Raw genomic sequence first — 265,071 nt, 5'->3', positions numbered from 1 at the left:
GAAAAGAAATTTCAGCAGAGGGTGATTTTTTTTTTTAAGAAAAAAGAAAAGTAAATAAATAAATAAGCTTAATAGATGTTTCATGTGATATTTACGCTGAAAACGATACCAGATTCATCAGATGAGCGATACATACACCAAGTTAAGTTCTTCACTGATGAAATCCCCAAAGAAAACTTCTCTCTCAGACTGAAGAGTGTCAGAACTGGGGCCTGTACCATGATGGTAGTTTAACAAACTCAGGGTTACAGGATTAGTTTAGAGTTGACAAAACCAAACCAATCTATTCAGGCTTTGTTGGTCCCATGATGCTGATCATCAGCTTTCTCTGTCAACTCAGGCTTTGATCCTGAGTTTAGGAGTTTAGCTGTGACATCAGTAGTGACCAGCCAATCACACACTGTGGATCAGTGAAACTGAGATTCATTTCTCGCTTCTGCAGAATATTACATGATTACATGAAAAATATTAAGAATTTAAACAAATTTACACAGCAAGAAGAAAAGAGCTGTCTATGAAAGTGGACAACTTAAAGAAAATATTCACTACGTCAATGCAAGTAAAATTTATGAAGTTAGTCTTGTTGATATATAGAGAATTTAACATTTAAGCTCGCATGTAGTAATTTTTATAGCTATATTTATTGATTTTAAACCTTATTTGTATAATGTAATATGACCTTTGTATATAAGCTATTTATATTAATTTCAACTAAATGATTGATTAACTAAAATGATACATGTGTAATTGATTACGGGTATAATAATTACATAAATGATATCTAAATCATTCAAAATTATTATTATTATAAATAAGCATTGTTAAAAGCCAGACACTTTAGTCTTTAATAGCCATTTGCTATGTAGGGGCCTTTAATTTGGAGTAGAAACAGGGGGAGTGACTTTATTGCATCAGAGGTGTGTCACTTTGTTCACAGCTGATTGGTCCAATTTCAGTTTGATCTCTTATCCAGAACATAACCTGCCCTGGAGCAGGTTAGCCGTGAAGCGTAAGTTACTATGGAGATGAACACTGCTAAAAGCCAAACCATTTTAATGGTACCCAAAACCCAGGATTATCACAAACTATAAGCTTAAACATATCTGGCTAGCCAGCTAAACCAGCTTCATGGTATAGGCCCCAGAGGATAAAGCAGTTTACATCTCAAATGTTTGCTGGAGGAGTTTCAAAAGAGACTGGGTGAGTAACAGATACAAACAAAACATAATTATGCCACAAAAATTGTAAATAAGTTCAAATGGAAAATAAGTTGGTTATGGTTATTAATTCAATAGCTTAAATTTCTATTAATTGTCTTATAGGGGGCGCTCATGCGCAGTGATGGAGTAGACGTGTTTCTGAAGTGCTCCGTGACTTCTCCTTAAATTTGCTTTCATATCATTGCACTTTCATATCATTGCACTTAAGGTATTCCCTTAAAACTGTGCTGTAGCCTGTCGTAAGTATGTTCATGTCAACATGCCTAAGAAAGACGATAGTCAGAAGTATGCATCCAAGGCGAGTTCGTCGGCCGCCAGCAACGAGGCCATTTTAGCTGGTATTGCTAACCACGGAGCCGAACTTGCAAAAATCACCTCTCTTGTAGATGGCCTAAAGAAATCCTTGGAGGGCCGCCTCGACGCAATCGAAGCAACGTTGTCATCGCTTCAGAAAAAAAACCATGAAACAGAGCGCCGCTTCGATGATTTTGATGAAGCCCTGACAGCTAACGACAGCCGTATAACAGCGCTGGAAACTACGTGCAACGAGCTACAGGCGGCTAACGTTCTCCTCATGGCTAAAGTCAACGACTTGGAGGGCCGCTCCCGCAGACTCAATGTCAGGATCGTGGGCATTAAAGAAGGGGAAGAGAAAGGCAGTCCCACTGACTTTGTTTCTAAGCTGATTCCAGAGCTGCTCGGCCAAGACAACTTTAGCAGACCCATAAAAATAGACCGAGCCCATCGTAGCCTGAGACCGAAGCCTCAGCCTAATGAGCGGCCACGGATCATCATTGCCAAGGTCCACAAGGATTGGGATGTGATCGACATATTGCGACTCAGCCGTCAACAAGCACCCCTGCACTATCACGGAGAGAGAGTCTCCATTTTCCCCGACTACACGGCGGAGGTCTCAGCACAGCGGCAAGCTTATACAAGCGTGAGGAAGCGGCTAACCGAAGCTGGTGCTAAATGTTCCTTGCGTTTTCCAGCCAAGCTCCATGTTGACTACAACGACACATCGAAGATGTTTGTGTCACCAGCTGATGCGGAACGGTTTGCCAACTCTTTAGCCCCAGCGAATGTCTCTTAAATCCTATACAGTATAGTACATATCACTATCATAGTGTATATATACTGTATACAGATATATTTTCGGACTGTTTATTTTTATATCCAGTGTTTTGATAATGGTTCAGATCTAATTTTTGTTTTCAGCTGATCATTGATACAGCACAAGGCAACGTTATGTGTTTAAATAACGCTACACACTGTGTGCCTTCTCGGGTACACAAAACTAATATTGGAACAATATAATTGTTTACCTTTGGCCTGTATCAATATTGATTGATACTCCCGGTTAGGTGTGTTAATTTATGCGTTCACCTTTTTATATGCTCACTCCTTTATGGGATGATTCCCTTATTTTCTTAAATTTGATGTTTTATATGTTGCACTGATTATACCCTCCCACCTGTTATCTATATCTCACCAGCATATGTTCTAAATATCGCTTACTCTTCTTGTGGGTGCAATGCAAACATTTGTTATTGTTTTGGAGATGTGCACGGGCCTCGTGGTACTTGGGCCTTCCTGTGTGCAGTTTGGCTGGCTCTGTTACCCGGCAGCCTCCTTGTTAACTAGTGGGATGTACCGCTTAGTTCTTTTAGCGGGTTTGGGATTTGTGTTTTTTTTTTCCTTTTTTCTTTCTTCATGTGTTCTTATTTGGTTTTCAAATGTTTTTTTGTTGTTGTTTTTTTTGCCACTCGTTGCATTGTCAGCCCTCTGTATGCCGCATGTCAAACTCTACCTTATTTCCCTCCACATAAATATTTACTCAATTAGTTCAGGGATGAGTCACATCACTTTCACTACTTGGAATTGTAGGGGTATGGGCAGTGCTCTTAAACGAGGTAAAGTTTTCTCACATTTGAAGTCCCTGTCATCTGACATTGTATTTTTGCAGGAGACCCATTTCCAACCCTCAGTGCAGAGGCGCTTAAGATCTGCGTGGGTGTCTCAGGTGTACCAGTCCACCTTTTCCTCCAAGGCGAGGGGGGTTGCCATTCTTGTTCGCAGATCCATCCCATTTGTATTCAAATCGCAGATTACCGATCCAGGCGGGAGGTTCATTCTTGTCACGGGTACCGTCAACTCAGTCCCTTTAGCTCTTTTAAACATTTACGCCCCAAATTTCGATAACCCTGATTTTTTCTGTAAAATATTCAATTTTGTCACAGAATACAATGATTACAACATAATTATCGGTGGCGACTTTAATTGTTATTTTGATCCGATAATGGATAGATCCTCCTCGTCTGTGGCTCCAGTATTAAAATCTGTCTCGGTTCTCAACAACCTTGCCAAATCTCTGGACCTGGTTGACATTTGGAGGCACCAGCACCCCTTAGATAGGACATTTTCTTTTTTCTCCCCTGTGCATGGCAGCTTCACAATAATTGATTATATGCTGGTTGACTCTAGATTTATGTCTAATGTAATAAGCTCAACCTATCATAGTATCTTAATTTCCGACCATGCGCCCCTCTCATTGGTGATTGACTTCAAGCTTCATGACCCTCAATTAGTGTTGTTTTCGTCAACGAAAAGTATGACTAAATATCTTCGTCAACGAACCTTTATAACGTGACGAAAACGAGACGAGACGCAACGTAAATGCTGGTCATGTGACGATGACGAATAAAAACGAGACTAAATGTGGTTCACAAAATAAAAACTATGCTAAAATGTCTCTTCATTTTCGTTGACGAAAATGAGACGAGACGAAAAGTCGTGTTTTTATTTTGCAGTATTTCTGTGCGTCTCAGACGCAGGTGACATCACTCTCTTCAAACCCCACTCGCGCGGCGTCTCCGGTGAGTGAACGGGTCCTATGGCCGGCCAGTCGGGGTTCGTAAGCCCTATTCGGACGGTAATTGTCTGTCCTGCGGTCGTAAGGTGTCTTCATCATTTACAGGGGCTAGTCAGTGATTTTATTGTCGTCTTAATGCAGAATATCAGTGTTTTTCTCCCACCACCCGTGTAAAAATCTCCGGCCGAATTACCTAACTGAATTACTGTTTGACAAACACCAAGGTCGTGGGGTGCCGTCTGAATCCACATCTCTGAGTTTTCAATCACTTCAGAATTCACGGTTTATATCCTTTTTGGCCACTGCAGAGCACCGTGCGGTTGTGCTTCGCTGTTATCTGGATGCATTTTAAAGATCTAGACTTGTATTACTGAAATATTGGTAAGTATTTACAAGAGCAAGATATTTCATCACCGCTCAAAAAAAGAAAGAAAGAAAAGCACGTAAACATTTGAAATGTGCCGTTATAACGGCAGCAATTATATATGTTAAAATAACCGCAGCATTATGAATACCTCATAAGCGAATAAGAGGCTATATTCACTTATTTCCGCTCATTTCCATGTGGAATAAAATTACATCATTTATTTTGAGATACAAGACAGAAAAACATTTTAACTATAATGTGGGTCTAATTTTAAACATATTTAAATAATTAAATAATAATTTGGATATTATTTTCCTATTATTAAATTAAATATGCATTTATTCTTATTAAGACATTTGGAAAAACTTTTATTACATTGAAGTGGAAAATAAAACGGGTGTTGTGGAAATAGATGGGGAAAAATGTGGCCACAAAAATCACAGGAAAAAACACCACAAACCTTAAGAGACATCTCAATGTTTTTATTTATTTTATTTAAATGTATGTGTGTGTACTTTAAACATGTTTAGTTGGTAAAATAAATATGTTGTAACTTCAAATCAGAGCGTCTTCCGTGTCTGGAATGGATGTATTCTTGAGTCTAAGGTAACAATAATATAACTAGAATGTACATTTCCTGAAGAAAATGTGAGTGGTGCTTGCCGTGGCAAAAAAATCCTCTCGGATGCTATGTTGTGTGTACTGGATTCTCACCCGAAACAAAAGAGGCCACCCCCAAGTCTGTACGATGTTGTGGAGCTGAGATATGTCCTATTCATGTGTTTGTACGGTTGCTAGGGTACTCTATATGGTTGCTATGGAGTGGCTATACAATTTATGGGGTGACATTTAAAGACTATTTGCCAGTCTGAGTCAAAAGACCCAACCCCCATGCCTCTACGATGTTCTGATGCAGAGATATAGGTCCTTGTAAACGGTTGCTAGGGTACTCTGTTTGGTTGCTATGGAGGGGCTTGGCAGCATCCAATGATGATACTGCTTGTCTGTATGAATGATATAAACCAACCCCCATGTCTCTACGATGTTCTGAGGCAGAGATATAGGTCTTGGTATATGGTTGCTAGGGTACTCTGTTTGGTTGCTAGGGGGGCTTGGCAGCATCCAACGATGATACTGCTTGTCTGTATGAATGATATAAACCAACCCCCATGTCTCTACGATGTTCCGAAGCAGAGATATAGGTCTTGGTATACGGTTGCTAGGGTACTCTGTTTGGTTGCTAGGGGGACTTGGCAGCATCCAATGATGATACTGCTTGTCTGTATGAATGATATAAACCAACCCCCATGTCTCTACGATTTTGTGATGCAGAGATATAGGTCTTGGTAAACGGTTGCTAGGGTACTCTGTTTGGTTGCTATGGAGTGGCTTGGCAGCATCCATTGATGATACTCCAAAGGCTGCTTGTCAGTATGAATGATATAAACCAACCCCCATGCCTCTATGATGTTCTGAGGCAGAGATATTGGTGTTGCTAAACGGTTGCTAGGCTGCTTGATAATGGTTGCTAGGGCGTGGCTAGGAAGTGTTGACAGTGATTTATGATTGGCTGTTGATGCCCCGAATCAAACAAACCCACCCTCGTGTTTCTATGACACTTCTATCCAAAGATATCCCTTTGATCTCTTTCAATGTAAGTCTATGGGATCAGTTGCTAGGGAGCTCTAAATGGTTGCTAGGGCGTGGCTTCATATGTTGACAATCATCCTGAGATAGTGATTGGCTGTCTGAGTAAATTGAGCCCACCCCCTTGTCTCTGAGACACTGTGAGCCAGAGCTATGGTCAATACAAAATCCCTATGCAATTTCCTATAGTAAGAGAAACGCATGAGTTTAATGGGACGTCCCCTCTCCATTATAAGTCAATGGGGAAATTTGAGGAAATTTGGGCAGCTCTAGCGCCCCAGGGGTACAACTTATACCCCATTGAGATGTGTCATCTTACAGGGCCTGCCAGCCTCTTCAAATGTGGTGACACACGAATTTCTCCGAAATCCTCTCTCAGAGTTATGACTCGTTAAAATTCGTCGCAATGTTAAGTCAATGGGATTTTTCGGCTACTTTTTCGCCCCTGGGGCGAACATCGCACCCCTGACCCCTTAGAAAAGATATAGCACACCATTCCCGTATAGGCCGGTCGATTTGACGCCTCATTCATGGGTCTGTGACAAAAAATGTGGGAGGAGTAGCGCGCCGAAAAAGTGTCCAGAAGTAAGAATAATTATAATAATAAACCGATCTAAATATATTTATGGCTTGCTACGCAAGCACCATTAATATTAATAAGTATGGAGAATAACAATATTGATGCATTGCTTCACAAGCAACACTAATATGTATGTTTGAGAGTGATGGTGATGCCTTGCTTCGCAAGGCATCACTAAAACCGTTTTCGGGCTAGATAGTAATAGTGATGCCTTGCTACGCAAGCACCACTAATAAGATAACCTTGTTTGAAATGGGTTTGGCTAAAAGAAGATTTTGGTTTTGTCTATAATACGTACTTATACTACATTGACTGGGTTAAATAGAATTGCATTACTAAAAAGAGACTAAAATACAATTTGCATTGACTAAAACTTGACTAAAATGTCATCAGTTTTCGTCGACTAAAACTAGACGAAAATAGTCATAGATAATTCTGACTAAAATAAGACTAAAATGCTCAGACTTTTAGTCGACTAAAACTTGACTAGACTAAAAAGAGTATGACTATGACTAAAACTAATAAAAACTAAAATGACAGCTTGACACAAAGACTAGACTAAAACTAAAATGAAAACAGGCCGCCAAAAACAACACTACCCTCAATATAGCTGGAAACTCAACCCCTCTCTATATTTAGATGTCACGTTTAGTGGCTATATATCGACCAAGATTGCAGATTTCCTGCTCATTAATGATAATGGGGCTGTCTCAGATTCTACTTTGTGGGAGGCGTTTAAAACCGTGATAAGAGGGCACATTATCTCGTATCAGTCGTCTCGCAAAAGGGCCAGGCTCAGGCGTCGCATTGATATTGAGGCTGAACTAGCTGAACTGGAGGAGAACTATCGGAACACAGGTTCTGAAGATACACTGAGCTCTATTCTGAAAGTGAAAGATGAATACAACCATATTCTAGGCGAGCAGGTTGGGGACTATATTCGTAAGCTAAAACAGAAGTACTTTGAGCTGGGTGAGAAGGCCGATAAATTGCTCTCTAGGCAACTGAAGGGCGTCATATCTGATAGGGCAATACATAAAATTTCCTCCTCCTCCGGTCAGCTATTAACTGATCACAAGCAGATCAATGACAGATTCTTTAGTTTTTACAGCCAGCTATATATTTCTAAGTCTACTGCCACAGATGCAGACATTGCCAGTTTTCTCCATACTTTAGACATTCCAGTCCTTTCTGAGTCCGCAAGACTGGAATTGGACTCTGAATTTACACTGGAGGAGATCAGAAATGCCATTCGTTCTTTTCCTAGTGGCAAAGCATGCGGCCCAGATGGATTTGGGATAGAGTTTTATAAGACGCACATTGATGTTATCGCCCCCCTCCTGCTTCGGATGGTCAATTATTCATTGAAAAAGGGTACTTTCCCTCACACTCTCTATGACGCCCATATTTGTGTCCTCTTAAAAAAGGACAGAGACGAAACAAACGTTTCTTCGTACCGTCCTCTATCTCTGCTCAACTCTGACCAAAAAATTATAGCAAAAGTTCTGACCATCCGATTAAACAAATACACTGGCACTTTAATTCATCCGGATCAATCAGGTTTCATCCCCAATAGATTTTCCTTCTCAAACACGAGGTGCTTGCTTAATTTAATGTAATCTACTAAATGTAATCTCACTAGATGCCCAGCAGGCCTTTGATCAGGTGGAGTGGAGATACATGTTCACTGCGCTTGATAAATTTGGTTTTGGGTCTAAATTTATGAATATATTAAAAATGCTGTATGCTGCTCCCCAATCTTCTGTTCTAACTAATCACGAAAGATCCCCCCCGTTCCCGTTATACCGCGGCACCAGGCAGGGCTGCTGTCTCTCTCCAATGCTCTTTGCCTTAGCTCTTGAGCCGCTGGCCAAAGCCATCAGAGCCAACCCCCAAATCTCCGGTATAAAATGCGGCACATCCGAGTGCACCATCGGTCTGTACGCAGATGATGTAATTCTGACCCTTTCTGATGTAAAAACATCCCTTTCACCCCTTCTTAACTTGATAGATGGCTTTGGGCGACTCTCTGGGTTCACTATAAACTGGGAGAAATCTGTTTTTATGCCTCTGTCGAACGGTCTTGACTCCAGTTTCCTTCTCAATCTGCCCTTCAGAATCTCCAATGATCACTTCTCCTATCTGGGGATCAACATCCCCAGAAATCCAAAACTTCTTTTTAAACTCAACTACATGGATCTGATTGGCAGGCTCAAGGGTATGATAGATAAATGGAAACTTCTCCCCCTCTCATTGATTGGCCGTATCAATATTGTTAAAATGGTTGTGCTCCCTAAATTTACTTACTTATTTCAGAATGTGCCCATATTCCTCACTTCTTCCTTTTTCAAGACGTTAGACTCTATTATCACGCCCTTCGTCTGGGCCTCCAAGCCCCCTCGTATTTCAAAGGCCCACTTACAGAAGCCCACTGATGAGGGTGGTTTAGGCCTGCCTGTCTTTCGGCACTACTACTGGGCCTGTAATGCCAGAGCCTGGGTTTTCTGGAAACAGTTCTCGGCTGAGTGTACGGAGATGGATGGACCCGGCCCTAGATGGCCTGAGATTGAGCTTAGTAATGCTGTATCACTTACTGGTGCCTCCTTGTCTGCCATCCTATTCTCAAAACCTGATATTAAAATCAAATCGCTACGCAATAATTTCCTACTCTGCAACTCGATTAAAATTTTAAAGCAAATCAAGGTAATTTTGAACCTCCCAGAAAAGTCAATGCATGCCCCCATATGTCAGAACCCCTGTTTCAAGCCTGGTTTGATGGATGCTGCCTTTATGCAATGGTCAGATAAAGGTATAACTACTATCAGGGATCTCTACATTGACAATCATTTTGCATCTTTTGCCCAGCTCCAGGCTAAGTTCAAACTTCCTACAAATCAATTTTTTCGTTATCTACAAATTAGGAATTTTGTCAAGCATACTTCTTCTCACCTAGATGCGGCCCCATGCAACATGACTTTTTTGATATTATGACAAGCCCTCCCACCTCCAAACATTTGATCTCTCATTTTGTTAATCTTTTTGTTGTGGCAACCCCCTCTCTCCATATTAAAGAGGCGTGGAGCAAAGACACCGGCGAAGTTATATCTGACGAGCTCTGGGCGAAAGGGTTAAACAGGATAAAAGCATGCTCTATTAATGCTCGACTCCAGCTCATTCAGTTTAAAGTAGTTCATAGGTTGCACTATTCCAAGACTAGGTTGAACACATTTTTTCCTGCCGTCTCCCCCATTTGCGATAAATGTAAATCAGCTAATGGAACTCTTGGGCATCTTTTTTGGTCCTGCTCTAAGCTCACAAGATTTTGGGTTGACATTTTCAGTTTGTACAGTGCTGTTTATAATAGAAAACTGGTCCCGGACTGTCTCTTAGCGATACTGGGCTGCTCCAACGGTTCGTTGGCCCTTCCATCCGCATTACAACAAGCTCTCATGTTTGGCATGACCATTGCAAAACGGGTTATCCTTAAAGAGTGGAAGTCAGCTTCCCCTCCTTGCTTCAAGAGCTGGCTTAATGACATGGTTTCCTGTTTACACCTGGAAGAAATTCGGTTTTCTATGTCTAACTCTCAAGACAAGTTCAAGAGGATCTGGGGCCCTTTCATAGAATACATCAGCAAGGATAGACCACAAACTGGGACCTAAATGCAATGTGCTGTTTTTTTTTTGTTTTTTTTTCCCTTTCCATTTTAACTTTTGGAAGTTATCCTTATTGAGTCTTTGCAACTCCCCTTTGGCTCAGGCCTCCTTGACTCAATTTGTGTGAGTGGACATTCTGGGGCATCTTTCCAGTGAATTGACATATATATTTATACTTTTTCCTTCTGGCAAAAGTAATGTGGCTGTATTGTTTTCTTTTTTTTCTTTTTTTTTATTATTATTAAAAAAAAATGATTATTACTATTATTATTATTATTTTTTTATGCCTTAATTGTCTGATTTATTGCCTTTTTAGTTTGTATTATGTGCACCTGTGTATACAAAAAATCTGTTAAAATAAAATGTACAAAAAAAAAAAAATTGTCTTATATTTTACATTTATTCATTTTGCAGACGTTTTTATCCAAAGTGGCTTTTTAGCCCCGATTTTGACTCTGCGACAGGTTTTGCAAAATTGCCGACAAATGCCCGAAATCATAGGCAAATCGGTGCTCGTGCACGTGAGTGACAATCATGCAGTGTGAATGATCAAAGATGCGATCAGAGAGAATCATCGATGAGTCACAGATGCCCGTGAGATATTTGGCATGCTAAATATCTGGACTGAAAAATACATTGGCGATGACCGACAGCCAACGAGAGAGCAAGATACAGGGAAACAGGAGGTTCGGGGAGGAGACCATAATATCAGTATTTTAATAGATATATTATCAAACAGAAACAAAGCACAAACATTTGCTTGACCAGACGCAACAGTAGCACGGTGCAAACTCTCTTTGCAGAACACAATCCTTGCTCCCTCTGTCTCCCCAAAAATGTCCTCGTCCATAATCTTTTTTCTTTTTCTCCTTTTCGCTGCAAATCAGTACACAGACAATTTGGATCACAAGCTTTCTGCAGTTTATCATTTTTAATAACAATTCCAGTCTCGCGCGAGAACAGTCTGACGCACACGCGGTTTCCTTTTTACTTGTGTTTGGTTGTGAAACGTACTTTGCTCACCAGAGAGAGTTGTCTGTGTTTCTTCCTATTGTCATTTGATGTTTTTCCCAGAAGTTCCTTAAGTGGGTTCCTTAAACTCTCAATTTTCTTATACTTTCTTTCATCTTCATCAATTCCCTCTCATATTTCAAACATTCAAAAATGCTCAATAGATTTAATACTATTGCCAAATTCACACATGTCCTGATATATGCTCATGTGACGGATGTGGAAGGACACACTCACAAATGGGGTTTAACTTGAGTTTATCTTTTTGGACAGACAAGAAGAAAGTATTTCACTTTGGTTGAAGACTGCAGACATTCATAAAAGAATGTCTGCATAAAAGACCGCAGCATCGACACTCAAATCTGCTGCCATACAGCTAAACTCATATTCTAATTAAACACAATATACAATGTGTTAAACGTGACAATATACCTGTAACTCTTCATTAATTGCTAAGTACCATTTGTTAACATTTATAACAGAATACACTCAAAAACTACATACCTTTTTGGACAGACAAGAAGAAAGTATTTCACTTTGGCTAAAGACTGCAGACATTCATAAAAGACTAGAAAAATACACTTCAATTACACTCATTTCACAAATTACTCTCTTCACTCAATACAATTCACTCAACTCATAATACAAATAATTGTCGGATTGTTTAGACTGACGCAATCATCACAATAAATGAACTCGATGCACATGGAAATTCAGTACATTTTATAACGCTCTCAACAACCGCGTTAAAGTGTTAAATGCATTATATATATGTTCAAATACATGTATGAAATATATTGCATCTAAAAGATTCACTTAAAATATATAATTTTTGCATTTAATCTGCTAATGAGTTGCCTTCGAACACCAATGCATACACACCAATGCCTTATTTTATGAAATTCACACAATATTACTATATAAATTACATTTTCTTTTTAACCCTGTTACACTTACCTGTAATATATAAATACTTAGTTAACCCACAGTTTTCAACCCTTAGCCTATAAGATTATTTCTTCCCTCTGTTTCCTTCCAGTGTCCCTCCCTGTCTCAACCTTTTGTTGTGTACTATCCCTGTCTCCCTTTCACCTCTCTTTCACCATCTTAACGTCTCTGCCACTTTTCCATAATTTTCATCCATATTTGGGCACAACCATCTACAATTTAATTTCCTTTGACATAGGGATTCTGCATTCCGGATGAAAGCCTCAAGGAAAGCATCAGTGAACGAAAATGTTTTGGAGAGTGATTTTGTGCCTCTGATGGTACTGCGGGTCGTTGCTCATTTACCGATCGTAGGCTTCTTGTAGGGATGTAGACTTGAAGGCCTGGACGAGAAGTTGTGTTGCCTGCTCAGTTAGGAAAGGCCTGATCTTCCTGATGGCCCATAGAGCAAACCCGCATGGCTAAGCTTTGCAATGTGGTCTTTGAAGGTCAGCTGGTTCTCAAAGATTACTCCAAGATTTATAGCTGACCTTGAAGGGGTAATTGATGATGAGCCTAGCTGGATGATGAAATCGTGCTGTGTAGACGGATTGTTAGGGAAGACGAGAAGCTCAGTCTTAGTGGGATTACCTGAGCCTGCTTGAATGCGGTAGGGAAAATGCGAGTGCAGAGATGCGTTGATGGTGTGTGAGTGCTGGTAAAAGTGTAGAAGAGATGGCCTGTAGAAGGTTTGAGGGGTTGGAATCTAGAGGGCAGGTGGTAGGATGACTAGAGATGAGAAGTTTAGATACTTCTGCCAGAATCTGCCTCAGTGAGTGTAGAGAAGGAGAGAAGTTTTCTGTCTGTGAATCTGATGGGTCTGAGTCCCTGTGTGTGTGGAGCTGAGAACTGACTGCCGATGGTTGAGGTGGGAGGTGGTGGGTGGTGGTGGAGTGGGACAGAGGAGAGAGTTGAATTTTTTTTTTTTAAGTGCGTGTGTTTGAAGTGCTGTTGATCTTGTTGTGGAAATAAGAAGATTTAGCAGCATGAACTTCAACAGAAAAGGATGGGAGTAGTAACTGAAAGGGGAGAGCGGGGCACAACCTAATGCAGGGTTAATTGTAACACACATGGTTTAATGCTTTCCACACATGCCAGGATGACGAACCTTAGTGTATTTACTAGTTGCCATATCAACACTATATAGAGAAAAAATTGCGTCAAAATTAAAAAATCTTTGGAAGATATCACTGAACAATTATTTTACCATAGCAAAAGTACATTTCTTAAGTTTATTTTTCATCTCTGTTTTTTGAGTTTATTTAAAATAAGCCAAATCTGATATTATTTGAATCTTATATCTGTTATTTAACAGTTGAGATAGTTCTTTAATCCTGATCTAACCAGCAGAAGACACGAGCCGCGTTTTAAATACCAGTTGCTTCAGTTGGGGCATGTTGTCACACTGCGTTACAATGAGCCCCTATTAGAACTGTGCTGTTATATTATATACGTTTATGAATTCTTTTGAGAAACCGTGAGATGGGAGTGTATTATATTGATTGTTACCACAGCTCTTTTCTGAACTGTCAAACTTACAGTGTTGTATCTAACCCCATGTTACAACCCTCCCCGGTCTCCCCCTAAATAAATTGTTTTCTGTGGAAGTCTCCAAGCTCATCAGATATAAATAAATAAATCAATTTAAAAAATTTTTATATTTTGTTGGTTGCTGAATCTTAGAATATTCGACGATTGTCTAGATATGTTGTCATTATATTATAGTTTACTGGGATAAATTTGGAATCTCTCGTTTCTCCTTCTCCTCAATCAAGCCTATGGGCTATTTATAAAACTGGAATTCCATGTAAGTGTAGACTATATATTTTCTTTGTGCAAATATTTTTAAAGGAAAAGTAACGGTGGAACTTGTAAACACGCAGTTTTTTTTCTTCATATTATCTCCCTCCTCTCGAGACTTCACACTACCCCTCAAGGGCAGTTATGATGGGAGCATGGAAGGGTTAAACGTCAGAGTTTTGGATGGGTGGGTGATGCTATAGAAAAAGAGATGGGGCTGGAGGAAAAGGAATTTAGTCCAACAGTTCCGATGCCAGTCAGACCACCTTGAATACTTGTGCAGCCTATAGTGTGGACGTGCATATATGAAATAGTTACTTAAAGAGTAGAAGGGATGTGGATTTATGTGAAGTATTTAATAAGTTGAATGAGGAGTATAATGGATATTTAGATATTTACACAGATGGGTCTAAAGATCCTCAATCTGAACAAACAGGGGCTGAATTCGGAGTGCCAAAGATAGGAATCAAGGTACAGAAGCGACTATCTGATCATTTATCCATATTTATAATAGAGCTGGTGGGTATTTGGTTGGCGTTGCAGTGGGTAGAAGAAATTAGACCAGATATAGTTGTAATTTGCTCAGTTTCTAGTGCAATTCTAAATAGTTTACAATCATTCAAGTCACAATCAAGGAAGGACATAGTATAGAGGTAGTAGAATGTTACACACATATTTGTCAGATGGGGATGAGAGTAAAGTTCACATGGGTTCAAGGAAATGATAAATGGTAGATGGTTGGCAAAGTAAGCCAGTAAAAGGGAGCTGTTGAAATACCAGTTTTAATAAGTAAAGCAGAAGCTAAGGCCCAGATGACAATTATGGAAAAGTGGCAGAGACGTTGCAGAGGTGAAAGGGAGAAATCTATATAGTATACAACAAAAGGTTGGGGCAGGGAGGGTCACTGGAAGGAAGCGAAGGGAAGAAATAATCTTATAGGCTAAGGGTTGGGCACTGTGGGTTAAATGAGTATTTATATATTACAGGTAAGCATATATCAGGAAAGTGTGAAATATTGAAGATATATTTGAATGTCAGAAATATGAGCGGGAAAGGATAAAGATGAAAGAAAGCATAAGAAGATGGAAGAAATCCTGGAAAGTTTTATGTATTTTTATTTTTGTTAACATGTATGTACATTTATAACACTAATACTTTGTATTATTACTTTTGCATCAAATTACAAAAAAACAAGTTACCGCTGATGTGAGGGTCCAATCCTGTCTTGGAGGTCTACAGACAATTCTTTGGACTTCATGGCTTGGTTTGTGCTCTGACATGCACTGTTAACTGTGGGACCTTATACACTCACCTAAAGGAACACCATACTAATACTGTGTTTGACCCCCTTTCGCCTTCAGAACTGCCTTAATTCTACAACCCCAAATCAGAAAAAGTTGGGACAGTATGGAAAACGCAAATAAAAAAAAAAGAAGTGATTTCTAAATTTACTTTGACTTGTATTTCATTGCAGACAATATGAACACAAAATATTTCATGTTTTGTCTGGCCAACTTCATGTCATTTGAGCCAGAGAAGCTCAGAGAAGTTGACGGCGCTTCTGGACACTGTTAACATAGGGCTTCCTTTTGGCACAGTACAGTTTTAACTGGCATTTGTGGATGTAACTACGTATTGTGGTACTTGACAAAGGTTTGCCAAAGTAGTCCTGAGCCCATGTGGTGATATCGCTTATAGATGAATGACGATTCTTGATGCAGTGCCGCCTGAGGGATCGGAGATCACGGTTGTTCAGCTTAGGCTTGCACCCTTGTCCTTTACGCACTGAAATTCCTCCAGATTCCTTGAATCTTTTAATTATGTTATGCACTGTTGAATGTGAAATATCCAAATCTCTTCCTATCTTTCTTTGAGGAAAATTGTTTTTAAACATTTCAATAATTTTCTCACGTATTTGTTGGCAAACTGGCGATCCTCGGCCCATCTTTGCTCCTAAAGGATTAGACCTTTCTTGGATGCTGCTTTTGTACCAAATCATAATTACAATCACCTGTTGACATCACCTGTTTCAAATCACATCATTATTTAACCATTTTAAACTCATTACTAGCCCTAAATTGCTCCTGTCCCAACTTTTTTTGAAATGTGTTGCAGGTCTGAATGACAGGAAAGGATGCATATTTACAAATGACATGAAGTTGACCAGACAAAACATGAAATATTTTGTGTTCATATTGTCTGCAATGAAATACAAGTCAAAGTAAATTTAGAAATCACTTCTTTTTTTTTTTTTTGCGTTTTCCATACTGTCCCAACTTTTTCTGATTTGGGGTTGTGCGTGGCATTGATTCAACAAGGTGCTGAAAGCATTCTTTAGAAATGTTGGCCCATATTGATAGGATAGCATCTTGCAGTTGATGGAGATTTGTGGGATGCACATCCAGGGCACGAAGCTCCCGTTCCACCACATCCCAAAGATGCTCTATTGGGTTGAGAACTGGTGACTGTGGGGGCCATTTTAGTACAGTGAACTCATTGTCATGTTCAAGAAACCAATTTGAAATTATTCGAGCTTTGTGACATGGTGCATTATGCTGCTGGAAGTAGCCTTCAGAGGATGGGTACATGGTGGTCATAAATGATGGACATGGTCAGAAACAATGCTCAGGTAGGCCGTGGCATTTACCTAACGATGCCCAATTGGCACTAAGGGGCCTAAAGTGTGCCAAGAAAACATCCACACCATTACACCACCACCACCACTAGCCTGCACAGTGGTAACAAGGCATGATGGATCCATGTTCTCATTCTGTTTACGCCAAATTCTGACTCTACCATCTGAATGTCTCAACAGAAATCGAGATCAGGATACATAAAGCTATGGTGCTCCTGCAGGTCTGAGTCTGATCTGTGTGTTGCGTGCCGTTCTCTGTCTCTCTCTCTCTCTCTCTCTCCTCGTCAAACAATGTTGCATGAAGACACACAATGATGAAGATAAAGTTCCAACAGAGTCTGTAATACTTCACAGGGTAAATTAACAGACTAGACTAGATTTCAACATACACAGACGAGATCGGACACTGAACAGGAGCTACAAACAAGGTTGTGTAAGAGTGGACTCCTGCAGATGGTTCAATCTGCAGGGTTGCCAGAAGACTAAAGAAACGTTATCAGAAAGATGGAAGAAAACGCTTCGGTTACTTACGTAACCTCGGTTCCCTGAGAAGAGGGAACGAGTATTGCGTTTTGCTAAAACGATGCGTTTTGCTAAATGCTATGGGGGAAATTCCTTTCCTCGAGATTTTGAAGTAAATTTTTATCCTAAAAATACCATGTAAAACGCAGTGCAGCTGCACAGCTCTCAGCAGGAAGCAGCTGCGTGCTGATTGGCTGTGCCGCTGCTACTGCAGGAACCTATGGCGAGACCACTGGGCGGGACGGACCAATTAGGTCCCTCTAATATTCCCGCCACAAGGGAATTTGCATAGCCAAGGGTATAAAAGACCCTGTCTCGCCAGGTTCGTCAGGTTAAATCGACTGAAGCGACTCTCTGAGCAAGCGAAGCACGGCAAGCAAACGCAATACTCGTTCCCTCTTCTCAGGGAACCGAGGTTATGTAAGTAACCGAAGCGTTCCCTTTCGAGAGTACTCTCGTATTGCATTTTGCTAAAACGATGCGTTTTGCTAAACGCTATGGGGGACCAATGCAAAACGCCGTGCTCGCTTAACGGCTCTGATAGCCTGGAGAAACCATACCCAGGCCGACCTAAGTGGGCCCGTAAATATGATATTCATAGGATTCCCCAATATGAGCCAGACCTGAGTCGGGCTATTTCAATGAGAATATCACACAAGATATATGTATATATATCATATATATATATAGACCAGACAGAGTCGAGTCCTATAAGGAATGTGCTTATGACAAATACTTAACCCAGACCGGACTATTGGGTCATAAGGGGTTATTATGTATTATACGGCGAGAAGCCCAGCCTGTAAGGCAGGGACATCCAAATTATAAAATCTGATAACAGTGGACGGGGAGGCCCAGCCTGCCGCTGCACAGATATCATTCAGTGAATGCCAGTAGACCAAGCCCACAACGAACCCATGCCTCTAGTAGAATGGACTTTGATGCCTATAGGGCAGCTGAGATATTTGGACTCATAAGCCAGCGAGATAGCATCCACTATCCATCATGACAAGGTCTGCTTTGTAACCACGCACCCGCGGGTGTGGCCGCCAAAGCACACAAACAGCTGTTCAGTTTGCCTGTAAGCAGCGGAACGCTCTATGTATATTCTCAGTGCTCGGACAGTACAGAGCAAATTAGCATCTTCCTCATCTACGATGATGAGAGTGCTGAAAGTGAAATGACCTGTGCTCTGAACGTTGTTGAACGAGTTGAAGCACTTTAGGTACATATCTATGTCTTGGCTTGAGGACAACTTAGAGTCGTTTGGCCCAAATTCCAGACAAGAGGCGCTCACTGAGAGCGCGTGCAGATCACCCACTCGCTTAACTGATGCGATCGCTAGCAGAAAAGCGGTCTTGAGTGATAGGAGCTTTAAGCTCACCAAATACAGAGGCTCGAATGTTGAGCCTTTCTTAGCATCCAGGACCTTGGACAGGTCCCATATAGGGACTGAAGGGGGGCGAGGTGGGTGAAGCCTTCTAGCCCCTTTGAGGAAGTGCACGATAAGATCGTTCTTTCCAGTGACAGTCCATTCACTTGAGTGTGGTACGCTGCTATAGCAGCCACATAAACTTGAGCGTAGAGGGGGAACACAATTATGGCACTTACTAACAAGCACATAGTTATTTATTTTTATTTTATTTTTATTTTTTATATATAATTCTCAGTTAATATCAGACATATACAAATATGGGAAATATATTGACTATTCAAGTCTAACATCACAAATTCAAGTCAATTAGACTATTACTCATTTTGAATCAACTGTATTTTATTTTTCTCTATTGAGTTGTTACATAATTTTTTTTTGTCCTTGTGTTATTAATGAATAAAAATCAGTTTAAAAATGTTACCTAAACCTTTGTAACATAGCTTATAGGCCTATAGAACCTATTCAAAAACATTACACACACACACACACACACACACACACACACACACACACACATATATATATATATATATATTGTATGTATGTGTGTGTGTGTGTGTGTTTGTGCTATATAATTCAAAATGAGTAATAGTCTAATTGACTTGAATTTGTGATGTTAGACTTGAATAGTCAATATATTTCCCATATTTGTTTATGTCTGATATTAACTGAGAATTACATATATAAAAAATAAATAAATAAATAAATAATAACTACGTGCTTGTTAGTAAAAAGGTTGTGAACTAGTGTTCAATACGGTGACAAGTCACGTGGCAAAAGAACGAATGACTCAAACGTCAAACCCGAAAGACTCGTAATAACTAATCTTTTCTGTTTCCGTTACTGACAGCATAGACTCTATGGGACTGACAGGAAGAACGAAAGACTCAAACCCGAACTTGAGACTCGAAAGATGAACTAATCATTCTGTTCCCGGACCTGTGTCACATGGCCCGGCCCAGCCTCAGATCAGAGTCAGACACAGACGAGTCGACAACTAACGTCTCGAGAGGTTCGAAGACACGATAGGCGAAGATACTAGATGGGTTGGGCTATTTAACATGTCATTTTAATTATATTTTTCTGAAATGAACGAAATGACTCAAAAAAAGATTAGTTCATTTTGCTGAACGAGACTCAAAGGTCAGAGTCAGTAAAATGATCCGAACTTACCACTACTACTCAAGAGCCAGAGAGTGCGAGAGCCAGAGAAAAAGAGAGAAAAAGCCATTGTTCCAATCTTCTTTTATCTATTCCTTGACCATGTGACTGAAACCAAATGTATTCTTTCAAACTGACCAATCAGACCAAACTCAAACATGATATTCAAACTGACCAATCAGACCAAACTTCCCCCACTGTAAAGGTGTGGCACCCATGGGGCCTACAGGCCTCTCTATTGTCTTCCAGATGGCCCTTCTGATAATGAAATGGGGGTTGACAACAGTAAAGCAAATATCTTTGATCATTTTCAATTCCTTCAGTTAATTAATGATACACAGCTGAACTAAAGACATATAATTCATATCAGTAACCATGACAATCAATGATTGGTGGGAAAACTAAACAAAGGAAACGTACTCGGTTACTAGGGATGCAACAATACAGTTAGCCCACGGTTCAATACATACCTCGGTTTTTAACCACGGTTTCGGTTCGGTTCTGATGGCCACTGCCCAAGTGGAAGCCCAGATATCTTACTTCCACCCGCCCAATTGCACACTTCTTCGGGTTGGCTGTGAGCCCCGCCCTTCTCAGCGACTTCAGGACAGCTCGCAAATGCTGCATATGAAGCTGCCAGTCCGCACTGTAGATGATGATATCATCTAGGTACGCAGCGGCATATGCAGCATGCGGCCGGAGAATTCTGTCCATCAGACGCTGGAAGGTCGCAGGAGCCCCGAACAAGCCGAAAGAAAGGGTAACAAATTGGTGTAATCCAAATGGCGTGGGGAAAGCGGTCTTTTCTTTGGACATAGGAGACAAGGGGATCTGCCAATATCCCTTTGTTAAGTCCAGTTTCGAATAAGAACGAGCGGTCCATAGCCGATCAAGCATGTCAACCGTCGGCATTGGATAAGCATCAAACTTCGACACCGCGTTTACTTTACGATAGTCCACACAGAACCAGGCCGAGCCATCAGGTTTAGGTACTGAAACTATCGGGCTCGCCCAGTCACTGCTGGACTCTTCTATTACCCCCATGTCAAGCATAGCCTCTAATTCAGCCTGAACCACTTTTTTCTTGTGTTCAGGCAAGCGATAAGGCTAGCTACGAACAACAACTCCCGGCTCTGTCTTAACGTGGTGCTGAATGAGGTCAGTCCGACCAGGTAGGGGTGAGAACACGTCAGCAAATTCTGCTTGTAAACGTTTTACGTCAGTGAGCTGCGAGGGTGAAAGGTGGTCTCCCCCAGCGACCAGAGCGAGATATTGAGGCTTTTGGATCGCCTCTGACCCGAGATCCTCCTCTCCACTCACTACCGTCATTAGCATCACTGACTCCGCCTCAGACCATTTCTTTAGCAGGTTGAGGTGGTAGATTTGACGTGCCACGTCCCTATCTGATCGTATCACCTCATAGCTGAGATCTCCAACTCGCCGTGTGACCTCAAAGGGCCCTTGCCACTTTGCGAGTAATTCAGAGCTAGACATAGGGAGTAATACAAGCACTTTATCTCCCGGTGTAAATTGACAGCTGTCTCTGTTTGTCCTGAGCCTGTAACAAATTCTCCATCGACAGCCGCCCCAAGGTGTGGAGTTTTGTTCTCAGGTCCAGGACATACTGAATTTCGTTTTTGCTCGCGGAAGGTCCGTCCTCCCAAGCCTCTCTAAGGACATCCAGCACCCCCCGAGGCTGGCATCCATAGAGAAGCTCAAAGGGGGAAAACCCCGTGGAGGCTTGGGGGACCTGGCGGACAGCGAACAACAGCGGCTCCAGCCATTTATCCCAATTTTTGGCGTCCTCGTGAACGAACTTACGAATCATGGCTTTTAACGTGCGATTAAAACGTTCCACCAGACCGTCCGTTTGTGGGTGATAGATGCTGGTGCGAATCGATTTAATGCCCAAAAATTTGTAGAGTTTGCGGATCGTCTGTGACATAAACGCCGTGCCTTGATCGGTGAGAATCTCTTTTGGGATTCCCACCCGGGAGATTAAAGAAAACAGCGCGCGTCACACTTTTCGGCGATATAGTGCGGAGCGGAACTGCCTCAGGATATCGCGTTGCATAGTCTACAAGTACTAAAGCAAAGCGATGTCCTCGTGCTGACCGTTCTAATGGCCCGATGAGGTCCATACAAATTCGTTCAAAGGGGACCTGCATCAACGGAAGGGGGCACAATGGTAAAAAAAAAACGGGCCATGAGACGGTTTAGTGTAGCCGTTTGTCCTAAATGCCCGGACATTGGATTAGAATGAGCCGCCGGGAAATGCTTTTTTTTTTTTGCTTTTAGGTACAAACAACTGTGTTGTATCTTGCTTTGACTGGGCGTCTTGGGTCACCCGATACAACATTCTTTTATAATTGAAAAATAGGGATAGGAGAGCGGCTGGTCAGGGTGGAGGAGGTGGCCGTCGATGGAACGGACCTGACTAAATGCGTGTTTGAATGTCTCATCCTGGGACTATTCCAGGGGAAAGTCATCGCGGTCTGAGAGAATGGGAGTCCCCAGAGCGTTCTGTTCCCCCGGAACCGTTCCCAGAGGACCGCACAACAACGGATAGTGATATAGCATAGGGAATCCAATAAGATTACTTGATTACAAAGCAGTGTGCAGCGGAAGCAGCCAAGCAGGCAGATTGAACTGAAGCCGCCCTGTTTGAGAGTTGCTAATTGAGTGCATAGGAATCGGATCAGCTGATATGGGCGGGGTTGGAATTTTTCCAATCAGCTGATAGCGGAGCTTGACGACGTGGCCTGCCTGAACTAACGCAGAATGCTTGATTTTTAATTGTTATAAATCTGATTTCTGATGGAAAAGGCTGACAGACGCAGAGACTGGATGTAACACTCATCAATTACATTAATCAATCTCATTAATTAACAGTAAATATCAGTTGAATAGAACACTGTAACATGATAAAATATGAATAACTGATCAACACAATAGTTTAAGAGTCATATCATATCAAACACAACACAGAATGAATACAGTTATAAGAAACAAAATACTTCATAAATCAAGCGAACAAAGACTTTTAAAGGGGTGATGAATTGAGAAATCAACTTTTCATTCAGCCTTTGAGATATAAACGTTCACCGTGATATAGGAATATCCTGTAAGTTTAGGAGCTGAAAACTTCCTTGTTATACAAAGAAAAGCTTTTATTGACACCAGGCCCAGAAAACGCTCAATCTCAGAATATGCCAACCCTTGACGTCATCGTGTGGTAAAATGCCGCCTCAAGCCCGCCCACAGACTCGTGGAGGTAAACTGATCACGCTACCAAGCAATAAATATGCCGAAGATAACAAGATATTGCGCTGTGCCTGGGAGAACACAGTCGCTGCATAAGCTTCCTTCGGATTCTAATATTAGAAATGTGTGGTAGAACTTTATTTTTAATGAATATCCAGCTCACGTGGGGAAGACATTGTGCGTTTGTTCCTTCATTTCACCACGGATTAGTTTGTAAACAAGAGACTGGATTTGCAGACAGGATGAGATTACATGAATGAATGAAGCAACACACTAATGTGAGTAAAAAATTAACATTCCAATAGGCCTTTATCACACTTCCTATTTCCGGTAAGTGAAGCAGTGCACCGCTACTTCCGGTCCCATCGCGACGCAATAAAAAAAATCTAATCAAAATCAAAAGTCTATTAGACAAACGTTGCTTGCCTTCTCGAGCACAACCTCCGCATCGGGGCCTGTCGTTTTTTCGGTGTGGAGATCGTGGAAGAATCCGGTCTCCTATAGAGGGCATAATACACAATCCACGCATTATTCTTCTATAGTTGGCCAACATGAACGTGGTTATGAGGCGATGCCTAAAGTAGAAGAGACTAGTGGTGTCAACAATAATCGATTCAGCGATGCATCGCAATGCGGGGCATGCACTATTCAGCATCGATGCGGCAAAGTGCCATAATCGATTATGTCACCGTTTATTTTCTGGCCTTGAGTTGGACAATAAAGTTGTGAAGTTTCAATTACTTCCAGGGTCATAACAACAACAATCAAGATGGCTGAGGCGGAGAGAGATGACCGCGATAGACGGGTAATTAAAAACGCACCCAAAGCTTGGAAAGCGGACATCTGGGCACATTTCGGATTCTGACGCCGGCTTCACACCGCACGCGTTAGCAGGGCAGGAGCGGTGGGTATGGACAGCGTTTGACTCGCACAGCTCGTATATTGCAAATACAGACAAATATTGTACATTATGTCACATTTTCCGGTCTTCTCCTCCGAGCCCCGTCTGTCTCGTGCTTTGATTTATGATGGGCAGCATATGCTGCAAATGCGACCGTGTTCCCCTCTGTCCCAAACACACATGCATATAACTTGTTGTATATAAGTAGTTCACATGATAAATGTAAGTTAACATTAAAGTGAATATATGCTTCTAGTTTTAGTCATTTAAACAGGCTTTTGAAGTTTGGGCAAAAACTTCTGTCAGTGTTGTGTTTTTATTTTGTTTCACAGCGTTGGATGTCATATGGTGATCGTGAAACACACGGGGCACATCACTACATGATTTCATGGTGAAATTTGTTATTTTCCATGTTAATCTGGTCAGTTTTGATCAAGAACAATCCACTGTGGCTTTAAATCAGCGTGAGCAGCGCGGCAAAAATAGACTCGGCGCCGAAACGATCGCGGCACTGCTGTTTCTGCTCCTGCTCCTGCGATGCGCTGCCGTGCCGCCTCTGCGTGCGATGTGTGAATGCTCTAATCTGTTAACATGGGAGCTGGAAAAAATATGCGCTGCTTACGCCCTGCTAACGCGCCTACCACACTAAAATAAAGCACGTTGGCAATACAACTAACTTCACAAACCATGTTTATCGTTGGCATCCTGAGTTGGCTTCAACAACAACAACACAAAAAGTCAACACATCCCAGCCAAGAATTGATGAGTCGCTAGTGTCAACGTTACCGTGTGTTGCACTGACTGAATATTTTTATTGCTGGGTGCCTGGGTGGTGGTTGTTGTTACAATAGTGTGACTGTAATTACGGATTAATTTGCACAGGAGTTCATGAAGTGCCCTGTCTTAGAGCTTTTTACTTTGTGTAAAAAAAAAACACATATGTTCACTGCTGGAAAAAGTTGGCTTAGTTGGTTATTATTGCTCTATATAATTTCAAATGGTTCTAAAGCAGAGAGAAGAGAAACATTTCTCATTCAAAGCACTGAAAGCAGTGATTTATGTTTTCTTTTTCAGGTTTGAAAATGCCATATCCAATACCCTGTACCATTCAATTTTATTTTATTTAATGACATTTATGTCAAAGATACAGTAGAGTGATAATACACACATAGCAGCCAATAAAATCTGTTGTTCAATATCTGACTGCTTGTATTGCCTCATGACTGATTAAAAATTTGCCTTGTTGTGTGCAGTAGAATTTTGATGCATCGCAATGCATCGTAGAATCGAATTGAATCGAATCGTTACCTGGTGAATCGTAATCGAATCGAATTGTGAGGGCAGTGCCAATGCACACCCCTAGAAGAGACGCTTGCAAGCTATCTTCCCCTCAGTCAGCATCGTCCCTAAAGGCCCGACATTGCCCACCAAGCCAGTACGTACAGCATCAGCATTGGTGGGAAAAGCATATTCAGCCGCTGGTCAGGCTTATAGGGGTCCTACCCACAGTGGTGGACCCCGAGCAGGCTCTGTTCATGGAACAGGAGGTAGAAGCTCTTTTGGGGAACATAGAAACTGGTTTCTACAGCCGGTATTTTATTGTTCCAAAGAAGGAAGGAGGGATGCGTCCCATTTTGGATCTGCGGGTTTTGAATCAGTCCGTTATGCAGTTAAAATTCAAAATGTTAATCTTGAGACAGATTGTGCCACAAATCAGATCCGAGGATTGGTTTGTCACAATAGATTTCTAGGATGCATATTTCCATATATCCATCCTTCCGCAACACAGGAAGTTCCTGAAGGTTTTCTTTCGGGGGCAAAGCCTAATAATATCGGGTTTTATATTAAATTTTTTCTGATAGATCTTTATATTAAATGTTTCATTTTGCATTACAGATTTTCACCGTTATGTCCTTGTGTATGTGTTTGGATCAGTTGTTGCTGTTTTACTGACCTACACTGCTCTGATAATAGAACTGATACTGAAAACAGGTAAAGGAACACATATTTCCATAATAAAGTTCATGGTAAATATATATATATATATATTCGAGCATGTATTAATAAGAATCATTTTAATTTTAAATGACTGAAATACTTTAAAGTGTCCCAAATTGAGGCAGAAATCACCGGGAACAATTACACAAATATAGATTGATTTAATTTCTAGAAACAGTGATGATAATATTCTCATATTTTTTAGTGAATGGTGATCGTACGGTTGGAGATCTGAGATTCATTGTCTTTCCGGTTGAATGTTTCTTTGCCATATCGCTGCTGTTTTCTGGATTATTTAAATATCGTGAGTATAAAGCAGAATTGTTTAAATTACAATCCATTAGATCACATTTACCTCACATGAGCTGATCTTCATATGTTCTCTCGTGTCCTGTGTTTCTCACGTCTCACAATCATCTGTCTTTCTTCAGAACAAACACAATTCATTAGATAAATGATCAATCCTTTAGTTTTCTGCCTGAAGTCTGATTCATTGACATATTTTACACACAGATTGTGGTGTGTGTCTGTTTGTGTGTGTGTGTTGATTTGCTGTAAAGCTGCTTTTTGATTGACAGTGAGTGTATTTATTCACTGAGAGACAAAAACACACTCATCATAGGTTAAACTCAGACTCCTAATAATCTAATAATAATCTGCCATTTACTCTCACAACACTGAACCTCTTGTGCTCTTTGGTCATTTTGTTTGTTTTTAGAATTTTTTACTTCATTGTAATGGTACAATATGTAGCGTCTTATGGTTACATATATATTTAAATTAAAAATTAGCTCAATAGGGAATTATGGGTATTAATATTTAGGGATTTATGATCAATCATAATGGGTTACAATCTAATCACAAATCTCCAAAATCACCCAACAGGGGAATACCTAACCTCGGTATTTTATGCAATATATAATATATATATGGTTAACAACAATTTATTGCAATTAACTACAGATATATCTATATTAAATAATCACAGAATAACCTAGGGAGCTGATTCAAAATTCCTCTCCGTTCCGTTTAAAGAACGAGCGGAAATTCTTTATCCACTCACCAGGGGCCTCATTTATAAAACTTTGCGTAGGATTTGCGTCAGAAGTGGCGTACGGATGAAACATAGGACGTGCGTACGCACAGAAATATTCAGATTTATAAAACCGTGCGCACGCACATCCTACGCAGTTTTCCCTTAATAAATCACAATCAATTCTAAATGTAGCGCAGCTTTTGCGGCTTCGTGTCACGCCCATAGTTGCCCATAAATAGTCCGTGAAACGCCCACAAATTAATATTCATCGATTGCGAAATCATGGCAAATACAGAGAGGAAATCAAAAAAACCTAACTTCAATGTGAAGTAGAAATTATCGTTGGCGAGGTGGAAAAGAGGAGAAAAATATTTTTTGGAGGGCACAGTGTGGGCATTACTAATGCCAAAAAGGCACTTGAGTGGCAAAAGGTTGCAGACGCCGTAAATGCTGTAGCCTCACAACCTCGGACCGTGGCCGAAAAAAAAAAAGAAATGGTCGGACATCAAAGTCGAGGCAAAAAAGCGTCTAGCGCTCCATCGCCATGGTGTGTCTGCCACGGGTGGGGGAACCAGGACACCGGAGCTGACCCCTCTTGATGAGAGACTGGCGGCAATTATTGGGGAATCCCTATTAATCCCTATCCCTATTATCTACGTGAAAATGGGAAATAGTTCAGTGCAAATGTAATTTCTTGCAGCTTTCTGAATGGTTGAGACATACGTCATATGTTATTTTATCGAAAATAAAACAAACTAAAAGGCATTTGCATGAATACCATGATTCCGTAGCTGATGAAGAAATTTTTACTATGAAAACAACTTTCCCCAGTGGACAATTAATACATCTATCTATCTATTTATCTATATATCTCCCTAATTATCTATTTGTCTATCTTTGCATCTATATCTGCTCTGCCAGACGGACACTTGACGAGAATATCAGTTTTGTACATTATTTCGTTCTGTTTACCATATTATTTATGAGGATGAATTGCATAACATGCCAATATTGTTGCAGAACATATTTCACTTCTTCTTTTTTTTTTTTTGCATTTCTGTTGTAATTTTCGTTTGATTTTGTTTGTTTTACACTGCAGATCGATCAAACGGGTGTTCGTGTAGGCTATTAATTGTAATACTTGCTTTGTGAAGTCTTCAAGTTATTTATGAGAGGCAGTATTGCCATTTCTTTTACACAACGGTCTACAATTTCACACACTTTCACGTGTTTCTTCCATCTGCCGACGGTGTCGCCATTTCTCATTTCACCCGTTTTTGTGCGTACGCCTGGGTCAGAGCTTGCGTGAAGGACCGCACATTTTCCAGTCAAGTTTGCTTTTTATAAATACCAATTATTGCGTAGAGAGTGGCGTAAGCATTATTTTGTGCGTACGCAACGTTTATAAATGAGGCCCCAGGTCTATTCTTCCTACCCAATTTTCGGGAAGTTTATCCCTCTGGCCACAAAGGACAAACTTTCCGAGTTATGGTATTAATTAAAGCATTCAACGATGCTTATAAGAGCTCGTAGCTTAGATCTGACATTAAAGGGACTCGTGTTCCGTGAGCAAAACAATGACAATCAAAACGTGAATATCATGGTTTAATAAAGATTAATACTACGATTACATATGACTAAATAAAGAATACATGTATTTACAGAATAGTGGAAAGTAAAGAGGAGGATGCGGAGAAGGTAAAGGAAGAAGGGTTTGATTGTGTCCGATCCGACACCTTCCCAGACATAACCATTAGAGCCAGCAAGAACCATATCACCTTAAACAGGGGTACAATCTTCAAACTCATCTAAATTTCGGTAGAATTGATACTTGCATGGTTTCTTGGTGTTGTGTAAAGCAAGATGCGTGCGTTGGCGTTTCTCAGAGTGTTCGTGCACTGAAGCGCTCTCTCCGTTTGGTTCTTCCGAAGCTTCGTTGGTCCGCGGGAGTTTTAAAGGTGTTTGGGAAGGGAGCGTCTTGGAAGGGAAAGTTCATCTCGTCCAGCTAAGTTCCTTGGTCTGGTGGAGCGCGCCGCTGACCGCGTCGCGGAGCGCGTCGATCTTCAAAGGAAACAACAGCTTGGCTGGACCGCGCCGCACTGATGAGATGGGAGGAAAAGGAAATTTGTCTCGTCCGGGGTCCTTGCAGGTTAACTGAGCTACAATGTGTGGGTGTTACTGTCCTTTAAAGTCCATTAACTACGGCCATTTTCCCCGAGACGACCAATCGTTGGTGTGAATTTCAGGCGGGAGAGACTTTCTTTGTTCGGACTTTATTACTCAATGGAATGTTCTTGCTTGAAGCCAGAACTAGTAAAGTTTCACTTCAAGAGGACTAAACATACTAGCTGTACATCTCATAATCATATACTTTGTACCATTGACTAAGACAAAGAAAAAGGAACATTTAGACATCAAACATGCCTTGGTTTAAAGACATGAAGGCGGTGCATCTTCTATACAGAGCAATTTTGAGCGTTTAAGATAGCTCTTACATCACGCAAACATAAGAACTATGGGGAGCATGCATATACTTAAGAGATCATCATATATGTAATTTCTGGGATAGTTTAATTAAAGGCTCAAAGAGAGGAATTCTGTGTGTGTGTGTGTGTGTGTGTGTGTGTGTGTGTGTGTGTGTGTGTGTGTGTGTGTGTGTGTGTGTGTGTGTGTGTGTGTGTGTGTGTGTGTGTGTGTGTGTGTGTGTGTGTGTGTGTGTGTCCTCCCCCGGCCGTTCTCCGAATGAAGGGTGGGGTAGGGGTCCTGGCTGATTAGGATCTGATTGAAGCTCAAAAAGGGCCATCTAAAAGGTCCTCTGTTCACACTCTAGCTGGTCATTAAACAGTCGGAGGTGATATTTGACTCAGACTTGTTGGAGCCGTTGGAGCAGGAATTCAATTTATATGCAGAGCCGTTTGGAGGAAAGCATCCCACCACTTTGATCCTAGTTGAGAGACACTCCAGACGCTACAAAAACTTGGTAAAGGTGTTGGCACTTGCTGTGTGAACACATTAAAAAAAACATGATTCAAAAAAGTTAAATGGTCCTGATCAAAATAGTCACACTTGTAATGTTCAAGGTTAAAAATGAGTGCATTGGAAATGAATGAGAGACGAATTTCACCTAGTTCCTCCGTTTGGTACTGCACAGAAACAAAATCTGACTGAAAGCTAATTTTTTGAGATATCAACCTCAAATTAGGAACACAACTTGTTGAGATTTCCTCACAGTTTGAGAGTAAAACTTGTTTATTAAAATATACATTTCATATACATATTGAAAATAATATTTGTGTGCAGTTTCCATAACAAACGTCCATTTCTGTAACTTTTTTCTTTCACTTTTTAAAACTTTTTTTCTCTTCAGCAATAATCTGCCATGTGTCGTCTCTAAAAAGAGACAATTTCTGTCTGTGATCCAAAGCATTCAAGATTTATGACAGTTTAAATTGGACATTTCCTTTTCAGGTCTATGCTCAAAAAGTGAATGAATGGATTATAACTAAAGTCATTAATATCATTTTGTACCATTAAATTAAAGCATTGTAAGCTTAAATTGATCGTAAAACAATTGCCACTAATAGTCTCTATGATCAATTTAGGCTTACGATGCTTTTGGGAAATGCAGCGCTCTTTAGTTTTGTTCATGGACTTTCAGTTTGTTTTCCTTGGTCACGTTTCTTTGTTCTGTTCCCATTTTCCCAGTTACCGTCATTATTAGTTCATATGTGTCAGCTGTTTGTCATCCTTTCTCTCGTTAGTGTTGCTACTTAAATTCTTCCCCTCTTTGTCCGGTCACCGTTATGTTGAGATGTGCTGTTGTCTAAATGCCTTGAGATTTTTTGTAATTAAACTACCTTTTGAACTTGATCCATCTGTATTCGTCTTCCTGCCTGCACACACCCGAAGAGCGCAAAACGGTTAAAATCAGCCTAGAGAGCCCCATTAAGACTGAAATCCTAGAATTGAAGCATTTCATTTGAAGTGAAAATGATCAGATTCAACAGATTCACTAATGTCTTTTCTCTTTCTCTGTTCTGACCTCACAGAGATCGCAAACTGTCTTCAGTCTTATCTGGTGAGTATCATTTATAAAGCTGCACTGACTTAAGATTTAATTCTGACCTGCAACATCAGCAAACCAGTTAAAAGGGGGGTGAAATGCTGTTTCATGCATACTGAGCTTTTTACACTGTTAAAGACTTGGATTCCCATCCTAAGCATGGACTAAGTTTCACAAAAAAAAGTTGGACGTTTGATGGAGTATTTCTGTGCCAAAAATACTCCTTCCGGTTTTGAAAAGTTTTTTTTCGAGTATGGGTATATCTGACGTCAGATAGGGCGGAATGTCCTTGTACAGGCCGTATGAACTCTTTTCCCGGAAGGGCGCGTGCGCGCGACTAGAGCGAGAGAGCAAACGCTTTAGGGAAGCCGGCTGCGCTGCGGTCACAGGACTTCATGAAATCAACAATGTCACCAAAGATGTGTGTTTTTGGTTGTCAGGGCAAGACAACCCTGCACAGCTTCCCAAAGAACCCAGTGTTAATGGGACAGTGGATGGAGTTTGTTTTTCCGGAGCAGCAACGGAGTTGTGCAAGTGTTTTTGTTTGTTCCCTGAATTTCGGCGACGATGGTTTATAAACAAGGTACAGTTCAACTCCAGATTTGTAGCGCGTCTAATGCTGAAAGATGGAACAGTCCCAGCGATTAAGGTTCACAGTCGTATGTTGGAAGCAGGCAGTGGTTAAAACTGCTTCAAATGTCTTTATGTTGTTAGCTATCGACACATTCATTCAAATGTGCTACTATTCCATTGTTTTTCTATGTAAACATGCACTAGTCTGACGTGCAAAGCTGTTCCGCTTGCTACTGCTAACATTAAACCGCATACAGTCGATAAACCAAATGATGTCCTCATAAATCATTAATAAACACATCCAAATGTTGTAAAACTCGTGAGCATGACAAGCCGCTAAGCATATACAAGTTACAGTACATAGTACCAATGAGACGTCCTGCTGTAGTCGTCATTGCTGCTTCTCCTGTTCAATTTCAGCCTCTAGATCTGATTCTGGATCATAAATGTATAGCAAAATTTGATTGATCTCAATGGTTTACTTAGGATAACATTTTTTTTCTCCACGATTAAGGAGGTCAGAGCTTTCAGACGCTCTCAGCGCAATAGCTGCGCACACTCGTAATTCTTTAGCTCTGCCCACACGATACGCCAACACCCGCTCGTTTTCTTCCAGAAAGACTTGGTAGTATAAATATAATAAAACTAAAGATTTTTTGGAGATATGAAGGATGCAATACTACTCTATAGGTACTCAAGATTGACGTGAGATTGACTGAAACTGAGTGTTTTATCCCCCCTTTAACTTTATACAATTCTCCAAAAGTATAAGGATGTTACATGTACTGTTTAAATGCCATGTCTTGCTCTAAACTCAGAATCCAGTGAGATCTACGAGTCAACAGATCACAGAACCAGAATGCAGCAGAGATGAAGACTGAAGATCAAGTGGAAGCTCAGCCTGATCCAGTGGTGTCACAAACACGAGAAGGGGCAAACCTTTTTTTTTTTTTTACTGATTGTAGCTGTAAGCAAAGTTCAACAGTGTAAATAAACCAGACACACTGAATCTGAATATTTAAACCTTCAGATGGCAGATCAGATCCATCATTATGTCATTATCTACATTAAAAAAGCATTATAACACATGGACTGTTATTTACATTCAGATAAATTCACGAGATCGAGAGAACAGAGACAAATAACATCATCATCATCATGTTTGCAGCACTGGAGTTTGCATTTCTACAATTATTATGTATTTATTTAAGATCAACAGCTGCTGTTTGTCTCATATTATCATTGCAGTTCAGTTGATCTGTGATCTAGAGCAGGGGTTTTCAAACTATGATGGCAAGGACCCCCAAATATGATGAACCTTTTATGAGGGCAACCCCTTCCTAAAATCCATCTATATATTTTTTTAAGTATGAAAAAAACATTTAAACTGTTAGATAAATAGTAGGCTAAGTGTGACATTATAAATAGCCTACAACATATTGTTTCAAAACTTAAATTGGCTAAACTTAATGTTGGATGTATAAACCTGAAGAAGAACATTTTCAATTCAACATTATTTGTATAAGCAACATTCACAATTAATGTATGCAGCTTATACTGTTACGAGTGTGCTCAGGTGGAAGACAAGGAGAGGCAGAGGAGTATCTCAAACGTAGTTGTACTCAGGGTAAGCTACAGGGTAATAACAGAACAGCATAACGGGTACGTCGCATAACTGGTACTTCACATAACAGTATACTTCACATAACGGGGACCAGACAATGAATGAACAAAGAGGAACTTGAATACAAACACAGATGACTGAATAAATGAGGGACAGGTGATACAGATGATGATAACTAAACACAGCTGAACAGAATGGGTAACCAAGGAAACACAGGAGTGGCGGGAAACTCAGACAAAGGAACATGAGACAAATGAAACCAGGAAGTAAATGCAACAAAATACAACAGAGACAGACTAGACATGTGACATATACTACTTTAAGAATACTGCCTTACAACCCCAGTGAGCAAGATAAAGGGGACTATAGTGAGATAAACTCACTAACAAGATACAAAGCAAACATATACAATTCTGTAAAGTATGTACGGCAAGAAAGGAGAGAAACATTTACAAATGAAACAATTAGAATGTTCGTAGACTTTATCCATTTTTGCTTTGTCTTTTTATTCTCTGAAAATTTCTGGGGACCCCTTAACCTTTTGAGGACCCTTGGGGGTCTCCCCCAGGAGATCTAGAGCTCAGATGTGTTTTCTTGAGTGTTTTTGTCGGATCAGAGAGCAGTTATACAGTGTTCAGGCCAATGTTTCCTCAGTTCTGTGTTCATGTAGTAAAAGACCCATGAGTTGAAGAGAAACAGTGATTCCCACCGCAGTACAGATCCTCACAGATATTAATGCTGATAATAATATAATAATACAGCTGAGAAACATCCAGACAGAGCCTACAGCACCTCTACAGGACAAAAAAACAGATATTAACCCCTTGCCTGTCACCACCCATTTTGGCATACCCAAAATAAAAAGGCTGCTGCTCATAAGTCATTCTGAATAGACACATAACCAATATATAATAATAATAATAAATCTTTATTTTCTATAGCGCCTTTAAATGTACATCTCAAAGCGCTTTACAGAAACAGACAAAACATAGTACACAAAAGTAGAAATAAACAAACAAACAAAAAAATTTGATTAAAAAAGAAGAATGTTATATCAAAAACAATTAAAAACTATATCAAATTGATACAAACGTTCAATAAAAAGCTACCCTAAAAAAATGATTTTTAAGGCAAGATTTGAAAATGCAAAGGGATTGAGCTTGCCTTATCTCAATCGGTAAAGAATACCATAATTTTGGAGCTGATGAGGTAAAAGCCCTATCACCCATTAGTCTTAGACGAGTTTTTGGAACAACTAAAAGACCAGTTTCAGATGAACGAAGATTACGCGTCGGAGTAAAGGGAATTAAAAGCTCAGACAAATATTGCAGTGCCAACCCATGTAAAGCCTTGTAAGTAAGCATCAAGATTTTAAAATCAACCCTAAACTTGACGGGGAGCCAATGCAAAGACTCCAAAACAGGAGTGAAATGATCTTTCATCCTAGTTCTAGTAAGGATTCTAGCAGCTGAATTTTGAACTAGCTGCAATTTGTTTAGGGTAGCTTTTGACAACCCAGCCAACAAGGCATTACAATAATAAATATGGCTAAAAACAAAAGTGTTGATCAACCTCTCAGCAACAGAAAAAGACAGCATAGGACATAATCTGGCAATATTTCTAAAATGAAAAAAATATGTTTTAACTGTATTTTTTACATGTGGCTCGAATGTTAGATTTGCATCAAAGATCACCCCCAAATTCTTCAATTTTGATTGGGATTCAAAAGTTGAACCATCAGCAGCTAGGGTAACCGACCCAGCATTACGTAGTTGGTGGGGTGAACCAATGAGCATAATCTCAGTCTTCTCTTGGTTAAGACATAGGAAATTGAGACATCCATTCGTTTATCTTAGAAATACATTGAGAAAGAAAATCAACAGGCACAATTTCATCAGGTTTTAAGTGTATGTAGATCTGAGTATCGTCTGCATAAAAATGAAGCTTCAGACCAAGAGATCTCAACAGCTGACCAAGCGGAAAAATATAAATGTTAAAAAGCAAAGGGCCCAAAATTTATCCCTGAGGAACTCCAGACTGCACAACAGCGACCTCAGACCTAAATCCACCCATGGCAACAAACTGCTTACGGTCAACAAGGTAAGACTTAAACCAATTAAGTGCAGTATCAGAAACCCCATATACAGTTTCTAGACGAGTAATTAAAACTGAATGATCTACAGTGTCAAAGGCGGCACTGAGATCTAGAAGGATCAAGATTGAAAGACTGCCAGAATCTGAAGCAATTAGTAAATCATTAGTGACCTTAACCAGAGCTGTTTCAGTACTATGGAATTTGCGGAAGCCAGATTGTAATGGCGCAAACAGATTGTTTTCAGTTAAATGAGAAATTAACTGAGAAGCAACAACCCGCTCCAGAATTTTAGCAAGGAAAGGGAGATTGGATATGGGGCGAAAATTTGAAAGATTGTCAAAGTCAACATTAGTCTTTTTTGGTACCGGGGTAACCGCAGCTGTTTTAAAAGCTGTTGGCACCACTCCAGTACACAAAGAGTCATTTATAATGCTCAAGACAACAGGACTCAGTGAAGCAAAACATGACTGAAACAGACTAGTAGGTATGGGATCAAGTAATGAAGTGGCTGATTTCATTAAAGAAACCTCCTCTTGCAGAGAGTGTAAATCAAGAGTGCAAAATTTAGAAAAAATGATACCTGACGAAAAAGGAATATTAATTGAAGAAGACCATGAAGTAGACGCACAAATACCTCCACGAATATTATCAATCTTGGTAACAAAAAAAATCAAGAAACTTATTACAAAGATGAGTTGAAACAGTAACATGCGAGGAATTATCACAGTGCAGCAATTTGTTAATGGATTTAAATAGTTGCCTCGGATTACTTTGATTGTCATTAATCATCTTAGAAAAATACTCAGACCTAACAGAAACAATTTTAGCCCTATATTCTTGTAAACAATCTTTCCATGCTTGATGGTGCACAGTCAGACATGAAAAACACCACTTGCGCTCCATTTTATGGCAAAAGGTCTTCATCGCACGCAGATCATCACTATACCAAGGAGCAGGACGTACAAATGAAACGGTGCGTGACTTCTGAGGAGCAAATAAGTCCAGGCCAGACAGGAGAACAGAGTTCAGCATAGACACCTTTGTCTCCAGAGGATCAGATGAGGAGAAATCACTTAATGAATAATCAATAAAAACAGAGAAATCAGAAGGTGCAACTGATCTCCATTTCCGGTATGACAGAGTACGTGAAGAGGCAATGTTGGCAGCAGGTATATGCATATCAAAGAAAATTGCCAGATGATCAGATAACCCTAAGTCAATAGTGGTCAACTGAGACACAAGCAATCCATTTGATATCACAAGATCTAAAATATGTCCTTTGTTATGAGTGGAACAGTCAACAAACTGAATTAAGTCAAAGCACTCCAATAAAGACAAAAAGTCTTTTGTTAAAGCAGAATCTTTTTTGTCCATATGGATGTTAAAATCCCCCAAGATAAATGTTCTTTCAAATTTGAGGCATAGATGAGACAACAGATCTGCAAATTCAGATAGAAAGTCTTTATTTGCCTTAGGAGGCCGGTATACTGTAACTATGGCAGTAGAATGGGGCTCAGAGACAGTCAGGACGAGGATATCAGGTCTATATATCAGCCTTTGAGGCCGACGAAGAAATGTAGGACAGGAAACAACATCAGATGTAAAAACTGCACCTCGAAGAGCGATGTATATAACGCTTTCGCCGGAGTATTCCGACATCCCCACAAGTTGTATAAACGTCATTTGCCAAATAAAATCTCTGCTTTAGTTTCAACAGCTGGCCAACAGTGTACCGTATAGCCATGCAGGTGAAATCCACACGAACAGCAACCTCACCGGAGTGCAAGTCCAGGGCAGGGCAGCAGGAAAGTTGGTTCCAGCAGCAGACGTTTAAAAATAGAAATCCAGCGAGTGAAGCGTAATCCCACATCGCAGTAGACGACGAAAAACTCCAAAACCGTTACCACACATCAGCAGTTAAAATAAACAAACAAAACTGGAGAAAGGAGCGGCAGCCAAGACGCGCCAGCGTTCCCTTCATCTCCAAGCATTGATTGAGCTCATATATTTATAAAGCCAACACTTGTGAGTTTACAGCTGAAAATTCAGAATTACTCAGACTGTTATTAATACAGAGGTATATAGGCTCAAACATAAAAATAAAAAATATGAAGAATATATTATTAAATGTATAAAAATATTATGTTAATGTAGTATAACAACTTAAGTAATGCTTCATTTCAAATCTGAAGATGATATCTCTATTATGCATTCTACGAATAATATTGTAAGACCATGTCTGGGGAGTTTTTAGAGAAGGCTGATAAGATGCTAATCAAATGTTATTGCCCTGTAAACAAACATTTGCAGTCTATTGTCTAATGTCTGGAGAGGTGATTGCTCTATTGTTCTCAATTGCACTTTTCACTTCTGGCAGTATGAGACTTAATCCTCATTATTCTTTATCGTTATTTGTTGGTTTGTATTCGGTCATTATAGCCTTTATTCTGGCATGAAGACTTGCTCATTAACAGCACTTTACAGTAATCCACACGTTATCTATAGTCTTTTTAGGAAACAAACGAACTAAAAGCATATTCTTGGAACCTTATGTGTTCTATTGTAACAAAATAGATTGTGAAATAGATATAGCTCCTGGTCCAACAGGTGCATTAGAGCTACAGTTAGCATCAAGCTACATAACACAATTTAAAAGATTCAAATTACACTTTCAATCAACACTCACTTTTAACGAACATTGAGTGTTTGATTGACCTTCCTTCGCAAATCTAATGGGGATTTCATTCATATGGTGATGTTAAAACATGTTATGTTTAGCATTTTATATGGAGCTCATTGATACACCTGCTTAGCATTTATAATGTAAACATCCATTATTAATATAAAATAGCCGTAGTCACATGATAATTACACAAAAACGTATGCCGTAGTTATCATGTGTTTATTAGCTTATAGAAATGTAGAATTGGTTTGTTCTTCACTGAGCACAGGACGAGGAAGTATACACAGAAGAGCATCATGCAGGAGGGCAGGATTGAGTCGATTGACAGTTCCAGCGGACGAATTAACACATGATGACTCATATCTGATGCAAATCAGGAAGAGGAGACACAGAGCTCGGTATGAACACTGTTTCAGCTCTTCAGATCGGCTAATTCAGTGGGAAATGAATATAAATGGTATTATGTATGACAAAATATTTTGCAAACATGTTATAATAAATCAACATTTCTCCAAATATGCACACTTTTGAACTAAGAGCTGAACTAAATGCTGTTCATTACAGCTGTGTGGACACAACTGAACCGAGAGAAGAGAGAATGAATTTGCGTGTGATATTCAATTAAAAATATCTTACAATACAGATCGATTATTTTGCATTCCTGACATAAATTAACACTGCTAACGCAGTTTTATCATAAACAGTGGTCAAATATCGAAGCTGGAGGCTTTAATCTTTATAATGATACCCAGTTTGTCCAGATAAAGTAAGTGTGTGATGTTTTAACGAGCAGTGAATTTTGAACAACAGTAATCTGGGGCCTTCGGCGATCCTTGACACTAAAGGGGTTAATGCTAGTCTGGCGTGGCCATACTCAATTCTAGTCAGAATTTGAGTCTGGTACCGCTCCATTGAGCTTTGATTATGGGGCGTGTTTCAACCGAGCCAGGAAAGACCTCAATTGGATAGACCCACAACCAATCAGAGCAACGGAGCGACGCGTAACGTTAGTTGTCAAATGTCAACAGAATTCAACTGCACTGTGTTGCCAAGTCCGTGTTTTTCTCCATGTCCGCGGGTTGAAGCGACCCCAATTATGTGATTATATAAACCCAGGAATGCGAATTTTAGCAGGCAACCTTGCCAAAATAACATATTTTGCCAACCAAACGCCATTTTTTTCCGGAGAACACCCCGGAAAGTTATTGTTTTGGGCTATAGTTTTGAGTAGCAATTGTGCGCGACATTGCAAAAACACTTGGAAACCCTGTCTGCACGCACGCTGGATTAAGTAACGTTACAAGAAAAAGATGAGTGTAAGCGATCTTTGCCAGTAATAAAATAATTTAAGGATACACAGAGTACTTACCAACACGATCATCGTTTCTGAGAGAAATAGTGAAGGTGAATGCATATACGAACAAGTTCTCCGTTTAGGATAAGAGCAAATTCAACCCAAGAGCCTTCGATGACGTGGATGATTACGTTACTGTTTATCATCTGTCCATCATCGTCTAAAGCCGGCCCTGACAATTTCATTGGTCCGAACAGTTTCTGTTCGGGCATAATTACTCCTCTATGGAGCGAGTCCAGACCGAATTGCCTGAGCAAAAAAAATTGTGGGCGGGGCTAAATTCGGCAAAAATCCACAGCAAATCTACAGGATAAAACACAGCTAATGCACATAATAAATAGAAAATATTAATTCTGAATCACAGTTTTCAGATAACCCTTTATCGTATTTATCAATCATCTCTTGTATTTTTACTGGATAACATTGTGCTTTATTTCTAGTGTTGTAAATAAATGCATAACATGTAAATAACTGTGATTTCTGAGGTATTTCTACTTCAGTCCACTAGATGTCAGCATCTCAGCTGGATTCATGAAAAACTTCTTCACTTACTCACCTGTTATTTGTTGTTGACAGTAAATCAAAAAGCTCAATCCAGCTGAACAGCATAACCAACCTGCAGAAATAAACATGAAACAATATCAGAACATAAACATGCTATAGAGCAGCAGAAACGTTTCTTATTTAATGTGAAAGTGGAGTTTTACCATCCACAAAGCAGCATCCAGGTAATTTATCTGAAGATAGAAAAGAGGATAATTAACAATAATCACCTTTATGTATTTTCAGTGTATGCAAATAAACCTGACAGTAATATTTACCTTGCATATGTTGCCAGCGAGAAAAACACTAACATTACAGACTCTCCAGATCAAAGAAAACGAGACATGATCTTTTTGGTCATTTGGACTATTTGCATTAATTAAAATGAGTTTATTAACACCTCTCTCCACTAAACACGCTGAACTTTATAACTTTGTACGGTTTTCCGGATATGACGACTGGGGGATGAAGCATTATGGGAAACGTAGTTTACGACACGTTTGCGCTCACAAGCCATTTAAATTCACAACGCAAACAATAATCAAACAACAAATACATGTTTAATATTGTTTAATTTTTTAAGTATATTTGATCATTTTTAATCAGCTGATATAGATTAGGCTATTCATTATAATCTAAATCATGAATCTGAGGAAGAGCTTTTGTTCAAGATTGATTCATTTTATTTTCTATAAGATAAAAACTTGTTTGCACTATAGCTATGCAATTCTATTCTGTCATGCCAATAAAGCTCGTTTGATTCAAAATGAATTGATCCTCAGAAACCAGATGCTGATTGTTTCTCAACTCTCAACTGTTGTCTGTTAACATCTGTAAAAGTATTCTTAATAATGTTCTTTAATAAAGGATTATTTTATTTAATTTTATTTTACCCTTCTATATGCAGTCTATGCGATATATGTTGAGGTGAATCTCATGAAGCCCATCAGGTGAAAGTGAATCTCACGAAACTTGTGAAGAACTTGAGAAGATCGTGGTCATGTTTAACCCCAAAATCTATTTTTATTTTTATTTTTCGATCTGTTGACAATTATATTATATTATTCCTGTCACAAATGACTTTCCAACTGTGTGCGTGTATGTGTGTGTGTGTGTGTGTGTGTGTGTGTGTGTGTGTGAGAGAGAGAGAGAGAGAGAGAGAGAGAGAGAGAGAGAGAGAGAGAGAGAGAGAGAGAGAGAGAGAGAGAGAGAGAGAGAGCTGTACTGTATGTTGCTCTGATCTGTGTGTCTATCTCTGCATTGCAGCCCAGCGCTGGCTGCTGGAAGTCAAACTCAAATGGCGACGTCCAGTTCCAGTAGTAACCCATCATCATCCTCCTCATCTTCAGCCTCCAGCAGCGCGCAGCAGCACCCGAGCCAAAGCCAGCAGCACATCAGCAGCACCATGAGCAGCATGCAAGGTCAGAAACACACCCGAACCGACCGAGCCGAGCCCAACCATAGCATATCATCAGATCCAATGACAGTTTACACACTCAGCCTCAATCACACTGCGCTATCACTGCTGCAGCTGTAACCGAGCCACTGATTTAAGATTACATTTACAAGCTCTGAATTGTATCTATTCTTTAAACGAGTAACCTTTATACTTGTGGTTTTAATTGTAATTTTAGAGTCTGGTTAGCCGCACGGCTAGCTGCTTTAGTCAAACACTGACAGGGCCTGTGAAAATTAAATTTCTCACTCTGATAAATGCATTCTTTACTACGATATATCTGTATACATGCATATTTTCTATACCAGTTTCTCTCTTAGTATTATATTAATTCGTTTAAAGCCATTGTTTTTTGACTGTCATTGGAGTTTGTTGACATATTTAGCTGGAGGGCTAACAGGCTAACGATGCCTTAATGCTAATATGATATTCAGGTAAATGCGCGTGGCTCTTCGGGAAATAAAATGTTGTTTAATAATAAATTAAGAGATGAAGGTGTTATTTAAATAATTTGTGGACCACATAAATATTTACACCTGATTTCATAAGGAAGTGACGCTTGAATGGTAATATCACTGCTAATCTAGATGATTTATTAATCACATAAAACCAGGAGGTTTCAGTATTTTAGATGACAGCAAGGGCCCCCAATATTATCATCGTCACGTGATGGACCCCATCCTAAAATTTAAAATACATCGTTATAGTTTCATGTGTAAATACACAGTTTATACGATGAAAAACATTGAAAATGTCTAAAATATGATTTGAAAATGTCTACAGTTTTTTTTTTGTCTACACAATGTTGTATTGTGTATTCTATTGTAGTTATATCCTTATTTATTCATTTACTAATTTATTTACTTTTTTATTCTATTTTTATTCATTTATATATTTACTTCTTTGCTTATTTTCATCAAAATTTTCCCTTTATTTTAGTCTTATTTCTATTATTTGTTTGTTTAAACCTGTTTTTATGTATTCATATATAACTTATATTTACTATGCTTATTTTTTATCTAATTGTATTATTATTTATTTTTTACATGTTTTACACTGTTTTTCTCTAATATTTTCCACGCCCCCCAGTTTGAAAACCCCTGACATAAACTATCACATGAATGTGTTTATGATTGTATTTGGGTATTTTTATGACTCAAATACCACATGATATATGTTTAATACATTTGTGATTGAGTCATTAAGGGCATTATCCATATTCCATAACTTGCATTTAAGGTTGAATGTGGTTTAGTTTAGGACATTAACTAGTCATAATTGTGTGAATGTGTGGAAGGCAGACAGCTTTAACAATAATTTAGTACTAATTTTAGCTTGAAATGCGACTCTTTCAATGGTCTTGGTTTATTTTGGACATGGTTTGGTGTAGTGTTTAAAGATATCAGCTGGTGACTGAAAGATTGCAGGTTTGAACAAGGACACCAATGTGTTTGAATTTTGTGTATCTTAAAGTCATCAACAAGCGCATTATAATTATTGTAAAAAATTATATTTAATATACAAATATCATTACCTTTTATTTTTTCATCAAGAAAATTAAGTCAGTAATGCAAAAAAAGATCTGATTTAAATTACATTACATTAAAATAACCATCTTCATGAATAAAAATGCAATTTAATTTAATTAAATGTTATTTATTTATTTATTCATTTATGAATATATATTTGAGTTTTTATAGATCATGATAGTATTTATTGTACTACTTTTAATTTATGCTGATTTGTTTTTAATAAAAAATGGTTGTACTATACTAATATATACTAATAAGAGAATTACAAGAGGACTTGGTTTACTTTATGCAAAACAGTGAAGCGGACATGTTTTATGACGAGCTGCACTTCATGTTTGATTATTTGTTTTTGTGTAGAGCTGTTGCATATGTAATTCTGTTTTACTCTGTTCTGCATTGGTTTCAGTCTCTTTATATGACCGTTACTATCCGGTCCATGAAGGTAAATTTGAATCTCAACGTAGTAGAAACCCTTCAGGTTTGCATTAGTGTTTGGCCTGTTTTTGTCGAAAACGCTTCTCACTTTTTCCGTGCTTCTCCAAAATCTCCAACATCTCACACCAGTCCATTCCTGTATTTCCTGAAAACGCTGTCTGACGTGATGTGTCAGGTTTGATTGGGAAGATTATTAGTTGGCTTCACATTTACACGGGTGGAGGAAACGCACATGAATTTTCTTCACATGATTTATGAAGTTAAAGCATTCTTGTGTCCAGATAAACCTGTTGTACATTTACCTTTTTGTAGATCGTGTTCATTATGGATTTGTGTTGCAAAACGTCCTTATTGTTAGACTGTAAACAGGGTTTTTCACTGTTTTAAATAACACAATTATTATCGTAGTGTTTCCCAAAAGGTTTACTTTAATTATTTACTAGCAATTTCTGAGTAATGCCTAATATATTTTTTGTCAGTGTATGTGTTATGAAATAACCTAACATGAATCTTTTTCCAACATAGACTTCTTTACGCTCTGAAGTTCAGCTGGACGGATTATTTTACATTTGTTATATGAAATGCATTATTTCCCCTCATGATATTTTTCTCCTTTATCTCTTGCCTCCTCTTACCCACAATCCTCCCTGATGCCGGACCACGGTGAGACCTTGTGAAAGTGTTCTTCCCAGAACTGCCGAATATTTTTTTTTTCTCCTCTTCATTTTTGTTTTCAGTCTGGTATTTTCCTTTATTTAAAATTTCTGCTGATTTCCGGTTGCTGTTGTGTGTGAAACTCCTCTGCATGTTTCCCATGTTTACCGGTTCACTGATGCACATCCCGGCACAAAGGTTTGCTTTTAGTTGAGGTCCGTCTGCCAGTTATCTTGGATATTGAGGTTTAATGGGAACTTTATGGCTTTGAAGAACAGGTTATGGTGACAAAATGAGGGTGTTTTTCTTTCTGTGTTGATGAGTGAAGTGTTCGTTGTTCTTCTCGCCACCAGGGTTTCAGATAAACCTGTCTGGACTTCCCCAAAGTAAGCCAAGCCTCCTAAACCGTGTCTGTCCGCTGTGCTCACGTCTGACGCTGGTCTGGGGAAGCCTGTCCTCTGCCCGACACTAATCCGTCCTCACGGGGGCTCTGCTAGACTTGTGCCGGTCTAGGACTGACCGCTCTGCATGCTAGAGGTGGCGGGTGGTTAGTTGGTCTGTCCTGAGAGAGTCCTAGATCAAGTAGTTCACTCTAGAATGAAAATTAAGTCATCATTTATCACCCTGGTGTTGTTCTAATGCCATGTGCCCTTTGTTCTTTTATGGGCCACAAAAGGAGGATAAAAAATAAAAGAATGTGTTTGGTGTTGAAGTTTAATGTAGTATTTAACAAAATTCTTGACATTGGTCCGTGTGTCCGTTTTAGCACCGCAGTTCACTCCGTGAAGTTATGCGAAATCAAGATGAAAACAACCCATATACCTTCTTCTCTGAGGTGAATATGTTCATTGTGTTCGTTACTGTAAAAAAGATGGACGACGCTGTCGACGCACCTTCATTCTCTTCCATTGTAGAAACATTGTGAAGCCGAAATAAACAGCCCACTGTTTTAATAGGAAATGTAGAATTTAAAGTTAAAGCTCCAATTTCCTCCCGAAGATCCCGCAAAAGTCCGTTGGTGGCAGTGACTACTTCTCTCAAAGAAGCTGTAAATCATGACAACACCCCCCCCCCCCCCCCCCCCCTCCATTTATATTGCATCAAATAACAAATTAAAACCAAAATTATTACAAATAATTGAACTTAAAACTGACAGAAACCATCTTTGGAAAAGTGTAATTTGATTGTTTAGTTGGCCTCACATCCCATTAAAATGCATGGAGAGGGTGGTGTTTATGACCTACAAAGGGACCAACCACCTGGGGATCGAAACGTTTTGGCTTCACTTTTCAGGACATTTTCAGAAAAAAAGGTACATCGCTGCCACTGGGGAAGTACCCTAAATTACAAAAGCGAAAAGGTATTAATATGTAGATTTAAAGTACTAAAATTGACCTTTTAAGGTACTAATACATACCATTTAGGGGTAAGTAAGGTACAACGATGTACCTTTTCACTTTTGCCCCAGTGACAGCGTTATATCTTTTTGTTTTTTGTTTTTCTGAGAGTGGACTTGTGCAGCACACTTGGTTCGTCGTAACAAGAAGTTGTCGCGTTCACATCTGTCACTGTCGTCAGACAAGCGGACTTCTAGCCCAGTGATATTTGACTCAGTAAAGAAAGTACATTGATACTTTTTTGGGATTTCGATTTTGTTTCTTATTTTTGTTCATCTTGATTTCTCACAACTTGTGCTTTTACTGGGCGAGACAGAGTGAACTGCGATGCTAATAGAGTTTCATGAATGCACACGTTGTGCAGCCAAGCACAGAAGACCAACACTTGATGCTCGATACACTGCCATTATATGGACGAGCCCGAGCGGGGCTTTTTTTTTTAAATTCTCCTTTTGTGGCCTATAAAAGAAAGAAGGGCACACAACAACACCAGGGCGAGTAAATAATGCCTACATTTTAATTCAAAGGTGAACTATCCCTTTAACATTAAAACATAGTCCCTAAACTTTTGATATCTACTGCACATTTTCCATTTTTAGTTTTTTAGTAAATATTGTGTACAATACTTCAGCATTTTTGTGCACATCTTATTTGTCATCAGGCTGTATTGTGTTTATATCAGCATTATTTCAGTCCCCATTCTCTTTGTAATTAAAGCTGTTTAGTAACACATTAGTCGACCAATAATGAGTTTAATAACTCGAATGTTCATCTGTACATAAAGAGGAGTTCAGTGAGAAATCGGCACAAGTCTAAAGCTTCGAGCTTCCATTGACTTCTGGACAGTCGATTGGTCCTCCCTTTCATTTGATTTAGTCCATCAAATTCATCTAAATCAATCTTTACCTGATCAAGATTACTGAAACAATCACGAGTGGACTTTCTGTATGGATCAGTCTCTGGTGTTTCATACACACACAGTAATGGAAGCTCTGGTGGTTGTTTCTTCAGGTGTTTTAGACGGCTTTTCTACTAACTGGTGCAGTGATTATTGCCTTGGGGTTTGTAGCTGTCTTCCCTGTTTCTTGGGTTTGCATTTTGTTTAGTGTTCGAGCACTGTTGGTGCTGGGATGTTTTTGGCATGTGCATCTCAAACAAACACAAGCTTGTTGGGACATGGACGCACATGCTGTGAGATTTCAGAAATGCTGTTCCTCTGGTATTTGAATCCTCACATTCTTGTGGTGGAGGGAAAATTGTCCTTAATTTCACAGAGACGTGTTCACCCTCAAAAAGAGTTTCTAAAAGACTCTTTAAACATTCATTTTCCATGAATCTAAAGGGATTTTATTAGTGCTTAAATATTCCTTGTTCCAAATCGTCACATAAATAAATTTCACTTATTCACATCCCCAGTTTGTAGCTGGAAACAGAAGCATTGAATTGTAGTTTGAGAAAACACTGAATGATATCTCTGTAAACTTTTAGTTAACAATAACATTTTGAACGTCCTTCCCAGAATTCCTTGTAATTGTGAGCTGAATTCTGCTTCGGTTTATGATGAGACCAGCAGATATTGTGTCACAAAACTAATCCTTATTATAGCAAAATAAATAAAAATTGACAAATAAAAATGTTCTCTTGTAAGAAATTGGGAAATTAATACAAAAATACTGGAAAAGGCTGTATTAATATAAAATAATTTGACACCAAGTCATTTAAAGAGATTATAAAGCCGGAATTCCTACATTAATGCATTCGTTTTCAAGAATTCAGCACTCCGACCTATATTATTACTTAACATTGTTTTATTTTTACGTTATTTTGCAGTCATGGTATCAACAACAAAATGTGATATTAGTATGATTTGTGCTTTCGCCTAGTGACACTTAAAAATAGAAAAAAAACTCCCTTTCGGACGAAATATTTTTGATGGAAACTTTAATGTTTATGTATTGTATACTCGTCTTTGATGATGAGTTTTGATGCATTTTCACCGTGACCAAAAAATTATTCTAGTGTATCAATTTAATATGTACAATTTGTTTGATCAAATTATCAATAACTATACTACACAGACGACAGAACTTAAGTTTATCACCTGATAACACGACATTTTGAACACCATGAAGTCCTAAACTTTATTTTGGCTAATGAAAACGTCAGTTTTCGTGTTTCGGTAAAAAAAAGTTTCAGTGCATCACTAGTTCTGTCATGTTGTTCGCATTGGCTTCATTGTTGTGGTGGATATTTTTAGTGCTTATAAAGGACGCTGCACCTCTCGTTTGCTAGATAAACCATGTCAGCACATTTCAGATTCATACATCATTTTGTGTTGGGTTTTGCATGAGGTGAAGGTAAGTTTCTTTCTTTTTCGTTTCTGATCTTCCGTTTTGTGTCCGGATGTGATCAGATCTTTGTGACGCTCTATTGTCTATCATGAGTGGATGGGACAGATTTGTTGATTTGATCATGTTAAATGAAGGGTTTGAGCATGTCGGACTGCAGTCACTGTCCTCTGCTGTCAGATTTGCTAAAGCCGTCGTCGCCCTTCCATGTTTTTCCACATTGAACATGTTTCAAACCCTGTCCTGATGGCTTTAGGAAATCTGGCTCTCGGGTTCCTCTCCTGGTGCTCAGATGTGCATGTCTTTAGTGAACTTTTGTCTCTTCCCACATCTTCCATGGCTTAGTTGTAGATGTCATCATCCTATGGCAGCCTGAACAAAATACACCCCCAAATTTATCTTCAAAGCTCTGAGTGTGTTTGTGTCTCTTTCTCCTCTGTCAGGTAAACGTAAAGCCCTGAAGTTAAATTTTGCCAATCCTCCAATCAAACCTACTTCCAGAATCACTCTCAACACTGCCGGACTTCCTTTCCAGAACCCACACATGTGAGTAGAGATCATCTGACGGCTCTTTCACACCCTTCACATCTGACTGATGCTGAAACATTGATGAAACTCAGTCCTGCTCCAGGAGATTCACCTTCTTGCAGAGTTTAGATCCAACTCCTGTGACTGCTTGTATCATCACGAATCAAGATATGTAAACTATATTGTTGCCCAGCTCCAATCTGCTCAATGCAGATTTAGAGAGCCTGTGGTAATGTGTATGGTAAATATAATGAATCAGGAAACTAGATGAGGTCAAATAAACCCTTTGTACGAGCTGATGTTCTCAGACATTTCTCAAGTGAGAACAATCATGATTCGTATAGTTGTTGAGCAGAATTATTGTGATGATCAGTTTAAGCATTGTCGTGCAGCCATTGAGGCATTTAAATTCTACACCCCTGCATCTGTGAGTTTTGAACTTCCAACTCTGGAGAATTTCATGACTTGTCTTCAGTTTTGTCTTTCCCAATCCCAGCTCAACCAAGAACCTCTTTGCGTTGCACGTCTGTGTTTTTCAGAGAACGGCTGCGAACACACAGTATCGAGTCGTCTGGGAAGCTGAAGATCTCTCCGGAGCAGCACTGGGATTTCACTGCGGAAGACCTGAAGGATCTCGGAGAGATCGGCCGAGGAGCATATGGATCCGTCAACAAGATGGTGCACAAACCCAGTGGACAAATCATGGCTGTCAAAGTAAGACACACTCTTACAAGTTCTTTACTGCCATCGATAGTTCCATGAAGAACCTATAACTACTAGGGGTGTGGCGAGACACTTCTTTCACATGAAGAGATGAGACACGAGATTGGGTTCACGAGAACGAGACGAGATAGTATTTTTAAGAAATCCTCAATGATGAAGTGCATGACCAGAAAACTTGTTTGCAGGTGCATTTGAAATGTTTTAACACATAATCTTGTAATGAATGTCATTTCAGTTCTAATTTCTGAGGATGAATTATCAATAGCAGTAAAAGACAATACTCAAGCACTGTAAAGGTTTTGCCAAAAACTCAACTGACTGGCTTCTTTCCTGTATGATTGTCTCTTCAGACCTTAGAACTGCACATGAGCTTCTTTTGACCTCCTAACTGAACTCCTTCCCACAGATTGATCATAGATATTAAGTGCAAACAATAACCATAACACCATAATCAAAGTACTCAATATTCAAAGTGCAAATAGAGACCAAATTTTTCTTCAAGCATGATACAGAGCTAAGAGATGGTTACAACGAGATAGCTTTCATATTGGGAGAAATTTGCGTGCCTCAGGGAGCCGTTTTCAAACTGTGGTAACGTATTGAAATCACGTTTGAATGAGCGCAGTTTACTTTCAATTTCGTGATTGTGCGTACTCTGTGAATACATTTTGACTTTTGGACTTTGGACGCTCTGAAGTTATTGGAAATGTTTGGATCACACAAATCGGAAACATCCCTATACAGCCACCAGCATCATCAAGGCTCTGAAGCAAGGCTAAAACCTCTGCTCCAGTCAATTTCTTTTTTGCTGACATTTCAAAAGTAAAGCTACGTTTTATCTTAGCAATAGCATATAAAAACAACTAGAAAGTTAATAGGCAATAGTGCATCTTCAATGCCGGGGAAAACTCGCAAACATTGAAATAATGTGCGGTATATGCCGTCTGTAATGTGCACGGTCAATTTGATATACTCAAATATATACTATTGGTCAGATTGAATACTCAAAATAACAATATTAGAACAAAATATACACATGTTTAGGAAAAGTCAAGGAACTATAGCTATATGGGTTTAATTTCAACAGTTATTACATTGCAAAATTTAAAAACGGTTAAAATGACCGCCTTGGTAGTTCTAGTTTTTACATCCATTTCCAACATTTCATTGCATTAAAGGTTCTTTATAGTGGAAAAATGTTCTTTAGATTATTAAAATGTTCTTCAAACTAAGAAAAAAATGGCTCTTTTAAGTACTGATCACTGAAAGGTTCTTTGTGGATCCAAAAATGCCATAGTTGTAAAATACCTTTTTGGAAGCTTTATTTTTAAGTTATTGATTGGTTTAATTTATTCTTAAGGTTGTTCTTAAAAGTTAAAAGCTCTTGTTTCGCAGATTCACAGTTATATATTCGCCTACTACCTTATTTTTAGATATATTTTCAAAGTAAACTACACTTTCTTAATTCATTGGCACAGTTATTTTTACACATTAACCCGTTTGACAGACATGCATCTATTGTTTATATTGGAAGACTTCAGATGCAAAAACCTCTAAAGGTGGATTTTTACTTCTGCGTCGGACCTGCGCCATAGCCTCTATGCCGCGGGCTACGCCTCGATTTTCATTTATACTTCTGCGTCCTTGTCCACGACAACACACAGTTACACATGCAGAGGGAGCATGTGTACCCCTGAGGGAGGGGTTCTGACAGACCAATCACAGTGTTTGCAGTCTGCGTAGAATTGACGCTTTGTTAAATTTTTGTAGAGGTGCACATCGTACACACAGCCTACAACGTAGGTACACTCAACGCATTGGGCTTTTGTCTGTCTGACAGTTTTTTTCTTTTAAATTAGTGTTTTTATCAGGCTCATTTTATCATGTTTAGGTTCAGTAATTTCACTTTAATGGCAATGAAAATTATTAGTCAGTTATTGAAATTATGAGGTTGACAACGTTTCCTTTTGCCAGTGACTGAAACTACCACAGGTTCATCCATTTCCTCATACTCCTCCATCTTGTCTAGTTAAAAAATCTCTTTAAACAGGATAAAAACTTGTAGCTCTACAATTGAAAGCAGTCTCATACATAGACATGTGCCGGTATACGGTAATACGATATATCACAATAATGAACATGCACAATATTGTTATCGTGGGTACTTAAAAATTAAGTGAATATTTATTTCTTATGAATTATTCAGATTTTTAGAATGCATTTTAAGAATACTTTACCCATCAACCGTTTAAAATGAACAACACGTCAAAGAGGAACGCGCACTGATGTAAACAAACCCAACGTGCATGAGCAGCGCTAGGTGGAAAGAGTGAAGGAGATGAACTGAATGAAACGCACATTCACACACTCTGACAGCAGAGGGCGCTGACGGAACAGCAGAAATGTAGCCGTTTCCCCGGTAATCCTCGTAAACAAAACAGACTCGCGCTACTAAACACACAGCCATTCAGTTTTCTGTATTCGCATAATCAAATACTTAAAGACTTAAGGCTATTCATTTTCAAACTTAAAGAGGCACTTCAGTGCTGGGAAGATGAATGTGTATTTAAACTGTGTCATTTATGTAGTAGAAATGTGAAATTATTTTTGAATTTGGTGCCTTCTAGACTGAGAAAAGACAGAAAATGTATTTTTGTGTCATGTGGATGAAAGACAACTCCCAGAATGCACTTGCTTCGCTGCCCTACGAGGCCACTCCCTACATCGCCCCCAGCGTCATTTTGATCTTCATATTAATACAATAATTTCGTTCAGTTAGAGAATAAACACTACAATTAAAAACTGAACGTGTATTTTCAATAAAGTGCGAGTGAGCCGAACAAAAGTCACCGGACAAACGCAGCAGGAGTCCGATTTTTATTCAGCATGAGACGAAGTAAGATCTGAGCAGAGCTGAGGTAAGCGTGGCTGTCATTCTCAGCACGTGTCCAGTCTGGCGCGTTTTCTGATCGCATATGGAAGCTAAACTTGAATAGGAATTCATTGAAAAGTTGAAACACTCACTTTGCTCTGCATTGCTCCGTTATGAATTCCCAAGGTCGAGCCGCGAGGGCATTCACATTCTGTGAGTGAGATCTCTTCCCTGTGGGCGGGTTGAAAACATGCAGAACAGCTCCCTCTACTGGCTGTAGTTTTTAGCCTCGGGCCAAAAAATCCTCCGATGACGCAAAATGACGATATTTGCGTCATCGGAGGATTTTTTCCAGACATAAAATTTATAATTATCTCATCTCAGGGGGATATGAGGGGGGAAAGTACCATTATTCAAATATACTACCGGGTTTCTACTAATACGAAGCTTAATGCTAAATCACTGAAGTGACCCTTTAAGCATTTCATATTTTAATCTGGACTAAATTACATGCCCTAGATATTGTTTGAATATGTTCTGATTCTTTGTTGTTCAGTCGCACACTTTACAATAAGTCTCTATTATTTAACATTAGTTCATTCAATAACAAACTGACAATGATACTTCTAAAGCATTTATTAATCTTAGTTAAATGTACATTTCAACATTTAATAACACATTAAAATCAAAAGTTGTAGCTATTATTTAATGGACCTGAGCTAACACTAACTAACAGTTGTTTTTTTATCAAAAGAACTTTATCAAAGAAGAATAACTTATGTAAAAATTTTGCTATTCGCTCTTTGTTAATGTTAATGCATTAACTAGTGAGATCTTATTGTAAAGTGTTGCCTATTGTTCTTTATAAATCTTTTGCACTTTAATCTGTTTTAAATATTTGTTTACTTTATACATTTTTGTGTTTTGCTTTATTGTATTTAAAGATACACTGTGTGATATTTTCCCCCATCTAGCGGTGAAAATGTATATGACCATCCAGTGAATATTAGTTTCTGTTCCCCTCAATTCCGATTTCGTTTGAACTCCTACGGTGGCCGATTTAGTCCAAGATTAACATGGCTTCCAGTTCAACCTCGTCCACATTCGACATGGTGCCATCGAGTGTTAAAACGCGAAAGGCGAAGCTTGAATTTACGGGTATGTCCCTCTTTGGCTAATGTACTTTCAAGATGGAGGGGCAACAGGGCGACCCGCATTCGAACCCCTCACCCGTATGTATTTTCAATGGCATATTATAAACTTACGAGAATACTTTATTACTTGAAAGAAGTAAATATACATTAATGAGCACATATATTTTTGAAAGAACTAAGTGTTTTTAGCTAAGAATAAAATATAAAATAAAAAAGTTACACAGTGTAGCTTTAAATGTTTGGTTCTTTTTGTTATAAGAAAGTTATTAAACCTGTTATAGTATCACTTTTTTTGCAACTTATTTCAATATTGTGATAATATCGTATACTGTGATAAAAGCTTCAGCAATTAATCGCAACATGAAAATTTGATACCGGCACACACCGTCATTCATGTGTGGAGAGCATTTGCTCAATATGATTATCATCATTGTTGACACATTTTAGCGGCTTATGCATCTGAAGGCTTCATTTGCTCTTGCCTTTATTTTTTTGCGCGTCGCCTCCATAAGTTTATACTGACTCAATCTTTCATTTCAAACAGCCTCTGAATGCATATGGGAAGTAAATTGTTGTGTGCTTGTTTTATGCATTATCTGTGCAATATGAAATCAACCAGATAAATAAGAAGCTGCAATGTGGATCAGACTCTCTGCTGACACTCATGTTTAATGCTTGTGTGTGACAGAGGATCAGGTCAACGGTAGACGAGCGAGAGCAGAAGCAGCTGCTGATGGATCTAGATGTGGTTATGAGGAGCAGCGACTGTCCCTACATCGTCCAGTTTTACGGAGCTCTTTTCAGAGAGGTTTGTCTGTTTATCTGCTTACATTCTTATGTTTTTTGAAAGAGTCTTTTATTCTAACAGAGAATACCCTTGTTTTGTGTGTTTTCTAGGGGGACTGCTGGATATGCATGGAGCTCATGTCTACCTCCTTCGACAAATTCTACAAATACGTTTATTCCTCTTTAGACGATGTGATTCCAGAGGAGATTTTAGGGAAAATAACATTAGCTGTGAGTTATATTTTATTCAGAGCTTTTAATAAGCGATGCATTGGTTAGCGTTCATTAACATGCTCTTTCTGTGTCGTTTCAGACTGTGAAAGCACTTAACCACTTAAAAGAAAACTTGAAAATTATTCACAGAGGTAAGAGAGGCAGAATGATGATGCTGTCTTTTTTCTTTCTTTCTTTTTTTCTGCCTCCATCAGTTTAGTTTTGTTCGAATGTTTTAGTGTAAGAACACTCTGGACTCTCTCGGGTTTACATGCTGTTTTACTCAGACTGTTTTCTCTGCAGACATAAAGCCATCAAATATCCTCCTGGACAGGAACGGCAACATTAAGCTGTGTGATTTTGGCATCAGTGGGCAGCTGGTCGACTCCATCGCCAAAACCAGAGATGCAGGCTGCAGACCGTATATGGCAGTAAGATCCATTCACTCATATATTCATGTTTAGACTAGGCTTGCTACGATAGTCGGCGTTGCCGGTGTTACCCGTGTTCAACACCGGTTACATCCCTTGCCCACCGTGGCACCGCCCCCACGTCGTTTAGATTTTTTTATAGTAATACAATAATTTAGTTCAGTTAGAGAACAGACTATACAAATAAAAACTGAACGTGTCTGCTTAAAGGTGAACTATGTAAGATTTTTGCAGTAAAATATCCAAAAACCACTAGGCCAGTGTTATATATTTTGTTCAGTTGAGTACTTAAAATATCCCAAATGTTTCCAACTATTTGTAAATTGTGAGAAATTGCTATTTTAACCAAGGAACCGGGACGTGTGAGCTATGCGTTTGAGGGAGTCGCCTGTCGATTGCGTCATATCTGCGTTACCCTCGGTTTCCGGTTTTATTTAGAAGAAACGCTTTACTCTCACTGCAGTGTGAACAAGTGTCGTAGCAGCCGCTGAGCGAACACCATAACTTCCTTTTCAACACACTCAGATATATCTAATACGATAAACAGAGTTGCGTTACCTCATACTCATGACTGGAAAAGAGGATGTGGCGCCGCCGCGCCGGCGACCGTGTCATAATAAAAGTCCCGTCGGCGACTATGCCATTATAACAGTCCCGCTCTTCAATCGCTCCTGCGGCCTTGCTCAGCTCCAGAACACTCGTCCCTGCTCTGCTTCATACTACAGTAATGTTAATAATCGCATCCATGAACATGATTTCTGCCCGAGTCCTATCCTGACTCTTTTCCACCGGCTGCGTGAGGTGAAGACCACATGTCCCAAGATTCGACGCTCAAACGTGGCGTCATCAAACTACGCCTTTGTTTTGAACAGGCGACCTCTAGTGGATGGAAAAGTTACATAGTGTAGCTTTTAATAAAGCTTGATCTGACCGTGAGTCTCGACAGCGGCAGGCAGGGTTCCCACGCGTCCTGGAAAACCTGGAAAATGAAAGACCAATTTTCCAGTCCTGGAGAACACATGGAAAATGGGAAAAAAAGTCAAATGTCCTGGAAACGTTTGCGTTGTCCTGGAAAATAATTTTCCGGGTTAAACATTTTACGCATGAATGTCTGTTTTCAAGCAAGTACGCAATTTGACATCTCAGTAAGCTGGTAGGACTTGCCCCTCTAAACTACGGACAATTTGAGTTCTGTGACAAATGTGCACTTGCGGTACTTCTGTATGACAACCAGTGTTAATTTCGTTAACGAAAACTATGATGAAAAATGTTCGTTGACGACCTTTTTTTCCCTGACTAAGACAAGACGATGAGAGACGACACCCACGTCATTGAATGATAACTGTGACTAATAACACATGCAATATCGTTGATGAAATAAGACGAGACTGAAATGTGTATAAACATTTTTTTAAACTTGACCAAAACCACTTGTTTTGCCGAATAAATGAGACAACACATTACATTCTGTTTTTACGAGCGTTCATGCTTACGGTTGCCAGATTTAAATAATTAATCCCACAGGCAGAGCTTTACTGTTAAAAGAACACGTTTCTACTCTGTCTTTTCAATAGTATCTGGCAACCATACGCGCGCGTGCACTCTCTACACTGTTGAAGAAGCACGGATGATCAGAAAACACAGACAAGTAATGCCGAGTTCAGACTGCACGATTTTCAAACTGGTCGGATCACTGCTCTTTTCACACTGCATGGCTATCTGGGCCAGCATTCAGTCACTGCTGTGTTCACACTGACCGATGGATTGGCGACAGGGGGTTTCACACTGCATGACTGAACAAGAGGAAGAATCGCCGACAGCTCTGTCCCGTCCGCAAACTACGTTTCACAAGCAAACACACACAAGAAGTGAGAAGGAAACAATGCGAGATCACACGTGCGTCAGACCAGAGTTATCGCGCGAGACTGGAATTGTTATTAAAAATATAGACTGCAGTTCAGAAACTTGCTATCCAAATTGTCTGTGCGCTGATTTGCAGCAAAAGGGAGAAAAAGAAAAAAGATTATGGCGGAGGAAATGGTTGGAGAGACGCAGGGAGCAATGATTGTGTTCTGCAAAGAGAGTTTTGCAATGTACTAGCCTACTGTTGCGGCTGGTCAAGCAAATGTTTGTGCTTTGTTTCTGTTTTATATAATTGTAAATATATCTATTAAAATACTGATATTCTGGTCTATAACTCCTCCCTGAACCTCCCGCTGCCCTGTATCTCACTCTCTCATTGGCTGTCATCGCCAATGTATTTTTCAGTCAGAAAACAGTTCATACAGAAGGAGTTTGAATCGCCGACAGGTCCAGATATTTAGCATGCCAAATATCTTGCGGCCGCCGGCGACTCATCGACGATTCTCTCTGATTGCGTCTTTGATCATTCACACTGTGTGATTGTCACTCACGTGCACAAGCGCCGATTTGCCTATGATTTCGGGCATTTGTCAGCGATTTTGCAAAACCTGTCGGCGAGTCAAAATCGGGGCTAAAATTGGGCACTCTGAACTAGGCATAAGCTGGAGTTCAGCGATCTTCATTTGAGATTTTCTACTTAAATTAAAGTGTCATTCAGTCGGTCTGTGTTCTGTCACGAGCCGCTTGCGCTGTTTGTGCGAGTAAATCTGCGATCAAAATGCAGGCTGATACAGCAGTGTTTTTAAGTGTAGTGTTCATATTATACAAGCTCCAAGAATGCAATGTTTCCCGAATATCCACACGATTTCAAATGTGACATTGATTTTATACATTGATTAAAAAACATTACTTCACATTACTGTCCAAATCCAATGCTTATCGCAAAAGTGTGCCCTAGCAAAAACACTGGAAGACCTGCAGGAGAGTGTCAAGAAGCTACAATAACGGATTTATTTTAGAGGAACATTTGAATTGAAATGACTTTGCTTTGTTTTATATTGACCTTTTTGCACTGCAGGATAGGATTTGAGTTTGATATTTATATTTTTTATTTATTTTTGCAGTGATTTTCATTTTTAGTTGAAGAATGCAGGTGTCAGATGCACTAAGTAAACTGTTATGGTGATTTATTGAACATAAAATATTTTGTGGAGAAAGTACAAGAAAGAAAGATTGAGATGAATAAACATTTAAGCAATCTGGTTAAATGTACAAAATATAAGGTACAATTATAAAATAGCAATTCTCCAAAGCTTGGGATATATGAAATATACCGGTATTTTACCCTAGTTTGTCAGAATATTTTACTTCAGATCCATTTCATACACCAGTTGGCTAAATGGATTTTGCATTTAAACACATTTAGCTTTACAAAAGGTCTATTCATTTCAGCAATATAATTGATAAAAACAAAACAAAAATCAAAATAATTTAGAGTCAAAAACACATAACTCATCAGTTTATGCCATTATGTATATCAGATGGGTAATGTGCCTTGGTGCGAGCAGATGCAATTAATTTAGAAGTCCGATAATAGTTAATATTTTTTAACGTTAGTGACTGATTGCGAAAACAGCTTGACTGTGAGAGTTTGGACTTTTAAACTGATATCAGCAAGTAAAATAGCAGTGTATGAACTAAAGTAGAGAATAACTTCTGTTTTAGTAGTGTGGTATTGCAAGTAGAGGAAAGCAGGTGGCATTGTGAAAGACAACAATCTTTGCACAACTATAATACAGATATAACGGTATAGGTACAATATCACATCTGTTTCAAAATATATCTCGATGTGATAATATCGGTATATCGCCCAGCCTTAGTTGTGATAACTTGACTCGCACTGTAGCAGCTGAAAAAGTCTTGAAAATGTCCTGGAAAAGTCCTGGAAAATCATTTCAAGAAAAGAGTGGGAACCCTGGGCAGGAGTCATTCATCAGAGAGTGAGGAGCTGACTGAGATGATCGCGGAAGATTAGTTTTTTTGCGAAATGTAAAAGCGCCTATTTAATTGAGTTTTGTCATTTTTGTTGTTGTGTTTTTCATTAAGAATAATAGGCTAATGAACCCACAATTCAAGCAACCCGCCCCCGAATTGGCACTAATTCAAAACCGAAACTAAAATGTGCATAGCCGCACAGAGAGTGCATTTAAGGCTGCACTCTCATTCATTCACGGCTGCACAGAGAGTGCGCATTTACGGCCGAACTGTCATTCACGGTGTGTGCGCACTAGCACGTTTTCAGTTCATTGCTATGAAAGCTTAAGTTTCGTAGGAATTCTTTGAAACTCTTTCTTTTGCTCCACTATGAATGCCCGAGCGGCCCTGTGCATGTTACTGTCGGTTAGATAGAATTAGTGATTTAAAAGCCCAGTCGGTGATAACGGTATTACCGGTGTTGTCAAACGTCGATTAACCGGTGGGAAAATTTCCTCACCGTCACATCCCTAGTTTAGGCACAGCCGTTCAAAAGTTTGGGGTCTGTGAGATATTTTAATGTTTTTGATGTCTCTTCTTCTCACCAAGGGCCAGATTTACTAACCGCTTGCTCCGGCGCAAACCCTCTTTTGGCATTAAAAAACTACTGTCAGGATTTACTAAAGACACGCAGTGATAAATTAGCACTGGAAAGTAGTGGTGCAACGGATCACAAAACTCACGGTTCGGATCGCACTACGGATCATGAGTCACGGATCGGATCATTTTTCGGATCAGAATAAAAGGGGGAGGAGACCATTTTTATTTGCTTTCCATTTATTACATGAAAACTTTTGGTGTTAACATAACCTATATGGTTTATAGGTTAACAAGGAACTTTTGGTGTTAACAAAAATAAAATAAATAAATAACCATCTGAATAAATCAAATTTGACTAAAAACAACCTGAGATGTGAAAATGGGCCTGAGCTTTTTTTTTAAGATTAGGATGTCAACATTCTCAGGGGAGAGAGTAGACCTCTCACACTTGTCAGCATTGCAATTCTCTTTGTAGGCCTATACACTATTTTATAGATATCATGTTTAAACGCACTACACTTAAACAACGTTTTATTGAATTCATTACTTTATATTTATATGGCCTAGTACCTACTTTAGATGTATATATTACGTTGCTCATGCAAGTTGTATGCAACAGACAATAGACTATGTTAAAATAACAAACATTTTAAATAAAAACTTACGATAGACAAAAACCGACTCTCGTCTTTTCTTTCGTTTTTAAATCTTTTTACAAGAAATCCTGCAGGTCATAAAGAACTTTGTTTTTCCACCTCCAAGAAAGGACAGGTGCTCTCCATTATTTCTCCTTGTTTACTTAAAGGCCGTTTTCCTTGCTTTACTCGAGGCAAAAAGCCATGTGTTGACTTTGAAACAGAGTAGACTTTACATTATGCATCTGTGGTGGAATTACTAGATTTTCGCATCGATACATGTTTGTTTCAATGCGGATGCGCTGTCTCTTTAATTCAGCACCAGCACATCAAATAGACTCTGTGCGGAAACGATCGCAGCACAGCTGTATGGCTACGCGCTCCTGGAACGACTGACGGACCGAAGCCGCGTGCAATGAAAGCTGTATCCGTTAACAAGGGACAAAAAAATACCTTTTTTTTACGCACTGCAAATGGAGTATGTGTGAAACGGGCGTCAGCAGGTGCCATATGCTCGATGTATGCGCCACTTTCATATGGCTTTCTCGTGCCACAGTGCCTACATAATGTTAGTTTTGTCTATTATATTACATTATATTTTACGGGGAAGCCAAAATGCTCTCATACTTGCGATTTGAATGATGCGGGAGGCTTTTCAAGTTCTTCTAAAGTTACTTCTCGGCTAGCCACTGTTGACTGATTAACATGCCCTGTTCACGTGAACACATGTGTTTCCCTGAAACTCAGCATCGAGTTTAAAGGAACGAGATCACTTAAAAAGCAATATCGGCAGAAAAACTGTATTTTAGTCTGCTATCGCTAAAAAATTTAGATTAATCCACAAGTTTAAAAAAATGCGCAATAAATCCGCGGGTCACGTGCGTGCCGAACCGTGGGTCGTGATCCGTACGGATCAACTGCGATCCGTTACACCCCTAATGGAAAGGCGTAGACAGGGTTATTTTCGCGGCTGACCTTATTGCATATGCATTTGTAGGAGTTTTCCTTTCAGATGAAACATTTATGGGAGGGGAGTATTTAAATTAGATGATTTACTAAGGTTTACGCTTGTCAGTTTAATGGTGTTTGCACCATTATTTACAGCCCCAAAAAACGTCTTAAACCCATAGACTGTAAAAAAATATGGACGTATTGTCCGTGACATCACCCATAGGATTCTGAAGAGCAGTTTTGAAGCCGTTGCTGATAACTGAAAATGGGCAAAGAGGCGCGACGTGGGTGGAGCTGAAGTGACGCGATGACTAGCAGACAAGCGGCTATCCACCTGTCACTCAAAGTGGCAATGCCTTAATTATACAGAACTTTAAGGCTTTATATAATGTAAATGAATGAATAATAAAAAAAATCACCCCCCTCACAGTTGTCATGAAAAGCAAAATTAGCCGTATAGACCAAAACCACAATTTCTACCAGACTGTAAACATGTTTTAATCTGCTGTAAAGTTGGGCATTTTAACATGGAGCTCAATGAGATTCTGCTCTCTTCTCGAGCCTGTCTCTAGTGGCCAGTCGATGAATTGCAGATTAAGTCAGTTCCGTATTGGTTTCAAGAGAAACTGCGGGAGGGAACATGCATACAGTCTGGTACAAATTGTGGTTTTGGTCAATACGGCTAATTTTGTCCACCATGACAACTGTGAGAGGGGTGAATTTTTTTTTTTAACTCTTTCATTTACATTATATAAAGCCTTAAAATTCTGCATAATTAAGGGCGTGGCCATTTTGACCGTTGGATAGCCATTTGTCTGCTGTCTGCTAATCGTCATGTCACCTCAGCTCCGCCCGCGTCACGCCTCTTTGCCCATTGTCAGTTATCCAGGAGTGACGTGAAGTCTGCGGTGACGCGCTGCCAAGATGACAACGGCCGACTTTAGGCTTCAAAAACTCTCTTCAGAAACCTATGGGTGACATCACGGACACTATGTCCATCATTTTTTTACAGTCTATGGTTCTGACTTTAGGGGATAATTAGGTGAGAAATCAGTCATCAAATGAAAACTGCAGTCTTACAATTAGGGTCATCTTGTATTAGAAACAATACGGTATTGTTGTCCATATGAAAAAAAATGCTTTTAATGACATTTCCTGAACATGCAGTTTTCCATTGATGCAGTCAATGTTGATAGATTTTAATAAATGTCAATATTTATTCAATTTTTTTTTAAGATAGCATTGCTCTTTTGGTCACATTTGATACCAATATTTGAAAAACAAACAACAACTATACTAACTACAAGAAATGTTAATTTCATAAACCATGTCAGTAGTTTCCTGTCCTCGCGCGTCTGCTGTAGAATGATGTAACTGCATTAGTATCCATGAATGAAGCTCCGCTCTGCAGTCACTCTGCTGCTTATGTCATACTCTAATCTGAGCGCGTGATCTCATCCCGACTGCATTATGACATCATCAGTCTGTACACATGAGTAACGTGTTTTGACTGACATGCACAGCTGTCAGTATGTGTGACACACACACACACACACACACACGCTGATGGCTGGACGAACGGATGCACATCTGTTTTTCTCCTGTTTTGATCTGTAAAGCGTCTACACAGACCATCTGATGTGCTGGAAAATCACTCTTCTGCGCTCTTGCAATTCACATGTGATTTCCCAGACATTTTATCAGTTGTTTGTCATTTGAGAAATGAACCCATGATCATAGTGGCTCTTTAAAGTCATGAAACATTTAACGGCATAAACAGCATGACATGTCTAAATATTTGCACTGCATTTACCCAGCTATAATGCAGTTAAACAGAATATTCAGCAATAAATCATGTCGGGCTGGACTGGATTTTATCAACCTGAATACATTTTTCAGGATTAATTATATTATTTTTATGTAGAAAAATTCCAGGACTCTTTATCCGTATGTGTGTCTCCTGAATGAATGAGTAACAAATGTATAAAAATAAACTGAACTTGAATCATAATTGATAATACTTTTATTATTAAATTAATATTCCTAATATACATGTTATATTCGTTTATTCAGGTTTTTTTAAAATAAAATGCACTGGTTATTTTTTATTTATGTATTTGAATCTTTGTAGAATAATATATTTAAATACATATTTAATTTTTGTTATTCATTAATTAATTTGTAATTTTAATATAATATATTAATTGAATTATAAATGCATTATTGGAATATTTTAATAGTATATTTAGTAAGAAAATTTATCTTTCTAATTAATATTTCTAATATATGAATATACTGTTTTTATTCTTAATATACTATCCTTAGAATAGCATGCCATCATGCACTGATGACGAGTGCAGAAAAACCACAGCAAAGCTGATAAAGAAAATCAAGTAAATGTAATACTGATGTTGAGTGTTTGTGTTTCAGCCGGAGAGGATAGACCCCAGCGCCTCCAGGCAGGGCTATGATGTGCGCTCGGATGTCTGGAGTTTGGGAATCACACTGGTGAGAATGATGTGTGATCTGTCATGTGGGAAATGGTGTCAGCACTGTGTGATATTGAAAGTCTGCTGCAGTGTTGTTATTGTGTGTGTGTTTCAGTATGAACTGGCCACAGGACGGTTTCCCTACCCGAAATGGAACAGTGTGTTCGATCAGCTGACACAGGTGGTGAAGGGCGACCCGCCGCAGCTCAGCAGCTCTGAGGAGAGGCAGTTCTCCCCCAAATTCATCAACTTCGTTAACCTGTGGTGAGACACACACCCTGTGATCTGCACTGTTTCCTCTTTCTGAGAGTTTGCAGACTCAGCAGACGGGATGTAATAACTCAGATCACATGATGCACATGACGCCTCCTGCTGCTCGTTCAGAGCAACTGCAAGAGCTCCAGATTGCACTAATGATGAATTAGACTCGCATTGGGTTTGATTAAATATTTGATTGTTTTTGTCTCTAACAGCCTTACAAAGGACGAGTCCAAGAGGCCAAAGTACAAAGAGCTTCTGGTGAGTTCCTGTTTCCTGCTAAAATGACACATTAAGCATTTTTTTAAAGCTTTTCTGCCTTTGTATGATAAAGTTAGCATGACCTTTCGAGCAGCATCCTGAGCTCCTACTGTTATGGTATTTTAAGTATTTAGGACTGGAACAATTAAGATGTTTAATAAAACCTTGATCATGGAAAATTATGCTACAAAATGTTTAATTGGCTAAAAATTGCTTTTTATAATTGATATAGTATTATTTTCACAAATCCTGATCCAAATTAAAAGTAATTTGTCCAAAGATGGAGGAACCTGGATATGGGTATATAAACTTTTAAACGACATTTGTATAATTCTTGTACAACAACAACTTCAACAATATAATAATAATAATACATCTTTTTATTAATAAAATAAATGTATTTATTTTTTGCTGCAGTATTATTTTAGTATCTTTTAGATAGACTATTATTAAATTATAATTATACATAAGTAATACATTTTTTTTAGTTTAATAAGTTTTAGTAACTTAAGTAAATGTCTTAATGTCTATATAGTGTTTACTAATTTTATTTCCGTTTTAATAATTTTAGTTATATATATATATATATATACTTTGTATATACTTATATTTAGTTAACGTTTATTTCAAGTAACAAAATAGTTTAATGGGATTACTTTCAGTTTACTATAATAACCCTGTATTGTAGTAGTAGTAGTAGTAATTTTATTAATGAAATTCTTTTTAAATTCTTTTTTAAAATAATATGCACTAATGATCCCTGGCAATATCAAAATTTAAGAAAGTAAATAGACCATTTTGATGCCATATACACCGATCAGGCATAACATTATGACTGGTGAAGTGAATAAAATCTCCAAAACTGCAGCTCTTGTGGGGTGTTCCGGTCTGCAGTGGTCAGTTTCTATCAAAAGTGATCCAAGGAAGGAACAGTGGTGAACCGGCGACAGGGTCATGGGCGGCCAAGGCTCATTGATGCACGTGGGGAGCGAAGACTGGCCCGTGTGGTCCGATCAAACAGACGAGCTACTGTAGCTCAAACTGCTCAAGAAGTTAATGCTGGTTCTGATAGAAAGGTGTCAGAATATACAGTGCATCGCAGTTTGTTGCGTATGGAGCTCTGCATAGCTGCGGACCAGTCAGGGTGCCCATGCTGACCCCAACGGTGGGCACGTAAGCATCAGAACTGGATCATGGAGCAATGGAAGAAGGTGGCCTGGTCTGATGATTCACGTTTTTTGTTTTACATCACATGGATGGCCTGGTACGTGTGCGTTGCTTACCTGGGGAACACATGGCATCAGGATGCACTATGGGAAGAAGGCAAGCCGGCGCAGGAAGTGTGATGCTTTGGGCAATGTTGGTGGGAAACCTTGGGTCCTGACCGTCCTGCCATCCATCTGGATGTTACTTTGACACGTACCACCTACCTAAGCATTGTTGCAGACCATGTACACCCTTTGATGGAAACGGTATTCCCTGGTGGCTGTGGCTCTTTCAGCAGAATAATGTGCCCTGCCACAAAGCAAAGTTTGAGGTGTTGACTTGGCCTCCAAATTTGCCTGATCTCAATCCAATTGAGCATCTGTGGGATGTGCTGAACAAACAAGTCTGATCCATGGGTGCCACACCTCGCAACTTACTGGACTTAAAGGATCTGCTGCTAACATCTTGGTGCCAGATACCACAGCACACCTTCAGGAGTCTAGTGGAGTCCATGCCTCAACGGGTCAGGGCTGTTTTGGCAGCAAAAGGGGGACCAACACAATATTAGGAATCATAATGTTTTGCCTGATCGCTGTATATAAGAATAGCTATTATTAAATATTAAATGTCATATTATCTAAGATATCAAATTTGAATAAAAAACTAAATGTCATTTGCTGGACTGATAGATTGCACTGATGGACTATGTAGTTTAAAGTCCCCCTGAAATCAAATTTGTAGTTTTTTGGCATTTAAGTCAAGGCAAGGCAAGTTTATTTATATAGCACATTTCATACACTACACTATGGTAATTCAAAGTGCTTTACACAGAAAAAGGAATTACAATAATCACAAAATAAAAGTAAGGACAATTTAAACAGTTATAAAAGGAATTAACCGAGATGCAAAGATAATTCATATATGGTCTTCTCATTTGGTAAAAAAATGTTCAAAGTAATTTATGTTTGTCTCTTATATTTAATTAATTTCCCCACTTGCTCTGGGACTTCCCCATACTGGTTGTCTCTATTCTCTGTGGGGTTTCTTTCGGCCCGCCTAAATAATCTGTCGGACTTCTCCAGCAGATCCGATCTTTCACCTAAAATCGGCCAGGTAGAGCTAGGACTATTTCATTCCATCCTCCGATTTATCACCTACGCAGTTTCAATTTCACTTCCAGAAAACTTCTTAATCACGCTACATTACCACAGAGCCAGCCCAACCACTATGGTTTGCACCCCCCGCCTCTTTTTTTTTTTCTTTAGAAATAAATAAAATTGTAACCAAAAATAAAAACACGGTTAAATTTTAAACAAATAAAATAAAGTGCAAGCAATTCGGACAAAGCACAGAGCTCATTCAGTAAATGCACAGGTAAACAGATGTGTTTTGAGTCTGGTTTTAAAAGTGGCTACTGTTGTAGCACATCTGATCTTTTCAGGAAGCTGGTTCCAACTGCGGCCGGCATTATAGCTAAAAGCAGTTTTCTCGATTTGGGTGAACCCTTGGTATTACTAGCTGATGTGATCCTAATGATCTGAAAGGTATGAATATAGTCTTACTGTTATCTACAAGCTAGTGTGCTCCAAAACAATGACAAAATTCACATTTCAAAACTTAGTCTCTCACTTCCACCATTATGGATCAATGATTTTGATGACATCACTGCACTTCAGCTTCTCATCAGATTTTCTGTCCAATCAAATGCTTCCTAGAATCTGAAGTGTCCCGCTCCCTAAATAGACTCTGAAGCTGCGGCTGTAATCGGTCACTTGTTCACACATTTACTCATTTCTACATGGTGAATGGAATGGCACATAGTGTACTACATAGGGCAGTGGTTTTCAATCCTGGTCCTGTAGTGGAGCGGCTAAGTGCTTATGTTTGGCAGAATCGTTCAGTTTATGATACAAGCGTGAAAATTGGCATGAGCAGTCTCCATGGGTCACTTGACAAGAAAATTGTCCGAGCCACTTGTAATTTCAAGATGGCTGCCATTTTTCAAGATGGCCGACACCTTAGTGGAACAGTTAAGTGTTATAGTGGTTTATGACGGTTTATGTGGTTTATGGTTTATGGGTGAGGAGTCAGACAAAACACAGTCAAACTACCTCTCTTGACAGAGTCTTTTGAGGAACCCAATACATTTCTATGAGAAAATGTATAATTTAAAGATCCACATGGCGGGCGGCAGTAATCCAGAAAAGCTGCCGCCATCTTGAAATTTTATGTTGCTGTGGGCGGTTTCTTGTCAAATGACCCTTTGAGACAGCTCAAGGCAATTTTCATGATCGTATCACCAACTAAATGATTTCTTAAGCCTAATTGCTCCTCTAAGGTGGTGGCCATCTTGAAAAATAGCCGCCATCTTGAAATTTCAAGTAGCTGTGGGTGGCTTATTGTCTAGTGACCATCAGAGACTGCTCATGCCAATGTTCATGCTTGTATCACCAAATAAACCACTATATCACTTAACTGCTCCACTAAGGTGTCGGCCATCTTGAAAAATGGACTCCATCTTGAAATTTCAGAGACTGCTCATGCCAATTTTCATGCTTGTATCACCAAATAAACCACTATATCACTTAACTGCTCCACTAAGGTGTCGGCCATCTTGAAAAATGGCCGCCATTTTGAAATTTCAAGTGGCTCGGACAATTTTCTTGTCAAGTGACCCATGGAGACTGCTCATGCCAATTTTCACGCTTGTATCATAAACTGAACGATTATATCACTTAGCCGCTCCACTACTGGTGACCCACCACTCAGCACATTTTGTGTTTCTCTTATCTGGCACACTTAGTTCGGTTGATGAAGATCTTTCCTAATGAGTCAGGTGTGTTAAATAAGGGAGACAGAAGCCCTGTTTCCACTGAAATTACCTGGAACAATTTGCACCAGGAACTTTTTTTCCCCCAGATCTGCTACTGTCTGTGTTTCCACTGCGGTCTAAAGTACCGTGAAGATTAGGCAAATTAGTCCAGAGATGTAGGACTGCGCGTGACTGCTCCTCCCAGTCAGCGACGGACAGTAATCATTTTTGTGCGATACTGTCTGCAACAATAACATGTGGAGGAGATGCAAGCAGCGCTGCTTTTGCTGGTTATATTTTGGTTTACTAAAGATGTAATTAACAAAACGGCGGAAAAGAGACAAGCACTGATAGTAAAGCGTATTCTGAAAGCTAGATTTAAAATAAGACAAAGTATGTTATAATCAGCAATTATGGACATTGACCGTGAGATGGCTGAGACGTACGTGCACCATCGGACAGAAAGAGCAAGACTGATATATTTACTGAACGCAGAACCCACCTCGCAAAAAACTTTTAAAAATGGCGGTTGAAATAAAATGCTGTGTGAGCTCAACCAATCAGCATGTTCAGCGCCCAAGTCCCACCCCCGAAAGTTCCTGAACTTTGGAAAAAGTACTACCTCGCGAGCAGGGCCGTTCGAAGGGGGAAATATTTACCCGGAACTTCATTTAGACCCTGGTTCCTGCGTTCGAAACACACCGAGTACCAGCCCGAAGTTCCTGGGTAAAGTTCCTGCGGTGGAAACGTGGCTATACAAAATGTGCAGAGCGGTGGCTGCCCAGGACCACGACTGAAAACCACTGATACAGGGGACAGGGAATGGATATTTTTCTTACAGAAATGAATGGCTTCACTTCAGAAGGCCTATATTAACCACTGGAGCCATATGGATTACTTTTATGATGGATGGATGCACTTTTTTGGGCTTCAAAATCTGAGTTACCATTCACTCCCATTATAAAGCTTGTAAGAGCCAGGATATTTATTAATATAACTCTGATTGTGTTTGGCTGAAAGAAGAAAGTCATATACACCTAGGATGGCTTGAGGGTGAGTCAATCATGGGATAATTTTTATTTTTGGGTGAACCAACCCTTTAAGGCATCTTGCAACCCTTTAATGCTTCAAATGTGATAAAAGCATGAGAGGTGCATTGCGAGGGTTGACGAGGAACTCTAAAGAAAATTAAAGTAGAAGTGCTGTTCGGTTAAAGAAATGAAAGTAAACCAAACTTCTCTCTATCTCTATCTCTCTCTCTCTCTCTCTCTCTCTCTCTCTCTCTGTCTGTCTGTCAGAAACATCCCTTCATTCAGATGTACGAGGAGCGTACAGTAGACGTGGCCAGCTACGTCTGCATGATCCTGGATCAGATGCCCACGTCTCCCAGCTCCCCGATGTACATGGACTGACACACACACACACGTGTCTGAACATCCACATGTACGACTGAGACGGTGTAAAGTTTTGCTTCATCACAGAACTGCAGTATTAAAACGGGAAAACGTACACAAGAGCACCGGCTGCAGCAGAACGGTGTTCAATTCAAGCTCGACTGTAAGATACCTCCTGCCCATGATTCTCTCTTTCTCTCACGGTCTCTCTCTCTTGTCACACACACACATCTGTAAAACGTATAAAAACACACACACACACACACACGCATCTGATGGGACGCACGTGGCGGTGTCGCTATTCTCTCGTGGATGCAGAATAGTGATTTTAAACAGATATTAAATAATGAAATAATAAATAAGCCTGGAATTGTATTTATACTTCTGAAATCACTTGTGGAATATATGATTGGGAAAGCCGTCACCGTACTGGAATCTGCTCGTGTCTGGTCCCTCTCCTCTTCATGTATGTGATATTAAACGCGTGTTTTGTATGTTAAGGTGACTGACGCAGAGGTGGTCGGGCTTTCTGTAACGAGGACATCCTCACTGTACAACGACTATGTGCTGATATTATAAATAAAACTGAGGAATAAGGAAAGGACTCCATGTTTGATACTTTTTATTAAAGTGTAGTTAATCTTTATATATACACATATATAATTATATTATGTAACAAAATAATCAGCTTGTTTTATATTAGTAAAGATTAAATATATATATTTAATCTTTATTTTATATATATATATATTATTTAAAATATTTTATTGTATGTATATAACATGACCACCTTCCTAATTTTGTGTTAATTTTGGCTTCAGTTTTTAACACGACTGAGGCAGGCTTGGTTTGGACACCGAGCAGCTCATTTGTCCTGTATGCAACATTTTACTATCCATAAAAAAGATTAGTACAGTAAAATGTTCGATCATATAGCAACAATCTTTATCTTAAGCCTTGAACTTGTGCAGTCAAGCCAGTCGCGTTTTTACGTGGCCGAGAACGCATGTCAGATCATTCAAACCAAAAGCAGGATAGTTGATCTTATAGACTTGAAAATGTCTTTTATTCAGTGTTCTACAATATATATATATATTGATTCATTCATTCTTCATTTATTTGATCCAAAAATACAGCAAAAAACTTTAATATTGTGATTTTTTTTTACAATTTAAAATAACTGTTTTCTGTTTTATTTGAATGTATTTGATATATATTGTATTTTCAGCATCATTACTCCAGTCTTCAGTGTAACATGATCCTTCAGAAATCATTCTGATATGATGATTTGATGAGGCTGAAAATTCAGCTTTGCATTATAGAAATAAATTACATTTTAAAATATATTCAAATAGAAAACAGTTATTTTTGTTTCCTGCTTCTAACGCATCAAACAAAGTTGATGTGTTAGAAGCAGTAAAAATGGGCAAGCGTAAGGATTTGAGTTAGTTTGACAAGGGCCAGATTGTGATGGCTAGACGACTGGGTCAGAGCATCTCCAAAACTGCAGCTCTTGTGGGGTGTTCCTGGTCTGCAGTGGTCAGTATCAATCAACAGTGCTCCAAAGAAGGAACAGTGGTGAACCGGCGACAGGGTCAGGCTCATTGATACACGTGGGGAGCGAAGGCTGGCTTGTGTGGTCCGATCAAACAGACGAGCTTCTGCAGCTCAAACTGCTCAAGAGAGAATCAGAACTGGATCATGGAGCAATGGAAGAAGGTGGCCCGGTCTGATGAATCTATTTTCTTTTACATCACGTGGATGGCCGGGTGCATTTGCGTTGCTTACCATGGGAAGAAGGCAAGCCGGCTGAGGCAGTGTGATGCTTTGGGCAATGTTCTGCTTGGAAACCTTGGGTCCTGCCATCCATGTGGATGTTACTTTGACATGTTTATCTAAGCGTTGTTGCAGACCATGTACACCCTGTCATGGAAACGGTATTCCCTGGTGGCTGTGGCTCTTTCAGCAGGATAATCCGCCACAAAGCAAAAATGGTTCAGGAATGGTTTGAGGAGCACGAGTTTGAGGTGTTGACTTGGCCTCCAAATTCCCAGATCTCAATCCAATCGAGCGTCTGTGGGATGTGCTGAACAAACAAGTCTGATCCATGGGTGCCACACCTTGCAACTAACATCTTGGTTCCAGATACCACAGCACACGTCCATGCCTTGATGGGTCAGGGCTGTTTTGGCAGCAAAAGGGGGACCAACACAATATTAGTCATAATGTTATGCCTGATCGGTGTATACTATCATCAGACTTATTCTCTAACCCAGAGTATTATGCCACACATTGTTTGTTGTACAATTGTTTGTTAAACATTTAACACTTAATCGGCCCTTGGAGTCCAGCTGACCCCACTGGACTTTTCCTCCATTTTTTAAAAGTGTTCCCTTCATCTCAGGGCCAGGAGACTTGGTGACTTTTCCTAAATAATCTATCTAAACATGCACAAAAAATCTGTGCTTGATTTGGTTGTTCTAAAGGTGTGTAAAACATTTTTTACCGTTTAAGTCCCTCTGGGTCCGGTTGACACCACATTGAAAATGAATGGGAAAGTGTAAAAAAATATTTTTGTTTACTTTTTTTGTCAAAAAAAATTAACTAAATCCAGTATAAATCTGAAAATTTCTACATTTATATCAAGGTCTGGTCCTAGAGCATAAACACAAAGTAGAACGAACTTTCTATCTCATACACACACATTTTCAATTAAAATACTCTCTGTTGCAGTCACACACATGTGTGCGTTTGTGTGTGTGACTGCAACAGAGAGCTGTTTTATAGAAACTGGCAAATAAAATCAACAAAACTGGCATAAATCTGAAAAAAATCCATACATAAATGAAGGACAAATACTAGAGCACAAATGCAACATGGAACAATCATGAGAAAGAGAGGGAAAAGGGCAAATAAAAGAAAGATGAAAGGCAGCTTAACTTTTGCATAACTTCGCTATGGACCTCTAGTGGATAATGTGGTCATTGCACTCTCTTTCTCTTTAACTATAATTCCTAAAGTTTTTCCACAAACCTACAGATGGCGGTATTCTATCCCTAACACATAGAGCAATGTCCATCAACTATTTATATTTAATTAAGATCATCATTCAAGTGATTTTGTCATAAAAAAAATAAATTTTAATAAGCCAATTTATGACATTGTTAAGTATTTGTGCAGTAAATAGGTAAAAAAAAACTACCAAATACACACAAAAACACAGCATAATGATAAATGTATAGTTGAGAAGTAAATAAAAAAAATTATATATGGTTTTCCATGTAAAAAATAATTCCTTATGCAATCGCTCTGTAAAAGTTTGGGGTCTATCTGACCCCAAGGGACTCAAACGTAAACCCTACTTGAGGGACGATTAAGGGTTAAACATTTATTTATGCATAATTATTCATTCGAAATGTCATTGTTTCTCATATGAACTTTAAACCACATTGAGGTAAGGACGCCATCTTCTGGACCAACATTTCAGTGCCTCTGGCAGAAATAGGACTCCTTTAATAAAAACATGCTCCAGCGCCACATTTATTACACACTTGTGTCAATGCCAGCCATCTTGTAGATGCACTTGTTGTAGGATCCCTCAATCTCGTATGGATGTAAGCGTGGGTTTCCGGATTACTTCTTCTGCCTTTGGTGGCACGGAAAACAGTTGAATTTTACTTGTATGTGTGATGCATGTTGATGAAGCGCTGCTTATTAAATGGTTAATTATTACATAGAAATGATATCTGTCATCATTAACTATAACCCTCATAAATTACAGCATTGATTATATATCACACAATCATGGTAATTACAGTGTAGTTTTGTGTGTATTAAACGTATTTCTCTGATCTGTCATCTGTGACTTCTTAACAGACTAAGTTTGTGTGTTTCAGTTCTGAAAGAGCTCAGAGGAACATCATGATTTACATAAAGCTAAAATTATGAGGCACATTGTGCAGGTGTATCCTGAGAGAGAGCGTCATGCACGCCTATGAAAGAAACTGCAAACAAATGCATTGCCAAAGATTTTTAATAACAGGACCAAAACCAAAAAGTAAAGCATATGGTCATATTAAATGTCAGATATGGAGTCACACAATTCAAGAGATATGAAAAGAAATAAAAAAAAAAAAACCATCTGTTATTTTCATTCAGTCAATATTTCAATAACACTGTGAATTTGAGATACTTTTCTTGGTGAATTCTGAACCCACGTACACTTCACATGAGAAATCCACATTATCGATCCAGTCCGAGGAGTCGATGGTCAGATCGCTGCTCATTGTGAAGGTTTTGTCTTGTTGTTTCTCAGGAGCACTGCTCCAAACTCCATCTGTGACAGAGCGGCCATTGACTGTCCAGCTGACATGAACCAGAGCTACAGAAATATCCTCAGCCAGACACACAAGAGTAGCTTTGCTCTCCGTCAGTTTTATATTGTATAAAGATACATGGCTTGGAGCAACATGAGTGTAAATAACAAGCCTTTAAAAACTTTTCATCATATTTTTTATTTATTTGTAAGTTAAAATAGGCAGATTAGTGATTAGATCTGGTTGAAAGAAATTAATCAAATTTAATGTATAGTATAAACACTAGGTGGCAGAATGTGCCTATTTTAAACAGGTCTGGGTAAAAAATACTGATAAAATTGTTCAGGTATATCATTTGAATATATATTTAAACATTATCAAAGACTACTTTCTATCACAATTTGGATTTTTAGAGAAGCTTTGGAAGCGTATCAATAAGAACAGAGACCATTGGCCTGATGAAGTGTGTTCGCTTAGGCTACCTGATATGTTGTGTGATTGGTGGATGCCATAAATGAGTCTTTGTGCACCCATTCATTAATTTTATTGCTCCTTTATTACTGTTCATGTACAGATGAAGGTTCGCTGATCATGGCTGTGTCCGAAACCTGAAAAATGCTGCCTTCAGAGGACACATTTCAAGGCAGGAGGAAGGCACAAGGCACGTCCAAATCTAATGTTAGCTTCACTTCCTGTCTCCTGAGATACCTTCATCTGATGGATTTTTGAAGGCAGCATATTTGTATCCTTCGCTGCCTTTGATATCCCACAATCCTGTGCTTTCCATTCTGTGACAGTTGAGCTGGAAAAAAAAGATGGCGTCCGAAAGTTGCGTTTGCTGGTCAGTTTGTGTGTAAATGTAAGTTTTTTACCAACATTTCCCACTTCTGATGTAATTTCCAGCGAGAGCTTACTAATGTAGTAATTAAATATTTGTTTAGTTCTCACCAAAGCCCTCTCTATTTAGCTGTTGATCATTAAACTGTTACACTGCCTAAGAAGTCTGTCCGAAATCATGAGGTGAGGTGCCTTCATGCTCAAACGCTGCCTTACAAGCCATTGTCTGATAAGGCAGCGAGGCAACAAGTCATATTGAGGTTTTCGGACACAGCTCTTGTCTGGTTTGATGAACAGAGAAACGGATCATTTGCATAGATGTGATTATAACAGCAGGTGTTTCCTGTGTGTCAGGACTGAACTTCCTGTCCTGAAGTAAATCTCCACAGCTCACTGCATCTGCTGGAAGACAAACTTCAGCATGATCTTCACATGATGTCGTATCACACGAGTGTCAGGCCATCGGGAGCATTTTGTTTCTCATAGTTTAGATCGTAACTTAAAATAATAGTCATTTCTGCATCTGTCATTGAGTCACTAGTTCAACTCACATGTGCTCGTCTCCATCGGTGTATTTCAACCATATTCAGACATTCATCTCTGATCTTAACCAATGATCTTTACCGACAGTAACACGAGTTTCATTTGCTTTTCCCGCTGAAGATCAGAGGTTTCTTCAAACTGAAGACGCGTTTATTTGAGTATTTGCACAACGAGTCTTTCATTCTTCAGTCTTTCATGGCTTGTAGAAATGAAAATTAAAAGAAACCAGTAAATCTGTTTGTTTAACATGCGGTTTATTAAACAGGCTGTAAATCATCTTACATTAGCATTCAAGGCAAAATATGCAGAAAATGACACAGTTCAGGCTACTAAAATTACAACTCTTTAATAGTTTCTATCTTCATGATTTCTATTCCACTATGCCAGTGTCAGAATCACTCAAACTACACATGTTTAGTCGCTGCAGTCAGATTTCTTGATGGTTGTGCTGGTGATTTTGGAGGCGACAGACGCTTCACATGTCAGATATTGATCTTTGTCCCACTCTGAGCTCTCAATGGTCAAATAACTGCTCATCTTGAACTTCTTATCGGGCTGCTGTTCAGCAGAGCCGGTGGAGACGCCTTCAGTGACTGCGTTCCCGTTCACAAGCCAGCGCACATCAGCAAAAGCCGCAGACATTTGATTGATCAGACACACCAGAGTGACTTTACTGGAGCTGATCAGCTCTTCTCTGGATGGACGGAGGATGTTCAGCACAGGAGGAGCAACATCAGCGTCTGCATCAGCATCAACACAAATCACCATTAACACGGACACACAAACTCTGACTGCATTTAAACTTAGAACATTTCAACAATTCATCTTTCCTCACATCATATCATAGTGATTTATGTTTAATACATGCATCTCAATGTCTTTATCGACTTGCAACACAAAAGTCAAATAGTGAATGTGTGTGGAAGTTTGTTGGACTGTTATTATCTACATCAAGATTTTATGTTAAAATGATCATGAATATATATGGCACTCTGTATATTTTAGATGCGGACACTATTCTTTTCTACCATTTTTAATCATCTTTGTGCCGTCACTCGCTCATTTTCAACTGTCCTGCAGTGTGACACGATTTGTTGAGGTATAAATGAGTAATACACTACTTCATAAAAGCTTCATGTATAATAATTATAAAAGAAATAGCGAAACAGTTTTAGATGTAATAGAGCATGTCAAACCGCAGGTCAACTTCTCATGTGTGGTTTCACAGATATTGGACATAATTAGTTAAATTAGGATTTTAAAAAATGCATCAAATTAAACACAAAGTAGATGCTTGTCCTTAAATCACAACATAATAAAACTCTGTTCTATAATTATAAGTAGTGAAAGTCTTCAGTATATTTCAGGTGCTTGATAAAACTCTCTGACTGAATTCACACATTTAACTGTAAATGAACTACAATAATGAGTTTATAAACTGTATCCATAACGAAGTGTAGACTATATTTAATACAGTGAAAAGATTTAAAACTTTACAATTCAGTGGAAAGATGACTTACCCGTCACAATGAGCTTTGTTCCTTGTCCGAATACCACAGTGAAACATTTCATATGTTCAGCCGTACAAAAACCTCCTCAGTCTGTGAAGAAGAGACACAAACAGAAGTGAAACGCTCACTCGACCTCGGCTGAATGTGTCCTTTACACATTTAATTCATGGAGAAACGTTTCAGATTCAAACACAGACATTCGTGTTGCTGTTTTAGTCTTCATATAAGTTGTATTTGACTGCTGTGTATTAAAGTGCTCTGAAACACAATCTCATATAGGCTATGGCTGATGTTATTCATATCAGTGACTGCAGTGAGTCTCAGGGTGTGTTCACACTTGTAGTTCAGTTCTCTTGGTTCTGTTGGTCTGCACCAAAAAATGAGACGACTCGACGCCTGTGAAGAGACGACTCAAAGCCAGCGTTGTTATGGCCTAAAATAATACATGATTGATTAACTTATCCTAACATTTTTCTTTAACATTCTCTTTCTAACATTTTTCAATGTACATTTATGAAATGCACTTTCTGTGAAGCTGCTTTGAAACAATGTGTATTGTGAAAAGCGCTATACAAATAAATTTGAATTGAATTGAATTGAACATAGTCCTGGTTTGCTTAATATGACATTTTGCAACGGAACTTGTTGAACATCCAAAATAATGCTGTGTTCTGCACTAAATGCTCGCTGTGTGTACATATGATGGTGGAGATGACGACTCGTGAGGAGCTTATAAAATGTGTAAAAGAGTCAAACAGCTTCAGGAATCCCTACGTCACACACACAAACCAAGATCTGCTGAAAGGAGATGCGGTTCTGACACCAGTACCGAACTGTGATGGGCAACATCACGACTATGACGAGAAAAAACAGGCATGGTTGAGCCAGAGCCATAGAGAGAGAGAGTTGCGACAACTCCATAGACTCCAATGGAACAGTTTTTTTTACAGCAATGGCGGCTCGCGGAGACTCTCAATAGTTCCCGGAAGTAGCAGCCGCGCCATAGAGTTACAGCAGAACACACCGTTTGTGATGCACTTTTAAAAGGGAAGACGTTTAATCAGTAAGATTTTAAATGATCAGCACATTTTAATCAAAATAACTTGTACATTAAAGCCTGCTTGTGTAGATTATTTATCATTAAAAAAATATATATTTTAAAAACAACATCGCTGTAACTACATACTCATGCTACATACACATGTCGATGTGTAGTAAAATTATTGAAAATCAATGCATTTATTGACTATTAATTACCAAAAAGTGCAGTTCTGTCACTGTGACTATCAATTTGAATTGCCCGTCAAAGCACTTCCTGGAACTATTCGAGGTCTACATGAATCACGTGACTATCAAGCGTTTTGAACTTCCGTTGTCGCAACTCTCTATGTTGTGAGAAATTACTCCTTTACCGAGATCCTAACCCTAAGAATTCCTGCACACTTCAATGAACTACAGCGCCATGTTTCCCATTGCATTTGTACAATGACAGAGATGTATGGGCAATGTAGTTTAAAACGTTTAATAATGAAACAATAAATGCTAAGTAAATGACATCTTTAATGGACAACTGGATATCTAAATATGTTCATTGTGTAAACATTTATGACATATATGAGGGGCAGGTTGAAATTTTATATTTTACTGTGAGCACTTTTAGAAAACCTTTATGCCAGCTTTCCATATCTGTCTGAAAACTGTGCCCAACATTATTTAGAAAACATAGCATAAGCAGTTGTCCTGCCGATTTTCTCTGTGATGCGCTAACCAGAGTTTGAGTAACAGCCATTTGAAATGTGCTTTTTTTTGCTCTTCCGGGGGCCTCTACTGGGTCCCTGAGGGCGGAAGGGCAGTACAACATACACAGATCTATTCTCCTCATCATGGACAACAAACTTTGAGTCACATTTAAATATCAGAGTATTTTCTCTTTTATATTCTAACATCATGCTTGTATTAGGTTTTGATGGGTATTGTGAGACCATCTGATGAAATGCAGAAATATTTGAAAGAAATGTTGTAATATAATTATTATTAATATTTATTTTTTCTTTTATGGATAAACACCAATAAATATAATGTATGAACCCAATTATCCAGTTTCCAGTGTAAACAAAAACTATTCATATGTACACTTCACTATTATTATTAAATATAGGACAATGCACCAATAGCAAAAGAGACATTGCCAAAATTTCATGTATTTTCACATACCTGACATCAGTAATGTGCATGCTTTAATTTTTATTGCAGTAGTAGATGTACCAGATTTATCAACATGGATCATCTTCAGTTAAGCTTGAAGTGTTTGTAATCCTGTCCTTTATTTCTGGCATTTAAAACTGGCATAATTGTCACAGCATGCAAGTATATGCAACTTTTTGGTGCATTGTACCAAATATAATATAACCAGATAAAAAAGGTTTATGTCTCAAGTAAAAGAATCTTGGTAATTAATTAGATAACCTAAATAAACTTGTGAAATGTGTATTTACTTTCCAAACACCATACACAATATTCACCATACTTTATCACTCAACACTTTATTGGAGGATACAGTATACAGTTGATACAGTAGCATAAAGACAAATGAGATTCAAGATAAATAAAAATGGGTCTTCAAAAATACATTAACATCATATTAATCCATTCACAGCTGCTGAAGCCACACAAATGAGTGCCACAGAATCCCATCCAGTCAACTATGATACAGAAAACAGATTTGATATTGTGTTGAAAAATAATGATTCATTATCACAGCTAGACTGGTTTCTTGCTCTTTCCTCTATCATGTTCATGTTCTATCCTGTTCTTCTTCTTCTAAACAGTTTGCCCACTTGTACCCTACAGTGTATAATTGATAAACAGATGATGTGGTCACTGATGTGGTGTAGCCTTTTCTCAACCAGAGGAAGAAGTTCTAACATCCCATAGTCAGGCATTCTCCAGTCCTGGTCTAAAAGTAAAACAAAAACACAATTCAAAATAAGTTTAATGTACAGTCAGGTTAGCATATATTCTGCATGATTTAAGCAGTGGTGGGCTACTCTGGCCCTCAGTGTCCACTGTCCTGCAGATTTAGCTCCAACCTCAAACCCACCTGCCTATAATTATCTATAAGTAAACCTGAAGACTTTAGTTAAAATTTTCAGGCGTGCTCGATTAGGCTTGGAGGTAAACTCTCCATTTCAAAAGGGCCAGAGTTGCCCATTCCTGATTTAAATTTACAAAGCAGCAGTCAGTACATTATGTAATACACACTGAAGCATTATGTATATAATATTGCAGCACATAATATTAGCCAAGTACTGAACAAAAACTATTTTACCCATATCTACAGCAACCTTTTAAACAGCAGGGCCCGTATTCATAAAGATTCTAAGAGTCCTCTCAGAAAACTCCTAATTTAGCTTAAAAACTTTTACGTAGGAGTCTTAGCTTAAGAGCTATTCGGGACTGATCTGAGAGCAACTCTGAGCAAGGAAAATACAAAAACTTTTATCTTAGTGAAGAGGCGGGGCTGACCCCGTTGCTACGTATGACACAGTCTTTTGAAGACTGTGATTGGTTGGTTGTCCAAAAAGGGGGAAAAAGGAGTGCTTTTAAGTATAGGGTCTATTCTAAGCCTTTACTTTGAATTTACAAGTACAAAATTGTCCTATTTTACCCTTCTCTCTCAGTCACACACACATACACACACACATTATATATATGTACACTGAAAAATTTAATTAAGCATAATTAATTTGTGCTCGTTTAAATAATTTCAATTTAGTTTTTTGATTTTAATTTTAAAAAATGAATTGGTTTTATGGGAATTGCATGTGTTTTTGTTTAAATTGAGATCAAATAAATTGATTGCGACCACTTACGATAAAATTTTTTTGTGAATTCAACAAATAATTTTTTTCAGTGTATATAAATCCTTTTATTATTTACCATGCTGTTCATTTCCTATAAGGTATTTGGTTGGCTTAGAATTATAAACATTGTTCCACTCTCCAATTAAACTGATTGCTGGCATGTCTATTTAATTGGTGGTTTGAAAGTTGGGTTTAATGCAACAAACATGATCCCTGCACGATCTAATCTATAGCGTCTTATTAAGTCACTGTTATCCATTGTCTGCAACACATTTCTTCTCCCTCTTCGTCTTTCTGCCATTTTCTCCGCTGCTAAAGAAACTCTTAAGCCTCTTAAAAGTCCTCATCCATGCTCCTAACAAATTTGACCTTAAGACCTCTTTTAACGGTTAAGATGCTTTATGAATTACTTTTTTCTTTCCTAAGAATTTTCTTAGAATTTTGTCACTAGGAGCTACTCTTTGCATTAAGATTCTTTATGAATACGGGCCCAGATCTTTAAAAATATATTTTAGAAAGGCATGGTCTCTACTTAGCCTTTGCCAGTGATGCTAGATTTCTTTTAAGACAACATACTCTTCTGTCACTTGTTTCAAGAGCATCCCTTGTGATAGCCTGGACATTGTAAAATTGTTAAAATATGGCAATACAAATTTCATGGAAAAATTAAGAAATAGGTACAGAGGCACAAGACTTACCATGCTTGTTATGAAGCACCCATGGCCATGCATAGTTCTCAGAGACTGGAGTTTTTGCCTCTTGTATTCCTCCTTGGCTGCACATTAGTCTTTTCCTGTAGAATCTTCTGAAGTGTGTGCCTTCTCTTGCTATCCATCTTAAAACATAAATGCAATGTGTTTTAGTCTGTGGAGTATAAGAAATAAGTATAAAAAAATTAATAATAATTCAAAGAACATCTACTATTTGATTCCTAATATATGCCACAACTCAATATCTTCCAAAGCTACCCAGAACCATCCATGGTCTAGAAAACAGAGAAAAACCTGGAGTTTATATCAACTAAATGCTTTTTATCACACTTTAAGAATTGAAGGCCAAAAGTCCAGTTCCAGCCTTTATGCTAAAAGGCAATCATTGTAATAATAATTGTATCAAAAAGGGAAACAGATATTTACCATTTTAGATAAATCCAAGATACAGAACCTCATTTGCTCATTTTAGGGTTTATAAAAAGATTTACACATGAATAATGGTGCATATTTTATCAGAGTAGAAAGAATGATCACTGCTGAAATGAATAGTTCTTTAAGAAATCAACATCAAATTCTGTACTACATATTACAGCATTGCTTCAATACAGGACATACCAATGGACTTGCGCACTTTTCTGTCTTCTTCGTGTCAGGGTCCTGCCCTGTCAGTCTTGTCTGTCTTGTGTCTGTTCAATGTTTCTTTGTTTGTCTTGTGTCTGACCACATGTTTCTGTCTTTGTTTGTGTTGGCCATGTGCTCCTCTCGTCCCACCTCCTTGTTTCCCTTTACCACGCCCCCTTGTTTAGTCCTCGTCTAGTCCTTGTTTGATTAATTGTGTTCACCTGATCCTCATGTGCTCTTCCCTTTTATATTGAGCTCATTTCCCTCTTGTCCTTGCTGGTTCGTTGTGTGCTTTTGTTGTATGCCTCGTGTCTAGCTAACCTTGTCCTGGTGATAGTAGTTTATCTCGTCTAGTATAGTTTTTGGTTACTTTTTTCCCTATCCTTATTTTCTCTCTCTAGTTTCCTGCAACGTTACAGATTTAGTTTCTAGTTCCAGTTATTTATTTTTAGTTTTTATTTATTTTGCCTTTTCTCTCTTTTGAGAGATCTTTCTTCTGTTTTCTTTTTGGATTCTAGTTACTTTGTTGGCATTTATCCCTATTCTTAGTTTTGCTTTTTGCTCATGTTTGTTTCTCTTGTTGTCTCGTCTTAAGTCTTGTGTGTTGTCTTGTGGTGTTTCCCGTCCTGCATCCTGTTCCACCCTGGTCACCCTGGACTCTCCTGGCCTGGCAACCAGTCTGGTTTCACAGCAAGTCACATCACCTACTGTCAAGCCTGGTTCCTCGAGCTGCTGCCTCGTCTCCATCATTGGTCATCCCATCCCTGCTGTCTCTACCCTGACCAGCCACTTCTCCCATTGTGTCCTGCCCCTATTGTTTGGACTTTGTTCCTGTCTCACCAGTCTTGTCCTAAGTCAAATATTGTTAATAAATTTCACCCCCTGCTCATTCTGCATCTGGGTCTTCACTCTCAGTGCCCTGACACTTCGGGCACAAGATGGCCATGTTCCTTCCTCACCCTAAACAAAGGACTTATTCGATTAGCTTCCTTCGATATAAGGTCTGGTCTGTCTTCTCTGCTGTAAAACAAGAAAGCCTTACTTACTCTATGTGCAATTACTATTGTTTTTGAAACATATCAATTAAGACAGTTACAATACGATTCAGGGGAGCATTTGATGAGTAAATACTGATATAGTAAAATATTCTAGAAACTTTACCTGAAGGGCTGATTCGCTGCGACTCACTAGTAGCTCTTGTGAGAGTTGGCTCTTAAAAGAACTGTTGAGTTTGATATTGTAGAGATCTAAAAAAAATAAAAAATAAAAAAATAAAAGTAATCTGCAAGTATTCCTGCAAGACAGAAAGAAAGGAAATTTCATTACATTGCATGCAAGTTGTGAGTTCATGCATAACTCTTTCATAACTGTTTCTTTCTGTAAAAAGTGTTGCATAATAATGTTAAATACATTTATATAATAAGTTCACTGATATGTGTGCATTTCCATTTTTGAAAGTATATCTTTAATAGCACACATGAATTTGTTTAAAAATGTTGATTATTCTCTTGATTTTTTTTGATCACATAAATGATTTACATGCAAACGGGACATTATCAGCAGTACAACTGATCTGATTATGACAAAATAATCGAATATCTGATGTCATGTGAGCATTTCTACTCTTGCAAACAGAGGTAGGTTATGAGGTCTGAAGAGACATCTAATATTGCATGAACAGACAGGGCCCAATTTGTAATAATTTAAAAGAAAACATTGGACTTAATATAAACTTTCTGACAGTGTGTGGGACATCCGACTACTTTCCAAGAAGGGGAGCAAATGATTTACAAAAATCATGATAAATATGTACAGGAATTGAGGCTGTAGCCAATGGCAGGAGTCGGAGTAAAAGCTGCAGGATTATGTACGAGTATATGTACGAGTATCATATGAATTTGACAACTTGTTAAATCTTGTGAATTATTAAAGGTCCCATTCCGCATGATCCCATTGTTCAAACTTTAGTTAGTGTGTAATGTTGCTGTTAGAGCATAAATATTACCTGTAAAATTATAAAGCTCAAAGTTCAATGCCAAGCGAGATATTTTATTTAACAGAAGTTCCCTTTCAAAGCCTACAGCGAACGGCTGGCTTGGACTACATCCTGGTACTTCCTTCTTTAATTACGTCAGTAGAGCAGTAGAACAGACTAACCTCCGCCCACAAAGAAACGCGAAAAAGGGGGCGCGGTCTTGTTGCTGTCCCACGTGGAGAAGCGGACGGTCGCGTGGAGAAAAGGAACTGTTGCGTTGAGTGTGTTTATCGCCATGTCGTCGAGACGCTGTTATTTTCATCCAGGAGTCAAATCACCTTTGTTTGGCTTTCCCAGGGACGCTGTAGAGATTATTGAACGCATTCATCTCTCCGTTAAGAGGCGTGACCTTTCCAACATGCGCTAAGCTGCTGTCGAATCACAACACAGGAACTGCTGGCACGTGCGCTAAGCTGCGGTCGAATTACAACACGGTAAGCGCTGGCACAATCAGAACTCGTTACGTATTTCTGAAGGAGGGACTTCATAGAAAGAGGAAATCACCAGCCGTTTTTAGGACAGTGGAAACAGCGGTACACAGATAAGTACATTGTGTGAAAAATACTGTGTTTTTTTACACGCGAAACATGAACACATGTTATATTGCACACTGTAAACACAATCAAAGCTTCAAAAAAACACGAAGAACGGGACCTTTAAGACTTAGAGAATATGTTCTTACTGATTGAGCAATGCGGTTTGTAAGAATATGTTTAAGTAACCACAAATGCTTGATAAAGAGTTCAAACCAACACTTTTACTTACCATTGCAAATATTTGCTGTTGCTGCTTCCGGTCTTCTCTGTTACTTCTCCATGAACAAGAATGGGCTGACTGAGTCCGAAAGGCCCTTTTGTTCTTTCCAGGTAAAAAAAAAAGAGAGAGAGAAAAAAAGTCACAATATATAATACATACATTATATACAGTAAAAAGTACTATTACATTACAATATTTGGATTTAACATTAAAAGGCATTTAAAGCATGGTAAGTGTTGTGTTTACTGTCTATTTACAACAAACATCACATTCAAACTACCAATACTGTGGTAAAAGCATTGCAAGTGTTGTTTTTATTGTGCTTCTACTACAAATTCCACGTTGGAACTACACTAGTAGTTATTATTAAATATTAATAATATGATATAAAAATATGAAATATGTTTAAAGGTCTATAGCACGTCACGTGACAGTGTTTAATCACCCTAAGGTGTGTTGATTTAGAAAGCAAAGAAATGTGAAGCCTGAGTGGAGATGAAAGATATAATGCAGTGACTGAACATAATCTGATCAATAACAACAAGCAGAAAATACTTTATATCAAACATTAGGACATTTATGACTACTCACCAACACGTGGGACACGTGAACTGATGCCAAACATCGCGATGTGTTCTGAACGAGACTTCTTCAGCGCGATTTCATGACGCCGAGGGGTAAGCCCATAGAGATGTATACGTAGATACCCCATTAGCGACTGTTTCTATGGCGACGCGTCGACGTGACTGGAGCAGTCGAATGAGGCATCTACGCATACACATCTATGGGTTAAACTGCAGCCGGCCTGTGACCGTGACGCCTTCATTGTGATGCCGGGGCGCGTCTTTTCTTCACACAAATCAATCGTTTGACCTCGGAACAGTTGGAATACTTGAACTTTTTCAATAAAGTGTGTCCGTTGTCTGTAATATTCTGTGTTTTATATCATATAACGCACATGGGCAGGTTTAGGGGCGGGGTTTGGCTACTGTTTGTGTCTGAATAGCGTAAATAAAAATAAATAAATGTAAACAAAACTATGCTGGCTGATTAAATTGAGAATCATACTCCAACATGTCATAATGGAAAAATGATAACCCAATAAATAACTTCATCATGATAACATTCACGTGTTGATAGCAGCGTCCATAGCAACCAAAACGTTACAGTTTCACATTTTTCTGGAGAGATCTGAAAAATCTTCGCAACAACGAGCAAGCGAGTGATTATGTACATTCACTGAGTGAATATTATGAAAATAAAATATATGTTTCTCGCTAGAAATGTAATCAAAACTTATTTTTATGCAGAAACTAACTCAAAATACTGATTTTTTCCACTAAAAATGAGAGAAATATCCGCCATGTTTTTTGTTCTCACGGCTGGAATCTTGAGAGTCACGTGACTTGGACGCAAAACAAGAGGAAAAGAATAGGCAAAAAAAAATGTTACAGTCATACAATTCAAGGTCCATTATTGTAACCCCTCTACGTTTTGCACTTTGGACCAATGTAGTCAGGGTACGTTTTTATATGAGACTGGGTTGACTATCTCTATTACGGAATCAGGGTACTTGGTGTAACACTGTAGGGAGTAAAGTCTCTAAACATTTGTTTTTAGATAAAATTGATTTAATTAATGATAAATGCAGTAACCAATCGATTAGATCTCTTTTTGTTAATATCTCTTCTCCTCCATGTAAATATGTTTGGGTTAATGTTTCCTTCATTTGAGTGGGAACATCTTTGGGGTGTTCTTAATCGGTATTGTGTAACAGATAAAACCAAAGAAGTGTCATTTAAAATTGCTCATAGAATATATCCTGTGAAAGAAACATTAGAGCGTTTTCGTCTGGATATTGATTACAATTGCTCTTTTTGTAATTGTGAAAAAGAATCTATTGTGCATTTATTTTTTGAATGTGCCTGTTCATCTTTCTTTTGGTATGAGATGTCACAATTTCTAAGTGCTAAAATGAATTGCAACCTAGTCTTAAATGTGTCCTCTGTTTTACTTCATTCGCATGAATTTGACTTTTCCAAAAGAATGATATATATTGTTGATTTGTTTTTGATAATGGGAAAATTTTTCATTCATCAATCTAAATGGAATAACTCGAAACCCAATTTTACTCATTTTCAAACAGTCTTTAAAGGTTATTTAGAATCTATAAAGTTTTCAAAAAACCGAAAAGCCCAAAAAACTGTGTATTTGCTAAATTAATTTAACATGTTTGTGATGCCCTGTTAATTTTGTTTTTATTTTTTGTTTTTTTATTTTAACAATTGTTCTTTCATTGTATACTTGAAAAATGTGTAAATGTGTGGAATTGTGTTGCTATTGAATTCTGTAATTTTGAATGTATAATAAAAAAAATAAATAAAAAAAATAAAAAAAGTCTCCCGTACTGTGTACCTTGACCTCCGCTGTGATTGGCTCATACACAAACTTTAAGAAATAAAATAAATTCACAAAACATTTGTGTAACTTTTTCTTCCTATTCTTACAGGCATATTTAAAGCATTTTAACATACATTATTACCCAACAAATAATTAACATTTTAAATGATGTATTCAGTAAACCATGAACATTACCCAATAGGTTTTTCTCTCATAGAGCAAAATCATAACTTTATTGCTGGTCAAGGAATCGTAACTTTTTTTTTTTTTTTTACCTTAAATTGTATTTATTAAACTATGAAATGATTTATTCAAACGTGTATATCTTATACTAATGAATATATTTCAACAGGGTTACAACCAATCCCAGTTTAAATCCCCATAACTAAATCAGAGTTAGACCAACTGTGCAGCATGTCTGTAAGCAATGAAACTGCCTCATTGGAAGCAGAAGGACATCTGATCCTCGAGAGGAGCCCCGAAGGATACGGATGGTGCACACCTCATAAATGGCCCACCACGTTACAACGGCAGCTCTACTGGCTGCGAAGTGCGGGAGGAGTGAGGTTTCCCCGGGGGTAGGTTGCCCCAGGTAAGCGCGCTCACCGTCACCCTCAAATCACCCACGCTACTGCCAGAAGTTAGCCTCTTTGGAGGATTAGATCTAGGCAGAGGCGTGGGGACTCCACCCTTTGCGAGATGGAGTCTCGACCGTAACTCCGAGATGGTCACGTTCCCGCAGTGAGAACATGAATCATCCACCAGTGCTGCCTCAGCGTGCTGAACGCCCAAACACGAGATACAGCGCTGGTGACCATCCCTCGGTGACAGATAACCACCGCATCCAGAAACACACAGATAGAATATCATCTTGAAAAAGACGCAAGCTCTATCTGTGTAGCTCTTTTAGAAGGACGCTCTCCTTGGTGCTGAAGCACACAGGGGGAACGGTCGCGGCTTGAGCCCTGCATTTCAGCCAATTTTCACGTCATACCTCACATGCGGGCCGGGCTTCGGGCCTGTAATAGGCTTCTCCTTCGTTCTATATTTTAGAAATTCATTAATGAAAATAAATGATGAGATGTGCTGCGCTGCGCTGCGTTGGTGGATAGGCTACAACACGAGACCATGCTACCGCGACTCTCGAGACTGGCTCGCACAGTGTTTAGAGTCCGCGACCGCCGCAGCAGTGAGCGCTCCTGCAGCACAGCTGCAAGAGTGTCACAAACACCGGTGAAGATTCCACCATCGGCCACCAGAGGTCTCACTCACCTGAATACTACTTTATTCGGACTCCATTTCCCAAGCACCTAGAGTCTGAGACTGATTACTGCACACCTGATCCCAATTACACTGACTAAATATTCACTCATCACACACACACACACACACACACTCATTGCGAAGTCTTGTTTGCCCCGGCTGCATTTCTAAGCGTTTATCCCCTGTTATTGATCTGCCTGTGTTTTGACTCTGCCTTGGACTATCGTTTCTGACCCTGTGCTGCCTTCCCTTTGTTATCTGTGTTTGCCTGGACTTTGTACATCGACTGTTTGCGGCCTGCCCCGAACTTTGCCTGTTATGACCACGTTTTCTGCTGCCTTTGATATTGCTGTTCGCCCTGGTTTACCGACCCATGCCTGTTTATACTGTGAGTTTGAGTTCTTTTAATAAAATGCGCATGGATCCCAATCGACCTGAGTCTTTGTTACAAAGAGTTATGGCCTTTTTACACCTGCTCACCTTACTAGTTTTCTCTGATCAGATATATATCCGATTGTTAAAAGTCCAGGAGAAAAGGACTTCCGAAAATCTTTAGAGACAAATTTATATCTGATCACTCAAATAAAACAATTCAGAAGGTGGTCTGGGACGCATTTCAGACGAAACTGGACAACTGTAAATGCATCTGGTTGTTTAAATCACATATTTAAATCTTACTCCTGGCAAATTGTCAAAAAATAAACGTGTTAGAGCATGTTATAGGCTGTATGACATGTTGTAGTCAGATATGACGACGCTACTGCAGCACGAATCGCCGCAAATGAGTAGGCAAGCCAACAAGCGAACGGCCACAAGTGAAACTTAAAATAGGCTAAGTCTTAGATACTCAAAAACAGATTAATCTTTATTAAAACTAATGAGACTAAAGTACTTTACCAGTGCTTAGGTCGCTTTTTCTCTTATTGCAGTCATTGATCTTGAAATTAGCTGATGATCAATAAAATGAAGCTCATATCTGTTGCTTTCATTGACGTGTCGTGAACTCCAGGGTATTGAATATCATATTTATATTCTGTATGTATCTGACACGTTACACGCACGGGAGAGTGTCAAAGCTTACACTGGCAGACAAACGAGCGGGTGTGTCGACGACAACGGTAAGTTACCAGGGCTGTCTGCATGCCCCATAAAAGGCCAGAGTAAAACATTTTAATATTCCCTTTGCCCTTCAGTATGTACATGTTTGCCACTTTTTGTGCTTGGTAGATCAGCTATGCCACCCAAGAAGAAAAAAGGGGACATACAAAGCTTTTTCATAAAGCAGAGTGTAGGCAAAATAGCTAACATTAGCCACACAATCTAGCAGCGGTAGTGGAGATTCTACTGTGGAAAATAGTTTTAACTGGTGGTATATGTTACCCAGGATATTGTTAACTTACAACTAAACCTAGCTTCTGTAATCTTTCAACCAAGGTTAGGAGTATTGATTAGGGGTGTTCAGCATGTATAGTCACATAGAAGTCGCGCTCATGATAGAATGCTACGTTACCAAGTCACTGAATTATTATTATTATTTTTTTTGCATAAATCTGTTAATCAAACTCAGTCCTGATCAAAACTACTTAATGTTAAAAAAAGCAGGATTTTTACTCTTTAATTGCCAAGTTCATAAATGATGTCACTGGTTTGAGAAAAAACACACAAAATGACTTATTTTCAATATAAAAAGTGATTGTGGATGTAATAGATGTGCTGATTACCTGGGATGTTAAACCACGCCCATTTGTATGTACGTGAGTTCTCTGTATGCGTTTGAGCATTCAGTAAAGAAGTGAACATGCAAAGCATGTGTCTGTCGTTCACCTCTCCAATCTGGCTTCAGAACATAATATATTACAGTGGACTGAATATTTTTTTTAACATTTTATCACATTCTTGGACATGTGAAAGATTAGTAACTACATTGGCTCTGATGCATCGTTAGGTTTTGTGCAGCATCAGATTAAAATTTTTTCTCCCTCATTTATATGCTGTGATACTCCATATAAAAGCCAGAAACTAAGCTATTTAATTGCACAGGCCTATCTAAAGGGTTAATGGTAGCTTTCCTGTAGCTCAAACAGTAGAGCATAGCGCTAGCAACGCCAAGGTCATGGGTTCGATTCCCAGGGAAAGCAAGAACTAACAAATATGTAAAATGTGTACCTTGAATGCAATGTAAGTCGCTTTGGATAAAAGCGTCTGCCAAATGCATAAATGTAAATGTAAATGTAAATGTAATGGTGCCACCTGGGCCCGGTTTTTCAAAAGTAATCCACTAGGATTTTGGATAACGGATTGGATCAAATCTTGAAAATGTGTTTTTCAGAAGAAAAAACGGATTACATAATCGGATTAGATCACGTAATCCAATCTTGGTTTTGATCCGGATCAAACCTTTAGTTTGGGTTTTTCAGAACTTTTTTGTAGGATTTGGTCACAAATCACTTTGATCCAAAAAATCTGGATTAAACTGATCCCATCAGAAGGGTGGATTCAGCGTGGATTTCATGCCCAAAATGTAATGAAAACTTTAAAAAGGTATCAATAATACTATATTTGGATCATGCAGTCTCTTACAAGATATCCTATTTATTCATAAGGTTTTAATTTTATTTGTTCATCCGTCAGGCTACAGTGATTAGGTAAGCTTTAACGTATTCAGCCTTTCAGTATAGGCCTACAGCAAAGTAGAAAGAGTTTGGCCTCATAAAATAATCCCCCAAACAGCTGTCAAAATTGAGCAAAAACAATACATTTTATTCTATCACTAATTGATATACATATTCATCACAATTGAAAATATTTTTGTTTTTAGAATATTTATTAGTGATGCATGCAATTATTACAGAATAACCAAAAAAATGCAAAGAATGGAAATCACTGATTTTTGAAATGTTAGTTTTTTTTGTTGTTTTTTAAATGTGTGTGTTTTCATTTCAAATAAAAATAAACTTATATTGACCCCACACTGGCTATTCTACTTGTTGCTCTTTACATATCTATAGTTCTACATTGTGATTTCCTATCCTGTTTGAGCACTGTTTATCCAGCACTGTTTATCCAGCACTGTTTATCCAGCACTGTTTATCCAGCACTGTTTATCCAGATTTGGTGATCCTGAAAAGTTCCTATCCGGATCAGATTGATCCAATCCGATGTTGCTTTAAAAAACTGGCTCCAAAAGTAAGCTGGATTACGTGATCATGGATCGCAAAAAAAGGATTACTAAATCCGGATCAATTTTATCCAGATTAAACCTTTTGAAAAACCGGGCCCTGGTGATCAACAGTAAAAAATTACACATTCGACCTCTTCCCAACAGGGAAAACTTGTGGAGCAAAATAATGAACCAAAATACTCTTTAATTGCCAAGTTCATAAATGATTTTCAAAAACTGATTTGGGGAAAAAACACACATAAAAGTACTATTGTCAATATAAAAAGTGATTGTGGACTGGATATTTTATTGACCTTTTATCACAGTCTTGGGCATGTCAAAGATTGTAACAACATTGGCTTTGATGCATTGTTAGTTGTTGTGCAGCATTGAGATTTTAATGTTTTCTCCCTCATTTACTGTTCGTGGCTTTTTTTGCCCCATTGACTTCCAATATAACAACGTTTTTTGATTGCAAAGCCATGACACCATATAATCATGCATTCTGATTGTTGGTGGTTTTCCCTGTTGAGAAGAGGTTGAATGTGTAATTTTTACTGTTGATCACCAGGTGGCACCATTAACCCTTTAGATAGGCCTGTGCAAAAAAAAATTAGTCATTTTATGTGTGTTTTTTCCCCAAATCAGTTTTTGAAAATCATTTATGAACTTGGCAATTAAAGAGTATTTTGGTTAATTATTTTGCTCCACAAGTTCTCAAAGTCTACCTCCTTGCAACAGTGTTTTCTGTAAGTATCAATAGGCTACAAACGTACATCGTAAATTATGTTTGTTAATAAACCGTATGGGTGTTCACAATTTCACATGTATTATGAGTGTGAGTATATGTTTGAGGTACTGGAGGGCAAATAGTGTTTATAATAGAAAAGGGTTATTTTATTTATTTACTTTTATTGTTTTGCTCCACAAGTTCCACAAGGAGTAATTCCTTGTGACAGTATTTTTGTTAGTGTAAATACTACTGTACATAATAATTTGGTAGTAAAACGTTTGGTTGTTCAGCATTAAACAGTCTCAGGTGTTTTGTTGTTGTTGTTGTTGTTTTTTTTGAGTGCATTTTTGAGATTATACAGTTATACTAGCTCTTTAGGGACAATATACAGGATGGTGTATCAGTCAGGATACAATATAATGGGATGAAGTAGATTCACTTCTGTATAGTGATATTCTGTATTGCCAACAGTCTGAAATAACAAAGGAAATCGCCCATAAGGCTCTGGTATCTTACAACAAAAGAATTCCAATTACAGCTAAACATTAATAAAATAATTATAATTAATAAAATACAAATAAAAAAAATATAGAGCCTCATAAATTCATAGACGTATTAATTCCTAAACTATGGTGCATTTCCATACTCAGTAACATAAATAATAGACTATATAATCTGGGCAAACCTGGTGGGATGTACCGACCAAAGCTGAGACCAAACCTACGCCCTTTAGCAGCAGCCTGCCTCAGCTTGTCAAAAATGCTTTTTTACTATGGTGGTGATAGTAAACACTTAAATTAACATTGTGATATGCTTGAAGTGTTTATATCTATGGATTTTATGATAGGCAAGACAAATCAAGTGTTGATTTGAGAGGCGAAATTGATCAAACATGTGGTTAACTCACTGTCGGCCAGCGGCCGCTTGGTCGTCACTTTAAAAAACAAAAACTTTAACAATATTTAATATTTCATAGGAATATTGATATACTGTATATAGGTCCTTTCACTACAGAGGACAAAAGTCTGTTCATGGGTCCCAGAAGGATAGTATTATCAGGAAACTGAAGCTGTTCTGGAAAGAAAGGGAACACAAATGAGTGACCCTTCTTAATTTCCTTTTTCTTAAGAATATTTCATGACTGAACAAGTCAGTCATGTTCTTCAGAATTATATGCAACTGACACATGGAGATAGTAACGGTGTCGTTTCCAAAAACTTGCACTTTGACACCCCTTTTTAAAAGCTTGCATTTTCGGCCCCCAAAATGTTGTTGTCGTGTAAATGAACGGCCAAAAAAAGTTTCAGTTTTAAGCTGAAAATGGTGTCGTGTAAATGGCCCCTAAAGTCTTTGAAAACCAAGTCCCAGAAAACACAAAATATTTTACAACTTTTCTCAACATTGTATTTGAGTTACAATGAATGTTTTATTTCTGGCCAAAGGGTGAATTCAGGGTGATTGGGACACTTTTTCCAAGTCATCTCGATGGCAAAAAGTGCCCCAATCACCCTGAAATCACCCTACCTTGTATCTATTTGTTCAGACCAAGACAGCATATTGTCAATATTTGGATATACAGGACTAAAATTAAAACTACATATTTTTATCTGTCATCATTTTAACAATAGGATTACACGCTCATTTTAAATAATTGCCATACATGCAAGATCGTAAACTATTCACTTTATTATTAAAATAATTAGCTATATCTAAAGGTTTAGTAATAAATCGTCCATCATTTCCCACACAAACTTGAAAGTTATTTGTCTTCCTACCAGGGCCGTGCAGAGAGTTCTTCAGGGGCAGGGGCTCAAATGTAAAAAAGGGGCAATATGTAAATATATATATATATATATAATATTTTTGATTAAATAAATGCAGGCAATATATATATATATATCCTTATGCTCATCAAGCCTGCATTTATTTAATCAAAAATACAGAAAAAAAACAGTAGCCTAATATTATGAAATAAGGCTTGATGAACATAAGAGACTTTCATAATGCTGCATAATATTCAAAAATGGTAATATAATAAAGTCCTTTCACGTAACCATTTCGCCTGCCTACACTTCACATAATAGGCCTGTATAGGTGCCGGTGGCACGTGGGGTTTGTTAACTTTGATAGTTTCATGAAATAGTAAACGGTGTATCAATATACATAAATACAAGTGAATTTCACACTTACCATTAATGCGACTTTTGCTGCTGCTGCATGGTTTTGTGCAGGGATTTGTTTGTTAAAAACCATTTAGTCAGTGATGCAATTTATAAAATGAGACAAACCGCAGGAAATCGTTCCACAAACGTTAGTTCGTCTGTCCATGTCATTTTCAACCGATTTCTGAATAAGAACAGAAAATGACCGCTTCACATCGCCCAATGGAATTTGAACTTGCTTTGCCAGATCACGATTGGTTGGTGTATATACATGACAAACGGGCATTGGTGAATTGCGTAATACTTTAAAATATATAATATATATATTTGTAATTAAATCAACACATTAGCTTTGATTATGGATGCAAAAAAAAAATATTGGTTTACTTTTTTCCCGTAAGGCCACACACTCTCTGAAAGGACCATATTTGGCTCGAGAGCCGCTTCCGAACAGTGGAAAATCAGCTGTCAATCAAAACGCACGCGACCCATAGCAACGCGTTACGGCAACGCCTCAACAGAAATTGTCCGCCTTTTGAGCCGTTCGTTACCATTGTATACATTGTCATGTTATAATAATTACATTTATTTCGTTTTATTGACCACGATATTATCATTGATATTTGTCTGAGAGGGGCACTTTTGATTCATTTTGAAAAAGGGCAGGGGCTCGAGCACCAAAGCCCCCCCCCCCCTCTGCACGTGCCTGCTTCCTACACATTAAAACTTAATATTGACAGCACACCTGTCAGTTGCACGTAATTCTGGAGAACATGACTGACTTGTTCAGACATTACATATTCTTAAGAAAAATATATTGTATTTGTCTTCCTACACATTTAAACTTAATATTGAAAGCACACCTGTCAGTTGCACATAATTCTGAAGAACATAACTGACTTCAAAGATAAGAAAGTTATCAAGAAGTGTCACTCATTTTTGTTCCCTTTTTTTCCTCTGTAGTGACTAACATGTTGCCCCAATAACACATTCATATGCAAATTAGATACAGTGTATAGATACATTGTATTGAATGGGTCTACCCAAAGTATGGCCATTTTACCCACATATTGCATAAAGTAAATGGTATATCAATTAATTCTGCTATATCTATCATATGTTGAGAATCATCTTTAAACAATGTTTGGTTAAAAAAAATACAGAGACCAAAAAATTTATTGGTGAATGAAAAGAAAAATCCCATGGTTTTTGCCTATAGATTTTGCCTATTTTAATTTTTTAAACAACTGAGTCCAGGTGTCCACTACAGAAAATATGAATAAAATACATTCAAAAATGCTTTTCCCAATTGTTTCTTATGCTCTAAACAATGTAATGACATGAACATAGGCCTGTAATTGAACTAACACCGCTTTCTCCAATATTTTGGACATGAAAGGAAGGTCAGAGATTGGTTGGCTGTATCTGGATTTGGGGTCTTTAAAATTGGAGTAATTGTTGCATGTTTAAGGCGATCAGGGACCATTCTAGTGCTCAGACTCTGCACCAACAGTGTTTACAACTTGCTTTAAAAAGTGAGCTGGCATGACATCATGAGGACAGACAGTGGGTCTTAAATGTTCAATGATATTTTGCAAGTAGGAAGAGTAATAGGATCAAAGGAGGACCAAGTAGCAGAGCTCACGGTGAATGGATGTCAGAATTGGAATGCAAATGTTGGGGTCTCAACCTAAACACTTTCTCAACAAAGAATGTTAAAAAAAAAATTCCACATGTAGTTTCAGACACATGAGTAAAAACAGAATCAACAGTATTGTGGGACTATGGTAATTATTATTGATGATCACTGACAAATGTTTATATTTTGCTGACTTGACTGCTTTATGAAATACTGAGCGAGAGTCCCTCATACAGGTAAGTTCGTAAGAAACCTGCATTTTATCCTTAAGCCATTTGCATTGATATCTCCTACAAGTTTGTCTGAGTGAGCGAATCGAGTCATTTAACCATGTTTGAGGTTTTTTCCTCAGCCGCTTGGCCTTCATAGGAGCAATGTAATTTAAGATGTTAGGACAGGTATTGTTAAAGGAACAGAGGTACTCATCAGCATTTGGGCCGGGGACATGAACTGCTGCATAAGATGAAGCAAACTCTTCATCTGTGTTCACTGTGAAGTGACGAGGCCACCGGGCTGGCGAGGCTATGACACCAGGTCGACCAGGAAAGGTGGCAGTAAATAAAACAGATTTGTGGGCAGAAAGGACAGTATAACCAATTTCAATATCCGAAATAGAAATTCCAGGAGTAAAAACCAGATCCAAAGTGTGACCTTGGATATGTGTTGGTCCCTGCACCCACTGTGTAAAATGTAGTCAGTAGGGTTACAGAAATCCCTGGGAAATGCCTTTGTGGAGCAGCAAATATGAATATTAAAGTCACCCAGTAACAAAAATCGTTTCAAACTTTGTTACTACACCACCCAGAAAGTTTGCAAACTCATTTAAAAACACACAATTTGACTTTGGAGGTCTATATATAATCAAACAGAACAGGATCAGCAGCCATTTCCATTTGAAACATTTGTAGCTCAAAACAATTGTATTCCTCCAATGGGGTGATTAGGCCATGGTAATTGTCTTTAAAAACTGCCGCTAGACCCCTTCCATGACCAGACATCCCAGAGGTGCTAATAAAAGTACAATTTGGAGGGACAAGGTCAGTAAATAGACTTAGGTCGCCATCTTTTGTCCAAGTTTCAGTCATGAAAATAAAGTCCAGATAATGTGAGGTAAAATAGTCTTATTAAGCAACGACCGAACATTCAGCAATGCCACCCTGATCCACAAACAGGTTCTATTCCACGGTTGAGCGAGCGATGAAACTGAGCGTTTACTCAGTCGTGTCATATCCGGGAAAAAGAGTACTGCGAAGACCTGTCGAAAACCCTGGGGACAATAGGACAAATCCATCGATAAGAGACATCCTGAATGCGCCAAATAGCTCGGCAGCCACGATATCCCAATGTAGATTTCAGTCAAATTGCAAGACCGCTCCGCTTGCCACAATGCCTATGCGTTTCCTCATGGGGTAACAAGAGGCCGTCAACACAGGTGGTCGGGGATATCCGACAGGAACAGTGGAGGATATGAACAAGAGACATCCGAGACACCATAGTTCCATTCCCAGAGTCCAAAACGGAGTTTCTAATCTCTATCAGAGACCGCCAGTCGTATATAAGTGTCTCTGAGACTGAGCCATAATAAGCTAAAACTAAAAAGCAACCAGGAGCAACAGACGGCATGCTAAACACAGCGGCAACATTTTCTTTTTCCATGTTACGTTACAATGCAATTTATTATGGCTAGAATATTTGCGTGTATTGGGTATTTATTTATTCAGGAGTATATTTACACATTCTGGGAGAATGGAGCAGACTTTATTCAAATGAAATCACTGAACAAAAGCGTTTAATTGATTTGCCCTTTGGCCTTCATTTTGCAATAATTCTTCCTCAGAACTTCGCCTTAGAATTTTTTTCCAGAACTCTTATCTTAAGAATAGTTTCTCCATGACTGAACCAGTGAGTCATGTTCTTCAGGATTACCGGTGTGTGTTCGGTGGAGTAGCTGAGTCGACTATATAAGTGAGAGCCATGTGAAGGTTCTTTACAGATCTGCTCTGCTATCGTCGGTGAAACAGCTGTGACTTCTACAACATTTTCTGGTGAGGTGATGATTTATTCATCTGGAGAAAATCTAGATAACTTGACAACAACCATTTAACAGCTATATGTAAAAACTTATATTTATATATATATATATATATATATATATATATATATAAATGAATAAATGTTGCCATTGTATTAATACTTTTGAAGGGCTTGTAACATTAGATCTAAAACATGTTATTTCATAACAAAAACACTGGTGAGCCAATAAATAAAGTTAGTACTAAAATGTAGAAATAGCATGCATGTCAGACTTTATAAATGAAACAATATATCAGAATGTATATCAATTCCTAATCAAATAAGAAAAGTAATAATTGACTATTGTTTTTGTTTGTTTGTTTTGCTTCTACAGTGCCAAAAATACAGAAGAAAACAAAATGGCAAATGCACAGCAAATAACAAAGCTCAATGTCTCCACCTGTAAGGATGAAGAGGAAGTACTCGGAGCTCAAGGTTATCAGCTCATCAATGTGAACCTCAATCAAGGTACTTGTGGAAACCAGGTCTTTTTTTGGTACAAGAAAGAGTGTGGCAACAGACCTGTGACCAGGATCGAGTTTTCATTCAGTGAGAGGATGAAAAATGGTCTGGCTGAAGCTGGGTATGAGCCGGTCAACAAGGATCTGAATGCAGGAGTTTCTGGAGATCACATCTTTCTGTGGTACTTCTACGGCAGCACTGAATATGACATTCCTATTGTGGACCTCAAGGTAAGCATAGAAGCCAAAGAAGAACCTGCTCTTATGCAAGATGGATGGGAGAGACTGGGCTGTGATCTGAACCGTAATGCAGGAGGAAACTTCATCTACCTGTGGGTGAAGAGAGAGAAGCCGAGCCACATACAAGATATCAAAGCAACTGCTGACTTGTATTCTGACAAGCAAATGTTTGAACTGGGCTACACTCGTGTGGGTGAACACACCAATCGTGGCGCTTGTGGTGAACAGGTCTTCCTCTGGTATCGCCGCACAACCAATAAGAAACAGGCTCTCACTGCTCTTAACATATCCACCACCCGCCAGGAGGCCTCAAATTTGATGAATGAAGGCTATAAAATGCTCCCTGTTAATCTCAATAAAGGAACCCGTGGAAACGATGTCTACGCATGGAGCAAGAAAGAAGGATGTGAATCGCAGATCCAAGCCATGGTTCTGCTGATCAACTCTAAAGCCTGGAATGAGTATCAGAAAGCTGGTTTCAACTTCATCAACAAAAATCTGAACGATGGCAACAGCGGCTGGATAATTTACATGGCCTATAACTAAACACACAGAATCATGCTGCCATCACATGATCTTTTTCAGTTATCTAATTGGCAGCACTTTATGGCAACTGTTAGCAAAATTATTTCTAACTAATTGTTTTTATGTCATTCTTTAAAGCATTTTGTGACTGTGGCTGTTGTAATGCACTCAATCATTTTTCATTTTCAAATAAATAAAGTCAACTTTAACCACAACAAATGCTTTGGTTATGTTTTTACACATGTCTTTGGGATAGGGGGGAGTGGGGTAAGATGAGCCAGTGGGTAAGTTGACTCACCCCCTTTATCTTTGTAATGGTATCTTTTGTGACATATATTTTGAAACCACCCATTGTTTCTGCCAGACTGTGAAAATGAGAAGCACAAGGGATGAGTGGAAGGCACCCATTTACCTTAAAAACTTTACTTTAAATTGTCAAAGTAAAATTTTTGCATAACAGATGTAATGGCTGTTGCATCAAAGCAAATTTGTCCAGGTCTAAAATATTCATGATCCATATTATTGATTTAGCAATGTATAAAACCATGCAAATCATTTAGCCAAACATTAGCCTGAATTGGTAAGCTAGCTAGTTTTGTCCAAAATGGCAGCTATGGGGCAAATGTTCTGGGGTAAACTGAGCCAACGTTTAAACTTTTAAACTCCCTAATGGCCTAACATGTTCGACATTGTAGAAAAACTTACATGCCAAGAATCTTTTGACTAAAATGTTTATTTGTTTCAATGACATTTATTCATTCATTCTAATTCAGTTTTTTATTTTATTAAATTTTTATTTAATTTTACTCAACAAACTCTGTTTAGTCTGTTTTTGGGAAGGTTACAACTATGGTGTTCAACATATTGTTTCAGAAATGCAAACAATTAAAGAATTTCAACTTCATTTGGTTGGTTTTATGTTGTTTAAGTTAGCTGTAAGTAAATAAATATGACTATTTGTGAAAGGAAATTTGATCATTTTTAAAACACATTCAATTATCAAATTATATTTACAATTTCACATGGGTTTGATTCAGATTCAATTAGATGGTCCGTTTACACCCAGATGGTGCAACTTACCCATTGACTTGGATCAACTTACCCCTAGCATGGGGTAAATTGAGCCACATGAACACTTCTTTATAAGAAGCCATATTTTTAGAACCCTTTGTCATAGATGTATTCGGATCATTTTAAATGATAGCAAACCTCCTGAGTACCACGTAAGTAAAAAATGGCGCATCTTACCCCACTCTCCCCTACATCTAGCAAAACGTTACACTGCATGCACTGTCCCCTCATTATCAGGGTCATAATACCCTCACACTAAAGAAATTCAATATTATCAATACAAATGAATGCAAAGGTTTTTTGTCTTGATTGATGCACATTCCAAAAAAGTATGATAGTATCACCAGGAAAGCTGTTTTAAAAAAAAGAGCTTCTTCATTGTTAGGTACCTGATGGTAGTATATTAGGTGTTTTTGTTGCTTTATCCACACACACTTCACCAAAAATTATATATAAAAGGCAAAAAAAGATAGGACTCGCTTCAGCCAATAACAGACGGGTCTGACTCGTGTAGTGGAAATTAATTTTGCTTTATGCAGAAGTATTTACTTTATATTATGTATGTGTTTGCATAACAACAGACAGGAAAATTACTGTGTATGTGTGCCATCTCATGTGTCAGACAAGACAAACTGAAATTGTGTTTGCTACAAGAGGTGTTAAAAGTCTAATAGACATTGTGCTGATTCGTAGAAGTGGCTCCTCTATCCTGAGCCTAGAGAATGAGAGATGGTTTTGCCTCCTTATATGGTACATATCTTCAAATCCTATTTTGCATAACGGGAACACAGCAGGAACACACAGAAGAACAACAAATCAAGAACAAGAAAACGGGAACAACACAGACCGAAACTCTGGATTTACCAGCACAATTAACTTTTTGTTGTGCAAAGCATAGCATAGGCTACAAAATAAATGATGTTATTCAAATATTGTAAGGTGGTTGTATGAACTACGTGGAAGAACGTTTAAAGGTGCAAAATCAAAATTGATCAGCTCCGTGATGGATTGTGGAAAGTGCGTGTAACCTATTGGAAAGCCAGTAATTATAGTTGGTTGGAGTTGGAGTAAAATAACAAAATTATAGTTTTTAAGTAGAAATAAAATGTATGTAAAGAGATACAGTAAAGTAAAAATAGCTTAAAAGTGCACAACTCTTCTTAAGTGTAGAAAGCTACGTTTTGCAAACTATTGGAAAGCCTGTATGAGTCATTAGTTGGGTTAGTAAAATAACGAAATTATAATTTTAAAGTAGAAAATAATATTTATGTAAGACAAGGCAAGTTTATTTGTACAGCACATTTCATACACAGTGGCAATTCAAAGTGCTTTACACAGAAATTAAGTTAAAATAGTCATAAGTGAATTAAATAAAAATATATATAGTATAACAGTTATAATAGGAATTAAAAGAGAATATTAATACAAAAAATAAAAAATAAAAATAAAAAATATTAAAAAGCATGATTAAAACTAAAAAAATAAAACGGTTAAATTGAAACACATAATTAAAGTTCAAGCAGTTCGGACAAAGCACAGCTCATTCAGTAAATGCATAAGATAAGGTGCAATCAGTCGGACGTACAGTGGCACAGCTCATTCAGTAAATGCACAGCTAAACAGATGTGTTTTAGTCTGGATTTGAAAGTGGCTACTGTTGGAGCACATCTGATCTGTTCAGGAAGCTGGTTCCAGCTACGGCTGGCATAATGGCTAAAAGCAGACTCTCCTTGCTTTGAGTGAACTCTTGGTATTTCTAATTGACTTGATCCTGATGATCTGAGTGATCTGTTGGGTTTGTACTTTATCAGCATATCTGCAATATATTGAGGTCCGAGGTCATTGAGTGATTTATATACAAGTAATAGCACTTTAAAATCGATCCTAAATGTAACTGGAAGCCAGTGTAAAGACCTGAGGACTGGTGTGAGATATTTGGTGTCATATTTTCTGGTTCTGCTCAGAATCCTGGCAGCAGCGTTCTGTATGAGCTGCAGCTGTCTAATGGTCTTTTTGGGAAGGCCAGTGAGAAGACCATTACAATAGTCCACCCAGCTGGTGATAAAAGCATGAACGAGTTTCTCTAAGTCTTGCCTGTAAACAAAGCATCTAATTCTTGCTATATTTTTCAGATGATAGTAAGCTGATTTAGTTATTGCTTTGACAAACTCAGGTCTGACTCCAAAATCACACCAAGAATCCTGACTTGTTTTTTTTATTTTAGACCTTTAGCCTCAAGATATGTGTTCACCTTGAGAATTTCATCTTTGTTTCCAAATGTAGTGATTTCAGTTTTGTCTTTGTTTAACTGAAGAAAGTTTTGGCACATCCAACTGTTAACTTCATCAGTGCATTTACATAGAGAGTCAATGGGGCTGTAGTCATTAGGTGATAGGGCTAAGTAGATCTGGGTGTCGTCAGCATAGCTGTGGTAAGCCATTTTGTTATTTTTCATTATTTGGCTCAGTGGCAGCATGTATAGGTTGAATAGGAGTGGTGCAAGAATTGACCCTTGTGGGACTCCGCAAGTCATGGATGTCCACTCAGACTTATGGTCATCTATACTCACATAATAACCTCTCTCTTCTAAGTATGACCTGAACCATTTGAGGACCATTCCAGAAAGCCCAACCCAATTTTCTAGCCTGTCAAGAAGTATGTTGTGGTCAACAGTGTCGAATGCAGAACTGAGGTTGAGTAGTACCAGAATTGATGTTTTGCCTGTATCTGTATTGAGGCGAATATCATTTATTATCTTTATGAGCGCTGTCTCTGTGCTGTGATGCGGTCGGAATCCAGATTGAAAATTGTCAAAGTATCCGTTTGAGTTCAAGAATTTGTGACCAGGTATGACAAGTAGGGACACAAGTCGGCAGCACGAATTCCGAGAAAAACTTGGTGATTTTTTCAGAATCTGTTAGTTGAGATCATGAAGAAGCCTCTCCGTGTTTGAGATAGCAGTATTGGTATATTTAAAAGCGTACATTTTGAGGTTGAAATCGGCTTGTTTTTTCGGATATTCTAGCACGCTGTAGGGGCGTGTCATTGTCTGTGTGTATTTCCATACTGGATAAGCCGGCTTTTGTTTCTGCCCACGTCCTCCAAGGGAAGCGTGGCTACTTATGCAGCGCTGGCCGGCTCTAACGTTAGCTGATCAACATTCAATGAAGATGGACGCAGCTAAGATTATCGCAGACGAGCTGAACCGTGGCTGTTACACCGAAAATGTTTTGAAGTTCTTCTTCGACAAGCCGGATGCTTATGAACAAGCGCTCACTGATTCTGAAGACGATCTGAGTGACGACGAAAGCGGCACAATAAGACTGAATAATATTCCTAATCTACAACTGAGCGAAGATGAAGACGAAGACGAGGAAGAATGTATCGGACTGGTGTCAGACGAGTTGGACCATAAGATATCAGAGGCTATATCTATAGTAACATTTGATGGGGATAAAGACAGAGAAATGGAGAAAATCCGTAACTTTGACTGTAAATGCTACACGAGGAGAAAAGAGAACTCTCTGCAAGGGAGACAGTCATGTAGCCAGAAGCTTTCTCCAGACATTATGTACAACATACGGCTGGATTCTTCAGCTGCGGAAAAAGAGTGGCAGGACATGCAAATTATTGGACATTTAGAGGCAAACAGACGCACAGTGCAAACTTCGGAGATGGTTACATCCACAAAGAAAACCCCGACAAAGAGAAAGTGTGCCCGAACGACTTATTTCATTGGAGGCAACGAGATCTGCACGAATACTTTTCTGTTTCTTATGGGGTGAGTTTCCATAAACATCAAAGTTTGTCGTTTTGTGTTCATTCCCAAGAATCTCATGTTTAGACCTTCCCATACCTTTTGTAAAACCAGCTCCACAGCACTGTGGAACCAACTTCTCCCACACATCAAAAGTTGCCGGCCGCGCACAGATCTCTGCTGGCAGTGCCAAAGCAATAACGAGCAGCTGATACGAAGTGCAAACCTCCCAGATGATAGAAAGTCTGCAGCAGTAAAGAAGCAACAAGATCATCTTTCCCTTGTGCAGAAAGAGAGGGCTGTGTACAACGACATGACTGCTGCCTGCAGAAAGATTCGCTCTGGCTCTAACCTGTGTTTTGGACCGTCCCTACCAGCAAGCAAGAAGATTAGGATGCATTACAGTTTTGATTTTGCTCAGCAGGTAATATTTCACACACATTTACATTTACTTTAATAAGCAGCCTGATAATAGCGCAAATGCAGAATAGCATCAATATAGTAATTTTTATCTTTATTAGACAGTTATGAATAGACACAAATTTCATTCTAATCTAAGTTCCCTCTGTCTCCTACAGTTACACTTTCCCTCAAACCCTCTTCAGCCAGGACCAATGTACTTCCTGACCCCACGGAAATGTGGCCTATTTGGTTTTTCCTGTGAAGGGCTGCAGAAACGGGTGAGTTACCTGATTGATGAAGGCATGTCATCTACTAAGGGAAGCAATGAAGTCATCAGCTACATGCATCATTTCTTCTGCAACATTGGAGTTGGAGAAACAGAGGTGGACCTTCATTGTGACAACTGCAGTGGGCAGAACAAGAACAACTTCATGCTCTGGTACCTTGCCTGGCGGGTTGGACACAAGCTTCACGATCAAATTGAAATCCACTTCCTTATTGCTGGCCACACCAAGTTTTCCTCACACTGTGGCTTTGGACTCATCAAGCAAGCCTACATGAAGACAAGAGTCAACACTTTGGCAGACATCGCTGAGGTACTTTAACTTTACTTTGCTTTAATGACTTCAGTGCTGTTTTCTGTTCTGCTTCAATGGAACATTTAACTGAAGATCTTTTTTTTTTTTTTCCTCTTCTTTTTTTTTTGTTCATCAGGTTGTGGAAAACAGCTCTCCTGTGAGTCACCTCAATATCCCACAGCTTGTTGGAACGGCAGAGGGCAAAGTTTTAGTCCAGACTTTTGACTGGCAGCAGCATCTGACTCGCCACTTCCGTAGACTACCACAGATCAAGAGTTATCAGCACTTCAGGTACTTATTGAAACTTTCACATTGTGTACATACAATATAAATAACATAGCAACAACATACACATGACAGTTTTATTTAAAAAAATGAGTTTATTGAATTAGATTAGGAACCAGTGCAGCGTCGTAAGTTTTGCCCGAGGAGAGAGCTCACGGCACGGAAAACATATACTTTACATAACGTTAGGTTATCATTTGCTTCAGCTTTGGTGCTAAAACTGAGGTAAACCTAACGTTTTATTTTTAAAAATATAAAATTAAGATTTTGTTTATCGAGCATATTAAGCTTACATTAGGACGACGTTAGTTAACGTTAGTAAATTAACGTTGGCCACTAGTTGCGGAAATAACGTCGTTAACAAGCAAAGTTTACATTAACATTAAGTCAAGTAACTTGGCTAATGAGATATCTGTCAGGGTGTAGTTAACGTTGGTCACTGGAAAGTCTTTTTTGTTACCTTCTCAAATTTTACATTTGGATTGACATGATTTATTTTACACTTTAGATAAGAATACCAGGAGCCTGCCTGTGCTGTGCGACACTGGAACTCATACAACGGTAAGTAACATTACCCCTCTTTGTTTCTCCACATATTACTGTTAATTCAATGTTTTTCTTGTATGTTTTAGTCAGGTCTGTTTAACTGAATCACAAAATTATTTAGTTTTCCACTTCTTTTTAGCTGTAACTAGCCATGTACCATGTTTTTTCATAAATTATATTATACTAAAATAATCCAAAACTGTGTTTGTCAAGGACTGACAGGATATAATTTTATCTTCTGGAATTTAAGCAGTCCTGGACAGTTTTTGGATGATTTTGGCAGATGAAATATAATCAATGAAAAAAACATGGCAAAACTTTAGAATAATGTTGCTCACGTGCAAACCATTTCTGAACACAAAAGAAGATGAAAAATGTTTGTAACTTAACAGATTGAGGCACCATTCACTTCTATAGTAATTTTTTCCTACTATGGAAGTGAATGGTGCCTCAAAATTGTCTGGTTACAAACATTCTTTAAAAGGTTTAGAACAACTTGAGGGCGAGTAAATTACAGAATTAACTTTTTTAACAGTGAACTATCCGTTTAATGACGGACCATTATTCTAAAGTGTTACCAAAAACATTTAAAGCAAAGGCACTAAGTGTGAAGAAATCTAAAATATCTTTATTCTCTCAATTAATTTTCTCTTGCTTAAAGTTTTTTCCGTGAGGAAAAACCCAGAGGAGGGAACAAGATGCACCACCAAAACTGGAGTGAGTCGGAAGACCAGGGAAGTTGTGAACAGGAAGACAACTGTAATCAACAACAGAGTGTCATCCTTCCTTCGCCACCTAATGGAGTTTGAATGGAAAAACTTGGACTTGGTGATACACTTTTTTAATATGATATGTAATGTACACAGACACTTACGCGTCATTCACACAGGGCGTCATGTCGGTTATTAATTTTGTCTGACTTGAGACAGCGCCGACGCCACGTGACAGTGACGTATGGCATCAAAGTACCGCGAGAGCGATTCGAGAGCAGCCGCTAATACAGCCGGTGCAGTTTCTCTAGAGCAATTGCAGAGACTTTGATGATGACACAGCTGTTCCACGATTGGCCAGATTCTCCGCATGACAGCGAACACATGTGTTTCGTGTTTATTCTAAAACTTCAGTTCCTCTAATGCGCACAAATCTGTTTTTTATAACAGTTAAACCTCTTTTCGTGTAGTCGCGATGTTACATTGTCATGTTTATCAAAATAAAACTAATGAAAAATGTAGACCCCCACTTCATTGATAGTGTAGGCTTGTATGTTAACTTTATTCTTGTACAAACACACGCTGTGTTAAGCAGTGCATAAAGTATTACATGACAATAATGTCTCTGAAACATCTGTGTATTGACAAATATTGCATTTATTTCACTTCAGCTGATAAAGTATGCAAACACAGCGCGAGCGTCACTGCGGGAAGCAGAAAGTGTCCGACTTCACGTCTCCGTTTGCAGCTCCTCCCCGCCTGCACGCGGCTACTCTCGCCGATTGGTTGCATCCGGCCACAGCTGATGTCGAACACACCTTTCAACTTCTGCCGCTTGCAACGCGAGTGAAGCGACGCGACGGAACCCACAATTCAGTTCAGCAATGCATGACGTCACCCATTCAAAGTAAATGAGAAGCGTTAATGCCGGTGCCCCGTGTGAATGCAGCATTAAGTTTGAGGATACCTAACTAAAGCTAATGCAGTATCCATCCTGCAATAAAAGGTTAAATTTTTTTTTTGATCAAATAGTTTGTGAAATCATGTTGAGGTGATTCAGTAATATTACTTTTTTGTAGCATGTAGTTTGTGCTGCTACTATTATGTACTGACAGTTTTCTTTAGTTTTTTACTCTATATAAATTTTGTTAAGCTAAATAACAGAGACACCTCTCTAATATGCAATCAGGTTCAGCATCACTACAAAGTACATTCTTCAAAATATTCATAGCATTGAATCACCAGCTAAAACAAAAACTGAACATTTCATTTCACATCTTCATGAAGGCATTGCAGGACTGGATTAAACTAGACAGCATACGTTTAGCTAGGTGTACCTCAAAGTGTTAACTATGTATAAAATACTATTTTACCATTATGATGAATTGTAATGGGATTATTATTTTGTATTAAATTCCAACAGTGTAAAAAGTTTGTGTATACTCAAATTGTATGACTAACTTCATATCATTCTTATCTAGAGGGACTTCTTGCCATAATGGAGCAGAATCCTGGTTCCTGTTTGAAATCATCAAATGTGCAAGATGGCACAGATCGGTACAGACATGAAACTTGTGTATACTTTCAGAATTCATTTGCTCTTTATGTTTATATTTTATTCATGTATATGTGTATTTTGCACCAAAGTTACAGTATTCTACCAACTATCTTCTGCAGCGTTTTTAAAATTGTAGCTCAAACAATAGTGTGGGGTGCTAGCAAGGTCATGGGTTCAATTCCCAGGGAAAGCAAGAACTGACAAAATGTAAAATGTGTATCTTGAATGCAATGCAAGTCGCTGTGGATGAAAGCGTCTGCCAAATGCATAAATGTAAATGTAAATAAAATGTAAAATAAGTGACATTGAATGCACTCTGATTACTTTTATACATGATTTTCTGAAAATAAGATTTGATTCGAGGATGTTTTAAAGTGAACTTTTTCCACACATTTACATGTTTAAGTTAAAGCCCTTACAATGTTTTAAATAAAGAATTTTATATTTCCTAATAATTGTGTCTGTTTGGATTACTTCTGTAGGATAAATTAATGTAAAGTATTAATGATTGAATAGGATTAGGATTAATGCACTGTTAACCAAGATGTAACATGTAGTTACTGTAAACTGAAATGCGGTTATTGTACTGTAAATCTCAAATACAGTAACTTACTGGCAACAGTGTTGCCAGTAAGTTACTGTAAAATCTCTTATAAATGTCTAACAGTGAGGCCAAACAAAAAATGGTACCTTTACTCAATGTGAATGTAACCTCACGTGCACAAGATCAAAGGCGTCAGCAGCAGAAGACAGGACGAGAGGATTTGCATTGAAGAAAAGACAGGAAGAGAAGATTCACATGGTAGACGATCTCAGCAAAGTCCACAACTCGATAACGCTATCCGGCTCCGTCAGGGTCTTTGATCATCGTCAGTCTCCACACAGGCTTTACTTATCGAGGTCGCTGGCCGCTAGCTTGTCAGCAAAGTCCATGCAAAACGTAACCACTAAATCAGCGGCTAACTTAAACTTATATCTGTCTTACTGTAATGAGTTTACCACTCACACAGACAGAAATATCACCATTAACGATTGGTATAAGAGTCCTCATTGAACACTGTCACTCATCTCGTGCGTGCATTGCATTCACCGCTACCGTGTTTTCCTTTTCGCGCAAAACCCCTGCGTTCGTCTCCCGTATACTGTGGGTAGAGGGCCAAGATGGCGGTAGGTGAAGACGCTCTTTTTTAAGTGGAGTTGCATTTTCCGGTTTTTACCCTTCTAACATTATTTTTTATTATGAACTGACGACAAACAATATATTTGATGAACTTTGTGTCTAATTGTTGAACTCTATCTACTTTTACGCCGTGTATATCAAGAAGTTTTAACTGAACTGAACTGAGTTGGCCTTTACCTTAGCCATGGCGGGGAAAGGAGAAAAGCGTGAACAAAGTGAAGTAACGTTACATTCCTACGCACAGGTTACTAAGGCGGAGAAGAGCAAGATCGATGGTTCTAGTAGCCCCGCGAGTAAGAAAAAAAAGGAGTTTTCATTGATTGATTTGTTTAACTTAATTAACGAGAGATCGGACAGAATTGAATCAAAAGTCTCCGAAAATGCTGTGCTCGTCGAAGATTTGCGGGAGAAAGTGGACTGCATATACAACGAAGTGGGCGGCTTTCGCATTGAAATGGACGTTCTCAAACAGAAACATGAAGCTTATGAACAGAAAATTGCTAAATTAGAAGAGAGACTGTCCGACGCGGAACGTTATGGAAGGAGGTGGAATTTACGACTCTACGGGCTGTCGGAGAATAGCAAAGAGGACGTCAAGGCCAGAGTGAAGGAGGTGTGTCGTGCCGTTGTTCCAGCTTTCAACACAAGCACAGTGGATGTGGCTCATCGACTGGGCAGGCTTAATAGTTATAACCAGCAAGCGAGGCCTGTGATCATTCGATTCATTTCACGATCTGAGAAAGATATTCTCTGGAGAGCAGCAAAAAACAGCGAATATTTGAAGACTAGCAAGTTGCAATTCAAGGAGGATTTGACGCCCGCTGACAGAGCAGCGAGACAAAGTCTGTGGCCAGAAGTGGAGCGCGCAAGAAAAGCTGGGAAAACGGCGTATTTTGTTGGAGCGAAGGCGTATGTGGATGGGATCCAGATTTGACCAAAAGGTGATAAAATGGAGATCTGATGAATTCACTGTTTTAGTATCCAGAAGAGAGGAAAAAAAATGAAAACTGAAACCTTGAAACAGTTGATGTGACCCTTTAATGGAAAAGAAAAAAAAGATTGAACTATTAAAACTAACGTTACCATAGACAGTTATTTTTTCTCTAACGCTTCATCCATACCTCTCTCTCTCTCTCTCTCTCTCTCCACCTACTTATATACAAATATATTGTTTTATTTTTTTGATAAGTTCAAGTTCATGTTCATTAACACAGAAGGGTTGACCGGGAATTGTTTGTTCTACTTGGTATACGAGTTTATAGCAGTTGTTCAAGTTATCTCTAATCCTGTCTTTTTCATTAGTTTCTCTTAATGTTAGGGGCATCCGCGATATAAATAAAAGAAAGGCTGTGCTTTTGTTTTTGAAAGATAAAAGGGCTGATTTTTATTTATTCGAAGAAACGCATAGTTCCAAGGATGATTATAATTTTTGGAAAAGTCAATGGGGTCAGGACATTTGGTTATGTCATGGTACAAATAGATCAGCAGGAGTCGCTATTCTCAAAGGAAGTTTCAGGGGCAAAATTCTTCATAATGAAAGTAATAATAATGGAAGGTGGCTAATACTCATATTAGAGGACTCTAATACACAATATATTATTGCTAATATTTATGGTACTAATTGCAAATCTACAAATTTGCTTTTACTTCATGAATTAGAAGAACGAATTTCAGACCTATCTACTAAATACGTGAATGCAAAATGTATACTTGGGGGTGATTTTAATGTCGTCCCAGATAATACCTTAGATAGATGGCCTTCAAAAGGAGTAAAAGATGATGTTAATAACAAAATTATTCCTGGGTTATGCAATAATTTAGGACTTGTTGATATCTGGCGAAAAATGAAACCCCAAAAACTCATGTATACATGGCAAAATAGCGATTTGTCTTTGCAGTCTCGTATAGATTTATGGTTAATATCAGAGGAGTTGACATCATTCATTGACAATGTTACTATTGATCCTGCAGTTTTTACGGACCACAAATCTATTCAAATTTTCATTACCACTAATGACAGCAGAAAGAACATGAGCAGAAGTGGATACTGGATTTTAAACAATTCTTTATTATTAAATTATGATTTTAAACAGGAAGTCTTAAAAATAATTAATAAATACTATAAACAGAGTTTAATTACTAACCAATATGGGCTGCATTGGGACATTATGAAATATAAAGTAAGATGTTTAGCAATCAAAATGAGTAAATTGTTCGCCAAAAATAAACAGGCCAAAATGCAAGCCATCATTCAAGAGTTTGGTGCCCTGTGTGATAGAACAGATTTAACAGAAGAAGATACTCAAAATCTCATAAAGTTACAAGGGGATTTAAATACATTTTATGAGGAGAAGGCAAAAGGTGCTTTCATACGCTCCAGAAGGAAGTGGCTTGAACATGGTGAAAAAAACACAAGATATTTTCATTCGTTGGAAAAGAGAAATGGTGAAAGATTATCAATTAATAAATTACGCAAAAATAACACTGTCACAGATGATTTACCTACAATCTCAAAATTTATAGCAGAATTTTATCAAAATTTGTATTCTAGCTCTGAAATTCAGTATCCCTCAATGGAGTCCTTTTTAGACAATTTGGATAATAGTAATTTTGTTGACGATGAAATTGGCAGCATTTGTGAGAAAGAGCTTTGTATTACTGAAATTATTGACAATATTAAGAAGCTCAAGGACAACAAATCGTCTCAGGTTATGACTATAACCATAGTTCTGCCAGAAAGACTCGGGAGAATAAATACTGTAACAATTATCCATTTATTAACAACCCAGCAAGCAATAAAGTACATTGTCCATAGCTCGCAATCTGAGGGTCCGGACTCTGCATATCCTGCCTGAAGACGAAGGCAGGGGCGCAGCCGACCCCCCCGTGAGGTATGGAAGGGACCATCCTGGTGGTGGTGGGGTGGATGTAGGGAAGGATTTTTACTTGGAGGTGGTGGGGAGGATGGCGGTGAATTGGAGCGTCAGCATCTGCGAACTCAGAAGAGCGTAAGTACCGATCTTTTATACCCAAGTATTAGAATGTGATTGGATAGATAAAGTTAAAGTGACATGACAATTAAGTCTTCCCAGCAGAACTTATGCTAAAGCTTCCATTTCTGCCAGAAAGACTCGGGAGAATAAATACTGTAACAATTATCCATTTATTAACAACCCAGCAAGCAATAAAGTACATTGGCATAGGCCCCGTCCATAGCTCGCAATCTGAGGGTCCGGACTCTGCATATCCTGCCTGAAGACGAAGGCAGGGGCGCAGCCGACCCCCAAAAATAAGTGGAAGAATGCTTCCACCTGGACGGAGCCTATCCTATCCCCCAAAAATGGTAAATAAAATAGACCCACCGGTCTTGTTTCCTGGAGTTCCTACAAGAAGAAGAAAAAGAGTTAACATGTTAAGTGTGAACATGGAACGCCACCTGTTGATGGCTAAAAATCCACTCCGTGATTAAACAGAACTTGATGATATAATTTGTAGATGAGTACTACACGAGCAAACTCAAGGCCGCAGGGCCACAAAGACAAGGCCGCAGGGCCACACGGTCTGCTAGACCACAGAGACAAGGCCGCAGGGCCACACGGTCTGCTAGACCACAGAGACAAGGCCGCAGGGCCACAGAGACAAGGCCGCCGGGCCACACGGTCTGCTAGACCACAGAGACAAGGCCGCAGGGCCGCGCGGACTGCTAGGCCACAGAGACAAGGCCGCAGGGCCGCACGGTCTGCTAGACCACGGAGACGAGGCCGCAGGGCCACAAAGACAAGGCCGCAGGGCCACACGGTCTGCTAGACCACAGAGACAAGGCCGCAGGGCCACATGGTCTGGTAGACCACAGAGATGAGGCCGCAGGGCCAAACGGTCTGTTAGACCACATAAATTTTTTTTTTTATTTATTTTTTTTTTTAACCACCACCAGTAGTTGCATAGGGATTTTACCTGAACCATTACTGGAGAGCTTGCTGAGCTTCGAGGATGATTTTTGAATCAGGTCTTATATAAGACTCGAATGCTGAAGAAGACCATCTGCCCAGGATCTTGATGGCTGCTGTAGAAATGCCACGTTCAGCTGCTGTAGTGGCTGCCCCAATCCTGAAGGAATGGCCGGTATACTGGGAGGGAGATAGGCTGCAACTTTTGAGGACAAAGACTAGGTGATTCCTAACCAGGCTTTAGAGAGAGGTGCTCCGTTAGGTAGGATAAAGAGAGGGGAATGATCTGAGGATCTCTGACGAACTTTAAGAAATTTGAGCATGGATGAGAAGGGACAGAAATTGTTGCCAATTTTAGAAATTGTTAGTGTGACTCCAGCACCTTCCAAATCATTTTTAGAGTGTTTAAGAAAAAGTGTAAAGAATTTAGGTGAAAAGTGTAAATCAGAGAAGGAAAGACCATGGGCAGGATCGAAATGATTGGTTGCTGAAGTAAATTCCCCCGGACGCATGAACCCGTAAAAAGCAGTTAGAAACACAGCTTCGAGTAAAATATTAGTATATGTGGAAAACAGCCCGTTACGGATGGAAGTAATTAATCTTTGCAATAAGGTTAACGTAAAAGGCAACCGTTTATCTGGAGAATTACTAGAGGATTTATTAATGCCTTTTAGCAAAAGCCGAATGGAAGTAGCAGAAAAAAGACTTGGAAAATCAGGATTAAAATATTTGGCGTAAAATTGAATTCCTGCTAGTAATCTCCGAATGGAAGAAGGTTTAAGATTGCGTTTTTCGAAATTAAAGACAAGAAAGGAGCAGACAGTCGTAATCAAAATGGGAAATAAAGGAATCTGAAAGGAAAAGCAAAACATTAAAAAAGAAGACCAAGAGGAAGTGTAAGCCTTATAGGTAGAAGGAGCTACTCCTTTAGACATATAATGTCTGGCTGATCTGACCAAGTCGTCTAATTTAACATCGCTGCTGATAGGGGAGGGCAAGGTGTGGGATCCATACTGGCTGAAGGGCAAAGCCGTCTGAAAGTCTGAAAACGAAAGCGAGATAGGGCATCAGCAACGACATTGGAGTGTCCGGGTATATGAGCAGCTTTAATGATAAAATTAAAGATAACTGATTGCCAGATAAGGCGTCTCACGAAAGGCATAATTGTTGGGCAAGATGATCTGCCTTTATTAATGATGGCAACGACGGCTTCGTTATCGCAGAACATCATGATGCGTTTCCTTGACCACTCTGGACCCCAAATTACACTGGCTATAACTATGGGATAAAGCTCGTAGAGCGCGGAGGAAACTGAGCCAGAAGTAGACGCGGGAAATGCTATTGGCCATTCCTCTGCGAACCATTGACCTTGGAAAAAACCCCCGAATCCAATGGACGGGGCGGCGTCTGTAAATAGATGTAGGTCTGCTGATGATTCAAAAGCATCATTATAAAAGAAAGAAATACCGTTCCAATCATTTAGCAACTGAGTCCAAAATTTTATATCAGACAGACATCCTTCGTCTAACTGTAGCGAGTCGCTTAGGTCTTGTGTAGAATGAGCCAATGTTAGCAAACGAGAAATAAAAGCCCTGCCTTGCGGAATTATACTCATGGCAAAATTTAGGTGACCGAGCAGGGAAAGCATATCACGTTTCAAAACGACACGTAAAGAGGAAAAACTTTCCAGGAAGGATCTGATCCTTGAGAGCTTTTCGTGAGGAAGAGAAGCTTGCATTTTTACCGTATCGAGAGAAATGCCTAGAAATTCGAGCGAAGTAGAGGGACCCAATGTTTTTTCTGCAGAGAGAGGCACGCCGACGTCACTAAAGACCTGTTTAAGTATGTTGAGGATGGAAGATTGAGAATTAGGAAAATCAATCAACAAAAAATCATCAAGTAAATGCAGAACAAAAGGAAGCTTACAGACATTCAGCAGGATCCAACACAGAGCTTCGGAGAAACTGTTGAATATATGGGGGCTACTTCTACACCCGAATGTGAGCCTTACCGCAAAATAGAACTTAGAATTCCATTTAACTCCAAAAAGATGCCAGTCTGAAGGGTGGATTGGCATGGTTTTGAAAGCGTCTGTAATGTCAGCCTTAGCTAACCAAGCACCTTGGCCAGCTAACTTAATTAACTGGATGGCATTGTCGACCGAGGCATAGTGTAGAGAAAAAGGAGTTAGAGGAATACATTCATTAACACTTGCTATGTTAGAGGAATGAGGAGAAGACATATCGAAAATGAGGCGTTTTCTGCCAGAATATTTACGTGTTGCAATGCCGATGGAATTAACCCGAAAGGGAGAAAAAGGAGGAGAAGCGAAAGGGCCAATAACATATCCTTTATTAACCTCTTTCTCCAGTAGTGCTGAAACCACGTCGGGTTAATTTCTGGCTGATTGCAAATTTTTTGCAACGAAAGAGGTAGAAAGGTGTGAAAGAACTCCCACCCGAAACCCTTGAGACAAGCCAGTGATTAAATAATCCACAAAAACCGGATCAGGGTGAGAACGAAGGTAATTTGACAGATTTGAAATATTGATAGGAGTAGATGGGTGATTATTCAGAATTTCCTCTGATTTGGGGCTTTCCCTTTGGTTTCCGGTTTGTACCGGCGTGGACAGACGGATTTCGGGTGCGGATCCTTGCATGAACTACAAATGTGGAGAAATTTACAATTAGGATATGAGCAGACAGACTCGTTGAAACGAGAACATATAGGAAAACCATTGAAATTTGCGATATGGCGACCTCTGCTGTCTGAAGAGGGTCTTACTTTTTCAGCACTCTGGACAGCAGCCAGATCATTGTTTGCGAATGCTTTGGGGCAAAATGCAGCCGAATGACCGTGAGCGCTGCAAATAGCGCACGCCAAAAATTTTTGGCCGCCGAAATGACGGACGAGCAGTTCCGTGTCTGTAACTGACCAGTCTATCCTTGAATTGAAGAGTGCGATAAATGAAGCAGATTTAGCAGAAAGTGACTTGTGGTATTCATAGAACAACGTGCCCCCGTATCGTTGGCTGAAATCCGCAATCATAGACAGATAGAGATCTAACTCTTCCCTTCTCTCAGGATATCTTTGGCACAAAATGTCTCTGTAGATGCCGAAAGCAATACAAATTCACCAAACGATAGATTGCGTTGAAGGCGAGGATCAGAGGTTTTAAGAAGAACTGCCACGTCCCCACAATCCACCATCTTTCTGTCGGCAGCGGGTGAAGGAAGTAGTAAAGAAGCCAGATTAACATCCTTACCTTGGATGATGTTGTTTCTTAGGTGAGGAGACACTGTTACAGCAGCTGGCGAAACGAAACGCCTACCAAAATTTTGAGCAGGAGCTGCTGTGGAGAGGTCAAAGTTTGGAGAAGCCGGTGGTGCATGAATGTCTTGAACAGGTGTCTGAATCGAGGGTAGAGGAGTAGGCAAAGTAGAAGATGTAGAAGGCTCGTTCGAAGGGTTGCTTGATCCGAAGGAGAAAGGACGGAGCTGAGGAATCACTGATGAGACCGTGGCCAGGCCTGAGCTGAGGTTATGGTTTGCAAAAAGGTGTTCAAAAGCCGACATTTTGGATTCCAATCCTTTGACTGTTTGAGCGAGGTTTTGGACTGCAAAAATGAGCTGATCGTTCGTGTCTGGAGGTTCGGTTCTTTGTGGAGAAGATGGTAGCTGAGCAGGTATTGATGATCTTTTTGCTGGGTGAGGTGAAGATGATTTAGCTGATCTTTTCTTGCCTGTTGGCTTAGTTTGAACTCCCGAAGTTGAGGCTTTAGAAGAACCAGAAACTGGTGGAATACCGAAAGTGTTCTGGGCCAGAAGGTGTAAATCTTCTCTGGAGAGGCCTTGACTAACCGGTATGCCGGCTTCCTCGAGAGCTTTAATTATATCATCGGATGATATCTGAGCCCATGGAGAGGTACGGCTCTGGATGCGAGAGCTGCGACGTGCAGCAGGAGGAGATGGTGAGACGAAATCATCGTCGGAGTCGGAGTAGACGCAAACGAATTGCGTGTCTTTCGACATTTTGGTCGGCAAGTGACGCGTGCAAAGAATTGGAGCGTCAGCATCTGCGAACTCAGAAGAGCGTAAGTACCGATCTTTTATACCCAAGTATTAGAATGTGATTGGATAGATAAAGTTAAAGTGACATGACAATTAAGTCTTCCCAGCAGAACTTATGCTAAAGCTTCCATTTCCCTGAGAAGGGAACGAAACACTGCGTCCACTAGGGACAGCTTTGGGAACGCCCACAGCGTGATAGCGTCTGATGCACGTATGTCAACTCAGCCAATGGCGAGAGTGAGCGTCACGGGCGGGTGACGTCACGTCCAGGAAAGGATAAATATACATCCGGTCCGATCGCACTTCAGCTAAACTGCCGAAGCAAGGGATCACAGGGATGCAGGGAGTATGGCAAAGGGACGCAGTGTTTCGTTCCCTTCTCAGGGAACTATGGTTATAGTCATAACCTGAGACGTTCCCTTTCGAGGGAACTTCACACTGCGTCCACTAGGGACAGCTTTGGGAACGAAATACCAAAACGCCATAATACCAAATGCCTGTCGTGTGAAACTGTGGCACATTCAAGACAGGAGCACTGAAGAACCTGGAGCACATTCCAGGTCAAGATCATAGTATCTCACAAACGTAAGAGGCGAGGACCAACCGGCCGCATCGCAGACTTCTTTGAGGGAAACCCCCGATACCAAGGCCTTAGAGGCCGCCATACTCCTAGTAGAGTGGGCTTTGACAGCTAAGGGACACTGCTGATCAGAAGACCCATAAGCCAGTGAGATAGCCTCGACTATCCACTTGCTCATTGTATGTTTGGACGCAGGGAGACCCCTGTTCTGAGGTCCAAAACAAACAAACAATTGATCCGCTTTTCTCCACAGGGCAGCTCTGAGGACATAAGCATCCAGTGCTCGCACTGGACATATAAGGTTCAATCTTTCCTGGTCTGGATTAACAAATGGAGGAGGACAGAGAGCCTGCAACACTATAGGCCGTGGAACATTGGTTAACACCTTCGAAACATACCCTAATCTAGGGTAAAGGAAAGCTTTAACCATCCCTGGTGCAAACTCCAAGCACGAAGGGGATATTGATAAGGCCTGAAGGTCTCCTACTCTCTTAATAGAAGAGATGGCAAGAAGGAAGATGGTTTTCAGAGTCAGAAACTTTTCTGAGATGATGTCAAGTGGCTCGAACGGAGCCGCAGATAAACCTTCCAACACTATAGCCAAATCCCAAGTAGGAACTCTAGTACGCACCGCAGGCCTCAGCCTCTTAGTGCCACGAAGGAAACGAGTTACCAACGGGTCTCTCCCCACAGTAATACCATCCACATGGGCATGGTAAGCAGAAATAGATGAAACATACACCTTTAGTGTAGCAGGGGTCAACCCAGAAGAGAATCGCTCTTGTAAAAAATCTAGCACTGAACCAACAGGGCATTTGATTGGATCTAAATGTCGTTCTTGACACCAAGAAGTGAACAACTTCCACTTCAGGGCATATAGTCTCCTCGTGGATGGAGCTCTGGAGCTAAGAATGGTCTCCACTACCTCGGTAGAGAGACCAGACTCTATGAGCTCAGCCCCCTCAGCGGCCAAACCCATAGGTTCCACATTTCTGGGCGGGGGTGAAATATTGAGCCCTCCGCCTGAGATAGAAGATCCCTCCTTATCGGAATCTTCCAAGGTGAGCCATCGAGCAGTGTTACAAGGTTCGAGAACCAAATCCGGCTCGGCCAGTAAGGAGCTACTAGCAGTAGACTTATCCCCTCCCGGCGAACTTTCTCCAGAACTCCCTGGAGCAGAACCACTGGGGGAAATGCGTACAGACGCCGCCTCGGCCACGTCTGTACCATGGCATCCAGTCCCAGAGGAGCTGGATGTGTCAACGAGAACCAGAGTGGACAGTGCGTCATATTCTGAGACGCAAACAGATCCACTTCCGCCTGGCCGTAAATCTCCCAAATGAGCTTCACCACCTCGGGGTGAAGTCTCCATTCCCCTGGCCTCAGCCCCTGTCTCGACAGGATGTCCGCTCCAATATTCTGGGCCCCCGGGATAAAGATTGCTCTCAAGGAGACGATTTACTGACGATTTACATAGGAAACCACCGATGTGTTGTCCATACGGACCAACACATGATGGCCCCTCAGGTCCGGGAGGAAGAACTTCAAAGCATTGAAGACTGCCATCATCTCCAGGCAATTGATGTGCCACGAAAGATGATGGTCCCCCCCACAGACCCTGAGCTGAGCGGCCTTCCATTACCGCTCCCCAGCCCGTGAGAGAGGCATCTGTCGTCAGGGTGACTCGACGACATAGTGCCCCCAGCACCGGACCCTGGGACAGGAACCAGGCTTTCTTCCATATGACCAAGGCGCGGAGACACCGCCACGTGATCTTGATCATACGAAAAGGGTTCCCCTTCGGGGAAAACCCTCTGGTCCTGAGCCACCACTGTAAGGGCCTCATGTACAGCAGGCCAAAAGGAATCACGTTGGACGCCGCTGCCAATAACCCCAGCAACTTTTGAAACTGCTTGACAGTGAATGACTGGCCTAGTTTGACTCTCTTTATAGCTGACAGAATCGCAGCAATGCGCGTGGGTGAAAGCACTGCCCGCATTGCTACGGAATCCCAAACCACGGCTAGAAAAGTGGCCCCTGTACTGGAGAAAGCACACTCTTCTTCGCGTTCAGCCTCAACCCCAACTTTTGAATATGCGCGAGGACGACATCTCGATGCCGAACCGCCATCTCCTGCGACTGTGCCAGAATCAGCCAGTTGTCTATATAGTTCAGAATGCGTATGCCCTGCAGCCTGAGCGGGTCACAATCTGACTTAGCGTCAGCATCTTGAATTTTAGTTTCCTGACCGTACAATTCAGACGACGAAGATCTAATATGGGGCGCAACCCTCCATCCTTTTTTGGAACTAAGAAGTACCGGCTGTAAAAACCCGACTCTCTGTTCTGTACAGGGACCTGTTCTATAGCCTCCTTTTTTAACAAGGTTTCTACTTCCTGTTCCATTATCAGAGCCTGCTCGGGACGTACTGATGTTACCAGCACTCCGTTGAAACGAGGTGGGTGGAACCCAAACTGAATTCTGTACCCCTTTTCTACCGTCTGCAGGACCCATAGCGATATATTTGGTAGACGTTTCCATTCTGCCAGAAAATCTACTAAGGGAACAAGCCTCTCGAGGCTGGTCTCTGATATTTCCACTGCAACCATCTCGGCGGCCTGAAGCATACTGGCAGCACCTAACCGATCTGGCTGCGTTTCTAACCTCCTTGGAGGCTGCGAGTGTGACACCTTGTCCTGTGGACGCCGAGTCACGAGCTCGCTGGAAACCGCTGCGCCCCGAAGCACCAAGGGTGGCGGGGTTGGCAGAACGGTCCCCTGAGGGCAACGAAGTGGAGTGGGCACCGTATACTGAGGTGAACACCAATCCACCCCGCAGGGGGGCGCCCTCGGAGACCTGACGCTGCTGGCGTCAGGACCTCTTTTGGCCTGAAGCCTTCTTCGCCTGAAGCATGACCCTCAGGTCGGTCTTCGGCTTAGAAGGCTTCGGCTGAGAGTGCCGACCTGGCCCACCGTATCTCTGAGGTGGAGCACGAGATGCGACACTCTCTTTTTGCTGCTGCCTGTACGAAGAGCTAGACGGCTGGGGCTGCTCACGCCCAGCAGCCCCAGAGGGTTGGTGGCGGCGCGGGAGATATTTTTTAAAAGCCTCCGCTTGCTTTTTATTCTCCTGAAATCTGTCGACGACTTCATTTACAGCGTCGCCGAACAGACCAGCGGGTTCAACTGGCGCATCAAGGAGAAAAGCCCTGTCTTTATCCTTAATATCAGATAAATTGAGCCACAGATGTCTCTCTGTCGCCACCAAGGCTGCCATAGACCGACTAATAGCTCTAGCGGTCTCCTTGGTGGCTCTCAGAGATAAATCTTTGGCCCGACGCAGTTCGCGCACTGCCTCAGGGCTCACTGTTTCGCCGCCATCCAAATCCCCCAGCAGTTCAGCCTGGTACGCTTGCAAAATACTCATTGTATGCAAACATGCACCAGCCTGCCCTGCTGCCGTGTACGCTTTCCCCACTAGCCCTGATGTTGTTTTTAATGGTTTAGTGGGGAGCGTGGGGGCCTTCAGGGACGATGCTGAAGTAGGGGACAGATAACTAGCAAGCGTCTGATCCACTTTAGGCATCGCCCCATAACCATATTCTTTCAGCCCCCTTATATCACTGTATGTTTTTACTTGAGGGCTGAAAAGACGTGATGAATATGGTTTCTTCCATGATCTACACAGCTCACTGTGTAAATCAGGAAAGAAAGGAAGACCCCGTGGTGAAGGTGACACATTTGACGTCAAAAAGCGCTCGTCTAATTTGCTTTTCGGACGAGCGCCTTGTTTCTCGGCTGGCCAATCAATATTTAACTTCGCCACAGCGCGAGTAATCACCTCCACCAGCTCTTCGTGTGCGGGGGAAAGAGATGGCGAATCATCTTCCCCCAATCCGACGCTCAACACATCCACCTCCTCAGAGCTGGAGTGTTGAAGCGACGGGCTCTCACTCTGGGCGGAAGAAGCCGCAGCGCGGGCTTCCGACACCAGAGATTGAGCGACAGATCTCCCGGGTGAAGGCAGAGAAAGAGCGCTCGCGCTCGTCTCAAACCCCGCCGAGAGATCCATCTGCGAACCCCATGATGTCCTTCTCCGCTGTGCCTCAGCAGCAGCGGGTCCAGAACCAGAGGGAACGCGATCCTGATCACCCTTCTCGAAGAGTGACAGGTGGGAGCGGAGCATGCAAAGCGGCAGCTTCTCACAATGCTCACACTCAGCCCCCTCGAAGGCTGACAGAGCATGCTCCACTCCCAAACACATCACACACAAATCATGTGTATCTCCACCCGTAAGGAAACGGGGACACGGAGGAGTACACTGTTTGAATACTGATGCATTCGCCATTTTTAAACTGAGACTTATTGTGCTTTTGACGGACAACAATAAATAGACAGAGACAGTTTTCACACAGATCGCTTAGCTGAGGCAGAAAAGCTGAAGTGCGATCGGACCGGATGTATATTTATCCTTTCCTGGACGTGACGTCACCCGCCCGTGACGCTCACTCTCGCCATTGGCTGAGTTGACATACGTGCATCAGACGCTATCACGCTGTGGGCGTTCCCAAAGCTGTCCCTAGTGGACGCAGTGTGAAGTTCCCTCGAAAGGGAACCCCTGGTAATGATGGGCTCACGAATGAATTCTTTAAAACTTTCAGGGATGCCCTTTGCCCATTTATTTTAGCTATGTTTAATGAATCTATAAAGAATGGCATTTTACCTCCATCTCTTAGACAGGGTGTAATTACCTTAATCCCGAAGCCAAATAAGGATACTCTATCTTTAGATGGGTGGAGACCTATAACATTATTAAACACTGATGCCAAACTGTTTTCTCTTATTTTTGCCAGCAGGCTGAAATTAGGTTTGGATTTCCTAATTGATAAGTCTCAGTCAGGTTTCATGAAAGGGAGGCATATATGCAACAATATTCGTCTTATTCTTGATTTTATTGATTACAGTCACCTTCTTGATGATGACAACCTAATACTATTTATTGACTTTAATAAAGCCTTTGATACAGTGGAGCACAAATTCATGTTCGCAACTTTAGAATACTTTTTTAGAAAGGCAATTACAAGCCTGTACACAGAATGTAACAGCTCTGTTAAAATGATTAATGGGACTTCTGGTAGGTTTTTTCTCTCTAGGGGCATTAGACAGGGTTGTCCAATCTCTCCGTTTCTTTTTCTGCTCGTCACACAGGTTCTTTCTTGCTATGTAAATATGAATTTCTTTCAAGGTATTAACATTTTTGGGAATGAATTAAAAATTTGTCAGCTGGCCGATGACACCACACTCTTTTCAAAAAATGCTGCAGAGGTTAGCAAAGCGATTGGTACCATAAATAATTGTTCTAAGGTATCTGGTCTCAACCTTAATGTTAGCAAATGTGAGATATTTCCACTTAAAAGTGTTAACTCTGATGAAATTGATGGAATCCCTGTTAAGAAGGTAGTCACATATCTTGGCGTAAAACTTTGTAAAGATGAATCCTATCGTAATTCTCTTAACTTTCTTCCAATTCTCAACAGTACAAAAAGAAAATTTAACTCTTGGTTGCAGAGAGATTTGTCCATTTATGGTCGTGTCTTATTGTCTAAATCTGAAGGTTTGTCAAGATCTGCATATCTCTCCCAAGCTCTATTTGTACCTAAGTAATTTACCAAAGAGTTTGACAAGTTAATTTTTGACTTTGTTTGGAAAAACAAACCTCATTATTTAAAGAAAAATATATTATGCATTCCACATGACCAGGGTGGTTTAAATGTTGTGGATTTTACGACTTTGAATAGCACTTTTAAAATAAATTGGTTAATTTTTTTTATTAAAAATAATTGCTCTATGTGGAATATTTTCCCTAACCATTTGTTTGAACAACTTGGTGGTATACATTTTTTTCTTAGATGCAGTTTTGACATTAACAAAATACCTCTTAAATTATCGTATTTTCACAGGCAAGTCCTTTTAACGTGGTGTTTGGCTTTTAAGCACAACTTCTCTCCTCACTCCTTTTTTATATGGAATAACAAGTATATCACACACCAAAGAAAATCCTTATTTTTTAGACATTGGTTTGAGTCTGATATATTGTTGGTTGGTCACTTGTTGAATTCGGATGGTCAGTTTTTGAGTATTGGTGAACTATGTCTTAAATTTAAGTGTCATATTTCTGTTAAAGAATATTGTATTGTCCTGAATTCTATTTCTGCCAAAATTCTATCTCTATTACGGAATCAGGGTACTTGGTGTAACACTGTAGGGAGTAAAGTCTCTAAACATTTGTTTTTAGATAAAATTGATTTAATTAATGATAAATGCAGTAACCAATCGATTAGATCTCTTTTTGTTAATATCTCTTCTCCTCCATGTAAATATGTTTGGGTTAATGTTTCCTTCATTTGAGTGGGAACATCTTTGGGGTGTTCTTAATCGGTATTGTGTAACAGATAAAACCAAAGAAGTGTCATTTAAAATTGCTCATAGAATATATCCTGTGAAAGAAACATTAGAGCGTTTTCGTCTGGATATTGATTACAATTGCTCATTTTGTAATTGTGAAAAAGAATCTATTGTGCATTTATTTTTTGAATGTGCCTGTTCATCTTTCTTTTGGTATGAGATGTCACAATTTCTAAGTGCTAAAATGAATTGCAACCTAGTCTTAAATGTGTCCTCTGTTTTACTTCATTCGCATGAATTTGACTTTTCCAAAAGAATGATATATATTGTTGATTTGTTTTTGATAATGGGAAAATTTTTCATTCATCAATCTAAATGGAATAACTCGAAACCCAATTTTACTCATTTTCAAACAGTCTTTAAAGGTTATTTAGAATCTATAAAGTTTTCAAAAAACCGAAAAGCCCAAAAAACTGTGTATTTGCTAAATTAATTTAACATGTTTGTGATGCCCTGTTAATTTTGTTTTTATTTTTTGTTTTTTTATTTTAACAATTGTTCTTTCATTGTATACTTGAAAAATGTGTAAATGTGTGGAATTGTGTTGCTATTGAATTCTGTAATTTTGAATGTATAATAAAAAAAATAAATAAAAAAAATAAAAAAAAGTATCCCGTACTGTGTACCTTGACCTCCGCTGTGATTGGCTCATACACAAACTTTCAGAAATAAAATAAATTCACAAAACATTTGTGTAACTTTTTCTTCCTATTCTTACAGGCATATTTAAAGCATTTTAACATACATTATTACCCAACAAATAATTAACATTTTAAATGATGTATTCAGTAAACCATGAACATTACCCAATAGGTTTTTCTCTCATAGAGCAAAATCATAACTTTATTGCTGGTCAAGGAATCGTAACTTTTTTTTTTTTTTTTACCTTAAATTGTATTTATTAAACTATGAAATGATTTATTCAAACGTGTATATCTTATACTAATGAATATATTTCAACAGGGTTACAACCAATCCCAGTTTAAATCCCCATAACTAAATCAGAGTTAGACCAACTGTGCAGCATGTCTGTAAGCAATGAAACTGCCTCATTGGAAGCAGAAGGACATCTGATCCTCGAGAGGAGCCCCGAAGGATACGGATGGTGCACACCTCATAAATGGCCCACCACGTTACAACGGCAGCTCTACTGGCTGCGAAGTGCGGGAGGAGTGAGGTTTCCCCGGGGGTAGGTTGCCCCAGGTAAGCGCGCTCACCGTCACCCTCAAATCACCCACGCTACTGCCAGAAGTTAGCCTCTTTGGAGGATTAGATCTAGGCAGAGGCGTGGGGACTCCACCCTTTGCGAGATGGAGTCTCGACCGTAACTCCGAGATGGTCACGTTCCCGCAGTGAGAACATGAATCATCCACCAGTGCTGCCTCAGCGTGCTGAACGCCCAAACACGAGATACAGCGCTGGTGACCATCCCTCGGTGACAGATAACCACCGCATCCAGAAACACACAGATAGAATATCATCTTGAAAAAGACGCAAGCTCTATCTGTGTAGCTCTTTTAGAAGGACGCTCTCCTTGGTGCTGAAGCACACAGGGGGAACGGTCGCGGCTTGAGCCCTGCATTTCAGCCAATTTTCACGTCATACCTCACATGCGGGCCGGGCTTCGGGCCTGTAATAGGCTTCTCCTTCGTTCTATATTTTAGAAATTCATTAATGAAAATAAATGATGAGATGTGCTGCGCTGCGCTGCGTTGGTGGATAGGCTACAACACGAGACCATGCTACCGCGACTCTCGAGACTGGCTCGCACAGTGTTTAGAGTCCGCGACCGCCGCAGCAGTGAGCGCTCCTGCAGCACAGCTGCAAGAGTGTCACAAACACCGGTGAAGATTCCACCATCGGCCACCAGAGGTCTCACTCACCTGAATACTACTTTATTCGGACTCCATTTCCCAAGCACCTAGAGTCTGAGACTGATTACTGCACACCTGATCCCAATTACACTGACTAAATATTCACTCATCACACACACACACACACACACACTCATTGCGAAGTCTTGTTTGCCCCGGCTGCATTTCTAAGCGTTTATCCCCTGTTATTGATCTGCCTGTGTTTTGACTCTGCCTTGGACTATCGTTTCTGACCCTGTGCTGCCTTCCCTTTGTTATCTGTGTTTGCCTGGACTTTGTACATCGACTGTTTGCGGCCTGCCCCGAACTTTGCCTGTTATGACCACGTTTTCTGCTGCCTTTGATATTGCTGTTCGCCCTGGTTTACCGACCCATGCCTGTTTATACTGTGAGTTTGAGTTCTTTTAATAAAATGCGCATGGATCCCAATCGACCTGAGTCTTTGTTACAAAGAGTTATGGCCTTTTTACACCTGCTCACCTTACTAGTTTTCTCTGATCAGATATATATCCGATTGTTAAAAGTCCAGGAGAAAAGGACTTCCGAAAATCTTTAGAGACGAATTTATATCTGATCACTCAAATAAAACAATTCAGAAGGTGGTCTGGGACGCATTTCAGACGAAACTGGACAACTGTAAATGCATCTGGTTGTTTAAATCACATATTTAAATCTTACTCCTGGCAAATTGTCAAAAAATAAACGTGTTAGAGCATGTTATAGGCTGTATGACATGTTGTAGTCAGATATGACGACGCTACTGCAGCACGAATCGCCGCAAATGAGTAGGCAAGCCAACAAGCGAACGGCCACAAGTGAAACTTAAAATAGGCTAAGTCTTAGATACTCAAAAACAGATTAATCTTTATTAAAACTAATGAGACTAAAGTACTTTACCAGTGCTTAGGTCGCTTTTTCTCTTATTGCAGTCATTGATCTTGAAATTAGCTGATGATCAATAAAATGAAGCTCATATCTGTTGCTTTCATTGACGTGTCGTGAACTCCAGGGTATTGAATATCATATTTATATTCTGTATGTATCTGACACGTTACACGCACGGGAGAGTGTCAAAGCTTACACTGGCAGACAAACGAGCGGGTGTGTCGACGACAACGGTAAGTTACCAGGGCTGTCTGCATGCCCCATAAAAGGCCAGAGTAAAACATTTTAATATTCCCTTTGCCCTTCAGTATGTACATGTTTGCCACTTTTTGTGCTTGGTAGATCAGCTATGCCACCCAAGAAGAAAAAAGGGGACATACAAAGCTTTTTCATAAAGCAGAGTGTAGGCAAAATAGCTAACATTAGCCACACAATCTAGCAGCGGTAGTGGAGATTCTACTGTGGAAAATAGTTTTAACTGGTGGTATATGTTACCCAGGATATTGTTAACTTACAACTAAACCTAGCTTCTGTAATCTTTCAACCAAGGTTAGGAGTATTGATTAGGGGTGTTCAGCATGTATAGTCACATAGAAGTCGCGCTCATGATAGAATGCTACGTTACCAAGTCACTGAATTATTATTTTTTTTTTTTTTTGCATAAATCTGTTAATCAAACTCAGTCCTGATCAAAACTACTTAATGTTAAAAAAAGCAGGATTTTTACTCTTTAATTGCCAAGTTCATAAATGATGTCACTGGTTTGAGAAAAAACACACAAAATGACTTATTTTCAATATAAAAAGTGATTGTGGATGTAATAGATGTGCTGATTACCTGGGATGTTAAACCACGCCCATTTGTATGTACGTGAGTTCTCTGTATGCGTTTGAGCATTCAGTAAAGAAGTGAACATGCAAAGCATGTGTCTGTCGTTCACCTCTCCAATCTGGCTTCAGAACATAATATATTACAGTGGACTGAATATTTTTTTTAACATTTTATCACATTCTTGGACATGTGAAAGATTAGTAACTACATTGGCTCTGATGCATCGTTAGGTTTTGTGCAGCATCAGATTAAAATTTTTTCTCCCTCATTTATATGCTGTGATACTCCATATAAAAGCCAGAAACTAAGCTATTTAATTGCACAGGCCTATCTAAAGGGTTAATGGTAGCTTTCCTGTAGCTCAAACAGTAGAGCATAGCGCTAGCAACGCCAAGGTCATGGGTTCGATTCCCAGGGAAAGCAAGAACTAACAAATATGTAAAATGTGTACCTTGAATGCAATGTAAGTCGCTTTGGATAAAAGCGTCTGCCAAATGCATAAATGTAAATGTAAATGTAAATGTAATGGTGCCACCTGGGCCCGGTTTTTCAAAAGTAATCCACTAGGATTTTGGATAACGGATTGGATCAAATCTTGAAAATGTGTTTTTCAGAAGAAAAAACGGATTACATAATCGGATTAGATCACGTAATCCAATCTTGGTTTTGATCCGGATCAAACCTTTAGTTTGGGTTTTTCAGAACTTTTTTGTAGGATTTGGTCACAAATCACTTTGATCCAAAAAATCTGGATTAAACTGATCCCATCAGAAGGGTGGATTCAGCGTGGATTTCATGCCCAAAATGTAATGAAAACTTTAAAAAGGTATCAATAATACTATATTTGGATCATGCAGTCTCTTACAAGATATCCTATTTATTCATAAGGTTTTAATTTTATTTGTTCATCCGTCAGGCTACAGTGATTAGGTAAGCTTTAACGTATTCAGCCTTTCAGTATAGGCCTACAGCAAAGTAGAAAGAGTTTGGCCTCATAAAATAATCCCCCAAACAGCTGTCAAAATTGAGCAAAAACAATACATTTTATTCTATCACTAATTGATATACATATTCATCACAATTGAAAATATTTTTGTTTTTAGAATATTTATTAGTGATGCATGCAATTATTACAGAATAACCAAAAAAATGCAAAGAATGGAAATCACTGATTTTTGAAATGTTAGTTTTTTTTGTTGTTTTTTAAATGTGTGTGTTTTCATTTCAAATAAAAATAAACTTATATTGACCCCACACTGGCTATTCTACTTGTTGCTCTTTACATATCTATAGTTCTACATTGTGATTTCCTATCCTGTTTGAGCACTGTTTATCCAGCACTGTTTATCCAGCACTGTTTATCCAGCACTGTTTATCCAGATTTGGTGATCCTGAAAAGTTCCTATCCGGATCAGATTGATCCAATCCGATGTTGCTTTAAAAAACTGGCTCCAAAAGTAAGCTGGATTACGTGATCATGGATCGCAAAAAAAGGATTACTAAATCCGGATCAATTTTATCCAGATTAAACCTTTTGAAAAACCGGGCCCTGGTGATCAACAGTAAAAAATTACACATTCGACCTCTTCCCAACAGGGAAAACTTGTGGAGCAAAATAATTAACCAAAATACTCTTTAATTGCCAAGTTCATAAATGATTTTCAAAAACTGATTTGGGGAAAAAACACACATAAAATGACTAATTTTTTTTTGCACAGGCCTATCTAAAGGGTTAATGGTGCCACCTGGTGATCAACAGTAAAAATTACACATTCAACCTCTTCTCAACAGGGAAAACCACCAACAATCAGAATGCATGATTATATGGTGTCATGGCTTTGCAATCAAAAAACGTTGTTATATTGGAAGTCAATGGGGCAAAAAAAGCCACGAACAGTAAATGAGGGAGAAAACATTAAAATCTCAATGCTGCACAACAACTAACAATGCATCAAAGCCAATGTTGTTACAATCTTTGACATGCCCAAGACTGTGATAAAAGGTCAATAAAATATCCAGTCCACAATCACTTTTTATATTGACAATAGTACTTTTATGTGTGTTTTTTCCCCAAATCAGTTTTTGAAAATCATTTATGAACTTGGCAATTAAAGAGTATTTTGGTTCATTATTTTGCTCCACAAGTTTTCCCTGTTGAGAAGAGGTTGAATGTGTAATTTTTACTGTTGATCACCAGGTGGCACCATTAACCCTTTAGATAGGCCTGTGCAAAAAAAAATTAGTCATTTTATGTGTGTTTTTTCCCCAAATCAGTTTTTGAAAATCATTTATGAACTTGGCAATTAAAGAGTATTTTGGTTAATTATTTTGCTCCACAAGTTCTCAAAGTCTACCTCCTTGCAACAGTGTTTTCTGTAAGTATCAATAGGCTACAAACGTACATCGTAAATTATGTTTGTTAATAAACCGTATGGGTGTTCACAATTTCACATGTATTATGAGTGTGAGTATATGTTTGAGGTACTGGAGGGCAAATAGTGTTTATAATAGAAAAGGGTTATTTTATTTATTTACTTTTATTGTTTTGCTCCACAAGTTCCACAAGGAGTAATTCCTTGTGACAGTATTTTTGTTAGTGTAAATACTACTGTACATAATAATTTGGTAGTAAAACGTTTGGTTGTTCAGCATTAAACAGTCTCAGGTGTTTTGTTGTTGTTGTTGTTGTTTTTTTTGAGTGCATTTTTGAGATTATACAGTTATACTAGCTCTTTAGGGACAATATACAGGATGGTGTATCAGTCAGGATACAATATAATGGGATGAAGTAGATTCACTTCTGTATAGTGATATTCTGTATTGCCAACAGTCTGAAATAACAAAGGAAATCGCCCATAAGGCTCTGGTATCTTACAACAAAAGAATTCCAATTACAGCTAAACATTAATAAAATAATTATAATTAATAAAATACAAATAAAAAAAATATAGAGCCTCATAAATTCATAGACGTATTAATTCCTAAACTATGGTGCATTTCCATACTCAGTAACATAAATAATAGACTATATAATCTGGGCAAACCTGGTGGGATGTACCCACCAAAGCTGAGACCAAACCTACGCCCTTTAGCAGCAGCCTGCCTCAGCTTGTCAAAAATGCTTTTTTACTATGGTGGTGATAGTAAACACTTAAATTAACATTGTGATATGCTTGAAGTGTTTATATCTATGGATTTTATGATAGGCAAGACAAATCAAGTGTTGATTTGAGAGGCGAAATTGATCAAACATGTGGTTAACTCACTGTCGGCCAGCGGCCGCTTGGTCGTCACTTTAAAAAACAAAAACTTTAACAATATTTCATATTTCATAGGAATATTGATATACTGTATATAGGTCCTTTCACTACAGAGGACAAAAGTCTGTTCATGGGTCCCAGAAGGATAGTATTATCAGGAAACTGAAGCTGTTCTGGAAAGAAAGGGAACACAAATGAGTGACCCTTCTTAATTTCCTTTTTCTTAAGAATATTTCATGACTGAACAAGTCAGTCATGTTCTTCAGAATTATATGCAACTGACACATGGAGATAGTAACGGTGTCGTTTCCAAAAACTTGCACTTTGACACCCCTTTTTAAAAGCTTGCATTTTCGGCCCCCAAAATGTTGTTGTCGTGTAAATGAACGGCCAAAAAAAGTTTCAGTTTTAAGCTGAAAATGGTGTCGTGTAAATGGCCCCTAAAGTCTTTGAAAACCAAGTCCCAGAAAACACAAAATATTTTACAACTTTTCTCAACATTGTATTTGAGTTACAATGAATGTTTTATTTCTGGCCAAAGGGTGAATTCAGGGTGATTGGGACACTTTTTCCAAGTCATCTCGATGGCAAAAAGTGCCCCAATCACCCTGAAATCACCCTACCTTGTATCTATTTGTTCAGACCAAGACAGCATATTGTCAATATTTGGATATACAGGACTAAAATTAAAACTACATATTTTTATCTGTCATCATTTTAACAATAGGATTACACGCTCATTTTAAATAATTGCCATACATGCAAGATCGTAAACTATTCACTTTATTATTAAAATAATTAGCTATATCTAAAGGTTTAGTAATAAATCGTCCATCATTTCCCACACAAACTTGAAAGTTATTTGTCTTCCTACCAGGGCCGTGCAGAGAGTTCTTCAGGGGCAGGGGCTCAAATGTAAAAAAGGGGCAATATGTAAATATATATATATATATATATATATAATATTTTTGATTAAATAAATGCAGGCTTGATGAGCATAAGGATATATATATATATATATATATATATATATATATATATATATATATATATATATATATATATATATATATATATATATATATATATATATATATATATCCTTATGCTCATCAAGCCTGCATTTATTTAATCAAAAATACAGAAAAAAAAACAGTAGCCTAATATTATGAAATAAGGCTTGATGAACATAAGAGACTTTCATAATGCTGCATAATATTCAAAAATGGTAATATAATAAAGTCCTTTCACGTAACCATTTCGCCTGCCTACACTTCACATAATAGGCCTGTATAGGTGCCGGTGGCACGTGGGGTTTGTTAACTTTGATAGTTTCATGAAATAGTAAGCGGTGTATCAATATACATAAATACAAGTGAATTTCACACTTACCATTAATGCGACTTTTGCTGCTGCTGCATGGTTTTGTGCAGGGATTTGTTTGTTAAAAACCATTTAGTCAGTGATGCAATTTATAAAATGAGACAAACCGCAGGAAATCGTTCCACAAACGTTCCACAAACGTCTGTCCATGTCATTTTCAACCGATTTCTGAATAAGAACAGAAAATGACCGCTTCACATCGCCCAATGGAATTTGAACTTGCTTTGCCAGATCACGATTGGTTGGTGTATATACATGACAAACGGGCATTGGTGAATTGCGTAATACTTTAAAATATATAATATATATATTTGTAATTAAATCAACACATTAGCTTTGATTATGGATGCAAAAAAAAATATTGGTTTACTTTTTTCCCGTAAGGCCACACACTCTCTGAAAGGACCATATTTGGCTCGAGAGCCGCTTCCGAACAGTGGAAAATCAGCTGTCAATCAAAACGCACGCGACCCATAGCAACGCGTTACGGCAACGCCTCAACAGAAATTGTCCGCCTTTTGAGCCGTTCGTTACCATTGTATACATTGTCATGTTATAATAATTACATTTATTTCGTTTTATTGACCACGATATTATCATTGATATTTGTCTGAGAGGGGCACTTTTGATTCATTTTGAAAAAGGGCAGGGGCTCGAGCACCAAAGCCCCCCCCCCCCCCCCCTCTGCACGTGCCTGCTTCCTACACATTAAAACTTAATATTGACAGCACACCTGTCAGTTGCACGTAATTCTGGAGAACATGACTGACTTGTTCAGACATTACATATTCTTAAGAAAAATATATTTTATTTGTCTTCCTACACATTTAAACTTAATATTGAAAGCACACCTGTCAGTTGCACATAATTCTGAAGAACATAACTGACTTCAAAGATAAGAAAGTTATCAAGAAGTGTCACTCATTTTTGTTCCCTTTTTTTCCTCTGTAGTGACTGACATGTTGCCCCAATAACACATTCATATGCAAATTAGATACAGTGTATAGATACATTGTATTGAATGGGTCTACCCAAAGTATGGCCATTTTACCCACATATTGCATAAAGTAAATGGTATATCAATTAATTCTGTTATATCTATCATATGTTGAGAATCATCTTTAAACAATGTTTGGTTAAAAAAAATACAGAGACCAAAAAATTTATTGGTGAATGAAAAGAAAAATCCCATGGTTTTTGCCTATAGATTTTGCCTATTTTAATTTTTTAAACAACTGAGTCCAGGTGTCCACTACAGAAAATATGAATAAAATGCATTCAAAAATGCTTTTCCCAATTGTTTCTTATGCTCTAAACAATGTAATGACATGAACATAGGCCTGTAATTGAACTAACACCGCTTTCTCCAATATTTTGGACATGAAAGGAAGGTCAGAGATTGGTTGGCTGTATCTGGATTTGGGGTCTTTAAAATTGGAGTAATTGTTGCATGTTTAAGGCGATCAGGGACCATTCTAGTGCTCAGACTCTGCACCAACAGTGTTTACAACTTGCTTTAAAAAGTGAGCTGGCATGACATCATGAGGACAGACAGTGGGTCTTAAATGTTCAATGATATTTTGCAAGTAGGAAGAGTAATAGGATCAAAGGAGGACCAAGTAGCAGAGCTCACGGTGAATGGATGTCAGAATTGGAATGCAAATGTTGGGGTCTCAACCTAAACACTTTCTCAACAAAGAATGTTAAAAAAAAAATTCCACATGTAGTTTCAGACACATGAGTAAAAACAGAATCAACAGTATTGTGGGACTATGGTAATTATTATTGATGATCACTGACAAATGTTTATATTTTGCTGACTTGACTGCTTTATGAAATACTGAGCGAGAGTCCCTCATACAGGTAAGTTCGTAAGAAACCTGCATTTTATCCTTAAGCCATTTGCATTGATATCTCCTACAAGTTTGTCTGAGTGAGCGAATCGAGTCATTTAACCATGTTTGAGGTTTTTTCCTCAGCCGCTTGGCCTTCATAGGAGCAATGTAATTTAAGATGTTAGGACAGGTATTGTTAAAGGAACAGAGGTACTCATCAGCATTTGGGCCGGGGACATGAACTGCTGCATAAGATGAAGCAAACTCTTCATCTGTGTTCACTGTGAAGTGACGAGGCCACCGGGCTGGCGAGGCTATGACACCAGGTCGACCAGGAAAGGTGGCAGTAAATAAAACAGATTTGTGGGCAGAAAGGACAGTATAACCAATTTCAATATCCGAAATAGAAATTCCAGGAGTAAAAACCAGATCCAAAGTGTGACCTTGGATATGTGTTGGTCCCTGCACCCACTGTGTAAAATGTAGTCAGTAGGGTTACAGAAATCCCTGGGAAATGCCTTTGTGGAGCAGCAAATATGAATATTAAAGTCACCCAGTAACAAAAATCGTTTCAAACTTTGTTACTACACCACCCAGAAAGTTTGCAAACTCATTTAAAAACACACAATTTGACTTTGGAGGTCTATATATAATCAAACAGAACAGGATCAGCAGCCATTTCCATTTGAAACATTTGTAGCTCAAAACAATTGTATTCCTCCAATGGGGTGATTAGGCCATGGTAATTGTCTTTAAAAACTGCCGCTAGACCCCTTCCATGACCAGACATCCCAGAGGTGCTAATAAAAGTACAATTTGGAGGGACAAGGTCAGTAAATAGACTTAGGTCGCCATCTTTTGTCCAAGTTTCAGTCATGAAAATAAAGTCCAGATAATGTGAGGTAAAATAGTCTTATTAAGCAACGACCGAACATTCAGCAATGCCACCCTGATCCACAAACAGGTTCTATTCCACGGTTGAGCGAGCGATGAAACTGAGCGTTTACTCAGTCGTGTCATATCCGGGAAAAAGAGTACTGCGAAGACCTGTCGAAAACCCTGGGGACAATAGGACAAATCCATCGATAAGAGACATCCTGAATGCGCCAAATAGCTCGGCAGCCACGATATCCCAATGTAGATTTCAGTCAAATTGCAAGACCGCTCCGCTTGCCACAATGCCTATGCGTTTCCTCATGGGGTAACAAGAGGCCGTCAACACAGGTGGTCGGGGATATCCGACAGGAACAGTGGAGGATATGAACAAGAGACATCCGAGACACCATAGTTCCATTCCCAGAGTCCAAAACGGAGTTTCTAATCTCTATCAGAGACCGCCAGTCGTATATAAGTGTCTCTGAGACTGAGCCATAATAAGCTAAAACTAAAAAGCAACCAGGAGCAACAGACGGCATGCTAAACACAGCGGCAACATTTTCTTTTTCCATGTTACGTTACAATGCAATTTATTATGGCTAGAATATTTGCGTGTATTGGGTATTTATTTATTCAGGAGTATATTTACACATTCTGGGAGAATGGAGCAGACTTTATTCAAATGAAATCACTGAACAAAAGCGTTTAATTGATTTGCCCTTTGGCCTTCATTTTGCAATAATTCTTCCTCAGAACTTCGCCTTAGAATTTTTTTCCAGAACTCTTATCTTAAGAATAGTTTCTCCATGACTGAACCAGTGAGTCATGTTCTTCAGGATTACCGGTGTGTGTTCGGTGGAGTAGCTGAGTCGACTATATAAGTGAGAGCCATGTGAAGGTTCTTTACAGATCTGCTCTGCTATCGTCGGTGAAACAGCTGTGACTTCTACAACATTTTCTGGTGAGGTGATGATTTATTCATCTGGAGAAAATCTAGATAACTTGACAACAACCATTTAACAGCTATATGTAAAAACTTATATTTATATATATATATATATATATATATATATATATATATATATATATATATATATATATATATATAAATGAATAAATGTTGCCATTGTATTAATACTTTTGAAGGGCTTGTAACATTAGATCTAAAACATGTTATTTCATAACAAAAACACTGGTGAGCCAATAAATAAAGTTAGTACTAAAATGTAGAAATAGCATGCATGTCAGACTTTATAAATGAAACAATATATCAGAATGTATATCAATTCCTAATCAAATAAGAAAAGTAATAATTGACTATTGTTTTTGTTTGTTTGTTTTGCTTCTACAGTGCCAAAAATACAGAAGAAAACAAAATGGCAAATGCACAGCAAATAACAAAGCTCAATGTCTCCACCTGTAAGGATGAAGAGGAAGTACTCGGAGCTCAAGGTTATCAGCTCATCAATGTGAACCTCAATCAAGGTACTTGTGGAAACCAGGTCTTTTTTTGGTACAAGAAAGAGTGTGGCAACAGACCTGTGACCAGGATCGAGTTTTCATTCAGTGAGAGGATGAAAAATGGTCTGGCTGAAGCTGGGTATGAGCCGGTCAACAAGGATCTGAATGCAGGAGTTTCTGGAGATCACATCTTTCTGTGGTACTTCTACGGCAGCACTGAATATGACATTCCTATTGTGGACCTCAAGGTAAGCATAGAAGCCAAAGAAGAACCTGCTCTTATGCAAGATGGATGGGAGAGACTGGGCTGTGATCTGAACCGTAATGCAGGAGGAAACTTCATCTACCTGTGGGTGAAGAGAGAGAAGCCGAGCCACATACAAGATATCAAAGCAACTGCTGACTTGTATTCTGACAAGCAAATGTTTGAACTGGGCTACACTCGTGTGGGTGAACACACCAATCGTGGCGCTTGTGGTGAACAGGTCTTCCTCTGGTATCGCCGCACAACCAATAAGAAACAGGCTCTCACTGCTCTTAACATATCCACCACCCGCCAGGAGGCCTCAAATTTGATGAATGAAGGCTATAAAATGCTCCCTGTTAATCTCAATAAAGGAACCCGTGGAAACGATGTCTACGCATGGAGCAAGAAAGAAGGATGTGAATCGCAGATCCAAGCCATGGTTCTGCTGATCAACTCTAAAGCCTGGAATGAGTATCAGAAAGCTGGTTTCAACTTCATCAACAAAAATCTGAACGATGGCAACAGCGGCTGGATAATTTACATGGCCTATAACTAAACACACAGAATCATGCTGCCATCACATGATCTTTTTCAGTTATCTAATTGGCAGCACTTTATGGCAACTGTTAGCAAAATTATTTCTAACTAATTGTTTTTATGTCATTCTTTAAAGCATTTTGTGACTGTGGCTGTTGTAATGCACTCAATCATTTTTCATTTTCAAATAAATAAAGTCAACTTTAACCACAACAAATGCTTTGGTTATGTTTTTACACATGTCTTTGGGATAGGGGGGAGTGGGGTAAGATGAGCCAGTGGGTAAGTTGACTCACCCCCTTTATCTTTGTAATGGTATCTTTTGTGACATATATTTTGAAACCACCCATTGTTTCTGCCAGACTGTGAAAATGAGAAGCACAAGGGATGAGTGGAAGGCACCCATTTACCTTAAAAACTTTACTTTAAATTGTCAAAGTAAAATTTTTGCATAACAGATGTAATGGCTGTTGCATCAAAGCAAATTTGTCCAGGTCTAAAATATTCATGATCCATATTATTGATTTAGCAATGTATAAAACCATGCAAATCATTTAGCCAAACATTAGCCTGAATTGGTAAGCTAGCTAGTTTTGTCCAAAATGGCAGCTATGGGGCAAATGTTCTGGGGTAAACTGAGCCAACGTTTAAACTTTTAAACTCCCTAATGGCCTAACATGTTCGACATTGTAGAAAAACTTACATGCCAAGAATCTTTTGACTAAAATGTTTATTTGTTTCAATGACATTTATTCATTCATTCTAATTCAGTTTTTTATTTTATTAAATTTTTATTTAATTTTACTCAACAAACTCTGTTTAGTCTGTTTTTGGGAAGGTTACAACTATGGTGTTCAACATATTGTTTCAGAAATGCAAACAATTAAAGAATTTCAACTTCATTTGGTTGGTTTTATGTTGTTTAAGTTAGCTGTAAGTAAATAAATATGACTATTTGTGAAAGGAAATTTGATCATTTTTAAAACACATTCAATTATCAAATTATATTTACAATTTCACATGGGTTTGATTCAGATTCAATTAGATGGTCCGTTTACACCCAGATGGTGCAACTTACCCATTGACTTGGATCAACTTACCCCTAGCATGGGGTAAATTGAGCCACATGAACACTTCTTTATAAGAAGCCATATTTTTAGAACCCTTTGTCATAGATGTATTCGGATCATTTTAAATGATAGCAAACCTCCTGAGTACCACGTAAGTAAAAAATGGCGCATCTTACCCCACTCTCCCCTACATCTAGCAAAACGTTACACTGCATGCACTGTCCCCTCATTATCAGGGTCATAATACCCTCACACTAAAGAAATTCAATATTATCAATACAAATGAATGCAAAGGTTTTTTGTCTTGATTGATGCACATTCCAAAAAAGTATGATAGTATCACCAGGAAAGCTGTTTTAAAAAAAAGAGCTTCTTCATTGTTAGGTACCTGATGGTAGTATATTAGGTGTTTTTGTTGCTTTATCCACACACTTCACCAAAAATTATATATAAAAGGCAAAAAAAGATAGGACTCGCTTCAGCCAATAATCCAATAAATAAGCCAATAAATTGATCCAGTCTCAGTCCGATTGTTTGATGCACACCAGGGTTCAGACGGCAGCGTTCACACTTATTCAGATGAATGCACTAGCACAGCAATCACACCAGGGTTCATTTGAATTGAACCAAACATGCCAATTGTGAACACAGCCTCAGTGAATGAAAGACATGAAGTCACTCTGAACAGAAACACATGAAGCTCTTCTGATGACAGACGCTGGAGGACCTTACAAACTACAAAACACAAAAGGAGAAATTTAGCAGAATGCTCGAGCTACTCTTTTATATATAATGAAAGAATATCATGAACAGTGAATGAATCCAGATCCTTATTCAGGAGAGTTCGAGCTGTGGTCAGACTCCAGCTCCAAACAGGACAAAGACATCATAAAAGCACCAAGAGATGAGTTAAATTACAGGACAGTAAAGAGATATGTGAAGAGAAATCTGTGATTAGTTTGTAATGCTCATGAATCTGAGGTGTGAAGTTGTGCTCTTATCATCTGTTGTCTAGAAGCAGAAGTGAATGTGAGCAGTGAGGAGGTTTTTGTCATGCTGTGAATCACTGTGATACATACTCACTAACAGAGCTGTCCCATGTCTTACAGTAATACACTGCAGAATCAGCCACATCCACATTACTGATGATCAGACTATAATCTGATTGAGATGAATGTGTTGATGTGAATTTAGGAGCAGAGAAACCAGATCCATATTCAACTGAGCTCCAGCCATGATAAAATCTTAACATATACTGAGGAACTCCTCCTGGAGTCTGTTTGTACCATCTAGCTCCAGAATCAGTTACTGTCCCCAGATTACAGTTCAGTGTAGCCGTTTGTCCTTTAGTGACTGTGATCAATGGACTCTGAGTCACTACAGTCACCCCACTGACACCTGCAGAATAAAAACAACCTTTACATGAGATTGTGTGTCAAAACCCTTTAAATCTGCCATCAGACATGATGAAACTTACAGGTCAGAAGAGTAAAGAAAGCACAGAATATTGCGATCATCTTGTGATTTGGTGTGTGTGCCGTGTAAAGATGAGCAGTGCTGTAGAATAATGCTGAGATGATCAGAGAGAGACACTTTAAGACAGTCAAGAGCTCTGAGAGGGAGGAGCCACTGAAAGACCCGCCCACCTTGTGCAATAGACACGCCCACATCGGACAGACAAGTTCAAAACACAATGATTTAATAATTATAATACAACAATTTAAAACGTGTGGTCTTGTCTATGTAATATATTGTGATAATGAGTAGTGTAAATGGGATATTTTACCAGTGCAGAAAAAAAAACCTTGCTGTGCAGTTCAGGCAAAATACAAAAAACATATAGTTTTTTTGGGGCGGGGCGGGGGGTTAGGGTTAACAATTGCTAGGACAAATGTCTTAATATTAAGGCCACTTTAAAACTCTTCAAACAGTTCTCCTTCCCAGATGTGCATTTCCCAAAAGCAACTGTTCGCAAGTTCCATCGTTTCCAAAAGAGAAAAAAGTTAATTTCAGATTTATAAAACACTTTATTCATGTCTCAAATCAACTCATTCTTCTAGAACACTAGCACAGGTTTCACCAAACAAACAAACGTTGCCACTCATAAAACAATGACCTAAACAAACACCAACAACAGGCAACATTACTGTGATTTCTTCTGTACAATTTCTTTACAAAACAACAATGATAATATATATAATAATATAGATGTTATAAATCATACCGAATTATGTTTTTTGAAAATGTAAAAATACAGAAAGTTTTCTGTGACGGTTTTGTTTAGGGGCAGGGGGTCACTGTGATTTTGCCAAGTAAGACATGTTCCTGTGTCAACATTTTGATCCTGGAAAAACATTCCTATCCGAAAATTGAATCCTAACCCAATTCCGAAACCTGACCCTAACTCTACCCATGAATTCTCCCTAAAATCAGAGGGAAATGATGAATAACACTGATGAGAAGCACATAACCCTGGTTTTAAGCCTGACTTTGACATAAACTGTAAACTTGTCCTTCAAATCTGATTGATTTATTGGATTGCTGATCCAGGAACAGCCTGTACTGGTGAAATGACGTTCATCGGGGGTTGGATTATGGATAGGGGATCAAATATACCGTTTGTACAGTATAAAAATTGTGATTTAAATATATTCATGAAGCGCACAACTGTAAAAACCAGCCATATTGTACTGAATTCAAGAACATGTGAGATGTGTGAAAAAGCAGAAGTGAATGTGAGCAGTGAGGAGGTTTTTGTCATGCTGTGAATCACTGTGATACGTACTCACTAACAGAGCTGTCCCATGTCTGACAGTAATACACTGCAGAATCAGCCACATCCACATTACTGATGATCAGACTATAGTCAATTTTTGACTGAGCTTTAGATGTGAAGCGACTGGAGGTAAAACCATCCCCATACAGGTCAGGAGAGCTGTGTGAATGATAGAATCTCAACACAAACTGAGGAGCTGCATTTGGAGTCTGTTTATACCAGCTGACATATTGACCCTCGTCCTTTACAATGTTACAATCCATAGTCACAGATTGCCCTTTCTGTTCTGTCAGCACAGAGGGTTTCTGTGTGACCACTTTTACTGATCTGACACCTGTAAAAATATAATAAATCAAATGAATTACATCCACCTTGACAGCCCTGAGAGAACAGCATGTTTATAGTGAAATATGTAACTTACATGACAGAAGAGAGAGGAGAGAGAAGGAGAGAATGATCAGCATCTTCCCTGTGATGAGCAGTTTGAGTTTAGTGGAGAGATGAAGAGAATAAGAGCGATCGAGATACTCATATATGAGGAAGAGAAACTCTGAAAGAGGGACGATCACTAGAGTTCAGCCAATCATTTCATCCAGAACGTGTTTAATATTCTCACTTCACATATAGAAAAAATCACAATGATCCTGTTCAATGAAAGTTTGTCCAGTGGCGATTCTCTAAGACGTGAGACATGAAATCACACAATTTGCATAAAGCTATAAATGTGAGTCATTATGGAGAAGGAGCTTCGAAGGACAGAATAAAACACATGTAAACGAAGCTCAGGTTCACATAATAATTCAAACAACTTGTCAAATATTGCATGATGTCATTTGTCATCTTCATATGATCATACAATCTACACTCATTTAAATCCCACTATACTTTTACTATTGCAGCATTATCCAGTATATAGTGTGCACACTGTCTGTATTAACAGGATAATCTGCTACATTCATCAGAAACAGCAGAGCAAACTACACGTGTTTCATAATGAAATGCAGTTTTGTCTTTCTCTCTTCTGTCATTCACTCTTCAGCTGAGCTGACCCTGCATTAGTCAAACTGATCTGCTCTTCTAATAGAGCGATCACAGGCGTCTCTGACAGATCTGACCACTATATGAGCTGTTACAGTACATGTGTGATGAATGAACATGATGTTTAATTCTTGACTATTTGATCAGATTTACACATGTTAAAGTCACCATGAAATCAAAACTGACAATTCTTATTTTCTATAAAATAGTGCAGTATTTATTGATGCACATCATTATATTTTTTAAATATAATTTATGCCTGAATGTCAATTACAGAAAGATATTTTGATAGTATGTGGTAAAACTTATTGATTATATATCACACAATCATGGTAATTACAGTGTAGTTTTGTGTGTATGAAACATATTTCTCTGATCTGTCGTGTGTGACTTCTTAACAGACTAAGTTTGTGTGTTTCAGTTCTGAAAGAGCTCAGAGGAACATCATGATTTACATAAAGCTAAAATTATGAGGCACATTGTGCAGGTGTATCCTGAGAGAGAGCGTCATGCACGCCTATGAAAGAAACTGCAAACAAATGCATTGCCAAAGATTTTTAATTGCAGGACCAAAACCAAAAAGTAAAGCATATGGTCATATTAAATGTCAGATATGGAGTCACACAATTCAAGAGATATGAAAAGAAATAAAGAAAAAACATCTGTTATTTTCATTCAGTCAATATTTCAATAACACTGTGAATTTGAGATACTTTTCTTGGTGAATTCTGAACCCACGGACACTTCACATGAGAAATCCACATTATCGATCCAGTCCGAGGAGTCGATGGTCAGATAGCTGCTCATTTTGAAGGTTTTGTCTTGTTGTTTCTCAGGAGCACTGCTCCAAACTCCATCTGTGACAGAGCGGCCATTGACTGTCCAGCTGACATGAACCAGAGCTACAGAAATATCCTCAGCCAGACACACAAGAGTAGCTTTGCTCTCCTTCAGTTTTATATTGTATAAATATACATGGCTTGGAGCAACATGAGTGTAAATAACAAGCCTTTAAAAACTTTTCAACATATTTTTTATTTATTTGTAAGTTAAAATAGGCAGATTAGTGATTAGATCTGGTTGAAAGAAATGAATCAAATTTAATATATAGTATAAACACTAGGTGGCAGAATATGCCTATTTTTAAACAGGTCTGGGGAAAAAATACTGATAAAATTGTTCAGGTATATCATTTGAATATATATTTAAACATTATCAAAGACTACTTTCTATCACAATTTGGATTTTTAGAGAAGCTTTGGAAGCGTATCAATAAGAACAGAGGCCATTGGCCTGATGAAGTGTGTTCGCTTAGGCTACCTGATATGTTGTGTGATTGGTGGATGCCATAAATGAGTCTTTGTGCACCCATTCATTAATTTTATTGCTCCTTTATTACTGTTCATGTACAGATGAAGGTTCGCTGATCATGGCTGTGTCCGAAACCTGAAAAATGCTGCCTTCAGAGGACACATTTCAAGGCAGGAGGAAGGCACAAGGCAAGTCCAAATCTAATGTTAGCTTCACTTCCTGTCTCCTGAGATACCTTCATCTGATGGATTTTTGAAGGCAGCATATTTGTATCCTTCGCTGCCTTTGATATCCCACAATCCTGTGCTTTCCATTCTGTGACAGTTGAGCTGGAAAAAAAGATGGTGTCCGAAAGTTGCGTTTGCTGGTCAGTTTGTGTGTAAATGTAAGTTTTTTACCAGCATTTCCCACTTCTGATGTAATTTCCAGCGAGAAATTACTAATGTAGTAATTAAATATTTGTTTAGTTTTCACCAAAGCCCTCTCTATTTAGCTGTTGATCATTAAACTGTTACACTGCCTAAGAAGTCTGTCCGAAATCAGTTTCGTGAGGTGCCTTCATGCTCAAACGCTGCCTTACAAGCCATTGTCTGATAAGGCAGCGAGGCAACGAGTCATATTGAGGTTTTCGGACGCAGCTCTTGTCTGGTTGGATGAACAGAGAAACGGATAATTTGCATAGATGTGATTATAACAGCAGGTGTTTCCTGTGTGTCAGGACTGAACTTCCTGTCCTGAAGTAAATCTCCACAGCTCACTGCATCTGCTGGAAGACAAACTTCAGCATGATCTTCACATGATGTCGTATCACACGAGTGTCAGGCCATCGGGAGCATTTTGTTTCTCATAGTTTAGATCGTAACTTAAAATAATAGTCATTTCTGCATCTGTCATCGAGTCACTAGTTCAACTCACATGTGCTCGTCTCCATCGGTGTATTTCAACCATATTCAGACATTCATCTCTGATCTTAACCAATGATCTTTACCGACAGTAACACGAGTTTCATTTGCTTTTCCCGCTGAAGATCAGAGGTTTCTTCAAACTGAAGACGCGTTTATTTGAGTATTTGCACAACGAGTCTTTCATTCTTCAGTCTTTCATGGCTTGTAGAAATGAAAATTAAAAGAAACCAGTAAATCTGTTTGTTTAACATGCGGTTTATTAAACAGGCTGTAAATCCTCTTACATTAGCATTCAAGGCAAAATATGCAGAAAATGACACAGTTCAGGCTACTAAAATTACAACTCTTTAATAGTTTCTATCTTCATGATTTCTATTCCACTATGCCAGTGTCAGAATCACTCAAACTACACATGTTTAGTCGCTGCAGTCAGATTTCTTGATGGTTGTGCTGGTGATTTTGGAGGCGACAGACGCTTCACATGTCAGATCTTGATCTTTGTCCCACTCTGAGCTCTCAATGGTCAAATAACTGCTCATCTTGAACTTCTTATCGGGCTGCTGTTCAGCAGAGCCGGTGGAGACGCCTTCAGTGACTGCGTTCCCGTTCACAAGCCAGCGCACATCAGCAAAAGCCACAGACATTTGATTGATCAGACACACCAGAGTGACTTTACTGGAGCTGATCAGCTCTTCTCTGGATGGACGGAGGATGTTCAGCACAGGAGGAGCAACATCAGCGTCTGCATCAGCATCAACACAAATCACCATTAACACGGACACACAAACTCTGACTGCATTTAAACTTAGAACATTTCAACAATTCATCTTTCCTCACATCATATCATAGTGATTTATGTTTAATACATGCATTCAATGTCTTTATCGACTTGCAACACAAAAGTCAAATAGTGAATGTGTGTGGAAGTTTGTTGGACTGTTATTATCTACATCAAGATTTTATGTTAAAATGATCATGAATATATATGGCACTCTGTATATTTTAGATGCGGACACTATTCTTTTCTACCATTTTTAATCATCTTTGTGCCGTCACTTGCTCATTTTCAACTGTCCTACAGTGTGACACGATTTGTTGAGGTATAAATGAGTAATACACTACTTCATAAAAGCTTCATGTATAATAATTATAAAAGAAATAGCGAAACAGTTTTAGATGTAATAGAGCATGTCAAACCGCAGGTCAACTTCTCATGTGTGGTTTCAAAGATATTGGACATAATTAGTTAAATTAGGATTTTAAAAAATGCATCAAATTAAACACAAAGTAGATGCTTGTCCTTAAATCACAACATAATAAAACTCTGTTCTATAATTATAAGTAGTAAAAGTCTTCAGTATATTTCAGGTGCTTGATAAAACTCTCTGACTGAATTCACACATTTAACTGTAAATGAACTACAATAATGAGTTTATAAACTGTATCCATAACGAAGTGTAGACTATATTTAATACAGTGAAAAGATTTAAAACTTTACAACTCAGTGGAAAGATGACTTACCCGTCACAATGAGCTTTGTTCCTTGTCCGAATACCACAGTGAAACATTTCATATGTTCAGCCGTACAAAAACCTCCTCAGTCTGTGAAGAGACACAAACAGAAGTGAAACGCTCACTCGACCTCGGCTGACTGTGTCCTTTACACATTTAATTCATGGAGAAACGTTTCAGATTCAAACACAGACATTCGTGTTGCTGTTTTAGTCTTCATATTAGTTGTATTGGACTGCAGTGTATTAAAGTGCTCTGAAACACAATCTCATATATGGCTGATGTTATTCATATCAGTGACTGCAGTGAGTCTCACGGTGTGTTCACACTTGTAGTTCAGTTCTCTTGGTTCTGTTGGTCTGCACCAAAAAATGAGACGACTCGACGCCTGTGAAGAGACGACTCAACACCAGCGTTGTTATGGCCTAAAATAATACATGATTGATTAACTTATCCTAACATTTTTCTTTAACATTCTCTTTCTAACATTTTTCAGTGTACATTTATGAAATGCACTTTCTGTGAAGCTGCTTTGAAACAATGTGTATTGTGAAAAGCGCTATACAAATAAATTTGAATTGAATTGAATTGAACATAGTCCTGGTTTGCTTAATATGACATTTTGCAACGGAACTTGTTGAACATCCAAAATAATGCTGTGTTCTGCACTAAATGCTCGCTGTGTGTACATATGATGGTGGAGATGACGACTCGTGAGGAGCTTATAAAATGTGTAAAAGAGTCAAACAGCTTCAGGAATCCCTACGTCACACACACAAACCAAGATCTGCTGAAAGGAGATGCGGTTCTGACACCAGTACCGAACTGTGATGGGCAACATCACGACTATGACGAGAAAAAACAGGCATGGTTGAGCAATCTGTCCTTTGTAGGGTCACATCTTGTGACATCATGTCCTGTTTTGATGTTGTTTACAAGTCTTTGGTCCGTGTTGCGTTCATATTTCAGTCGGATCGCACCAGAGTTCGCTTGTAAGCAGACAGAGACTTCTCTTTTCTCGATTGATCCAGTCTCGGTCCGATTGTTTGATGCACACCAGGGTTCAGACGGCAGCGTTCACACTTATTCAGATGAACCGCACTAGCACAGCAATCACACCAGGGTTCATTTGAATTGAACCAAACATGCCAATTGTGAACACAGCCTCAGTGAATGAAAGACATGAAGTCACTCTGAACAGAAACACATGAAGATCTTCTGATGACAGAATCAGCCACATCCACATTACTGATGGTCAGACTATAATCTGATTGAGATGAATGTGTTGATGTGAATTTAGGAGCAGAGAAACCAGATCCATATTCAACTGAGCTCCAGCCATGATAAAATCTTAACATATACTGAGGAACTCCTCCTGGAGTCTGTTTGTACCATCTAGCTTCAGAATCAGTTACTGTCCCCAGATTACAGTCCAGTGTAGCCGTTTGTCCTTTATTGACTGTGATCAATGGACTCTGAGTCACTACAGTCACTCCACTGACACCTGCAGAAAAAACACAACCTTTACATGAGATTGTGTGTCAAAACACTTTAAATCTGCCATCAGACATGATGAAACTTACAGGTCAGAAGAGTAAAGAAAGCACAGAATATTGCGATCATCTTGTGATTTGGTGTGTGTGCCGTGTAAAGATGAGCAGTGCTGTAGAATAATGCTGAGATGATCAGAGAGAGACACTTTAAGACAGTCAAGAGCTCTGAGAGGGAGGAGCCACTGAAAGACCCGCCCACCTTGTGCAATAGACACGCCCACATCGGACAGACAAGTTCAAAACACAATGATTTAATAATTATAATACAACAATTTAAAACGTGTGGTCTTGTCTATGTAATATATTGTGATAATGAGTAGTGTAAATGGGATCTTTTACCAGTGCAGAAAAAAAACCTTGCTGTGCAGTTCAGGCAAAATACATAAAACATATAGTTTTTTTTGGGGCGGGGCGGGGGGTTAGGGTTAACAATTGCTAGGAAAAAATGTCTTAATATTAAGGCCACTTTAAAACTCTTCAAACAGTTCTCCTTCCCAGATGTGCATTTCCCAAAAGCAACTGTTCGCAAGTTCCATCGTTTCCAAAAGAGAAAAAAGTTAATTTCAGATTTATAAAACACTTCATTCATGTCTCAAATCAACTCATTCTTCTAGACTAGGTTTCACCAAACAAACAAACTTTGCCACTCATAAAACAATGACCTAAACAAACACCAACAACAGGCAACATTACTGTGATTTCTTCTGTACAATTTCTTTACAAAACAACAATGATAATATATATAATAATATAGATATAATAAATCATACCGAATTATGTTTTTTGAAAATGTAAAAATACAGAAAGTTTTCTGTGAGGGTTTTGTTTAGGGGCAGGGGGTCACTGTGATTTTGCCAAGTAAGAAATGTTCCTGGAACAACATTTTGATCCTGGAAAAACGGATCCTCCAAAAATTGAATCCTAACCCAATTCCGAAACCTGACCCTAACTCTACCCATGAATTCTCCCTAAAATCAGAGGGAAATGATGAATAACACTGATGAGAAGCACATAACCCTGGTTTTAAGCCTGACTTTGACATAAACTGTAAACTTGTCCTTCAAATCTGATTGATTTATTGGATTGCTGATCCAGGAACAGCCTGTACTGGTGAAATGACGTTCATCGGGGGTTGGATTATGGATAGGGGATCAAATATACCGTTTGTACAGTATAAAAATTGTGATTTAAATATATTCATGAAGCGCACAACTGTAAAAACCAGCCATATTGTACTGAATTCAAAAACATGTGAGATGTGTGTAAAAGCAGAAGTGAATGTGAGCAGTGAGGAGGTTTTTGTCATGCTGTGAATCACTGTGATACCGCCTCATTAGCAGAGTTGTCCCATGTGCCACAGTAATACACTGCAGAATCAGCCACATCCACATTACTGATGATCAGACTATAGTCAATTTTTAACTGAGCTCTAGATGTGAAACGGCTGGAGGTAAAACCATCCCCATACAGGTCAGGAGAGCTGTGTGAATGATGGTATCTCAACACAAACTGAGGAGCTGCATTTGGAGTCTGTTTATACCAGCTGACATAATAACCCTCGTCCTTTACAATGTTACAATCCATAGTCACAGATTGCCCTTTCTGTTCTGTCAGCACAGAGGGTTTCTGTGTGACCACTTTTACAGATCTGACACCTGAAAAAATATAATAAATCAAATGAATTTCATCCACCTTGACAGCCCTGAGAGAACAGCATGTTTATAGTGAAATGTGTAACTTACATGACAGAAGAGAGAGGAGAGAGAAGGAGAGAATGATCAGCATCTTCCCTGTGATGAGCAGTTTGAGTTTAGTGGAGAGATGAAGAGAATAAGAGCGATCGAGATGCTCATATATGAGGAAGAGAAACTCTGAAAGAGGGACGATCACTAGAGTTCAGCCAATCATTTCATCCAGAAACATTTTAATATTCTCACTTCACATATGGAAAAAAATCACAATGTTCCTGTTCAATGAAAGTTTTTTCAGTGGCGATTCTCTAAGACGTGAGACATGAAATCACACAATTTGCATAAAGCTATAAATGTGAGTCATTATGGAGAAGGAGCTTCGATCTAAAGGACAGAATAAAACACATGTAAATGAAGCTCAGGTTCACATAATTCAAACAACTTGTCAAATATTGCATGATGTCTAATATAATATAATATAATATAATATAATATAATATAATATAATATAATATAATATAATAAATATAATATAATATAATATAATATAATATAATACAATACAATATAATATAATATAATATAATATAATATAATATAATATAATATAATATAATATAATACAATATAATATAATATAATATAATATAATATAATATAATATAATATAATATAATATAATATAATACAATACAATATAATATAATATAATATAATATAATATAATATAATATAATATAATAAATATAATATAATATAATATAATATAATATAATATAATATAATATAATATAATATAATATAATAAATAAAGGATACACATTGCATGTGGAAAGAAAATACAAGATGCCATTTCACTAGATATCACATTTTTAATATTGAATATAACCTTAAATCTGACTCTATAACTGGAACAGTAACAACGAACAGAATATTACCTGCACATATAAAAGGTTTGAAAAACATGAGATTAAATAACAAGCCTTTAAAAATCTTTGCACACATATTTAAATATCATTAACCCATCAACTTGAGTTCAGATTTTAAAAATCATTATTAAGGTTCATTTTGAAATATTCAACTATATTTTTACAGGAAATAAACCATTTTTTTTGTAAATATATATTTATTTTTTAATCGTATAATTTGATCTTTATTTCTGCACAAATAAAAAGTGACTGGACAGTATTGAAAGAGTAAAGTTTACTCACCGATCACATTCAGTTTTGTCCCTTGGCCGAATACCACTGTGATACAAGTCACATCTTCACTCGTACAAAAACCTCCTGAGTTTCAGAGGCGAGAGACACAGAACTGAAACATTCACTCAAGCACAGATTATAAGACACAACTCTCTTCATTAAAGCTCTTCAGTGATGAAGTGTCATGATGTCAAGATCATAAGCAGCTGTTTTTATCATGCAGAATGACCAATTCCTCACTTTAAGACACGAGATACAGTGTTTGTTTGTCATCTTTTTCACCAGGTGTTGTTATTATTGTTCATTTGGAGATGAGCTTTCCGTGATTATCTGCAGTCAAAGATGAGAGTATCTGTTGTTAACACTGAGCCAGTTCACTTTGGGAAGGAGATGCTGTTTGTCGGGCCGTTTCAAATGAAAGTGAACGACTGAATCCATCACATACTGTAAGTCCGTTCGGGAAGGGAACAAGATATTGTCACTTCAAGAAAGTGTGTCCTTTACACCTGAGGGCCAGAGATGAGAAACCCTGCTGTCGTGTGTGTGTGTGTGTGTGTGTGTGTGTGTGTGTGTGCGTGCGTGCGTGCGTGCGTGCGTGCGTGCGTGTGTGTGTGTGTGTGTGTGTGTGTTTTATAAAAGTATTTAGCTAAAGAATGTGTTACAGGACAGTAAAGAAACTGGAGGATATTCTCAGCATCTGTGATTAGTTTGTAATGCTCATGAATCTGAGGTGTGAAGTTGTCTCTTATCATCTGTTGTCTAGAAGCAGAAGTGAATGTGAGCAGTGAGGAGGTTTTTGTCATGCTGTGAATCACTGTGATACGTGCTCACTAACAGAGCTGTCCCATGTGTGACAGTAATACACTGCAGAATCAGCCACATCCACATTACTGATGATCAGACTATAATCTGATTGAGATGAATGTGTTGATGTGAATTTAGGAGCAGAGAAACCAGATCCATATGATGGAGAGCTATAGCTATGATAAAACATTAACACATACTGAGGAGCTCCTCCTGGAGTCTGTTTGTACCATCTAGCAGAAGAATCAGTTACTGTCCCCAGATTACAGTTCAGTGTAGCCGTTTGTCCTTTATTGACTGTGATCAATAGACTCTGAGTCACTACAGTCACTCCACTGACACCTGCAGAATAAAAACAACCTTTACATGAGATTGTGTGTCAAAACACTTGAAATCTGCCATCAGACATGATGAAACTTACAGGTCAGAAGAGTAAAGAAAGCACAGAATATTGCGATCATCTTGTGATTTGGTGTGTGTGCCGTGTAAAGATGAGCAGTGCTGTAGAATAATGCTGAGATGATCAGAGAGAGACACTTTAAGACAGTCAAGAGCTCTGAGAGGGAGGAGCCACTGAAAGACCCGCCCACCTTGTGCAATAGACACGCCCACATCTGACAGACTACACATGTGCTTGTGAAAATGTGTTTTATACAGAATCAGAATATATTGTGATAATTTTAATTATAAGTGATATTATAAGTGATTATAATTGATAACCTTAAGAAAGCCTGCAGTATTTTTATTGGCATATTAAACAAATCTTAACATTGATAAAGCATTAGTCAATAGAAATAGCATAGGCTAATCATTTTCATAAATAAAAATAAATAATGAAAATAATGTCTATAAGAAATGTGTTAATAGGTTGTGACATTTGTTTGTAATGTTTTGTTGTATTAATTGTGCATTAGTATTAGCATATTACTTATGATATACTGGGGCGGTCAGTTGAGCAACACTCTCAGTACAAAAGGTAGGTACTAATATGTTAAAGCAGGCTAACCATTACACTTTCATTAGTACATTCAAGGTACTAATATGTACTTTTAAAGTAACATGTACCTTTAATATACATTTATACAATTTTATTATAATCTGGGATTTTTGTTTGTCCCAGAATAATAAAAAAAAGTTTAACCAAAATAGTATTTCAATGCAATGGAATGCATGATTCTTTTTGTCACTGTATGCACAAATTATGTTGCTGAAGTTGATTTGCAGAAGAAAAAAGTTGTATGACTAATTTTGTCAAGACATTTGTTTAATAGCGTTTTTAAAACATTACAGTAACAATGTAAGAATAACGGTTTAATGGTAATGTTTTTAGAACGTTTATCAATGACAATGTTGAGAAATGTTGAGAAAACGTTCCACTAACATTACTGCAAGAACGGTTTTTGATAGCTTTGAGAGAACCTTTGGGGAACGTTAGCCAAAGTTACGAGCTGGGATTATGTACCATTTAGGGGTAAATTTGTAGGCCTACAAAGATGTCCCTTTTCGCTTTTGTACCTAGGGCACTCAATTCTCACAAGGATGCGTTCTGTGTCCTCGTGTCCTTCCGAGTTTGTTCTTTCAAGGTCGCCTGGCAAGACGGTGTCACGACAAATCATGTCCTCCCTTGAAATCGAGTTTCCTTGAACTGTCAGTTAATGATTATCCTAAATATTTACAAATTATATTAATTTAGCTTACGATATTATGCATACGAAAACACATTAGTGCATAATAAAACCACATGAGCATAATTTCTTACATTTGATTAACTGTTAATTGATAAATAACACTAAACATAATAATAATAGCCTATCAAGTGAATAATTGAACATCATTCATTTGTTTTATTTATAACTGAAATATTTGGACATTTAACATTTGATTTAACACATAATTACATTAAAGATGATTGAGAATAAACACCGATCAGGCATAACATGACCACCTTCCTAACATTGTGTTGGTCCCACTTTTGCAGCCAAAACGGCCCTGACCCATTGAGGCTTGGACTCCACTAGACCCCTAAAGGTGTGCTGTGGTATCTGGCACCAAGATCTTAGCAGCAGATCCTTTAAGTCCTGTAAGTTGCGAGGTGGGGCCTTCATGGATCAGACTTGTTTGTTCAGCTCATCCCACAGATGCTCGACTGGATTGAGATTGCCAAGTCAACACTTCAAACTCGTTGTCGTGCTCCTCAAACCATTCCTGAACTATTTTTGCTTTGTGGCAGATTATCCTGCTGAAAGAGCCACAGCCACCAGGGAATACCGTTTCCATGAATGGCTGTACATGGTCTGCAACAATGCTTAGGTAGGTGAACATGTCAAAGTAACATCCACATGGATGGCAGAACCCAAGGTTTCCCAGCAGAACATTGTCGAAAGCATCACACTGCCTCCGCCGGCTTGCCTTCTTCCCATAGTGCATCCTGATGCCATGTGTTCCTCAGGTAAGCGACGCACACGCACCCGTCCATCCACATGATGTAAAGAAAACGTGATTCATCAGACCAGGCCACCTTCTTCCATTGCTTCAAGTCTGATACTCACGTGCCCACTGTTGGCGTTTTCCATGGTGGACAGGGGTCAGCCTCAGCCTCATACGCAAAAAACTGCAATACACTGTGTATTCTAACACCTTTCTATCAGAACCAGCATTAACTTCTTGAGCAATTTGAGCTACAGTAGCTCGTCTGTTTGATCGGACCACATAGGCCAGCCTTCGCACCTCATTGTTATGCAAAAAAAAAGAAGAAGAAGAAACAAGAGAAGGGAAAAAGAAAGAGGTGAAAGAGTGGAAGATTGACGAGAGAGTTTAGGAAAAGGAGAGGGTGAAGAGATGGGTAAAGTGGACAGCATTAGTGTAGTGGAAAGAATAAGAGGAGAAATTGTAAGAAGACATGAACAGAACTAAAGGGATGGAAGATGGAGATGGAAAAAAATAAGGGCTTCTTCATGAGAGAATCTAGGAAAATTGCACTATACTAGTGTACATTTAGAATGTATATTCTATATGAAATTCTCTGGCCATATGTAAATCAGAGGCGTGATCAATAAAGTTGAGTGATCGCAGTATCTGTACACATTTGCTGCATATTTGTATATGTAATATTTGGGGGGTGGGTGGGGTGTATATCAAAAACTCCTCACTGAAGAACTTTATGATAAAAATGCATTTTTGTTAGTCTATTTGTGTGTCTATAGCTGCATGTGTTATAAAAATCAATTACACACCTGTAGTTTTGATGATAGTATCCACCTTTACAAAATGCATTAACAGAAAAATACAGTGCTTCTTTATGCAGTGAAGTAGAGCTGTTTAGCTATAAGGTTTAGATGAATGTGTTGATTGTTCTGAGAGCAGTGAACTGGGTTTAGAGAAATGGGTCCAATTATTGAATCAGAAACTGCAATACAGCTATTTAAACATTTTTCTTCTTCTTTTTTTAATAATTTATTGCATTAATCAGTGGTGTAGTTAGAATAGTTAGTTAGTAGAATAGTGAATAGTTAGAATAGAATAGTTAATATATTTTATAAAAGCTGTTAATAGATATATTTAAATGAGTCACTGTTAATTGAATGTGGTTTATGGTACTGTATTAGGCTTATTTTTTAAAGTCTATTATAATAAGCTTGTCATGAATTAAATTAAATTATATGAAAAAAAAAAAGTAAAAAAGTTGTGTTGGGGAATCACAGTCACTGCTCACTGCTTCCACTAGAAGAGATACTTCATCTGTCACTAGTGCACATTCATCTTTTCTTTTGTCAGATATGCTATTGTGCCGAGGGGGTGTGGTTCAGCGAGGTCTGCATGGACCGAGAGAGTGAGGAGACGAGCGATGAGTAAGTAAGTCAAGTGCATGATGAGATATACCTGTGTCTTGTTTCAGTTATTGGTGCGGAGAGACCGGATAAAGCCACCATGGATCAATGGCTGAGGGAGAGAGAATAACTGAGGACTCGTGGAGGCTTTGGAGAGCTCAAGAAAGAATTGTGTTTACAGAAACCCAGGAAAGGAAGAAGAGTGCCGCCGCCATCCCAGACTCCGTTGGGATCGCCATTTGCAAGCGTCATCCACCTGCAGGCTGTTCCGGAGCTGTATGGACCGTGAAGTTCATCCCGAGGAAAGACCAGCCACAGCTGTGCCACCCACAAATGTCCTGCTAATGAAGATGGGAGCCCAGGACGACCCAGAGGCATTCCTAGACCTAGAGGACAGCAGAGGCCTGTGGGTGGCCACAAGATCACTGGACAGTGTGTCTCATTCCCCTGCTGATGGGGGAAGTGCAGATGGCAGCCCAGCAGTTTACGGTCCAGAACCTCCTGGTCTACCAATACCTGAAGAGAGCCATCCTGCAACGGGTCGGCCTCACCCCCGAACAACACCGCCAACGATTTAGGTCGCTGGACCTGGGTGAGAGTGTCTGGCTCTTTGTGATGGCTCAACAGCAGATGGCTGGTGATCGAGGGAAGCGATGTGGACCACATCATCGACCAGGTTGTACTGGAGAAGATTATAGCGCGACTGCCCAAGAAGACGGCACAATGGGTCCAGTGCCACCACCCCACATCGCTGGACTCGGCCATCTAACTGGTGGAGGACCAGATGGTGGCATGCCCGAGGGTCGGCGAACCTCTTCCTTTTGTCTTTCTCCATTCTTCTTCCCCTGTCTCTCTCTCCTTCCCTGTCCTTGGTGATGGAGGCCTGTCCCTTTCCCCATTGTGGGGACCCGGGACACTTCGTAGAGAGATGTCCGGTAGAGGGGGGATTAAGCCTGATTCAGCCTTAGGCAGCATCTGCGTGCTGTTCGCTGAGAGGGGCTGGTCTGACGGCCAACCCGATGAAGTGGGCGGTTGGGCGTGTGGAGGTCAGGTATCTGGGCTTCCACTTGGGTCACGGACAGGTTCGCCCCCAAATTAGTAAGACGGCAGCAGTTGCAAACTGTCCTAGACCGAAGACAAAAAAGGAGGTGAGGCAGTTCCTGGGGCTGACGGGATATTATAGAAGGTTTGTACCTAATTATTCGGACCTCACCAGTCCGCTGACTGACCTCACTAAAAAGGAAGCACCAGATTCGGTCCAGTGGACGGAGCTGTACCAGCAGGCTTTCACCCAGGTCACTCAGGTAAAACCAGCCACTCTCCTGACTTTTCTCTGTCCATTTTTATTGCAGACTGATGCGTCGGACAGGGGGTTGGGTGCCGTCCTGTCCCAGGAGATAGAAGCTCTCAAAGAGAGAGACGATATACAGCACCATAGAAAAAGAATGCTTAGTTATCCGATGGGCCGTCCTCACTCTCCGCTATTATCTCCTGGGATGGGAATACTCTCTGTTCGGACCATGCTCCCCTGCAGTTGCTTGACCACATGAAGGATACCAACGCATGGATCATCCGTTATCTAGCTTTACAGCCATGTAGGTATTTAGCTCAAAGGGGAAATATTAATAATTATTCATAACTCATTATGATTATTCATTATGATCAATTATGAATATTTGAACTAGTTAATGAGATTAACTTAATGTAGCTACATAAACATTACAATCAATCAACCAGTTCATCCGGTGAACAATCAGTATTGATTATTAATTAATTCTAAGAGAAGGTTAATTTTCATGGCTACAGAAAAATAATTATTCCTTAGCATTTACAGCGATTAGAGCATGTGACAAAATCGATCATTTTAGTGACAATTTGTTTGCAGCAGGGAGTCAGAATCAGAGATGTGTTGTGCACAAAGTTTATTAACTAAATCACAAACAAAACTAATCTAACACAAACACACGAGTCACACACACCTTGGTCAGATGGAAATGGACAGATTAAAAACAGGGAACGGAAGTGAAGACAAGAGAGAGAGTGAGAGATCTGTGTGTCTCTCTTTTAAAGGTTTGGAGGGGGAAGTTCTCATCGATGGGTCGTTTGACCAATGGGAAAGGTCGAATCTCCAAGCGGGAAGATTCCTCTCATGGATACTTTATAGTTCTGTGTTTAAAGGTGCCCTAGAATGAAAAATTTAATTAACTTTGGCATAGTTGAATAACAAGAGTTCAGTACATGGACATCACATACAGTGAGTCTCAAACACCATTGCTTCCTGTGAATCACTGATACATGCTCTTCAGCTAGAGTCATGCAATAATGTGTATACAATAATACACATTTAATTATTGCATATATAATAATGTGCTACAGTAATACACTGCAGAATAACTCATATCCTCATTATTGATTGACAGAAGAGAATTGGATTCATAGCAGAATCCAGATCCATATTCAGGAGAGCTCCAGCTGTGGTCAGACTCCAGCTCCAAACAGGACAACAAACATAATAAAACATCCATAAGAGAGGAGTTACATTAACAGACACAATAGTAGAGAAACTACTATATTATATTCTCAGGATATTCTCAGCATCTGTGATTAGTTTGTAATGCTCATGAATCTGAGGTGTGAAGTTGTGCTCTTATCATCTGTTGTCTAGAAGCAGAAGTGAATGTGAGCCGTGAGGAGGTTTTTGTCATGCTATACCCACTCTTTAGCAGAATCGTCCCATGCCTTACAGTAATACACTGCAGAATCAGCCACATCCACATTACTGATTGACAAATGACAATCAGACTTGGTTGTAAAAGATACTGTAAATTTAGGAGAGGAGAATCCAGATCCATATTTAGGCGAGCTCCAGCCATGGTACGAGTTTAAAACGAACTGAGGCGTTCCTCCTGCGACCTGTTTATACCAGCGTCCACCATCAGTAGAGCTGCCTGTGTTACAGACCAATGAGACCGTTTGTCCTTTATTGACTGTGATTAATGGAGGATTCTGCGTCACTACAGTCACTCCACTGATACCTGCAGAATAAACACACCATTAATGAGACACAATACTCACACATGACATATTCATGATCATATTAGATGTGCATCTTTAACGGTCACTGTCTAGTGATGTCTTACATGACCGAGTGACGATGAGGATGATGAAGACTGTCAGCATGTTGTGAGTGTGTGAGGTCAGCAGACTGAACAGAGACCAGCGATCAGAGACGAGCTATAAGAGACGGAAGAGGGAGGAGCCGCTCACTGACATCATCACGAAACATACAATATATTTACCTAAACTTATGTTTCAACACACTAGGTACACATTTTTTTTTTTTTTTGGTAAAAGGGTTTGATTTACAAAAGAGTTTCTTATTCATTAAAATAATGCAAGTAACAAATGCAAAAGTCTCTGATGATCTGAAATATTTAAACCCGTCACAGATCAGAGTTAGAAACAGTGAGAGCCAAAAACATTAATTTTATTGCGCCTTTATTACTGTTCATGTACAGATGAAGGTTCGCTGATCATTTGTTGTTAATGCTCTTGTCTGGTTTGATGAACAGAGAAATGGATCATTTGCATAGATGTGATTATAACAGCAGGTGTTTCCTGTGTGTCAGGACTGAACTTCCTGTCCTGAAGTAAATCTCCACAGCTCACTGCATCTGCTGGAAGACAAACTTCAGCATGATCTTCACATGATGTCGTATCACACGAGTGTCAGGCCGTCGGGAGCATTTTGTTTCTCATAGTTTAGATCTTAACTTAAAATAATAGTCATTTCTGCATCTGTCATTGAGTCACTAGTCCAACTCACATGTGCTCGTCTCCATCGGTGGAATTCAACCATATTCAGACATTCATCTCTGATCTTAACAAATGATCTTTACCGGCAGTAACACGAGTTTCATTTGCTTTTCCCGCTGAAGATCAGAGGTTTCTTCAAACTGAAGACGCGTTTATTTGAGTATTTGCACAACGAGTCTTTCATTCTTCAGTCTTTCATGGCTTGTAGAAATGAAAATTAAAAGAAACCAGTAAATCTGTTTGTTTAACATGCGGTTTATTAAACAGGCTGTAAATCATCTTACATTAGCATTCAAGGCAAAATATGCAGAAAATGACACAGTTCAGGCTACTAAAATTACAACTCTTCAATAGTTTCTATCTTCATGATTTCTATTCCACTATACCAGTGTCAGAATCACTCAAACTACACATGTTTAGTCGCTGCAGTCAGATTTCTTGATGGTTGTGCTGGTGATTTTGGAGGCGACAGACGCTTCACATGTCAGATCTTGATCTTTGTCCCACTCTGAGCTCTCAATGGTCAAATAACTGCTCATCTTGAACTTCTTATCGGGCTGCTGTTCAGCAGAGCCGGTGGAGACGCCTTCAGTGACTGCGTTCCCGTTCACAAGCCAGCGCACATCAGCAAAAGCCACAGACATTTGATTGATCAGACACACCAGAGTGACTTTACTGGAGCTGATCAGCTCTTCTCTGGATGGACGGAGGATGTTCAGCACAGGAGGAGCAACATCAGCGTCTGCATCAGCATCAACACAAATCACCATTAACACGGACACACAAACTCTGACTGCATTTAAACTTAGAACATTTCAACAATTCATCTTTCCTCACATCATATCATAGTGATTTATGTTTAATACATGCATTCAATGTCTTTATCGACTTGCAACACAAAAGTCAAATAGTGAATGTGTGTGGAAGTTTGTTGGACTGTTATTATCTACATCAAGATTTTATGTTAAAATTATCATGAATATATATGGCACTGTGTATATTTTAGATGCGGACACTATTCTTTCCTACCATTTTTAATCATCTTTGTGCCGTCACTCGCTCATTTTCAACTGTCCTGCAGTGTGACACGATTTGTTGAGGTATAAATGAGTAATACACTACTTCATAAAAGCTTCATGTATAATAATTATAGAAGAAATAGCGAAACAGTTTTAGATGTAATAGAGCATGTCCAACCGCAGGTCAACTTCTCATGTGTGGTTTCACAGATATTGGACTGAAGGGTCAAGGGTCAAGCCAAACATCACTTGTCTCTTCATCAGACACATATCCTTCAAGAATGATTTTATGATCTAATATCAAAATAAGAATTAATGATAATCAATTTATAACCATTTCCTACATTTACTAAATCAATTCACATATAACCTCTTTATATTTAATCCTCTCTGTATTCAATGAGTGATTTTGATGATTGAAGTGTTTTTGCTGTGCTTTTGAATTCCTATTGTTGAGGTGCTGCTCTGATGTCTGTGTCAAGACGTGCTGGCAGGCAGATGCCCTTGGTGTAGTAATAACACTCCAGTCAAACGAGATCAGCATGTGTTAACTATAGGTCTTCCTGAGGTGACCCCCCCCCCCCCGGGGTCATCCCTGTAACATCTGTGGGATTCTTTGGGGACTCAGGGAAAAATGTACCTCTTTGATCTATCTTCTTTCTTTATAGAATAGAATAAAGTCACTTCTGAAGTAGAGTTAGTATCAGCATGTTTTGAAGAAGGACTTTGTTGATAGTTAGTTAAGATGTCCCGACCTTGATGGAGACTGTTTTTCTGGGAAACTTTGTGTGTGCGTCTCATGATTCTGTGCAGATCCAGTATTGGAGATGGTCCTTTCGGCAGACGATTCCAGACTTTGAGGCGTCTTTTCTGTGACCTCCGAGGTCATTGAGGATTAATCTGGGCCTGGGCGACATCAAGTCTACGCATTTTTAGTGATATATGCTCCTATCTGTCTACGTGTGGAAAGTTGCTTACATTGCATGTTGTTAGAACGAATCAGAATCATTCCACATGGCAGTAATGACGTGTCTAGACCTTGAAAACCGTATAACTGTTCAGAAAATTGTATGTACGTTAGACGGAGGCGGGGAGACTGTTAGAGGGAGCGCGGCCTACGAACTCCTCTTGAAGCTGGCTTCTGCTGATGAAACTGCAAACTATTCTCCAGTAAAATTTTCTTTAATTAATCTGACTCCTGACTCCTGGTCTTCATTTTTCACTACTGGTCCTGGGTCCTAAGCTGTTACCCCAACAGTTTATGGTGGAGGATTTGGCGAGCAATCATTCCTTGGTACACCTCTGGCAAACAAGTAGATAAGGTAGTATATTTTTATTATTAGACTTGTCTGACTGGAAGAGACTGGGTTAGGGGTACGGGAGAGTCTTTAATTTCGAGAGGAAATAAGGATTACTTATACTACGGGTTGTGTTCAGCTATCTCGAGTGAGTCAAGAAGCTTTGTTAAGAAACACAAAAGGGTATAAGCAGGCGCTCTGGGTTGCCAGTAGAACTGTTACCAGAGTGAAATAGTGGCATGCGGAAGGAGAGCTGATTGTTGAAGCTAAGGTGAGGTCACCACTCCTCAGGGGCATGCGGCACTGGACAAAGGGGGCCAGTGCACACCGCAAACCTTCTCCATCTCTTCCAACTCAGACAGGGGGCCCCCGAATTTAGGACAATAGACAGTTAGGGATTAAGTTATTAGTTAAACAAAATAAAAATAGATTCAGGGTTGTTTGCCAGGGATGCATCAGGAACGATCCCGAGTAAAAATTTAAGGTATGACCCAAATTGGAATGGACCAGTAAGTAACTTTTTCGTATAAGTGTACTTTGCAGTTTCATCACGCAGAAGCCACAGCTGTCTTGGTTAAAGATCGCCGCCTCCATCTCTGCTGGTATAATTTCAGGTGAGTATGAACTTTGACTAAAATGATGGCTAACAATTTGAGTGACATGATCAGTCCAGATAAAGATTTTGAGACGAAAGACAGCAAACGCTGTAAGCAGCGCTGCTCTGAAGCCCTGACGTCAAAGAAATTTGAAATAATTATTAAGTAAATGGGCAGCAAAAGTTTTAATTCTAAATTGGAAAAGTTAATCAGAAACTTGACTGGCTAAAAGCTAAAAGACTGGAAAAATTTTAATTCCTAACTGTTTGTGAGATAAATTGGCAGAAATCACTGAAAATGATGTAGGATTTCGTTTGTGTAGTCTGAGTAAAAGGACTTGAAGTTGTTTTTGAAAAGAAAAAGGAAAAAGCAGATATAGTCACGGAGGGATTTTAAACAGAGGTACACAGATTGAAAATAAGGAAATAAGTAATAAGTTCATATATTGAGGAAAGATCCATGATCATTTTAAAATAAATTATGAGGTTAACAATTAATGGCAGTAACTATATAATTAGAGACATAGAGGGTTTAAATGATAAAAATGTTAAAATGATTCGTGAAAAATTCTGATAAAGTTTATTTGACTGGATGTTGGTAAAAACACTGTAGGAGAATATGGTTAAAAGCTAAAAACCCTAGAAGCTGATGTTTTGTTTTCAAAAGATAAGCTCATGCAGAGCTGTAATAAAACAATTCGCTTATCTGAATCTGCCCCACCATGTCATTTGTGGTGCTGTGGCTAAAATTGGAAGAGTAACTCAGACTCAATTTAGATGTTTGAAGTTTAAATTTATTGTTTGGGCAAAAGACAAATATAAAATTATGGTTATTTGGAACCGTCAATTCTGGCAAAAGATAGAGTTAAAAGTAAAATGTCTGTCACTTATTTGAAAACAATTTTAATTTCTAGCCAGGTCTTACGCTGAGATAGTGTGAAGTCTGATGTTTATTGGAAGATAAATGTGATCTCTAGCCAAGTCTTATGCTGTGCTAGAGTGACAAGTTAAAAGTTTATGAAAATGCAGTACCAGTACTGAATGCATAGAAGTCTCTCTCTTTCGAAACCAGCTCAAGGCTGATATCTGAGCCTGTGCCACAGATGATAGAAGATATTGATGAGTAAAAGCACATGGCATCACTTGAAAATAATAAGACATGTTTTAGGGAAAACAGTGTTTAAAAAGGTATGAGATGAATTTCACATTGAAGTTAAAGTCTTAGAAGACTGTTAAAAAGGTTAGAGAGAGAGAGAGAGAGAGAGAGAGACTGCTTGTGGAAGCAGGGATGGTGCAATTTGTTATCGCCCTGCTAAAGCTGAAACAAAACAAAGAAAATGATATCAGAACCAAAACAATCCAGCTGATTTTTGTAGAGACAAATTAATAATGAGCAGATGCAAAAACTGAGTTTAAATAATAATTTGAGTAAACACTAAAAGTAAAATTTGCGGATGAGCAATTAATGTTTAATGTGTGTGTGGGTGTGACTGCTCTTTATGTTGTATGTGTTCCTAGAACTGTTCTGTCCTGATAGGGTGTCATTAACCTCTGGAATGAGTATTTGACCATTACAGATGGGTTAAGGTAAACGACAACCTTTAGAGAAACTGATCATTTTGAAGGAATCTGGTGAAAAGATGATCCAGAACACGGGACGAGCTTTAAATGGATTGTTATCCAGCTCTGTCTGTTATGACGACTTTTGTCATTTATGATGTTGATTTGAATTACTCTCTGGATTAGTTCAAGTGGAATTATAAAGTTAAAGATTGCCGTCCATCATGGGTTAAAACCATTGTCTAAATTCAACTGAGGGCTTAAATTTAAATAATGTCAATTGATTAAAAATGGTAAGCGTAAATGTTATAGACTTGACGGCAGAGACAAAGTGACAAATTGGCTGAAGTCACTATCTAAATTATCCAGAGACCCCCTCAAAATTCTGAAAGGCCGGAGGGCGACCAAAGAGATAACTTCTAAAAATGAAAAGTTTTATTTTTACTTTATTTTAATTTTTTATGATACTTTGATTTATATAGAGAACCACAATTAATGTTAAAGAAGAAGTGACTTTAAGTCTTTCTGTGTGACTGTGATTGAGATAAGAGGAAAATAATATTTTGGTTTCTGCAGAGCAGGAGAGATAAGAAACAATAATGATCATATTGTGTGGCATCTTCAGATTGATAGAGGAATAATGAGAAATAGCCCAAAGATTAATGTTGTGAAATAGAATTTAGGAACACCCGTAAAGAGTTAATTTAGTTATAAATGAGTGATATTGATGAACAAATCATTCTAAAACAGTTTTAAAGAAATTGATGATGACTTATAGTCCAAATTTAAAGTAATATGGGAGATTATGAAATCTGTAAGTTCTTGGTAAAGTTATGACACGTTTGGGTGTAAGTGGCAAGATAAGGCTAGTGAGGATTTGATGAAGTATCACTGCCAAGTGACATGAATTAAGAGGTTTAATATTTTGGTCATTTGGAGCTTACACCTGAAGAGTTTTAATGGACAAGACATTGAGAATAAAAGAAAATTAAAAAAGGGTACTTTAAGGAAAACCATGATGAATGATCTTAAATGTTTTACTAATCACATGGTGATTAATAATTTGGTATTAGGTATATTTAAGCATAATGTCAACATGATAAAGATGAGTAAACAAGCTGAAGTCATTTTGATGAAAAGGTTAACTATTTATTTGTTTATTTTGTTTTTGGTTATGTTCATTTATGGTTAAAGATTATGTGGGCTATGATGAGTGAAAATGGGTCTGTCAGGAAAAGTAAATTTAGCAAAAGGGTTCTTGAGTAAAAATTAGGAACAAGTTTATGTTTTAAGTGGAAATAATGAGATGGATGATGTGAATGTTTTATTTTATTTTCTATTCTTTTGAGGTGGGGCATGCTATATGAGACTGAATGCAATTGGATGGACTATTATGTGGTTTATTTTTATTTATTTACTTTTTATTTTTTATTTCAGGCCACTATTGAGTTTTATACCTGAAAAGGTCTGTGTTGAAAAAGTAATTACAATCCTATTTTTGCATTGGAAATTAGGAACCAGGCTAAATTGGTAAACCATTAATACCTCAACATCAGCCTCAGAAACTTAAAGGGTGGGTTCTAGAATCCACTGCCTCTCCAATATAATTGTATATATATCTTAATTAAATTTATAATCAAAGACTCAGTCAATATTTATCTTTCTATATTATTATCATGAATTGAATTATCCTCCCTAGGTATGATTTTGTTTCTTCCTTTATATTTTCTAAAGTTTGTATTTGCTCTCTGAGTGGTGACTGAGGGTCTGTCCTAGGCGTGTGTGATGTCTCACGAGAACACTCGTATCAGGAAAACTGTGTGATCAGGAACTATTATTAACCTGTCTCCATGTTTTTACTCATTTGAAATCAGACCTGGGGCTCTGCTGACTCTTGAATGCACTTTCCAAAAGGTTCCAGAGAGCCTGTTGAGGGTCAAAAATCTTAAGCGATGACCAATGAGAGGTGATTCCGCGATGACGGGTAAGCTCTTCTTTTGGCCAGCGGAGGACAACCTAAGCCAATGGGGGTCACCGCCATTGGGGCACCTCCAAGAAGGGGGGTGTTTTTATGTGAGGTGTGTATGAGAGGTGAGGCAGATGTCTGTGAGGCCAGCAGCATCACTGTAGGGAGGGGAAGCTGTGTTTCGTAGGGGCCAAGGTCAAGACTGGACACAGCAGCCCCTGCCCTGATATTGGCCCCTCTATACCGCTCACCAAATACCGCATAATTGAGAGCCAGGAAACACCTTGAAGATTGGCATTCAAGGGTCAGCTGAGATCATTCTGGTCACTTTAACCTTGCAAATTTCAGTCATGTGTTCAGATTTTAGAAGCATCACACACCTCTAACTTGATGGGAATGCAGCAACAGAGATTGCTCATTTAGCCCGGCTTCCAGAGATTAAATATGGATTTGTCTTTCATTTTATTTTTTTTTATTTTATATATATATTTTTTTTAAATATTTCCTTTTACTGAAACCCTCAAGAATTGTATGAAAACTATTGTACTATATTGTCTGTTCCCCTCTCAATGAGAGAAAGCACGTTATCAGTTTGTTGATCAGGAGTTTTGAGAAAAGAAGAACATTGGGGCCCTGTTTGTGAGTGGAAGGGGTAAAGAGCCTCAAAACGGGGACTGGTCTTTTTAGTGGCCAGCATGTCCGTGATGAGGTGAAGAGACAATTGTGACCCTAAAGGGAAACATGCGTCACCACTTGACCTTCCGTAGTGACCTCACTTGTAGACCAGACGTGGCGGTATGGGACCCCCACATATGGTCTAAAAGGGGGGAATGAAGGGTCAAGGGTCAAGCCAAACATCACTTGTCTCTTCATCAGACACATATCCTTCAAGAATGATTTTATGATCTAATATCAAAATAAGAATTAATGATAATCAATTTATAACCATTTCCTACATTTACTAAATCAATTCACATATAACCTCTTTATATTTAATCCTCTCTGTATTCAATGAGTGATTTTGATGATTGAAGTGTTTTTGCTGTGCTTTTGAATTCCTATTGTTGAGGTGCTGCTCTGATGTCTGTGTCAAGACGTGCTGGCAGGCAGATGCCCTTGGTGTAGTAATAACACTCCAGTCAAACGAGATCAGCATGTGTTAACTATAGGTCTTCCTGAGGTGACCCCCCCCCCCCCCCCCCCCCCCCCCCCCGGGGTCATCCCTGTAACATCTGTGGGATTCTTTGGGGACTCAGGGAAAAATGTACCTCTTTGATATATCTTCTTTCTTTATAGAATAGAATAAAGTCACTTCTGAAGTAGAGTTAGTATCAGCATGTTTTGAAGAAGGACTTTGTTGATAGTTAGTTAAGATGTCCCGACCTTGATGGAGACTGTTTTTCTGGGAAACTTTGTGTGTGCGTCTCATGATTCTGTGCAGATCCAGTATTGGAGATGGTCCTTTCGGCAGACGATTCCAGACTTTGAGGCGTCTTTTCTGTGACCTCCGAGGTCATTGAGGATTAATCTGGGCCTGGGCGACATCAAGTCTACGCATTTTTAGTGATATATGCTCCTATCTGTCTACGTGTGGAAAGTTGCTTACATTGCATGTTGTTAGAACGAATCAGAATCATTCCACATGGCAGTAATGACGTGTCTAGACCTTGAAAACCGTATAACTGTTCAGAAAATTGTATGTACGTTAGACGGAGGCGGGGAGACTGTTAGAGGGAGCGCGGCCTACGAACTCCTCTTGAAGCTGGCTTCTGCTGATGAAACTGCAAACTATTCTCCAGTAAAATTTTCTTTAATTAATCTTACTCCTGACTCCTGGTCTTCATTTTTCACTACTGGTCCTGGGTCCTAAGCTGTTACCCCAACAGGACATAATTAGTTAAATTAGGATTTTAAAAAATGCATCAAATTAAACACAAAGTAGATGCTTGTCCTTAAATCACAACATAATAAAACTCTGTTCTATAATAATAAGTAGTGAAAGTCTTCAGTATATTTCAGGTGCTTGATAAAACTCTCTGACTGAATTCACACATTTAACTGTAAATGAACTACAATAATGAGTTTATAAACTGTATCCATAACGAAGTGTAGACTATATTTAATACAGTGAAAAGATTTAAAACTTTACAATACAGTAGAAAGATGACTTACCCGTCACAATGAGCTTTGTTCCTTGTCCGAATACCACAGTGAAACATTTCATATGTTCAGCCGTACAAAAACCCCCTCAGTCTGTGAAGAGACACAAACAGAAGTGAAACGCTCACTCGACCTCGGCTGACTGTGTCCTTTACACATTTAATTCATGGAGAAACGTTTCAGATTCAAACACAGACACTTGTGTTGCTGTTTTAGTCTTCATGTTAGTTGTATTTGACTGCTGTGTATTAAAGTGCTCTGAAACACAATCTCATATATGGCTGATGTTATTCTGCAGGTGTCAGCGACTGCTGTGAGTCTCACGGTGTGTTCACACTTGTAGTTCAGTTCTCTTGGTTCTGTTGGTCTGCACCAAAAAAAGAAAATAATACATAGTCCTGGTTTGCTTAATATGACATTTTGCAACGGAACTTGTTGAACACCCAAAATAATGCTCGCTGTGTGTACATATGATGGTGGAGATGACTTATAAAATGTATAAAAGAGTCAAACAGCGTCAGGAATCCCTCCGTCACACACACAAACCAAGATCTGCTGAGAGGAGATGAGGTTCTGATGCCTGTACTGAACTGTGATGGGCAACATCATGACTATGAGCATGCTTGAGCAATCTGTCCTTTTTAGGCTCACATCTTTTGACATCATGTCCCGTTTCGATGTTGTTTAGGCCTACACGTATTTGGTCCGTGTTGCGTTCATATTTCAGTCGGACCGCACCAGAGTTCGCTTGTAAGCAGACAGAGACTCCTCTTTTCTCGATTGATCCAGTCTTGGTCCGATTGTTTGATGCACACCAGGGTTCAGATGGCAGCGTTCACACTTATTCAGATGAAACCGCACTAACAGAGCAATCACACCAGTGTTCATTTTAATTGAACCAAACCTACCAAGAGTGAACACAGCCTCAGTGAATGAAAGACATGAAGTCACTCTGAACAGAAACACATGAAGATCTTCTGATGACGCTGGAGGAACGTTCTTTACAAACTTCTTCTGAGGAGCACAAAAGGAGAAATTTAGCAGAATGTCCGAGCTGCTCTTTTACATATAATGAAATGTAGGATGGTGAAAGATGTGTGCATAATCTGAGCCCCCCTTCCCGCCTGTGTACAACACCTAGAATAATCTTTTTTTTATCTTTAATTGTTATTTCATTCCATGTGTTCCAATGTTCATAAACTGGATAAAATGTGATTTTCATGGGTGTTAGAAAAAACTATTAATTTAGGCTTATACAACCTGTAAGTCATAGACTAGGTCTGAGAGGTACGCGTGAACAGCTAAGGGTTGTAGGTGATAGGCGCATGCGCATTTGTTGTTATAAGTTACCATGTGTGTGCGTGAGCAACGGCATCTCATGTACTGTTCATGTTTTGTAATTTCAGGTAAGAGATAATTGCAAATCGATGCACAAACTGTTGTATGAGGAATATGTTAAATAGGCTGTTACAGCGGTTAATCGCTCAATATAGAGTGTTAATCAGATCTATCCGTGATTATATGCATGAAGGTGTCTTTGATATTGATAATCTCTGTCAGCAAGACGAAGACAGAGATGGGCTGGGTTGTTTGTCAATATTGGGAAAGTTATGGTGCCACTTAGACATGAATGAAGCAAAAGAAAGTGTTAAAGTTAAAAGGGTTGTAGGTGATAGATGCATGCGCATTCGTTGTTATAAGTTACCATGTGTGTGCGTGAGCAACGGCATCTCATGTACTGTTCATGTTTTGTAATTTCAGTGTGAAGCAAAAGTAAAGAACCTGAATCACAACATGCACGAGAGTTGGTGTTATTACTCGGGTGTGTAACAGAAAGAATATAATGAACGGTGACTGAATCCAGATCCTTATTCAGAAGAGTTCGAGCTGTGGTCAGACTCCAGCTCCAAACAGGACAAAGACATCATAAAAGCACCAAGAGATGAGTTAGATTACAGGACAGTAAAAAGATCTGTGAAGAGAAATCTGTAATTAGTTTGTAATGCTCATGAATCTGAGGTGTGAAGTTGTGCTCTTATCATCTGTTGTCTAGAAGCAGAAGTGAATGTGAGCAGTGAGGAGGTTTTTGTCATGCTGTGAATCACTGTGATACCCATTCTTTAGCAGAGCTGTCCCATGTCTGACAGTAATACACTGCAGAATCAGCCACATCCACATTACTGATGATCAGACTATAATCTGATTTAGATGAATGTGTTGATGTGAATTTAGGAGCAGAGAAACCAGATCCATATGATGGAGAGCTATCGCCATGATAAAACACTAACACATACTGAGGAACTCCTCCTGGAGTCTGTTTGTACCATGTAGCAGCAGCATTAGTTACTGTCCCCAGATTACAGTTCAGTGTAGCCGTTTGTCCTTTATTGACTGTGATCAATGGACTCTGAGTCACTACAGTCACTCCACTGACACCTGCAGAATAAAAACAACCTTTACATGAGATTGTGTGTCAAAACACTTTAAATCTGCCATCAGACATGATGAAACTTACAGGTCAGAAGAGTAAAGAAAGCACAGAATATTGCGATCATCTTGTGATTTGGTGTGTGTGCCGTGTAAAGATGAGCAGAGCTGTAGAATAATGCTGAGATGATCAGAGAGAGACACTTTAAGACAGTCAAGAGCTCTGAGAGGGAGGAGCCACTGAAAGACCCGCCCACCTCGTGCAATAGACACGCCCACATCGGACAGACAAGTTCAAAATACAATAATTTTTATAATTATAATACAACAATTTAAAACGCGTGGTCTTGTCTATGTAATATATTGTGATAATGAGTAGTGTAAATGGGATCTTTACCAGTGCAGAAAAAAAAACCTTGCTGTGCAGTTCAGGCAAAATACATAAAACATAGTTTTTTTGGGGGCGGGGCGGGGCGGGGGGTTAGGGTTAACAATTGCTAGGACAAATGTCTTAATATTAAGGCCACTTTAAAACTCTTCAAACAGTTCTCCTTCCCAGATGTGCATTTCCCAAAAGCAACTGTTCGCAAGTTCCATAGTTTCCAAAAGAGAAAAAAGTTAATTTCAGATTTATAAAACACTTCATTCATGTCTCAAATCAACTCATTCTTCTAGACTAGGTTTCACCAAACAAACAAACTTTGCCACTCATAAAACAATAACCTAAACAAACACCAACAACAGGCAGCATTACTGTGATTTCTTCTGTACAATTTCTTTACAAAACAACAATGATAATATATATAATAATATAGATATTATAAATCATACTGAACTATGTTTTTTGAAAATGTAAAAATGCTGAAAGTTTTCTGTGAGGGTTTTGTTTAGGGACAGGGGGTCACTGTGATTTTGCCAAGTAAGACATGTTCCTGTGTCAACATATAGATCCTGGAAAAACATTCCTATCCGAAAATTGAATCCTAACCCTATTCCGAAACCTGACCCTAACCCTACCCATGAATTCTCCCTAAAATCAGAGGGAAATGATGAATAACACTGATGAGAAGCACATAACACTGGTTTTAAGCCTGACTTTGACATAAACTGTAAACTTGTTCTTCAAATCTGATTGATTTATTGGATTGCTGATCCAGGAACAGCCTGTACTGGTGAAATGACGTTCATCGGGGGTTGGATTATGGATAGGGGATCAAACCGATTGTACAGTATAAAAATTGTGATTTAAATATATTCATGAAGCGCACAACTGTAAAAACCAGCCATATTGTACTGAATTCAAAAACATGTGAGATGTGTGAAAAAGCAGAAGTGAATGTGAGCAGTGAGGAGGTTTTTGTCATGGTGTGAATCACTGTGATACGTACTCACTAACAGAGCTGTCCCATGTGCCACAGTAATACACTGCAGAATCAGCCACATCCACATTACTGATGATCAGACTAAAGTCAATTTTTAACTGAGCTCTAGATGTGAAACGGCTGGAGGTAAAACCATCCCCATACAGGTCAGGAGAGCTGAGTGAATGATGGTATCTCAACACAAACTGAGGAGCTGCATTTGGAGTCTGTTTATACCAGCTGACATAATTATTCTCATCCTTTACAATGTTACAATCCATAGTCACAGATTGCCCTTTCTGTTCTGTCAGCACAGAGGGTTTCTGTGTGACCACTTTTACAGATCTGACACCTGAAAAAAATATAATAAATCAAATGAATTTCATCCACCTTGACAGCCCTGAGAGAACAGCATGTTTATAGTGAAATGTGTAACTTACATGACAGAAGAGAGAGGAGAGAGAAGGAGAGAATGATCAGCATCTTCCCTGTGATGAGCAGTTTGAGTTTAGTGGAGAGATGAAGAGAATAAGAGCGATCGAGATACTCATATATGAGGAAGAGAAACTCTGAAAGAGGGACGATCACTAGAGTTCAGCCAATCATTTCATCCAGAAACGTGTTTAATATTCTCACTTCACATATAGAAAAAAAATCACAATGTTCCTGTTCAATGAAAGTTTTTTCAGTGGCGATTCTCTAAGACGTGAGACATGAAATGAGCTGAATTAAACATGATGTTTAATTCTTGACTATTTGATCAGATTTACACATGTTAAAGTCACCATGAAATCAAAACTGACAATTCTTATTTTCTATGAAATAGTGCAGTATTTATTGATGCACATCATTATATTTTTTAAATATAATTTATGCCTGAATGTCAATTACAGAAAGATATTTTGATAGTATGTGGTAAAACTTATTGATTATATATCACACAATCATGGTAATTACAGTGTGGTTGTGTGCGTATTAAACATATTTCTCTGATCTGTCATCTGTGACGTCTTAACAGACTAAGTTTGTGTTTCAGTTCTGAAAGAGCTCAGAGGAACATCATGATTTACATAAAGCTAAAATTATGAGGCACATTGTGCAGGTGTATCCTGAGAGAGAGAGTCATGCACGCCTATGAAAGAAACTGCAAACAACTGCATTGCCAAAGATTTTTAATAACAGGACCAAAACCAAAAAGTAAAGCATATGGTCATATTAAATGTCAGATATGGAGTCACACAATTCAAGAGATATGAAAAGAAATAAAGAAAAAAAACATCTGTTATTTTCATTCAGTCAATATTTCAATAACACTGTGAATTTGAGATACTTTTCTTGGTGAATTCTGAACCCACGGACACTTCACATGAGAAATCCACATTATCGATCCAGTCCGAGGAGTTGATGGTCAGATAGCTGCTCATTGTGAAGGTTTTGTCTTGTTGTTTCTCAGGAGCACTGCTCCAAACTCCATCTGTGACAGAGCGGCCATTGACTGTCCAGCTGACATGAACCAGAGCTACAGAAATATCCTCAGCCAGACACACAAGAGTAGCTTTGCTCTCCGTCAGTTTTATATTGTATAAATATACATGGCTTGGAGCAACATGAGTGTAAATAACAAGCCTTTAAAAACTTTTCATCATATTTTTTATTTATTTGTAAGTTAAAATAGGCAGATTAGTGATTAGATCTGGTTGAAAGAAATTAATCAAATTTAATATATAGTATAAACACTAGGTGGCAGAATATGCCTATTTTTAAACAGGTCTGGGGAAAAAATACTGATAAAATTGTTCAGGTATATCATTTGAATATATATTATATTATATATACATTATCAAAGACTACTTTCTATCACAATTTGGATTTTTAGAGAAGCTTTGGAAGCGTATCAATAAGAACAGAGGCCATTGGCCTGATGAAGTGTGTTCGCTTAGGCTACCTGATATGTTGTGTGATTGGTGGATGCCATAAATGAGTCGTTGTGCACCCATTCATTAATTTTATTGCTCCTTTATTACTGTTCATGTACAGATGAAGGTTCGCTGATCATGGCTGTGTCCGAAACCTGGAAAATGCTGCCTTCAGAGGACACATTTCAAGGCAGGAAGGCACAAGGCACGTCCAAATCTAATGTTAGCTTCACTTCCTGTCTCCTGAGATACCTTCATCTGATGGATTTTCGAAGGCAGCATATTTGTATCCTTCGCTGCCTTTGATATCCCACAATCCTGTGCTTTCCATTCTGTGACAGTTGAGCTGGAAAAAAAAGATGGTGTCCGAAAGTTGCGTCTGCTGGTCAGTTTGTGTGTAAATGTAAGTTTTTCACCAACATTTCCCACTTCTGATGTAATTTCCAGCGAGAAATTACTAATGTAGTAATTAAATATTTGTTTAGTTTTCACCAAAGCCCTCTCTATTTAGCTGTAGATCATTAAACTGTTACACTGCCTAAGAAGTCTGTCCGAAATCATGAGGTGAGGTGCCTTCATGCTCAAACGCTGCCTTACAAGCCATTGTCTGATAAGGCAGCGAGGCAACGAGTCATATTGAGGTTTTCGGACGCAGCTCTTATCTAGTTGGATGAACAGAGAAATGGATCATTTGCATAGATGTGATTATAACAGCAGGTGTTTCCTGTGTGTCAGGACTGAACTTCCTGTCCTGAAGTAAATCTCCACAGCTCACTGCATCTGCTGGAAGACAAACTTCAGCATGATCTTCACATGATGTCGTATCACACGAGTGTCAGGCCGTCGGGAGCATTTTGTTTCTCATAGTTTAGATCGTAACTTAAAATATTAGTCATTTCTGCATCTGTCATTGAGTCACTAGTTCAACTCACATGTGCTCGTCTCCATCGGTGTATTTCAACCATATTCAGACATTCATCTCTGATCTTAACAAATGATCTTTACCGGCAGTAACACGAGTTTCATTTGCTTTTCCCGCTGAAGATCAGAGGTTTCTTCAAACTGAAGACGCGTTTATTTGAGTATTTGCACAACGAGTCTTTCATTCTTCAGTCTTTCATGGCTTGTAGAAATGAAAATTAAAAGAAACCAGTAAATCTGTTTGTTTAACATGCGGTTTATTAAACAGGCTGTAAATCATCTTACATTAGCATTCAAGGCAAAATATGCAGAAAATGACACAGTTCAGGCTACTAAGTTACAACTCTTTAATAGTTTCTATCTTCATGATTTCTATTCCACTATGCCAGTGTCAGAATCACTCAAACTACACATGTTTAGTCGCTGCAGTCAGATTTCTTGATGGTTGTGCTGGTGATTTTGGAGGCGACAGACGCTTCACATGTCAGATCTTGATCTTTGTCCCACTCTGAGCTCTCAATGGTCAAATAACTGCTCATCTTGAACTTCTTATCGGGCTGCTGTTCAGCAGAGCCGGTGGAGACGCCTTCAGTGACTGCGTTCCCGTTCACAAGCCAGCGCACATCAGCAAAAGCCGCAGACATTTGATTGATCAGACACACCAGAGTGACTTTACTGGAGCTGATCAGCTCTTCTCTGGATGGACGGAGGATGTTCAGCACAGGAGGAGCAACATCAGCGTCTGCATCAGCATCAACACAAATCACCATTAACACGGACACACAAACTCTGACTGCATTTAAACTTAGAACATTTCAACAATTCATCTTTCCTCACATCATATCATAGTGATTTATGTTTAATACATGCTTGTCTTTATCGACTTGCAACACAAAAGTCAAATAGTGCATGTCGTAGTTTGTTGTACTGTTATTACTGAGCCTTGATATCTCATTTGTAAATGCTTTACGAGGCATAAATAGTCCTCACAAAAAAAAGAGTTGACTGACGACTACTAAATGTTTTATAACTACCTGAATTAATCATGAATTACAGTGGAAATACTTGTTAATAAAGCATTTATTAACACACTGAGTAACTACTATATGTCTAAATAATAAGATGCATAAATGTATATTTAAATGGTTTATTAATCCTTTACTTACACTTTCTAAATGATCTGATGAACTGGTTTGTAAATAATGTAATACTTAATTTAGAAATGATAAATTGATAATTTATAAAGTATGAAAATACAATTATCAAACACATTATAGATATGCTTCAAGAATAAAGCATTTATAGCTGTATTTATAAACTGCCTATTAATGTAAATTAATGCTTTATAAAAGATGAATTAACTATTTATTAATGCTTAACTAATGCTTCATAGCGTGTATATTATAAAGTGTTACCGATGCTTGTCCTTAAAATCACAACATAAAAACACGCTTTTCTATAATAATAATAATAATAATAAGTAGTGAAAGTCTTCAGTATATTTCAGGTGCTTGATAAAACTGTCTCTGACTGAAGTCACACATTTAACTGTAAATGAACTACAATAATGAGTTTATAAACTGTATCTACAACGAAGTGTAGACTATATTTAATACAGTGAAAAGATTTAAAACAGTGGAAAGATGACTTACCCGTCACAATGAGTTTTGTTCCTTGTCCGAATACCACAGTGAAACATTTCATATGTTCAGCCGTACAAAAACCTCCTCAGTCTGTGAAGAGACACAAACAGAAGTGAAACGCTCACTCGACCTCGGCTGAATGTGTCCCTTACACTTTTAATTCATGGAGAAACGTTTCAGATTCAAACACAGACACTCGTGTTGCTGTTTTAGTCTTCATATTAGTTGTATTTGACTGCAGTGTATTAAAGTGCTCTGAAACACAATCTCATATATGGCTGATGTTATTCATATCAGTGACTGCTGTGAGTCTCAGGGTGTGTTCACACTTGTAGTTCAGTTCTCTTGGTTCTGTTGGTCTGCACCAAAAAAAGAAAACAAGACATAGTCCTGGTTTGTTGGCATTCACACTTTCAAAAAAACCCTGCTTGCATTTTGCGACAGAACTTGTTGAACACCCAAAATAATGCTTGCTGTGTGTACATATGATGGTGGAGATGACTTATAAAATGTGTAAAAGAGTCAAAACCGCTTCAGGAATCCCTCTGTCACACACACAAACAAAGATCTGCTGAGAGGAGATGCGGTTCTGACGCCTGTACTGAACTGTGATGGGTAACATCACAACTATGACGAGAAAGAACAAGTATGCTTGAATATTCTGACCTTTTTAGGGTCTCATCTTTCGGCTTTTGGTTCGTTTACATGTCTTTGGGCCGTGTTGTGTTCATATTTCAGTCGAACCGCACCAGAGTTCGTTTGGAAGCCAACTGAGACCCATATTTTCAGCGTTCTTGGTCTTCTTGTTTGATGCGCACCAGGTTTCACACTTATTCAGATGAACCGCACAAACAGAGCAATCACACCAGTGTTCATTTTAATTGAACCAAACATGCCAAGGGTGAACACAGCCTCAGTGAATGAAAGACATAAAGTCACTCTGAACAGAAACACATGAAGCTCTTCTGATGACGCTGGAGGAACGTTCCTTACAAACTTTCTGCCTTCTGTGGAGCCCAAAAGGAGAAATTTAGCTGAATGTCCGAGCGGCTCCTTTACATATAATGAAAGCATATAGTGAGAAACAAATCATAATAGCACCAAGACAGGACAGTAAAGAAACTGGATGATATTCTTAGCATCTGTGATTAGTTTGTAATGCTCATGAATCTGAGGTGTGAAGTTGTGCTCTTATCATCTGTTGTCTAGAAGCAGAAGTGAATGTGAGCAGTGAGGAGGTTTTTGTCATGCTGTGAATCACTGTGATACCCACTCTTTAGCAGAATCGTCCCATGTGCTACAGTAATACACTGCAGAATCAGCCACATCCACATTACTGATGATCAGACTATAATCTGATTGAGATGAATGTGTTGATGTGAATTTAGGAGCAGAGAAACCAGATCCATATGATGGAGAGCTCCAGCCATGATAAAAGCTTAACACATACTGAGGAGCTCCTCCTGGAGTCTGTTTGTACCATGTAGCAGCATCATTAGTTACTGTCCCCAGATTACAGTTCAGTGTAGCCGTTTGTCCTTTATTGACTGTGATCAATGGACTCTGAGTCACTACAGTCACTCCACTGACACCTGCAGAATAAAAACAACCTTTACATGAGATTGTGTGTCAAAACACTTTAAATCTGCCATCAGACATGATGAAACTTACAGGTCAGAAGAGTAAAGAAAGCACAGAATATTGCGATCATCTTGTGATTTGGTGTGTGTGCCGTGTAAAGATGAGCAGAGCTGTAGAAAAATGCTGAGATGATCAGAGAGAGACACTTTAAGACAGTCAAGAGCTCTGAGAGGGAGGAGCCACTGAAAGACCCGCCCACATTGTGCAATAGACACGCCCACATCGGACAGACAAGTTCAAAATGCAATATTTTAATAATAATAATAATAATGTAACAATTTAAAAATGATTTGGTCTTGTCTATGAAACATAGGGCCCTATTTTAACGATCTGAAACGCAACTGTCAAAGCGCGAAGCGCAAGTAACTTTGTGGGCGGGTCTCGGCGCTGTTGCTATTCTCCCGGCGGGATAAATGGCTCTTGCGCCCGGCGCAAATCTAAAATGGGTTGGTCTGAAGTAGCTTCATTATTCATAGGTGTGGTTTGGGCGTAACGTGAATAAACCAATCCGAGCGTCATCCAACATTCCCTGTAAAAGCAGGTGCGCAAGTTCCATTATGGATTGCTATTATTATGGCGTATTTACCAGGCGCACGCCAGGAGCGGTTCACAGCCGTGGAGACTGATATGCTTGTAAGAGCAGTGAAAGACAGAGAAGTGAAGTTGTAATGTTGTACATTATGGTAAAGGTGATTTCACAGTCTTTTTTTTTTCAGTCTTTCAGTTTTTTCAGTTTTTCAGTCGATTTTTTTTCCTGGTTCTTGACGGACAAACCAATTTGTCAGATGTCCTTATATACATATATGTCTTGCCACTATTGGGCAAACAGGTCTTATCCTTAATTATTACAATTAGCCTGAATCATTTGTAAGCTAGATTTATGCCTATTTTTTCACATCTTCGTGGCACACCACAATGATTTCCGTCATCTCATGTGTTAATATTTTTTTGTGTAACAATTTATGATTTGCAAAAATAACTGTTGCATCTGTGTAGATTACATGAGCAAAGTGTATGCGCGTTGTGCACGCTATACATTATGGTCAAGCATGCGCCCTTAAAATAGCATAATGAACAACGCGCAACGCGCCACTGACTTTAGACTAGGTTTTTTCTGGTCAGTGGCGCAATTGTTTAATGGAACAGCAAAATAGCACCAGGGATTGTTTGCGCCGGAACACGCCTCCTTTTTTGCGCTGAACCGCCCAGGTAGCGCAAGTTCATTCACTAGTTTAGCGACGTGCTTCTGTGGAGGGAAAAGCGCGCTTTGCGCGGGTGCAAAATAGGAATGACACATGCGTCGGTGTACAAAGTCAATTGCGCTGGGTGCAAGATAGGGCCCATATTGTGATAATGAGCAGTGTACATTTTTTACCAGTGCAGAAAAAAAACCTTGCTGTGCAGTTCAGGCAAAATACAAAAAACATATGTTTGTTTTTTGGGGGTAGGGTTTGGGTTAACAATTGCTAGGACAAATTTTTTAATATTAAGGCCACTTTAAAACTCTTCAAACAGTTCTCCTTCCCAGATGTGCTTTTCCCAAAAGCAACTGTTTGCAAGTTCCATCGTTTCCAATAGAGTTGAACAGAAGATAATTTCAGATTTATAATGCACTAAACCAAAACACTTCATTCATGTCTCAAATCAACTCATTCTTCTAGACTAGGTTTCACCAAACAAACAAACTTTGCCACTCATAAAACAATGACCTAAACAAACACCAACAACAGGCAGCATTACTGTGATTTCTTCTGTACAATTTCTTTACAAAACAACAATGATACTATATATAATAATATATATCTTATAAATCTTACTGAATGATGTTTTTTTTTATGTAAAAATGCAGAAAGTGTTCTGTGAGGGTTTTGTTTAGGGGCAGGGGGTCACTGTGATTTTGCCAAGTAAGACGAAAATGTTCCTGGGACAACATTTTGATCCTGGAAAAACATTCCTATCCGAAAATGTAATCCTAACCCTATCCCTACCCCTAAACCTAACTCTACCCATGAATTCTCCCTAAAATCTGAGAGAAATGATGAATAACACTGATGAGAAGCACATAACACTGGTTTTTATCCTGACTTTGACATAAACTGTAAACTTGTCCTTCGAATCTGATTGATTTATTGGATTGCTGATCCAGGAACAGCCTGTACTGGTGAAATGACGTTCATCGGGGGTTGGATTATGGTTAGGGGATCAAATATACCGTTTGTACAGTATAAAAATTGTGATTTAAATATATTCATGAAGCGCACAACTGTAAAAACCAGCCATATTGTACTGAATTCAAGAACATGTGAGATGTGTGTAAAAGCAGAAGTGAATGTGAGCAGTGAGGAGGTTTTTGTCATGGTGTGAATCACTGTGATACGTACTCACTAACAGAGCCGTCCCATGTGCCACAGTAATACACTGCAGAATCAGCCACATCCACATTACTGATGGTCAGACTATAGTCAATTTTTGACTGAGCTTTAGATGTGAAGCGGCTGGAGGTAAAACCATCCCCATACAGGTCAGGAGAGCTGAGTGAATGATGGTATCTCAACACAAACTGAGGAGCTGCATTTGGAGTCTGTTTATACCAGCTGACATAATTATTCTCATCCTTTACAATGTTACAATCCATAGTCACAGATTGCCCTTTCTGTTCTGTCAGCACAGAGGGTTTCTGTGTGACCACTTTTACTGATCTGACACCTGTAAAAATATAATAAATCAAATGAATTTCATCCACCTTGACAGCCCTGAGAGAACAGCATGTTTATAGTGAAATGTGTAACTTACATGACAGAAGAGAGAGGAGAGAGAAGGAGAGAATGATCAGCATCTTCCCTGTGATGAGCAGTTTGAGTTTAGTGGAGAGATGAAGAGAATAAGAGCGATCGAGATACTCATATATGAGGAAGAGAAACTCTGAAAGAGGGACGATCACTAGAGTTCAGCCAATCATTTCATCCAGAAACATTTTAATATTCTCACTTCACATATAGAAAAAATCACAATGTTCCTGTTCAATGAAGATTTGTTCAGTAAAACGTGAGACAAGAAATCAAACAATTTGCATAAAGCTATAAATGTAAGTCATTATGGAGAACGAGCTTCGAAAAACAGAATAAAACACATGTAAACGAAGCTCAGGTTCTATAATAATTGTCAAATATTGCATGATGTCATTTGTCATCTTCATAAGATCATACAATCTACACTCATTTAAAATCCCTCTATACTTTTACTATTGCAGCATTATCCAGTATATAGTGTGCATACTGTCTGTATAAACAGGATAATCTGCTACATTCATCAGAAACAGCAGAGCAAACTACACGTGTTTCATAATGAAATGCAGTTTTGTCTTTCTCTCTTCTGTCATTCACTCTTCAGCTGAGCTGACCCTGCATTAGTCAAACTGATCTGCTCTTCTAATAGAGCGATCACAGGCGTCTCTGACAGATCTGACCACTATATGAGCTGTTACAGTACATGTGTGATGAATGAACATGATGTTTAATTCTTGACTATTTGATCAGATTTACACATGTAAAAGTCACCATGAAATCAAAACTGACATTTTATTATTTTCTATGAAATAGTGCCGTATTTATATATCCATGTACATCATTATTCTTTTATATAATTTATGCCTGATTGTCAATTACAGAAAGATATTTTTAGTGTGCAGTAAAAGTTATAAATGAGAAAGAAATGTGTTATAACAGCATTAATTATAGATCACACAATCATGGTAATTACAGTGTAGTTTTGTGTTTGAGAAACATATTTCTCTGATCTGTCATGTGTGACTTCTTAACAGACTAAGTTTGTGTGTTTCAGTTCTGAAAGAGCTCAGAGGAACATCATGATTTACATAAAGCTAAAATTATGAGGCACATTGTGCAGGTGTATCCTGAGAGAGAGAGTCATGCACGCCTATGAAAGAAACTGCAAACAACTGCATTGCCAAAGATTTTTAATTGCAGGACCAAAACCAAAAAGTACATCGTCATATTAAATGTCAGATATGGAGTCACACAATTCAAGAGATATGAAAAGAAATAAAGAAAAAACATGTTATTTTCATTCAGACAATATTTCAATAACACTGTGAATTTGAGATACTTTTCTTGGTGAATTCTGAACCCACGGACACTTCACATGAGAAATCCACATTATCGATCCAGTCCGAGGAGTCGATGGTCAGATAGCTGCTCATTTTGAAGGTTTTGTCTTGTTGTTTCTCAGGAGCACTGCTCCAAACTCCATCTGTGACAGAGCGGCCATTGACTGTCCAGCTGACATGAACCAGAGCTACAGAAATATCCTCAGCCAGACACACAAGAGTAGCTTTACTCTCCTTCAGAGCCTCAGTGGACGGAGGCAAGAGTGTCAGAACAGGAGGAGCCAGAGGAAAATCTGGAGAAAATATAATATATATATAATATAATATAATATAATATAATATAATATAATATAATATAATATAATATAATATAATATAATATAATATAATATAATATAATATAATATAATATAATATAATATAATATAATTAATAATATAATATAATATAATTAATATAATATAATATAATATAATATAATATAATATAATATAATATAATATAATATAATATAATATAATTAATTAATATAATATAATATAATATAATATAATATAATATAATATAATATAATTAATATAATATAATATAAAATATAATATAATATATTATAATTCATATAATATCATTCATATAATATAATATAAATCACAACTTGTATAAATGGGTCAGTTAAAGGATACACATTGCATGTGGAAATAAAATACAAGATGTCATTTCACTAATTTCATATTTTTAATATTGAATATAACCTTAAATCTGACTCTATAACTGGTACTGTAACAACGAACAGAATATTACCTGCACATAAAAGGTTTGAAAAACATGATTAAATAAGAAGCCTTTAAAAATCTTTACACACATATTTAAATATAATTAACCCATCAACTTGAGTTCAGATTTTAAAAATCATTATTAATGTTAATTTTGAAATATTTAAATATATTACAATAAATAAAGGTTTTTTTTAGTAAATCTATATATTTCTTTTTTAATCGTATAATTTGACATTTATTTCTGCACAGATAAAAAGTGACTGAGCAGTATTGAAAGAGTAAAGTTTACTCACCGATCACATTCAGTTTTGTCCCTTGGCCGAATACCACTGTGATACAAGTCACATCTTCACTCGTACAAAAACCTCCTGAGTTTCAGAGGCGAGAGACACAGAACTGAAACATTCACTCAAGCACAGATTATAAGACACAACTCTCTTCATTAAAGCTCTTCAGTGATGAAGTGTCATGATGTCAAGTTCATAAGCAGCTGTTTTTGTCATGCAGAATGACCAATTCCTCACTTTAAGACACGAGATACAGTGTTTGTTTGTCATCTTTTTCACCAGGTGTTGTTATTATTGTTCATTTGTAGATGAGCTTTCGGTTATTATTTGCAGTCAAAGATGAGAGTATCTGTTGTTAACACTGAGTCAGTTCACTTTGGGAAGGAGATGCTGTTTGACGGGCCGTTTCAAATGAAAGTGAACGACTGAATCCATCACATACTGTAAGTCCGTTCGTGAAGGGAACAAGATATTGTCACTTCAAGAAAGTGTGTCCTTTACACCTGAGGGCCAGAGATGAGAAACCCTGCTGTCGCTTCAGAAGACCTGCAATACAGCACGTTTACTGCTGTGTGTGTGTGTGTGTGCGTGCGTGCGTGCGTGTGTGTGTGTGTGTGTGTGTCGTGTGTGTGTGTGTGTGTGTGTGTGTGTGTGTGTCTGGTGTGTGTGTTTTATAAAAGTATTTAGCTAAAGAATGTGTTACAGGAATATTAAAGAAACTGGAGAATATTCTCAGCATCTGTGATTAGTTTGTAATGCTCATGAATCTGAGGTGTGAAGTTGTGCTCTTATCATCTGTTGTCTAGAAGCAGAAGTGAATGTGAGCAGTGAGGAGGTTTTTGTCATGCTGTGAATCACTGTGATACACTAACAGAGCTGTCCCATGTGTGACAGTAATACACTGCAGAATCAGCCACATTCACATTACTGATGATCAGACTATAATCTGATTGAGATGAATGTGTTGATGTGAATTTAGGAGCAGAGAAACCAGATCCATATTCAACTGAGCTCCAGCCATGATAAAATCTTAACACATACTGAGGAACTCCTCCTGGAGTCTGTTTGTACCATCTAGCAGAAGAATCAGTTACTGTCCCCAGATTACAGTTCAGTGTAGCCGTTTGTCCTTTATTGACTGTGATCAATGGACTCTGAGTCACTACAGTCACTCCACTGACACCTGCAGAATAAAAACAACCTTTACATGAGATTGTGTGTCAAAACACTTTAAATCTGCCGTCAGACATGATGAAACTTACAGGTCAGAAGAGTAAAGAAAGCACAGAATATTGCGATCATCTTGTGATTTGGTGTGTGTGCCGTGTAAAGATGAGCAGTGCTGTAGAAAAATGCTGAGATGATCAGAGAGAGACACTTTAAGACAGTCAAGAGCTCTGAGAGGGAGGAGCCACTGAAAGACCCGCCCACCTCACGCCATAGACACGCCCACATCTGACAGACAAGTTAAAAATACGATAAATTATAAAAGATACTGCCTTACAACCCCAGTGAGCGAGATAAAGGGGACTTTAGTGAGAAAAACTCACTAGAAAGATAAAAAAGTGAACATACACAATTCTGGAAAGTATGTACGGTAAGAAAGGAGACAGACATTAGAAATGAAACATTTAGAATGTTCGGTAGACTTTATCCATTTTTGCTTTGACTTTTTATTCTCTGAAATTTTCTGGGGACCCCTTAGAACCTTCTGGAGGACCCCTGGGGGTCCCCGGACCCCAGTTTGAAAACCCCTGACTTACAGTCTCCAAACCAACGTGTTCATGTAGGTGTCAGCTATAGCCACGTTTCCACCGCAGGAACTTTCCCCAGAAACTAGGAACTTCGGGCTGGTACTCGGTGTGTTTCGACCGCAGGAACCAGGGTCTAAATGAAGTTCTGGGTAAATATTTCCCCCTTCGAACGGCTCTGCTCGCGAGGTAGTACTTTTTCAAAGTTCAGGAACTTTCGGGGGTGGGACTTGGGCGCTGAACATGCTGATTGGTTGATTTCACGCTGCATTTTATTTCAACCGCCATTGTTAAAAGTCTTTTGCGAGGTGGGTTCTGCGTTCAGTAAATATATCAGTCTTGCTCTTTCTGTCCGATGGCGCACGTACGTCTCAGCCATCTCACAGTCAATGTCCGTAATAGCTGATTATAACATACTTTGTCTTATTTTAAATCTAGCTTTACGAGCTTTCAGAATACGCTTTAGTATCAGTGCTCGTCTCTTTTCCGCTGTTTTGTTAATTACCTCTTTAGTCAACCAAAATATAACCAGCAAAAGCATCTCCTCCATACTTGTTATTGTTGCAGACAGTGTCGCGCAAAAATGATTACTGTCTGTCTCTGACTGGGAGGAGCAGCCGCGCGCAGTCCTACATCACTGGACTAATTTGCCTAATCTTCACGGTACTTTTTCCTTTTGGAAACGCAGACAGTAGCAGGTCTGGGGGAAAAAAAGTTCCTGTAAAAAAAGTTCCTGGTACAAATTGTTCCGGGTAATTTCGGTGGAAACGGGGCTTATGATGCACACCTTTTACAAATTTGATACAACTTTTCAAATAAACTGTCAAATCATGTCTAAATATGGATGCTTTTCATTACTGTACAGGATCATATCCAAAATATGCCATACTTTAAAGCTCAATCGCATTTGAATGTAATGACTTGCAATAGGCTATCCAAATCAACTGTAAAGTGTTCATCTAAATCTCAGCTATGATAAGGTGACCAGATTTCTGAAATGGAAACCGGGGACATTTCCTATTTGAGTGGTCAAAATATCAGTAAAATCTCATTTGTTATTATCTTTTAATTAAAAAACAGGGACAACACATTTTTGAATGATTTTGTTGTTGTTGTTGTTGTGGGCTCCCTATATTATTATTAACATTAATAATTATTTGAAATTGATTTAGTTTGATTATTATTATTTTTGGTCTGGATTTAGTACAATTCAATGCATATTGTTTATAATGAATTGATTAATTAATTAATGAGGAGGAGCTGAGGGAGGTATCTGTTTAAGGTGTTGAATTACAAATTTATACATTGTTATATCTAGGTTCAAATGTAATAGAATATTACTGAAAACATTATCTATAGGGTTTTACATTTTGAAGTAAATTTGAGGAAATTCTAAGGAGATTATTTCAGGCTGTGTAAGTGGTTGAGACATTAAGTCTTTTGTCTCTATGCAATTTCCTGACTATTTAGCATGACAAGTTTAGAGCAATATTGCCTGAGTGATTGGATTAGCATCTATGCAGTTGAATGGCACTGTTATGCTGATTGAATCTGGACGAGGGACACAGTTATGTAGGGTGTGTCCTTTACCTACACAACATATGCATTCCTTGTTTGAATGTCTCCTCCTCTGCTGTATAACCACTCCCCCTAACATATAGATAAATTGCCTTATTTTGTACTGTTAAAATCAGACTGTTTTCGGACGACCTGCAGCACAGAGAGTTCTCATTAAAAGAATCATTCTGTCTTGATCCGAAGTCTCCTGGTCTATTCTTCAACAAACAACTGAAGTTCACAACAAAGGGTTAATAACTTTTTTAAAACATTCCAATGTAAGAACAACGGTTCAATGTTAACGTTTTTAGAATGTTTATCAACGGCATATAATGTTGAAAAAACATTGTACTATTACATTACTGCATTACTGAGAGAACAAACCTTTGAGAGAACCTTTGGGGAACGTTAGCTAAAGTTGCGAGAAGTTATCTCTAATTTCCGCTAACTTTTATACGCACGTTCAAGAGAGACTGGCGTTCCAGCGTATGACGTAGGACGCTCCTCAGTGAGAATATGCTAGTTCTCGCTAGCAAGTTTTGTTTTGCTCTATCCTCTGCGCTTTCATATTTGTCACCGGAACTTACGCTACTGTTGTTGACGCCTGCGTCCTACGTCATACGCTGGAACACCAATCTCTCGTGAAAGCGCATACAACAACAGTTAGCAGAAGTTAGAGATTACAGTTTGTAAAGTTTTAAAAATGTATATTTTTCTTACACAAATGCATTACTTCACTTCAGAAGGCCTTTATTAATCCCCCAGAGCCGTGTGGAGCAGTTATGTGATGGATAGATGCGCTTTTATGGACTTCAAAACAGAAACAGCTATTCACGGCCATTATAAAGAAGAGCTAGGACAGAGAACATATAACTCCAATTGTATTCGTCTGAAAGAAGAATGTCATATACACATGACTTGAGGGTGAGTAAATCATGGGCTAATTTTCATTTTTGGGTGAACTATCCCTTTAAAACAACTCAGCAGTCTTCTGGAGGGCGATTTTGCTACAGCTCACTAGAGGGCGCGAAGAATCAACAAAAATAATAATTCAGGAAACATGGAGACTTTTATTTTGTAAATAGCATCGTTGCCGTGGCGACACAGGAAATCTCTCCATGTAATGCTTTTAAGTGAGCCGTGATAAAACAAAAACAGCGCTTTGATTCTGATACAGTAACTGTTAGCTGGCTGAGTGGTCGAGGCGATGTGTTTATTGCTCGGTGCAACAGGAGTTGGAAAAACGCTTTTACTGAAACGACTACAGAATATCCTTTACCAGCTGTTTCCATAAGACAGACCGCCTCCCTAAATATATGATAGTTTCTTATTCTCTAATTTCTCACCCACTGTCAATGAATATGACTTCTTTATCTGCACTAACAGTTGTGTCAAATGGACGCGCATGCGGATTTGGGTGAAGCGCCCGTCACGCTGCCCACGGTGAGCTGCTTCTCTTCACAGTCACACTAATGAAAAATAAAGCTTTTTTTGTAGTATTTTAATCGCAGTGTAAAGTAAACAGTGTGTTTGAGTGTTAAGTAAATTTAATTGTGCTATCTAAAGATAAAGTAGCATAATAGAAGAGTTGGGGAAACATTAAATATGATGTCTATAACTGAGGGGTTTTTTTTGTATAGTTTAATAGTTCCTTTAAATCACAATAAAGTCTTATTAATAAAATAAAATGTCATATATTTAAAATAATGTCGGTCACTTTTTACTGAAAACATCAAGACCCACAAATATTCCCCCATTGCAATATTAGGAGAAAGAAAGAAAAACATATTTATTAAAATTAATTATTAAAATGTATTTTAACGTTACTAATTTAAATAGATTTAAAAAAAAATACTAAAGATGTCAATTTATTTGTGTTATATATATAGCACAAATAAATTGACATTTATATATAATGTCACAAATATCGCACTAAAAGAATGCAACAATATGTATATGTAATATGTATCGTGGATAGTGACAATATATATTGTGTATAGTTCACCTAAAATGAAAATGGTTGTGAGAAAAAAATTAAAGTATACAGAGTTTTAGTGTCAGTACTACATTAAACTACTATGTGTAATGTTGAATATAATGTATAATATTGCAATGGGGGGGAATATTTGTGGGTCTTGATGTTTCCAGTAAAAAGTGGTCGACATTATTTTAAATATATCTAGTCAGTGACAGAGTGCAAGTATATTCGTGTAAAATAATTCTGTATTTTCAGCTTCAGAATCATGAATATTTTTATTCTGGTGTCATCTTTGTCCTGTGCGTTGGGTTCCCAGCACAAAGTCCAAGCCTATTCATTTCCACCCCCAATGTAATACCAAATCATTTTAATCAACAGTACATTTTTTGTCAACCTTTTGCCATATGTCTTTGAGTAGTGTATCGTTACACCTAATATCACACAAAAATAAATTGACATCTTCAGTATGTTTTTTTTTTAAAATCTATCTACATTTTTATTATTATATTATTTATATGTCATTATATATATATATATATATATTATTATTATTATTATTATTATTATTATTATTATTTTTTTTTTTTTTTTTTTTTCTTTAGGTTGGCACCAACCTCACAGACCTCATATTTCGGAAGAAGAAGATAACAATACGAGAGTTGGGGGGCTGTATGGGGCCCATTTGGCCAAAATACTACTTGGATTGCACATCCGTTATAGTGAGTATCAACAGGTCACATGATTCAGCTACTCCATTCACTACGTTTCATGCTTGTGATTTTCAAGAGAAAGCGGTCCTTTTGAAATGGGTCAAATGTTACACCCTCTCATCTGCTTTTGTTCCTGTTCAAAATTAAAGGTAAAAATTTAAATCACAAAATTACAACCTAAAAAGTTACATGTGACGGAAAATAATTAAAGAGCAATATGTTTTATAGATATACACTGCCCGTGTATGTAATGGCTTTGCTCGTTGGACCAGAATCCCTCAATTAGCAGCAACCACGGGACGTTAAGATTGTTTGCTGGTTTTCTCTTCATTCCTTTGAGAGTCCTAAAGAGAGGCTGTAGGCACATTTACAGTATGACCATGTTGCTAATAATGACTAATATCCATTTGTTGTTTATGCATTGTAGTTTGTGGTGGACTGTGCCAACATTGCCCAGATTTCATCGTCCTGCGTACAGCTGCTGTCTGTTCTCTCTGCGGAGCCGCTTCACTCTGCTGCTGTACTCATACTCTTCAACAAGAGGTCAGAAGAGGTCACACTAGCTACGTTTCCATCCTAAGTTGCACATTTAACTTATGCGCAAAATTGGGATGTCCCATAAAACATTTGCGAACAAAGCAGCATTTCCATCATATCAGTAAAAAATCAGTCATATCAGTAATAAAAATGGAAGTTGCTACAATCGGAGAAGAAACACTGTGGCTTTTTTCCCCACATCATAAATGACTTTCGCCTCGGCGCGCGCAGACGAAATGCAATGAACGCTGTCTTGTTGTCTTGAATGCCTTATGTTTGGGAACGCAATCGTGTGAGACGTTTCTGTGAGGGAATTAAACCAAATCCTTCTGATGACAGACTTTGGCTTAAGCATTTCAGAACGACCAAACCAACATTTGAGATGCTGCAATGCGATTGGTCCACTGGTTAGTCCAGTTATCCAATCACATTCTCTGTTGAGACAAAGTCACGCGAGTTTGTTGTAGCGCATCTAGAGATTTATTCGGTTTCCGTCAGTTTATGCGCATATCTAAAAAAATGTATCCGCCTCAATTGAGCATGAATGTTTTTTATGCACATTTTTAGTATTTATGCACATCTTGGAGTTTCCATCCAGCGTGTTTTTTTAATGAGATATCCCAAAATAGATGGATGGAAACACAGCTACCGTCTCCCTTGTTGATTTAATTCAATAAATCCAGTACTAAGTCATGCTAAGCCTATCGCTCCTCACTTTCCTCAGGGATCTGCCGTGCACGATGTCTCTTGTGGAGCTGAAGTCGTTGTTCAGGATGGACGACGTCATTAGAACCGCGCCTCAGTCAATCACAACACAAGAGATCAGTGGCCGCTCCGGACAGGGCCTTCAGGATGTGCTCGCCTGGCTGTTTTCAAACCGCTCTGATACATGATAGATGCGGATGCAGAGAACTGCGGGTCACAGTAAACGTCTGATAAATGTGTTTGTGATTTCCAGTCATCTCGGTGCTGCTGTGTCTCAATCACATGTTTGTGCAAACCCATTAATTCAAGAAACAGCTGTGGCAAAATGTAGAACTGGTGGTTTTTTGACGACTTCTGCATGACTTCCTGTGATAGTTTGAAGAATCTCTGAGTGGTTATTTTCCACACAATGAACGCATATTGTCACCATGAGCTGTCAAGCTTCAAAGTGGTCAAAACACAACCATTGAAACCTTGGATTTTGCCCTCCACTCTAAGCTTTCAAATCCCATGTGTTCCACAGAAGAACTTTTTTTTTTTGTTACTGTACTGAAAGGGATAGTTCAGCCTAAAATTTTAATTCTGTTATTAATTCCTCACCCTCATGTCGTTTCAAACCTGTAAGACCTTCGTTCATCTTCAGAACACAAATGAAGATATTTCTGATGAAATCCGAGAGACCGCAATTTAATGAACACTTTCAAGGTCCAGAAAGGCAGTAAAGACATCGTTGAAATAGTCCATGACTCCAGTGGTTCAACATTAATGTTATGAAGCGACGAGAATACTTTTTGTGCACAAAAAACAAACAAAAATAACTTTATTCAACAATCTATTCTCTTCCCTGACGTTCTCTTACACTATTCACTTTGTTGGGCTTTTCACAGTACAGCGCTTCCAGGTTCTACGGCAGAACGCCGGCTCACTATTGGCCGAGCACGATCCCATGATGATCCCATTGCGTAAAAGACTGGCACGGAAGACAAGAGATTATTGAATAAAGTCGTTATTTTTGTTTGTTTTTGCACACAAAAAAAATTCTCGTCTCTTTATAAATCTAAGGTTGAACCACTGGAGTCACATGGACTATTTTAACAATGTCTTTACTACCTTTTTGGGCCTTGAAAGTTGCAATTGCAAACTATATTATTGCACCCTTGAAGGGCACTTCGGGAAGGGGATGCCATTTTTAGGAGAGTTCCAGATGAAAGTGAACAACTGAATCCAGTTATGAAGGGCCCTTCTACAGGTCCATTAGCAAAGGGAAAATGCAATGGTCACTTCAAGGAAGTAATTTAATAATTTAAATTAAATTATTTATTATTATTTAAATAATAAACTTCGTAGCGAGAAGGGCATAGGGTTGCTCACTTTTGATTGGAATTCGCCCACAGTTACTCGTTGCATTTTGCATGGCACCTTTTTCTGCAGCAGGTCATTACTGCTACAAAAGAAGTGATATTGCCATCTACAGGGCATTGAAGGTACTACATCTTGTGCATTTTGCCCTTACTCACTCAAACTTGTCAACAAGGCTACTTTACGCAAATGCAAGTGCGTTAGCAGGTCGTTTCTGAATCTCAGGGGTTTCATGTATGAAACGAGGACCAGCACATCTAACCATTATTTTAAAGAGACAAATCCTGGAATGTTTTCATCAAAAACCTTAATTTCTTTTCGACTGCAGAAAGAAAGACATGGACATCTTGGATGACAAGGGAGTGAGTAAATTATCAGCAAAAGTTTATTTAAAAGTGAACTAATCCTTTAACAGTTTAATTTAATTTGAGCACCACGTGTTAACAAAAAAGTGTATCTTGCGCAAGTCAAAGCAAAATACACAAGGCTCGAGCACAACGATCAAAAGAGTTCATCTGGTGCATGTTTGCATAGAAAAACAATGGAAAAGCAGTGCAGTGGAATGGAAAAACGTCTTTTGTGTAATTTTAACTTAAACGCAGTCTCAAAGATCATTGGTCAAAGATATGATGTATGTGTATATATACATTATATTGCTAAAAGTTTTTGGATGCTTGCCTTTACATGCACATGAATTTAATGACATCCCATTCTTAATCCGTAGGGTTTATTATGGCGTTGGCCCACCCTTTGCAGCTATAACAGCTTCAACTCTTCTGGGAAGGCTTTCCACAAGGTTTAGGAGTGTGTTTATGGGAATTTTTGACCATTCTTCAAGAAGCGCATTTGTGAAGTCAGGCACTGATGTTGGACGAGAAGGCCTGGCTCTCAGTCTCCACTCTAATTCATACCAAAGGTGTTCTGTCGGGTTGAGGTCAGGACTCTGTGCAGGCCAGTCAAGTTCCTCCACACCAAACTCGCTCATCCATGTCTTTATGGACCTTGCTTTGTGCACTGGTGCGTTGTCATGTTGGAACAGGAAGGGGCCATCCTCAAACTGTTCCCACAAAGTTGGGAGCATGAAATTGTCCAAAATGTCTTGGTATGTTCCTTTCATTGGAACTAAAGGGCCAAGCCCAACCCCTGAAAAACAACCCCACACCATAATCCCCCTCCACCAAACTTTACACTTGGCACAATGCAGTCAGGCAACCGTTCTCCTGGCAACCGCCAAACCCAGACGCGTCCATCAGATTGCCAGACAGACGTGTGATTGGTCACTCCAGAGAATACTTCTCCACTGCTCTAGAGTCCAGTGGTGGTGTGCTTTACTCCACTGCATCCCACGCTTTGCATTGCACTTGGTGATGTAAGGCTTGGATGAGCTGCTTGGCCATGGAAACCCATTCCATGAAGCTCTCTACGCACTGTTCTGGAGCTCATCTGAAAAGTTTGGAGGTCTGTAGCTATTCACTCTGCAGAAAGTTGGTGACTTCTGCTCACTGTGCACCTCAGCATGCGCTGACCCCGCTCTGTGATTTTATGTGGCCTACCACTTCGTGGCTGACTTTGTTATAATACCACTAACAGTTGACCATGGAATATTTAGTAGTGAGGAAATGTCACAAATGGACTTATTGCACAGGTGGCAACCTATCACGGTACCACGCTTGAATTCACTGAGCTCCTGAGAGCGACCCATTCTTTCACAAATGTTTGTAGAAGCGTCTGCATGCCTAGTGCTTGATTTTATACACCTGTGGCCATGAAGTGATTGGAACACCTCAATTCAATGATTTAAAGGGGTGTCCCCATACTTTTGGCAATATAGTGTATATTAAAGGCTATATGAGACATTTTGCTCACAAACTGATTTCCATCCTTCAATTTGTTATTTCATAGTTTTCTGAAATTGTTTTCTGACAAATGTCCAAACATTTGACTAGTACTGTACACGGTTTGTGCAAGAAATGACAAGCCAGAGGTGGAGAGCATGATGTATGAACCATAAACAGACATAAACCAGACATGCCATTCAGTTTCATCTCCATCCTTGTATTCAATGAGCAACATGTCATGTGCAAGTTTCAAATTCTTACATTCTGTTAGTATGTGGCATCAATACATTCTGAACACCACGGTAAGTACATTCTCTTGCTGGAGGTCTATTCATTCAACAGTCAATGCCCAATACAAAATCATTCTACTTTACATTTTGCAATTCAAATTATTGGCCCCAAAATCATTGTCCCTTTTTTTTCCATCATATTGGTGAAAGTGACCCATCAGGATGTGTTCAGTTCACAAGATACCAGTAAATAAAAGGACAGCATTGAAAGTCATCAGATACTCCAGACTAATAAGGGGACACTAAAGCAGAGCTAGAAATTGGTGCGAGAAATCAGAATATGATAGATAAAAATGAGTCTTTGGACTTGTGCTTAGTTATGTTCTGGGTTTGATGGTACGAGTAGCAAGTGTGTTATCCTGTCCAAATCTATTATAGTACTTAAAGTATGGTGGTGTGTTTAAAGGAGATGCTGATGCTGCAGGAGTTGGATTAAATATTCTCAACTTTTACATTGTGTCATTTATTTGTCATTTCCCATAAAGCCAGCATCAATCTGTATTGCCATGTAATGCATAGTTGACATTCATACATATTATTATAAATCAAAGGCGTTCACACGTACAGTGGTTTTATGGCTGGAGGTCGACGAGTAGCTGTATTGGTGGTTGTGGCTGATGTTCTTGTTGCTGGATGCCCTAATGTCATTGGTCAAAATCTTTTGAAAATATGATCACAACTGTTCGCAGTTCATTTTGACCTTGTACTGTATGTCTGCAAAGACCTATTTTGATTCAACATCGTTGTTTTTTGCACCGTTGAATCAACATTGCATTGAATTGAACTGAATATTGTCTTCTGTAAACCTGCTTTAAAGCTGAAATTCAATTTGTTTCATAATTGATTGAGTTTACATTAACACTGTTATTTGCCTGTTTATTGCTGTGAAGTTGCTTTGAAACGATCTGTAATAAATTTGACTTGACAGGCTCCTGTCTGTTTTTCAGCTAAATGAGCATGTTGATTTGGTGGCAGAGCCCGTCGGTGATAGAGATAATTCTGATTGGCTGTTCAGCTTAGCGAACCAATGCACAAGACGAAAAACAAAAGTGACGAAAGCAAACAAATGGCAACGTAAAAAGGGCACACATACAAGGCTGCGTTCCACCATATAAGGGGCTTTCGCACCAGGGGAACCTTTCCATAGATCCTATAAATAATGGTGGAAGTACCCGCTTTTTTGTGTGTTCGCACCGCACGAACTGGGAATGATTTTAGTTCTAGGAACTCCTTTTGGGGGAATTAAATGATCTCCTACTTCAGATTAGGGTCTAACCCAGCACAATAGGAACTACCAGTGACGCAAGTTTACACCGATAGGCCGAACGCATGCAAAACACTGGTACCTGCCATGTTTAAAAAGCAGTGCAAACAGTTTATAGCCTATATATTTACTCCACGAACATGGAAAACAGCAATAGATAGATGGACCGACGCCAAAGTCCAGGCACTTCTCAAACTTTAAGAAGGAAATCCAACGCTACTTTGAAGGGACCAAACGAAACATGATTTTGTATTTCGGCTCAGCTAGCGACATTGGGCATCAACCACACGGCAAACGCTATAACAGTGCATTCACGGGCTTCTGCGTTAACGCTCCTCATTTACTTTGAATGGGTGACTCGTGCGTTTTTGGGTCCCGTTGCGTCATGTCACTGGCATTGTTTGTGGCAGACGTTAAAAAATGTTAAACTTTTCAAGCACCAACACAGGTGTCAGCCAATCAGATCGCCTTATACAAATACCCTAGCGCAGATGCTAGCCAATGATGCTAGCCAACCTAGCGCAGATGCTAGCATTCATGCAACACCGGAAAAGTAATGTGCCCCATGTGAATGCAGTGTGATAGTTTTTGTATCTTACTTACTTTCTTTGTTTAACAGTTCAATCTAATAACAACATATAAGAAAGGACTGTTAAACAGATCGTAAACTAATGAAGACAGAACAGCGTTCTCAGTGTTTAGGCTCTGGCTTTCTCAGCACAATTCAAATTAAAAGTCCTGTACAACAACTAGAGCGGGAGGATGTTAGTGACGGCTTATGTTCCCACTGGCGGTCTTAATGCAACCAAGAAAATGGTTCTAGGGGAACATTTAGTTCTCAGGGAACTGCACTGGTGGCTAGTTCCTATAACTACCCGGTGCGAAAACTAAAAAAACTGCCACTTAAAAGGGCCCTTCAGAATGAAAAAAATTATTCTTTGCACAGGCATGCAGCTTACACAATTGTGCGATGATGCCACCTTCTTAATTGGCTCGGTGTTCCAAGCTGTTTTTTTGGTCCACTACACCCTTCATCCCTTGGAAGCTCTCACTCTGGGGGGTAAATCCTTCGAAGGGATTAGGGCATAGGGATGAGCTCTTCAGAACAGAAAGCAGGAGGTGCTTCCGAAATACTATGTACTATGTGAGTAGGTACTACATTTTAATTTGAACTTACTTTGCGACCATTAAAAAAAAAGTACATTCTATATCGCATGAATGTAATCCGGACATACTACATCCGCCATGTTGTCATTATCACTTGACATGACCTACAGCGTCAGTTGTGTTGCTTCACCTCCATTCACAAATCCTAAAAAAGTGTCCATCGAATGCGCATGAATCTCGCCGGAAGTAGTAGGTCATCTGGGGACTTTTCTCCTACTGTTTTTTGAATACTATGTTTTAATACTATTCGATTTCGGACACAGCAAGGTTTTTTTACGGTTTGTATATCCGCAGTCCTAGCTCTTCTAGTTTCCCTTTTTGAATGCCAAATACAGAATACTGCCATCTGCTGGTATGGAGAGTTATTTCCTCACACACAGGCGCAGAATGAATGTGCCAGGTGGCTATTGACTTTTTGGCCCAGACGCGTGAGGTGACATCACAGTTGTTTTTTGTTGCCACTAGTTCTTTTATGTCGGTTTGGTGTGTCCTTACCAATCTTCTTCATCTTACTGAGACTTAACTACAGTATCTCAGGAGATGGATATCATATCAGCTCTCCGCATTGCATGACCACTCATGTGCATAATATTGAACAACATTGCCACAGTGCATTACCAATGGTCGCTGTTGTTTTTTATCACTGGAAACCGCTGTATGTGTGAACGCCTCTTAAGAGTGACTGCATAGAGCAAAACCAGGAAGCTGTGAAAGAAGTAAAGACATTAATAAAAAAGTGTGTTCCAGTTTTAAGTCAAGTCGGTGGTTAAATTGTCATTTCAAAAGCTTGTTTGGATCTGCTCAAGCACTGTCTTTCATAGGAACGGATTCTGATTGTGTTGGTCTGGATCTCCAAGCGCGGATGTGGTCGACAGGGGTAGCAGCGGTTGCGGCAGGTGTCCAGGGATCAGCGGCGGGACCTGCGCAGACTGTGTGAAGGTACTAGGAAGAGAGCTGGGCTGGTTGCTGGTAGCCATGGGCAGAGAGGCATTAAATGGGAGGGATGTGGGTACAGGGGATGTGGAGCTGGGACGCATCTGATTAAGTGTGAGGCGGGTTTGTGGTTCGTGTTGGAATGGATTAGACGCCGATGGAGCGCTCAGCCCTAAATGGGATAAAGTCCAAAAATGAATTCAAATAATATGGATTTTGACACGCGTGACAAGAAGTAGTTTGGTCTCGTGGTGCATTCTAACCTGATAAAAATGGGTTGAAGTTCTTGGAAGGAGGGTTGGAGGTTATCAGAGAATCCAAGTTGACGAGTGAAGCTCCGGTGGGACCCAGAAACGCCTCTGGAGCACTGCAGGTTCGAGGAGCTGGTTTTGGTAGACCTTCACCAAGGCAAGACATATCGAAAGGCTCAGGACTACCGTGGCCATTTACATTTGCCTGACCTCCATCCATAGCCTCATCAAATAGATCATCATCTATACAAGTATAAAACAAAAAAGAAAAATGAAATGAGATGAGATGAAAACATGAAAAAAATTGTACCAACCCCAAATTTGTGAACGGTAATGTAGACACATATCACTGTAAAAACAAGTTGCTGCCTTACATTTTTCAGAACAATCAACTTGGATGTTTAATTCATTTCAAATTAAATTAAATTAAACTGACTTTAAAAAATTAGTTGAATCTTGTATAAAGTTGAAAAATGCATAACTTATGTTTTTACATTGCTTTAACTCATCGAAATGTGTTGTCATAACTTATTGATCATATTTTTTTAACATTGTGTATGTCTAAAAAAAATGATTTGGGGTTGTTACGATTTTTCATGTTTTTGAAAGTTTTTTGTGGAGTTTTTTGGAGAGTCTCTTTGCTAACTAAGGCTGCATTTATTTGATCAAAATACAGTAAAAACAGTAGTAATGTAAAATATTATTACAATTTAAATGACTGTTTTCTATCTGAATACATTTTATTATGTAATTTATTCCTGTGATCAAAGCTGAATGTTCAGCATCATTACTCCAGTCTTTAGTGTCACATGATCCTTCTGAAATCACTCTCATATGATGATTTGATGATCAAAAAAACATTTCTGATTATATTCAATGTTGAAAACAGTTGTACTGCACAATATTTTTTGTTTTAAAGATTATTTGATGAATAGAAATAACAGCTTTTATTTGAATTTTTTTTTTGAAGAAGAAATCTTTTATAAAACTATAAATGTCTTAACTGTCATTTTTGATCAATTGAATGCATCCTTGCTGAATTAAAGCCCAAAATTTTGAAAGGTAGTGTAAATATAAAATCTTTCTATACAACGTCAAATCAAACTATTCACAGACACAAAAAAAGGAATGATTGAATGGAAAATAATATAAAGTAATAATTGTTAATATTAATCATGTATTAATATTAATCTGAAAAAAAAAGAAAGAAAAATAATTCAGTTCAAGAACAGTGATTGCCTGAGGGACTTCCTGCACGAGGGGATGGAGTTTTGAGAGGCCCAATAGATCCTTGTTTGTCTGCAACTGTGGGAGAAAAGGGATCCACTCCAGTTCCTAGAGAATTTAAAGACCCATGAAACACTGACTGGAGTTTTGTGACCTTTAGTTCACGTCTAACTCGAGGTCATCTCTATGCTAGTGTACACATCCATGTGGACGATAGACTTTTAGCAAATGCACACATTTAAAAATGTACAGTCTTTCTCTTCAGGGAAAACAAACCCAGATAATTGTGCACAGTAACAACAGGAACATTTATTAGGAAAGTAAATGATTTAATAGCATGTTCAGTTAGTATATTTAGCATCTTTAGCTTGTATGTGTTATTTTATTAACTCAATGTATCAGCATCTATTATTTACGTAAGGTGTGGCGTGGTTAAGCTTGTACCATGTGCATGAGAGATCCAGGTCTGATTGATGGACACAGGGCTTGAGGCGTTCTGGGGGGCGTCCCATGGGTCAGGATGTGGATGCGGCCAAGGCTGAGAACGGACACTTGATGCAGGCGGTGCCATCCATGAGCTTCCATGGCCACGGTTCAAAGAGCTGGGCTCTAATTGGACACAATCAAACAGGTGTGTGCAGTTCACATTACTAAGGCAGCATTGCTGGACATTTATGTTCACCATGTACTTTTTTTTGTTTTTTTGTGCTTTTATACTGACACATATCAGGGTAAATCAGTGGTTTTCAACCAGAACTTAAAAAGGTGCATGATGGCTTAAAATGATTTAAAATAAGACAAAACAAGCTTTACAATAAGCTAGAACATCCAATAATCGAGATGTAAGCAGAAATCATGTTTCGTAATTGAATTTGTTCCTTTAACAACTGCTACTTTTATTTAAGAACCAGGGTTCTCATGATCCTGGACAACTTGGATATACTGTATGAGAAAAATAAATAAATAAATAAAAATTGCTTTTTAGACCTAGAAAAGTCTTGAAAAGGAATAAAATATCTATCTATCTATCTATCTATCTATCTATCTATCTATCTATCTATCTATCTATCTATCTATCTATCTATCTATCTATCTATCTATCTATCTATCTATCTATCTATCTATCTATCTATCTATCTATCTATCTATCTATCTATCTATCTATCTATCTATCTATCTATCTATCTATCTATGCACGCACGCACACACACACACACTCAAGTTCCAAATGTTATTGGATAGAAATTGCTATCTGTGAGTAGCAAATATTAAAAACAAACGGTAAACACAAACTAGTGAAAGTCATGTAAATTCATTGGTAATAAAAAGTGTAAACCATGAAGAACGTTCAGTTATTGGAATTATGCGGGTTATAAATGTTTTTTATTATTTAAATTATTATTAAATTATTTTAATATATTACCAGCACCAATTTTATTGTAGTATCATAAAGATACTATTATAGTTTTTTTATTCATGTTTAATTCGTTTTTGTGTATATTTTCTTTCATGTTTTAAAAAAGAAATCTAAACTACTTTAATATTTTTGTCATTTTTATTGTTTTGTTTTTTTTCTATACAGTTCTTATTCATTTTTATTTCCGTTTTAGTTATTTTAGTACATAAAGTTAAGTAAAGTAAAGTTAATTCAATTTAAATAAGAAATGTTGAGCTGGCTGAAAAAATTATAAATATAAATGTATTTAATTTCAAGCAATTAAATGGGTTTTTTTTTGTTAACTATAATAATAACCCTGACTGCCACTCCTTGTTTCTGTACATAGAAAGCACCTTTGTCATTCTAGCATAAGCATCAGAAATATCTTGATGGGCCTTCATATATTGTCTTTGACAACAGGAGGCCTTGGAGTCAAGAAAGCTGAAAACCACTGGCGTAGGTGCAGCAAACATTTTTGGTTACCAGTGTCATTGAGGAACGCCCATTCAGAGGCGTATTTTTCACCTATGACTCATTTATTTGAAAGAGTCCATCTGCACCAAATGCGAGTAAAAACAGGCCGCTCTGGTGAGTAAATCAATTCTAACTTTTTGTGGGCAAACCAAGTTTGAATCGATCTCCCTGTAATTTTCCTATTATTTCCTGTCAAATATCCCCTGCTCTGTCAAGAAAATGATGTAAAATTTCAACATAATTTCATACTGTTAGGAAACATTTATGGCCAAAATGTTTTCTTGAATTAACCGCCAATGGCTGATGTGGCTAAAACATAGTGGCGACGTGATCCCAACATGGCACTCACAAAAATATATGGGTTTATTATAAATACTGGGTGGACCTTTACCATTTAAGAGTTTAAATAGCTGAGATACAATCATATTGGATCACAGATCTTACCCTGACTATCCCAAGGGTCGGACCTCAGAGGACCAGCCTGGGCTAAATCACTATGGCCTCCAGATGAATCCCAGAGTTTGGCAGCAGAGGGCACACCGGGAGCTGGAGCAAAAATATCTGCAAGATCCAGCATGGCAGACTGCCAAAGAAAGGACAGAAAAGCACTTTCAGCACATTCAGAAAGAGTTTTTAGGTCAATACAGTATGCATCTATACACAAGCGTTCACGAAAAAGCCTGGAATGGGGACATCTAACTGCGGTACAGTACCTCGAACCCAAGTTTCTAACAGCCCGAAAAACAATAATACGGGCAAAGCTAAAAATTCCATCTCTCCAGTAAGTGTGCCAAAAACTTTTACGTACGTTTCTAGGTGAAGCTAAATAATTAATGACCCATAATAAATCATTTGTGTCAATGTATATTTGTATCTTTGACCTCTTGTTTACAGTAGGAACGGACACAAATGATTTGTCATAGTAACTCTACATTTTATTCTGTTGATCTCTTCTAATTAAATGCATCACAAGAGTCATTTAGAAGAGCTTCCAAATAGCCAACAGGTTAAAAGAGTTGTCATACTCCTCCTCCTTTGGCCTCCATTTCTCGTTTGCTCTCCTCAAGTGCTTTCTGGAGCAAGGACTCGTCTCCCTGGCGACATCGCTGCTCCTAGCAAACAACAGACACAGAAGACATCCTTAAGAGCACAACTAGAGAGAAAGTCTACAAAAACATGTATGAACAGACAGTCATCCCATCATACTTTTTCCTAGAGATGCACCGGTCGACCAGCCATAAATAGTTTAGTTTTTTTTTTTTGTTGCTATTCTGTAGCCTAGATGCCAGCCAAATTTAGCCCCGCCCACAACATTTGAGGTCGGGAAGTTCGGTCTGGACTTGATCCGTTGTGGAGCAGCTATGCCTGAACCAGAGCTGTTTGGACCAATGAAATTGTCAGGGCGGGCTTTGTATGATGATGGACAGATGATCAAAAGTAACGTAAATCATCCACGTCACCGAAGAGCGCTTGGGTTGAATTTGTTTACTAAACGGAGAACTTGATCGTGTATGCATTGACTATTTCTCTCAGAAATGATGATCTTGTTGGTAAGTACTCTGTGTATCCTTAAATTATTTTACAACACCAGCAAAGATTGTTTACACGGATCTTCTTCTACTTCTTCCAGCATGCGTGCAGTTGAGTTCTGTTGACAACTATGCGTCGCTAAACATACGTCACTTACTCCGTTGCTCTGGTTGGTTGTAGGTCTATCCAATTGAGTGCAGAGGCATTTTCTTCATTTTCTTTTGTGCAGGCGTTTTATGTAGCAACATTTCACAAATTTAAAGTCAGATCATTCTGTTTTTTTTTTTTTTTTTTTACTGCGTTTGTAGCATCTTTGTTTTGATCAAGATTAAAAAGTAGTGCTGTCAAAATTGGCACGTTAACGCATGCAATTAATTTTTTCTGTCATCCTGGCTAACGTTACGCTCCTTATATGATCACGCTCTTATTCATGCAAATGCTTTTAAACCATTCAAGCACCACAAGACAAACGAGAACATGCTGTCTGTGAATGTCCTGTCTACGATGTTGGGGAGTAACTAGTTACATGTAACTAGATAATGTAATTTAATTACAAAATAAATTTAACTGTAACAGTTACAGTTAGTGAAAAAAAAGGTTATTGCAATTAACACAGCGTTCATTTTTATATACATTTTTGCCTAGCGTTACATTATATGATCACGCTCTTATTCATGTAAATGCTTTTAAACCATCCAAGCGCGACAAGACAGAAGAGAACGCGCTGTATGTCAGTGTCCTGTCTGTGTGGCTGCGTCTCAAATCAGATCCCTAGTTGCGCCAGTCACGTACACACGGAGTTCTCTTTCGCTCTTGAACAAACAATAACAACAACACAGAGAATGTTGCTAAAATGCCTTTAAAAGTTTTAAAATTTAAAAGTCTTAAATGAGTTAAATAACGTCTTAAATTAACTTGTGAGAAAATGAGATCCACGTCATGTTCGTCAGCGGCCGATCTTAAAGTGACAGCAGCACTGATGTTGTCTGTCATTAATGTTCATCAAAGAACAAAGGGAACAGAGAAAAGATGATTAATCTACATTTAATTTATTATTTATGCAGTTAAGAAAGGTGTTGATAACTATTACATTTCTGTATATGTCTAACAGGGAAGGCCACAGGTAAATATAACATTTATTATAATGGGTTTATTTAAAAATTGCTTTAAAGTTCACTTAAATTAAAAGTTGTTTTTTTAAAGCCTAATAAATGTTGAAATTGGTAGCTTTCAGTTATAATGTAATGTAACATCAGTTTCATAGAGACATTGGTATCAGTGATACTGGCCTTCATTCATAAAAAGATGCCATTACAACACTTATTTAAAATATGCTGTCTTTAAATTGTTTCTACATTCATTTGAGTAACTGAAATTATTACATTATCAAAATACTAAACTCCAAAAATATTAAAAACTTGCGATTAATTACAGAAAACAATGCGATTAATTAGCTAATTATTTTTAATCGATTCCCAGCACTAATATATATATATATATATATATATATATATATATATATATATATATATATATATATATATATATATATATATATATATATATATATATATATATATATATATATATATATATATATACACATCCTAATTAAATGTATAATCAAAGCCTTAATCAATATTTAACCTCCTATATTATTATAATGATTTTTAATGATTCTTTCCAGTTATGATTTGACTTAATCAATAGAACTGAATATTTTCTGTACCTCTTACTGAGAGAAAGCACATGTTATCGGTATGTTTTTGGGAAACTTTCTGGTCAGAGCTGAAGCTCAACCAACTCCCACCTCAGAGAAGCCTGTGTATCCGTGTATGTGCGCAGTATTCTGTGTTACAGATCAGTATTAGAGGTGTACAACGGGCATGTTGTCCTGGACAAGCTGGCGCCTGCTCCAGACCTGGAAAGTCACTACAAACCTGATTCAGGGATGAAAACGTCAACAAGTGATCTATGGAGACGTGCATCTGATTAACTGACAATGTGTGGGAATTTACTATGACTGTATATTTTCTCTTAGCCAATGAGAATCAGTATAATTGTGTACAGGTGCATCTCAATAAATTGGAATGTTGTGGAAAAGTTCATTTATTTCAGTAATTCAACTTAAAAGGTGAAACTAATATATTATATAGACTCCTTGCATGCAAAGTGAGATATTTCAAGCCTTTATTTGTTATAATTTTGATGACTATGGCTTACAGCTTATGAAAACGCATAAAAAGGATATGCATATGTACTCAGTACTTGGTTTGGGCCGCTTTTGCATGAATTACTGCCTCAATGCGGCGTGGCATGGATGCTATCAGCCTGTGGCACTGCTGAGGTGTTATGGAACACCAGGATGCTTCAATAGCGGCCTTCAGCTCTTCTGCATTGTTTCGTCTCATGTCTCTCAAATTTCTCTTGGCAATGCCCCATAGATTCTCTATGGGTTTCAGGTCAGGGGAGTTTGCTGGCCAATCAAGCACAGTTATCCCATGGTCATTGAACCAGGTTTTGGTACTTTTTGGCAGTGTGGGCAGGTGCCAAGTCCTGCAGGAAAATGAAGTCAGCAATTCTCTCCAGGCTGCGGTCATCCCTGCAGCTTGTGCACCTTTTTCTTCCACACTTTTCCCTTCCACTTAACTTTCTATTAATGTGCTTTAATACAGCATTTTGAGAACATCCAAATTCTTTTGCAATTACCTTTTGAGGCTTTGCCTCCTTGTGGAGGGTGTCAGTGATGTTTATCTGCACAACTGTCAGGTCAGCGGTCTTCCCCATGATTGTGAATTATACTGAACCAGACTGAGAGACCATTTAAAGGCTCAGGAACCCTTTGCAGATTATTTGGATTAAATAGCTGATTCGAGTGTGACACTTTGAGCCTACAATACTGAACCTTTTCACAATTTTCTAATTTTCTGAGATTTTGATTTTGGGGGTTTCATAAGCTGTAAGCCATAATCATCAAACAAATAAAGGCTTGAAATATCTCACTTTGCATGTAATGAGTCTATATAATAGATTAGTTTCACCTTTTAAGTTGAATTACTGAAATAAATGAACTTTTCCACGACATTCTAATTTATTGAGATGCACCTGTATGTACCGAAGGGAAGTGGCCTACAAACTCCTTGTGAGACTTGAAGCTGGCTTCTGTTGATGAAACTGCAAACTATTCTTCAGTAAATTTTTCTTTAATTATTTGCACTCCTGACTCTTGGTCTTCATTCTTCACATCTGGTCTTGGGTCCTAAACTGTTGTCCCCTAACAGTATACAGTACAAAAATAGGGTTCTCTTTAGCAGACTGTCATATTTCATTACGTTCACACTTACATTGGCATTCATACGTGAAAACGAACTGCACTTGAATGTGCACTTGAATGTGCACTTGAATGTGTCCATCAAATACCAAAAGTCACTTTTACGACTGTCCTTGTTACAGTGTAATTATTAAAGTACTGAAGAATATTAATTTAAAGGGGGGGTGAAATGCTGTTTCATGCATACTGATCTTTTTGCACTGTTAAAGACTTGGATTCCCATGCTAAACATGGACACAGTTTCAAAAGCTAAGGTGGACGTTTGATGGGAGTATTTCTTTGCCAAAATTAGTACTTCCTGTTAGTCATAAGTTTCGGAAAGTTTTTTTCGATCATGGGTCCGCTTGACGTCAACAGGGCGGAATTTCCTTGTATGGGCCGTACGGACAATTCTACCGGAAGAGCGCGCGCGAGAGAGAGAGAGAGCGTGAAAGCAATAGGCTACGCCCATCAAAGCGCTGGCTCGTAGCCAAATAACCCTGCGTTAAGGCAAAAGTGGATGGAATTTGCTTTTCCGGATTTTCAAATCGCCTAATACTGAAGGATGGAGCGGTCCCAACGATAAAGGTCCCAACGTTGGAACCGCAGGCAGTGAGTAAGACTGCTTCAAATGTCTGTTTTTGCCTATGCCCATCAAGTAGCCCAAACATGATCACGTATTGATCAATGGAGCATGCGATGTATAGTGTGTACATTTGTTTAGCTGGCCACTATATGTGTATGTTTGTGTATTGTAAAAGCACTCCAAACAACAATACACAAAGAATGGGGAAATATGTTGAACTAAATAAGCGCGCTTCTTCATTCAAATGCGCTACTATTCCATGTCTTTCTATGTAAACACTAGCCTGACGCGCAAAACCAGTCCGCTTACTACAAATCATGTCTACACAAACCACGCGTAAACACACACACACACACACGATATAATTAAAGTATAAATGTGTAAATAACACAAGCCGCTAAGCATATTATATAGTTAGTGTAACTTATACCACATAGAGATGTCCTGCTCTAGTCGTTTTTGCTGCTGCTCCTGTTCAACTTCAGCCTCTGGGTCTGATTCCGGATCATAGATGTATGGCTGTATCTGATTAAAAGCCATTTTTTATGTTGAATAAAGTTTTTTCCCGCTTTTAGGGATGACGCAGCTTTCAGACGCACTCAACACAGTAACAGCGGCGCGCGCTCGACATTCTTTAGCTCCGCCCACACGATACGCCCCCAGCCGCACGGCTTTTTTCGGAAAGACTCGGAACAGCGCATCTTCCTTTTATAATTATAATAAAAATAAAGACTTTTCGGAGATATGCAGGATGCAATGCTACTCTATAGGTACTCAAGATTGACATGAGACTGACTGAAACTGAGTGTTTCCCCACCCCTTTAATATACGCATTTAGATTAGGGTTAGGATTAGGCTGGTTGCCTGTATTCATGCATAATTTACTGTTTTTACTATATTATTACTATAGTTAGTAAACGTAACGTGTGAAAAGGACACTGTAAAATAGTGTTACTCTGTTTTTGTTTGTTTTTTTGAAATCTTGCACTTTGAAACCCATTTCAAAGTTTGCGGTCTCAGGCCACCAAAACGCAGTTGTCGTGTAAATGAATAGCCAAGAACACATTCAAAGTTTTCTGTTTTCAGTTGAAAACGGTGTCGTGTAAGCGGCCCCTAAGTTAATGGAAATGAATCAATCAAAAACTTTCTTAAGCTGGACTAGAGCTGCTGTACCACCAAAACTATCTTTGTTGCATTATTTTCCTGTTATCACTGTTAAGCTGCTTTGAAACAGTCTGTATTGTAAAAAGCGCTGTATAAATGAAGGTGACTTGACTTGACTTTTTGGTCCAGATGCAGCCGACCCATGGCCGACAACACCGTCGGCTCGGTGTGTCCCAGCCTTTTGATGTGGGAGACTATTCCTTGTAAAGTACAATAACCTATGCAACTCCTGCTCCAGGGGCCTACCTGCTGATGCTCCTCTTTACTGAGACTCAGAGCCAGCTGAAGTTGAGCCTCTTCATCCATGTCCAGAGCAACAGCAGCGGCAGCGGCAGCAGGAGGAGGAGGAGGAGGAAGGGGAGCTGGCTAGAGGTTTACAATCAGACAATATATAAGCAGTGTCACTCACAAAACACAGTACAGGTATGCGACTGGAACTACAGTGCAACTAATGAATGAAGGGCAGAAGTGTAGCTCACTCCTGGTAGGGCTGTACCTTGTGCGCCTCATCTTTACTGAGACTCATTGCGATCTGAAGCTGTGTCTGTTCATCAATATCCACAACAGGAGCGGGCTGGAGGAGAAGAGGACTGGGGTTAGTGAAGAGAAAAATCAGAGCGCATTCTGGCTTCTTCACTGCTCAAACAAACAAAACTGCTACAGTAGCTGTTCTGCTAGAATGCTGATTCATCAGAGGAATAAATTAGACTTTTCTATTTTTAGGCCTTTTTTTGGTGACAATAATCCCAGACGGTACACAGATCAATGTTTGAACAAAATACATATGTGGATGTGCTATAAAAGGTACAAACAGCTCAAGTGCCACATCAGTTTAAACGTGCATTACACGTTTCTTAGGGGAACGTAAAACATTTGCGAGAGAACTCAAAAACATTGATTGACTATTATTTTTCCTCCCATCTCATTTTTTTGAGGATGAATTAAAAGTCAAAAGTGACAGTAAAGACATTCATAAGTAAATTTGCAACTACATGTCAACTAACTGTCATTAGATTATCAGTAGACTGTCTGCTTAATGTCTGCTAACTCTTTATTGTGATGGTCCTCCAACAGACATTCTACTGACTATAAGTAACTTTGCAAGTACATGTCAACTTATTCTAACCCTAATCCTACCAGTCTACTAATACTCTACTAACACTCTAATGAGAATTAGTAGACATGTAGGAGCAATGTTATTTATAGTCAACAGAATGTGTTAAAGGGACCATCAAAATAAAGTGAAACCCTTGTTTCAAGCAGTTCAGAGCTGATTCTTTAGGACAGTGGTTATCACACCTGTCCTGCAGGCACCCCAGCCCTGCACATTTTGTATGTCTCCCTTATCAGACAAGCCCAATTTAGTTGTTGCACTCTATACTAATGAGCTGATGAGTTGAATCAAGTGCGTTAGATGAGGGAGACACAAAATGTGCAGGGCTAGGGTGCCTCCAGGACAGGTTTGAAAACCACTGCTTTAGGAAACAATAACTTTATTAGACGTACATGAGACAGGGATCAATTAGGAGGAGTTAGAGAGGAACAGGACAGGCAAAGTACCTTGAGCTGAGACTCGAACTCAGGTCGCCTGAAGCACAGCTGCACCATATTTCCAAGCGCTGCCCACAAGCCTATTGCTCTGACACTTTTTAAACATTAATCATAATGTGTGGCTTTGATTTGTTACTACTAACTGTTAACCATTAATTATTAAAGGGGTAGTTCACCCAAAAATTTAAATTCTGTCATTAATTCCTCACCCTCATGTCGTTCCAAACCCGTAAGACCTTCGTTCATCTTCAGAACACTAATGAAGATATTTTTGATGAAATCCGAGAGCTCTCTGACCCCTCCATAGACCGCAATTTAATGAACACTTTCAAGGCCCGGAAAGGCAGTAAAGACATTGTTCAAATAGTCCATGTGACTCCAGTGGTTCAACCTTAATTTTATGAAGCAATGGGAGTACTTTTTGTGCGCAAAAAAACAAACAAAAACCCACATTACAGAATGAGTTTTTTGAAAATGTAAAAATGACTCATGGGGACCTGTAGTTTTGTGTGATGGGTAGGTTTAGGGGTAGGGTTAGTGTAAGGGGAGAGAATATACAGTTTGTACAGTATAAAAACTAGGGATGCACCGGTTGACCGGCCAAAAATCGGAACCTTAATTTCACCTTTCAGCCTTTTCATTTCCATTTCAATTTCCTGTTAATTTCAGATTGCGGACTTGTTTTCATTAGCCAAAAGCCAATTTAGCCTGTTAAATACCAAATAAACATCTTGTTCATGTATACTTTCATTATTTTATTGTGTAAAAAAAAAAAAAAAAACGAAAATCGGTATTGGAATCGGCCAGTTTTCTTGAAAAAAATCGGTATCGGAATCGGCCATGTAAAATCATGATCGGTGCATCACTAATAAAAACCATTACGCCTATGGGGAGTCCCCACAAAGATAGTGAACCAGAGTGTGTGTGTGTCTCACCTTCTCACTCTCTTCTCGGCTCATGGCCAAGGCCAGCTGCAGCTGAAGTTCCTCCTCCCCGCTCGTCTGCGGCCGGGCCCGCTCCAAATCTGGGGCCAGATGAGGTGAGGAAGAGGAGGCTGGGAGGAAGAAAAGAAAAAATGCTTGATTCAACCTCTTGGTTTGGGAGAGAAAGGACTGGCACCACCACTGAATGTTAAACAAGCACCCAAATCACTGTTGTTCCATGCCGGGCTGGAATTGCTTCCCTGTGCCTGTTTGACTCTGCTGTTGAAACAATGGGGTGTCTGTGTGGGACAGGAGAAGAGGGACGGGGTGATGGGGCTTAAATTATAATAACCCCCCATTCAGGGTTGCAGTTCACCCTTCTGTGGCATGTCATTCCTGATAGGGCTGCTCGATTATGGCATAAATCATAATCATTATTATTTTGCTCAATACTGAAATCACGATAACTTAACACTGGTGGGTGACATGATCAAAGTCTTATTTAATGATATGAGTGCTTTGAAATGTCTGTGAAATTTCACAATTATCGATACTTCAGCAAAAACTGGGTCAGGTCAAAGTGTCTGAATATTTTTGGTCCCAAATTTGTATCAATTTTACTGGTAGTCACCGTATGAAGAATTTTTGGGTATCATATGTCACAGTTTACTTTATTTTGCTATCCTCACTTACATAAATGAACTATAGTGTCCTGCACCCACTAGTAAAAAATCCTTTTGGTTTGACTGTATATGCATGTATAATGATTAATAATATTTCACTGTTGTACATGCTGGTGCTACTTTCATGTCTCTACACTAACCCTTATATAATTGTTGTTTTATTTTCTGAAAAAGTGAATTATTCCTCATCTGAATTTTTGAAAGAGGCAATGGGCCCACAAAGAAAACCTCCCAGACCAGAAGAGGCGAAAGAACCAGAAACTGGCATAGCTTTTTTTTCAGCTTGCAATCACTTCCACTACAGTGCTTCTGAATGGCTGCGTCTGGCCTGGAATGCACTGGTGAAGAGATACGGACGACTCAACATTATCACAAATCACGCCTTTTTACATCATCTACTCCGGATCGTGACCATCTGACAATCTGACCCTGTAAACGGTGCCCACCAACATGCCTTCCATGAAGCTCCTAGGATGGGAAATTTCTGTTCTCTCCCAAAATACTTGGCACCATGACAAACATGCTGGTCTATTGTTAGTAAAAGTGAAACCACATTGCACCTTACGTCAAAGGCTTGATTTTCAGCAGCTTAGAAAAGTGTAAAATAGTTCCTTGTGGAAACTGAATATGTGTCCTAACGTACCATATGATAGACGGCCTGCAGTCTAGAAAAATGTGACTATAAAATTAGGACTTTCAGTCTACTATACATTTTAATCAAATCATCAAATACATGATAAGCTGATGAACTTTTCATGTTTAAATAGATTTCTTTCCCTGAATTGTTATGCTTATACATCAGAAAATGAAAGCATTTTTTTCAGTTTCAGCTGATCACAGTAAATGCAGTGATAAATACTCATTTTGCATATTTTGGAGTTACTGCTCCATAAATATGTGAGGAATTCAATGAGTCAGAAAATACAACAGGGCCAGTAGCATAAACTTAGCCATTATGTTTAGACTGTGTCTTAAGAACTAATTAGTCAAGAGGTAATCAGTCTTACTTTTCTGATTCAAATTAGAGCAATCTAACTTTTTATATAACTGACTTTAAAAAGTCTTGAAGAAAAAAATAGACGACTAACTTTTAAGACTAGTCAAAGCAGTTTTTGCAACCGGCCCCAGAATATGTTTTTCTCTTTCTCTGTAGACATCTTTGATCACCGTGATGCGTTTTCAAGAGTTTAGACATTCAGCACAACTCATCAATGTCAGTTTCAAAGGAGTGGACCAAACAAAAGAAGCCAGGCGGCATTTTCTGTCCAACAGGTCACAAAGATACAGTTTGAAAAGACACTAGGGTAAGTAAAAGACAGGACTGCAATTTTTGGGTGAACTATCACTAGCATGACCAAAATCAACCGGAAGCCTCCAAAAAAACCAGCATTCCGAACTAGTGAGTAAATTAATGCATATGGGAAGAATGCAGATGCCTATCAGGTCGACAACCGCACGTGCATCATGTGATCAAGTCTATATGGAGTCATCAACGCCCTCATGACTTCACATTAAAACTGTAGGAATCACACGCTCACAAAAATGAGGAAATAGAAACATGTCTAATATGGGTTAAAAGCACAAGGCCAGGTGTGATACACCTCTCTATGTAAACAGTGTGAGTACACATTTTTACTATTGACATAGATTAATCATTGGTTTAGTTAACTTCAGCAGCTGATTGGTTTTCAGATCCCTAATCAAGGAACTATCCATTCCAGTAAAATCAATCTCACTCCTGACATACATTAAAGGGTTAGTTAATCCACTCATCAACTCACTTTTCCAGAACACGAATTAAGACATTTTTAGTTGGTGAGATGACACAGTCTGTTTTGTTATTTGTTTACTCTACTCTGATTGGTCAGATGGCGCAGTCTGTTGTGATTGGTCTACCACTTACAGTAGCAAGTGTTACAGTAGTTACATCACTTTTTAATTATTGTACATATCTTAATATTCAACAGTCCCCAAGACTTTTTAAAACAAAATGATGCGATGAGTTTGTGATTGCATTCATGAACATTAAAAAAAGTCATACTCACAGTTGAAGGAGGAAGGTGAGCCCCTTGGCCTGCTGTGCTCTTCACCATACACTGCTTCCATGCTGGGCTGACTGGAAGGGCGTCCTGGGTAGGGAGGCGGTAAAGATCCATAACCAATGGCACCGCTGGTTCCCGTCACGCGCTCACGGGTCTTGAGTGACTGTGATCGCTCCTGCTTGAGCTTCTCATCATCCCTGAGCAGAGCCACCAGCTGCTTGGACTTTTCCCGGACACTCATGCCCTGGTCCTGCCCGTCCCGGTCGATGTACTGGAAATCCCGCAGAGTCTGGATGGCGTAGATGTTCTCCTTGCACTGCTGGGCCACTCGATCAGATCCGGACTTGATCAGATAGTCCATCAGAGTGAGGGCCTTGTACACGTGTCGCCAGTTCTTGCCATGGTCATTGAGCCTCTTCCAGATGATGCCCATGACCTCGGTGAACGCCACCACGTTGAACGTCAGGTCTGCGATTTCCATCAAGAGCGAGGTTGGAGGACCCCACGGATCATTGGACGTCGCCTCCCTGACCTTGATCTCTGCGTCCGTGTAGTTGTTCACAATGTTCTTCATCTGCCGCCGTAAAGAAGAGGTCGTCATGATGACTTTGGGTGTGGGGGGATGACGATGGATGCACTTTTGTCTGTGATAAGGAGTGTGATGTTTGCCACAAAGACGAAATGTTCAGGAATCTCCTGCTACAGCTTTGTTAACCTGAAGAAAAGAGACGGGAAATTAAAAATGTTACATTTCATATTAGAAACAGCCTTCTTCCCATAGTGCATCCTGGTGCCATGTGTTCCCCAGGTAAGCAATGCATGATTCATTAGACGAGGCCACCTTCTTCCATTGCTCCGTGGTCCATTTCTAATGCTCGCGGCGCTTTCGCCGGTGGACAGGGGTCAGCCCCATACGCAACAAACTGCGATGCACTGTGTATTCTGACACCTTTCTATCAGAACCAGCATTAACTTCTTAACAGCACGCCAATTACACAAACTCTTTACTCGATTTGATTATATGCAAGTGTAAACTCGTGAAAGAATATACTTCAGTGTGAAGTGATCTGAATGTAATGTTTTCAGACATTTAATTGCATGTTGTTTACAATTAAATTAAAATACATTATAGTTTAAATGTATATTAAATGCACTTTTGGACTAGCTTGAGTATAGGACTAGAGTAAATATACATTAGATATAGATTTGAAGTACATTACAAGGCCACATTCAGTACAATTAATCGCACTTCTTTTTCACATGGGTACCGTTTGACAGCTGACAAGTTCTTTTGATATGGAATCAAAAGACATAACTCAGCTCCTCTCTGCGATATAACACAAATCATCTGCATCCAACATGTCTTCAAAGAAATGAGCACCAGCTGAGGAAAGCAGACTTGAAAGAAACATCCCGAAAACTCCAGCTCTTTTGGTCTTTTTCAACAAAAACAAAACAAAAAAACTAATTTCAGCTATTTGTATAATCTCAGGTATCAAAGATGTAACATCCAGTACAGGCGGCTGACGTGTGTAGTTTCTGTACCACTATCTGTTTATTTCTGCCCCAGCATATGACAGTGTGGGGTGAGTCTTTACTACCTGTCTGTCTCAAAGAAAACAGGGGAGTATTTAGTACTTAAAATCTGTTTGAAAAGGGTTTTTCACAGTGGTGCCATATAGAAGAACAATTTTAGTTCCCCAAAGAACCCTTCACTGAACAGTTCTTAAAAGAACAATTTTCTCTTAGTTTAAAGAACATTTTAATAAACTAAAGAACCTTTTTTCCCCACTATAAAGAATCTTATGTGGAATGGAAAGTCCATGGATGTTAAAGATTATTTATGGAACCATTGATTCTAATAAAGAACCTTTTTCATTTTTAAGAGTGTAGAGTTGCAGAAATGACAGCAACAAAAAAATTGCAGCAAACCTTTGACCCAACTTCACTGATACAAATAGTTTAGAACCAGCTAAACTTGAAATTCACACCATACATCAGTGTTAAGGCCACGTGGACTTACATCACAACATATGACCCGAGATCATGTAGGCTGTCAGTTCAAAAGAGAAAGAGACAAATGTGACCATGAACAAACTATGACTAAAAGTGCTATTGGAACATCCTCCTGGTCATTGACACATTTAATCAAACAATGTACAAACAACACATAGCAAGTCAACCAAACGTGCTGCATGAGTTACTACTTTTAGCAAAAGGAAAATTGCATGCTTTCATTTGAAAAACAAAGACTTACAAACCATTATAAATGTACAAGATTCAATGGGTCTCGGTCATGAAAAAGAATCAGAATGAATGTGTAAAATGGTCTTAAAATCATTCTTCTAAATGATGTGTGTGTGCGCGTGTGTGAGAGAAGGGTTTTGGTTAGATAATGGTTGAATAATTTACACACAAATTCTGGTGTTTCATGAATAAGGCCCATTAAACAGATTTTTGAACAGATACTGTTGGTGTAACGGCCAGTCTACCACATTTGCCCTTTCATTTGTAGCCTTAAGCAATAAAAATAATGGTATTATCTTGATACACAATATCCACTATTGGTAAAATATAAGAAATGTAGTTGCTAAAAAAAAAAAAATCATGAGCTTTTAAAAGCATACTATTAGAGATCTCAATATGGGAACATAAGAAATTGCACTGCAAAAAATGCTTTTCTTATTTAGTATTTTTGTCTTGTTTCTCGATAATTTCGCTTGTTTTAAGCGAAAACTCACTAAATTTCCCGCAGAAAACAAGACATAATATCTTATGTCCTTTTACTACTTTAGGGAGTACATCTCGTTTTAAGAATATTTAGATATTTGGACTGGAAACAAGATAAAAATAGATCAGTATGCTCACTGATGGAAAAAACAACACCGCCTCAGCTGCACTTTGATGAAAGTCTGTCAAGACAAACTTAAATGTTGGATGGACAAAGCCTTGCCTGAAAGCTTAAAGGTATAATTTATCCAAAAATGATAATTCTGTCATCATTTACTCGCCTATATGTCGTTACAAACCTCCATGGAATACAAAAGTGTCTCTCGTGTTGTTTGAACCCCAAAATCCTTTAAAATAACTTATTTTGTGCTCATAGAAGGAAAAAAAAAAAAGTCATACTGGTTTGGAACGACATGAAGGTGAATAAATGATGACAGAACTGTAACTTTTGGGTGAACTATCCCTAAGCCAATATCATTATTGTATTAGACTGTGGAGATTACTGCTTGTCTTATGTTGTCGATTGTACATTATTGCTGTAGTAGCTGTAGTTTGAGTCACTGTTAGCTTCCCCTGAAAAAATTATTAATAACTTTATATAAACAAGACCACACCCTGAATAAAAGCACACATCAAAGCAATATGCTTCAAGCAGTAATGAGAAACTGATCTCATATATAAAGTGCACAGGCCATGACCTTGGCGTGGTGACACATTCCGCTCTCGCTGAACTGGCTTTAGACGACAATCAATAACAGCCGATTGCTTAACATCACATTTCTGCTGAGAGTCTGTTGGATCACACAGTGCTGCGCAAAAGGGGTGGAATTTCAAAAACAAGCCCTGCTGACACATGGGCACAATGCACAATGATTTCCCACATGAACCTGTGTGCAAGCCTTTCTCTTAGAAAACTCAGGTCTACATGTCCATACCCATCAGAGGGTTAATATAGCACAAGATAGAGAGGCGTCGTACAAAATGCTGTCATTTTTACCACTGCTATGTGTCTGTGATATAGGCATATTTATAAAAGAAATTAATTTTCCATAGATTTCTTTACACACACATATACATTGCAAAAAAAATGCTTACTTAGTATTCTTTGTCTTGTTTCCAGTCTAAATATCTAAAGACTCTTAAATCAAGACGCATGTACTAGATAAGCAAAATGACATGCTTTTTTTGTTCTTGTTTTCTGAAAAATAAAAATGAAGTGAGTTTTTGCTTAAAACAAGCAAAATGATCTGCCAATGGGCTAAAGAAAAAGTGTTCTGTTTGAAATTGTTTTTCTTGTTTCTGTCCCAAACACCATAGGCAGATCATTTTGCTTGTTAGTTTTATATATATATATATATATATATATATAATCGTTACTATATTTGTCACTTTATGTATAGGGTGATAGTTTACTCAGTTACCAAAGTTTTGTACTGTATACTCCTTGTTGTTGTTGTTTGTTTTAAAGTTTGTTTGTTTTAAAGTTTGTAGAAATGTCAGCATTGAATTTGATCATAATTTTATCGCATACTTTATTTAAATGTAGCCTGAGATGGCACAAACAAAGAAATAATCTTTATTAATCTTTGTAAATAACCTTTGCTTGTAAAGAATTTCCACATGAAAATTTGTACTATACTTTTGTCTAAATGTACAATAACGTAGCATATATTCCCGTTATATTTCAGATAAAACATGGGAATAACTAGCATTATTAACCAAATGTCCCTTCATACATTTGTTTACTTAAGTGTCCACCTCACAAGAGAGGCTACAAATTAACTTTCAATCCGGCTGTAGAGAATCAGCTTTCCAGCATTGCACATCCCTTTCATAGTTTTGGTTGAAGATTTTAATCTAGTGAGAAGGTAAATCAGAGCCTTAAATGCTTTTCGATGCTGTGGGGCAAAAATAAAGAGCCCCATCGCAGCGTTCGCACCTTCATAATGCGGTATTGCGGCAGGAGAGAGAGGGAGAGAGGGTGAATGTTGAAAGGCGGCTTCGGTTGCGTGACTCAGCTGGAATAATAGAGTAAGATTTAGAAGTCTTATTTTGCTTCGCGAAAGGCAAAATCGTAGTCATCTGAACGTCCTTTGTGCCCTTACCTCTCATTGCTTGACATAAAAGTCCCAACTGTGGGATCCTATCGGTAGTTGTCCTCCCCTCGACATCTCCGCATGCTTCCAGTGTTGATAGTTTTTTTGTATTGTGGTTCAAATACACCACACGTTCAACTCAGTCAAGCGCCTCAAAGTTTTGCCTGTGTGTTTGTGTTGTTTCGCTTTGTGGAGGAGGCCTTATCCGGTTAGGAGTTGTTGGTACATATCCCGAAAAAGTCCCGGGCGCCAACCTCGCTGGCAACAGAGCCCCCCCTTGTTAAAGGCCAGTAAAGTGAACCGAGAGAAGAGGCTGAGGGAGGGAGGGAGAGAGGCTGAGGGAGGGAGGGCTGCACACAGTCAGAGTCGGTCCTTAACCCGTTCTGTTCCGAAACGAGACACGAGCCTGACAGACCTGATATGCAGCTCTGCCTGGGCTGGGAATGTGCTCTCAGATAGGCTACACGGCACTTCCCACTAATAGGATACAGATCGGAATGTTAAAAATCCTTGCCATTTTTCTACCAATAGTGTTAAATAAATGTCAAAAATAAATAGGCAAAATATTTTAAAGAAACAATACAATTAAAAAAACATGTTAAAATGGGTAGGCTATAACCCCTTAAATTACCATTTTCCCCCCATCAGATATTTAAAGGGATAGTTCACCCAAAAATGAAAATTACCCCATGATTTAGGCCTACTCATCCTCAAGTCATCATATATATGACATTCTTCTTTCAGACGAATACAATCAGAGTTACATTATGTCCTGGCTCTTCAAAGCTTTATAATGGCAGGGAATGGTTGTTTCTGTTTTGAAGTCACACAATTTATTTTATAATCAGAATTTTATCTAATCTTGACCAAACACATATTGTTGGAAAATTCTGAGACCCAAGGTTTAATATTTAGATAAAAGTGATTTTGTGAAAGAAATGTGTTAATTTGTTACAGGAGAACGCAGCAAAACAAACAAAACATTAATAAATGGAATGTGACATGGTTGAAATATTTTGGAGCCTAAACAAAATGGGAACTTAATTTTTGTGATTTCAAATTTGGAACACAACTTGGCTAGACATATGACTTTGATTTTACAGCAAGTTTAGAGTAAAAATTATTTAGTAAAATGTATATTAAGTATAAAATGTTTTGTACAGTACAGTAAACTTAAACATATCACTCTTTTTACACTTTCATTCTGCAATAATCTGCTGAGTGTCTTCTTTAAAAACAAAGATCAACCTTCAGTATTCCAAGGCATTCATTAATTGTAACCGTTTAAATTGGGATAGTGAATTTTCATGTCTATGCTCAAAGGGAGTGGGGGGGTTATCAATAGCGACTAACATATCTAATAGGTCCGAAAACAAGCATGTGATTTGTGGCTGTAATTCGTTTGCAAAAAGCACCATTCTTGGAATGTGAAATTGTCTAATGTGCTCTATTGGAAATGATGGGGAGTGTTAAATTACTTATGACTCTTTCCACAAACCTACCTACCACTTATGTTCATGATTTATTCATTATTTTCTAGAGAGGGGTAAAGTGTGATGTAATGGCTCTATAGACTGGAAGTGTTTCCCAACCTCTTTTATCTTCTGTAAGCCTGCAGCCCCATAACACTCGTTGACACCAAACTGCAATGTGCAATCGAATTTAGCATTATAATTAATATAGGCTATTATTAAAGTCACCAAGAAAATGATTCTGTGCTACAAAACATTCTAAGTATACTGAATATACACTATATTGCCAAAAGTATTGGGACACCCCTCCAAATCATTGAATTCAGGTGTTCCAATCACTTCCATGGCCTCAGGTGTATAAATCAAGCACTCGGCATGCAGACGCTTCTACAAACATTTGTGAAAGAATGGGTCGCTCTCAGGAGCTCAGTGAATTCAAGTGTGGTACCGTGATAGGTTGCCAGCTGTGTAATAAGTCAATTCGTGACATTTCCTCACTACTAAATATCCCACGGTCAACTGTTAGTGGTATTATAACAAAGGGGAAGCAATTGGGAACAACAACAACTCAGCCACGAAGTGGTAGGCCATGTAAAATCACAGAGAGGGGTCAGCACATGCTGAGGTGCACAGTGCGCAGAAGTCTTCAACTTTCTGCAGAGTCAATAGCTACAGACCTCCAAACTTTGTGTGTCCTTCAGATTAACTCAAGAACAGTGTGTAGAGAGCCTCATGGAATGGGTTTCCATGGCCGAGTAGCTGTGCAAGTGCAATGCAAAGCGTCATATGCAGTGGTGTAAAGCACACTGCAACTGGACTCTAGAGCAGTGGAGACGTGTTCTCTGAAGTGCCAGATCACGCTTCTCTGTCTGGTAATCTGATGGACGAGTCTGGGTTTGGCAGTTGCCAGGAGAACGTTACTTGCCTGACTGCATTGTGCCAAGTGTAAAGTTTGGTGGAGGGGGGGTTATGGTGTGGGGTTGTTTTTCAGGGGTTGGGCTTGGCCCCTTAGTTTCAGTGAAAGGAACTCTTAATGCTTCAGCATACCAAGACATTTTGGACAATTTCATGCTCCCAACTTTGTGGGAATGGCCCCATGCCTTTCCAACATGACTGCGCACCAGTGCACAAAGCAAGGCAAACCTGTTGTTATTTGTAAAAATAAATAACGTTTTTATAAATATATATATATATATATATATATATATATATATATATATATATATATATATATATATATATATATACGTATATATATATATATATATATATATATATATATATATATACATGGTAAAATTGCAGAAAATGTTCTGTTAGGGTGTGTGTTAGAGCTGTATATAACAACAAAAGTTAATGGACTGTCCCCATTTAGCTAAGTAAATAACAATGACAAAAATTGCATTTAGAAGATATAAGCGTTCGAAACTTACAGTCTCTCACTTCCGCCAATATGGATCAATGATTTTGATGACATCACTGCACTTCAGCTTCTCATCAGATTTTCTGTCCAATCAAATGCTCTCTAGACTATGAAGCCCCACCCCCTACATTATAAATAGATGCTGAAGCTGGCTGAAATCGGTCACATGCTCACAAATGTATTATTTTCTACATGGTGAATGGCACATAGTGCACTATATATGCTTTCCATTGGGTCGAATAAAGTCTGTTTTCATGTAGTGTCATGCGAACTGTGAACATTCTGCTCCAGTCCAGAGACAAACATGAAATTATTTCCAAGTGCACAAACCCTTGGTTGGGACTCACCACCATGACTCTTTATCATAAATGCACAAACAGCGAAAAGGAAAGAAAGCAGGAGAAAGACTATTGAAGAGAATTCCTGTTCAAAGCTTCCTTGTGACAAGTGTTTTGGCCAAGCAAGTGTTTCTGGAAATACCAGCTCTGTTCTTGCCAAACGGATACTCTCCTTCTTCTGAATGGCTGCCAAAGTAGAATTCATATCATTTCTTCCCCTCAAAAACCACAAAAGACAAACAGAGTTTAATCTTAAAGGGATTGGTCACCCAAAAATGAAAAAGTTGTCATCATTTATTCACCCTCAAGTTGTTCCAAACCTGTATGAGTTTCTATCTTCTGTTGAACACAAAAGAAGATATTTTGAAGAATGTTGGTAATGAAACAGTTGACAGTAGACATTGACTTCCATAGTAGGAAAACAAAATATACGGACGTCAATGGGTGCCGTTTCATTATCAACATTCTTCAAAATATCTTCTTTTGTGTTCAACAGAAGAGAGAAACTCATACAGGTTTGGAACAACTTGAGGGTGAAATGATGACTGAATTTTTGGGTGACCAATCCTTTTAAGCACATTACTTTTTGCCACTTGTAACTTTTTTTTTAATCAGGCACAAATTATTCTTGTTTTTATTATATTTTGTTCTTGAAATAAGGAAAGTGTTAGATCAAATGTAAATAATAAAACATTAACAATAGATCACAAATGTTTCTGTCTTCACCCCTTAAAATTTGGATTTTAGCCCATCCCACACTCTTAAAAATAAAGGTGACAGGAAGAACCAAAAAGGGGTTTTCATGGCGATGCCATAGAAGAACCAATTTTGGTTCCCTGAAGAATCGTTTCGTAAAAGGTTCTTTAAATAACCTTTCTAACCATTTTATAGTCTAAAAAACGTTTCTATGCTATAAAGAACCTTTTGTGCAATGGAAGGGTTATTTGGATATTATATTAAAATGTTAAACTATGTTAAACTCTTCAATTAACTGTAGGGTGTGTGTGGGGGGGGGGGGGGGGGTAATTAACATAATTTTATTTTGTTGAGACGTAGCTAAAAAATTATGCAAGAATGTATTAAATTGATTATATAAGTGAAAGTTGTCACATTTAAGAATACAGAAGTAAACATAGACTGTCCAAATGCACACTGTAAACTCGAATAAGTTGGCAAAACAATCAGTTGCCTCAAATTTAAAGTTTAAGTTAGCAGAACTTGCAGATTTTGTACTTTGTTTTATATATATATATATATATATATATATATATATATATATATATATATATATATATATATATATATATATATATATATATATATATATATATATATATATATATATATATATGTATGATATGTATGTATGTATGTTATGTATATATGTATGTATGTATGTATGTATGTATATAATATATATATATATATATATATATATATATATATATATATATATATATATATATATATATATATATATATATATATATATATATATATATATATATATATATATATATATATATATATATATATATATATATAAAGTTAAGAGCAATTAAAGTACAAAATCTTATAAAGCTAAAGCTAATTCATACATTTAACTAAAAAATATCATGTAATCTCACATTTTAAATTGTGGAAACTTGGTTAGCTTTAGCTAATTCAATAATTGGTTACACAATGCTTTGGTAGAATTATCATAGCATAGCACTTGCTGAATGAGGACAGCAATATAAAACTTTTAACATAAATCTGTTTTCAAACTAAGCTCACGCTCCACTCGTCATGATGATGATAACCCTACAAAAAAAAAAACAGAAATAAAAGAAACTCTTCTAAACTATCATAACAACACATTAATCACTACTAAATCTCCCGCTTAACATTAATCTTCAACAAAACATATAACACTTAATTTAGGCATTTACTGTCCCTTTTGTGTGTTTCGTGGCAACGCATGCTGGGAAATAGAAATCTCAGCCCAGTTTTATTTAAATTTAAGTTTGTCTGAATTAAAAGAAACAAGTTCATAAAACTCAAACCAATGAAACATTTCAGATTAGGCTAAAATCAGGACCAAAGTAGGCTGGATGCCAGCCGGAAAAAATGGCGTTTGGGGGGTAAAATATGTGATTTTTTTGGAAGGGTTGCCTGCTAAAATTCGCATTCCTGGGTCTAAATATCACATAACAACTAACCAGGGCTGGGGGGGTCAATCGTGTTGGGGGGGGGGTCTTTTTGGCAGGGCTTCCTGCTAAAATTCGCATTCCCTTGGCAAAATATCACATAATTGGGGTCGCTTCAACCCGCGGACATGAAAAACAGCCCACAGCAACAGTGTTGAAGTAGCCCAATTCCGCAGGAAAACTGCGGACTTGGCAACACTACAACTAACGTTATGCTTCTATCCAATTGAGGTCTTTCCTGGTTCGGTTGAAACACGTCCCATAATCACAGCCCAATGGAGCAGTATCAGACTCATATTCTGACTAGAATCTGAGTATGACAACGTCAGGCTTGGACCAAAGCACACATATAGGCTACTGAAAAGTTGCTCTACAAAATAGATAATAAAAAACAGAAAAAAAAGTCGGCACACCACAGCTCCAAATATTTGCAAAAAATTATTTTAGACTCCCACACAGGTTAAGTTTCAAGCAAACACGCTCTCTGTCAGACCGATATTGGGATAAGGGGGATATATTTGGGATGAGTCAACAAAATATAACATTATTCTAGTGAGTTTAGGATATTTTAATCAAAAAAATCTTATATATTGTGCCTTTAACTAAAGTAATTTTTGCTTATGTTTGACGTGGATCATCAAAGGTCAGCAGCAAAGACATTTATTAATAAAGTGAGATTGTACATAAAGTATATTTGTGTTATTTGACATGTAATTACTGAGTATGTTACGGCTTTCCATTTATCCGCTGGTATTGAGTTTTTATTTTGAGGAATACTGAATATTTTTGTGCAAGTGAGATGAGTAAATGCACACATTTAGTAGAACTACAATAACCATCATATTCACACAGCGCACACAATACACTCACGATTTTTCCAAACATGGGGACAGGAGAGCTTTCAGTCAATACGTGAGAAAACAAAGTAGCATTACTTATTGAAAAAAGGAACTCATATATTTTGTTGTAAATTTTAAAAGTAATGCGTTACTTTAGTAATCTGATTATGTAGTTGTCACATGTCACCTTGTTATTCTCTTTTGCTTTGTGTACTTAAGCCCTCAGTTCTCCCTTAGTGTTTGTTGGTTCTTGTCTTTAGTTCTACGTGTGAAAGAGTTTCCTGAGTTTGATTATTAAAGTGCCTGTCTCCTGTTCATCCTCGTCTCCGTGAGCTTATATCCTACACGTGACGTGATAGTAGTAACTTGACTTATATGCGTTATCCATGCATAACATTAAAAATGATTTCTACTTCAAATAAATGCTTTTCTTTTTGCATTGATCAAAGAATCCTGAAAAAATGATCATGGTTTCCACAAAAATATTAGGCAGAACAACTGTTTTAAACGTTGATTTAAGAAATGCTGATATAAGAAATTATTAATGTTTCTTGAGCATCAAATCATCATATTAGAATGATTTCTGAAGGATCACTACTATAAACTAAATAGTTAGCTTGACCTCATGTGGTTGACAACATTTTCCAAAGTTTGAAAACATCCTTCCAATAACCATTTCCTGAAAAAAAAAAAAAATAAGTGAAATGACTTCAGTTTCAAGCCATATCTTGTCCATAATGCTTTTAGGACAACATGGACATGTGTAATGAGACCAGGAATGATATTAGTGCAAATCTGGGTGTGCCATTAAAACATCCCCTATTAAGTAAACTGTATTATCTACCATATGGTGATCATGTTTCGTTTTCGCATTGTTGCTTGATGACGTTATTTTTGCACTTAACATGTCAATCCATTCCACACAGCCTTCATTTCTTCTGGCCATTTTCATCTGATACTCCCAAACCCATGGCACCTATTTCTTTCTGCTACTCCATTCAGATACAAACAAATGTATTTCTCATTCATGAGTCCATTTTACAATTCAATGATATATTTAGAAATATAAAAACAGACAATGTACATGTTGTTGCCTGTGAGTGTGACAAACACGAGCTGAAATATGGAAACGCAGTTGGCCTCAAACCCATCATGCCTTTGCTGCCCTCACATGGTTACACTTGGTTTGTGCAAAAATTTGTATTGTATGTTTATTATCATACATATAGTGCTATATGGCACTAAAAGTGGTTCTTGGCTAGTAATCATAGGGGATCCTCTTTAAGTGCTATATAGCACCATATCTTAACAGGTTCTGTATATGGTAGTGGTGCTATATAGCACCTCAGTCATCCCGAAGAACCGGTGAAGAACCTCTGAAGAACCACTGAAGCACCAAGATGTTGCTATACAGCACTTAAAGTGGTTCCCCTATGATTACGAGCCAAGAACCACTTTTAGTGCCGTATAGCACCTTTTTATATGCTAAAATACCGTATTAGTTCCAAAATAGAACAACATTCTTACATTCGTAGCAGACATAATATGCTTTTGAAAACTATTTTTAGTGTGAATATTAATTATTTCTTAAATCATCAAGCAAGTGAAGCATTTTATTTTCAGTAAAAAAAAAAAAAGTAAAGCATCTCAAAGAAGATTTTCTGCTACAGGGTTTTTTTAGGTTAAAGCAACAAAAATAGCAGGTGATTTTGGTTATTGCCTTTTTACTTCTATTAGGCTTACACTGAAAAAGAATTTCTATGGTATAGTTACATTTGTTCTCTACCCAGCATGCCGACATGAATTATCAGTTGCAGTGACCATTTGTTGTAAATTTTGTTTAATCTTATAAACGACTTATTTATTTTGTAAAATAATTGGTGTAAATATGTATTTGTATATATATTGTAACGCTGGGGTCCGAGGAAGATGAAGACGAGGATAAGGTAAATACAAGTTTTATTTATAAAGAATTAGCCAACTTGCAAAACAGTGTGCACATAGCACAGACAATACCAGACAACTGAACAGAAAACAAGCAGGAACTTAAATACACAGATGATCAACTAAAACGACGAACAGCTGTGATGAATGTGATCAGTGTCCATGGTGACAGATTGTGGCTGGAAAATAGAACAAAGGAAGACGTGACCAATGAAAACAACTGATAGTCCATGGAAACTAAAACAAATGGAACATAACTGTGACATACACTCACCTAAAGGATTATTAGGAACACCATACTAATATTGTGTTTGACCCCCTTTCGCCTTCAGAACTGCCTTAATTCTACGTGGCATTGATTCAACAAGGTGCTGAAAGCATTCTTTAGAAATGTTGGCCCATATTGATAGGAAAGCATCTTGCAGTTGATGGAGATTTGTGGGATGCACATCCAGGGCACGAAGCTCCCGTTCCACCACATCCCAAAGATGCTCTATTGGGTTGAGATCTGGTGACTGTGGGGGCCATTTTAGTACAGTGAACTCATTGTCATGTTCAAGAAACCAATTTGAAATGATTCGAGCTTTGTGACATGGTGCATTATCCTGCTGGAAGTAGCCATCAGAGGATGGGTACATGGTGGTCATAAAGGTATGGACATGGTCAGAAACAATGCTCAGGTAGGCCGTGGCATTTAAACGATGCCCAATTGGCACTAAGGGGCCTAAAGTGTGCCAAGAAAACATCCCCCACACCATTACACCACCACCACCAGCCTGCACAGTGGTAACAAGGCATGATGGATCCATGTTCTCATTCTGTTAACGCCAAATTCTGACTCTACCATCTGAATGTCTCAACAGAAATCGAGACTTATCAGACCAGGCAACACTTCAACTGTCCAATTTTGGTGAGCTCATGCTAATTGTAGCCTCTTTTTCCTATTTGTAGTGGAGATGAGTGGTACCCGTTGGGGTCTTCTGCTGTTGTAGCCCATCTGGGGCAAGCGAACGGCTTTTGAAGCAGTTTTGAACATATTCTTTAGTCCTGTTGCACGACTCAAAGTAGTAGCAGGATTCTCCTACTAATATTATATTTCGTTCTGTGTGATTTTTAGCTTTGTATTACTGCCATAGCAAATTGCAAAAAATAGCATTTGAATAAGATTTGACTTTGTTATAACCGAGAGAGCTTTGCACTTAAGTTGCCTATATATTAATTGGTATGGATTTAAAGCCATTCACGGCCTATCATCTGCGCATTGAAGTGCAATTATCAGAGCCAGCTGAGCTCACTCAGCAACGAATAGGCTCTATTTAACGAGCGTTCCATAGCTGGCGCGGAAGCGTCAGCGGAAGCGGTCAGCCCGCGTTTCAGCCTCCGCGTGTGAAGACCGACGCGGGTAAAGACATCTGTATTCGACTCTTCTTCTGCGCGACTCCTCCGAGGCAGGGACTCCGATAAGGCACCTAGTTATCTCCATTCTTCTCCTTTCATCTTCCTTTCCTCTCTCTAACCATGTGCGTCCACTCCATCCCCGTTATCTCGCAACCACGCCCCACTATTACACGTAGACGGTATCGTAACACTGCTAATCTACGTCCTGTTCCCTCCTCCTCTAATGCCCCACCGTCTCTTTCTTTTTCTGTGGGGCTATGTAATTGTCAGTCAGCTGTCAATAAAGCTGACTTCATTCCTGCCTTTGCCACTCAATCCGCTCTCAAAATCCTGGCCTTGACTGAGACCTGGATCCGTCCAGAAGACTCAGCAACACCTGCTGCTCTTTCTAATAACTTCTCTTTCTCCCACACCCCTCGCCAGACTGGGAGGGGTGGGGGCACGGGTCTTCTCATTTCTAACAATTGGAAATACTTATCTCACACAGCTCTTTGCAATAACAACACATTTGAATATCATGCTATAACGCTTACAACTCCCACTAAAATACATATTGTAGTCATTTACCGCCCCCCAGGTCCACTGACCACCTTTGTCCATGAACTAGATGTTCTGCTGTCCTCATTTACAGAGGATGGCTGCCCACTCATAGTACTCAGCGACTTCAACATTCACCTGGACAAATCCTATGCTTCAGATTTCCACACCCTCCTAGCTTCATTCGACCTCAAACGCCTCATCACTTCACATACCCACAAATCTGGTAACCAGCTGGACCTCATTTACACACGCAACTGCTCTACATTCAATATTTTGGTCAAACCTCTACACATCTCAGATCACTTTTTCATCACATTTAATCTTCAACTTACTACTCACACACCACCAGTTCCTCCACCAGTTACTTTCAGGCGAAACCTGCACTCACTCTCTCCTTCTCATCTCTCATCTGCTCTGTCATCCTCCCTTCCCTCATCCACACAATTCTCTTCTATGGATGTTAACACTGCAACCGACACTTTATGCTCCACTTTAACTTCATGTCTAGACAATATCTGCCCTCTTTCTTTTAGGCCAGCACGAGCTACTCCCTCTAACCCTTGGTTATCTGATGTTATTTGTGAACACCGGACGATACTCAGGGCAGCAGAGAGGAAATGGCATAAATCAAATCACCCATCTGATCTAGCAAAGTATCATTCTTTGCTCTCATCCTTCTCAGATGAAGTACATGCAGCTAAATCTTCTTATTTCCAAAACAAAATCAGCAGCACCTCAAACTCACGCACATTATTCAGAACATTCAACTCTCTGCTCTGTCCTCCTCCACCACCTCCCTATCTCCAGACGACTTTGCACAATTCTTCACAAACAAAACAAGAACTATCAGCAATCAGTTCTCACCCCCGCGCACTGTGGATTTTAGATCAGCCACTTCCACGACCGAACATACTCTCTCCTCATTTTCCACACTCACTGAGGCCGAAGTATCTAAACTTCTCCTCTCCAGCCATCCTACCACCTGTCCTCTCGATCCCATTCCCTCACACCTCCTTCAAGCCATCTCCCCTACACTCCTACCAGCACTCACACACATCATCAACACATCTCTCTGCACTGGCACTTTCCCTACCACTTTCAAGCAGGCTCGGGTAACTCCACTGCTTAAGAAACCCACTTTAAACGCATCACTCATAGATAACTACACAGCAAATTTCAGGAGTTGAAAAATCATGAGTTAGACAAAAAAGTGTGAATGAGTTAAATTTTTTGAGTTATTTTTTAAATTTTGACTACCGTGTGTGTTATTGGATACTCCCTGGCTGTGTTGTATTTTGGCGTTCATTCATTGGTGTTCAGGAGCGTGTTTTAACACTACATCTGGAGTTACATTTTGAGAAGTGCGTCACGACACGACCCTGGTTCTGCAGCACAAATAATGAACTTATGTGCTTCGTCGTGAGGTAGGTAAAAGTGTGTGTGTGTGTGTATATATATATATATATATATAATATATATATATATATTTATATATATATATATATATATATATATATATATATATATATATATATATATATATATATATATATATATATATATATATATATTTCAACATGTTCTATATTTTCTGACAAACACGTTTTGTCATAGCTGTTACGTTATATAGCTACTGTGTACTAACGTCAACGACCATGGCAACGTATGAACGTAGCCTATAACTTGTTTCAAAATTTGAAATGGCTATTTGCGCTGGCTTTTTGTCGATGTAAACGAGCTAACCGTCTTTCCATTTGTAACGCTTTGCCGAGAGACCGGACAGCTGGACCGAATGGCTTCAGCCAAGTGCAAGCAAAACTCACGTAGGCAGGCTGACGTTTCACATGGGGTTTATTATCAGCGCCATTCCCATGCACACATGGAGTAACGTTAGTTTGCAACACTTTATGACAATAGCGTTACTGAGCGGAAAAGTAAACGATAAAGAGCAACAGAAATATATAAAGCATACATACAGCTCACAGCTCGTGCTCCATCTAAGGACTGCCCACTCAGCGAGTGAGTAAAATAAGTGCCTTCCCCCTTAAAGCTATGGTCTACAATTTCAAAGATTGTTCATTATTAATAATCTCGTTTAGATGCTGGTTATGGTTCTACAGTACAATCCTAACAATATGAAGAGAAATTTTGGGTTATAAAATATAATATTGGGTGTACACCCGCAGAGAAATTGACCAATGTAAGCTGTCCGGCCGGACAGCTTACATTGGTTAACTGCTCTCATCCAATCCCTGCTCCACTCGCGTTTCCCCCCAACCGCACCCCACCCCGCCCCCTCCTGCGACATGAAATTTTGCTGGCAAGTAGGCAGCGTCAACTCAGCAATGGAGAAAAACCAACAAACAGACAGCGGCAAGCGGCCCCTGCTCGCCCCAACAGTCAAGGTTGGAATAAAGAGAAAGTCAATTGAGGAAAGAGCAGATATTTAAAATAAATGTGAAGAACGCCGGACTCAAAGCCGAATCAATATAGGGTCCACCGTTGCCCGTTGGAGGAAGTTTCAGAGAAACCTTTGGACTTAAAACCGACGCTGATTATTTGTTGAGCAGGTAAACATTTATTTATACTTTTTTGGGTGTGGTGTATTACATAAATAGCTTTTTATCAGCATGACAACATGATCATGCTGCCGGTCGGCATTGGAATGTTAGCCGTTTAGCATCGCCTATCACGGGTCAAAGTAATTATATTTCTTGAAGTGCTTGACTATTTCAATAGGCCTAACGTTAGCGGTTTTCTGTTCGAGCCGATAGAACATTGCATGTGTTGCTAATCTTGCGTGGGCGTTCACCCCACTCATCCTCTATAGGGTTCAGGTCAGGGGACTGGGACGGCCATGGCAGAAATTTCATTTTGTGCTCAGTGACACATTTGTGTGCTGATTTTGATGTTTGTTTTGGATCGTTGTCCTGATGGAAGATCCAACCAAGTTGGCAACCACGGCCCATTATAAGATTTCTAGCAGAGGCCGTCAGGTTTTGATGTTTTATCTCCTGGTATTTGCTAGCATCCATGATGCCATGTGTCTGAACAAGAGACCTCTGGCAGAAAAATAGGCCCACAACTTTAAAGATCCAACGGTATATCTAACCGTGGGCATGGGGTACTTTTCATCCCTGTTTGCACCAAACTGTTGGGTTTGCTGCCAAAAAACTATTTTTTTAGTTTTGTCTGACCACAGAACCAGGTCCCTTTTGAAGGTCCAGTCGTGTCTGACAACTGAATGCTGGTGTTTGTTTCTGGATGAGCAAGAAGGATTTTTCTTGAAACCCTCCCAAACAATCACATCACATGTGGTGATGTAGGGGTTGTTTGATTTTGATGTTTGATGAAGACTCAACTAATCTCTGTGATTCTCCATCTGTGATCCTTAGAGAGTCTTTGTCCACTCAAACTCGTGCATTAAAACAGATGATATAGATTATATAAGATGATATAAGACAGATGATATAAGACAGAAAGATATAGACACACGTCCTCTTCCAGGCAGATTCAGAACATCTTTAGTTGATTGAACGTCTTAATTATTGCCCTGATGGTGGAAATGGGGATTTTCAATGCTTTAACTGTTTTCTTACAGCCACTTTCTATTTTGTGAAGCTCAACAATCTTTTGCTATATTCTTTGGTTTTGGACTTTGTGTTTTGTCATATTTATGCTCCTGAGAAACAAGATGTCGTAGCTAGACAATTTCATGCTCATAGTCACCCTGTTGTGCTAAAAATTTAAATATGAATGGGAATATACTTGAGAGATATTTTACTCAAAAAAATTCTAGGGGTGGCAAAAATTTTGGCCAACGTGTTTTGGAGAAAAACATTTATTTCATAAAGAGATTTTCCCCACATTCTTTTACTTCAAATGAAAGATACGATTTTTTGAATGAAAGATCAAAAGGATAAAGAATGCAGATTTATTTTTACAGCCATCTTTGATCATATATATAGGATCATATAATAGGCTAACCATATTGAATCAGGGCAAGAAAAAAGATTGATGATATATTGACCCATTATTTACATTTTGTTAAAGGTGAACAAAAAGTTGCATAGTGTACCTTTTAAAATGATGTTGATTCTGGCAAATTCTATTCAACAAATAACATTCGTGTCATACGTGCCTTCAGGTTTAAGTTCTAAGAACGTCTCCCTATAGTGTAAAGGGCATACTATTTCAATACAAGGGCAAGGCCTTATAGAGGAGAGACTGATATTGTGATGGCTCACAAAAGAGATAGCCTCAGCTTTTTAGAGTTTTCAAATAGACTCTGGAAACCAGTCTTATAAAGTGCACAGTTACCATGGTGATGTATATATAATTCTCAGCAGAGAACATTTTGTCTCAAGCACTCAAGGTACAAAAGGAAAGCAAAGCTCACCATGCACCAATTCAGTCCATTCAGTGTGGCCTTGACTGAATTAAGTTGAGCCGAGACTGTTAGAGATGTAGGTGTTCAAGCTGCACAAGGTGGGGATTTGTCCTCTGCTAAGTTACAAGGCCTTGCCCAATACATAGATGTGCAGACATGCTCTCATATAGCCAGAATGTTCTTGATATTTCCTTAACATTGTGATATTCCTCCTCAAAATTTAAAGAGCTATTTTTGGATCATTAAGATGTTTTGCATTGTTTTTTGTGAAAATAACTGGCTGTGCACATGTACGAGAATTGTACTTGATTGTATTGAATGTGCACTTTTAGTGTACTTCAAACCTTTAAAAAATATTTTAAAAAACTGCACTTGCAGATAAATAATTTTTGATGAAAAGAAAGGCCACTTTCATTGTTAATACTTTTACTTAACAATTTTATGCACTTTGTAAAACTAAAGTGCACTTATTTTGATGTGTTGGCTAACAACTAAAGTGCATGTAAAGTCCTTGATTATAATAGGCTAATGACTGCATGTGTGTGTTCAACCCGTTCTCATCAGTCTGCGTATAAATGACACGACTTTACACTTTCCAAGTGCGTGTAATGCATACGCCAAAGTCCAATTTTGCGTGCATATGATACGCCAATCTTTCCCATTAACTTCAGTGGAGAGCTGATGCGTCCAAATACCACGCATCATCTTTAACGACAATGACGTCACCAGCGAGGCTCATTCGCCCAGTTCACCTGATGCGCGAACATCTTCAAACAGGTAAGTAAGGGCAAGAGTATTCTTTTGTAATGAGATCATGGTGTTAACGGTATTATTTTAATTATTTCAGTGTTTGTAGGCCTACATCACGTTACATGGGTTATGCGTTCAAATGAGTTGTTAATGGAATAGTGGGCTGCACAGTTATCCCAGCGGGTAGCCTAACATTGACATTAGCCTAAGCTAACCTGTACCTGTTGCAGATTTTTAAATAAATAAATCTGTAAAAAATTATAATAATAATAAAAATAATATTCATGCTGTCTTCAGCTTTTATACATGGCTGAGGACAGCACTACAACAACAAAAAAAACGAATTTTTGGCGCGCAAAAAAACGGATTTATTTTATTTATTTATTTCCAAATTGTGGGCAAAAAAAACTATTTAACGTTACTGTCTTCCGCGCCTGCAGAAAAGGCATTAATGCTTGCTGCATCTATACATTCGCGGGCCGTGAACACATTACACGTGGGTGCGGACCCCGAGAGGTAACCTTAGCTGACGCCAGATCAGTATTTCGGATCATACGGCCTACATTCACTATACAAGCCGATCTGAGATCTGATAGAATAACGGGCACGTTGGTATAATTCAAGCAGGCATTACTAGTTGCTTGCAGATGCATTAGGCTCCTATTCCCGGGATTTTTGACTTGAAATAATACAAAAATATTATTATTGTTACAACCAGAAGTTTAAAATCTGCATTTTCCTGCCCCCTTCATGGCAAATATTCAGAAACCACTATCCTCTACCAGAACATTTAAAATTTTAATCACCCTTTACCCTCTCAGATCTAACTGACACCTTATTTATTTTTTGTTTAGTACAATGTCAAGTGGACATAAGAACAAATTAGAAGCTGTTCTTCTGCTCGGGGATGCATTTGTTGAAGGGATACAGGTAAGTTTCATTCTTGTTATACAGAAATGTGTAAAAAATTAACTTCAGTTAGTTAATACCTATGTTTCACCCATCTATGTTTCATTACATGCTATGTCCATAAAGAAACGTAACACAGAGTCACAAACTCCGAAGCCTGAAGTCACAGGACGGTCCAAAGTGACCTGGTGGAAGAGGGACAGTGATGGGCTGCGTGTGACCACCAGCAAACGGAGGAAAAAAGCTTCCTCTCCTGGTTAGTGTCCATCTTATAAAATTAATTAAAGAAAATGGTAGTGGAGAGTGATGACGTGTGATTTGGTTTGACAGTACTGTTGGTACTTAATATTCTGTATACTTATAATGATTATAACATTATAATGCCAAATAAATTTAGGTTTGATAGTTTCCATGTTGAAAGTTTGCCAAAGGTTTCAGTGTTTATTTTTGTATATCTGGCAAAGAGTTCGAAAGAATTGTTCTAATCTGTTTTTGTTTTTTTTCTTCCAAACAGTTGGTACTTCTCCATGTGCTAGTTCCTCCATCCCAACTTCACCATGTACTAGCTACCAATATCCTGGTAAGTAGAAAACTACTAGAGTTAAGTTAAAAGGAAGCCTCTCATTGTACCTGCACTTTTGCTATGTTTAGTAACCAGCCAGCTAACAATGTTCCTTCCAAAATGCTACTGACAGCCAGCACATACACATAATCTTAAGGGTCATGAGTTTGATTGCCCATTTCCAACTATCCTTTCACTCTCTGCTATCACTGGACTGTCCCTGTATTAAAAGCAATGGAAATTCCACAAAAGAAGTCAGTGATAGTGGAATTGCAATGTTGGATTTCTGTTATGTTTGTATTTTTCTATTTCTCTTTTTGAAGATTGCAATATGCAGAGGCTTAAGGATCTTCTACAGGATTCAGAGAGCATTGATGGGCAAGATTTTTCTCAGCAGACACCATTGTCCAGTTGGTCTCAAAGACAGAAAGAGGCCCAACAATGTTGGCAACAGGCGAGGCCACAAAACATTGACAACTTGTTGTCTGCTGAGAACATCTTCCAGATGACCTGCAATCACTGTCACGTGAAAGAAGCCATCATCCGTTGTGGGGAATGTTTGCCCTCAGAGTGGTTTTGTGCTGAGTGTGATCAATTGGTACATAAACACCACACTCTGCACAGTAGGCAAACCAGCATGTTTGGATTTTATCAATACATTCCTCCAACAGAGTTTGTGAAACTCCATGATGGCAAGTACATCGTCTGTGAACAAGGTTGGTGTCTCTTCTTCAATTGATTTGCCTTTTTTCCCCATAACAGACAACATAAGTAAATCATGCATTATATTTTCGAAGTATTTGCACACAATCCAAACATTCTTTAATGTCATCCTGATGGTCTTTTGCTCTTGCAGAGTGTTTGCTGCCAACAGCCTTTCCTCAAATTATATGCTCCTGTGACACTCGTGATGTTGACATCTCTGTTGGTAGATCCGTCATACTGGTTTGCATAAATGGTAGGATTGCGTAAAAAATATTGTTTATCTAACACATTAGTTCCTTGTTATTTATTTGTCTTTCATGTGCTCTCAGGCCGTTACAATCTTCACGTTCCGGTGCTAACATGTAAACATTGCAATAAGCAATGGGCTCCAGAAGTTGGTGACTTTGTAAGGAGTGGTTACTGGCCCACTACCATGCAAGCACAGACATTGTTCCACCAAGATCTGTTCCATTCCTTTGAGGCTATGAAGACAACGGCTCCAGGAATGTCAGTGAAAGCCTTCACAGCAATGTTGGACCAGAGAACAAAGCAGTTTGGAAGAGTGAGTTAAAATGTGAAGATGAAAGACAAAATGCCTTTATTTTTATTATTAATATTATTATTAAAGTAGCTATAAGGCTGGACAGTATGGCAAAAATGGTGGTTGAGTCTGTGCAGGGCGTAAATTTAAATATACCTACATATGTAGTTCAAGGTCCACAAGTGGCTAAAGTATTTCAGATTTCTGAAATTAACTGAATTGAAGACCATACTAGACAGCATTGTCTTTTGCATCCTTATTAGATTTGAAAAGTTACATTGACAAAACATAAATAGGTTATATTGTAGTCTATTGTCATTGAAAGCTGTACTAAATTTGTTTATTTCAGACTGGCAATGTGAATGCAGACACTTTTCAGAGGAGCTTTCTGCAATATGTGTACTGCAACTCTGAAGTGAATCAACTTCTGGGAAAGGAGCCATTTGTCTGTCCAGCCTGTAGCCCTGAAATGGTGGCTGTTTCAGTGGATGGCAACAGAAAACTCTACAGGTTCCAGAAAACAAACCAGTGAGTTTTGTGTGCACATTAAAAACAGCCAATGTAGTTAATGTATGTACTTGCTATTAACATTATCATCATAATATAGTTCTAATTTTGTTATTTCACAATAAGCTGTTGATACTGTAGCTGCTGTATATATCTATGTTAGGCTTTGTAACCTTGTTTTTAAGTGCCATATAAATACAATAATTTCTTACTACAGTGGTTATCCAGAATTCATTTTCTTGTAGGAGTGAAGAGCCCGGGTTCTTTGATGGAGTGTTTTTAGCCCAAGACTCTGAGGTGTCCAATTTTGTTGAGGAAGTTCGGGGCGCTGTCAAGAGTGTAAGTTTTCAATCAGGCTGAGCAACGGGTATCTCATGCCTTCTTAGATGTTTGGAGTCTTTGATTTTGTGTTGAGATGGCAATGGCAGGGTGCTGAGGTTAGCGATGCAATCAAACTTTCACAAAGAGTGAAGTTGTAGCTGCATGGGGAGAAAAAAAGCTAGATTCTAATCTAGGGAGTTACAGATGGAAGATGGGTCAGGCAATTAAAGAAAAAATCTTGACTGTAATTGTTGGTGTGTTTGATCGTACATCCCTGCTAGTTAATGTTCTTGAATGAACTACTCTGATATGTTGAGACAATTTACTTTGATAGACATCAGGAAAGGCGATGTGTGGGGAATCCCACTGGACAGCAGCAAGAGAAACATCAAAGCAGGCCAACAAGTTGGATGAAGAAGGTGTAGAAATTGCTGTGTGTAGGCATGGATTCCTCCTCAAAGGTTGGTAATGATCTTGATAAATTGCATTTAAAAAATATTTGTAGATAATGATGATCTGTAGCCTTTACTTCAGTGTCCAATGTGCTCTTCTTATTTCTATTTTCCAAAAGGTCTGAATATGTATAGAGGAGAAATCTTTGCATATCCAATGTTTCTCCAAAAAGAGTTCCAGGGTGCTACATTTTTGGCCATGGATGTGACCTGTCGTTATGTGCCATACCTGGAGAAGGTGTCAGAGGCTCTGACTCATCTTGAACCTCTTCAGAAAATGAGACATTGCTTGTCCGTGATGCATGCCAAAGCCCACAATACAAAATGCGAGGTAATGCATTTAACTATATGACTTTTATATTTCAGAGAATGATGTAGCCAACAATTAATGTAAAGTGCCACAATGAATTACATTGTGACCCAAACAACAACCCAGGAGTATGTTAACATGAGCCCCTATGTGCTCTCCTCTACACCTGGTGACCTCGGGATATGTATCAATCTTGGTAACCCTGTTGTCCACACTGTTTAACAACTTCACTGCTTCCTGTAGATTTTGTGGAATGCAAGGAACCAGGAAGGTGCTGGAACCACTCTTGGTGAAGAAGTAGAACAAGTGAATAGTTTTCTCTCCAGATGTGCCCTGACCACAAAGTATATGGCCAAGTCAGGTTTGTAAGCTTCTTTGCCCCCTGTTAGCCTGCAAACGTACCATTAAAATTTTACAATTTATTATGAATTTCTTTTGTTCTTTACAGTAAGAACTGATATGCTTACTGTCCATGCTATTGGGTGGAATCAGCGTAAAGATAATGGCCTCCACATTGCCTTGTCTTCCAGATTCAAAAAGGTATGCTTTGTTATGTTTAAAATAGTGTATACTTTTTCAATACAAAACTTAAACAGTTACATTTGAACTTAAAGTCCACTCAAAATGCATCACACTGTTACCCACAAGTAGATATTGTAAGGGTGCAGGACCTCAGCTATGTATATGTAGTTGAATATGTTGTTGTATTAAATCAGGCAGGGACATATACTTTTTTGATTCTTTTAAAGGATTCTTTTATGAAATGACAATGAATGAACAATGATTTTGTATTGCTGTTTTGCAGACAGTAGAAAAGACCTTAGATGTAACAGAGAGCCTGAAGAAGATGCAGGAACAGTTTCATTGCTGTGATGACATGCTAAAACAGTGGGTTGTTGATGTCAAGCAGTGGGCCAGTAGAGGTAAGGACAATGTTTTTTATACATAAACACTGTCGGAGTAATTTAATATATGTTTTTAATGTATGTAGCCAAACCTCAACACACACCTTGACAATAGGATCGCCATTGGCTAGTCATTTTTTTGGTTTACTCACCAGACTGATTTCTGCCCTATTGCACTATGCCCGTTAACGTCATCTTTTGTGTGTGTGTGTGTGTGTGTGTGTGTCTGTGTGTGTATATGTGTATGTATATATATATATATATATGTATATGTATGTTTCTGTAAAAAAAAAACAGATAATAGTAATAGATCATAGTAATTATTATTAAAAGATAATAACACTACTACCAATTCTACTACCAAACAATATAATTTGAGGTGGAAAATGAGAGGCTAAGCACAATGGTCCAATAGGACCCAATATCCAGGGCTCCATGTCGGTCTGTAGCTGCTTTACAATGTGTAATTAACAGAACTTAAGTGTGTTTGAAACATTTTTCTTTCTTCATATCTTTAATGTAGGAAATGCAGCAAGCAGTCCTGTTGATGCTCATGGTTTGCAGATCTCCATCGAAGCACTCTTTGTGAGCATTTGTCAGAAGAAGCACTACCTTTATAGACAGAATGGTATGGATTAGTAAATGGAAGTGATGTAGATGGAAGATATATTGGTTCTGTTCATCAAATGCCATAGCAGCTCTTTTGTAATAGCATTGTTTTTGCTCTTATTACAGACCGCAACAAAAGGCGTCAGAAGATAAGTCAGAAGATTGCCCAAGAAAAGAAACGCTTGCTAGAAGAGATCCAGCGATACAACCAGCAACCTGATGGTGATCTTGTGGACACAATTTCAGTTGTGCAGAAACTCTCCAACAAGGCTGCAGAGAGCATGATCTGGCCTTGGCAGGAACAGAACACAGGTGTTGTATGAAGATTTAACTTTTAGTATTTATTTAAAATGTATCCTCATCAAATTTGTTTATTAATGTATGATGTTTTCATTCCTGCAGATGGTGTCGACATTATCACAAAGAAGAAGCTCTTTGACCAACTAATGCTTGTCTCACGACTGACAGAAGAAAAACAGATCCTTGTGAAGGAGATGATGCAGCACTGTCAGTACCTTAAGGACTCAGTAGAGAAGGTTCAGTCACTGATGGCCACCGTTTCAGTGAGCACACAAACAGGAAGTAAGTCAAACTACCTGACTTCATGCATTTTAACATTCATAGGTCTAACTATTTTCAAGTGAAAAGCAATCATGCTAGTATTGGCTCAAAAACTAAGGATACATAACCTTCAAAGTTTATTTTAATTTGATTTTGTAATTAAGATTTGTCTTAACATAAATCAGCTCTCTCTGATTAAATGTTTAGTGTGATGGTAATTACATTATTCTTTATGTGTGGACTTATAGGATATACGAATGGATTCACAGAGGAGGGGTCCAAGGGCCTCATCAGTCTACTTAAGAGAAGACTGCAAGACCTCAGACAAAAACAGCAGACTGTAGCATGCACATACAGAGGCATTCTCCAACCAACTCCTAGGCTGGTGGAAGAGGAGGAAGGGGAAATGGATGAAGAATTGGATTGGCTACGTGACATCAGCTCTGATGATGATGATGATGATGATAATGATGATGATGATAATGAGGATACACAGGTGGGGACTCAAGTCACTTGACTTGGGACTCAAGTCAGACTCAGGTCACAGTTATAATTGCTTTTGCTTTTACTTGTACTTTGATTTGAAAAGGTTTATAAAGTCTTGACTTTTATTTTCATGGAATTGTGATACTCATGGTTATGCAACTGATAATGTATGTAAATAATTGCTGACACCTGTATATATGTAAACAGAAATACAAATGTGATTTGTCATCTGACTGTTGAGTTGACTTTGGCTCATCAACCCTTAGGATAAGAGAGAACTGGGAACTTTCAGATTCAACCTGAACTACCAACATTTTGGAACATTTGAGGTCACAGTCACAGCAGGTCCCATATTAAGATGTACAAAACTTACATACTGTACACAGATAGATACTGGCAGTGTAACATACTACAAAACTGACTATGTAGAACTATTGTAGAGGCTTAGTTAACCACGTTATACTGAGGAATGGTTGGCAGGGTTGGGTCTGATTACTTTGAAATGCACTGAATACAAACATGACAATAATAGTAGTAATCAGTTATGGCAATAATAGTAATCAGTTATGCAATATACATTTTAGCAACAACCCAAGTTGGAATATTATTTTAATGAGTTAATGTATGACTCATGACATGAGGAACTAAACCATGTATTAATGATCACTGCATCAGCAACTAATGAACATTCTATATGATTAATAGGTTAAGTAATATATTAATTGCTATTAATTAAATATATCAAGTGTTAATTCCCTAATAACATTATATTAACTAATAATGTAAATGAATGCGTTAATTATCACAATGGGTCAAAGCCATGCATTTCAACTTCCAGTTGTCTGCTTTAATTAATTATTAACTAACGATTTGCAAAATCATGTTACGAATTGTTGAGGCACATGACTATTTACTAATTTAAAATTAACTCAAAAGCCATAACCACAATGGCATATTACTTAACAATTAGCTAATGACCAGCGCAATTGTATTTTGTAAATATAAACAAAGTTATAATTTCATGCCTGCAACACTCAACAAAAGTTGGGACAGAGGCATGTTTACCATTGTGTTACATCACCTTTCCTATTAATAACACTTTCTAATCGTTTGGGAAGCCACGCTTTTGTAGCCTGTGCAGAATGAGGCCTGGAATTGTCCTGCTGAAATAAGCATAGAAGAGACATTGCCTTGATGGCAACATATGTCTTTCTAAAATCCCAAAATATGCCTCTGTGTCAATGGTACCTTCACACACATGTAGCTCACCCATTCCATGGGTACTGGTGCACAAATATCCCAACTTTTCTGGAAATGGGGTTTGTAGTTTCTCACAGTGACAGGTGTTGGAAGGAGGAAAATGTTAACGGAAAAACTATTTGCCCTTTTTTGTACACATACAAACTAAATCTTTAAACAGAGAAATAAATACAGAGGATGCAACAGGGCCTACATTACCTATGTGTATTGTACTCTTGGTTTTGAATACCAATAATAATACTACAAGTACAAGAGGAGATGACTATCCATTCTAGACCATGGTCTTTTGGTGTATTTTTTACCATCACAGCAGCATTAACATAAATAGTTATGCATATAAGCCATGTGTGTCCCAAACAGAAATACACATATTTTGTGTGTGGCGTGTGTTTGTGTCTGGACCAGGTATTCCTCATGTTTTGGGGTCATAAATCTGTTTATAAAGTCAGAAACAAACAAACATCTTCACTTTATATATTGACACTTCAAAGTGCTCTCTGAAACTAGACCTGAGATGGCCTTGTGTCCATGAAATAAGAAAATTAAAACTTTGTTGTACAGCTAAACCAAATATATTTTTGGAAAGGTCTTGTCCTAGAGAGTAACATTTGTTAGTATGAAAATTCTATATGTCTCCTGGTTTGAAATACTGACCGTTGAAACTTCACCTTGGTGCATGTTTGAAGGCTTATAATTCAGCAACAAAAGGGGCTACAGGTATGGGACAAATTGTTATAGAGAGCTCTTGACCTCAGCTATCATACTGAGGTATATACAGTATAGTCAACAACTGGGGGCGCTGTCAAAAATGGTTAAAATTGATTTAAACCCACATAACAATTATATATTTAAAATCTGATTACATAGATGTGTTTACCATACCCCTAAACCCCTTCCTATACTTTCAACTAACTATTTACAACCTCAAATTCTAAGGAAAACACAAATGTTCTAAAAACTACAATTCCCAATAGCCACACTTTGCAGCTTGATACAAATGAGCACTAAAGTTGTAGTTCTTCCGGTTTGCAAATTAGGGTTGTAAACTAGGGTTGCAAAAAGATATATCTACGGAATATATCAAATATCTAGTACAGTCAAACTAGTAGTTACACTGCATTTAGATAATCTATGTTAACAAAAATGAAATATGTTGGTTTATTTCAGATATGTTAGCCAAAACAGTAGAACGCGCAAACTCCGCCCACAACACGAGGCACTTCCATAACCTTCAGCCAGAGCCATATAGAGAGAGAGTTGCGACAACTCCATAGACTCCAATGGAACGGTTTTTTTTACAGCAATGGCGGCTCACGGAGACTCTCAATAGTTCCCGGAAGTAGCAGCCGCGCCATAGAGAACAGCAGAACAGACCGTTTGTGATGCACTTTTAAAAGGTAAGACGTTTAATCAGTAAGATTTTAAATGATCAGCACATTTTAATCAAAATAACTTGTACATTAAAGCCTGCTTGTGTAGATTATTCATCATTAAAAAAATATATATTTTAAAAACAACATCGCTGTAACTACATACTCATGCTACATACACAAGTCGATGTGTAATAAAATTATTGAAAATCAATGCATTTATTGACTATTAATTACCAAAAAGCGCAGTTCTGTCACTGTGACTATCAATTTGAATTGCCCGTCAAAGCACTTCCTGGAACTATTCGAGGTCTACATGAATCACGTGACTATCAAGCGTTTTGAACTTCCGTTGTCGCAACTCTCTCTCTCTATGGCTCTGCCTTCAGCTACAAAAAATAAATTTCTCAGAATCGAAGGAGAAATTATTAAATGTGCTAGCAGTAACATGAACATATCGTATTGTTGAGTTACCAAATTGCTTTTTTTTTCTGTGGAGAAATTTAAAAAAAATATATCTTTTTTTTTTTTCTAAAAGTGAAGAAAATACTTCCGGGCGGAAGCAAGTAATGCCAGCTACGTGGTTTCAGCTATAGATGCATCAATAGCAACCGCCATAGCAACGAACTAAAGATAATCTTCGTTCAGTGAATGTATATTATCTGTATCTTTAGTTTTGTCTAAATAAACTGCACATTTGTCATTAGAAAGCATCCAATGGGAAGAGAAAACTACGAGAAAAGCTGTTCATCTAACGTTACATAGGCCTGAATCTGGGGCATTTCAAGCCAATAACGCCTAACGTTAACTTACCTGTTATGTCAGAACCTGACACACTGTCTGGCTGATAATAACAACAGTAAAATCATTGTATTATTAATCATTTATTAAGTGAATTACTTTTTTTATTGACTTCTCAGGTGTGCTGTGAATAATTGCTATGGCAATGGTTGAAAACATGGCTATAATAACAGTAAGGTTATTCATAACACCAAAGCTGGCTATACCTTGAGTACTACAAGACTTTAAAAGGTTACTTAGACAGAAGCTTCTACGAAAACAGTGTTTATTGTCCAAAAACATCATGTTCAATGTTTTTTTGTTTTGATTACATTGGCAGGACAGATCACAGCACATGTTGAGGTTAGATTAATCAACTGATCAGCAACGCAGCATCCAGTAGATCCTGACCAGTTACAATGAAAACACACAGAACCTAAACTGTCTGACTTTGATGAATTTTGATTGGCACTGAATTAATAAGGCATTTTGAATAATGAAGCAGAGATTTATAAACAAATCATTTTTATTTTGTGTACTCAATTCATTAGAAGAACAGTAGAACTTTATTGTTGTCCACATGGCCACATTTTTTTGTTTGTTTCTTGGAAGTTGGAACCAGCAATGGGACAACAGTCATTTTAGCAGACCTTCCTTTATGACACAGTCATTCCTATGTTCTCCTGCGGTTCCCAAGATGGGGGCCAGGTCTTTAGGCTGAAAGAAATGGCAAAATAAAACATACATAAATCATGTATTTAATTTCTGAAATATGTTAAATATAAGAATGGCCTCTGTTAAGTTTCTACATATTTCCCTGACAGAATGTGGTGGAGAAAGCGGAACGCTGAAGAGATTTTATATTAATATCCAAATTATATAATTGTCACTTTGTAATGACATTTTAAACTGTTTACATTACAAAGATTTGTCAGAAATAAACAATTCTGTACAGGTATAATTTAGTTGTCATTGACGATTTATTTATAACATTGTATTGTGTTTGTATTTAATTGTGAACCTCATATTGTGTATCCAATCATATTGTGTGATAAGGAGATCACCCCATTCCTACTGAATATGAAATTGTGATGACTGTAATTCCTTACCCTCAAAGTTTTGTATAGTAATTATGGCTGTTACAAAACACCACCAAAAACAGCAGTACATGCAAGTTGCAGTTGTGACAAAGCTTAATCTCCATGTAGGCAAAAACAGATGCCACATGTGGAGATATCTAATTAAGCAGCCCGTCTGACTTCTCAAAAAGAAATGTAACACTGGTCGAGGTGCTTATTACATAAACTTAAATAACTTCCAAGTCATGGTAAATCAGACTGGCTTCTTAATTAGGACTAGAATTTCTTTAAGGACAACTCAAAAATCGGTTAAACAAGAAAGCTGACATTACCATGACGGACACGGGAGCCAATGGACCAGTACTTCTTTACAGCCCTTTGGGAAAAGGGTCAAAGACAAACCAAAGTCATACTTTTATATCATAATTAAATATTTAATTTCCTTCCTCCTCCCAGTCTCTAAAAATCAGTCACAATATAATCACCAAACAAGACCCACCCATTTTTTACGATCAATGATATTGGACCCACTCACTTTTATCGTCTCTAATCCAGCACATGTCTGTTTACCTACCCCTAACCAATATATACTTATTATTAAACACATGTTAGACACTTTATTTCCACTTTTCTAATATTTTCTCAATTTTTATTGAAAATAAATGCCTTTCCGGTCTGATATGCGATTGGAAAAGGGAGTAGAGTTAGCTCGGCCTAAGGCGGATTCGAACCCATGCGTCTTACCCCTACACTATAGCCGCTGTCAAAGACATGGTGATTTCCGTAAACTTGTCTTGTCCAACCAGATGTTTAGCAAACAAGGCGATATATTTGTACTTAATGTAAATGGCATCTACTCCAGTAAGATTTTCTGAGAGAGGACCCACCCACAATGTTTTTTGCTTCCGACGCCCATGTGTAGTATAGTAACAATTTATGCACTAACAGTTGTACAGAATGTTCTCCGTATAGCTACTAACCTTTCTTTCACGTGTCTTGGACACATATTGTACTGGATAAATGTCCAATGTGCTGTGATACTGGCAGGCTGTAATACTAAAGAATAACTACGCTGTCAGTAAAACTATTGAAAATCTTTTCTCTGTACTTTTTGTCAGTTAAGTAAAGGTTCATGTTAATTAACAAATCACAGATTTTTGTTTTTATGCATTTTAAAAAATATCCCAACTTTTCTGGAAACTGGATTTGTAATAACTCACTGACACGGTTGCCTTTTGGGGGGTTTGGGATACTTTGTTAAATTTTGTGTTAAAGTGGTATACCTTGTGTAATATAGACATTCAAATTCTTTGGTTTGCTTTGTGGGACTTTGTTGTACATCACCCACCGTATGCTTTATGATCCTTTGGGGCCTTTTGATGTCACCGTGGTATGCTTTGGGATACTTTCGTGTGCATTTTATGATAGGCTGGTGTTTGTGTATTGCCAACATTTTTTAATATACTTTGTGTGTTTAATTTTGAATTATAAATACTTTATAGCATTTTTTCCTACCATCATCCTTGTTTTGGCTTCCTTTTCTTTTCTTTTTTGCTGAAATCTTGACAGCTGACTTCCTGTATAGAGAAACAAAAAACCTGTGTAAATTGCAATAGAGGTGTTTGCCTTGCAAGCCAGGTGAATATTTGGAATGCAGGAAAATCTGTTGACACTTTCTTTTTTACTTATATGAACACAATAAGTACATTGTACTTATTTTTGGATACAAGTACATAGTAGTTGAGGCCACTTAATAAAAAGTGGGGCCCACTTTCTTTTCCATTTTGTATCATATTCTACAGCTCTGCATCTTATATTCTGTATTGCCACTTACCTGTCTGCTTTCTTCTTTGCCTCAATCTCTTTTTTTCCTACTTCCTCTGTCTGTTCTCTATCCTTGTCTGCCTCTATCTCTTCTGTCGCCATCAGTCCCAGCTCTAAGTCTTTCTGTCCCTCCATCTCTCCTCTCTCCACTCTGTCTTTCTGTGCCTCTATCTCCATCTCCTGCATGTTACTCCTCTCAGTCTCTCCTAATTCACTTTGCTCCCCCTGTCCTCTCTGGTCTTCATCCTCTATTTCTCTTTCTGCTTCATCTTTTTCTCCTGTCCTCTCGTGCTGCCCCACCTTCTCTCCTTCAGGATCACATGCTTCAGTAAAAAAAATAAAACAAGACATTTAAGATGCAGTGTATGGTTAAAAATATGAGTAACTAAAGAAATATAAAAAGTTATATAACAAAAGATATAAAAAAACATAAAAAGAACAGAATTATACACCACCAGCAATCTATATATTGTGTGAAAAAGGATCTGCAATGACATTTCAATCTGATTCATCTGGATAGGTACACAATACAATTTGTTTAGCTCCTGTGTATTTAACTGATCTTCTATCCCCCTACAATCCATCATGCTTTTTAAGATCACTAAACTCTGGGCTTCTGGTAGTATCTAGGATATCTAAAGTCCACTAAAGGAGTAAGGACGTTTTCATATTTGGCACCTAAACTCTGGAATAGCCTTCCTGATAATGTTCGGGGCTCAGACTCACTCCTCCAGTTTAAATCTAGACTAAAGACGCTTTTTAGCCAAGCATTCACAAAATGAACATTTCTGAAATATATTACTTAGACAAAGTCACCTCTTAAATTGTAATGTAGACACATTATTTTTTGTGAAGCTGCTTTGAAACTATATGTATTGTTAAAAGTGCTATACAAATAAATGTTACTTTAAATAAACAATGCAGAATCAATCTTAATAGTCATGAATGTACTGATGTTGTGATGTGACCTACCTTCTAACAAACCTTCAAACAGAAGCAACATCTTCTCCAGGACCGCATGCGCTACCTCTGGCAGCTCAAAGGGGCACTGGAGCTGGGCCATTCACTTTTTATTTTGTGGTCGGTACTTTCCCCACAGCAGGAGGGGAAAGTACCCAAGAGCTTTCAGTTTCTCCACCTTAACATAGAAAAGCATATAAGCAAATACAGAGATTTCCAAGGCAGGGTTACAATGGCATTATTATTATTATAAGGCACCACCAGGAAATTCTGTGTATTGTTTTGATATTTATATGTAGACAAGCTCATTATTATCTGAAATGTTAAATGCAGTTGGGTTGATGAGTTCTTGCTTCCCTGCACAATGTAAATACAATTCTGTATTTGTGTAATGTTGACAGGAACCTGCAATGCCTGACCAAAATACAAAGACAGAAAATGTTTATTACCAGCAGGGCACTATTGTCGAAAATCTTTGCTTGATTGCGAGATTTTTTGACTTGTTGTGCCCATTCCTTGGCCTTAGTGCGAAATTTTTTCATGCGGGCCGTCTGCCTGGACTTCATGTCCAGCAGTTTCCCACACTGAGTAAGGGAGAGAGACAGAGCAAGTGATGGGGAGACGGTATGACAAAAAAAGGTTCCAAACTGCTGTCCAGTTGATCAAGCATTGTTGATTTTCTAGCTTTCTGTTAACAAGGGCCTTAATAATGACTTGGATGCCAAGTGAAAGCAACTAATTGAACAGACAGACTAAATATGCAGTTGAGTCAATGCACCGGAAAATATGATTGTCCATTATGTGGCCACAGACATTATACCTTAATATATGGATAATATATGGATAAAATAAAATATAGATAATCTCAATGAACTGAGTGACCACAGTTGAGAACCACCACAATAGAAGTCTGTAATAGAAAGATTCAATGTTAAATAGTCTTGTAAGAGGATGTAACTAAAAGAACCAACAGTCAAACATTCAATATCAACAGGTACCTTTCCATCAGGTTGGAAATTAAACATTTTGAAAAATACCTACTATGATGAAAATTCATAGTGTATCAAAACAAAACTCTTTCTGTCTTTTGTATGACGAACATAATGTATCCACTGCAAACTCCAGTTTAATTGTCACTGTATTGCTTGGCCAACAAATACTGAGATATTTGATGAAAATAAAGTTTATTTGAATTGGACTTAATGACTCTGGCTTTAATGCATAAAAATGGGGATTAGCAGTTAGACAGTACAATAGCATTATTTGTACATTATTTACCTTGGAGCATCTTCTATTTGCACAGTTGATCCTCTTCAGGCAGTGGGCGCATTGCCGAAAAGTGGATCCACCTGGCATTTTTACTACAGACGAAACAAAAATAAATTATAATTATCGACATGCCACGTACATTTTTTTAAAATGATGTGTACGTTATTGTCAACCATGGATAAAGTTTGTTGGAATGCATATTAAGTAATCTAATTGATAAACATTATATTGAACTGCAAGGTAATGTAAGTGTGTTATATCAGAGTAAGTATGGGTAGCACTTTTGTGGATATCACAAAGTAACTTTTATTTTATGGTAATAATTAGTAACTATTTTGTAATATTAATGTGTAATTTATTGGTTAAATATTAGTCCTTTTTGGTAAAAGTAAATATTAGCATTATAAAAGTACTACATTAATGTAGTAATTTGATCACTCATTGAATAATTATTATGTAATACTTTGGAAACATTGGCTTACTAGTCCTTTCCGTCTCTCTTTAATAGAACTGCCATTTTCTCGAGAACAGATGAAATTGTCTCAGTACTGTAACCAAATAACTATTAAGTACTAACACAGTAAATTCAGGCTTGATACCTTAATGTTGTTGTTTTTTTTTCTGCTTGAGACAATTTTTCTTTAGGTAAAATGCTAAAATGCACTATATATGATGACATTACAAGTCAAAAATCCCGGGAATAGGAGCCTAATCCAACCCTTACCCTACTGTATCATGCATCTGCAAGCAACTAGTAATGCCTGCTTGAATTATACCAACGTGCCCGTTATTCTATCAGATCTCAGATCGGCTTGTATAGTGAATGTAGGCCGTATGATCCGAAATACTGATCTGGCGTCAGCTAAGGTTACCTCTCGGGGTCCGCACCCACGTGTAATGTGTTCACGGCCCGCGAATGTATAGATGCAGCAAGCATTAATGCCTTTTCTGCAGGCGCGGAAGACAGTAACGTTAAATAGTTTTTTTTGCCCACAATTTGGAAATAAATAAATAAAATAAATCCGTTTTTTTGCGCGCCAAAAATTCGTTTTTTTTGTTGTTGTAGTGCTGTCCTCAGCCATGTATAAAAGCTGAAGACAGCATGAATATTATTTTTATTATTATTATAATTTTTTACAGATTTATTTATTTAAAAATCTGCAACAGGTACAGGTTAGCTTAGGCTAATGTCAATGTTAGGCTACCCGCTGGGATAACTGTGCAGCCCACTATTCCATTAACAACTCATTTGAACGCATACCCCATGTAACGTGATGTAGGCCTACAAACACTGAAATAATTAAAATAATACCGTTAACACCATGATCTCATTACAAAAGAATACTCTTGCCCTTACTTACCTGTTTGAAGATGTTCGCGCATCAGGTGAACTGGGTGAATGAGCCTCGCTGGTGACGTCATTGTCGTTAAAGATGATGCGTGGTATTTGGACGCATCAGCTCTCCACTGAAGTTAATGGGAAAGATTGGCGTATCATATGCACGCAAAATTGGACTTTGGCGTATGCATTACACGCACTTGGAAAGTGTAAAGTCGTGTCATTTATACGCAGACTGATGAGAACGGGTTAATTGGACTTTGGCGTATGCATTACACGCACTTGGAAAGTGTAAAGTCGTGTCATTTATACGCAGACTGATGAGAACGGGTTGGTGTGTTATTTGATATTTCATTTAAAGTTAACATATTTTAAATGCTTCATTATTACAGATATGTTAGTACAAATACATTTAAAAAATAGAAATGGCATTAAAGTATATTTTATTTTAGCATAAATACCATAAAAAAGTAACTTTAACCATATTTCAAAGACAATAAGCAATTGTGAAATTACATACAAAAATGTAGGTGTCAAAAAAGCAATCTAAAGTTCAACTAATTGCATTTAATATAAATTTGATACATATAAACTGTATATTACATGTAATTAAGTGTCTGCAAACATTACATTCAGTTCACACTTACAGTCAAACCAAAACATTTTACTAGTGGGTGCACTAATAGTTCATTTATGTAAGTGAGGATAGCAAAATAAAGTAAACTGTGACATATTAAATCCAAAAATGCTTCATATACAGTGGATTCAAACCAGTAAATTTGATAAACATTTGGGACCAAAATGATTCAGACACTTTGACGTGACGATGTTTTGCTGAAGTGTTTTTTCTGTAATTGCTAATGCGACATTTTACATCACAAACTGAACAAAATGAAGCATTGCTTGGTCATTGGTTGACCTAAATTGGTATTATCTAATTGTGTACTTAAATTTAACAGCTGATTGGTTGATTGTAATCATTACATTCCTTTCTATCAAAGCTTTCTACCTAACTCTCTGTTCTTGTCATATTTTATTACCATTTTCCAAACTATAGCGAATAAACTGTGATAATGTGAGAAAATGTTGAAGGCGTCCGAATACATTTTGGTTTGACTGTAAGTAAAGTACCTATATTATTTCCATGATAAGTAGGCTACTTTGTTTGTACTTTGTTTGTAGGCAAAAGTTTGCTAAAGTTTACTTCTTTTCCACAAGTGTAGATCTCTGCTCAACTCAAATGTCAGCTGCAGTGCATGAGCATTGTGGTCGTGATCATATCTATATAGATTATTGTTATCATTGTCGTGACTTTGACTCGTTTCATCGCACTGTTAATGTTCTATTTCTATTAAAAGAGAGCCATCAACATCATTACACAGACAGGGATTAATGGAATGTGAAATCATTCATATAGATGCAATTCCCAAGGTACCCTATACACACAAAAAACAGACCCGGATAAACCTTCACCTCTTTGACCAAATGTTTCCGTGCGCCCACACAAATAACAGGCTTTCCATCCGAAAACCATTCGGTAATTGAAAATAACGCTTGTGTTCACTAATTATGCAATTTGTAGCTTTTTTCCTGAAAGTCAGTCATTAGCAACCTCACAATTATCCAGACGACTGAGGGAAATAAACTGAAATGTTGCCACCCACACTGCTCACGCCACTGTACATCGCATCAAACTGAAAGCCATTTCAACTACATTACTATTTATTCAAAAATTACATATTAAATTGACAAAAAGTGACAGTAAAGATATTTATTTCAGTGTTACTTTTAAAAGTAACGTATTACCTTATGTTACTCTGAGTAACTTACTCCCTAAAAAAAGTAACTAATTAAGTAACTTTTTTATGGAAAGTAATGTTACGTTATATTTTTGCATTACTTTTATTCATCTGGGCTGGGCTTGCTTATTTGTTTTTTAACAACAAAAAATAAGCATGTCTTGCGTTAGGCCTAAGTAATATTTTACTTTACTAGTTACTTGAAATGTAATCTGATTACGTAACTTGTGGTATTTGTAATACGTTACCCCCTGCTTATGTTAAAAAATATTTAAATTTTACATAAATGCTGTGCTTTTGAACTTTCTATTCATCAAATAATCCTGAAACTATTTTTTTCTTCCGTTTTTACAAAAATATGAAGCAGCACAGCTACTGTTCAGTAGTGATAATTACAAAGACAATACACTCCGGTTACTTATGAATGGGTAATGTTAATGGGTAGTGTATACTTATGAATGTGAGAAAGTGCAACACCAAACACCGCCCTCTAAATGAAAGAGCCAATCGTTGTTTAGTAAAGTCACTGCAGCTGCCAGCTCCGGTTGCTATAGAAACAGGCAGACTTAGCTTTGTCCAGGCTTAAAAAAATGCAGTTTTTTCATCAAAATGTACAGTGATTTCAAATATGAAAATTAATCATAAGCTTGGCGGACAGTTTTTGGAGAAAGTTTCCCCATTCAAATAGATGCCCGAGAGGCACTTCAAAGATGGTCGCCGAGTGAAATGACTTCTTATAGGGACTTTGATAATAAATCATTTGATAATAAAAGTTAGAAAAAATGTTTATGGAAAGGCAGGGTGGGTTTAGCTTGAGAGAAGAATTTAACTTTAAAAAGCTTACAATAAGAACAACTCTAAAAAGTATGTGCATCACTATTTGTGGGGTGAGGTTGTGGAACGGTTTGGAGCTGGGGTTAAAACATTAAACAATTTATATAAAACACTTTAGTAAAGGGCTATGAAGAGGAATAGAGGTGATGGTGAGTGTGGGTTAAAATATTGATTGCATTGGGATATGTAAATATTGGGTGAATGGTTCTCTGGTGCAAAATGTACAGTAAAAGGGAAAGAAAGAAAGAAAGAAAGAAAGAAAGAAAGAAAGAAAGAAAGAAAGAAAGAAAGAAAGAAAGAAAGAAAGAAAGAAAGAAAGAAAGAAAGAAAGAAAGAAAGAAAGAAAGAAAGAAAGAAAGAAAGAAAGAAAGACTGGAGTAATGACGCTGAAAATTCAGCTTTACCATCACATGAATAAATTACATTAATTTAAATATTTCAAACAGTTAATATTTCAATGTTTTTACTTTCTTTTTGATCAAATTTTGAATGGTGATAAGTTAGCCTACTCTTCATTAATTGTTTTTGAGTTTAAAGACAATATCTCACAGCATGTAAACGTTTTACAAATGATTATGACAAGTGTTTCAAGCATGTTTCAATCCAAATTAAGCTAGAAAACGTTTGACTTCTTCAGTAAGCAGGGCATTATTAACTGACAATACTCTGAGAATCTGCAGCTCTACATAAGAATGGCTCAGATCCAAGTAACACTGCGGTGGGCAATGCCTTAAATAGGCAGCAGAATTGTTCAGATTCACCAAACGAACCCAAGTCTCTATAAGTGTTGAATGACGCACCACACGAGACCACCCATCCGTCATCAGCATATAAAAAGAACTGCGGGGAGCGCGTGGATACAACTCTCAGCACCGAGAGCACAGATTACCAGTCGTTCTGGATGATACCAGCAAGGAGCATGGAGGTGAACACAACTGATAAAGCCCTTCTTTCAGTTGATGGCACCGCGACGCACTCCTGTTGCAGCTATCATTCCGAAGGCACCGCAACAGTTGACATATCGCATTTGCAGTGCGCATCGCACTGGAGACATCCAGAGCCAAAGGCAAAGGCGCGGGTGGTGCGCTCCTCCAGCACTGGAAAGCGACCCTCGTCGTCTGAACGCAAGCCACGGAGATCTCTGGACCCCTTCTCCGCCTCTCAGCTCCATAAAACAAAGCACATGAGATATGAGAGTAAAAACGACGAGCTGGTCAGCGTAAAACCCAGTCATTACCGGCGTATAGTCGTGCTAGGCGCGCCCCGAGTGGGTAAAACGGCGGTCATTCGCCGTTTCCTCGGAGATGAGGTATTCGAGGAACATTACGAGCCAACGACCGAAGACTTTCACAGCAAACTGTACCACATCCGAGGAGAGAGATACCAGCTAGATATCCTGGACGCGTCCAAAGAGAGAGACTTCCCTGCCAAACGAAGACTGTCTATTCTGACCGGTCAGTACTGTACATGTGTACTGTTTATTTGTTGAATAGTATACATGATTTACAAAGTTTCTAATTTCTTGTGCTTTATAACCTCAACAGGTGACATATTTCTGCTGGTGTTCAGCGTGACTGACCGAGAGTCTTTCACTGAGGTCTGCTCTTTACGCGAGGAGATTTTCACCGCCAAATCCAAGCTGGCCAAGTCCAAAGAAAACAGACAGTTTCCGATTATAATCTGTGGCAATAAAACGGACTTAAACTCCTCGAGAGCTGTGCAACACTCAGATGTCTGCCAGTTTCTCGGGGAGGACGGTGTCTCTTTTGAGGTGTCTGCTAAAGACTGCACCAACCTGGAGGAGATGTTCGAAGCCCTGGCGGTGCTGGGAGGGCTCCCCACAGAAACCAGACCCTCTCTCCATCGAGACATCTCCATCCACACGTATCATGCGCTGAGCAGCAGAAAGAGAAACAAACGAGCCATGAATGAGCCGTGTGGGGCGGTGCAACCGCTCGCGCGTAGACCGAGTTTCAGTAGCGATCTGCGGCGCGTGATGGGGCCGAGCACCCCTAAAAAAAGTACACCTATTGAGAGGTGCCAAATACAGTAAAAGAGTAACGCTAGGGACTCTGTTTCAAACCTATGAATAATAATTATTCAGCTATGTAAGAATTATTATATTCTGTACGTCCCTGGCTGGACCAGAGGACATATTCTAAAAGTATTTGTGAAATGTCTTTAAAACCCTGCTGGAAAATCAGGCTTAAGATTATATAACTGGTCTAAACTGGTCATTAGCTGGCGTAAACCAGCTGTTAAAAATGAATGTTCTTTATTGGAATCTATGCTTCTATAGAACGTTTAAAAGTCATGGAATATTTCACAAAATATTCTTTATTAAAAATGTTCTTCACAATAAAAAAAGGTTATTCTATGGCATCACTGCAAAAATACTCTTTTGAAACTTTTTAAGAGTGAAAAAAAAACTTAAATAGCCATTTTTAGCCAATTTAACATACAACGTTAATGTATTTACGTTGATTCAGTAAAGTTAAATAATATTTTGACTTGAATAAAACCATAGTTACCAATTTTTCAATGCAGTTCATGACTAGTAAATATTTATATAACTGGCTTAAACTGGTCATTAGTTGGTGGAAACAGGTAGACCAAATGGAAGACCAGCAACAAACCAGCTTAGTTAAAAAAGTTAAAAACGAAGGTTCTTTATTGAAATCTATGCTTCTATATAGAACGTTTACAATTCATGGAATCCTTCACAAAAGGTTCTTTATTAAAAATATTCTTCATAAAATGGTTCTTTGGGGAGCCAAAAATGGTTGGCATCACTGCAACCAAAAAAAAAAGCCAATTTCTACCCAATTTAACATAAACAATATATACAAAGTTAATGTTGATTCAGTAATATTAATATGTTGACTTGAACGAAACCATAGAGTTCATGACTAGTTTGGACCCGTTTTCAAAACGCAGATACTGACTCATGCACGTATTTCCAAATGGAAAATGTATTACAAGCGAATATGCATGTTTTCTTAATATTGAGTGTATTTTGTACATCACATTTGTTTCCACGTTTATTATAGGCTACAGACAACAATAAAAGACGCAGTGGCGCACTGTTTTTTTTTCTTTCTTCTTTTTTTCTTGAACATGAATCCTTTATTAGCCTACCTCAAATGTGTTCTCACTTTGCCTTGTATAACTGACAACAATAAAATTATGCTTGAGAAATAATGCGTTGTGTTTTCCCTCATAATTCGTGAGTTTGTTCAGGACCAAACGTAGGGCTACAGCAAATCGGGAATGACAAGCGAGAGAACGCAAGCAACGCCACCTAATTAATATTCATGAGTCGTGCTGTACATATTTATAACTTGTCTCCCACCTCACCTCACTTTTTGCAGCAGTGTGTACGCCTGTACTTTTAGCAGAAACCGCACAATATATCCATTTATGGATGAACAACGGGAAGAAAGTTGTGGGCGGTGAAGCCTTGCTTCTCATCGTCTGCAATGGCTTGAGTCATCATCGTAGTGCCGGCGTAAAATTCTCTCGCATTAGTAAGAAAACGCACCCACGCACTCATATGTGTGAATGCCTGACAATACAATCACGATTTCCATAATAGACGTTACACAATGCAGAAAGAGAAGAAATCTTGAATATTCACGAATGCAGTGATGAATAGGCATATGCCCGCAAAGAAATGACAACCTACATTTACAGTAAGGCAAGTAAGCATTGCACAGAAGTTTTTAGTGCATACACTGAGATTTGCATAATCATTTGTTTATGCAGAAACAGAGCTCGATCAGTACCATGGACAGCGGACAGATGGTTATAAGGGGTTTCTGTCATGAACAGCCTTGATTAAAAGCAAAGCATTTTATTACGATATTATATATAGGTCTCGACTACATTGCTAAATATATATTTTCATTGTGTTTCTACATTAAATGAGCACTGTAGGGAGCTACATGAATCATTCATGATTCTTCAGTGACCTTCTCTCTGACAGAGCATGTGGGTGGTTTGGAGAGGAGTAACTTCAAATGGCAGATGCAAAAAGAAAATCACTTCTATGCCTAATCAAATACCACTCAAGATAATAAAGCCCCCAGGATACAATCACATCAGATTTCATAGATCAGACTAGCAATCATCTGTGTTCATCGTGTCACCGATTCCTGAATTATATATTTCAACATTTTAAAGGGTTAGATCACTTTAAGAATTAAAATTACCCCATGATTTACTCACCCTCAAGCCATCCTAGGTGTATATGACTTTCTTCCAGACCGCCTTCTGTATTCAACTCATGAAAAAAGCGTTTTGAAGAGAGGCGTTACACTTTCTGAGTAAGTTGAATACGTAAGACGGTCTGCCGGAAGCTAGATATTTTACTTCAAATCGTTTTAAATATGGATATTTTTCTTACCCAAACCCATCGGATTCGCTTCAGAAGGCCTTTATTAACCCAGTGGAGCCGTGTGGAGCAGTTTTATAATGGATGGATGCACTTTTTGGAGCTTTAAACTCAATGGACCCCGTCACTGCAAGTATAAAGCTTGGAAGCGTCAGGATATTTATTAATATAACTCTGATTGTGTTTGGCTGAAAGAATAAAGTCATATACATCTAGGATGGCTTGAGGGAGGAGTAAATCATGGGATAATTTTTATTTTAAAGAGAACAACTACTTTAAATGTAAAAATGCATCTGGGTCTGGGTCAATACCAAATAAGAAGTGTTCATGGTAAACTAAACTAAGAAAAATCTTGTTAAAAACATGTACCAAGTACTTAGAAATGTACTGTATGTAGTCATGCTGGTTTTATATTCATGTTGTACCATTTTCAGAAAGATGACTTAATGTCATGTGGTGTAAAGGCCCGTTCACACCAAAGATGATAAAACTATAACGATAAAGATATAGTTATAAAAAAAATTCTAAATATAAAAAAATAGAGTTCACACCACAACTATAATGGCAGAGAGGAACTATATCACTTTCAGAACGATTTTATCCAGCTGATAAACGATTCTTGTCTTTGTGTGAGTGCGCACTCTTCTGTCCATGTGAGTTTCTTATTATTATTCTTCCGCTCTGGACGTCTATGGCAGAACCCATATCCCATAGAACCGTATGGTAAAAAGTTAGAGGACAGTCCAAACATCCACCACCGCAAATTTGGAGTCTCTAACCCAATCCCTCTAGTGCCATCAACTGTCCAAAGTTTCACTCACATTTATGCTAATAACTTTGAACCATAGGGGATAGAAACAAAATTCTCTTTTCCTGATTCCTTGGCTCAATTAATGCAAATTTTCCCGCCAAATTATCTCAACTCCTCCTTCGGTTTGTCCGATTTTCACCAAAATCGAATCAGACCATCTTCAGGCCAAAAATTATCAAAAGCTTTTTGATAAACCGAACTGAACAAATTCGACAAAGAGCATGATAAATTGGACGCAAGGCTATATTTCCGCATATTCAGACCAAACTTGATACATGTCATCCCAAGCATGACCTGAGGCTTCATTCAGCAACAGAAAAATATTTGCTTCTAACTTCTAAATGGTTTGCCCAAAAAACATTTTTTATATTTTAAAAAGCCCATTACTCTGTGAGCCCTCACTTCATCCATTACCATCCCTTACACATTTAGTATGCAGAACCATGAATATGCAAATTAGTCCCCGCCTCCACGCAACCACACAGCTAGTAAACACGTCAAGTGGAAATATTGGTTCAATTCAGCCATATTTGTTTAAACCAGAAACTGATTCAGAAGTGGAAGACTGAATTATATAGGCTTGTCTACAAGTCAATGTATCAGAATGGTAATTTGTTTTAGGGATCGCTCTGTACAATGTAGGACACATAATGGCAATTGAATGTGTTGCTAACTTTACACAAACAATTTTCCCGTTCTCCATCTCAGAGTCGAACAGATCCTTCTAAAAAACAGAATCCTTAAACATAATGATAAGAAAAGACCTGCCATGCACATTGACAGGATTGGTTACGAGTTTGTGAAGTAGAAATTAGGAGCGGTTTCAAACCGTGTCTTTGGTTCACTGCAGTTTTAAAGAGAAAATACTCCGTAATGATGTTGACTTATGAATTTGCAAAAAAAAACACCATATAGACACACAAACAACATTAAAAACTTGATTTTGACCAAATAAATTTGTGATGAAAGGGAAGCAGCAACAAGTAGGATGGGAACTTGTTCCTATGTATCATTTGTTGATTGGATTTTGAGATGTGGGCGGAGTTTAGGCAGATTAAATGATTGGAGAAGCATATGTCACTAGACATAAGAGAAGAGAGAAGTCTGTCATTTTCAATGGAAGATCCAGGTATGTACATCCTGATTAAACATCACAAGGTCAAAAAAATGAGACGTATGCAGGGATGAATTGTTAACAATGAGACATGTATTAAGAAAATATAGAATTGAATTGTTCCTAAATATACAAAGATCATATCATCCTGACTTTTACTTTATGCACCCCGAACCCCTGAACAAATTACACTGAATTTTAATTCAGAGATTAAAAACATGTTCACATTGAAGAGAAGCATTCAAGTCACTGCATGTATGCAATGTCCTGCACTTGTGAATAAATTAAAAGATAGGAAAAACACGTGTCAAGTGACCTATGTTCCATCTTCATTGACCCATGTTCCTTCTTGAAGAGTAAACACTTCTCCACATGGATGGATTTGTTTCATGTTTACCTTATTCTCATGTTTCTCTGATGTAAACGGTCATCTGGCTCTCTGAATGTCTGTGTTTCTGCTGGTCTATAGAAACCCTGCTTTGGAAAAACATCTCTAATTCTAGCAGCATTGTGGGTAAGATGCTGTCCAGCAACGCTAATCCTTCCCAGGAACACCGCAAACCCCTAAAACATAAAGGTAAGCATCAGGGGGGAACTGATGTACAAGTGAAAATGTACTATTTCACTTGGGTTAATTAAAAGTAAAAAAGCCATACGCCATAAACATTACCTGTCATCAAGTATTAGAAGCCCCCTTGCTTGCAGTTCCTGAACATTTTCTGACGTCCCAAAAATTAGTTGGAAGTCAGCTTCTGGGCTGAATAACTCCCAGTGCTAAAATATATATTAAAATAAAATGTAGCCTTTTTTATGAACATTATGACTTTGTTTTCTTGTTTTTTTACCATTCAAACATATCATAACATACTAACATGCTGTATAAATAATGCTTTGTTTTTGTTTTTTAAGCAAAACATAATTGGTTGAAATGTGAAGTGGATTTGTAAAACCTATGTTGTGTAATAAGTGGTCCATTTTACCTGCTGGGTGATTCCTTCATTCATACGCAGACCCATGACCAAAACCTCCTCCAGCCTGCAGATACAATAACGATCCGATTCAATAACTCAGCGACAGACTGTGCAATTGCTCCATAGCTATGGAATCTGTCAAAGTCTGCCAAAATTAAAAATAAATAAATACATAATTAAATATACATAGAAATTGTTTTATTAATAATTATTTATACATTTATTTCCTTATTTATGTTTATATTTATTTTTTACACATTTATTTATTTATTATTTTATTTATACATTTATTCATTTATATTTTTATTTATTTCCACATTTATATATTTCTACATTTATTTATTTATATATTTATGCATTTCCACATTTATTCATTTCTACATTTATGTATTTATACATTTATTTGTGCTTAGGGTAATGAGAAGGGTGTGGTTTACCTCAGACATAGCAAACAAGCTCAGAGTAGGCGAGGGCGAAGCGTTGATGAGGCCACAGTGACACCTTGTGGTCGAAATACAATAAGTATAGCCTACTGACGTTGATACTGTCTGTGATGAATGACTTGGATAGGTATATGGCCAAAATCTTATATCACGGGTTAAGTCATAGGTCATAACGTTGCCCCTGGACATCAGTTTATGGGGGTAGGCCAAGCCTGTAGTGCTTCAGTCAGAAATTGAAGCTTTCGCGCCTCGATCGCCCCCCGGTGGCCGGTCCCAGTATAGCTCCTGAACCCCGCCTCTCCATGTATTAGAATGGGCGCGAGACACACTAAACAATTTAATTACACTTCAAATAATTGTTTCCTAAAGATGGTTTCTGTCATTTTAGGCAGTTTTTATTACAATAATTTCATTTCAAGTGTTCGTTTTTTAAATAAGTTTAGTTTTAGTGAGTTATTTGATGCTATAAAAACGGGGGGTGTGACGTCATGATTGACAGCTGAGATTGACGGCTTCTCTGAGTGAAGTTGTCACTGAGGCACTAACAGACTTTTTTCTGGATTTTTGGGAGGAGATTGGAGCTTTAGCTTTAATTTCTACATTTCCATAACTGTTTATTTCACACCAACATAATGAATTGTTCTGCATCTGCGAGAGTGTGGGCGGGCTTTTGATAATCGCGCCTCTACTTCCTGTTCTCTACTGCGCAACTCCGGTCCCGAGATCGCTACTGCGCAGACTCGGTCCCAAGATGTCAGCGCCGTGAGCGGGCCTATGAAAGCTTCAACTTTGGTCAGCGGAAGTCAATGAAGTCGCGTCGTCCATATTTTTTTACGGTCTATGGGGTAGGCTAAAGACTACCACAGCTTAATAGAAAATAAGTTTGTTTCTGTTGCTATCAATTTAGTTTTTTGAAGTTACATTAAAATGCAGTTAGCTCAAAAATATGAATATGAATACATAAATGTAAAAAAAAAAATAAATGTAGAAATGAATAAAAGTGGAAATAAATAAAAATAGAAATTAATAAATGTATAAATAAATAAAAGAATGAATAAATAATTGTGGAAAAAATAAATATATACACAAATAAGGAAATAAAAGTATAAATAATTATTTATTTTAGTTTTTTTGCTTTTCTATGTATATTTATTTATATATTAATTTTTTAATTTTTGCTTTTTTAAATTTCTTTGTATATTTATTTATGTATTTGTTTATTTTTAATTTTGGCAGACTTTGCATTCCATACATAGCTAGTTGTGTGTGGACCGCACATCACATACACTTACAGGCCACGGTGGTCAAGCTGTATTCGACGGCGTGTCCCGTGACCGTGACGTTGAACCTCCCGTATCCAAACATCTGGTTCTAAAGTCTGGGTTCGTGCTTCCCTCTGAGCTCCTCCCTCTGCACGCAGCACAAAGCGCCCATGAGCTCCTAACAGATAATGACATATTGAATACAAAACATCATTACTCTAGTATTCAGTGTCACACGATCCTTCAGAAATCATTCTAATATGATGATTGATGTTCAAGGAACATTTATTATTATTATTATCAATGCTGAAAAGTCGCCTGTTGAACAGTGTCTCTCCATCTTGTATCACCCGGACAGAAAGTCAATCCACATAATGCCAATCTAGACAATTACAGTAATATAAATTTTGTGTATATTATTAATGAATATTTGCTGGTTATTTTAAATGATTAGAAATTAATTCAATATTCAGGGATTGACTTGATAGGTAGTGTAAAAAGTTACTGTATTGTTCATGCCTAACCTAATATACAATTTTTTTTTATTATTTTTAAATAATACCCTCATTGGGGGCTGAGCCTCCCAAATATTGAAATCTTAAAATCGCCCCTGTATAAAGCATGAAAAGATTATTTTCACAGGAGAAAAGAAAAACATTTAAATATGTTATTTTGATTATCAGTTATGAGTTTCAAAGGGATAAAATTATTGACTGCTGGAGGACTTTAATGAATATGGCAATGTTAATGTATTTGTTTTGGTGGATTAAATCTGTTACGCAGCTGTTGCTGCAGAGCATGTATGGACTTGCTACTGCCATTAGATACACAGACACGCTGCTGTGAGCAAGTAAGATAATGCATTAATAGACATACATAAATCCTGTAGCAGATCTAGGCAGGTGGATCTGGAGGGGTTTAAAGGAACTCTAATAGTGCGCTGCTGGACTAGCCTACAGTAAACAGTGAACTAGACTATTTAAATGTTGAGCAAGCAATCTCATTTGGCTGCAGGATTAGCAGAGGCCAATCAGCTTCAGCCATGTGGTAATGATGTGATTGCTTGCAGATTGCATGTAAAGAACTGATCAGCCTACGCCCTCTAGTTTCATGACTGAACTAGATATTATAAATCAATAATTTTTTTAATTCGAAATGTCTTTACTGTCACTTTTGATTCATTTCATGCATCCTTGCTAAATAAAAGTATTCATTTCTTTTTTTAAATGCTTGCTTATCCCAAATGTTTGAAGAGTAGTAGGTGTGCATGAATGTACCTGGGCCTACACCGATGTATTGATGCCCTCTCCAGTACCCGATATTGTGTTCACTTACAGCGCCCTACAATGAGTACATAATCAATAAACCAAGATTACACATAAACAGTTCAAATAATTATATAATATAGCATTCATTTATTTGGCAGACACTTTTTTCTAAAGTGACTTGCAGTGGATTAGATTGAATTTTTTTGCCTGGGAATCAAAAACATGACCTTAGTGTTGCTAGTGCTACTTCTTATTGTGATACTTTTTACAGCTTATAGGTATAAGAATATAAGGAATTATAACTTACATTTTTGGCAAAGTTGGACACCTCATACTGGCAGAATCCAGCCTTCTCCAAGACTCTGCGTGCCGATTTGTACATGACAGCAGTGGCATCGTCACAAGGCACGCTTAGTTCCCCTCTTTCAACCTGTTTAAAGAGCTGGGTACCCCTTTCCAAAGTCAGCTGATACAGTGAAACGTGATCGTCACAAACCGGCAGCAATTTCTCCAGCTCACTCTCCCATGACTTTACACTTTGACCCGGAAGAGCGAACATGACATCCACTGACACATGTCCCGGGCAGAGCGTCCTGGCCTCTGACACTGTCTGGAGAGCATGCTGGGAGTTGTGATCCCTCCCTAGTATCCTCAGGTGATCGTCATTCAGTGACTGTGGAAAATAGCATTAGATCTATGGAGACTCTAAGTACGTTTTTGACCACAGCTACATAACATCTGACAGATTGTGGCATGTGTGCAGCATACCTGAATTCCAATAGAAAACCGGTTAACTCCTGCTAACATGAAGTCCTTCAGACTAGCTTTTCCAGCAGGTGTAGGATTCACTTCCAGGGTGACCTCTGCATCATCTGAGAGATGGGCGTTTTTGGAAACAGTCTCCAAGACAGCAGCGATCGTGGAGGGATGAGCCAAGCTAGGTGTTCCTCCTCCAAAAAACACTGAGCTGATCCTACGGAACAGTACAGCACAAATTAAAGGGATAGTTCACCCAAAAATTAAAGGGGACCTATTATGCCCCTTTTTTACAAGATGTAATAGAAGTCTCAGGTGTCCCCAGAATGTGTCTCTGAATTTTCAGCTCAAAATACCCACAAATAATTTATTATAGGATTTAGTTCAAACATCTTTAAATGCAAATGAGCTGCTGCTCTCCGCCCCCCTATCCAGAAGAGGGCTGTGCCTTTACAACTCGTGCCTCGGATACTCTGCCAAAAACTAAAACATCTGTTTGGTTTTGACTATCATCTCTATTGCGGTTCATGATCATGATCAGTTCTTCATCATCATGAAAGTTTTTATCTGCATGTGTTTTAAAGCCATATCAGTCTAAACTTCTGATATATGGTTTTCTGAGCGTACACATCCGAAGCACGCACACAGAGAGCTGGACGTCAGACAGAGCGTCCCGTGAGTATTAAACTAAGTTCTCTTTCGCGTTTTATTGCGTTTAAACTGTCAAACACACACAAGGTTATGTCAAAGTTCACAAACACAGTCGGTTATTTCTGTGAACATAAACAGCAAGTAAAGAAATCGCATGTGTATATTAGATCTGTGTATTAAAGTGAAAGCAGCGTAATATACAGTACCTACTGCTATATGCTGTTAATATGAATCAAACAACAACAGAAAAACAGAATATCACTCACTGCTCTTGACTGAATAACTTTAGTAGCTTTAATAAGAACACATTTCTTCCTTTTTCCGTAAATTGAATTCAGAAGGTGGTCTGGTGGAAGCTAGATATTTTACTTTATAAAGTTTTAAATATGGATATTTTTCTTACCAAACCCCATCGATTCGAGAGCTGGAGTAAATTTTTTGATGGATTGATGCACTTTTTTGAGCTTCAAACTGAATCAACTGCCGTTATAAAGCTTGAAAGCATCAGGATATTTATTAATATAACTCTCTTGTGTTCATCAGAAAGAAGAAAGTCATACACCTAGGATGGCTTGAGGGTGAGTAAATAACATGGGATAATCTTCATGCCTGTTGCTTTAAAGGCATCATGTAGTCTTTGTTGAAACATACAGTTACACTTATGTTATGTTGTTATAACGCTTACAGTTATCTGAACTACTTGACGGAGGTTTTGTCCAAAACTAACTTTTGTTGCTGTTAATCTTTGGGAAAGTTTGTTAGGTATGCAGTAACCGTTTTAGCTATACAAGCAATTGTTTAATTAAAAGGCACCAAAATACAAGAAAAAGCATCTTCTCCAGTAAAACATTTTCTGAGGGAGGAGGACCCACCAACGGTTTTTTTTGCTTCCGACGCCATGCGTGAAAGCCTACCCTAAATGAGGACAGAATTTTTATTTCTGGGTAAACTATCTCTAGTTTATGTCACAAGCATTATAAAGTTCAGCTGATTTTTAGTAATTGCAAACAACATGCAATTGTTGCCAAAAACAGTACATTTAGTTCACATTAACTTTTCCTTAATAAGTTTTCTTTTTATAAGTCTGCTATGCGTGTTTTTTGCCACTAGTGGAATCTGTACACTGACCGGGAGACTTGACTGAGTTGCAGTAATGTTTGTGTCTCTTTCTGCAGACATTCTGTCATGACCGCATGGTTTTGACTCCGAGGAATATATTTGTTGAAGTTGCAGTAGGAGCATCTTTTTAGGCAATATGGCCACTGTAGAAAAGGAGAAATACAGACAGATTTAATAGGCTTCATGTGCCTTCCCTACATCTGCCAGAGACTGGCTTTGAGAATCACTCACATGGACGTAAAGTGACGCTTCATCTGCGTGAGGAGGGAGCCTGTGAGTAGCGATAGATCTCAACAGTACAGAACCGACCGCGTGATGTTGTCTGAGTAATGCTCGTCTCGACATACTGTACTCTCCTACTGTACTGTACTAGTCAAGTTATGCTTCCATGTATGCTGCGTCTGCAATGTTTTCTACACGGCGCTATTTCCCTGCAACACACATTGCGTCACAAAGCTCTCCTTCAGGCGTTTGTTTGTTTTGTCTTATAATATTGCGTCTCCTTCTACTTTTAATTTATTTGATATTGCAATTGAGAAACTTTGTTTTGCCCCCGGAGTTTTAAATATTAATAGACTATTCGTTTTTATTTCAAAAAGACATTGTGGAAGGCCACGCGGACCAAATAAATATTTATTGGTAAATAAAGTTAAGGAAATAACTTTCAAAATCTTACACAGACTACCCAGTAAATACATTTATTGTTACATTTAAAAATTATTTAAACTGTTCTTTTTGCTAAACACTGGCTGAAACCCCGTTTCATTTATTTTGGCATTGCGCTCATGCAAGGACATTTTTGAAATATTTGGCTAGATTTATAATTGATAACATTGACCCCACTTATTCTTTGTGTTAAGAAAACGTTATATTTGTTTTTATCCCCTCAAATAAAATGAAATGATATATAGCCTACTATAAATGTAATTGTAATGTTTGCTTACAGTTGTTTTTGATTCTTGAAAAATAAATTAATTTATACATCAGGACTATTTTTTATTCACGTAATAAGAAAGCAATTAAAATGGTTTCTATTTGGGAGTGCTTTAATATATTTACATAATGTTTAGCCTATACCCCTGGCTGTATGTTTTTCTGCGTGTGTTTTTGCAGTTCTGACTGTAGTGTTTTGTGTT

The 265,071-nt window shown here is 38.4% G+C and overlaps 12 protein-coding genes and 1 gene segment (V, D, J or C); 5 read left to right on the top strand and 8 right to left on the bottom strand.

The window, feature by feature from the left end:
- Positions 1-41,113: 41,113 nt before the first annotated feature.
- On the top strand, positions 41,114-69,602 carry map2k4a (mitogen-activated protein kinase kinase 4a). Of its 4 annotated transcripts, XM_079833955.1 has the most exons (12): positions 41,118-41,448; positions 44,458-44,490; positions 48,293-48,395; positions 48,917-49,091; positions 53,815-53,934; positions 54,024-54,143; positions 54,226-54,277; positions 54,429-54,556; positions 63,010-63,087; positions 63,184-63,332; positions 63,542-63,587; positions 68,904-69,602. In XM_079833955.1, the coding sequence occupies exons 1-12, from the start codon at positions 41,325-41,327 to the stop codon at positions 69,015-69,017; spliced, it is 1,242 nt and encodes a 413-aa protein (XP_079690081.1). In that variant the 5' UTR covers positions 41,118-41,324; the 3' UTR covers positions 69,018-69,602. The 4 variants fall into 4 exon arrangements, with proteins under 4 accessions (XP_079690082.1, XP_079690081.1, XP_079690083.1 ...); XM_079833956.1 differs by lacking the exon at positions 44,458-44,490 and having other exon boundaries at positions 41,114-41,448; XM_079833957.1 differs by lacking the exon at positions 44,458-44,490 and having other exon boundaries at positions 41,124-41,448; positions 48,305-48,395.
- Positions 69,603-74,967: 5,365 nt separating this feature from the next.
- On the bottom strand, positions 74,968-144,313 carry LOC307121520 (uncharacterized protein; the record flags this gene model as incomplete). Its single annotated transcript, XM_079809130.1, has 7 exons — positions 74,968-75,435; positions 76,216-76,249; positions 139,333-139,655; positions 141,047-141,367; positions 141,455-141,583; positions 142,785-142,973; positions 144,298-144,313. The coding sequence occupies 7 exons, from the start codon at positions 144,311-144,313 to the stop codon at positions 75,110-75,112; spliced, it is 1,338 nt and encodes a 445-aa protein (XP_079665256.1). The 3' UTR covers positions 74,968-75,109.
- LOC307136861 (uncharacterized protein) lies at positions 103,022-108,209 on the top strand. The gene is made up of 7 exons (XM_079834179.1): positions 103,022-103,702; positions 103,793-104,102; positions 104,257-104,676; positions 104,795-104,949; positions 105,452-105,504; positions 106,151-106,317; positions 107,681-108,209. Exons 1-5 carry the CDS (start codon positions 103,044-103,046, stop codon positions 105,453-105,455), a joined length of 1,548 nt encoding a protein of 515 aa, XP_079690305.1. The 5' UTR covers positions 103,022-103,043; the 3' UTR covers positions 105,456-105,504; positions 106,151-106,317; positions 107,681-108,209.
- Positions 144,314-144,535: 222 nt separating the features above from the next.
- LOC307121427 (immunoglobulin lambda-1 light chain-like) lies at positions 144,536-169,388 on the bottom strand. Its single transcript, XM_079809018.1, has 7 exons — positions 168,199-169,388; positions 167,303-167,383; positions 158,017-158,110; positions 157,865-157,911; positions 151,069-151,347; positions 145,809-145,842; positions 144,536-145,029 (listed from the first exon to the last, which is right to left on the bottom strand). The coding sequence occupies exons 3-7, from the start codon at positions 158,054-158,056 to the stop codon at positions 144,704-144,706; spliced, it is 726 nt and encodes a 241-aa protein (XP_079665144.1). The 5' UTR covers positions 158,057-158,110; positions 167,303-167,383; positions 168,199-169,388; the 3' UTR covers positions 144,536-144,703.
- Positions 147,170-150,331, bottom strand: LOC307136869 (putative non-functional immunoglobulin kappa variable 6D-41). The segment is given in 4 exons: positions 150,255-150,331; positions 149,095-149,223; positions 147,383-149,007; positions 147,170-147,303 (listed from the first exon to the last, which is right to left on the bottom strand).
- Positions 159,088-170,094, bottom strand: LOC307121353 (immunoglobulin lambda-1 light chain-like). Its single transcript, XM_079808901.1, has 4 exons — positions 169,806-170,094; positions 169,395-169,726; positions 168,199-168,304; positions 159,088-159,485 (listed from the first exon to the last, which is right to left on the bottom strand). The coding sequence occupies exons 1-4, from the start codon at positions 169,996-169,998 to the stop codon at positions 159,109-159,111; spliced, it is 1,008 nt and encodes a 335-aa protein (XP_079665027.1). The 5' UTR covers positions 169,999-170,094; the 3' UTR covers positions 159,088-159,108.
- A 4,079-nt stretch (positions 170,095-174,173) lies between these two features.
- LOC307121260 (immunoglobulin lambda-1 light chain-like) lies at positions 174,174-180,057 on the bottom strand. The gene is made up of 6 exons (XM_079808792.1): positions 179,993-180,057; positions 179,581-179,905; positions 177,230-177,381; positions 176,832-177,150; positions 175,568-175,605; positions 174,174-174,657 (listed from the first exon to the last, which is right to left on the bottom strand). The coding sequence occupies exons 1-6, from the start codon at positions 180,033-180,035 to the stop codon at positions 174,332-174,334; spliced, it is 1,203 nt and encodes a 400-aa protein (XP_079664918.1). The 5' UTR covers positions 180,036-180,057; the 3' UTR covers positions 174,174-174,331.
- Positions 180,058-181,165: 1,108 nt separating this feature from the next.
- LOC307121179 (immunoglobulin lambda-1 light chain-like) lies at positions 181,166-183,797 on the bottom strand. Its single transcript, XM_079808670.1, has 4 exons — positions 183,651-183,797; positions 183,257-183,571; positions 182,395-182,469; positions 181,166-181,618 (listed from the first exon to the last, which is right to left on the bottom strand). Exons 1-4 carry the CDS (start codon positions 183,688-183,690, stop codon positions 181,299-181,301), a joined length of 750 nt encoding a protein of 249 aa, XP_079664796.1. The 5' UTR covers positions 183,691-183,797; the 3' UTR covers positions 181,166-181,298.
- Positions 183,798-186,903: 3,106 nt separating this feature from the next.
- Positions 186,904-193,025, top strand: arl16 (ADP-ribosylation factor-like 16; the record flags this gene model as incomplete). Its single annotated transcript, XM_079822263.1, has 5 exons — positions 186,904-186,966; positions 187,083-187,139; positions 188,277-188,393; positions 188,812-188,927; positions 189,646-193,025. 5 exons carry the CDS (start codon positions 186,904-186,906, stop codon positions 189,812-189,814), a joined length of 522 nt encoding a protein of 173 aa, XP_079678389.1. The 3' UTR covers positions 189,815-193,025.
- epn3a (epsin 3a) lies at positions 193,022-216,794 on the bottom strand. Of its 2 annotated transcripts, XM_079822243.1 has the most exons (11): positions 216,492-216,794; positions 211,660-212,371; positions 208,944-209,062; positions 206,954-207,031; positions 206,704-206,823; positions 200,893-200,979; positions 200,312-200,450; positions 198,400-198,564; positions 197,968-198,063; positions 196,741-196,971; positions 193,022-196,649 (listed from the first exon to the last, which is right to left on the bottom strand). In XM_079822243.1, exons 2-11 carry the CDS (start codon positions 212,255-212,257, stop codon positions 196,360-196,362), a joined length of 1,923 nt encoding a protein of 640 aa, XP_079678369.1. In that variant the 5' UTR covers positions 212,258-212,371; positions 216,492-216,794; the 3' UTR covers positions 193,022-196,359. The 2 variants fall into 2 exon arrangements, with proteins under 2 accessions (XP_079678369.1, XP_079678370.1); XM_079822244.1 differs by lacking the exon at positions 197,968-198,063.
- A 12,132-nt stretch (positions 216,795-228,926) lies between these two features.
- On the top strand, positions 228,927-238,865 carry LOC307127609 (uncharacterized protein). The gene is made up of 19 exons (XM_079818950.1): positions 228,927-229,195; positions 231,687-231,792; positions 232,620-232,695; positions 232,801-232,930; positions 233,189-233,254; positions 233,560-233,952; positions 234,093-234,194; positions 234,271-234,503; positions 234,832-235,010; positions 235,235-235,328; positions 235,645-235,771; positions 235,882-236,093; positions 236,316-236,433; positions 236,521-236,612; positions 236,878-236,995; positions 237,501-237,605; positions 237,713-237,898; positions 237,989-238,168; positions 238,396-238,865. Exons 3-19 carry the CDS (start codon positions 232,624-232,626, stop codon positions 238,662-238,664), a joined length of 2,676 nt encoding a protein of 891 aa, XP_079675076.1. The 5' UTR covers positions 228,927-229,195; positions 231,687-231,792; positions 232,620-232,623; the 3' UTR covers positions 238,665-238,865.
- Positions 238,866-252,048: 13,183 nt separating this feature from the next.
- Positions 252,049-253,200, top strand: rasd2a (RASD family member 2a; the record flags this gene model as incomplete). Its single annotated transcript, XM_079820469.1, has 2 exons — positions 252,049-252,601; positions 252,692-253,200. 2 exons carry the CDS (start codon positions 252,049-252,051, stop codon positions 253,198-253,200), a joined length of 1,062 nt encoding a protein of 353 aa, XP_079676595.1.
- Positions 253,201-257,537: 4,337 nt separating this feature from the next.
- Positions 257,538-264,357, bottom strand: rsad1 (radical S-adenosyl methionine domain containing 1). 2 transcript variants are annotated; one of them, XM_079831758.1, is made up of 9 exons: positions 264,167-264,357; positions 263,945-264,078; positions 262,178-262,382; positions 261,717-262,082; positions 261,419-261,482; positions 260,172-260,319; positions 258,446-258,500; positions 258,136-258,239; positions 257,538-258,029 (listed from the first exon to the last, which is right to left on the bottom strand). In XM_079831758.1, exons 1-9 carry the CDS (start codon positions 264,278-264,280, stop codon positions 257,870-257,872), a joined length of 1,350 nt encoding a protein of 449 aa, XP_079687884.1. In that variant the 5' UTR covers positions 264,281-264,357; the 3' UTR covers positions 257,538-257,869. The 2 variants fall into 2 exon arrangements, with proteins under 2 accessions (XP_079687884.1, XP_079687885.1); XM_079831759.1 differs by lacking the exon at positions 263,945-264,078 and having other exon boundaries at positions 264,167-264,343.
- Between the last annotated feature and the right edge of the window lie 714 nt (positions 264,358-265,071).

Source organism: Gobio gobio (genome assembly GCF_949357685.1).
Source record: "Gobio gobio genome assembly, chromosome: 1".
NCBI lineage: Eukaryota > Metazoa > Chordata > Actinopteri > Cypriniformes > Gobionidae > Gobio > Gobio gobio.
The sequence above is the reverse complement of the archived record's forward strand: the minus strand, read 5'-3'. Positions and strand labels throughout refer to the sequence as shown.

Coding starts and splice junctions, on each gene's coding strand:
- map2k4a (XM_079833955.1), top strand. CDS start 41,325: ATGGCGACGTCCAGTTCCAGTAGTAACCCATCATCATCCTCCTCATCT. Junction 48,396..48,916: donor CCTTTCCAGAACCCACACAT/GTGAGTAGAGAT, acceptor TGTGTTTTTCAG/AGAACGGCTGCGAACACACA. Junction 54,557..63,009: donor GCTGCAGACCGTATATGGCA/GTAAGATCCATT, acceptor TTTGTGTTTCAG/CCGGAGAGGATAGACCCCAG.
- LOC307136861 (XM_079834179.1), top strand. CDS start 103,044: ATGCAGCGCTGGCCGGCTCTAACGTTAGCTGATCAACATTCAATGAAG. Junction 103,703..103,792: donor ACTTTTCTGTTTCTTATGGG/GTGAGTTTCCAT, acceptor TTGTAAAACCAG/CTCCACAGCACTGTGGAACC. Junction 104,677..104,794: donor CTTTGGCAGACATCGCTGAG/GTACTTTAACTT, acceptor TTTGTTCATCAG/GTTGTGGAAAACAGCTCTCC.
- LOC307121427 (XM_079809018.1), bottom strand. CDS start 158,056: ATGCTGACAGTCTTCATCATCCTCATCGTCACTCGGTCAT. Junction 157,912..158,016: donor CCTCATCGTCACTCGGTCAT/GTAAGACATCAC, acceptor TTTATTCTGCAG/GTATCAGTGGAGTGACTGTA. Junction 151,348..157,864: donor AGAATCCTCCATTAATCACA/GTCAATAAAGGA, acceptor CTATTGATCACA/GTCAATAAAGGACAAACGGC.
- LOC307121353 (XM_079808901.1), bottom strand. CDS start 169,998: ATGTGGGCGTGTCTATTGCACGAGGTGGGCGGGTCTTTCAGTGGCTCC. Junction 168,305..169,394: donor CTAAAGAATGGGTATCACAG/TGATTCACAGCA, acceptor TGTGCTCCTCAG/AAGAAGTTTGTAAAGAACGT. Junction 159,486..168,198: donor TGAGGCTGTGTTCACTCTTG/GTAGGTTTGGTT, acceptor GTTTAAATGCAG/TCAGAGTTTGTGTGTCCGTG.
- LOC307121260 (XM_079808792.1), bottom strand. CDS start 180,035: ATGCTGATCATTCTCTCCTTCTCTCTCCTCTCTCTTCTGTCAT. Junction 177,382..179,580: donor TGGGACGGCTCTGTTAGTGA/GTACGTATCACA, acceptor CGGGTCTTTCAG/TGGCTCCTCCCTCTCAGAGC. Junction 175,606..176,831: donor TGGGACGATTCTGCTAAAGA/GTGGGTATCACA, acceptor GAAATGTTTCAC/TGTGGTATTCGGACAAGGAA.
- LOC307121179 (XM_079808670.1), bottom strand. CDS start 183,690: ATGATCGCAATATTCTGTGCTTTCTTTACTCTTCTGACCT. Junction 182,470..183,256: donor CACATGGGACAGCTCTGTTA/GTGTATCACAGT, acceptor TCTGAAACTCAG/GAGGTTTTTGTACGAGTGAA. Junction 181,619..182,394: donor GACAAAACTGAATGTGATCG/GTGAGTAAACTT, acceptor TATTTTCTCCAG/ATTTTCCTCTGGCTCCTCCT.
- epn3a (XM_079822243.1), bottom strand. CDS start 212,257: ATGACGACCTCTTCTTTACGGCGGCAGATGAAGAACATTGTGAACAAC. Junction 207,032..208,943: donor GCCGAGAAGAGAGTGAGAAG/GTGAGACACACA, acceptor CTTCTCCTCCAG/CCCGCTCCTGTTGTGGATAT. Junction 196,972..197,967: donor TCGTGCAGGAAGTCCCTCAG/GCAATCACTGTT, acceptor ATACTTGTATAG/ATGATGATCTATTTGATGAG.
- LOC307127609 (XM_079818950.1), top strand. CDS start 232,624: ATGTCAAGTGGACATAAGAACAAATTAGAAGCTGTTCTTCTGCTCGGG. Junction 236,613..236,877: donor TGTCTTCCAGATTCAAAAAG/GTATGCTTTGTT, acceptor GCTGTTTTGCAG/ACAGTAGAAAAGACCTTAGA. Junction 237,899..237,988: donor TTGGCAGGAACAGAACACAG/GTGTTGTATGAA, acceptor TCATTCCTGCAG/ATGGTGTCGACATTATCACA.
- rsad1 (XM_079831758.1), bottom strand. CDS start 264,280: ATGTCGAGACGAGCATTACTCAGACAACATCACGCGGTCGGTTCTGTA. Junction 261,483..261,716: donor TGTCCAACTTTGCCAAAAAT/GTAAGTTATAAT, acceptor TACTCATTGTAG/GGCGCTGTAAGTGAACACAA. Junction 258,501..260,171: donor CAGCTTGACCACCGTGGCCT/GTAAGTGTATGT, acceptor TTGTATCTGCAG/GCTGGAGGAGGTTTTGGTCA.